The sequence below is a fragment of the Nicotiana sylvestris genome, chromosome 3 (assembly GCF_000393655.2).
Source record: "Nicotiana sylvestris chromosome 3, ASM39365v2, whole genome shotgun sequence".
Classification (NCBI taxonomy): domain Eukaryota; kingdom Viridiplantae; phylum Streptophyta; class Magnoliopsida; order Solanales; family Solanaceae; genus Nicotiana; species Nicotiana sylvestris.
This window is the reverse complement of record NC_091059.1, coordinates 62,255,861-62,544,218: the sequence shown is the minus strand read 5'-3', so window position 1 is coordinate 62,544,218 and position 288,358 is coordinate 62,255,861. Positions and strand designations below refer to the sequence as shown.

General features: G+C 39.8%; 2 protein-coding genes across 4 annotated transcripts; both read left to right on the top strand.

The window, feature by feature from the left end:
* Nucleotides 1–135,121: 135,121 nt before the first annotated feature.
* LOC104234762 (phosphatidylinositol/phosphatidylcholine transfer protein SFH12-like) lies at nt 135,122–139,568 on the top strand. 3 transcript variants are annotated; one of them, XM_009788396.2, is made up of 14 exons: nt 135,122–135,180; nt 135,679–135,744; nt 136,141–136,402; nt 136,522–136,621; nt 136,714–136,980; nt 137,156–137,233; nt 137,321–137,422; nt 137,509–137,558; nt 137,726–137,825; nt 137,940–138,035; nt 138,121–138,219; nt 138,398–138,521; nt 138,635–139,029; nt 139,112–139,568. In XM_009788396.2, the coding sequence occupies exons 2-14, from the start codon at nt 135,711–135,713 to the stop codon at nt 139,196–139,198; spliced, it is 1,794 nt and encodes a 597-aa protein (XP_009786698.1). In that variant the 5' UTR covers nt 135,122–135,180; nt 135,679–135,710; the 3' UTR covers nt 139,199–139,568. The 3 variants fall into 3 exon arrangements, with proteins under 3 accessions (XP_009786698.1, XP_009786700.1, XP_009786697.1); XM_009788398.2 differs by lacking the exon at nt 135,122–135,180 and adding an exon at nt 135,187–135,318 and having other exon boundaries at nt 138,794–139,029; XM_009788395.2 differs by lacking the exon at nt 135,122–135,180 and adding an exon at nt 135,187–135,318.
* Nucleotides 139,569–187,997: 48,429 nt separating this feature from the next.
* LOC138887445 (uncharacterized) lies at nt 187,998–188,291 on the top strand. Its single transcript, XM_070169200.1, has one exon. It carries the CDS (start codon nt 187,998–188,000, stop codon nt 188,289–188,291), a length of 294 nt encoding a protein of 97 aa, XP_070025301.1.
* The last annotated feature ends 100,067 nt before the right edge of the window (nt 188,292–288,358 follow it).

The window sequence follows — 288,358 nt, the reverse complement described above, 5'->3', positions numbered from 1 at the left end:
TAGATTGAATGGTTTATTATGACAATTGTCTAGCAAGTTTAAGTTTAAGCCACGTAAATCACACGATAAATGTGCTGAATTTTGTTGATATATTGAGTAGTGAAAGGCACCACAAAGATATGGGAAAAATAGTTGTAGATTGTCATTTATGTAGTAGTAACTATAGGGGGCTTAACCATATATTATGACAAGGCTCTTGAATTATGATTCTCAAATACAAGTGAACGAACATGTGTTCACTTAACTAAAGGGTAAGAAATACTTTGGATCCTTTGCTATAGGGAAATGCAACTTAGGGTTCTAATTTTTTTTTTCTTTGTTAAGGTCAAGTCCTGTGATGTTTTTAAGCAAGAAAAATGGAAAAATTTCACAAACAATAAGTACGCAAGTTGGAATTATCACAAGCAAAGCTCAAATCTGAAATTTGTTTTTCAAGGATAAAGGAATCCTAAGAGCATACACAGAATTTTTAGAAAGCGGTATTACCATTTAAATAAGTTAATGAATGTATCGCTATAGCATATTATTAAGAAAATGAAATTTGAATTAGATGAATAAAAACTAATTCAAGTACATTAGTATAATTTTTCTCGATAAAATATTTATTTAAAAAAAAATTATTTCATGATATTATTCAAAGACATAATGGTCTTATGATATTCCGAAAATTTTTATTTACATACTTCTCATGGATACATTCATTTACATGTGCATTCACCCATGACTCAGATGGCGTTATATACGCGTATATATGTATAGGGGATATGGAAAGAGGTTACGGCGTTATATACGCACCACCATCTGATATGCTAATAAACGATGTGATATTTCCCACAGTGGCTGAAATATGACTCAAACGGCGTTATATACGCGTATATATGTATATATATGTATATGGGATATGGGAAAAGGTTACGACAGTATATACGCACCACCACCTGATCAGCTGGTATACGTTGATGATTTGCCCACAGTGACCGAGATGATATGATGGGATGCCCTCAGAGGCTTGATGATATTATATACGTACAGACCTATGCATTAAATGACATTTATACGCATATGAATGAGCTTATAAATATTTTATGATTTACGGAACGATCCAGATTTACAGTTTGAGCCCTTCCTCTACATTTCTTCCATGTACTTTATGTACTTATTTACATGCCTTACATACTCAGTACATTATTCGTACTGACGTCCTTTTATTGGGGACGCTACATTCATACCTACAGGTATAGATAATCAGTTGACGAGCCCTCATAGTAGACGAGATTGGTATTTTGCGAAGGATCGGAAAGACTCCACCTCATTCGGAGTGCAACCGAGTCCATGAGTCATCATGTCAGAGTTTTGCTACAGATTTATGGGTAGGCTGGTATCCTATCCCATATTATGTCAGTTATTCTTAGAGGCTTTTTAGATAGAAGTTCATTTTGTACAGTTTGTCAGAGGCCTTGACGGCCCATATGTATTCATGTGTTTAAGAAAAATGATTCAATAATATAGTGTTTTCTCACTTATAGTTATACATTATGAGTTATGACCATGTTGGCCCATGATTGTTACAAAGAAAATAAAAGAGTTGAAGAATGGTTCGCTCGGGCCAGTGCAGCATCGAGTGCCAGCCACGCCTCCCCAGGTTTTGGGCGTGACAAAGTGGTATCAGAGCGGGCCGTGTCCTAGGGAGTCTACAAAGTCGTGCCTAGTAGAGTCTCATTTATGTGTGTTGCACGCTACATTTATAATTGAGAGGCTATAGGGTATTTAGGAAATGTTACCCTTCTTTTGTTTTCAAATCGTGGCATAGAGCTGAGTCGTAAGAAGTCAGTATGAATTTGTCGCGAGATTTTGTATGTACCGTAGGTGCATGTATCACAGTAGAGCTTTAAGACGTAATGTGGAAGGGATGTTATGAATGAAATAGAAAATACGATGCGAGATTGAAAAGTAGGTAAAGGTGAAGAAGATACGAGATACTCAAGTACAAAAGGTTGTGAATAGTTAAGACATCATATATAGTTTTGGTTTTAGTTTAATATACAAAGGAGACCCTGATGAAAATTTTGTAAATTTTTAAAGAGTTAACATTCGAGGACGAATGTTTCTAAAGGGGAGAAGGATGTTACATCCTGTACTTTTCTATAGAAGATTTATGACCGTAAGACCCCGTAAGTTTAATAACCTTGATACCGTTAGATACATTTTGATATGGTATTTATTTTGAGTGGAACATTTTTATACAAAGTTTGAAAAATACAATTTTATATAGTTATTAATATTATTATTTTCAAATATATTTTAAATTTTACCCATAATATAAGCAATTTACGAGATTTTCTTTATTGTAAAGATAGAAATTATTTTTTCACATGAAAAGAAGGTTACCTTTTTACCATTTTAAGAATTAAGTGTACGAAAATTTGTACTCTTTATATGAGATTAGGAAAAGTAGAAGTTAAGAAAATATGTGCCTTTTTTAACATGGATATTTTAATAAAATAATAGTGTATGTATTGATTTTATATGGTATCACGTGACCATGTTAGTGAGGTGTATAAAGTATATTGAAAATATATAGAATTTTAAGTAATTTGAGATAATTCTTAATTATGCGAGTAATTGTTTAATTACCGGTAACGGGACATTACCTAATTAATTAATCAAATAAGTGGATAAGATTAATAAAAAAAAACGTAGCAGAAGACCACTACTTAAGAAAATGACTCATATTGATTTGGAGTAGGTGGCAACCTAAAATGCTAATTATAAGACACATCAATTCCAATATTTTTTTTATTAAAAAAATCAGATGGAAGCTTTGGCAAAGTTAGTCATGTTTCCAACATTTTCAGTACAAACTACTTCAAAATTTTGGAAGCCACTTGTTACAATTATCTTTGAGGATATGAACTCTGAATTCAGAAGGGCTGTCACGGAGTATATTGTCCATGTAATAGTAATAGGAGGAAAGGATTATAGTGGAAATTGAAAACTATTAGGGGTTTAGGAAATTGGCCTAGGTTTATAGTTTGGATATTAATATTGTGTGCTTTTTGAAAGAAAGAAAGATAGTCACTACGACCACGAAAGCATTTTTAAAAATTATTGAAGATCTCGAAGGGAATTTTATATTCGTTCTACTATTGTATTCCTACTATTAATAAGGGGGAGTTAGAGGAGCTTAGGGTCGTCATGTATGCTTGTCATTCAGGGACAAAGTCGACAAGTGACTTTCTTGTATAATTTTGATTGGTTTACTCTGTGTTGGTAAAGTAACTTTTTCATTAACTTATGCATGTCCGGACTATTTTGCCCATCTGTTGGATTCCATTAATTTAAAGCTTCTGCACGTGGCAGTAGCTGCTTTACACGGGGTCCACAAAAATGATGGCTCTACAATAACTTCTCTTTTGATTTATTAATGAAAATTTCAGTTTTGAAAACGTGATGCAATTAAGCACCTTCATTAAGCTTTTAGGTTGTCGAGGTACGTATCTAGCTTTGTAAATAATTATATGCCAGGCTCTTTTTAGAATTTTGTATTTTACCTGCATCAACTTCGACTTAATTTACTTCTCAACGTTAGAGAAAAGAAAGATGATAAAATAGTTTAAGGTTAGTTAATAATTAAATAATGAAATATTTGAGATTAATTTTTTTTTCTCTCCAAACTTTCTTGTGCAAAGTGGAGCATAACATTAAGATTTTATTTTCTTTTGCTATTAAAATTGATTCTATTTGAAAATCTACTTGAATTATTCAGTACTTTAAAATCTTATAAGAAATTTTAACATACTACACCACAAAAAGAAAAAAAGAACTTTACAAATTATTTTGATTGTATGGCCAACAATAGGTAGCTCACCTTCTGCTTATTATGTGATGTATTTCCCATGTCTCAAGTATGTTAGTGGAATATATTCTTTCTCGCAATGGCGAGTTAATAAGAATTACTTTTCCAATGAGCAGGTTGTAAGATAATGAACAAAATAAAATGTCATCGCTTACGACTGGTTGTTGAGAAAATTTAGTTGAAATAGATGACAAGACATTCATGGAGTATCAAATATTTTAGAAAGTGCAAGAAATGTCGTGTGTATCACATTTGTTTATGGAACTATTGATAAACTTTGTCTTAATTACTATTTTCCCTTTACATGTTGTTTCATGTTTCAAAGATCCACTTCTTTGACAAGTTATCAATGTGTATACTTTTTTCTACCACATTATATCAGTCCACAATAAGTGACAATTTTATCTTTGGCGCACTCATTAAGGAAATACGAACTCCTAGAGAAAAAAAATATATTCACTAAATTAACCTTAACTAATTGTTACCTTGACACATTAGAATATATAAATAAAGGCAAATTTTGGAAAAATAAAATTAATTCTTTCTTAATTATGTAAATGAACACTTATTTTGTACCAAAATAAAAAGGTAATAGCTTTAATGGTAGTGAGAAACCCTTGTGGAAGAAAATTAATTAGTGCATTATAAAAAGAATATTATTTCTATAAAAGGACCAGACCATATTTTAATCAATGTTTAATTTACTGGTAAGTTTAGATATCACGTTGCACTTAATCTTAGTCATGGTTGTTAGCATAGTTTGGTTCTCAAAATACATACAAATTACTATTATTTATGTATATATTGCACAAATGGGAAACTTAATTAGAAATTGAAAAAAAGAATCACATAATATGAAGTGCGATGGCTGAGATAATTATGAAGATCTTTCCCTGAAAATAAAAATAGATATATGATAATACTATTAGTTTAAACAAAAGCATACTATCACTTGTAATCAATGTACGTCCCAATGTTCAATATAGGGAAAATGACATTACATAACCGCTCTCAAAATAATAATCGAAAATTTATATTTTCTACTATTCAATATAAATAATTTTTGGCGTATGCTAAAAGTGGAAAACCCCCCTTTAATATATGATGTTGTTGAGCCCGTGCTCAACACGGACTATCACTAACTAGTTTAATATATGGGGAAGTCATCTACAATATGGGGATATGATTAATTAAGATGTCTACTTATCAAGGTGCAGCAATACGGATAAAGATAGAACTAGATGTATTTGGGAGTTCGGTCATGAAGAATTAATAAAGAAGTTATAGCTTGTTGTTATGTGAGTCCATGAAATTGCTGGAGCTAGTGAATCTATTTGAATCTGTTCGTCAGTTCCATGTCCTTGTCCAACAAGATGAACTTGTGTCCATGTCATTCCTTAAAATGACAAACTATTATACGAAGGTAGTAGCATGGACCTTTGTCTACTGCACCGCTTGTGATATATGACACTCTTATAACTCATTTGGAAGCTTAAACTTTGGAGGAGATTTATTCAATGATTTGGCTCTGCAAAACTTAGTTCCTTCCTCCAGATAGGTTAAGGCTATCCATTCTTTCTTTTGGCATGATCTATACGACACAAACGAAACGAGCAAATGCGCAATTTCTAGAAATGACGCTATTCGTAGGAATACTAGAGATGTTTATGTTCTTGACTCCCCATGTTTGAGATGATTCATGACTTTGTAGATTGAATGGTTTATTATGACAATTGTCTAGCAAGTTTAAGTTTAAGCCGCGTAATGGCATCACACGATAAATGTGCTGAATTTTGTTGATATATTGAGTAGTGAAAGGCACTACAAAGATATGGGAAAAATAGTTGTAGATTGTCATTTATGTAGTAGTAACTATAGGGGGCTTAACCATAAATTACGGCAAGGCTCTTGAATTATGATTCTCAAATACAAGTGAACGAACATGTGTTCACTTAACTAAAGGGTAAGAAATATTTTGGATCCTTTGCCATAGGGAAATGCAACTTAAGGGTCTAAATTTTTTTTTTTTGAGTTAAGGTCAAGTCATGTGATGTTTTTAAGCAGGCAAAATGGAAAAGTTTCACAAACAATAAGTACGCAAGTTGGAATTGTCACAAGCAAAGCTCAAATCTGAAATTTTTTGTCAAGGATAAAGGAATCCTAATAGCATACACATAATTTTTAGAAAGCGGTATCACCATTTAAATAAGTTAATGAATGTATCGCTATAACATATTATTAAAAAAATGAAATTTGAATCAGATGAATAAAAACTAATTCAAGAACATTAGTATAATTTTTCTCGATAAAATATTTATTTAAAAAAAAAGTTTATTCATGATATTATTCAAAGGCATAACGGTCTTATGATATTCTGAAAAAATTTATTAACATACTTCTCATCCATTACATTCATTTACATGTGCATTCACCCATGACTCAGATGGCGTTATATACGCGTATATATGTATATGAGATATGGGAAGAGGTTATGGCGTTATATACGCACCACCACCTGATCAGCTGGTAAACGATATGATGTTTCCCATAGTGGCTGAAATATGACTCAAAGCGTTATATACGCATATATATATATATATAGGGGGATATGGGAAAAGGTTACGGCGTTATATACGCACCACCACCTGATCAGCTGGTATACGTTGATGATTTGCCCCAGTTGCCGAGATGATATGATGGGATGCCCTCATAGGCTTGATGATATTATGTACGTATAGACCTATGTATTACATGACATTTATACGCATATGCATGAGCTTATAAATATTTCATGATTTACGGAACGATCCTGATTTACAGGTTGAGCCCTTCCTCTACATTTCTTCCATGTACTTTATGTACTTATTTACATGCCTTACATACTCAGTACATTATTCGTACTAACGTCCTTTTGTTGGGGACGCTACATTCATACCTACATGTATAGATAATCAGTTGACGAGCCCTTATAATAGACGAGATTGACATTCAGCGAAGGATCGGAAAGACTCCACCTCATTCGGAGTGCAACTGAGTCCATGAGTCATCGTGTTAGAGTTTTGCTACAGATTTATGGGTAGGTCGGTACCCTGTCCCATATTATGTTAGTTAATCTTAGTGGCTTTGTAGATAGAGGTTCATTTTGTACAGTATATCAAAGGCCTTGACGACCCATATGTATTAATGTTTTAAGAAAAATGATTCAATAATATAGCGTTTTCTCACTTATAGTTATACATTATGAGTTGTGGCCATGTTGGCCCATGATAGTTACAAAGAAAGTAAAAGAGTTGTAGAGTGGTTCGCTCGGGGCCAGTGCGGCATCGAGTGCCAGCCACGCCTCCCCAAGTTTGGGGCGTGACAGATAGTGATCTAATGCTTCAAACAAAAGTAGAAATTGGAGCTTATTTTCTTAATGTGGTACCATTTATGCTTGAAGAAACAACGTTGAACCATAAAAAACGAGCGCAACAAAATTCAGACCTATTAGAAACACACTTGAGCCCCTCGGGACTCTGTTCGAACATACCAGCAAGTCCCATATCATAATACGAACCTACTTGAGGCCTCAAAGACACACATAACAACATCGAAATGGGGAATCACACCTCAATTTGAAATCAATGAACTTGAAACTTCAAACTTCCACAACCGATGTCGAAACCTATCAAATCACGTCCGATTGACCTCAAATTTTGCACACAAGTCACATTTGGTATTACTGACTTGCTCCACTTTCGGAATCGGAATCCCACCCTGATATCAAAAAATTCACTCCCAGTCAAACTTTCTAAAATTTCAACTTTTGCCATTTCAAGCCAAATTCTACTATGGACCTCCAAATCACAATCCGGAAGTGCTCCTAAATCCAAAATCACCCAATAGAGCTAACAGAACTATCAAAAATCCGATCCATGGTCAAATATTAAAAAGTCAAACTTGGGGAAACCTTTTAAATTTAAAGCTTCTAGCTGAGAATCATTCTTCCAAATCAATTTTGAATAACCTGAAAACAAAAACTGTCGATTCACATAAGTCTTAATACATCATACGGAGCTACTCATGCCTGAAAACTACCGACTGAATGCAATTGCTCAGAATGACTGGTCGGGTCGTTACAACCCAGTGCATCCCCGTATAGTTAGATGCCTTCAGAGGACGGGTTTTTACGGGATCATACAAATCGACTGGTTTCAGTTTGATTGGCGTTGATCACGGCTATGATAGAGCGGTGGCGACTGGAGACACACATGTTTCATTTACCCATCGGCGAGGCTACCATCATGCTAAGAGGAAATGGAGGTTCTTTTCAGGTTGCCCGTTGATAGTATACCTGTGGCTTACCCGCATGATCTTAGAGACTATACGGGATAGGATTACCTTCATATGTTGCAGCGACTCATTAGTTTCCAGCCTGAGGAGCCGACTGCGTTGAGTGGGGCTAGTCGATTGCAGCTGACGCCTGTTTGGCAGCATCTGGTAGTGATGGACGCGGAGATTACTGATGATTCACCGCCAGAGGATATCGATCGGCACACGAGGTTATTGTTGTTGATGATATTTGGTGGTATATTTTTTCCAAACACTTCGGGAAACCTAGTCAACTTGCGATTTTTATATCATTTAGAGCGGCTAGATGATTTATCTAGTTACAACTGGGGTGCAGCTGTTCAAACTTATCTGTGTAGGCAGATGTGTCGGGCGTGCTTGTGTACGTAGAGAGACTTTGCCAGTTTTTTACTGCTGCTACATGTGAAAACATAGTCAATTCTTTTCATGATTATAACATACATAGTAAAAATGCCTTAAATTTTACGTCCACAATCTATATTAGGTTTAGGCTTAGGAGTGGTTCTTGCAGTTCCATCCACCTCTGCCACTGATAGATCCGAATGCACTTCTCTCCCGGTAGCTTGGAGGTGGGTTGATAAGCGAGGCCACGCCCACGAGGTCAAGGCTCAACATCATCTCCCTTATTATAGGGATTTGTTAGATTTACTTGAAGGCGCTCGGGTACATATATACTTAAATTTACTTGACGTGGCTTGATATGTGTTGCATTTACTCACAATTCTCGTGTTTGATAAATAGTTCATATGGAGGCCATACAGCGACGCACTCATAGCTCGATTGCCAGATTATTGCTCCCGTAGTCGAGCTATGTGGCGCTCTTACGTCCCATTAATATGTCTCGATATAGTCAAGCATCATGCCACCGAGCGAGTCCTTTGCCAGTTTGGTCGACCCCAGCATGTACCTATTCCGCCTACTTGGCACAAGACACATTACCAGTAGGATGATCGCTGCAGGGGCGACCGGACATACTTGGCCTGGCTAGAGGCCCAGATTAAGGATTGGGACCACAGATATGGCCTGATTCCGCCATACCCTCCACATGACCGTATGGAGGTCGAGCATAAGTTCATAGGTTGGTATCGCAGCGTTACCCGACTTCTCGTCGGGAATCCCGTTCATCGAGCTGGTGGTTGGTACATTTTATATGCAGGAGGCATGATGTACTGGTATGTTATTTGTTATAATTTCTTATACTGTTACATTATCCTTCCATAATTAATATTTTATATGATATGCAGGCTAGTTTATACCAGTACTACCAGTTGGGAATGGAGATGCTACAACATACAAGCGAGGGAGCTGTCGTTATGCACGGGCTTGGTTGTCGGGTGACTGATCTTGCTACTGCCACATTAACACGTGCTAGAGAGGAAGCACGCTTAGGATACGAGGTTGCCTATGTGCCGTCCGAGGGGTACCATCATGGGCCACCAGTGGAGCCTGAACATGGTAGACGTGGCAGGCGTGGCTAGAGAAGACGGGGTGGCCCATGTGGTTATGGTGGTCAGCGAGGATGAGGTCCCCAACAAAGGGGTGTTGAGGCACTCGTGGAGGATATTAGAGATGATAGACCGGGTGACTACCCTAAGTCACAAGATGCTCCTCATGATATTCCGTCATTTAGCCTTCAGCTATCACCAGGGACTTCGCAGGTGACTCTGTCAGCTCCATTTTTTATCGCGAGCACAACCATTACTCATCAGGAGTGGGATCAGTATTTTCCTGATCGTCTAGAGCCATCGACGATTATAGCTGATTGTCCGATACAAGAGGTGCATAGTGGGCGACGACTGAGTTATGGCTCATCACTGAGGGATACTGAGGATCTTTCACATACTTCATCTACTCCAGAGCTTCTCGATGTTTCAACAGAGCATTGTGTCGCTACTCAAGTAGGTTTGTCTGTATTACTATTATTTCAATCTGTTTTACCTTATAGATTAGTAGTAATATCTAAAGTATTTTTTATTTTTGTTAAAGATTTCTTCATCGCCCGTCACGGAGGTGACATTGTGAGATAAAAACTTGCCGAAGACGGATAATCTTACTCAAGATCCCACTGAGACCATGGTATGACCATTAAATTTTTTTAATAACACGTACGTTAGTATTCTATATGTCATATACTAAAATATCTTATTATTCTGTAGGTTACTACTGGCCCAACGGCCGGTTCTACCGAGCCTGCCAGTCTTACTGACAATCATGCTGCAGCGCATCCTCCGATAAAGAGGTGACGTGATAAGGATGATCCTGATAGCATTGCCGGGCGGGATGGGATACGCCTCAGGCCAACCAATGCTTAAAAACATACAGGATGTGGGACTCATTGATATGTATTCTTAGTTGTATATATGACATTAAATATATAATAGCAAAATTATTTATGTTTTTATAAAATTTGCACATGTGTTTTTATTTTTCGGGTTATTTATCAGTTTAACACGAAAACACACACAAAAAAAAAAGATAAGACAACTTAACATAAATTTAAGTTCGTTAACAATTTAAGATAATACATCACGCGTAAAACATAAAAATAAAAAACTACACTAAATGCATCCATGTGTTTGTTTAGTCACTATTGCCCATTATTCTATGTTTCAACCACTTAATTTTTCTTCCAACCGATTATTTTCTTCTTCTGCCTCTTCTAGTTTCTCTTTCATTACCGCAAGTTGTTCTTGCAGTTTTAAGATCTAGAGTTCGTAGTCACCGCTCAGATTCCAAATGTTTAGCAAACATGATTTATAGTATTCCTGGTTAATGGGTTCATCATACCATTTTTTAAACCATATTAATTTTTGTACTATCAATGGGATGATAACAAAAGAATATTAATTAACACGTTATATTAAAACTATTAACAAATATTTTTTTCAATTATAATAACTTACAACTTGTTTACACATCCAACATCAGTGCCCCAGATTGCAATTTGACAAATATGGCTTCAAAATCACACGTTTGTCACAGTAAAACCTTAGTACTCATTGCGTCCAGACATATCGTAGTGCTCGAAAATGAAAAAACAATGCAAACTTATAACAAAGTGCAAAATAAGTACAAACAAATATTTCGAAAGACCTGAAGGATCCTGTAATGACCCGACCGTTCGTTTTGCTTTCTAGAACCCCGTTCTCCTAAATAAGACTCCCCGTACTTGCTTTTACTAATTTATGACTTGCGGGGACGGTTGATTCGGGTTTTGGAAGAGTTTGGGTTGAAATCGGAACACTTCGGTCAATATTTTGAGTAAACGACCTCAGAATCGGGATTTGACGGTTCCAATAGGTTCTTATGATGATTTTGGACTTGGGGTTATGTCCGGATTGGGTTTTGAATGACCCGGGAGCGTTTTGGCGCCTAATAGTGAAAGTTGGTTTTTGAAGGTTTTTAGAAGTTCTTTAAATTTGGTTTGGAGCGGGTTTTGGTTATATCAAGGTCCAAACGGAACTCTGAGACCGGGGATAGTTCCGTAATATCATTTAAGACTTGCACGTAAAATTTGGTGTTATTCCAAGTAGTATAAGTACGTTTCGGCACATTGAAAGTAAATTGAAGAACTTGAAGTTTATAAGTTTGATTCAATTGATTTTAGGGTGTGATTCTTAGTTTTAATGTTGTTTCGGGCGTTTCGAGAGTTCGAGCAAGTGTCTGTATGATTTTATTTGGTCACATTCTTAAATCATAGTACTATAAAATAAAAGCAGTATAAATTCTCACTAATTTTATTGGATTAAGTAATATGGATTTAAGTGACTTCTGAATGCTCAATTGTTGGAAAGTTACCATATAAGTGAAAGCAATAATTTTATGAAGTGCTTCGACGAGTTAACAGAAAATTTCAAAGCCGCCTTACATGTGTTATTTTTTCTCCTAAAACTAATTAAAATATATTCGAGATACTTGATTTTGCTATTTATTTTCTTAGTTTATGTCACAAAATTAAATGAAAAGAAAAACAATGAAGTGTATTTTCAAAATTCATACGATACAACCAGCAGTTGTTAGTTCGATAAGTCCATATATATATATATAGGTGTGTGGTCAAACTTAAATCCGTAGCTACATATACTCTAATCTAGTTAAAGAAGTCCATGTGCTCAGGTTATTATTTTATGCGTGGAACTTAGAAATTCACACGGTTTTGTAGAAAACTATAGGAAATTCTTATATGTGAGTGATCTAATTCATTTGATTATATTTTTTATTTTAATATTGTATACGGTTAAAATCGGGTTTGCCTTTTTTGTATGACTAATCGAGACTGGAACGCGATAAGCCAAAGTTCAACCTCGTATTATATCGAACCATGATGCTGAAAGTACGGGGGGGGGGGGGGGATGAATTATGGTATATTAAAACTTGATTGACTAAGTGTGAGTTTAGTCGACTAGGTTTTGCACAACAATCACATAAAGTAGAGATGAACCAAACAAATTGAAAGCTAAACAAGACACAACAGTTTTTATACTGGTTCGGTACCGATGTGGTACTTACGTCCAATTTTCTTTGGGTCACAAGGGTTCTCTTAGATCTTGATAAAGGATGACAACAGTGATGGTTTTAGTTCGTTCACCACCAACGATGTTTAGCAACAGTAATTTCTGGATGTTGACATAACTCTCTTTTGTGTTCTAACTCTTCCTATCTTTTATGACACTAATAGACTTAAAAATACAGTGTTTGTACTCAGAACTAGAGAGACTTAGAAGACAGTGTTCGTAGTTGCATGAAGCTTCTTCTTGAAGTTGGCAGTCTTCATATAGGAGAGTTTGAGAGCCTTTGTAGAGTGATCTTGATTGAAGCACTGAATACTCTAAGAGATTTGACCCAAGGGGTGTTTCCGAATCCTGCACTTGAGATGGGCTGGATTCGTTTATGTCCTTCCTTTTCATGTCCTCATTTCATGGAGTGATTTGAGGCTTCGATTTCGTTGGTCAATTTTCTAATAGTCTTTGAAGAGATTCCTTATATTCTCGAGCTGCACTTGATATGTTTCCTTGTTAGACAGTCTCGATGTCCTTTGATTGAGACTGAGATAGAGAGACTGATTTGGTTTCCTTTTTGATTGCTTGACTTCCTTTGATTTAGCATCATCAAATTCTCTTCGATATTATATCCTTTTGTTGATGTCCTTAGTGGTGCTTTGATTCCTGCAATCAAAGTAGATAGGATTAAGTTTTGCATAATTGTCATCATTGAAACTTAGATGTAACAATCTCCCACTTTTAGATGATGGCAATAAACAGAGAGTAAACAACTATACTTCCCTTTCATATAATTTGAGATGTCTGCTCCCCCTGAGTTATTACTAGATGTACTCATCACTGCTCCCCCTGAGTTGTTGATTTACTCTCCATAATGTTCCCCCCTTTTGACATCAATCAAAAAGGAAAGTAAATGCAGATCAAAGAGACATAATATAGGAAATAATATGCAGATAATATGCAAACTAGTTAGGGCAACAGAAGTAATGCCTTCAGCAGATGCATAGAGCGACGGTTCATATAGACCAATGCAAAAATAAGTCACAGAACAAAAGCAGGCACACAAAAATTATTTTTAACACACAGAAACACGCCTTAATTTCTCCCCGGGAAGTACTTAAGCGTACTGATCACTTTGGTGCAGAAGGAGTCATAAGAGGTTCCAACATCTTTGCCGAGCCTGTCCATCTTTGCTTTCATGGAGTTGAATGCCCTGGTTCCTTGTCTCCGTATGGCTCCCATATCCATCCTAAGCTTGGCCACATCTGTACTTGTTTCCTTGGTGACTTCCCTAATTTTGTCCACCTATTCTTTCATCTCAATGAGCAGGAGTTTTATCCTATCTAGATATTGCTGAATCTGCTGAAGATTTTGAGAGGCAGTCGACCGAGACTCTGGTGGTTCAGTGGGAGCTTCAACTTGTACTGAAACACTTTCAACTTTGGTGCGCTTGACACATCCATCATCACTTAAAGTGTAACCTATCATAGAAATGGTTGTCTTATCATAGGTACTGGTAACATGCTTGGGTGAGAAAGGTGTCAAATCAACCTTCATAACTTCTAGAATATTTGAGATAAGCAGGCAATAGGGTAGACAAGCAACATAAGAGGATATATCCTTAATACTCTCAAGTATATACTGACGAATCCATACAAACTAGTTAAGTCTTTTATTGTTCATAAGACAGTAAACAACAAAGATATCTCTGGTAGACAAGGTGTTGAGGGACCCAGTTCTAGGAAGTAAAGTGGTGGCTATTATGTGGGCCAAAATACGATGTTCAAATTTAAATATTTTGGGACCAATATCGGGAGGATTATCAGACAAGAAGGCTTTTGCTTCTTTTAAGAAAACTTCAAATTCTTTTGGCCAGGAATTTTGTACAAAAACATCATACCCGTTAAACTTAGCAGAAAAAATCTTCTCAAATTGATAAGAGTCAATAATAATTAGAGTGCCTAAAACCATGGACTTCAAATCATCTTTATCATTCACAAATAAATTTGCATAAAACATTCTCACATGCTCTTCATACACAGAGTTCCCAACTATTTTGAACAGAGAGGAAAGGCGTTGTAAATTAAAAATAGCAATCACATCAAACTGTAGATTTTTCATAAGTGAGACTTACAGAGCGTCAATAGGCCATAGATTTTGATTTATAAAACTCAAACCTTGATTTCTCACTTGGTCCATAGAAGATTAATTTATCCTCAGGGCCAAATTCCGTACTCTCCCATTTCCCTTTCTTACATACAGGCTTTTTGGGGGTTTGCTCCATGGGCCTCTTTCCTGCCTTTTTCTGGCTAATGGGAAGGTCCTCCGAATATTCACTGCTTTCATTGTCTGTCTTGAGAAAATCTGAGTCGATGGAAGGTTCCAGGTCTACGGTTTCTTAAGGATTGTGGATTTTCTGAAAACGTCTGCTTTGTCTAGTGATAGTGGAAGATGAGAGCTTTATTTTTGCCATGGTGAGGGAATTTGTTTTGAGATAATGAAGAATGAAAGGGAGAGAAGAGGGTTCTTACCTGGGCGTTGGGAAGGTTGAAGAGTTGCATTGGTTCAAGGAAAGGACTGATTCAGAAGGAAGTGATGCTTCTAAGAAGATGTTTCGGCAGTACCGATCAAAGTAAATATACTTCTACAATTAAACACACATAATAAAGGAAATAAAATATTTTAAACATATACAATTTTTTTATAAAATAGATGTAATGCCAATCTTTTTTCGCAGTAAACAAAATCTTTCTTCTAAAAGAGGTTTTGTAAAAATATCAGCAAGTTGAGATTTAGTACTAATTAATTCTAATACAATATCACCTTTAGCAACTTGATCACAGATAAAATGATGCTTGATTTCTATATGCATAGCTCTAGAGTGATGCATATAATATTTTGACAAACATATAACACTAGTATTATCACAAAATATAAGAGTAGAGGTAAGAGATAAATCATAGTCGAGAAGTTGATGAATGATCCAAAGAACTTGTGTACAACAACTTCCAACAGCTAAATATTTCGCTTCACTCCTTGACAAGGCAACACAATTTTGTTTCTTGCTATGCTAGGAAAGTAGTGCATTTCCCAACAGTTGGCATGTGCCACTAGTACTTTTACTGTCGATCTTATCACCTGCAAAATCTGCATCTGAAAAACCTTTTAAAACACAATTGTTAGAGTGAGCATACCATAATCCCAATTCAAGGGTCCCAATAAGATATCTAATAATGTGTTTAACAGCAATAAGATGGGATTCCATTGGAGCCGATTGAAACCTTGCACTTTTACACACACTAAACATTTTATTTGGTTGACTAGCAGTGAGATATAATAAAGATCCAATCATTCCTCTATACATTGTTTCATCAACACTTTTTCCATTGTTATCTTCATCAAGCGTAGTTGTTGGACTCATTGGAGTCCTAATGGACTTTGCATTCTGCATGCCAAACTTGTTTGAGTTTGTTATTCTCTAAAGGATTCTCTAATGGAATCGAGCTGTTCCGAGGGGGTATCTAAAGGAAAGGCAATTTTGGAGGGTTGATTTGGTCCATTTGAGGTAATTATCTTGCCTAATCTTGCATAGGGGAAATACCCCTAGGATGTGGATTTATTTGGCTAATTGGAATATGTGGGAAGCAACGTATATCCGATGTAACAAGCGTATATACAGGTGCTATGTATGATTTAGACCGGATTAGACATATGTTTCTATTATGTTTTGTTTGACTATGTGTTTCCTATAAGTCTTATTTTGATCATTTGTTTGACTACGTGAGTTTCTTGAAACATGTTAGAGACTATGTGTAGGCCTTGATTCTCTATTTGAGCATGATACTTGATTTTGTTTGGCATATTTGCCTGATCTGAGCCGTGGTCGTACACTTGCACATGCATACACTTTAGCATGTTATTTGCCACAGTCCAGAAGTATATGATTTGATATTTGTGCCTATACACATGTATTCTTGTATATGTTTTCTATGATATGGAATAGTTTTGCAGCATTTGAGTTGTTCGTGCAGTTGTTGTGTTTATTGGCACACGAGTTGTTCGTGCAGTACGTGTGGTTATTGTATTTATTGGCACGTGAGTTTTCTGTACAACACATGAGTTATTGAGATTTTTGGCACGTGAGTTGTCCATGTAGCACGTGAGTTACCCGTGTGGTTATTGTGGTTATGACATGTGAGTTGTCCTTGTTAGTTATGTTGAACTGTGTATAGTGATTTGTTATGCATACATATCTTTTCTATAAGCACTGTTGGCCTTACCTGTACTCTACGCCTAGCTTTCGTTACTAATATTGTGTACATATGTATTCATAACTGTACATGTTTTATTAGTGAGTATCATTAATATCTCGTGCCACTACCTCACCGAGGTTAGTCACGATAATTGTTGAGTACATAGGGCTAGTTGTACTCATACTACACTCTGCACTTAATTGTACAGATTCGAGAGTTAGACCGAGCCGAGCTTCGGAGATTGTGGCTGCTGCCATGGAGACTTGAGGAAGAGTTGCATCCGCGTTGCAGTCCCTGGGTCTCCTATCATTTTCATTACTATATTTGATTTACATAGTGCATCGTACTTTCAGACTTGTACTCATATGTTAGAGCTCATGACTTAGTGTTACAAGTTTATAAGGGATTATGTATTGATTTGATTTCTAATTATGGATATTTGGCTACAGTTTCATTAATTCTGCAATTTATTATTATATTTTCGTTGTTTTCTATTTATTAGTGTACACGATAAAAATAGGGCCTACCTAATTTTACTATCTGATCGAGACCAGGGAATTGCATCGAGGGTGAGCCTCATAATAGATTGAGCCAGAGCACGAAGACAAGGTATCGAGTTTAGAAATCGAGGTGCCTGTCGAGATCGGGGCTAGCAGTGATCGAGACCAAATATAACAGACTTCGACCAAAACACAATAACGGAAAAGCGAGATATCCGTAATCGGTCAAAGATCACGACGGAAATCCCGAAACAGATCAAATCAAGGGTGATTGTTTAAGCAAATCATGGGATTTACTTCCGTAATTAGAATTGTATCATAGATAGGATTTCTTTATTATATAAAGAGGGTTCTAATAATTTTGTAAATACCTTACATTCATACATATCATAGAAATACAATATTCCCTATTTAGTTACATTCTCGTGTTCATTAGATTGCTATATTTTAACTGTTCTTGCACAAACTAGTTCGAGAGTATCCAAGCTCAAGGGCTGAATCCTATTCAAACACTGGTTTGCTTTACATTATTGTCAATTTCCATTACTTATCTTTACATTTATCAATTGGTATTAGGTGAAATCATTTATCCTTAAAACCATATTATAAGTTTAATTGTTATCCAGTTTTTAGGGTAAACAGTTTGGCGCCCACCATGGGGCTAAGGATAATAGTGATTGTCTAGTATTAATCTTTCATAAAACATATTGCTTTACGCTTGTTCATGTAAGTATCTTTGATTTCAGGATCAACATGTCGAATTCTCAAGTAGCACCCATATATATAGACAACGACCTTGGTCTTCAGGCAAGAACGTGAATGTAGCTGCCCTGGGAAACTGAGTACCTCCAATCAACCTCAATGGACCACAAGCCATTAACCCAATTGACATAGGTTCCCATGTTTCCATTAATGGAAATTTAGGCATCGACCCTGAAAATAGCATTCGCAAAGACACCCGGGTAGCCTATCAGAACGCATAGAGTGGTGAAAAAGGCGGTATTAGCCTTCGAATGATATTTGAAATGTTGCAGACTTAGCAAGCTACAATAGTGCAACTCAAAAATTAGAATCAAGCACCAAGAAGAATTAAGCTCGATACATCACAGGAAGTTATTCACAGGGTCGAACCTATACCGAAGAAATCGAACGATAATGGATCGGGAACTAGCCCCGCCATCATGAAGATGCTTGCGGAGCTCACTAAACGGATCAAATTAGGAGAAAAGAAAATCGAGGCTAATGATAAAATGGTAGAAACATACAACTCACGGGTTGATCAAATACCGGGGGCACCCCCGATTCTAAATGGTTTAGATTCAAAGAAGTTCGTGCAGAGGCCTTTCCTACTAAGTGCGGCTACGTAGCCCATTCATATGAATTTCTGCATGCCATAAATTCCCGAATACAAGGGAACCAGTGATCCTAATGAGCATGTCACTTCTTATACATGTGCAATGAAAGGAAATGACTTAGAAGTTGATGAAATTGAATCTGTTCTGTTGAAGAAGTTTGGAGAAACTTCATCGAAGGGGGCAATGATATGTTACCACAATTTGCCGCCCAATTCCATCGATTCATTTACCATGCTTGCCGATTCGTTCGTAAAGGCACACGCCAGAGCAATAAAGTCGAGACTAGGAAGTCGTACCTCTTCAAAGTGAGACAAAAGGATACTTAAATGCCAAGGGAATTTGTATCTCGATTCCAGATGGAACGCATGGACCTACCACCTATCACTGATGATTGGGCTGTCCAAGCTTTCACTCAAGGTTTGAACGAGCAAAGTTCGATAGCATCATGACAACTGAAGTAGAATTTGATTGAATATCCAGTTGTGACCTAGACCGATGTACATAATCAATAACAATCAAAGATCAGGGTCGAGGATGATCGGTTAAGAGCTTATTCCAGTTCCATTTACCCAAATAGATCCGAAGGCAAAATTCAGAGAGACATCGATAGAGAGCCCTATCAAATAGAGATTGGTACCAACCATATAGTAGAGATCGTAGAAATAACGGGCCGGGACGTAATCGTGTTCAAAGTGATCAAATGAATGATCAAGAACAAAGCTCCCGAGGGATCATGAGTAAGAGTGGCTTCGATAATTATGTTGAGCCCAAAGAAGCGCCACGATTGTCAGAATACAACTTCAGCATTGATGCGTCAGGTATTGTATTAGCCATTGGACGAATCAAGGATACTAGGATGGCCCAGACCCCTACAGACCGATCTGGCTAAGGAACCCTAATAAAATATTCAAATACCATGGAACTAATGGTCACAAAACCGAAGACTACAGACAGTTAAGGGAGGAGGTAGCTCGTTTATTCAACGGGGGTTATCTTCGAGAGTTCTTGAGTGACTGAGCTAAAAATTACTTTAGAGACAGGGATGCAAACAGGAAAAACGAACAGGAGGAACCACAACACGTGATTCGTATGATCATTGGTGGGGTTGATATTCCTCAAGTCCCGATATTTAAATGCACCAAAGTGACAATCACAAGGGAGAAGCGTACCAAGGAGTACTTACTAGAAGATACCTTATCTTTCAATGATGAGGATGCAGAAGGGATCGAACAGCCTCACAATGACGCACTGCTAATATCTAACCTTATATATAAAATTGAATTTAAACGTGTGTTGGTGATCCAGGTAGCTCAGCAAATATTATTCGATCGAGGGTCGTAGAGCAACTCGGCCTCCAGGATCAAATCATGCCTGCAGCTCGAGTACTCAACGATTTCAACATGGCAAGTGAAACCACCAAAAGGGAAATCATTTTGTTGGTAAACGTGTCCAGGACTATCCAGGAAAAAAACATCCATGTCATCGAAGGTGATATGAGATACAACACGTTGCTCGGGAGACCTTGGATTCATAATATAAGGCAGTGCCTTCGATGCTTCATGAAGTCTTGAAATTCCTAACATCAGAAGGAATTGTAAAGGTGTACGGTGAACAACCCACTACCAAAGAGATGTTTGCAATCGACGAAGTAGTACTAATATTGGCACTTTCGTCAACGAAGGGATCGAAGTTGAAGGGAGAACAAGAAGTCAAATAGCAACCACAGGCACCGGCCTCGGCCCCATCGTAGGAGTAGGAGATCTTTGAGGATGAAGATTATATGATACCTCAAACCTTCATAACCCCCGATGATTATGATGCAACGAAGTCAATAGTTGAGGAGCTGAAACAACTCGTACTGATCGAACACCTTCCCGATCGAAAGGTATACCCGGTCTCGGGGTTAGCTCTCGAGCTAAGGAAAAAACTCGTTCAATTCCTTTTAAATAACATGGATTGATTTGATTGGTCCCACCTAGATATGACAAGGATACCACCGTAGATCACAACACATCGATTGAGGCTGGACCTAAAGTTCAAACCGGTAAAACAAAAGAGAAGACCCCAGTCCGAGGTAAAACATGCTTTCTTCAAGGACGAGGTAACCAAACTTCTCAAAATAGGATCCATTCGGGAAGCAAAATATCCCGAATGGTTAGCAAGCATAGTTATAGTCCCTAAAAAGGGGAACAAACTTAGAATGTATGTAGACTATAAAATTTAAAAAAAGCATGTCCCAAAGACTCTTTTCCTCTGCCGAATATCGACCGCATAGTCGATGCCACGACTGTCCACGAGATCCTTATTTTTCTCGACGCCTATTCTGGGTACAATCAAATTCAAATGAACTTGGAGGATCAGGAAAAAACTTCATTCATCACTAAGTATGACACCTACTATTATAATGTAATGCCATTTGGGCTAAAAAATGGCGGTGCTACTTACCAATGCCTAGTGAATCGAGTGTTTGAAGAACAAATAGGTAATTCAATAGAGGTACATTTTGACGATATGCTAGTTAAGTCCCTGCGCACAGAGGACCATTTGACATATTTGTAGGAAACTTTCAACATATTGAGAAAATACAACATGAAGCTCAATCATGAGAAATGTGCATTCGGGGTCGGATCGGGCAAGTTCCTCGATTTTGTGGTTCAAATCGGGGAATCGAGATCAACCCCGATAAAATCAAGGCAATCAAAGACATCACAATCATGGACAGTGTTAAGGCAGCACAAAGATTAACACGACAAATATCCACTTTAGGCCAGTTCATCTCGAGGTCTTTAGATCGAAGTCACAGATTCTTCTCACTACTCAAAAAGAAGAATAATTTCGACTCCGAAATGCCAACAGACGTTGGAAGAGTTAAAGCGGTATCTTTCGAGCCCACTATTGCTTCATACTCTGAAAGCGGACGAGCAGCTATACTTATATTTGGCAGTTTCAAAAGTTGCGGTAAGTGGTGTCCTAGTTCGACAAGAGCAAGGTACACAATTTCTGGTTTACTATGTTAGTCGAACTTTAGGTAAAGCTGAGACCCGGTACCCATACTTAGAAAAATTAGCGCTTTCTATAATAAGCGCCTCTAGGAAATTAAAGCCATATTTTCAGTGCCACCCAATCTGTGTGGTGACCACTTACCCTCTTTGTAATATTTTGCAAAAACCCAAACTCTCGGGTCGACTGGCTTGATGGGCCATCGAAATCAGTGGGTATGATATCGAGTATCAACCTCCAACCACCATCAGGTCTCAAATCTTAGAAGACTTCATGGCCGACCATGCTAGCCCTCGTACCGAAGGTCAAAAAGGAACTTTTGTTGAAAATGGGTACATCTTCGGGGGTGTGGACCCTTTTCACAGATGGTGCTTTGAATGTGAAAGGGTCTGGGCTAGGCATCATTTTGAAGCCACCAACAGGCAATACAATTAGACAATCTATCAAAACCCCTAAGTTGACTAACTATGAGGCAGAGTATGAGGCCATGATTGCAGGTCTTGAGCTAGCTAAACGTTTGGGATCAGAGGCCATCGAGGCCAACTGTGACTCCCTACTTGTGGTTAACCATGTCAACAGGACCTTCGAGGTTCGAGAAGATCGAATGCAGAGGTACTTGGACAAACTGCAGGTAACCCTACAACATGTACCTCGAGAATAGAACAATGAGGTCGATGCCCTTGCAAATTTGGGGTCATCAATCGAAGACGACAAAATTAGCTCAGGGACTGTCGTACAACTTTAAAGTAAGTAATCGAAGAAGGCCATGCCAAAATAAACTCCACAAGCTTAACTTAGGATTGGAGGAATAAATATATTGAGTATCTAAAAAATGGGAAGCTTCCATTGGACCCTAAGGAATCAAGGACTCTGCGAACAAAGGCTGCACGATTCACATTGGCCGAAGATAGAACATTATACAGAAGGATGTTCGATGGAAAGTTGGTAGTATGTTTGGGTCCGGGGGACACCAACTACGTTCTATGAGAAATTCATGAGGGTACTTGCACGAACCATTCCGGTGCCGAATCACTGGTTCAAAAGGTCATCAGAGCGGGATACTATTTGGCCAATATGGAAAAAATACTAAGAAATTCATTTGAAAATGCGAAAAGTACCAAAGATATGCACTGATTATTCACCAGCTTGGAGAAAAACTTCATTTAGTCCTATCCATATGGCCATTCATGACATGGGGAATGGATATCATCGGCCCTCTGCCATCCGCCCCAGGTAAAGATAAATTCATTTTATTTATGATTGACTATTTCTCTAAGTGGGTTGAAGCATAGGCTTTCGAGAAAGTCAGAGAAAAAGAAGTTATAAACTTTATCTGGAATCACATTATATGCTGATTCGAGATACCCACCGAGATAGTATGCGAAAATCAAAATCAAATCATATGCAGCAAAATAACAAAGTTCCTCGAAGATCACAAAATAAAAAGGATATTATCGACACCGTATTATCCTAGTGGGAACGGATAGGCCGAATTGGCAAACAAGACCATCATTTAGAATCTAAAGAAGAGATTGAACGAAGCTAAGGGAAAATGGTGAGAAATTTTGCCCGAAGTCCTTGGGGCGTATCGAACAACGTCAAAATCCAGTACGGGGGAAACACTGTTCTCCTTAGTATATGGCGTCGAAGTCGGGGAACCTAGTGTCAAGTTTTGATACACAATGGAAGAGTCAAATAACGAGGCTATGAAAACAAGCCTCGAATTGCTAGATGAAAACAAGAAGCCGCCCTCGTTTGAATGGCCGCCCAAAAATAGCGAATCGAAAGATACTACAATCAAAGAGCCAATTTCGACACTTCAAAATTGAGGACTTAGTTTTGAGAAAGGTTATCATCAATAATCGAGACCCAAATGAGGGAAAGCTCGGTCCGAACTGGGAGGTACCATATCAGGTCCTCGACATCGTTAGGAAATGATCTTACAAATTTGGAAAGCTGAACTACGAACAATTGTCGAATAATTGGAACATATCACTCCTCAAACGATATTATTGCTAAGGTATGACCTTCTCCTCTTTCATTTGTATTTTATACTAACTTGTTGCAAGTGTTCGACCGAAGGCATCGAAGTTCTCTCCAAAAACGAAGTCCTTTGGTCTGAAAGCACGCGTTGCACTCTTTTTCCCTTCGACCGATTTTTATTCCAAAATGGGTTTTTCCAGCAAGGTTTTTAATGAGGCAACCATTGTTTGTGCTAACTTAGAGTAATTCAACAGTATCCGAGGCTTCTTTACAATCGACCTCTAAAGCTTGGGGGCATCACCCTCGAATGTTACATTTTCAAGGAAAATACTTCATGCCAACAGGGTCTCGATAGGTAAATTTTGAAAAGGGCGAAATGATTAAATGAATCGTGTCCATGTAGATTACTCGAGACCTAATAGCAAAACATGTACATTGTTTACCTTGAAAATGGTAATAACAACTAGATTTGATTTTGTGGTTCTAAAAATACGTGATCTGTCTTTATGCTAGTTGTTAGGCAATAGATGTTAAGTGAAAGATTTGAAGATAAGATAAGAGCTTGTAGATAGTGTAATAATCAAACCGAATGGTTGGAAATCGGGGCCTTGAGCTTGCGTATACGGGACCTCGAGGTTGAGTCGGATGCCCGGCTAAGGGTAATCGATGGAGGGTTAACAGTTATGATAAATTTGATGGTGGCTCTTTATGGCCAATAATGAGAAATAAATGAAGAACAATTAATGAAATGTTATAAATATAAGTAAGACAATAAATATAAGCAATAGGATCAAATAAAGAGTATATTTGAGTTAGAGAGGAGAGAGAATGTTCTTGTATATTCAATGTTGTGTATCAGATCCCCTTATAAAATGATAAGGGTCCCCTTTATATACGAGGGGGAATCTCAAAATAATACAAATGCATTTATTACAATTATATATGGTTGATACAACCATTTAATGCCACGGTACGGGCTTAAACTAGCCAAATAGACTTGGTCAGCTTTAGTCACATGCCTTGGGAACTTCCTAGTTTTTCATCATAACTATCGACCTGTACTGCCCCGAGGTTGGACGTCAATAACCCCTCGGGTGTGAATCTCGACCATAGTCTAGAGCCTTTAGAAACGGGCTTATGAAGCATCGCAATGACAAAAAATTGGACCCTCCGATTTAACCATATACAAATAGTCCCCGCGTTTCTTAGAGTGACACGATAAGAAATGACTTTGATATCTATCTCCTCGAGCTTCCCGCGATGATGTCATGCTTATGAAATAAGCCTTTAATATAACTGAAGCATCCCATCGGTTCATCTTTCCAGAATCAATCAATGTATCACCAGTTTATATTCTCCAAAGAGATAATATCGTCGCCGATCTGTTTCCCAAAATGAATTGATTACACCTGTCGGTACGTTTTCTAAAGGCATAGAGTGCGCCATCGATTGTGCTACTGCCTTTCTATAAATGGAAGCTTTCTTGAACCCAAACTTCATCCAACCATTCTTTAACAGCCTTTAACTCTTTTCCTCTCTTCATCCTCTTCTAACTCTATTCTCCATGTTCCAAGCCCGTGCCGTAAGGTCATATGATGGAGGCCTTGCCAGTGGTGCTATGACTCCTTTTCAGAACGTTTCCCCATTGAGTGGGATCGTACTGGTGTGTTGTTGTTGTTGTTGGCCCGAGATAATGATAGAGAAATCTCAAATTATTTTCACATTAAAGGACATGCGGACTATGAACTTCTACTCATCTCTCTTAACTACCTGGTGTGGTGCTTCCCTCTTTTTGCTTTCCGTGGAGTGAGGTGGTGCCATCTACTAACTGTTTCATCCAGCACTGGTGCAATATCTCAAGAAGTGGCTTCACAATAGTAGTGTTGGCGAGACCCATACTCGCTAAATTTTTCACCCAGCCACTTCTTCATCCTTTTCTGTTTCTTCATCTTTTTCTACTTCTTCTTCATCCATGAAGGCGCCATTTGGAAGACCGAGATGAGGCCTCTAAGAAATGATTCTCAAAGGCATTGCTCCCAAGGATGTACCCTCGAGAATATATTAGACTTTTAGCTATTATTTTTGCTTCTTTGTTTCTGTGTAAGGTCCCTTCGTGGGCTTTTGTAATCATGTATAAGGTCCCTTCATGGGCTTTTTGTAATCATCATTTATTAATACAAAGATGTTTCTTCAATTTTTCTCTGATTTATGCTGGATTTCCCTTTTTTGCGTTTGTGAAGAATCTAAGTGCATGACTCTACCGATCGGTTCGAATATTGGGCCCGAGTGTAGGTATTTCCCCTGTTCCTGATTGGTTAATACAATGTCTCATGGAACCCTTTGTCATTCTTCGGACTGAGCCAAGATTAAATTGATACAAACTTAGGCTGTCAAGACCTCCTACTTCGAGTTGAGTGAGAATAGGGCTTCGAATTTTAGAATGAAACCTAGCCTTTCAGACCCCGTCGATAGTCCTCGAGGGGGAATTTGCTCGAACGCCTGAGAATAAAGATGGTCCCGGGATTTTCACAGATAGTCCCCTAGTGAGAGTAAGCTCGAGCTCGGGTGGCCTAGAAAACTTGATTCGAACATAGAGTGAAGATGGCCCTAAGTCGTCATAGATAGGCTCTTGATGAGGATATGCCTAGACTCGGATGGCACCTGGACTAAAGTAATCGAGAGGACGTGTCATCTTGATCTGAAGGCAAAAATAGCCCCAAGGCTTTATTAGTAATTATCGAGTGAGCACTGGCTCGAGCTCAGATAGCTTGAGGGCCAACGAATCGGGTGAATAGCCCCTGCTTGTAATAGTAGGAATCTTCGAGGTAAGGTACCACCTCGCGGTCATGCTTATATGAGTAGCTCCTTAGAGCTTATTTTTTGTTTTGACAGGGATCCTCGAGATCAGGCACCATCTCTAGGCTTAGAATGATTTCGATGACTCCTTAGAGCCTACTTTTGTTTTGACAGAGATCCTCGATATTGGGCACCATCTCGAGGCTTAGAATGATTTCGATGGCTTCTTAGAGCCTACTTTTGTTTTGATAGAGATCCTCGAGATCGGGCACCATCTCGAGGCTTAGAATGATTTCGATATGGGAGTTTTTGACCCCTCAAACGCTGTTCATCAAAAATGATTGTGGTGATCCTCCCGGTATATCTCCCCAAAAGTGATAATGGCCCATTTGGAATTAATTGGCTTGCATGGTAGGCGGACAGTCACTGCTTGCTCTATATATAGGTTTTCCTTCCTTCCTTTGAGGATTCAGATATTTTGAGTAGCTATCCTCCTTCATAGAGTTCTTCTTTCCTACGTTAGGCCCTTCACCATTTTAACTTTGAAGCCCTCACACAAATTCCTGCTCCAATTTTCAGATTTTACCATAATTATGGCTGCTATTCCAGGATCCGTTCGGCAACGAGAAGGAAGTTTCGCCTCTGGTTCCCGCATGGTTGGTGGTGCGCCCCCGGTGTCAGGCGAGCCAACCTCAAGGAATTTTGTTTCGAGGGGGGACTTCTTATTAGAAAAACATCCCAATGTTCAGGGTCATTGGGAGTATGCCTCGAAGTTTATTTCTTTAATAGGAGAGGGGAACCTTCAGTCTGTGAGGAAATCTTGTGGATGGGGGGGAAGGGGTACTACTGCAGGTGCCTTCCCCGGAAGAGAGCATCATGGATCATGTCGAGGGGTTTTTGAACGTATACACGTACCCCTTTACGCTGGGTCCCCTGTCAGGCCCCCTTTTTCCTCCGCGGAGTCCGGGTTTCGACATTTACAGGGTGTAATGACTCATTTCCTTTTCGGAATTGGGTATTTGAAGAGTCTCCACCTAACGAATTATGGTGCGTTAGGGCACCTAAAGTGACTAACTCTTGAGTTGGTTTATATTACCAGAGATTAGGGTAAGGGATCGAAGTAACCTCGAGGGGAAGGTGTTAGGAACCCCTCTTGGTCCACAACTGTGCGTCCCGATCGAACTTATATTCACAAATTAGTCCACATAAACAGTTGAATCAAATAAGTTGCTAGTAAGGCACATTGGATAGTTCAAGTAGTAAAATAAAGGTTTGAACAAGTTGTAAAAAGTTTAAATAAAGAGAGATGATTTGGTAAAGAGGAGTCCTAGGTTGTTTATCCTATAGGATCACCCCACACAATGTCCGGTAAACACTCTTCAATGAGGGGCTACACGTGATATTAACACGTAGTCATCATATCCCATGTCTACCCTTCCCATCCCCTTATTGGTCATGCAAAGCGAGTGTTTGGTCAATGATTCCTATTGTGTGCAGCTGCCTGTCTCTTCTTAATGGTCCCGGAGAGAGTTAGGACCCCTACCTATAGGTAGTTCTAGACGTACCCCTAAAGTTTAGAAAGGCAAAAATTCTAAGGCGACAGTCAAAACATTTAGGACTTTACACATAATGGGAGCAAATAAGAGGCTCACAGTTTCCTCCTTAAGTAAACATACAAGTAGCACGACTCAAACATAGTTAAGGTCTTTATTAATCAAAGTCCTAAAGCAGGATCTCTAAGTGACTATGTAGAAACAGACCAAACTTTCATACCTGGAAGTTATAACCTAGTAGTTGCCTAGGGACTCCCTTTTAAAAGCCGATTAGAATAACAAACGTTAAGCGACAGAGACAGCTTCAGGAAAATGCAATTTTGAAGACGCCCTAAGGCTTGCCTATATGCAGTATACTGGCATCTATGTTAATGCAGAAACAAACAGGTTTTTTGAAATAGACTTTTTTAATACCTATAGGCATGATATCTAATGAGATTAAAGCAATTTTGAAAGAACTTGTTTCAGAAAATGTTTGACACTTAATAAGACCAGTTTTGAAAATGAACTAGGCGTAATGAAGTTGATTCACTAGGCTAATTAAATTATCAGATAGAATTGCGAGTAGAGATCCCTATAGGTATGATATCTAGTTGTATTACTGATTTTAGTCGATTTGCAGCAACATATAGAAAGACTTATTAGAACTTAATTGGAGTTGAGTCCTATAGGCAGGGCATCTACTGATTTAAGACAAAATGGTTTGGAACCTATAAATATGGTTTCTAATATGATAAAATGCAAAACCTTATGAACATGATTTCTACTTGATGCAAACGAAATTAGAAGTGAAATCCAATGGTCTCACAAGCCTCAGTTCCATAGACAAATCAATGTCTAGGTGCATCAAAGCTCCCTAAGGGTCTCAAGGACCCGAGCAATGCTTACACCTAGACTTAGCAAACAAGCATTGAACTAGTGCAGTGTTGAAAGGCCAGCCTCAGTATACCAGAGTTCAGAGGTCTCTCAAGAGGATCCCAAGGCAGTACACATACTAGAGGGGGCAAAACTTATTGACTAAGAGTGAAGTGAAAGTGCAAAACACAAGTTGAAAGAGGTTTATTAAAGACTTGATTAGAATGTTTGTTTTGAAAGTAATTAGTAAAGCAACAGAGATTTTTGAAAAAAACGGATTGGAGTAGTTAACAAAGCTCAAACACCTTAAGATAGGATCACACACAACTAGTTTACAGAATCCAAATGAATTCAGTAGTTACACAGGGGTCAAGGGGTTTGGGATACACAAATATTTGACTGCAAACACATAACCCAGTAAGGGTCTTCGGACTGGTTTGGACATGCTCAGAAATAGTTGACGCTGGCATAATCACAAACCAATCAGGAAGGACACAAACACATGGATGGGATAGGGATTTGGGATTTATAAGGTGGTAAGTACACAGTAAGTAAAGACAATTGACAAGGCATGCTTTGAAATGCACATTAGGGAGTACATTAATCTAAAGGGAAGGGGGACATAATAACATGCTGATAATGTAACTTAACCACAAGTTTCACAACAGAACCACAAGTAGAAGCAGATTAGAAATAATAGAAACTGAAACAATAAGAGAAGCATGTTGTTGTGAGGCTTTAAATTAAAACTAGGACATACCAGTGAAGAGAGAAGTAAGCAGAATGAAAGAATAAGAGAGCACAAATGATTAGCTTTGGCTTGCAGCCGGCTAATTGCAGCAAATAGCACAAGAGAGAGGGGAGAGCAGAGATTTTAGTAAGAGAGGTAGCTTTGAAAACCAAAATGTTCGTGTCTGTGTTAATGAAAACTTAGGGTATTTATAGTTTTGAAAATAGGCAGAAAATAAGGTAACAAGTAAAGGTTTAGCACAATTATGGAAGTAATCACAATTAGAATCCAATTAGTACAAGTACTCCCCTTTAATTAAGGAATCACAGCTTAAGCAGATACCAACAACGATAACAAAAGAAAGAAAATTATCTAAGAAAGACTGATTTTTACCATATAAGGGGTAGTAAAAGTATAGAACATATGGTTGAGTCTAAGTACAGAATATACCAATTAAGGAAAGGACTCAGCAAGAATGAAGTACCACAACAAATAAGGGAATGGAATATGTCAATTTAAACAAACGAGTAGAATTTTAGGGTTTCGAGAGAAAATCTTGCAATCAAACCATCAATTAAGGAAATCAGAATCAAATCAAGAGAGGGTCATGATTATATATTGCAATATATAAATAGAGAAGAATGAATAGACGTAGAAAGCAGGCAAAGTCAGCCATATCGATAGAAAGAAGCAAGAGATGAACAAACAAAACGAACACAGTCATATAGAAGTGACATAAGTAGGCTAAACACTTAGTAGAAAACCCATTCGAAGCATGGTAATCAAGTAATCATGCTAACACACAGAACAAAACAAAGAAGGTTTTAGAAAATTAGGGTTTTTAATAGAGTCGAGTTAAAAAGGCAATAGGGACATAAGATTAGTCAAAACAAGAAAGGAAAGAGGTTTAATCATAAATAAAATCGGTTAAAACAAGTGTAGAAGAAACTCCGAGAAACCCTAATTTTTAAAGAAAGTAAAACGGTTTAAAGTTGAGGATCTTTCAGAAGAAGTTCGAGAATAAGTGCAAAACATAGGAAGAAACAGACTTAAAGCATAAAAATAGCTCAAATCTGAGAGACTTAGACGAGATTTAGGGTTTCAAAGGAAGCCCAGATAGGAACGAAAGAACTTGTTGTAAACCTTACCGATCATAACATATAAGGTGTGATTTTTCCTAAAATCACACCGGAGAAGCCATGAGTAACAGAAATAGAAACCCTAGATCCAAATCGGCATGTCCCAGGAGCCTTGAAGGCCTTAGAGATGATGAGCAAGGCGGTGGAGTGACCATTGAAGGCTTTGGGATTGAAAGGTAGTCGCCGGAGATAACCGGAGAAGGAGGCGGTGGTTGAAGAATGATTAGGGTTAGGTTGAGAGAGAAGAGAGACGAGAGTATCTGAAGGCGACGGGGGTTTGGAAATGAGTAGGGTTAGGGGTCGTTTAGGAATTAAAAAGGAAAGGGTGTGTGTGGACCGTTGATCTAGGGGATTAATGGTCAGGATTCAACCGGGTACGTGGGTTCTAGATTTGGGTAAGGGTTTATAGGGTATGGTTCGGGTTATGTAATAGAAAATTGGCCTGGGGAGGGGTCCGATTTGGGCTACAATTGAAAGCCAAATCTGGCTATTAATTAAATAGCCAGTTTTCCCTATTTTAATTATAATAAATAATAAGTAATTTTTGGAAAGTAATTTAAGGTTCTAAAATATTTAAAATACATAATTAACATTTTAAAAATATAGGGACCAATTTTACGCATATAAAATATAATTATATTTTAAAAATGGTCTAACATTGCAATTATATGCAATTTAGCTTAAAAAATACTAAATATAATTATAAAATGCATGAAAATTATATTAGCCTTATTTTAGCATAAGTATAAAAATCAAATAAATAAATTATCATAAAAATAATTTTAGAAATAATTTTTGGGGATTTTATGAATGAAAGGGGAGAAAATAAATCAACTTAAACCCTTAAAATTATGGAAAAAATTATAAAAGCGTTGTGCATGCTTATATATGCATATATATGCTATTTTGAAGGTATTTATGCATATTTAAAATACATAGGAAAAAATTGGGTATCAACATCCCCTTGATAGGGTTGTGCTCGACTTGTGTCGAAAGTATTGGGCTACCTTGGCGCAGGTTCATCTGTCATTTTGGAGGGTAGTATTGATGATGAGATTCTTTGTAGAGGAAGAAGGGCTTGAGTTCACCCTTAGTCACCTCATCAAGTTGTACCGGCCCTGCTGACCCTACGATGCCGATCCACCAGGCCCTTCGTTGTCGATGATGAAGAAGATGGGGATCGGGGATGGGTGAGCTGATTCGTCTAAGTATGGACTGTTGACATTATCCCCACGGAGTTTCTACCATTTCACGAGGAATGTAATTTTACAAGGAAGTAGTACACTTGTGCCTTCGTTGTTTTGCTTATAGCGGAGGCGGGCTTCGTAAATGCGCCTTTCTTTCCCTTTCTGCAGCAATTCCATGGATGCCATATGAGGTCCCTGAACTGATGGATTGGGCTTGGAAGTTGGTGACCCACTCGACTTATGATGAATGCAAGTGGCGATACTTGTCTAAGGGTAGATGGGAGGCAAAACACCATGGTACGTGCTATGTGATTTGCCCCTTTTTTGAAAGGCACTTTCTTATTATGTGTACTAACTCCATCATCGTAGGCATTGAGGAGTTCTTTGAGGCGAGATCGTGCCCTCTTAGAGATGGAGAAGGATTCGTCAGCTTTGGGGCCGAGGAATAATAACAATAAGTAGAAAGGGCCTTCACAGAGCGATAGTGATTATAGCAAGATGAGTGCAGCCCGGAGGCTCAAAGAGGATGTATCAGCTGAGCATGTAGCGCCCGAGACCTCTAGTTTTAGAAAAATGGTCTGTCCTCCATTGCCATCATCTTTTTTCGTTGAAGGTACCTCGAGGAACGAGGTTTCTCTGCCGCCGACTTCTTCTCCTATCGAAGGTACTTCGAGGGATGTTCAAAGCCAGGGGCCGCATATATCGAGAAACCGTATCCCAACTAGGAGCGGTTCTATTAGGGTTGATGGAGCCAGACTAGTAGATATGCGCTTGACTTTTGAGGAAGCTCACCGGATACTCTGTGGTAAGTTTTGGCCGATCATATTGGTTTTATAGTTTTTGCAATTTTTACTCTCTTATCGAGTTTCTCCTTCATAGGCTTTTAACAAGCTCAAGTCTGAGGTATTTCCACATGAGGCCAGGCTGCGAAAAGCCGTGGATGGGGAGAAATCACTCAAGCTTCTTTGCGATGAAAGGGAACACGAGCTGGCACACTTGCGGTATGAGGCGAGGCGAAGTCTGAACTGCGAAAGCTACCTCGAGGAGTAGATAATTTTTGTTCAAAGGGAGTGTGTGTTTCTTCTTCTATCTTCTGAGGCTAATGTTTCATTTACTTCAATTGCAGAAAAAGATGGAGGACTTGGAATTCCTTTAGCGTAGTTGGTCAAGCCAAGTGTGAGTTTGATGAGCTAAAGGCTCGGGTGGATGCCTAGGTTGCGGCTAAGAAGGATGTTTTGGCCAAGGCTTCCGCCCTCAAAGTACAACTCTGTAACACTCGTAAAAATATCTCAATCTGAATGGACATGATTATAAGGCTCGAGTCTGAGCTTCTAAAGATGAAGGCTGAAGTTGTAGATACCCGGGCTGAAGCCCCGCAGCGATCCGAACTAAGGCTGATAAGAAAGTGGCCATTCATTTGAAGGACGATGCTAATGCTCGTGCTGAGCTGAGAAGGGCTCTCGACCAGGAGAGTAGGAGCAAAGAGTATGTTAGGTGTAACTCTCGGAGGCAAACCCTCAAGGAGATCCATGCTAGGGGCTTCGATCTCTTGGAAAAGATAAAGTAGGCAAAGGCGGACGAATATGACGCTAAGTTCCTTCTGTCCGATGTTGAAGATAGTGAGAAAGAGGTCGAAGGGCCATAGTCCCTGAGGGGGACGTAGATTAGGCCTTTCTTTTTTGATTTTGTGTATAGTGCTTTTAAAGAACATGGAGCTTTGTATTTTTTCACATATACGTATATGAAAGGAAGCCTTCCTGTTTCATTTTTTATACACTTCCTTTTGCTTTGATGTTTGTGAGCCATTAGCCAGATGAATTGGTATTCAAGTTAAAAGAATCCTTAGGTTTATAGTACGGCCCTGGGGCACGTTGGGCTGGCCCGTAGGCTCTTACGCGTTTGGTCGGTACGACTTTTTGATATAAGCCGGCATTTAAGCTCTTATGCTTTTGCTCTTAGGCATATTAAGTTAACTATTTTGGGTTCAGTCTTCGAGTCGGGTTTCGACTCGAGCTCATTGACCCTTAAGTTTTTGAATTTAAAGCTGGATCTTAGGCTCTTATGCGTTAGGTCGGTATGACCTCTCATATGGGTTGGCAGCATTTATTATTACGTATTAGGTCGGTACGACCTTTTATATAGGCTGGCGACAGTAGCTCTTACGCATTGGGTCTGTAAGACCCTTTAATATAGGCTTTATTTTTCCCTCGTTAAGGACTTTTTTGAAATTGTGTTTGCCTCACTCTTCGACGGTTTGATAAAAACCTCAATTATGAGTCATTATGCGGTGATGAACGAGCACCTCAGGAGGTTTTGCTCGGTGGCTGAGTGTTTCGAAGCCTATGGTTTGGAGCTGACATGGTCGAAGCTCGTTTGCCTATGTCAAGGGTAGCCTATTTAACCGGTTCTTTTCAAAGTACTTTCGAAGTAATTGAAGGCCTATGATTTTATAGCAAAGGTCGGGTGTCCCCGAGTCATGTTAGTTTGGCTGGTATAGCCTTGTGACCGTAGTCATTGTATTTGGCTGGAGCCTTTCAGTCCCCGAGTGAAGTAGTTTCGGTGTCTATATCGAGGGTATGCCTTTTTAAGGGTCTTACAAGTTCAAATATATAGCCTTAACTTTAAGGTCGGGATAATGTCATTTTGTAAGGTCTTATAATTTTCACATGCCTTTGAGGTCTTACGTTTCGATGACTTGGTACAAGTATGGTTCATGCCTTGCTTGAGGTCTTACAATTTTGGTTACTTGGTACAAGTATGGTTCATGCCTTGCTTGAGGTCTTACATTTTTGGTTACTTGGTACAAGTATGGTTCATACCTTGCTTGAGGTCTTACAATTCTTGGTGTTACCTTATAAAGGTCTTACGGGGTTGAGGTTTCATATGGGGTCTTATGACCTCGGTTTTCGATAAGTCGATGGGATGGCAATTGGCGGCAGTCCCCGATACATGAGGGTTTACGAGTTTTTGACGCTAGTCCCCGAGTGTTCAGGACATGTTTGGCTTTTGGAACCGTTTTGTAACCTTGATGTTGCCTCTTTGAGGGCTTACAAGTTAGAAGCTTCCGACTCGGAGGTCATATGGCTTTGAGTTTTACATGTCAACCCCCGAGTGTTCGGGATATTTTTGGCTCTGGAGCCGTATTTGTAAAAAATACCAAACTTCTTTGAAACGCGGAATGCTTTGATGGAGGGGAGTATTCTTTGATTACTTGGTACAAGTATACACGTTTTTACTGTCAAGGGCTTGGTTATTCTATACAAACACGGTTTGTTCGACTGTTTGGCCCGGTACATAGTTTTCCTACTGAGACCCCATTTAGCACATCTTGGCTTCTCCGAGGAGGTGACCTTTCGGGGGGATGCCTCTTAGTATTCGAGGTTGATTGAAAAGAAGCCTTGAATACTTGTTGAGTCTTTCTTAGGTAGCATATGGATGTTGCCTCGTTAAAAACCTTGCCGGTAAAACCCTTCTTGGGATAAAAACTCGGTCGAAGGAAAAGAGTGCAACATAAGCTTTTACAACCTAAGGCCTTCAAGCTGTATGGCTCTTCGATTGTTCTGATCGGGCATCTGCATAAAGGTTAGTGTAAAATATAAATAAAAATGGAGATGGTTATACCTTGGTGGCGATGGCGTTTTGAGCCTCGGTAGGTCTTCAATATTTGCTCTGAGGACATGACATAATGCTTTGTTTGTTTTATTTGGGTATAGCCGAGAATGTGTCTTGTGATTGCTATTTCACTGTTTGTTTGTGCTGTGGTTCCTTCGACGTTGAAGGCATTGGTGCTGATGCTATGTCGAGTACCGCGAACATCTCCCTAGCTTCATGTTGTTCCCCATACATGGTTTTATTCCGTCCTTCGTCGGAAACTTCATCATTTGGTGAAAGGTTGATGGTACTGCTCTTATGCAGTGTATCCATGGCTTCCAAGCAAGGCGTTGTACCTCATATCTCCTTCGATGACATGGAATTTGGCATTTTGGATAGTGTCGGCCATGTTGACCGGGAGGGTGATTTATCCTTTCGTTGTTTCGCTCGCCATGTTGAACCCGTTGAGGAATCGAGAGGCGGGCACGATTTGGTCGAGCAGTTCGAGCTACTCCACCACCCTCGACCTGATAATATTGGTTAAGCTACCTGGATCCACAAGTACACGTTTAATTTGAAATGTATTCACAAGAAAATAGATTACCAATGCATCGTTGTGAGGCAGAGACAAGGTCTCGATGTCCTCGTCGCTAAAGGTGAGAGCGTCCTCGGGTATTTAACCTCGCGTTTGTTTTTCCCTAGTGATGGATATTTTTATTTTCCTGACCATGGGTTTTTGTGGAGCGTCGATGCCTCCTAAGATCATATGGATGATATGTTGTGGTTCATCTATTTCATTCTTTTTGGTCGCCTCTCTTTTCCAGAACTGATTTTTGGCTCGGTCGCTAAGGAATTCTCGAAGGTGACCTTTGCTGAGTAGTCGGGCTACTTCTTCCCAGAGTTGTCAGCAGTCCTCGGTCCTATGACCGTCTGTGCTATGAAATTCACACACTAAATTATGGTTCCTTTGCGAAGGATCTGATTGTACATGCCTTGATCACTTGGTGTCTCTGATTTTACTGATGGCGAATACAATGTCTGAAATGTCGACGTTGAAATTGTATTACGACAAGAGGGGTGCCTCTGTTGGCCCTGTGTTCCTATTGAATCCAGCTATGCTAACGAGTCCCCGAGGATTCTGGCCTCGATCCATCCTTTGGTCATTGCGGGATATGGTGCGCCTCGGGGAGTTTCTTCTATCTTCAGTGTATGGTTGGTATCTTTCTTTGTTAGGCTTTGGCTCCTTTACCGGAAGCTTGCTAGGATATACCGAGCCCGAAGGGACTCCTAGTTGGTCGTCTTCGACCCTGATCTTTGATTGGTATCGGTTGTGGACATCCGACCAAGTCACGGCGGGATATTTGACTAAGTTCTGCTTCAGCTGCTTTGACGCTACCGAGCTTCGCTTGTTCAAACCTTGAGTGAAGGCTCGCACTGCCCAATCGTCGGAGACTGGTGGTAGTTCCATTCGTTCCGTTTGAAAGCGAGATACGAACTCTCGCAGCATCTCGTTCTCCCTCTACTTGATTTTAAATACGTTGGATTTCCTTGTAGCTACCTTGATGGCACCAACATGTGCCTTTATGAAGGAATCTCCCACTATGGCAAATGAATCTATCGATTTTGGGGCTAGGTTGTGATACCACATCATCGCCTCTTTTGAAAGTGTCTCTCCGAACTTTTTTAGTAGGACGGATTCGTTCTCGTCATCCTTTAGGTCATTTCCCTTCACCGCACAAGTGTAAGCAGTGACGTGCTCGTTGGGGTCCAAGGTTCCGTTGTACTTCGGAAGGTCAGGCATTCTGAACTTCTTTGGAATCGGTTTTGGAGCCTCTTCGTGCGGGAACGACTTTTGTACGAACTTCTTTGAATCTACACCCTTCAAGATCGATGGTGCGCCCGAAATTTGATCGACCCTAGAATTGTAGGTCTCTACCCTCTTGTCATTGGCTTCTAGCTTCTTCTCGCCCGACTCAATCCTCTTTGTGAGGTCCTCGAGCATTTTTATGATGGCGGGGTCGGTAGCCGAACCATTGTTGCTTGATCTTTATGGTACCTGCTCGGCTTGGGAAACCATTCCCGGTGCTATCGTGCTGGGAGTGTTCTGGTGGCTTTATAGCTGAGCAATTGCCAGCTGTTATGCCTGTAACATTTCCAAAATAATGTGAAGGCTAACCTCTCATTCTTTACTAGCTAGGGTTTTCTAAGCTTCTTGTTGGTCTCCTTGGCGTACGCTCCTATTAGTGTGGGAGCTTATATCGACGTGTTGGGCATCGCGTGAGACCACATCCACGGGGATTGGCTCTGGCGCGCCCTCAGGGTTTAGCGGTGGTGCGCCAATACCTGGAATAGCTACACCATTCTCTCCATGGTCTTCGAGACCGTTGTTTTCATACCCATTCACTGAGTTAGACATTTTGACCTAAAATCAAAGATTTTTGGACAAGAAAAAGCGTTAAAGATACTTGCATTATGTAGTAAACTAGCAAGAAAACAATCACTATTATTTTTAACCCCATGGTGGGTGCCAAACTGTTTACCTTGAAAATGATAATAACAATTAGATTTGATTTTGTGGTTCTAAAAATACGTGATCTATCTTTATGCTAGTTGTTAGGAAATAAATGCTATATGAAAGATTAGAAGAAAATATAAGAGCTTGTAGATAGTGTAATAATCAAACCGAATGATGAGAAATCGGGGCCTCAAGCTTGCGTATATGAGGCCTCGAGGTTGAGTCGGATGCCCGGCTAAGGGCAGTCGATGGAGGGTTAACAGTTATGATAAATTTGATGGCGGCTCTTTATGGCCAATAATGAGCAATAAATAAAGAACAATTAATGAAATGTAATAAATATAAGTAAGACAATAAATGTAAGCAATAGGATCAAATAGAGAGTATGTTTAAGTTAGAGAGCAGAAAGAATGTTCTGTATATTCAATATTATGTATCAGATCCCCTTACAAATGACAAGGGTCCCCTTTACATATGAGGGGGAATCCCAAATAGTACAAATGCATTTATTACAAAGATATATGGTTGATACAGCCATTTAATGCCACGGTACGGGCTTGAACTAGCCAAATAGACTTGGTCAGCTTTAGTCACATGCCTTGGGAACTTCCCACTTTTTCACCATAACTATCGACTTGTACTGCCCCGAGGTCGAACGTCGATAACCACCCGGAAAGAAGTATTTTTACCTTACCAGATGTTCCATGCTTTAGTGAACTTTCTACTTTACAATTTCATACGTATGATCTATTGCGGAAACTGGCTCAAGCGCCGATTGCCACTAAAGCTCGAACAATCAACCCCGTACTCGGGAACTGCCATCCAAAAATTGACATGATCGAATTATTAAACTTCAAGATTATAAGCCCTTATAAAGGCAATCCTCATTTCTATAGGCAACAGCCACCCCCTCGGGGACTTACGCTTTGAACAAGTTCGAAGTATAATTGAGAAACAAAGGGTTAAAAGGGTTACCCTCAGCAAAATTACAAAGGGTTTCGATAACATCAACCCTAAAAACTCTTAAGGGGTACCAAAATGTCCAGACTCTCGAACAATCTTATTCTAAGGCATAATAAAGTAAAGGGTATCGATAACACTAACCCTCAAAGATCCTAATGGGTACAGATCTACCTCGTGCTAAGGCGTAACAAATTTTTATATGATTAGACATTTTAAGCCGAAAAGAGGAAAACCACTCCTTTGAGGTTGTATCGGCCCAATTCAAGAGCCTAAGGGCCATTATATTTTTTGAGTTCGAGAATTCACTCTCACTCAACAAAAACCTAAGGATTTTCCTACTTTGAGTTCGAGCAAATACTTACTCGATCATAGAGACTATATTAGTCTGACTTCGATCAAGTTGCCTAAGTTTCGGATTCACAAAACAAATTCTCGCAAGGCACAAAGTGAGTCAGACGGTCTCGCAAAGTGTATCAAAATTGTCATAAGGCAAAAAGCAAATTGAAATTTTCACGAGACAAAAGTCGAGATGAGAAAGTAAACGTTTTATACATATATATGATAATATTTACATGGATCGGTCAGGATCCCACAAAAAATTTAGAAAAGGAAAAATCCTCAGTGCCTAATTTTCTTCGGGAGCTGCGTCCTCATCATCAGAATCCCCTCCACTCTCGGATCCACTCGCGCTCCCGGATTCATCATCATCGGAAGAGAGAAATGCTTTAGCTTCGGCCTCGAGTACTTTCACGTTCTCTATATCGACAACAAGGTCAAAGCCACGAGCATGAATCTCCTTAAGATTCCCTCTTCGAGACTATACTTGGCATGCTCAACAACCCAGTATGATCGAGTTTGGGCTGTATCAACAACTTCCTTTGCTCTAGTTTGAGTAGCTTCGGCATCAGCTCGGTAGATGGCCACGATCAGCTCCGCGTCAACCTTTACCTTTTCTGTCTCAGATGTGGCCTTTGCAAGTTCAGCAGCCAGCCAAGCCTCGAGCTCCTCAATTTTCTTAACTCGGGCTAAGCTTTCCTCCTTCATGCTTTGGATTTGACGTTCGGCCGATGACAGTTAGGCTCGAGCAGTATCTTTCTCCAAGGTAAGGCGGTCCATGTATTGCTTCCATCACAAAGTCTGAACCTTCATCATGTTGGCCTCCTCAGGAAGCTGCTCGATCTTTTCAGCCTTCTACTAAATCTGCAGGATCAAAGTATTATATATTATATGAAATATTTATATATTATATGTATACTATATTTATATTTATGTATACTACATGTACATTTATATATAAAATAAGCATATTATATATTTGTACGTACTTAGGGCCTGTTTGGCCAAGCTTATGGAGGTTAAAGTACTTTTTTTGCTAAAAAAAACTTATTCAAAAATATGAGGTGTTTGGCCAAAAAAGTGAGGTGCTTTTGAGCAGCAGTAGAAGCAATTTTTTTGCTTTTGGGGAGAAGCTACAAATTCTAGATTCTTCCAAGAAGTAGAAGTAGAAGCAAAAGCAAAAAAATTAATATTTTCATGACAAAAATATCTTTGCCATAAAATTATATTTCCTACATTATTCGTTATTAATTTAACCTTTTGTAACAACCCGACCAGTCGTTTTGATATTTAGCATTTTACTCGGTGGTTTGAGACTTTGAGTACCTTTATAATATGTATTATGACTTGCGTGTATGGTTTATTTCGGGTTTCGAGTGGTTCGGGACTGATTTGGAAGAATGATTCGTGTTTTAGAAGCTTTAAGTTGGAAGAGTTGACCAAAGTTTGACTTTTGGGTAAACAGACTCGGAATCTTATTTTGATTGTTCTGCTAGATTTGTATGATAATTTTGGACTTGTACAAATGTTCGGATTTGGTTTCGAAGGTTCCTAAAAAAATTCGACACTATTTGTTGAAAGTTGACAATTTGAAGAACTTAAAAGTTCATAAGTTTGATCAAGAGTTGACTTTGATATTATTGGACTCCAATTGGTGTTCCGAGACATTAGAAATGTCTATATAGTTGAATTGAACTTGTGTGTGTAGTTTTAAAGTAATTTGAAGTGTTTAAATGTGACTCATACACTCTTTTGAAAGAATGAAGTTTTAACAACTTAAGAGAAATTCTATTCGGTTTTAGCCTAGATTCTTTGTTATGATGTTTCCGTGGTTGTTTTAAGGCTTTGGATAAGTTTGGATGATGTATTTGTACTTGGTGGTATGATTAGATTGGGTCTTGAGGAGCTCGGATGTGTTTTGTATCATTGGTTGAGAAACTAGTTACGTTAAAGATGTGAAGTTTGACCATGGTCAATATCTGGTCAAGATGACCTCTTTTCAGTATTTTGAGTGCGCGAGCAGGTTCGTAACGTGCTTTATGATTTAAATGCATATACGGTTTATATCTGGGAGGTTGCGAATGAGTTTTGAGGTGTTAGAACGAAGATTTTCTTATTGCTCCTTTTTTTCCTGGTGTAAATAATTACAAAATTACCATTGAAATTTTCAGATTTCTTTTAAAACCTCAAAACATAATATCTCCCTCATTTTAAGGCAAAATTGTGTGATTCAAGAGGCTATTGGGTGTAATCTTGCAAGGATCGTGTTGAGCTTATCAAGCATAAGTTTAGGGATCATCTAGGACCTTAATCGAGCTGGGACAACTACTTTAGTTTTTTCTTATTCAGAATTTAGTTACTTTTTCTCACAAGAATTTGGAGCTCGGTTTTGGCTGATTTTGGATGAGCTTTTTACTGCTTGGATTGGGGTAAATATTTTTGATTCAGATTTGTTATTATTTCATGATTCCAACCTCGATTTTATTGTTTGATTAATAATTTGAATTCGAGAAATTGGGGATTTTAGTAAAAACTTTCAAAAATATAAATTGATGGTTTGAAGGATGATTTGAGGTCGGAATTTATTGATTTTGGTATGCTTATACTCGTATCGGAATGTAGGGGTGAGCGTTTGGTATTTCGGTTCGGTATTTAAGAATTTCGGTTCGGTATTTCGGTATTCGGTTTATTAGTTGTATATACCAAATACCGTACCATAATATTTCGGTACGGTTTGATATTTCTTATTTTGGTTCGGTACGATTTCGGTTTAAACCAAATCTTCACTGTCTCCCCCTCCATTAACTAACAAAATCTGGCGTCAACATTATTTTACCTTCAATTACTCTAATAGTAAAGATAAAAACTCCAAACTAATCAAAGATTAGATGATATGATTTATAGTTGTCTGTCTTCCAATGACTAGTTCATTTTGTACTAAGCCCGTCAAATGACAATGTTACAGCAAATGAACATAAATTTTCAAATGTACTTGAGGCTGATAAATAATCAGAAACAAGAAAAGAATGATGACATTTTCTTAACATTATTTCAACAGATAGATGGTCCTTCCCTATTTCTTTTTCCTTTCTGAACTGGGCCTTGTTCTTGTTTTTGGCCCATCACAGTTTTCAGTTTAGCACAATTATCTTCTGCTTCATAGTCCATTTCTTACTGAGATGTTGTAGCAGGGTTGAGTAGAGTAACCAATCAGAACTAATAATGACAGGGACACCGAAATATTGATCTCACCTCATTAAACTATTTCGGTATTTACCGAAATACCAAAATATCAATAATCAAATACCGTATACCGTACCGAATTACCGAAATACCAAAATTTCTGTACCAAAATAAACCGAAATACCAAAAAAACTGAAACTGAAATACCAAATTAATTCGGTTCAGTTCGGAATTCGGTTTTTTGGATTTTATGCCCACCCCTATCGGAATGGGTATTCAAAATTCAAATTTTGTCAGGTTCTGAGGTACGGGCTCGTGGTTGACTTTGAGTTTTTCATTAAAGATAGAAACTTTAATATCCGAAATTATTTCCTATGAATTTTATTTGTGATATTAAATTATTTTGGCTAGATTCGAGCCGTTCGGAGGTTGTTTCATATGGGAAGGGCTTCTTAAAATACTGATTTAGCTTCTTTAGAGTATGTATCTTGCCTAACTTTGTGTGGGAGAAACTACCCCTTTGGTTTTGGGTGATGGTACTACTTGAATTATGTGGAAGACGTGTACACGAGGTGACGAATGACTATGCGGTCTTATATGTGGTATTTGGCTATTGTAGACTTCTAGACTTCTTCTTCACAACATGTTATATCTTTCACTGTTGAATTAGCTTTCTCACTTGAAGTCATTAGTACATGTTCTATCTTTTATTGTCAAGTTCACTCTTATATGTTTTATTTGTTAATTGTAATTACTTATTAAATTCATGCCTTAATTGCTAATTGATTCTTGGTAATCATGTCCTTATTTATAAATTGTCATTACTTGCTATTTGATTTTGGGAATTATCATGTAACTTTATCATCTATTTGTGACTTCTTGTGTAGCTTCGTTATTGCGTTTGGTTTTGTGATACGTCGTAGTTAAATGTAATTGTTTGTGTAATACCTATTGTTTAGGGATCGGGTTGCACACCGTAACGGTACTGAAAAGATATGAAGAGAGATGATATAAAGAGATAAGGACGGATGATATAATATAGAAGGGATCGGGTTGCACATCACAACAGATATTATTATTATTGTGTGGGATCGGGTTGCGCGCCGCAACAGATATTATTATTATTATTATTATTGTGTGGGATCAGATTACACACTATAACATATATTATTATTATTGTGTGGGATCGAGTTACATGCCGCAACGGATTGGTATGTTGTAATTGTTGTGACAGTAAAGTTATCCTAAATTGTTATTCTTATAGTGTGTTCTATGCTGGAACGATTTATCAGTTGGATGGTTATTATGTTTCCTTAAATCATTTCACTGGTATTTGATCATATTTGGTTGACCGTTGTTAATCCAATATTGGAACGATAGGGACTTCTTTGTGAGTCATGTATTCTACGTGGTTTGTTGTATTACTCTAATGTGCCAATATGTGCCTCCGTTATTACTTGGTAAATAAAATGTCAAGGTGAATTTACCTGCGTAGGTCATTATCTCATATTCTGTTGAGTTATTGATAACATAACGGTTTTAAATAAAAGAATTATTAACATATCTTATTCTATGTGTCTCTTAAGATAGAACTCGTTATCTCACTTGGTGCCTTATTATTTTGAAATGCTTATCACAGTTTTACTTTAATTGGGTTCTCAAATTTTACTCATCACCCTATTAATATTACTTTACTTAAAATTGTTATCAAATTTTATTTCTAATCAATTCTATTTAACCCGTTAATTTAACTGAGGTATTATTTTGTTTAAATACAATATTTTTACTTTATCTTATTAATTTCTAAACTAAACCCATTGTCATTATGCTTTATTGTGTTTAAATATACCTCTCGATCATCTTAATTGATATTGATACGAATGTGATGTACATGGTAGCACGAGGACTTTGTTATGCGAAGATGATTGTTATTGTAGGCAGAAGGTGCCATATGTGCAAGATTTGCAAATTGTGGATCATGAATTATGATTTTGAGGTGTGGTACCTCGGTAAATCTTGTTGCAAGTCCATGCTTTGAGAAAGATTTGATTAATTGAGTTGTTATCTATTTTCCTTATTGAGTTCATTCATATCCCATCGATGTTCTGATTATGCTGCTGTTTTATTACCCATCTACTTCTTGCTAGCATTTGAGTTTCCATTTATCTTTACCATTAGTTATAAATTATAATCCTTCCATTATTATTTTTGTGTTATATTTTGTTCAGGTTTCTATGTCTAGTATGTGTCTTGACTTAGCCTCGTCATAACTCCACCGAGGTTAGGCTTGATACTTACTGGGTACCGTTGTAGTGTACTCATGCTATGCTTCTGCAAATTTATGCAGATCGAGGTACTTTTGATCATATTATTGAGTGTTGTGTTTGCATGGTTGGAGACTTCAAGGTATATCTGATCGACATTCACAGGCGTTAAAGTCACCTTAAGTTATCTTCCCATTACTATTTATCCTTTTAAAAGACAATGTTGTATTAGAGGTTTAGTACGTTTCTGTAGAGCTTATGACTCAGTTTCACCAGATTTTGGGAATGTTGTATTATAATTTTGTATGGAGTTATTATAAGACTTCTCAGCTTTATTTCATATTTTTAGTCGTTATTTCTGTAATATTTCCTTGTTGATTAAGCTTACCTAGTCTTAGAGACTAGGTGCCATCACGACATCCTAAGGTGAAAAATTGGGTCCTGACAAGTTGGTATCAGAGCTCTAGGTTCATAGGCGCTGCATGTCTTAAGCATGTTTAGTAGAGTCTTACGGATCGGTATGAAGATATTTGTATTTATCTTCGACAGGCTATGTGTGATGACCCGGCCAGTCGTCTCATGAGTTACCGCTCTGTTCCCCCCGTTTCTACTTCTTATTACTTTGTTTATCGGTATTTTGTGTTATCGGGTTGGTTGGCTCGGGTTCGGAAAGGTTTTGGCGAGATTTGAGACACTGAGTCTCTTTTAAGTGAGTTTAAGTTGGAAAAGTCAACCAGATGTTGACTTATGTAAAATAGGGCTCGAATATGAATTCTGATGGTTCGTATAGCTTCAGGAGGTGATTTGGGACTTAGGAGCATGATCGGAATGTGTTTTGGAGGTACATAGCAGATTTAGTCTTGAATTGGTGAAACTGGAATTTTGGCATTTTCCGGTTGATAGGTGAGATTTTGATATAGGGATCGGAATGGAATTTCGAGAGTTACAGTAGGTCCGTTGTGCCATTTGGGATGCGTGTGCAAAATTTTAGGTCATTTGGACGTGGTTTGATAGACTTTTTGACCAAAAGCGGAATTTGGAAGATTTTGGAGTCTTAGGCTTGAATTCGATGTGATTTTTTGTTTTGATGTTGTTTTGAGTAATAACGAGTTTGAATAAGGTTATAAGGTTATGTTAGCATGTTTGGTTGAGGTCTCGAGGGCCTCGAGATGGATTCAAATGGTTGACGGGGAATTTGGTGTTTTGGAGGAGCTGCAAAATTTTTCTGCTTCTGATATTTACACACCAGGGGATTGGGAACCGCAGGTGCGACGCCGCAGATGCGCTGAAGAGGCCGCAGATGCGGTCAAGGATGTAAGGGGCAGGAACCGCAGGTGCGGGGTGCTGAGTGCACCTGCGATGGCGTAGGTGCGAGATGGTGACCGCAGATGCGGTATGTAGCTTTTAAGTGAAAACTGCAGGTGTGGTGGGCTAGGCCGCAAAAGCGGGAAAAGGCGCCGCAGGTGCGAAAACCCTAGGCCACAAAGTATAAAAGATTTCCTTCACGAATTTTTGGTTATTCCACCATTCTTTAGACAACCTTTGAGCTTTTTAGAAGATTTTGAAGAGGGATTCAAGGGATAACATTTGGAGGTAAGATTTTTGAACCTAATAATCGATCCTATGGCATTATTTTACTAATTTTGCTTGAAATTAATGGAAATTAAGGGTTGAAAATTGGGGATTAAGGCTTGGTATTAGAGACCTTGACTTGAGGATTTGAGGGGGTCATTTGTGACTAGATTTTGTGACATTTGATATGAATGAACTCGTGGAGTGATAAGGATTCCATTGATGTAAATTTTATCAAATTTCGAGACGTGGGCCCGGGGGTCGAGTTTGGTTAATTTCGGGATTTGTGTGGTATTTTTATTACTTTTGAGTGGCTTTGTTCCCTTAGTATATTTTGATGGTTATGTACTGATTTTGGCTAGATTTGGAGCATCCAGAGGCCGATTCGAGGGGCAAAGGCATCGCGAGCTACAGTTTGGACTGGGTAGAGGTGAGTAATGATTGTAAATATTGTCCTGAGGGTATGAAACCCCGGATTACACATCGTTGTGCTGTGTTGAGGTGACGCACACGCTAGATGATAAGCATGGGGTCGTGCACCATTGGGGATTGTGACTTAGTCCATCCCAAATGACTGTTTTCTCGCGTATTTGATTGAAAACTGTTTGCTATCATAATGTTTTGGGCTGAATGCCATATTTCGGCTTCGTGCCAACTGTTTTGGACCCTTAGGGGATTTATACTGCTTTTCCCTCAATGTTTTAATTTTATATTTGTACTCAGTCATGCTAAATTCTACTGTTTTCATAACTCAGCCATGTTTACTCTGTTTTAACACTTTAAATGATATTTTGGGCTAAGCATCATGTTTTACTGTGCCCTAGTGGCTTTTAGAGATTCTGACTGAGTAGGGCCGAGGGCCTGTGATGTGACGTTATTTTGGGATCGGACTGCACGCCGAAGCAGTGTTGTACTGATTTACGATTATAAGGTCGAGGTCCTGAGTTGTTATGCCACAAGGTGGCTTGATATGAGGCCGAGAGCTTATTGATTATGTCACGAGATGGCTTGATATTGTGTTTGGGCCGTGGGGCCCCTCCCGGAGTCTGTACACCCTCAGTAAGCGTGGGTACCTAGTGTGATATGTGATATAGCCCGAGGGGCTAGAGTTGTTCCATGTTATTGCCCGAGGGGCTGATTTTGTTGATATATATCCATAGGGGCTGATTTTATGTGGTTATCTTTTCTCACTATTTTTCATTTACTTGTTAACTGTTAAAAAGGTATTTTAAAGAAGCTTATACTGAACTAATGTATTTTTATAAGATGTCATTATTTTATTGCATTGTATTGGTTTTTCACTTCCTCTTGTAGTATTTTGTTGTGTTTTTACGTGTTTTCTTATTGCTCAGTCTTCATTTATTTTTATTACACTAAGTTGTAGTGCTCACTTTACTCCCTGCACCTAGTGTATAGATTCAGGAGCTTCGGGTCCCACTAGTGAGGGTTGATTGCTCCCAGCAGGCTATTCAGAGTCCACTGGGTAGCTGCTCGGCGTTCACAGCCCAGTGTTTCTCCATCCTATCTTACTTTCTATTAGAATTAGTTCTGTAATAAACTGTATAAACTCTTTCAGACTCTTAGACATACGTGTAGGTGCTCATGACTGGTGACACCCCGATGTCGGGCTGTGTTTGTTTCCGCAGTTGATATATTTCACTCTATTTTGGGAATTATCATTATGATTGACTTAGTTATGAATTATTATATCTATTAATAGATTTGGGGGTTTGTGTCGGCTAGCCTTATCTTCACGAGAGGATCTATCACGACCGGGTCCGTATTTAGGGTCGTGACAGGTTGGTATCAGAGCCTTGGTTACATAGGTCTCACGAGTCATGAGCAGGTTTAGTAGAGTCTCCCGGATCGGTACAAAGACGTCTATATTTATCCTCGAGAGGCTGCAAAACCTTTAGGAAAAACTTCATATTCTTGAAATTCTTATCGTGCAAATATGTTGATCCAAGTACTAAACTTCTGTTATTCTATTTTCTCACAGATGGTGAGGACATGTGCTACCGGTCAGGATGGACGACCACTAGTACCACTATTTGTGGCCACTAGAGGCCGAGGACGCGGTCGAGGTCGCGGTAAGGGTAGGGGTGTGGCTCGCACAACAGCTAGGGAAGCACCTGCATGTCCACCAACCACTCCAGTTTAAGATTAGGTCCCAATTGTGGACGCTCCATCAGCACCAGTTCAGGCACAAACTGTGCCCATTGTGATTCTGGGCCTTCATGAGTCCTTGGCTCAAATTCTATCAGTATGCATTGGCCTAGCTCAGGCGGTCTCAGTTACTACAGTCGCATCTACATCTCAGGCCGGGGGAGGCACTCAGACTCCCGCCACTCGCACACCTGAGTAGGTCGTGCAAGGACTTCAGACTCTGAGTAGCTCCTGCCATGTCAGAGGATGAGCAGCAGGTTGGAGAGCTTTTGTAGACTTCAGCCTCCGACTTTCAGTGGTGCCAAGGGTGAGGATGCCTAGGGTTTCTTGGACAAGTGTCAGAAGATTCTTCGTAAAGCGAGTATTCTAGAGACCAGCGGGGTCGCATTCACTACTTTTCAGTTTTTTGGATCTGCCTTCACTTGGTGGGAGGCTTATGAGAGGTGTAAGCCTATTGGTGAAGCACCCCTTACCTAGCAGCAGTTCTCCGTTCTCTTTTTGGAGAAGTATGTGCCACAGTCTCGCAGAGAGGAGCTGCGCAGGTAGTTTGAGTTTTTGCGTCAGGGAGATTTGACTGTGACGCAGTGTGAGATGAAGTTCTCGGAGTTAGCTTGTCATGCGGTTTGGTTGGTTCCTATAGAGAGAGAGAGGGAGGATTAGGAGGTTCGTTGATAGCCTCACATATTAGCTTCGTATTCGCATGACTAGGGAAAGGGTGTCTAGTGCTAATTTTGAGGAGGTTGTTGACATTGCTCGTGAGATTGAGTCAGTTCGATGCCAAGAGCGAGATGAGAGGGAGCCCAAGAGGCCTCGACGATCTGGTAGTTATGGTGGTGCTCCTTTAAGAGGTTAGTTTCAGCATGGTAGAGGCCATCCATTTAGGCATGCTCATCCAGCTCGCCCAGGTTATCGTGGGGCATCATCGGGTCATGGTTCTCACAATTCTCATCAGGGCCAGTCATCACTCAGTGCCCTTCCAGCTTAGAGTTCGTCCCGTGCTCCATTAGTTCAGGGCTCTTCTATGCCAGGTGCATCTGCTAGTCATTGTGGTCCTAGGAGTTCCCTTCAGTCCCCGTCTTTAGCACCTAGGATTTGCTGTGAGTGTGGAGAGCTGGGTCATATGTGAGGCAGTGTCCTTGTCGTCTTGGTGGTTCATCTTAGCAGCGGAGTCAGCCATCGACTTTAGCGCCAATTACTTCACCATCACCCACCCACCCAACTAGGGGTGGAGGTCAGTCAGCTAAAGGTCGCTCTAGAGGGGGAGGCCGATTAGGTGGCGGTTAGGCCCATTTCTATGCACTTCCAGCTAGACCTGATGCTATTGCTTCAGATGCTATGATCACAAGTATCGTCTCAGTCTGTCGCAGAGATGCCTCTGTATTATTTGATCCTAGTTCCACTTATTCTTATGTGTCATCATACTTTGCTTATTATTTGGATATGTCCCGTGAGTCTATTGTTTCATATGTTCGTGTATCTACTCCAATGGGCAATACTGTTATTGTAGACCGTATGTACCGGTCATGTGTGGTGACTATTGGGGGTCTGGAGACCCGAGTGGATCTGTTGTTGTTATGTATGGTAGACTTTGATGTTATATTGGGCATGTATTGGCTATCTCCGTATCGCGCTATTTTGGACTGTCATGCTAAGACAATGACATTGACTATGCCAAGTGTGCCACGGATTAAGTGGCGAGATTTGACTAATTATGTACCCAATAGGGTAATTTCATTCTTGAAGGCCCAGGTATGGTTGGGAAGGGTTGTCTTTCATATCTAGCCTTTGTGTGGGATGTCGGTGCAGAGACTCCTAGTATTGACTCTGTTCCTATTGTGAGGGATTTTCCCGATGTGTTTCCTGTAGACCTGCCCGCATGCCACCAGATAGGGATATTGATTTTGTGATTGACCTGGTGCTGGGCACTCATCCTATTTATATTCCGTCATATCGTATGGCACCATCAGAGTTGAAGGGGTTAAAGGAGTGAGAGTGCCTTTTGAAGTAACAATCAAGAACAAGTACCTTTTGCCTCGTATCGATGATTTGTTTGACCAGCTTCAGGGAGTGAGAGTGCTCTCCAAGATTGATCTTCATTCAAGTTATCACCAGTTTAAGATCAGGGACTTGGATATTCTTAAGACAACCTTCAGGACCAGATACAGTCATTATGAGTTCCTTGTTATGTCTTTCGGGCTGACCAATGCCCCGACAGTGTTCATGCATTTGATAAACAACGTGTTTCACCCTTATCTTGATTCATTCATGATTGTCTTTATTGATGATATTCTGGTGTACTTGCATAGTCAGGAGGAGCACGCGGAGCATTTGAGATTTGGGTTGCAGAGGTTGAGGGAGGAGAATCGTTATGTAAAGTTCTCCAAATGTGAGTTTTGGAATAGTTCAGTGGCATTCTTGGGGTACGTGGTGTCCAGCAAGGGTATTCAGGTTGATCCAAAGAAGATAGAGGCGGTTCAGAGTTGGCCCAGACCGTCCTCAGCTACAAAGATTCACACCTTTCTTGGTTTGGCAGGTTATTACCGGTGGTTTGTTCCAGGATTCTCATCTATCGCATCGCCCTTGACCGAGTTGACTAAAAAGGGTGCTCTATTCAGGTGGTCGGATGAGTGTGAGGAAAGCTTTCGAAGCTCAAGGCTGCCTTGACCACAGCTCCGGTATTAGTTTTGCCATCAGCTTCAGGTTCATATCCCATGTATTGTGATGATTCGAGAGTTGGTATTGGGTGTGTATTGATGTAGGAGGGAAGAGTTATTGCTTATGCTTCTCGTTAGTTGAAGCCCATTGAGAAGAACTACCCTGTTCATGATTTGGAGTTGGCTGCCTTTGTTCACGCATTGAAAATTTGGAGGCATTATTTGTATGATGTGTCTTGTGACGTGTTTACTGATCATCGTAGCCTCCAACACTTGTTCAAGCAGAAGGATCTCAATTTGAGGCAGCGAAAATGGTTGGAGTTGCTAAAGGATTATGATATTACTATTTTGTACCATCCGGGGAAGGACAATGTGGTGGCCGATGCTTTGAGTAGGAAGGCGTTGAGTATGGGGAGTTTGGCATATATTCCAGTTGGGGAGAGACCTCTTGCAGTTTATGTTCATGCCTTGGCTAATCAGTTCGTGAGGTTGGATATTTCGGAGCCCAGTCGGGTATTGGCTTGTGTGATTTCTCGGTCTTCCTTATATGATCGCATCAGAGAGTGCCAGTATGATGATCCTCATTTGCTTATCCTTAAGGACAGAGTTCAGCACGATGATGCCAGAGATGTGACTATTGGTGATGATGTGGTGTTGAGGATGCAGAGTCGGATGTGTGTGCCCAATGCAGATGTGCTTCAGGAATTGATTTTGGAAAAGGCCCACAACTCGTAGTATTCCATTCATCCGGGTGCCGCGAAGATGTATCAGGATCTGACACAGCATTATTAGTGGAAGAGAATGAAAAAGGACATTGTGGGATTTGTAGCTCGGTGTCTTAATTGTCAGCAGGTGAAATATGAGCATCAGAGACCGGGTGGCTTGCTTCAGCAGATGGATATTCCAGAGTGGAAGTGGGAGCGGATCACCATGGGCTCCCACGGACTTTGAAGAAGTTCGATGCTATTTGGGTGATTGTGGATCGACTGACCAAGTCTGCGCACTTCATTCCTGTGTGTACTAGTTATTCTTCAGAACGGTTGGCAGGGATCTATATTCGAGAGATTGTTCGTTTGCATGGTGTCCCGGTTTCAATCATTTCCGATAGAGGTACTAAGTTTACATTGCAGTTTTGGAGGTCTGTGCAGCGAGAGTTGGGTACTTAGGTTAAGTTGAGCACAGTTATTCACCCTCAGACGTACGGGTTGTCCGAGTGCACTATTAAGATATTGGAGGACATGTTACGTGCTTGTGTCATTAATTTTGGAGGGTCATGGGATCAGTTTCTACCGCTCGCAGAGTTTTCTTATAACAACAACTACCAATCAAGTATTTAGATGGCTCCATATGAGGCCTTGTATGGGAGGCGGTGTGGATCTCCAGTTGGTTGGTTTGAGCAGGGTGAGGCTATGCTATTGGGGACACATTTGGTACAGGATGCTTTAGAAAAGGTGAAAGTAATTCAGAAGAGGCTTCGTACAGTGCAATCGAGACAAAAGAGTTATGATGTCAGGAAGGTTCGGTATGTTTCCTACATGGTTGGTGAGAAGGTTCTGTTGAAGGTTTCACTCATGAAGAGTGTTATGTGATTTGGGAAGAACGGTAAATTGAGTCGTTCGTTCATTGGTCCTTTTGAGGTGTTTTAGAGGATTGGGGAGGTGGCTTACGAGCTTGCTTTGCCACCCAGCTTATTGAGTGTGCATCCGGTATTTCATGTTTTTATGCTTCGGAAGTATATTAGCGATCTGTCTCATGTTTTGGATTTCAAAACAGTACAGTTAGATGAGGATTTGACTTATGATGTGGATCTAGTAGCTATTTTGGGGCATCACGTTTGAAAGTTGAGGTCAAAGGATATAGCTTCAGTGAAAGTGCAGTGGAGAGGTCGGCCCGTGGATGAGGCTACCTGGGATACCTTGCGGGAGATGCAGAGCAAATATCCTCACCTATTTAAGGCTTTCTGTATGTTTCTTTACTCGTTCGAGGATGAACGTTTGTTTAAGAGGGGGAGAATGTGACGACCTGGCCAGTCGTCTCATGAGTTACCGCTTTGTTTCCTCCATTTCTGCTTCTTAGTGCTTTGTTTATCGATATTTTGTGTTATCGGGTTGGTTGGCTCGGGTTCAGAAAGGTTTTGGCGAGGTTTGAGACACTTAGTCTCTTTTGAGTGAGTTTAAGTTGGAAAAGTCAACCGGATGGTGACTTATATGAATTAGGGATCGAATGTGAATTCCAATAGTTTAGATAGCTTCGGGAGGTGATTTGGGACTTAGGAGCATGATCAGAATGTGTTTTGGAGATACAGAGTAGATTTAGGCTTGAATTGGCGAAACTGGAATTTTGGCATTTTCCGGTTGATAGGTGAGATTTTGATATAGGGGTCGGAATGGAATTCCGGGGGTTGCAGTAGGTCCGTTGTATCATTTGGGATGCGTGTGCAAACTTTTAGGTCATTCGACGTGGTTTGATAGACTTTTTGATCAAAAGCGGAATTTGGAAGATTTTGGAGTCTTAGGCTTGAATTCGATGTGATTTTGGTGTTTTGATGTTGTTTTGAGTGTTCCAAAGGTTGGAACGGCTTTGAATAAGGTTATGGGATATGTTGGTATGTTTTTTAAGGTCCCGAGGGCCTCGAGATGGATTCGGATGGTTGACGGGGAGTTTGAAGTTTTGGAGGAGCTGCAGAATTTTTCTGCTTCTGATATTTCCGCATCTGCGGATTAGGGATCGCAGGTGCGACGCTGCAGATGCGCTGAAGAGGTTGTATATGCGATCAAGGACGTAAGGGGCAGGAACCGCAGGTGCGGAGTGCTGAGTGCACCTGCGATGGCACAGGTGCGAAATGGTGACCACAGATGCGGTATGGAGATTTTAAGTGAAAACCACAGGTGCGGTGGGCTAGGCCGCAGAAGTGGGACCACTGAAGCTGAAAAAGGGGTTGCAGGTGCGAAAACCTTGGGCCAGAAAGTATAAAAGATTTACTTCGCAATTTTTTGGTTATTCCACCATTTCTAAGACGGTTTTGGAGCTTTTTGGGAGATTTTAAAGAGGGATTCAAGGGATAACGTTTGGAGGTAAAAAATTTGAACCTAATAATCGATCCTATGGCATTATTTTACTGATTTGGCTTGAAATTAATGGAAATAAGGGTTAAAAATTAGGGATTAGGGGTTGGTATTGGAGACCTTGACTTGAGGATTTGAGGGGCCATTTGTGACTGGATTTTGGGACTTTTGATATAAATGAACTTGTGGAGTGATAAGGATTCCATTGATGTAAATTTATCGAATTCCGAGACGTGGTCCCAGGGATCGGGTTTGGTTAATTTCGGGATTAGCATGGTATTTTGATTACTTTTGAGTGGGCTTTGTTCCCTTAGCATATTTTGATGGTTATGTACTGATTTTGGCAAGATTTGGAGCATCCGGAGGCGATTCGATGTCCTGAGGGTATGAAACCCCGGATTACACATCGTTGTGATGTGTTGAGGTGACGCACATGCTATATGACGAGCGTGGGTTCGTGCACCGTTGGGGATTGGGACTTAGTCCATCCTGAATGACTATTTTTCGGCGTATTTGATTAAAAACAATTTGCTATCATCATGTTTTGGGCTGAATTCCATATTTGGGCCTCGTGCCAACTATTTTGGACCCTTAGGGGATTTTTTTTAGCTATTTCCTCACTGTTTTGATTTTATATTTGTACTCAGTCATGCTAAATTCTACTATTTTCATAACTCAGCCATGTTTACTCTATTTTAAAACTTTAAATGATATTTTAGGTTGAGCATCATGTTTTACTGTGCCCGAGTGGCTTTTTGAGATTTTTGACTGAGTAGGGCCGAGGGCTTGTGATGTGACGTTATTTTGGGATCGGGCTGTACGCCGAAGCAGTGTTGTACTGATTTACGATTACAAGGCCGAGGGCCTGAGTTATTATGCCACGAGGTGGCTTGATATGAGGCCGAGAGCCTATCGATTATGCCACGAGATGGCTTGATATTGCGCTTGGGCAGTAAGGGGCCCCTCCCGGAGTCTGTACACCGCTAGTGAGCGCGAGTACCCAGTGTGATATGTGATATAGCCCGAGGGGCTGGAGTTGTTCCATGTTATTTCCCGAGGGGTTGATTCTGTTGATATATAGCCCTAGGGGCTAATTTTATGTGGTTATCTTTTCTCACTGCTTTTCATTTACTTGGTAACTGTTAAAAAGGTGTCTTAAAGAAACTTATACTGAACTAAGGTGTTTTTATAAGATGTCATTGTTTTATTGCATTGTATTGGTTTTTCACTGCCTCATGTAGCATTTTGCTATGTTTTTGCGTGTTTTCTTATCACTCAATCTTCATTTATTTTTATTACTCACTGAGTTGGAGTACTCACTTTACTCCCTGCACCCTGTGTGCAAATTCAGGAGCTTTGGGTCCCACCAGTGAGGGTTTATTGCTCCCAACAGGCTATTCGGAGTCCACTAGGTATTTGCTCGGCGTTTGCAGCCCAGTGTTTCTCCATCCTATCTTACTTTATGTTTCTAGTTCTGTAATAAACTGTATAAACTCTTTCAGACTCTTAGAAATATGTGTAGATGCTCATGACTGGTGACACCCTGATGTCGAGCTGTGTTTGTTTCCGCAGCTGATATATTTCACTCTATTTTGGGAATTATCACTATTAATGACTTAGTTATGAATTATTATATCTGTTAATAAATTTGGGGGTTTGTGTCGGCTGGCCTTGTCTTCACGAAAGGTGCCATCACGACCGGGTCTGGATTTAGGGTCGTGACACTATGGAACTATTAAGAAATTCCACTTCTTTCATTCCTTATAGTGCAACATTAAATCAGCTTGAGGCGTATATCTAATATTCCTTTGCATCCCCTTGTGTATGATCTTGTGCACTCGGTATCAGCTATGTGCCGATGGTTCATGATGTTGCGGATAGACTACGATGGAGCCATAGATGCTCAATAATTGTCTCAACGTGTCGTCTAGACTGAGGATGCGAATGTATCGAGAGATCATTCAGTTGTTTACGTGGGGGTGTAGCGGGTTCTGGCATCTGATTGATAAGTACGAGCTTGGGAAGATTTATTTGGTTGCCTAATCATCGTGATCACGGTAGGGTCATGAGGTGGATGTTGATTTGAGGATAGTTGGTGGTATTAGAGACTTTGTTGTTCGTATAGGATTTCTACTCAGTGCAAGGTACGTATTATCATTCAAGGCACTAGAAGAAGCGAGTTTTTCTATCGCGAGTGTCACACCTCCTTTTTACCTACACCCCTGGGAAGGGTATATAAGGGAGTTATTTTCCAACTTAAAGTGACAATCGAAACGATATTTATTCGTTTAAAGATTAAGAGTCGCCACTTGGGATATTTTATAGTGTCCCAAGTCACCAGTTCAAATCCCGAATCGAGGAAAGATTGACTCTGTTTTACAGTCCGCGAACATAGAAATCCGGGTAAGGAATCCTGTTAACCCGGGAGAAGGTGTTAGGCATTCCCGAGTTTCGTGGTTCTAGCACGGTCGCTCAACTGTTATATTTGGCCTATTTTCTTGATTTAATATATGTTTTAGCCTATGGTGCAATTTTAACTAATTAACCGCTTTTAATCATTTTTAAGTAAGATTGCAACGTCATTTAAAATACGTCCTCAACCACCTCACATAAATACACCCACGGTCCTCGACATATTTTATCCAAAGTTGTTGAGATTTGGATTTGGGTCACATAAATGCTCACCCGAGTTTAGGAAGGTAAATTATTAACTAGCGCGCCTAAAGCAACTACACATTTTTAAGTTTGCGAGGGCCATGGAAAATTCGCTAAATGGCACACCTCGATTTCTAAAGGATTCAAAACTAATTCAATGAGGGACATGCATTTAAGATTTTTGTTCGGCACGGCACACCTCAAATTATTTCAAAGGGGTTTTATTGTCTGAAATTGTTATGATCAGGTCACATGAAATGCAACCCCGAATTTGGAAATTATAAATCACAACTACGTCATAGGAACCATACTCGTAGCCATAATAATTTAATTATGTGCCTAAAGCAAACTACGATGATTTGTGATTATTTTTCCCACAAATAGATTAACCTTTCATTCAAACAAGATCCAATTTCAAATTTAATGTCTTCAACATAATTGGCATGAACTCAAATGTCACGACCCAAACTGGAGGGCCATGACTAGCACCCGACCATACTTTCCGAGCACCAACGTACATTTCATCTAACCTTCATTATTATCTTTTAGGGCTGACGAGATCAATATAAATGGTAGACCTGGATCATGGACAACCAGCAATAAAATATGATGGCATGAACATACATAGCAGGGGATGACCAGACAATCAAGAAACTACATATAAGGTACGAGCTACCACGCTACCATGAAAGACTATACAACAAAAACCAGCCGACAAGGCATACCAAACTATACATGAGTCGACACTTGTCTATGAACCTCTAAATGAACATAAGTGCTGCAACACAGCCGGAACAGGGCCCCGACATACCCATAATGTCTATAACAAAAATGCATACCAAGACCAAGGCAAGTCCGGAGAAGGGATCTCGCCAATCACCGCTGAATTGGACAGCCTACTATGGTGGGGGAGTTGCACCTGCCTGTTTATCAGGACCTGCAACACGACATGCAGCACCAACAAATAAAAGGACGTCAGTACGAATAAAGTACTGAGTATGTAAGGCAGGGAACCATGAATACGATCAGTAATGTAAGCAAGGATAGAGAATATACAACCTATAACATTTTAGTACCTCTGAGGGCTACTGACATGAAATGCATGATACATATGTATAAATACATAAACCTTTAAAGCATTCGCCTCTGTGGGCATCATCATCATCATATCGTACCCGGCCATAATAGGCTCGGTAGAATCGTACCCGGCCACGTGGAGCTCGGTAAAACCCAACTGATCAGTGGTTGCACAATAGGTGTCGTACCCGGCCAACTATAGCGTGGCTCGGTAGAGTAAAATAGATACATATATATAATGCATGCTCGACTCATGGAATCACATTCTAAACCTTTCGGAGTGACGTAAGGTCGGTATCCTCTGTACACGTTATTAGGACTAACTCTTCACTATGAACCTTATAAGAATCAGGAAGTACCAACAACATTGATAACATAAGAATAAGAGAAGCAACATTAACATCAATCGTTCCATAAGAGGGAAAACAATGTAAGTACTGCTAGCTTCTAAGAGTAGAGTATCTTGGAAGCTCGTTCATTACATTATGTACAATCAGAGTCGTGCAAAAGAAGGAAAGGGATAGCCTCACATACCTTGTATATACTGCCCCAATCTCAAGCTATGCAATTGTCAAAACTCCTTAGTCTACAATAAGAGAAACGATACTATCGTTATCATTTAAGCGTCATAACTATTATGTATCGACCACAACCTATTTTACGATGAAACGGACAGCACCTCCCCTATATATATGACTTCACACCATTCAAAACAGTCACCAAACAGCCCAAACAACATCAATAATAAACATATTGAGCCTCCCAAAATAGTCCACGCACAGCCTAATCACTCCATACATACGACGACCACCGTAGTCATGTCAAACGACCCGGAAATGTTACGAATAACTATTATCCCACAACCCTACATATATATGGTGTTTCTACACACCCTTCCTCCTCCAAAACTCCACAAAACAGTAGTAAAATACGCAGCCCAACAGCAACGCAAAACAGTTCACAAAACAATAACATTACTACCAAGCCTTTCGATATATATTTCACAAGTTCTAGCTTCAATGGCTTAGCCGCAACTTGGATAATCTTAAATACATATAGAGTAATAGGTTCCTTACCTTTATACATAAATAACAACTCAAATTTGACCTTAAAGTTCCTTGAAATATCCCTCCAATGCTGCCACAACAACAAAAAAGCAAAACTAGCGATCAATTAGTATTTTTCGGCACTAGAATCACTTTAGAAGGCTTGAAATCACCTAGGATTGATATTAAGAACATGAGGGAGTATTTACAAAACATAAACCTTTTCAAAAAACCTCCCACACGAGCTGGAACAACACAAAAATGAGCAACAAGAAGAAGAACAAGAGACTTACTAGCGCCACGGAATTCCTGACACTTGATTTGTGTTGTTTGCCCTTTTTTGGGTCTTGAATCTTAAGAGAACCTTGAGAGGATGTTCCTAGGGTTCTAAGGTCTGAAAATAGTGAGAAGAAATGACTTAAAACGGGTTGGAGGCATCCTATATAAGTCCAAATATCTTAAACCGCCTTAGTGGGCCCCATAGAGAGGTGCTTGGCGCAGTCTCGCAAAAATATGAATATCTCTCTACTCTGAGATCGTATCGATGAACGGTTTAATGCGTTGGAAACTAGACTCATAGATATTTAATTTGGTTGGTAGATCACCCCGTAATTCCTTGTAAATTAGGAGAAACAATTAGAAATATTTGACCTAATGTTTAAGTAAAATTATGAACCTAAGTTGAGACAACTTTTGTCGACTTTTGTTTCATAACTCATTTGACTTCAAGACTTATGATACGGATATTATATGATTAAAAATACCTTAATACATGACCTCTTGAGTGTATTAAGCACCGCTAGATTTACCTGAAAATACGAGTTACAACATCTTTGATTCATTTAACTTCTAATACCTGTTAATCACCCTTATACACTCTTGTATCACTTAAGACCAATAGGATTAACTTCTTATCATCTCAAAGATAATTTCTTCTTGGATTTATGTTAACTAATATATGGCATGAACTAACACATGTGGATATGTGTTGTAACACCCTCCCCCCCTTAGGAACATTCGTCATCGAATGTAAGGGTTCATGGGGAGTTTAAATCATCGTGGATTCCAATGGAAATTTCCGATCAATTTTCCCCTATAAAATGGTCACTAGGAAAACTTGCAAGAAATTAAGCCCAACATATGGCTTCACAAGGCTACACAAAGCATTATACATATTTACATTATCTACATATCACCATTTTGTATTAAGGAGGAGTATTCTCAAATTATTACTTACCTCATAGAGTCATTTCACCTTCCAATGTATCCTGTCTTCCACCAGCATCCTTCTTATCTTCATTCTGGAATAGGTAAGGGTATTTAGACTTCATCTCCTCTTCTGCTTCCCATGTCATTTCTTCTATATTTTTGTTCCTCCACAATACTTTGACGGAAGCAACATCTTTTGTTCTCAGCTTGCGGACTTGTCGATCTAATATCGCCACTGGCACTTCTTCATATGATAGGTCCTCTGTAACTTGTACATCTTTGATAGGGACGACTCGAGAAGGGTCTCCAATACATTTCCTCAACATAGATACATGGAATACCGGGTGGACAAATTCCAATTCGGATGGCAATTCTAACTCATAAGCAACCTGTCCAATCCGTCGAAGAATTTTATATGGCCCGATATACCTTGGACTCAGCTTACCTTTCTTCCCAAAACGCATAATACCCTTCATTGGTGAGATCCTCAGGAAAACCCAATCACCAACCTCAAACTCCAGATCACGACGTCGGACATCGGAATAAGATTTTTGCCTGCTTTGTGCCGTCCTCAATCGCTCCTGTATCACTTTCACCTTCTCAATAGCTTGGTGAATCAAATCTGGCCCATATAATTCTGTTTCACCGACTTCGAACCATCCAACTGGTGATCTACATCTTCTCCCGTATAGTGCCTCGTATGGGGCCATTTTAATACTGGAATGGTAGCTATTATTGTAGGCGAATTCTATGAGTGGAAGATGGTCATCCCAATTTCCCTTAAAATCTAGAACACATGCTCGTAGCATATCTTCCAGTGTTTGAATGGTACGTTCAGCCTGTCCGTCAGTGTACGGATGAAATGCAGTGCTGAGATTCACTTGTGTGCCTAAACCCTTCTGAAAAGACCTCCAAAAGTTAGCTGTAAATTGAGCTCCTCGTTCTGATATAATAGATACCGGCACACCATGAAGCCTAACAATCTCCTTGATATACAACTTCACATAATCTTCAGCCGTGTAAGTTGTCTTAACTGGCAGAAAATGGGCACATTTTGTAAGTCGATCAATTATCACCCAGATGGAGTCAAACTTATGATAAGAGCGAGGTAATCCAATAATGAAGTCCATATTAATCACCTCCCATTTCCAGGTCGGAATCTCTATATTCTGAAGCAATCCACCGGGTTTCTGATGTTCTATCTTTACTTGTTGACAATTGGGACACTGGGCTACAAATTCTGCAATAGACTTCTTCATGTTATCCCACCAATACTGCTCCTTGACATCATGATACATCTTTGTCGAGCCGGGATGGATGGAATATCGGGATTGATGAATCTCATTCATAATCTTCTCTCGCAACCCTGCCACATTAGGCACACATAATCGGCCCTGGTATCTCAGTGCCCCATCTCTTCCGATCTCAAAAGCCATACTTTTACACTGCTGAATGCTCTCTCTTAATCGTACTAAGATAGGATCTTCATATTGCCGTGCTTTTACCTCGGCTACCAAAGATGATTCTGATGTATTCTGTACAGTAACACCTCCGTCATCAGAGTCTAACAATCTGATTCTCATATTGGCTAGCTGATGAAGCTCTTTAGTCAACCCCCATCTACCTGCCTCAATATGTACTAAGCTTCCCATTGATTTACGGCTGAGAGCATCTGCCACAACATTGGCTTTACCGGAATGATACAATATCTCGACGTCGTAGTTTTTCAATAATTCGAGCCACCTACGCTGCGTCAAATTCAACTCTTTCTGCTTGAAGATGTATTGTAAACTCTTGTGATCTGTGTAGATGTCAACATGGACGCCGTATAAGTAGTGCTGCCATATCTTCAAAGCATATATTACTGCAGCCAATTCCAAATCATGGGTTGGATAATTCTTTTCATGCTTCTTCAATTGTCTTGATGCATAAGCAATCACCTTCCCACGCTGCATCAATACGCACCCCAAACCTATACCTGAGGCATCACAATATACCATATAACCTTCTGTTCCTTCAGGAAGAGTGAGCACTGGTGCGGATGTCAATCGATTCTTCAGCTCCTGAAAACTACGTTCACAAGTGTCAGACCACTGGAACTTGGTAGCTTTCTGTGTTAACTTAGTCAATGGTGATGATATAGAGGAAAACCCTTCCACAAACTGCCTATAATATCCTGCTAGCCCTAGGAAGCTGCGGACTTCTGATGGTGTTGTAGGTCTCGTCCAATTCTTTACTGCTTCGATCTTCTGAGTGTCGACACTAATACCCTCGTCAGATATCACATGGCCAAGGAATGCTACTGAGTTCAGCCAAAATTCACATTTGGAGAGCATAGCATATAACTTACGATCCTGAAGCGTCTGTAATACTATCCGCAAGTGGCATGCATGTTCCACCACCGAACGAGAATATACTAGAATGTCATCAATGAATACAATCACGAACACATCAAGATAGGGCCTAAATATAGTATTCATGATATTTATAAAAGTTGTTGGGGCATTTGTTAGCCCGAACGACATCACCAAGAACTCAAAGTGCCCGTATCTTGTCCGGAAGGCCGTCTTTGGAATATCCTTCTCCTTAACCCTCACCTGATGATACCCTGAACGTAAATCAATCTTGGAGAAATACTTGGCACCCTGGAGTTGGTCAAACAGGTCATCAATTCTTGGAAGTGGATACTTGTTCTTTATAGTAGACTTATTCAACTGTCGATAGTCGATACACATCCGTAACGACCCGTCTTTCTTCCGCACGAATAGGACTGGTGCACCCCAAGGTGAAGTGCTAGGCCTAATAAAGCCCTTATCCAGCAAGTCCTTCAACTGCACCTTCAACTCTCGCAACTCTGCCGGGGCCATTCTGTATGGAGGAATAGAGATCGGTTGAGTGTCAGGCAACACATCAATGCTAAACTCAATCTCCCTTTCAGGAGGAAGGCCTGGGAGTTCATCTGGGAAAACATCTGGGAATTCGTTGACCACAGGGATTGATTGTAAAGTAGGCGGTTTCGCCTCCGCATCCCTAACGTGAATGAGATGATAAATGTAACCTTTGAGATCATTTTCCTTGCCTTAAGATATGAAATAAACCTACCTTTCGGTGTAGCAATGTTCCCTTTCCATTCAACGATGGGTTCACCCGGAAATTGGAACCTAACCATCTTCGTACGGCAGTCAACATTTGCATAGCATGAGGCCAACCAGTCCATTCCCATTATCACATCAAAATCAACCATTTCTAACTCAAATAAATTTGCCGAGGTTTGACGACTACAAATCATCACAGTGCAACCTCTATATACCCTTCTAGCAATCACAGAATCTCCTATCGGAGTAGATACCGCGAGGGGTTTACTTATCAATTCAGGTTCAATGCCAAACTTATTAGCCACAAAGGGTGTAACATATGATAATGTAGATCCCGGATCAATCAGCGCATATACATCATAAGAAAACACAAATATAATACCTGTAACAACATCTGGAGACGACTCGAGATCATGTCGACCTTCTAGAGCATAGGTTCGATTTTGAGCACCACTCGAACTCGGCAGTGCACCTCTACTCCTACCACGACCTGTCGACTGCTGAAAACCCCGTGCTGGAGGTCGAACTGATGAGGAAGAACCAGACATAGATCTAGTCGGTTGAGCCATAACATCACCTCCTCTGTTAGGACAATCCCGCATCATATGGCCAGGCTGTCCGCACGAATGGCACGCATCAGAACCTCGACGGTACAGTCCAAAGTGGGCCTTGCCGCACTGATCACAATGTGGTGTTGGGGGTCTCATCTGACTAGTATCCCTGTGATGTTGCGAGCCATATGCCCGCGAACTCTGACCTGGACCAGAATAGGATCAATCATATCGAGGCCTCTGAAATTGTGGAGGAGCACTAGCTACAGGTGGTGCCGAACTCCTCGAAAACTGTGGCCTGATGCGGCCTCTGAAGTCATCAGAATACCCTGCAAATCTCGCCCTCTTATGCTGGCCCCTATCCTGCTCCCTAACTGCCCTCTGCTGGCGCTTACGATCCTCTAGGGTCTGGGCATAAGCTTGAATACGGGAAATATCCATGCCCTCCACCAAGGAGGCTGTCGTACACTCATTTATCAGATGTGGTCCCAACCCATTCACGAACATATGCACCCTATCACTCATCTCGGCCACCATATGGGGAGCATACCTTGCCAAAGAATCAAACTGCATACTGTACTCTCGCACACTCATATTACCTTGTCTAAGGTTCAAGAACTTATCAGCTCTAGCTCGTCGTATCTCAACTGGCAAGTAGTGACGAAGAAAGGCCTCAGAAAATTCCTTCCACACAGCTGGAGGAGGGTTCGGACCCCTGGATCTCTCCCAACTATCATACCAGAGAACCGCTAAATCCCGTAGCCGATAAGAAGCCAACTCTACTGCCTCTGTATCACTAACATGCATAACCCGAAGTGTACGATGAACCTGGTCAATAAAAGTCTGTGGGTCCTCCTTGGGGTCTGATCCGGTAAACACTGGAGGGTCTAAATTAATAAAATCACGAACTCTTGTACTAACTGGTTTCTCAGCAGCACCTGTATTCTGCCTCTGAGCCTGAGCAGCTACCAAGCTAGTCAATAACTGCAAAGCACTCCGCATATCCTGGTCTGGAGTGCCAGACGGAGGAACTGGAGGTGTTGGGTGCCTCCTAATATCCTCTGGAGGAGACGGGGTAGATGAGGTATGAGACGGCATCTCACTCTGAGCCTCACTTTGGCCTGCTCTGGCTTGGGGCACCTGACTGGTACCCTCTCCCGCAGCTGTATCAAGCCGTCTACTAATTGTTTGCTTCCTAGTCGAAGGCATCGCTGAAAGAAAACAAGGTGAATATTAGAGACAAACACTTACGACTCAACTCTACGCACGATCTAGATTCAGGAAGAAGGTAACAACCCTAGATGTCATGTAGCCTCCTGATTATAAATGTGGCGCGCTACACATCCATAATCAAGACTCTACTAGACATGGCTCATAGACAATCCCTAGGACAGACTTGCTCTGATACCAAGTTTGTCACGACCCAAACTGGAGGGCCATGACTAGCACCCGACCATACTTGCCGAGCACCAACGTACATTTCATCTAACCTTCATTATTATCTTTTAGGGCTGACGAGATCAATATAAATGGTAGACCTGGATCATGGACAACCAGCAATAAAATATGACGGCATGAACATACATAGCAGGGGATGACCAGACAATCAAGAAACTACATATAAGGTATGAGCTACCACGCTACTATGAAAGACTATACAACAAAAACTAGCCGACAAGGCATACCAAACTATACATGAGCCGACACCTGTCTATGAGCCTCTAAAAGAACATAAGTGTTGCAACATAGCCGGAACAGGGCCCCGACATACCCATAATGTCTATAACAAAAATTGCATACCAAGACCAAGGCAAGTTCGGAGAAGGGATCTCGCCAATCACCGCTAAACTGGACAGCCTACTATGGTGGGGGAGCTGCACCTGCCTGTCTATCAGGACCTGCAGCACGACATGCAGCGTCCACAAATAAAAGGACGTCAGTACGAATAAAGTACTGAGTATGTAAGGCAGGGAACCATAAATACGATCAGTAATGTAAGCAAGGATAGAGAATATACAACCTGTAACATCTTAGTACCTCTGAGGGCTACTGACATGAAATGCATGATACATATGTATAAATACATAAACCTTTAAAACATTCGCCTCTGTGGGCATCATCATCATCATATCGTACCTGGCCATAATAGGCTCAGTAAAAAAACGTACCCAGCCATCATAAGGCTCGGTAGAATCGTACCCGGCCACGTGGAGCTCGGTAAAACCCAACTGATCAGTGGTTGCACAATAGGTGCCGTACCCGGCCAACTATAGCGTGGCTCGGTAGAGTAAAATAGATACATATATATAATGCATGCTCGACTCATGGAATCACATTCTAAACCTTTCGGAGTGACGTAAGGTCGGTATCCTCTGTACACGTTATTAGGACTAACTCTTCACTATGAACCTTATAAGAATCAGGAAGTACCAACAACATTGATAACATAAGAATAAGAGAAGCAACATTAACATCAATCGTTCCATAAGAGGGAAAACAATGTAAGTACTGCTAGCTTCTAAGAGTAGAGTATCTTGGAAGCTCGTTCATTACATTATGTACAATCAGAGTCGTGCAAAAGAAGGAAAGGGATAGCCTCACATACCTTGTATATACTGCCCCAATCTCAAGCTATGCAATTGTCAAAACTCCTTAGTCTACAATAAGAGAAACGATACTATCGTTATCATTTAAGCATCATAACTATTATGTATCGACCACAACCTATTTTACGATGAAACGGACAGCACCTCCCCTATATATATGACTTCACACCATTCAAAACAGTCACCAAACAGCCCAAACAACATCAATAATAAACATATTGAGCCTCCCAAAATAGTCCATGCACAGCCTAATCACTCCATACATACGACGACCACCGTAGTCGTGTCAAACGACCCGGAAATGTTATGAATAACTATTATCCCACAAACCTACATATATATGGTGTTTCTCAACACCCTTACTCCTCCAAAACTCCACAAAACAGTAGTAAAATACGCAGCCCAACAGCAACGCAAAACAGTCCACAAAACAATAACATTACTACCAAGCCTTTCGATATATATTTCACAAGTTCTAGCTTCAATGGCTTAGCCGCAACTTGGATAATCTTAAATACATATAGAGTAAGAGGTTCCTTACCTTTATACAGAAAGAACAACTCCAATTTTACCTTAAATTTCCATGAAATATCCCTCCAATGCTGCCACAACAACAAAAAAACGAAACTAGCGATCAATTAGTGTTTTTCGGCACTAGAATCACTTTAGAAGGCTTGAAATCACTTAGGATTGATGTAAAGAACATGAGGGAGTATTTACAGAACATAAACCCTTTAAAACAACCTCCCACACGAGCTGGAACGACACAAAAATGAGCAACAACAAGAAGAACAAGAGACTTACTAGTGCCACGGAATTCCCGACACTTGATTTGTGTTGTTTGCCCTTTTTTTGGGTCTTGAATCTTGAGATAACCTTGAGAAGATGTTACTAGGGTTCTAAGGTCTGAAAATAGTGAGAATAAATGACTTAAAATGGGTTGGAGGCATCCTATATAAGTCCAAATATCTTAAACCGCCTTAGTGGGCCCAATAGAGAGGTGTTTGGCGCGGTCTCGCGAAAATACAAATATCTCTCTACTCCGAGATCGTATCGATGAACGGTTTAATGATTTGGAAACTAGACTCATATATCTTTAATTTGGTTGGTAGATCACCCCGTAATTACTTGTAAATTAGGATAAAAGATTAGAAACATTTGACCTAATGTTTAAGTAAAATTATGAACCTAAGTTGAGACAACCTTTGTCGACTTTTGTTTCATAACTCGTTTGACTTCAATACTTATGATACGGATATTATATGATTAAAATACCTTAATACATGACCTCTTGAGTATATTAAGCACTGCTAGATTTACCTGAAAATACGAGTTACAACATCCTTGATTCATTTAACTTCTAATACTTGTTAATCACCCTTATACACTCTTGTATCACTTAAGACCAATAGGATTGACTTCTTATCATCTCAAAGATAATTCTTTCTTGGATTTATGTTAACTAATATATGGCATGAACTAACACATGTGGATATGGGTTGTAACATCAAATAATCAGAATACTCCAAGTTTAATCACGGTTCACTCAAAACGCAAAATTAACATCACATGGATTAACTTTTTTTTGTCAATTTGAGAACATAAAACTTAAACCCAATAGCATAGACTAAAACGATATGTGATGCTGCCAACCATATTTTTGAGTTGTATATCATATGCTTATTCGGCTCACTTTTCTTTACTATAAAAATACACTAATTAAAGCACTATCTTTTCCAGTTCAGCCACATCAATTTTTTTTTGCCAATTCAATCAGTTTCTTTTGATGGCACTCCAAATACCTCTACTGCCTTATAGGAAAGGAAAAACAATTTTTTTTTATGAGTCATGGAAATCAGTGTGAAGTACATCTGATACGTTCTATTATAAATTTCACATCGGTATTGCAAATTAAACACAATTTCAACCCAAGGTCTCCATGAATCAGATTAAATACCAAATAAAGCAATTAATAGATCTCAAATTAGAGAGGCGTGAGTGGACCTTTAATGTTTAACTCGACCAAATAAAAGCCTTCAATCAGAGACAGAGACTTAATCAGCAGAACAAAACGATAATATGACAACGCCGCCGATCACAAACGGAACTTCGAACAGAACCTCACATTCATAACATTATAATAACATTGTAATAGAACCATAATAAAATGAAAGAAGTAATCTTACCACCAAAAATGGAAACCTCGAACCAGACCAGAAAACCTGCCGGAACCGTGACAAAAATCCACAACGGCCCTCGTCGGAACCACGGACAGAACCTCGTCGTGAACTCAACCCGACTCAAACTCCGAACTCGCCAGATTCCAGGGTTTTAAATCGACAATCAGAAGAAGAAACTAACATTTGAAACAACAATCAAAGGACTTGAATCCGAAGTCCGTCCTCCATTTTTGCCGTTCGTCCCTTCACCACAAAATCCCCAAGTTTATTTTGCTATGTCACTATGTGTTTATATGAAGAATCCCCAATTGAATAAAGTGTTTTTTGTTTGAGAAGAAAATTTCAAATGTATGGCTGCCGTGATATTTGAAGAAGGAGGTGCCTCTTTTATCCCTAAGTCAGCTTTTTGGTCTTTTCTTGGCAATTTAGCTGACGAATTTTTGGGAGTCGACCATGGGAATGACGGATTCCATTTTTGCAGAGTGTTTTTTGGCCTCCTCCCTCATTTAGGGATTAGGTACTATTATATAGGTTTAGGGATTAGGTTAGGGGTATGGGCCTAGGAATTATGGGCTTGGGAATTATGGGTTAGGTCCAAAATTAGGCCTAAATATGGGTTGCTTGAGCTCAAGTTTTATTCTTTCCCCGCGAACGAGATTAAAATATGATCTCATTTATTAATTAGTCCTACTTAAGTAAAATAGCTGTTAAAATAAGACTGACCATTAAAATAAATTATTTTTTTGGTATTTTTAAAAATGACTACAAAACATTAATGGAATAATTTTTGTAATTTTTATTTTTCTTGTAATAAAATAAAGCAAAAGAGTCAAAATTAATTAAAATAGCCATATTAGGCCTAAATTAACTATTTACGTACTAAAATATGAAAATCTTGGGGAGGGTCAAAAATCACATGTCTACAGCTACTCCTCTTTGACTGGAAAGATGAAGTATTTTCAGACAAAGAACGACTAGACAGGTTTTTTGACCCGACCCTTATTTAAGGAGACTAAAACTAAAAGAAAAGAGAATGTGACCGAGCCCTGGTATCTGAGCTGCCTACATATCCTTGGCTATAAAGGAATCAAGCCACGTGTAGTTCAGAAGTGAATGAGGTGATGGAGTACCGAGGTTGAGAGCCGACTGGGGTGCCGTCGAGGTTCCGGTCCACGGTCCCGTTATAACGTCAAAATTAAAAATGAAAAAGACTAACTAATCCTATCAGCTACAAGTTACAAAATTCCTATCTATGAGTCTTCTGAAGCTTGATCCTGAGTCTTGGTTGGTTCTTCATACGGACCCTGATTTGAATCTTGATGCTTGTTAGCTGTAGGTGCTGGTTCTTTCCTTTTTAACTTTTAGGATCAAAACCGGACACACCATGCTTGTGACCTCAGTCATGTCTTAAGCATCTCACATCTTTCATCAACTTCTGCATTTTGAGTTCACTTCTTGCCTTTCTTTTTGTTTTTTTTGTTTTTATTCTGGATTGTGACTAACTTCTGTTGATCATCTCGGACTGCTGACTCGCATTCTTGACACGAGCTTCTTTTATTGCTGACTTGAATTGCATTCTGAAGTGAATTCCCTTGTTCTCCGGGTAGGCGCCTGATTGCTGAACTTGAACCGTCTTCTCTTGTTACTTGAAACTGTTTTCCCTTACACCTTGAACAATTTTCCCTTAGAAACTTAAACCGTCTCCCTTTAAAACTGTTTTCCCTTGAAACTTGAGTTGTCTTCCTTCAAAACTGCTTTCCCTTGAAACTTGAGTTGTCTTCCCTTGTTCTCCAGGTGGGCGCCTGATTGCTGAACTTGACTTGTCTTCCTTTGAAACTTGAATCGTTTTCCCTTAAAACTTGAACTATCTTCCCTTGTTCTCCCGGTGGGCGCCTGATTGTTGAACTTGACATGCTTTCCTCTAAAACTGCTTTCCCTTGAATCTTGAACTGTCTTCCCTTATTCTCCAAGTGGGCACCTGATTGCTGAACTCGAACTGATTCCCCTTGAAACTTGAGCTGCTTTCCCTTGTTCTTGAACCATTTTCCCTTGTTTTCCAGGTGGGCGCCTGATTACAACAAAACAGACAAAACAAAAGAAATTTTTTTGCCCCAGTTTGATATTGGGAACATCTGTGAGTGTTAATCGAATCCTGTTATCCAAAAGAGTTTTATGAATTTAAAAGTTAAATCCCAGTATCCAGGAAGGTCCTGATTTCGAGACAGCTAATGATTGATAACTCAAGAAACTAAAATTGACCCCTTCTCTTTTTTCTTTTCTTTTTTTCAAATCCAGACTTCTTTTTTTCAAATTATCCTAGGAGAAAATTCGTCAGACTAGGTTTTCTATCTTAGGAGAGAGATTCATTAGACTAAAATTTCTATCCTAGGAGAAAATTCATCAGACTAGGTTTCTTTTTTTTTGGTATCTTAGGAGAAAGATTCATCAGACTAAGATTTATATCCTAGGAGCAAGTTCATCAGACTAGGTCTTCTATCTTAGGAGAAAAATTCATCAGACTAAGATTTTGATCCTAGGAGAAAATTCATCAGACTAGGTTTTCTTATCTTAGGAGAAAAATTCATCAGACTAAGACGTTTATCCTAGGAGAAAGTTCATCAGACTAGGTTTTCTATCTTAGGAGAAAAATTCATCAGACTAAGACGTTTATCCTAGGAGAAAGTTCATCAGACCAGGTTTCTTATCTTTTTTTTGTATCTTAGGAGAAAGATTCATCAGACTAAGATTTCTATCATAGGAGAAAGTTCATTAGACTAAGATGTCTATCCTAGGAAGTTCATCAAACTAGGTTTTCTATCTTAGGAGAAAAATTCATCAGACTAAGACATTTATTTTTTGTATCTTAGGAGAAAGACTCATCAGACTAAGATGTTTATCCTAGGAGAAAGTTCATCAGACTAGGTTTTCTATCTTAGGAGAAGGTTCATCAGACTAAGACATTTATCTTAGGAGAAAGGTTCATCAGACTAGGTTTTCTTATCTTAGGAGAAAGATTCATCAGACTAAGACATTTATCCTAGGAGAAAATTCATCAGACTAAGACTTTTATCCTATGAGGAAAAATCTAAAGATCAATGGCAAGATTTTATGCACAATAGCAAGACAAATAAAGGCAAAGATTTGAGAAACTTCCCTTTGTAGTCTCTCCTCATCTTTTCTTTTCCTTCTCTTTTTTTTTTGTTTTTTTCTTTTCTTTTTCTTCTTTTTTTTTCTTTTTTTTGAACCACTTTCCTTGCACTACTTTGTTCCTGTTTCACATAAAGAAAAATTGGTCAGTTTTGAAAATGGTGGTCGGTTTGTGGCCTTGAGTCTTAACCAGCTTGGCTTCTGCTCAATCAGCTTGAGTCGGTCTCAAAAGACATTTGTTCTGTACCAACTCTGATTGTTTCACACCAGTACCATTTGTATTTGCAGCTCAAACAACCTTATCCCAATTGGAGATCTTTGCTTATGTGACCTTTTCCGATATTTTCAATGACTTCCTGGTTTTGAGCAATTTGTCTGTCAGAGAGAATCACAAGTTATCTTTGCTTATGCCAAATAGGCTGACAAGACTCTTTTGGGGGAGCCTTTGCATGAATCCTCAAGGCACGTTGACAGTGACAACCGAGTGTACTGGCCAAATTTACTTTGTGCAACTGAAAAGCTGGTAGCAGATTTTGAAATCTTTTCTTGCTTGTTTTGACAAGGACTGACTCAGAGGGAAGACACAATACTATAAAGAAACAATATTAACAAGAAATGCCTATGTCGGGAAGGATAGAAGGAAGGGTTTTTTTTGTTTTGTTTCCAATAACTAGTTTTAATGATCATAACATGCATTTTGGACTTAACGGTCGATCTACCAAACTAGTCCAATCTTTCTTTTTACCATTATTATGACCTTTGAAGTCGGGCTGTTTATGCCAATTCTTCGCATCAGCTTCATAACTCACTTTTGACAAGTAGTGCCCGAGGGTTTTTTACCAACAAGTCTCTCTCATTTATTTCTCTCTGCTTACCGTCGCCTTACAGTGCCCGTGAAGGTTTTCACTAGTAAGACTCTCTCATTTTCCTTATTTTTCTTTTCTTTTACTTTCTTGTGCGAGCAACTTGACAGTGTTCTATATCGCATGACAGCCGTTTCTCATTGCATGCTTCTCTTGGCATTCTTGAAGGCATATTGGGAGGTCTTTATTTCGACGATTTTGGATAGGGTTGGACAGAAAGAAAGAAAGCTCAAAATAGACTCAAAATAAAGGGGGTTGTAGACTTATAACTCTTGGAATTGACTCTTTCAAAAGTGAAATAAAATCTTTGCCCCAGTTTCAACTATTGGGGATTTTTTTGAATTATTTTTCTTTTAAATTCTTAATTGGTTGGACCGAACCGTGAGGTTGCCTACGTATCCTTTTTTAAGGAATCGGGTCTAATGTAGTTCAAACATCTGACTAACTAATTTTTTCATTTTTATTTCTGTTGTTTTCTTTTTTTTTCTTTTCTTTTCTTTTCTTTCTTTTTCTTTTGTTTTCAATACAAATTGCCCCAGCTCCTATTTTTTAGGACATGAACCTTTGGCAAATCTTTTCTTCTTTTTTTTTTTTGAACTTTCTAAGAATTGCCCCAGTTTGTACTCTTGGGACATGGATTTTTTTTTTGGACTCTAAACTTGATTCCAAAAGAGGGTGGTAAAAGAAAATAACACAGGCTCAAAAGGGATAGCGAATGATATAGAGTGTTTGGGTAGTAGAAAAAGGGCCTCCCAACCTCGAGAACGTCAAATATGGTATCTTTTCGCGATCATAACATTGAAGAACATGTCTGTCTTATTGGTGTGCCGTGGTCACAAGACATTTTTTCATCCCTTAGTGACAAACTTTCCAACAAACTTCAATTGATTAAACATCCTCAAGCCCGATCTTCACAATGATTTGAAGGTAAATTTTACTCGACCTTAGTTCCGAAGTATTCCAACTATTTATTCATCCTCAAAAGTATATTTTTTTAGGTATCGAACTCCACATTAAATCAGTTCCTAAGATCTGGCCAAAATTTCCGCATGCATGTCATGTCATTAGAACTTGCGAGAAAAGAACTAGGAACAGAATCACACAAAAGGACAAACTATATTTTATTGAGTTAAGGGTGAAAGGGTTTTACAACTAAACAAGCAACCCAAAATACGAGTTACAACCCTAAAATAACCCGAATAATGAAAATAGCAATAGAACAGACAGACAAGACTCACACAAACATAATGGAGAGATAGAAGGATTTGACTCAATAAAACAAATAAAATCTGGATCACAACCCTGAAATAACCCAAATAATAGAAAAAACATCAAAACAATCTACCAAGATTCCTTCCTAGTGAGGAGGGAATGACTTTTCAATTGCTAGGCTTGATATTTAGCCATAAATTTGCTCATCAGAATCAGTAGAGGCTTCTCCAATTTCAAAATCATTAACTTCAGTTAGAAAATTCCTGAGAGGATTCTCATACTCCCTGTCACCATGCATCATCCCCACAAAGTGTGCATTATCATGTGCAGGTGAAGGATTCTGCGCGATATTCTGGGTGTCACTGTCTTGGATCACAATCAGGTTTTCCTGGATCATCCTTTCTATTTCTCTTTTCAAATCCCGACAGCTTTCAACATTGTGCCCCTGGGCATTGGAATGGTATTCACACCTTTTAGAAGGGTCAAATCTTCTCTCACATGGGTCCACATGATTTAAAGGAATAGGTGCAATCATGTCATAATGCTTTAACTTCTCAAATAAGCTTGCATAGGACTCTCCTATTTGTGTAAAATTATCTTTCAACCTTTGTTCCCCTTTATACCTCTGGCTTGGATGTGGGTTATAGGTGTCACACCTCTCCTTTACACAACATCCCGGATGAGGGTTAAGTAAAGAGAGTTTTTCCGATTAAAGGACAATCGAAACGGGATTCTTTATTAATTTCAGAGTCGCCACCTGGGAATTTTATGGCGTCCCAAGTCACCGGTTTTAATCCCGAATCGAGGAAAATATGACTCTGTTTACCATTCTGCGAACCAAAAATCCGAGTAAGGAATTCTGTTAATCCGGGAGAAGGTGTTAGGCATTCCCGAATTCCGTGGTTCTAGCACGGTCGCTTAACCATTTATACTTGGCCTAATTATCTTGATTTACTAAATACATTTTTTTTAACTTGTTGCATGATTTTATTACCGCTTTTGGTTAGATTGTTTATAATTATAGACCTACCTTGAAACGAATCACGCGTACGTATATTCGTATTTTTTTTATATATATAAATGTAAATAATCGTGTCACGCATACGTGTACACAATAAGATTGATAGCATATTTTTATTTTTTATTATAAAAAATGAATTTATGGCCGAAATTGTGCGTGATTAAAATAAAATTATGAACACTCGTCACTCTTGTATGATTAAATGGTGAACTGCTCATCTCGGGTTATATGAAATAAATTAATTTAATAACCTCCAAAAAAAACCTTTTCTATTAAGAAGATTTGCTCGAAGTTGCGCGAACGCATACTCCGAATTGTCTTTAGAAATATAATCATGTCACGCGAACGTGTCCACGACTACACAATAATATTCTTAATGGCGCTATAAATTTTCAAAAAATGTTTATTATGTCCATCTATATTAAATGAAAGCCATGGGAAATTACTGAGTTGAGTGCCTTGAGATTTCCAGAAAATCAAAATTTATTAGGTGTTGACCACGGGTAATCTGTTTATGTGCCCTAGAGCTTGATAATCAAATGCACAAGTTATTCATTATCTTCTTATGCTTAGGACTAAATGTATGTGTCTTAAAATTTGCCAAGTGATTTACTTGCAAAGCTAGGAAAAAGTTAATTGACAAGCAAACTAGTTATTTCCATAGAATTCCCATTATTCTACTCGAAGCGAACTCTACTTTGTATATCTTTTACTTAAAATACCGCGATCGGTATTCATAAATCCAATCTTCTTCTACTCAACTTGTTTTTAGTCCAAAGTTCTAATTATTTTGTTAATTTGCTTACGATGATTGAATTCGGAACAGATAAAATCAATCCAATTTATCTCGGCTTATGCAAGCTATTTACAAATACTAAATCTATACTTTGTAATAACATTGACATTATTTTTATATACTATTTTTATAAGAAAATGAGCTAATAGCATTCCTAAAATAAATGGGCCATTTATTGTTAAGAAAGAAAACTAATTTACAAATTGATTAAATAAATTGACATTTCATATACCGCAAATACACATCTGAACCCTTCGGAATATTCCATATCTTAAACGTAACGGATTATGTCAATTTTCCTCTCACTTATGGTTATACACATAACTGTTAACATGCCATATACAAACAAGAAAACTTACATCAACTAGATTTAAACAAAAATTTGATGCTTGACGAGATAAATGTACAAAAATCACAAGAAAAGCAATAGCTTCTATTTGAAAGAACAAAACAACAATTTCAGCTCTATTTCATAGGCTTTTGATCTAGATTTACTTGAAGGTTCAAATGTCTTTACGTATGGAAATGAAAGTCAAAAGGAAGTAAGATCAACAAGCATAACATCAGCTATCACCAGCAGCAACAAACAGCCCCAATCAAACAATATCTCGTACAGCTTTAAACCAAATTTGAAGACCAATTCTAAAACCTTTCTCCCTCAGGTGAACTGAGATTGTTTCAGAAGTTTAAAAAAAATAATTCTCAATCAGTTAAAAAAACTTTAATGGAACAGCAAAATTGTCTTCCTGTGTGTGTATATCCGTGTATGTCTTAGCCCTCAATTTTTAGAATTTTTTAGAGTTTTAAATCTCTTTCTCCTAAATCTCTTCAGCTCTCCCTCTCTCTCTCTCTGTATTTTTTTCTTCTCTTTCTTTGTTCTTAAAATCCCCTCCTTCTCTCTCTCTCTCTCTCTCTCTTGAATCTGTTCCTAACACACCCTTTTATACAACTTGTTTTCCCCTCCTCCAGCCTACTGCCCGGACCCTCTTTTTAAAATCAGAAAATTCCCACTTAAGTATGATTTTTCACTTTTTATTCCACTAAGAAAGTTTTTTCCTTATTATCAGCCCCTCACTCCCTTTTGTCCCCCATTATTGCATTAATTAATACCCTATTGACAAAGCACTAAGGATAAAGTATCACACTTACTGTTTTATTCCCTAAATCACCCCTGAAATTTCCTTACTATTACTGCCCTAAACCAAACTGCCTAAACTGAACGATTATCTACTAATCTGTCTAACAGCTAACAACCAATTCCTAAAGTCTTACAACAGAAAATACAAAGATCTCCAATTTAGGACAAAATTTCAACTAATCGGGCAGTTAACAATTAGAACTAAAACCAAACAGAATGTTGAATGATTCAATCTATACAAACAAACTAATCAATGAAACTTAAACAATTAATTACGTATTATAACTGACATTGATCAGCAAACAATGAAAACAAGCAATTCAAATAATTTCAGTATTATTGTCAGAATAAAGGATTAAATGGAAAATAATTAATCGACGCAACTTATTAATCGATTACACACATAACAATCATAGCATACATAAACAAATGACAGAATTGGACAAAATAAAAAGTCCACTGAAGATGAGCAGAATTAATTGCTAGGAAAATGGAAAAAATTAATAATACTAAATTAATCAGATACATAGATAGAAAATCATGAATACAAAAATGAAGTAAAATACCTCGGAAATATTCTGACCCCAGCTCGAATCCAAATTTGGACACTTTGAGGTCGAACAGACTTTAATCGAAGTATTCTCGATTGAGAATACCTCGATTAAGGTCTATTAGACCCCAATCTTTTATTTAATTTGGACATATTCCATGGTTTGGATTTTTAGGGTTTTATTTTTCTTCGGATTTGGGGTTTGAACATTTTTGGGCAGATTCGAAGGGAACCAATGACGACTTATGCGTGAGGGAGGCCTAGGGGTCATTTGGTATGAATTTGGGACGGATCTGAGTGAGTTCATGTTTGGCTCAAATCTTCAAATGAAGATTCGAGAAGCTCTGAGATGATTCGAGCCAAACGGTTTGAAGATCCGTGTTGGGGGTGGCTGGAAGGTTACTGGGTGTTAGTTTGGTGGTCATCGGAGACGGTCGTGTCCTCAGGCCCACCTTCGATTTAAGATTCGAAGAGCTGGGGCCTGATTCGAGGGGAGTTATGGTGATGGTTAGAAAGAGGAGGTCGAGGGGGTTCAGGGGTGTTAAGGTGGTGACCGGCGGCGTCGTTGCCGCCGGGTTTCTGGTGAAAGGGAATTAGGGCGGCTAGGGTTTTGGGGGAGGTTGTCTCAGAGACGACGATGAACAGGAAGGTGGGGGGTGTTTGGTTAGGGGGCTGGGGTATGAATTTAGCTTATATAGGGGAGGGGTGGTCTGATCTCGTCCGTTGGATCAGGTAAGATCTACGGTCTGGATCAATTCATTTGACTAAACGGTGTCGTTTTGGTTTAGTGGGAATTGGGTCAGTCTTAGATGCAGGTGGGTCGGGTCATGGGGAAAGGCCTGGAACCATCAGATCAAAAATCAATGAACGGTCCCGATTAAATACAATCATGCGACATCGTTTGGTTTAATGAAAGAACTGAACTAGATCGTCGGATCTATTTGATCAACGGTCCAGATGGAAAATGCCAATGCGACGTCGTTTGGTTGTCTTGAGATTACCCAGACGGCACCATCAAAACGACGTAGCTCCTGCCCTATACTACGTCGTTTGATGGCTTTTGGGTTGACAGATCTGGGCTGGGTAGGAAGTGCAATTCTTGGGCCTAAAACAAGCCCAGTCCGAATCTTTTCTTCATTTTTTGAATTCTTTTCCTTTTTCTTCTTTAATTTTCTGATTTAAATACAATTCCTAATTAATTGTAAAATCTAAATACAACTACAAATATTAATTAATACTTACAATAATTAACACGCAAAACAAAGAAAATGAAATCACACAAGAGCACATTTAAATGACAAAATTACAACAATTACATATTTTTGTGATTTTCCTTTTTTTTGTAAAACAAACCTGTTAATTCCTAAATTGAAAAAACTAAATCCTAAATGCACATGCAACACATATTACATTATATTATTTTTTGTATTTTTAAATGCATTAATAAAATTACACACGCACATATACCTATGCAAACAAACAGGAAAACCGTACAATATTTCCTAAAAATAACACATAATTAAAGAAAAGACCTAATTTCGGTAGTTATTTTGGAGTAATTCGTATGAGGCAAAAATCACGTGCTTACAGCTGCCCCTCTTTGTCCGGAAACACGAAGAGTTTTCGTGCAAAGATAAAGTGAGCGGATACGAGCGATTTTTGCCTTTTTGAATACTCTGTGGGAAGCATTTTTTTTTGAAAGATTTGACCGAACCTCTGCTTCAAAGGTTTCCTACATATCCTTGGCTATAAAGGAAATCAGGTCAATGTAGTTCGGGAAGTTTTGGTAGCTGGGAATACCATGGGACTGCGATGTTACTGCTGTTGCATGCTACTTTTACTGCTTGCTGACCTCCTTATTACACCCTGCTTAAAGAAAAACAAAAAGCTAGACTAGACCATGGTATATGAATTACAAAATCTTATTCAGATCATGCCCTTGTGTCTCTTGTTGCTTTGATGTCTTGGTGACTCCTTTGGTATCTTTTGCTTCCGATTTGTCTTGTATTCTCCTTAGACTATCGATCTTGAACTGCTTATTTCCTTTTTGCATTGTTTTTTTTTCATCGAGTCTAGTACTTCCTTCCTCTACTTGGGATTCTTGTTGTTTCCCGCTGGGGATTCCGGTTGGATTCCTCTGCCTTATTGACTCTAGGTGTATTCCTCTATTATATGGGCGGCCTCCTGACCTCAATCAACAATGTCAAAAATAAATCGTCATTCTGTTTTTCAGGGGGGCTCCTGACCTCGGCAACATCTTTTGAAAATAAATTGCCATTCCTTTCTTCGGGGGGGGGGGGCTATTGATCTCTTGAAATTTGAATTATATTCCCTTGTTCTCCAGGTGGACGCCTGATTGCTAATACTTCAAATGTTCTTGCTTATTCTCCAGGTGGACGCCTGATTGCTGATACTTCAACTGTTCTTCCTTGTTCTCCAGGTGGATGTCTGCTTGCTGATACTTCCAACTGTTCTTCCTTGTTCTCCAGGTGGATGCCTGCGTGCTGATACTTCCAACTGTTCTTCCTTGTTCTCCAGGTGGACGCCTGATTGCTGATACTTCCATTGCTCTTCCTTGTTCTCCAGGTGGACGCCTGCTTGCTACTACTTCCACTGTTCTTCCTTGTTCTCCAGGTGGACGCCTGCTTGCTGATACTTCCATTGCTCTTCCTTGTTCTCCAGGTGGACGCCTGCTTGCTGATACTTCCACTGCTCTTCCTTGTTCTCCAGGTGGACGCCTGCTTTCTACTACTTCCACTGTTCTTCCTTGTTCTCTAGGTGGACGCCTGATTGCTGATACTTCCATTGTTCTTCCTTGTTCTCCAGGTGGACGCCTGCTTGCTGATACTTCCACTGCTCTTCCTTATTCTCCAGGTGGACGCCTGCTTGCTACTACTTCCCTCACCGGGTGTTTCCTGAAACAAATATTGTTTTTTCCCCTGTTTCAAATCAAGGAAAATCTTGTTAGTTTAAGGCGTGGTGGTTAGTTGTGGCATTCTTGCTGGGGGTGGGTTTCTCTTTGTCCTGTTTTACTGCCTTGAAGCGGTTGAAAAGACTGTTTTGTCCTCATAATTGATCCTTAACCGTAGGATCCCCAACTGTTGTTTTCACTTCAAACCATTTCAATCGTAACCATATGTCTCTCATGACATTACTGAACCACTTCTCTAATTCAACTTTTGCTCAGACCCATATCTTATTTTCATCCTATTACCTCCCGCCTATCATGGCCGTATTTTGCATTGTGCAATTTTGAATCTTGGTAGTATACCTTGACATTCCTTTTTATTTGTTGGAACAAAACTTACCTCAAAAGCTTTAGATGAGTAAGATTATTAATGATGAAACATGACGATTTTGACAATTAAGAATGAAAAGAAAATCCAAATTTGGATGAATGTTGGAGATAGGAACAAGGAACTTATCTGATTGGAGTCACTGGCACCAATGATCAAGGTATGCATTTTGGATTAATCAGCCCAGTCTATTTAACCAGTCTCCTTTTCAATTGTTTTACTTTGCTTTCCAAAATTTCCACAACCCAATTTTACTTTTTGCCAACTTACGGACCTTGTTCGACTTGCAGTGTCCTAAAGAGTTTTCACCGACAAACCTCCTTCATTTGTTTATTTCTTAATTCCTTTTCGCCTTATGGTTCCTGCGAAGGTTTTCACCAATAAGACTCTCTCATTTTACTTTCTCTCAGCTTCCGTCGTCTCATGGTGCCCGTGAGGGTTTTCACTTATAAGACTCTCTCATTTTCATCGCTTTTTCCTATTTGGACCAGAGTGTTATGAATCAACTCCATTTGCTCGACTCGGCATTTTTCTAAGATTGATCGAAAGGTCTTTTGGGATGTGGTTGGAATGAAAGGGTATCAAAAGCCAAAACAATTTGATATGGGTTTAAAATTACAACTCTTGGAATCATTTTTCTTATTGCCAGTACAATTCCTGCCCCAGTTTCTTGCTTGGGGGTATTTTGATGTTTTATTTTACTATGTTACACTATGCACATTATGCATATTATGCACCCTGTGACCGAGCCGTGAGGTGCCTACGTATCCTCTTTGAGGAATCAGGTCAAACGTAGTTCACACTAAATTTTTTTATTATTATTATTATTATTGATTCCAAAAGAGGGTAGGAAAGAAACAAATGTGGCTCAAAGGGGGAACAAAGGATGCAGTGTTTAGATAGCAGAATAAATTGCCTTCGTCATTCAAATCTTCGAAATAATGCCAAATACAGACATTCAATAATTATACCAAAGAAAAATCATGCATAATATCTCTTTACTGCATCAGAATTGATAGCCATGTCTATGCCTTTTCCTTCAATATCTGTTAAACATAATGCCCCATTGGACAATACTCTGGTCACAATGAACGGTCCTTTCCAATTCGGGGCAAACTTGCCCTTTGCTTCAACCTGATGTGGAAGAATACGTTTCAGCACCTGTTGACCCACTTCAAACTTTCCGGGACGCACCTTTTTGTTGTATGCTCTTGCTATTCTTCTTTGATACAATTGGCCATGACATACTGCTGCCAATCATTTTTCATCAATCAAGTTCAACTGCTCCAAACGGGTTTTGACCCATTCATTATCATCAATCTTAGCTTCGGCGACGATCCGAAGGGAAGGAATTTCAACTTCTGCAGGAATTACCGCCTCAGTGCCATATACCAACAAATAAGGAGTTGCTCCTACCGAAGTGCGAACAGTAGTGCGATATCCCAACAACGCAAATGGTAATTTTTCGTGCCATTGTATTGAACCTTCTACCATTTTCCGAAGTATCTTCTTTATGTTTTTGTTAGCTGCCTCGACTGCTCCATTCGCCTTGGGCCGATATGGGGTAGAATTGCGATGTATAATCTTAAACTATTGACATACCTCTCTCATTAAGTTACTGTTAAGATTAGCACCGTTATCTGTGATGATCACCTTTGGGATTCCGAATCGACATATGATATTTGAGTGAACAAAATCGACCACAGCTTTCTTGGTCACCGATTTGAATGTTTTGGCCTCAACCCATTTGGTGAAATAATCAATGGCTACCAGAATGAACCTGTGCCCATTGGATGCTGACGACTCAATTGGTCCAATAATATCCATGCCCCAAGCGACGAAGGGTCATGGTGCCGACATTGTGTGCAACTCGGATGGTGGAGAATGAATCAAATCTCCGTGTATCTGGCATTGATGACATTTGCGCACAAAACTGATACAATCTCGCTCCATGGTAAGCCAATAGTAACCAGCTCGGAGAATTTTCTTTGCCAACACATATCCGCTCATGTGGGGTCCGCAAACTCCCGAATGTACTTCAGACATGACAGCCGTAGCTTGTCTAGCATCTATGCATCTTAATAATCCAAGGTCTGGTGTTCTTTTATACAAAACTCCTCCACTTAAGAAGAATCCATTTGCCAACCATCTAATGGTTCTCTTTTGATCCCTTGTGGCTTGTGCTGGATATATCCCCATTCTGATATACTCCTTGATGTCGTGGAACCATGGTTCACCATCAAATTCTTCTTCAACCATGTTGCAGTAAACGTGCTGATCATGGACTTGAATATGCAGTGGATCCACATAAGCTTTGTCCGGATGGTGCAACATTGATGCCAGGGTAGCCAATGCATCGGCGACTTCATTATGGATCCTTGGAATATGCCTGAACTCCACTGATCGAAACCGTTGACACAGATCATGTAAACATTGTCGGTAGGGTATGAGCTTCAAGTCTCGCGTTTCCCATTCTCCTTGAATTTGATGTACCAGAAGATCTAAGTCTCCCAAAACCAAGATTTCCTGGATATCCATGTCTGCAGCTAACCTTAACCCCAAAATACAAGCTTCATACTCAGCCATATTATTGGTGCAATAAAACCGAAGTTGAGCCGTAACAGGATAGTGATGCCCGGTTTCAGAAATAATCACAGCTTTTATCCCGACTCCTTTCATGTTAGCATCCCCATCAAAGAAAAGTTTCCAGCCAGTTTTTTCAATTTGCTCCATCTCATCGATATGCATCACTTCTTCATCGGGAAAATAAGTTCTCAATGGCTCGTAATCTTCGTCGACCGGGTTTTCGGCTAATTGATCGGCTAATGCTTGGGCTTTTATTGCAGTCCGAGTCACATAGATGATGTCAAATTCTATGAGCAATATCTGCCATTTTGCAAGTCTCCCTGTTGGCATAGGCTTTTGAAAAATATATTTCAACGGATCCAGACGCGAAATGAGGTAAGTAGTGTAGGATGACAAATAGTGTTTCAATTTCTGAGCTACCCAAGTTAGGGCGCAACATGTCCTTTCCAGATGAGTGTACTTAACCTCATAAGTTGTGAACTTCTTGCTAAGATAATAGATGGCCTGTTCCTTTCTGCCGGTGATGTCATGTTGCCCCAGTACACAACCAAATGAATTTTCCAAGACTGTCAAGTAAAGAATCAAAGGTCTTCCTGGTTCTAGCGGAACCAGCACGGGTGGGTTTGACAAGTATCCTTTTATCTTATCAAACGCTTCTTGACACTCATCAGTCAACCTGACCGCAGCATCCTTCTTCATCAATTTGAAAATAGGCTCACAAGTTGTCGTGAGCTGAGCAATAAACCTGCTGATGTAGTTCAACCTCCCTAACAAACTCATTACTTCAGTCTTATTCCTTGGAGGTGGCAATTCTTGGATGGCTTTGATCTTTGATGTGTCTAACTCGATGCCTCGCCGACTGACTATGAATCCCAACAGCTTTCCAGATGGAACACCAAATGCGCATTTGGCAGGGTTAAGCTTGAGGTTGTACCTGCGAAGTCTCAGGAAATTTTTTCTCAAATCCCCAACGTGGTCGGCTTGATGCTTTGATTTTATGATCACATCGTCCACGTATACCTCAATCTCCTTATGCATCATATCATGAAATACTGTAGTCATTGCTCTCATGTAAGTTGCCCCGGCGTTCTTTAAACCAAATGGCATTACCCGGTAGCAATAAGTTCCCCATGGTGTGATGAATGTCGTCTTTTCTGCATCTTCTTCATCCATTAGAATTTGATGATACCCGGCATAACAATCCACGAAAGGATCCTATCTCATGCTTGGCAAAATTATCGATCAAAATATGGATATTGGGTAATGGGAAGTTATCCTTTGGACTTGCTTTGTTGAGATTGCGGTAATCGACGCATACTCTAATCTTGCCATCTTTCTTTGGCACAGGAACGATATTAGCCAACCAAACAGGATATCGAGTGACCCGAATGACCTTTGCATCCAACTGTTTGGTGATTTATTCTTTAATTTTCACACTCATATCAGTCTTGAACTTCCTCAATTTTTGCTTGACAGGAGGCACCATTGGATCAGTGGGCAATTTGTGAACCACTAAATCAGTGCTCAAGCCTGGCATGTCGTCATATGACAATGCAAAAACATCTTTGAATTCGATGAGTTCTTTAATTAACTCTTCCCGGATCTTTGGTTTGAGGTGGACACTTATTTTAATTTCTCGGATATTATTTGTGTCTCCTAAATTGACGTCTTCTGTATCACTCAGGTTGGGTTTGGTTTTTTCTTCAAATGAATTAACTCTTTACTAATCTCTTCGAAAGCCTCATCCTCATCATATTCTGATTCATAATCACAATATACTTCTTGAATTATTATTTCGGAATCAAATTGATTTTTAAGACTGGGCTGAGGATTCCTTATGCATGCCATATCACTAGAGCCAGCGTAAAAAGGACTGTACAGAAAAAGAAAAAAAGAAAAGAAAACTATAAGGAATGATAATGAAAAGGAAACTGTATTTCATTGGATGATGAAAGATAACAAGGTTTGCACACTTCAAACAAACTGTAAGATAAAAATTTGGATTACAACCCTGAAGTAACCCAAACAAACTGAAGGAAAATCAAAATAAACTACCAAGACTCCTTTCGAATGGGGAGAGGAGTGGCTTTCCAGTTATTAAGCTTTGTCTCTGGCCCAACGAATTGAACTTCTGCATCGCTAGAACCTTCACCGCTTTCCACCATGTTCACATCGTCAAACAGCTTTTCAAATCTTTCAATTAATTCCTCCTCAGGATTAATCATGGATTTAGGAATTGTTGTTATCGGGTGATTTCTGGTACCGGACTTGACAAAAGATTTTGACAGATGTGGGACTGGCTTTGGAAGGACTCATGCCTTCTGTTTTGGCTTTCTGGCCTTTCTCACGTCTGTGACAGTGGGTATGAATCCCAAACCAAATATTCCCAAGTTCTCGGGAAGAGATACTGGTTGTATAATGCCTTCCAAAGATGATCCCAAACCTTTGCCGAGTACAAAACCATTCTTCAACATTTCATAGGCTACCATGACTGATGCAGCGGTTATCTTTGGATTCGGAATGTATTTCCCCTCCGGAATTTTCTCTACCAACATTGTGTCAGAAACCTGGTAAACCCATGGTCCCTGGTCATTTTTTATTCCCTCAACCGGTACAATGGCACTGCTGTGAGCATCTAAGCTGTCTTTCTCATGCACAACTATTTCTTGTTTATCCCATTCAAACTTGACCACCTGGTGTAGTGTTGATGGGACTGTTTTAGCAGCATGGATCCATGGTCGACCCAACAGTAAATTATAGGAAACAGCTATATCCAACACCTGAAACTCCATATTGAATTCAACTGGACCTATTGTCAGTTCCAGCACTATGTCGCCAAATGAATCTCTGCTTCCACCGTCAAATCCCCGTACGCAAATACTATTCTTGTGGATCCTCTCCTCTTTTATTTTCAACTTGCTCAGAGTGGAGAGAGGGCAGATGTTTGCGCTTGACCCGTTGTCAACCAATACCTGGGTCACTACGGAGTTTTCACATTTCAATGTGAGGTAAAGAGCTCTGTTGTGCTCAGTACCTTCCACAGGCAATTCATCATCAGAAAATGTGATTCTGTTTGCCTCAAAGATTTTGTTGGCTATTTTTTCCAAGTGATTCACGGAGATCTTATCAGGAACGTGTGCCTCATTCAAGATCTTCATTAAAGCTTGACGGTGCTCGTCCGAATGGATCAGCAATGACAATAATAAAATTTGAGCGGGCGTCCTTTTCAATTGTTCCACGATAGAATAGTCATGCAGCTTCATTTTTCTCAAGAATTCTTCCGCTTCTTCTTCAGTTACGGCTTTCTTCATTGGTGTTGGTTTAGTTTTTATTAACTCTTCGGGAGTAAAACATCTTCCCGAGCGAGTCAAGCGTTGCACTCCACAGACTTCTTCCTTGACTTCTTTTCCTTTGTACATTACCGTCACCCGTTCGTAGTTCCATGGAATAGGCTTGTTGTTGATCACTGGTAACTGGGTTACTGGCTTGATAATAACCCGATCTACACGGGCTCCTTCCACGACTATGATGGGTTTGCTGGCCACCCCTGGTACAATCACCTTTAACCCTTCCTGCTTCGTGGCAACTTTGCTCGAAGATCCCTTCTCAACTACCACAGATGGCTCATCACCGTTTTTGTTCTGCTTAGGTACCAACTTCTCATCTGTTAACTATTCATCTATCTTGGCTTCATGAGACCGAATCATCATGACGGTTTGTGACGGCTTCTTTGTTTCCCCATCAGCCCATACTATTTCTATTATATTGGCCTCCTGATGGGCTAGCATTGGATTTCTATTGATATTGGGAGCTTCGGGGGTTTGAACATCAATTTTATTAGTATCAATCAGCTCTTGTATTGCATTTTTTAAATGCCAGCACTTTTCTGTATCATGGCCTGGTGTACCAGAACAATACTCACAGCTAACGGTGTAGTCCAGATTCTTTGGAGGAGGATTTGGCAGCTTGGATTGTATCGGCCTTAGCATATCTAGTTGTCTTAGCCTGTGGAACAGACTAGTGTAGGATTCTCCCAATGGAGTAAAGGTTTTCTTTTTCTGCAACCTTTCACCCTTGAGTGCTTGATTAGGCCTGAAACCTGGTCCAGGATAGGTTCGCGGATATGGGTAGGTACTTGGTATGACATGAGCACGCCAATGAGCGTGGGCGGGTGGTTGATTGTATGCTTGCGCATGGTGGACGGAAAATGAGGTTCCGATGGGTGATAGTAGTGTTGGGGTGAATTGTGATGATAAGTTGGTTGGTGGGATCGAGGTTGATTGTAGTAATGAGGTGAACCTCTGGATCCGGACCAAGATCCTGAATCAACCATTGCCGCTTCCTCTCTTTTCTTCTTTCCAATCCCTCCTACTCCGCCTTGAATAGCTTGAGTAGTTGCTTTGATAGCCGAATAGCTCATGATTTTATTCAACTTGAGGCCTCCTTCCACCATACCTCCCATCTTCACTACTTCGTTGAATGATTTTCCTATCGCTGAAACCAAATGGCCATAGTAAGTAGGTTCCAAGGCTTGTAGGAAGTAATCTACCATCTCACTTTCCTTCATTGGGGGATCCACCCTTGCTGCCTGTTCCCTCCACCGGAAACCATACTCTCTAAAGCTTTCACTGTGCTTTTTCTCAAATTTTGTCAAGGATAGTTGATCTGGGATGATTTCCAGATTATATTGGAAGTGACAAGCAAATGCCTGTGCCAGGTCATCCCAGGTGTACCATCTCCCATGGCCTTAGCGGGTATACCATTCCAAAGCTGATCCGCTCAAACTCTGACTGAAGTAAGCCATTAATAATTCGTCTCTTCCCCCAGCTCCCCTCATCTTGCTGCAAAAACCCCTCAAGTGGGCTACTGGATCGCCGTGCCCGTTGTATAGGTCGAACTTGGGCATCTTGAAACCAGCTGGTAATTGCACATTTGGGAACAAACATAGGTCTTTGTAGGCCACACTAACCTGCCCTCCTAACCCTCGCATGTCTCGGAACGATTGTTCTAAGCTTTTAACCTTCCTGAACATCTCTTCTTGTTCGGTATTTTTGACTGGCTTGTCAATTTCTGTTGGGAGGTCAAAACGAGGAGTAAATGAATGGATTTCTGAAGCTTTGAAAGTGGGTTCCGGGGGGTAGTATTGGTTGTCCTGGGCCTGGAACATAGGATCACTAGGAGATTTGTGGAGTGTAGCTGGGGGAGGTGCTACGAAGACAAGAGTTACTGGTGGAGGAGGGTATGAAACTGGTTTAAGGGGTGGAGACTGTGGTGTATGAGAAGTGGTGCCTCGGTAGTGCTGGTAGATGGGGAAACTCGGGAATAGTTCAGTGGTAGGATTATCCTGAGTTTGGGCTAGTGGTGGGGTGGAGGCAGGGTTAGCTGGGTAAGATGGGGGTGATTGTCCTGTAGACCAAGCCCGATACATCTCGGCCATCTGTTTCTTAAGTTTAAGCATTTCTTCTTTCATTTTACCGACATCCAACTCCTCTATCTCAATACCTGTGTCGACATCCGGGATAGACATGTTTTCGGGTATCGGTCCTTTTGATCTGGTTTGATAATGATAATGTGTCAGTATACTCTAGATAAACTAACTGCTTGAATTTTGGAAATGAACAAAATTGTTAGTTTTGAGAGTTTAACACATATACAATTACACGTTGAGATGCAATGTTCCTAGACAATTAACCATTTTCTATCATGTATTTGCTCGGTTGCTTGTGTCATCCCAGCTTTTCTTGATCTTTCTTTTTATTGTCACTCGCTCTTTATTTTATTCCTTTTTTTGATTGTGGTCGAATCTTATAGAGATTGCCTACGTATCATGTCCCCGCATGAATCAGACCGTGCGTAGTTCCGGCATAAGGCAATTATCAACACTTTTATTTATTCTTGAAACAATATAAAGATGGAAAGGACATTACATTTGGAAAACTTTATAATAAAATGGTTTAAAAGACTCGACACAAACCCAAATCAAACAAAAAGACATAATTCTTAAACAATTGTGAATATGCTCCACTCCCCACTTTTGTTTTCAATCATTGGATCATCTGCTCACGGTGGGGCTTGACCCGGCTGACCTCCTAGTGTACGATACATTCTTTCTAACTCCATTTCCAGATGACGGGAAAAAATAGGTGCATAGTCTATAAACCTTTCATAATCCATCCCTTGGCAGTTCACATAACTTTGAGAGGTGTAAACCGCCAAATCATGGATTTGTGCCCTGAAATCTTGGAGACGTTGGTCTTGGTTTTACAGTTGTTGTTGGCGAGTGGTGGATATATCTCTTATACGGTCTTCGCGATCTAAAGCTGACTCCAATTGAGCTCGAAGTCTGGCCTGATCGAGTCTTGCCTGTGCTCTTTCTCTGTCGATATATGCGTGCTGATGTTCTCTATTGTACCTTCTCGTTTCTTCCAATTGTGCATGGAGTTGAGCTTCTGAATGTATCCAACGGTCCTTCTCTTTCTTGAATTGTGCCCTGTCTTCTTTGGATCGCATTACTTGGCGTTCCTTATTAGATTTGGCCTCCTCATTTAATTGTATGATTCTTTCCTTAGCTTTGCCTAACGCCTTTTCAGTCTTTGCCAAAATGGAGTCATAATCTTGCATTTTTTCCATCAGATTGGCGATGATTTTTTGATCTTTCCAACTTCTCACTGGTGCTTCAGAAGCTTTCTTCATTTGTTGAAATTGAGCGTGGAGATTTTTATTTTCACAAATCAGACTCTTCTTTTCACCTTCTGCTTCTTGTCCTTGTAAGTTTTTCTCCAAATTGAGGTTCCTCAGACTTTCCTTTAAGGCATGAATAGTTGCTTTGTATCCCTTTTCCTTTTATCCCCAAACCAATCGTTCTTGGATTTTATCGTTAAAGGTTTGAACATGTGGTCTTTTTATAGGCCTTCTAAGATCGAGTTCTGGTGCATCATCCACGCGGGATCTTTTCTCAAACCACCTAGCATATCCTGGATTTATCTCGCCCTTTGCAGGATCTGTAACTTGAGTATCATCTTTCAAGTATCGACATCCATTCCACATCTGCTGAATTAAAGCCTCGGGAAGAGTGGCTTCGGGGTGTAACTCGATTACTTGCATACTCAAATCCTCATCATCAGGCACCACTTGGTATCTCCCTAGTTGTCTTAGAACTCTCTGTGGCGCATATGGCTGGACGCTTCTCAAACCCAATAGCAGCAAATAACTATTCAAGGTTGACATATGTATCACTTCTCTTACCGGGAGCCATCCCAAAGTCCACTCAATTTGACTTGTCGTTAAAGATCTTAGACGAGATATCCAGGCTTCCACCCCTTCTGGAGATTTATAATCTTTTATTCTTTCTTCATAACTCTCGATGAAATTGTCATTGCTTGGACCATACTGCATGAACTTGGGGTGATTTCGGAGATGTTCGATCATCCACATTTGCAACAAAATTTTGCACCCTTCGAAGACTTTTGCCCCTGATTTACATAAAGTCAACGCCCGATAAATGCCTGAGAGAATGATCGGGGCAAGGGTGTGATTTTCCTTGGTAGTGAGGACCTGTACGACTCTAGCTGGGCGAATATCAATTGTTCGTTCTTTGTTTGGGAAGACCATGATTCCCAGAAAAGTCACCATGAAAGCGAAGCGACGGTGAATCTGCCAGGTGTCTTTGTTCTGTTTGTTAGTAAGGCCCTTTTCATGAATTTCAAATCCATCCGGCTTTCTGAACCTTGAATACAGGAAGTTGAAAGAACAACACCCTTTGACAACGTTGCTTTTTCTGATTTGATTACTGATGTTCAGAAGACCAAAGAATCGATGCACTGAGGGAGCCTTTGGGAATATAAGATTTTGGTTTCTCAAATCTCCGTCAAAACTGGCATATCCAGCTATCTCTTCTAATGTGGGAGTAAGCTCGAAATCAGAGAAGCGAAAGACATTGTGAACAGGGTCCCAAAAAGTTACTAACGCTGCAATCAAATCATCGCGTGGTTTAACTTTCATAATATCTGTGAGAGTTCCCAAATACTTAACGACCCATTTCTGACCATCTTCTCCTAAATCATGCCACCATATCTGAAGCCGAAATAGAAACTCATCTACATTTGCGAATGATGGGTTTTGGGTGGTGCTCATTTTGTAGCTGCGATTAATTTTAACAAAATCAAGACTCCTTTTGAAAACAGACACTCATAAAAAAATCATTTTTTTAAAAAAAAATATTTTTTATTATTTAACACTTCTTCTCTTTTTTTCAAAATTTAAAACTATTTTGGGAATTTTCTAAAACAGCCCATTTTATTTTTTGGCTCTCACAATGATTTTTTTTTATCCTTTCCCAATTAAGCTGGTCAACATGCAAATCCGAGGCAAATGAATGCACAAGTAGCAAGTAAGATGCATCAGGATGGTCTTTTCATTTCGGGTGCACCTGTCCTAGACAGACCCAACCCCTGTGTTGAGTCTCCAAGGTCAAATGCACATGATGCAAACAGACGTTCCTACTAGGGATCCGGTACGAGGGTGAGTTATTCTAAGTGCAAAACCTGAGGCATATTGTTCTAGACCTGGCTTACCCAAACGGACAGCTTGAGCCGAAGTGGGGGCAACGTACCGGGAGCACGAAAGTCTACCCGGCCTAGTTACTTGTCCCAACTTCGTCTTATTTGGTATGACTTCTAACAAAAAGGTGGGCCACGCGCACGTGTGCACCATAAATTCAGAAGACTCAGAAGGAAGAAGGATTTCGTAGCAGTTTTATATGCACAATTCAGATAATATTAAAGCGGTAAAAAGCAACATTTAGCACTTTAAGCATAAATATGTAAAAAAAATCAGATAACAAACAAAGCCAATCATAACAGTTATTTTAAGCTCAAATTCTTGAACCATGAACCAGATATTCTGGGTTCGTATCCCCAGCAGAGTCGCCAGAGCTGTCACACCTCTCTTTTACACAACATCCCGGAGGAGGGTTAAGTAAAGAGAGTTTTTCCGATTAAAGGACAATCGAAACAGGATTCTTTATTAATTTCAGAGTCTCCACCTGGGAATTATATGGCATCCCAAGTCACCGGTTTTAATCTCGAATCGAGGAAAATATGACTCTGTTTACCATTCTGCGAACCAGAAATCCGAGTAAGGAATTCTGTTAATTCGGGAGAAGGTGTTAGCCATTCCCGAATTTCGTGGTTCTAGCACGGTCGCTTAACCATTTATACTTGGCCTAATTATCTTGATTTACTAAATACATTTTTTTAACTTGTTGCATGATTTTATTACCGCTTTTGGTTAGATTGTTTATAATTATAGACCTACCTTGAAACGAATCACGCGTACGTATATTCGTATTTTTTTTATATATATAAATGAAAAGAATCGTATCACGCATACGTGTACACAATAAGATTGATAGCATATTTTTATTTTTTATTATAAAAAATGAATTTATGGCCGAAATTGTGCGTGATTAAAATAAAATTATGAACTCTCGTCACTCTTGTATGATTAAATGGTGAACTGCTCATCTCGGGTTATATGAAATAAATTAATTTAATAACCTCCAAAAAAAACCTTTTCTATTAAGAAGATTTGCTCGAAGTTGCGCGAACGCATACTCCGAATTGTCTTTAGAAATGTAATCATGTCACGCGAACGTGTCCACAACTACACAATAATATTCTTAATGGCGCTATAAATTTTCAACAAATGTTTATTATGTCCGTCTATATTAAATGAAAACCATGAGAAATTACTGAGTTGAGTGCCTTGAGATTTCCAGAAAATCAAAATTTATTAGGTGTTGACCACGGGTTATATGATTTAAATGTGTGAATTATACGCCTCAAAAACTATTCAAACTATAAGAGTTAATGAGATAAAAAAAATGTGCAACTAAAATTACAATTTTATCGTGAACGCAACATCCGTAATCTGTTTATGTGCCCTAGAGCTTGATAATCAAATGCACAAGTTATTCATTATTTTCTTATGCTTAGGACTAAATGTATGTGTCTTAAAATTTGTCAAGTGATTTACTTGCAAAGCTAGGAAAAAGTTAATTGACAAGCAAACTAGTTATTTCCATAGAATTCCCATTATTCTACTCGAAGCGAACTCTACTTTGTATATCTTTTACTTAAAATACCGCGATCGGTATTCATAAATCCAATCTTCTTCTACTCAACTTGTTTTTAGTCCAAAATTCTAATTATTTTGTTAATTTGCTTACGATGATTGAATTCGGAACAGATAAAATCAATCCAATTTATCTCGGCTTATGCAAGCTATTTACAAATACTAAATCTATACTTTGTAATAACATTGACATTATTTTTATATACTATTTTTATAAGAAAATGAGCTAATCGCATTCCTAAAATAAATGGGCCATTTATTGTTAAGAAAGAAAACTAATTTACAAATTGATTAAATAAATAGACATTTCATATACCGCAAATACACATCTGAACCCTTGGGAATATTCCATATCTTAAACGTAATGGATTATGTCAATTTTCCTCTCACTTATGGTTATACACATAACTGTTAACATGCCATATACAAACAAGAAAACTTACATCAACTAGATTTAAACAAAAATCTGATGCTTGACGAGATAAATGTACAGAAATCAAAAGAAAAGCAATAGCTTCTATTTGAAAGAACAAAACAACAATTTCAGCTCTATTTCATAGGCTTTTGATCTAGATTTACTTCAAGGTTCAAATGTCTTTACGTAGCTAGAAATGAAAGTCAAAAGGAAGTAAGATCAACAAGCATAACATCAGCTATCACCAGCAGCAACAAACAGCCCCAATCAAACAATATCTCGTACATCTTTAAACCAAATTTGAAGACCAATTCTAAAACCTTTCTCCCTCAGGTGAACTGAGATTGTTTCAGAAGTTTAAAAAAAACAATTCTCAATCAGTAAAAAAACTTCAATGGAACAGCAGAATTGTCTTCCTGTGTGTGTATATCCATGTATGTCTTAGCCCTCAATTTTCAGAATTTTTTAGAGTTTTAAATCTCTTTCTCCTAAATCTCTTCAGCTCTCCCTCTCTCTCTGTGTTTTTTTCTTCTCTTTCTTTGTTCTTAAAATCCCCTTCTTCGCTCTCTCTCTTGAATCTGTTCCTAACACACCCTTTTATACAACTTGTTTTCCCCTCCTCCAGCCTACTGCCCGGACCCCCTTTTTAAAATCAAAAATTTCCCACTTAGGTCTGATTTTTCACTTTTTATTCCACTAAGAAAGCTTTTTCCTTATTATCAGCCCCTCACTCCCTTTTGTCCCCCATTATTGCATTAATTAATACCTTATTGACAAAGCACTAAGGATAAAGTATCACACTTACTGTTTTATTCCCTAAATCACCCCTGAAATTCCCTTACTATTACTGCCCTAAACCAAACTGCCTAAACTGAACAATTATCTACTAATCTGTCTAACAGCTAACAACCAATTCCTAAAGTCTTACAACAGAAAATACAAAGATCTCCGATTTAGGACAGAATTTCAACTAATCGGGCAGTTAACAATCAGAACTAAAACCAAACAGAATGTTGAATGATTCAATCTATACAAACAAACTAATCAATGAAGCTTAATGAAATGATTACGTATTATAACTGACATTGATCAGCAAACAATGAAAATAGGCAATTCAAATAATTTCAGTAATATTGCCAGAATCAAGGATTAAATGGAAACTAATTAATCAACGCAACTTATTAATCTATTACACACATAACAATCATAGCATACATAAACAAATGACAGAATTGGACAAAATAAAAAGTCCACTGAAGATGAGCAGAATTAATTGCTAGGAAAATGGAAAAAATTAATAAAACTAAATTAATCAGATACATAGATAGAAAATCATGAATACAAAAATGAAGTAAAATACCTCGAAAATATTCTGACCCCAGCTTGAATCCAAATTTGGACACTTTAAGGTCGAACAGACTTTAATCGAAGTATTCTCGATTGAGAATACCTCGATTAAGGTCTATTAGACCCCAATCTTTTATTTAATTTGGACAGATTCCATGGTTTGGATTTTTAGGGTTTTGTTTTTCTTCGGATTTGGGGTTTGAACATTTTTGGGCAGATTCGAAGGGAACCAATGACGACTTATGCGTGAGGGAGGCCTAGGGGTCATTTGGTATGAATTTGGGACGGATCTGAGTGAGTTCATGTTTGGCTCAAATCTTCAAATGAAGATTCGAGAAGCTCTGAGATGATTCGAGCCAAACGGTTTGAAGATCCGTGTTGGGGGTGGCTGGAAGGTTACTGGGTGTTAGTTTGGTGGTCATCGGAGACGGTCGTGTCCTCAGGCCCACCTTCTATTTAAGATTCGAAGAGCTGGGGCCTGATTCGAGTGGAGTTATGGTGATGGTTAGAAAGAGGAGGTCGAGGGGGTTCAGGGGTGTTAAGGTGGTGACCGGCGGCGTCGTTGCCGCCGGGTTTCTGGTGAAAGGGAATTAGGGCGGCTAGGGTTTTGGGGGAGGTTGTCTCAGAGAAGACGATGAATAGGAAGGTGGGGGGTGTTTGGTTAGGGGGCTGGGGTGAATTTAGCTTATATAGGGGAGGGGTGGTCTGATCTCGTCCGTTGGATCAGGTAAGATCTACCGTCTGGATCAATTCATTTGACTAAACGGTGTCGTTTTGGTTTAGTGGGGATTGGGTCGGTCTTAGATGCAGGTGGGTCGGGTCATGGGCAAAGGCCTGGAACCATCAGATCAAAAATCAATGAACGGTCCCGATTAAATACAATCATGCGACGTCGTTTGGTTTAATGAAAGAACTGAACTAGACCGTCGGATCTATTTGATCAACGGTCCAGATGGAAAATGCCAATGCGACGTCATTTGGTTGTCTTGAGATTACCTAGACGGCACCATCAAAATGACGTAACTCCTGCCCTATACTACGTCGTTTGATGGCTTTTGGGTTGACAGATCTGGGCTGGGTAGGAAGTGCAATTCTTGGGCCTAAAACAGGCCCAGTCCGAATCTTTTCTTCATTTTTTGAATTCTTTTCCTTTTTCTTCTTTAATTTTCTGATTTAAATACAATTCCTAATTAATTGTAAAATCTAAATACAACTACAAATATTAATTAATACTTACAATAATTAACACGCAAAACAAAGAAAATAAAATCACACAAGAGCACATTTAAATGACAAAATTACAACAATTACATATTTTTTGTGATTTTCCTTTTTTTGTAAAACAAACCTGTTAATTCCTAAATTGAAAAAACTAAATCCTAAATGCACATGCAACACATATTACATTATATTATTTTTTGTATTTTTAAATGCATTAATAAAATTACACACGCACATATACATATGCAAACAAACAGGAAAACCGTACAATATTTCCTAAAAATAACACATAATTAAAGAAAAGACCTAATTTCGGGAGTTATTTTGGAGTAATTCGTATGAGGCAAAAATCACGTGCTCACAATAGGGCACTTGAAAATTTTGTGGAGGCCGTTGGAGATTTCGTGATGCTCGTGCTCGCCTTCTGGGGTGTTTTGGTGGCTGGACAACATACTGAGGTGGAGTGACAGAGTATTGAGGGTTCTGAGGTGGATAATACTGCTCAGTGGAGTCATGGAAAACTTGAGGAGGCTGCTCATACCTTTGAGATGTTCTCCTAGGACCTCTTCTCGACCCTGATGTCATCATGATTTCTTCAACCTTCTTATTTGTGTCGCTAAAATTATCAGACTCAATGAATATATATCAAGATATATCAAGATATATCAGACTCAATTATCAGACTCAATTCGGACAGCTTGAGTTGCGGCTTTAAAAATTGCTTGACTTATAATTTTGCCTGTCTTAAGACCATTCTGTACCATTTCTCCCATTTTGATTGCTTCCGAAAAGGATTTGCCAACTGCGAACATCATGTTTTGAAAGTAATCTGGCCCTTGCTCTTGAAGGAAGACAGTGATTAGCTTGTGGTCATCCATGGGTGGCTTAACTCTAGCTGCTTGCTCTCTCCATTTAATGGCATATTCCCTGAAACTTTCACTTGGTTTCTTCTTCAGGTTTGAAAGGCAAATGCGGTCTGGGGCAATGTCGATGTTGTATTGGAACTGATTGACAAAGGCCTGTGCCATGTCATTCCAAATGTACCAGCGAGATGGGTCTTGATCCAAAAACCATTCGAATGCTACTCCCGTAAGGCTTTCCCCAAAATAAGCCATCAGCAATTCTTCGTTTCTTCCCGCACCTCTCAGTTGATTAAAATACCTTTTCAGGTGGGCTATGGGGTCTCCATGTCCATCATACTTTTCAAATTTGGGAGTCTTGAAACCAGGCGGCAAGTGGACATCGGGGAACATGCATAGAACTTTGAAGGCAACACTCTTTTGACCTGCCAACCCTTGCATGTTTTTTAACCGTTGTTCTAAGCTTTTCACTCTTTGGGTCATTTCTTCCTGTACTATCTTTCGGGCAGGCTTCTCAATGTTTGCAAGAAGATCAAACGAGTACGAGTGGTACTCAGGAGAGTGGTACTGCTCTTGTTGTGTAGCAAATTGTGACTCATGACGAGGCTGTCCTTGACCACTGGCCCATGCTTGACACATTTCGGTCATTTGTTGTTTCAGTATTCTATTTTTCTCGAACATAATAGACTCTTGTTGAACCTTCTGACCCTGAGTCTCTTGAGCACTTGTAACAGCTTCGATTTCAGTTATCATTTTTCCTTGGATCTTGTGTTTCCAGCTTACCACAAATCGACCACCTCAACTTTATTCACAATTCAAAATAAAACATGTTAGAATGGACTCAGTCGGTCCTTATTATTATCAATATTTTTTCATTTTTTCTTTTTTTTCAATGGTGATCGAACCTGATGTGGGTTGCCTACGTATCATGTGGGAACATGAAACAGATCTTGCGTAGTTCGGGAAGATCATGTATAAAGTAAATAAACTAACCTTTTTTTGAATTTTTAATTTATTTTTTCGAAAGAAAAACTTATAAAGAAGAAAGGGAATATTTTTTGATTATGATTTTTCTTCAGCATTTTTGCAAAGAAAGACTTCTAAAGACGAAAGATTTTTATTTTTGAATTTTTTCTGGATTTCGAAAGAAAAACTTCTAAAGAAGAAAGAAAATATTTTTGGACTTTTATTTTGAATTTATGAAAGAAATACTTCTAAAAAAGAAAATATTTTTGAATTTTGAAAGAAGAATGAAAATATTTTTTTTTTTGGATTTTTGGAAGAAATTAAAAGAAAATATTTTTGTATATTCTTTTTAAAAAAAACAATTAAGGTCTAAAAGAAAGGCTTTCTAAAGAAGCAAGTAATGAAAAATATTTTTGAATTTTTTGAAAATTGGAGTCTAAAAAAAAGACTTTTCTAGATAGGAAGTAAAGGAAAATATTTTTGGTTTCTTTTTTTAAAAATTATGGGCCGGAACCGATGAGGTTTGCCTATGTATCTCACATCCGGTGAGAATCAGACCCGCGTAGTTCGCCCAGTTTTGACGGAACAGGAAAACATGACACTTGAAAATTTTGGCTCGTTTTGAAATGACTTTTTTCAGAATTTTGGCAGATTTTCAGAATTTTCTAAATACCTACCTCTCACTTTTTGTTTCTTTTTCTTCTTTCTCCTCTTTATTGATTTTCTTTTTTTTTTCTTTTTCTTTCCCTATTCTAGAAGCTAGTCAACATGCAAGCCGAAACAGACAGATACGCAAGTAGCACGTAAGATGCATCAAGATGATCTTTTGATTTTTGGGTACATCTGTCCTAGACAGACCCAATCCCTGTGTTGAGTCTCCAAAGTTAAATGCACATGATGCAAACAAACGTTCCTACTAGGGATCCGGCATGAGGCTGAGTTATTCTAGGTTTAAAACCTGGGTGTATTGTTCTAGACCTAGCTTATCTGAGCGGACAACTCGAGCCGAGGAGGGGCTGCGTACCGGTAACCAAAAGATCATCCGGCTTTGCAACTTGTCCGATCCTCGTTCTATTTGGGATATAACACTAACAAAAAGAAGTCACGACCAGCGTGCACTCCTCGGGAGAAAGAAGAGAGGGGTTTCGTAGTAGTTTATATACAATTCAGATAATATCAAAGAGGTAAAAGCAACATTTAGCACATTAGGCCCAAACATGTAATAAAATCAAATAATAAATAAACCCAAATACAACAATTCATCTAATCTCGAATTCTGAACCCTGAACCAGAGATTTTGGGTTCATTCCCCAGCAGAGTCGCCAGAGCTGTCACACCTCCTTTTTACCTACACCCCCGGGAAGGGTATATAAGGGAGTTTTTTCCAACTTAAAGTGACAATCGAAACGGGATTTATTTGTTTAAAGATTCAGAGTCGCCACTTGGGATATTTTTTGGTGTCCCAAGTCCACAGTTCATATCCCGAATCGTGGAAAGATTGACTCTGTTTTACAGTCCGCGAACACAGAAATCCGGGTAAGGAATTTTGTTAACCCGGGAGAAGGTGTTAGGCATTCCCGAGTTTTGTGGTTCTAGCACGGTCGCTCAACTGTTATATTTGGCCTATTTTCTTGATTTAAATACATGTTTTAGCCTATGGTGCAATTTTAACTAATTAACCGCTTTTAATCATTTTTAAGGAATATTGCAACATCATTTAAAATACGTCCTGAACCACGTCATATAAATGCACTCACGGTCCCTGACACATTTTATCCAACGTTGTTGAGATTTGGATTTGGGTCACATAAATGCGCACCCGAGTTTAGGAAGATAAATTATTAACTAGCGCGCCTAAAGCAACTATGCATTTTTAAGTTTGCGAGGGCCATGGAAAATTCGCTAAATGGCACACCTCGATTTCTAAAGGATTCAAAATTAATTCAATGAGGGACATTCATTTGAGATTTTTGTTCGGCACGGCACACCTCAAATTATTTCAAAGGGGTTTTATAATCCGAAATTGTTATGATTAGGTCACATGAAATGCACCTTCGAATTTGGAAATTATAAATCACAACTACGTCACGGGAACCATACCCGTAGCCATAATAATTTAATTATGTGCCTAAAGCAAACTACGATGATTTGTTATTATTTTTCCTACAAATAGATTAACCTTTCATTCAAACAAGATCCAATTTCAAACTTAATGTCTTCAACATAATTGGCATGAACTTAAATAATCATAATACTCCAAGTTTAATCACGGTTCACTCAAAATGCAAAATTAACATCACATGGATTAACTTTTTGTCAATTTGAGAACATAAAACTTAAACCCAATAGCATAGACTAAAATGATATGTGATGCTGCCAACCATATTTCTAAGCTATATATCATATGCTTATTTGGCTCACTTTTATTTGCTATAAAAATACACTAATTAAAGCACTATCTTTTCCAATTCAGCCACATCAATTTTTTTTTGCCAATTCAATCAGTTTCTTTTGATGGCACTCCAAATACCTCTACTGCCTTATAGGAAAGGAAAACAATTTTTTTTATGAGTCATGGAAATCAGTGTGAAGTACATCTGATACGTTCTATTATAAATTTCACATCGTCATTGCAAATTAAACACAATTTAAACCCAAGGTCTCCATGAATCAGATTCAATACCAAATAAAGCAATTAACAGATCTCAAATTAGATAGGCGTGAGTGGACCTTTGATGTTTAACTCGACCAAACAAAAGCCTTCAATCAGAGATGGAAACTTAATTAGCAGAACAAAACGATAATAGGACAACACCGTCGATCACAAACGGAACTTCGAACAGAACCTCACATTCATAACATTGTAATAACATTTTAATAGAACTAGAATAAAATGAAAGAAGTAATCTTACCACCAAAAATGGAAATCTCGAACCAGACCAGAAAAACCGTCGGAACCGCGACAAAACTCCACAACGGGCCTCGTCAGAACCACGGACAGAACCTTATCGTTAACTCAACCCGACTAAAACTTCGAACTCGCCGGATTCCAGGGTTTTAAATCGACAATCAGAAGAAGAAACTAATATTTGAAACAAAAATCAAAGGACTTGAATCTGAAGTCCGTCCTCTGTTTTCGCCGTTCGTCCCTTCACCACAAAATCCCCAAGTTTCTTTTGCTATGTCACTATGTGTTTATATGAAGAATCCCCAATTGAATAAAGTATTTTTTGTTTGAGAAGAAAATTTCAAATGTATGGTTGCCGTGATATTTGAAGAAGGAGGTGCCTCCTTTATCCCTAAGTCAGCTTTTTGGTTTTTTCTTGGCATTTTAGCTGACGAATTTTCTGGAGTCGACCATGGGAACGACAGATTCCATTTTTGCAGAGTGTATTTTTGCCTCCTCCCTCATTTAGGGATTAGGTACTATTATATAGGGGTAGGGATTAGGTTAGGGGTATGGGCCTAGGAATTATGGGCTTGGGAATTATGGGTTAGGTCCAAAATTAGGCCTAAAAATGGGTTGCTCGAGCCCAAGTTTTATTCTTTTCCCGAGAACGAGACTAAAATATGATCTCATTTATTAATTAGTCCTACTTAAGTAAAATAACTGTTAAAATAAGACTGGCTATTAAAATAAATTATTTTTTTTGGTATTTTTAAAAATGACTACAAATCATTAATAGAATAATTTTTGCAATTTTCATTTTTCTTGTAATAAAATAAAGTAAAAGATTCAAAATTAATTAAAATAGCTATATTAGGCCTAAACTAAATATTTACGTGCTAATATATGAAAATTTTGGGAAGGGTCAAAAATCACATGTCTACGACGAGGCTGGATATGCTCTTAGTAGATGATTTGAGTTATCTTATGGTTGGTGTTGCATGAGCTACGAAGGTTGGTATTGTGGATCATCGGATTCTATGTCATATAGCTTTGTTCCAAGTGGGGGAGACCACTATCGACGATCAAATTACAGGGTTATATGTTATATCAGTTTTGGCTTGAGATGTGTATGGGGTGTTAAAGGGTTCCCCTGGAACTTGTATATGATTAAGATCTGAGGTTTGCATGGGATAATGCTGGGACTTGTTGTATTTATGCATAATTAATAATTCTACACTTCAATATCAGAGAGGTTAGAGAAACAACTTCAGATTCACACAAGGTCTTTTTAGAGTGGGGGTCATGGTTACGGGATTATGTGGTGCTTCATAGGAAATACAGTGGTGTATGAGTTTTGATTTTGGGATCTTGTTGTGTACCGATAGGGAAAAATGTTACCTTGAAGAAAAGTCGAGGAGGATTCGAAGAAAGAGGTGAGCTCGATGGTGTTAGGTCAGCATAGCAATAAAGGTAATTGGTCCTTTTAGGGTGGTAATTCTTTACCGGTGTTTGTGGTAGTACTCTTTGGTTGGATGGTTTGCATGACTCGGTTGAGTTGGGGAGATTCAATTCTGATGGCTTGGTTATGTGCGGATGTGTTTCGGAGAGTTCTCGACAGTGTGAACCATGCTTGAGCTAGCTGTCAGCTAGTAACATAAGGAGTATGTTGTGTATTATGGTTTTCTCCTAGATAGATATCACAAGTTAAGAGAATGTTATCACTGTTGGACATTGCATGTAGAGAGCGTGTATTTTAGGAGGCACCTTGTGTTTTGACTTGCGGATGCTTGACTAGTGTTATGGTAATCGCCTAGTTTTAGGCTTCTGAGGTTCAGGTTGTGCTATGTGGCATGAAAGGTCTATGTGGATGTTTTCCGTAAGATGCAGTATGAGTGATTTATCAACCATTTGGGTAGCGAAGTTGAGATCAGGTATAGAGATTCTGTATTCATGAGGTTTAGGGGCTAGATGTCCTCATAGACAGACTATTCCTTAATTGCAGATTGTGAAGAAATGCTGAGAATTGAATAACTAATGGTATGAGTTAAGGATTGGTTGTTATGGAATTTTGGGGAGGTTATTCATCTATTTTGGGATGATCGGAATTGGTTTGGGGGCTATTTGTAAGCCTAATGAGAATATGTATTCTATATATAAATTCAACTTTGGTTACTCTCATGTAATTGCTATCCTGGGTATAGTACCAGGCAGAATGGATGTTATTCCTGCCCCAATCTATTTTATGTGCTTCTCTGTTATGCTATGATGGGTTGTGAAGTTACATGATTATTCGCATGCATGTTGTAATCTCGTTCAGGCCTTATGGCGATATGAGCGAGTTAGCCCTCGTAATGTTGATTTGCTTATTGCATATTAGTTGTGCTTGTTTTTCTACGTATTTTATTATTCCTATTTATCTTTCCACAGTTATATTGATATTGGCATACATGTTATTGGTGATCCTGGGCATTTAGGCTCGATGTGTATCCCTATGTGGATTGATATATTTGGGATCCGGTTGCTCATCCCAATGAATGTTATGTGGGATACCCTTCCTTGTATTTATTTCGTGTTTTATTTTCCCTCTGTGGGATGAGTTAATGAAATTGTACTTTTGTTTTTGTATCTGTTATGCTTGTTAAAGAGTCCTCGTACCTTGCTTTCTTTCTATTGTTAGATAATTTCTTTTTGAGTTGTTGCTTGTTTGGTGTATGGATGGTGTTGTGTGAGAACCCATGTGATTTTGATGTGACTTGTCAACTGAGCTGCTTGTATTATCTGAGATGAGGTTTATAGACCTAAGATTTACACTATCGTATCTGGATTAGGAGTGTTTGGAAGAGTGATACTCCCTCTGTTCCAGTTTATGTGAACCTATTTCCTTTTTGGTCCGTTCCAAAAAGAATGAACCCTTTCTAAATTTGGTAACAATTTAGCTTAAAGTTACAACTTTACCCTTAATGAGAAGCTTTTATAACCACACAAATACTCTGGGCCCCATTTGAACTTGTTTAGGACCACAAATTCCAAAAGTCTTCATTTTTTACTTAAACTTCGTGCCCAGTCAAACAGGTTCACATAAATTGGAACGGAGGAAGTACCATATTTTCGCTCAGAATTGGCCAATGATCCCTTATCGGACGAGAGAGCTTCTTGGCTTGTTGATTTCATGAGTGGTTATGAGTTTCTGCATGTTTTATTTATCATAGGCAGCATTGCGAAGGTCCAGAACGAGGTTTTATTGGATATGAAGAGTATTACCAGTACCAAGATTGTTATTCAGCAGCTACGGTGGTTGAAAGTTATTGCTACGGGCATCTGAGTTATGTGTAATATTAGGTGATTATACCTTGGGTTAAGGTTGTGACTTGATTCAGATTGTACAGAGTTGTACAGTGCATAGATACAAGAATCGGGTCATATAATGAGTTTCGAATGTTGGAAATTTAGGTTTTAAGTTTAGGGACTAAGGTTGAAGTAAGGATCCTCTATTAGGTGGTGTTGTCGGGCTTATATGGATTAAGGTAATGTCGGATCACCCATGGTTGTGTGTATGGTGGGATCACCCATGCTGGATGTCTGCTACTTGGCATAAGGAATATGTTGTGCATTATGGGTTTCTCCTGGATGGATATCAAAAGTTAATAGAATACTAAAACTATTGGACATCGCATGTGAATAGCGTGCATTTTAGGAGGCACCCTGCGTTTTGACTTGCAGATGCTTGACTAGTGTTATGGTGATCGCCGGGTTTTGGGCTTCCGAGGCACCTTGCGTTTTGACTTCCCTCAAGTCAAGGTTGGACACAACACTTACCTTTTTTTGCAATCAAATCAATACTCAACCATAGCCTTTCCTTAAGAATTAGCCTCCAAACCAGTCAAATCTAGCCAAATATAGTTCAAATAAGTCAAAATAAGCTTTAGAAACTACATACGAGTGAAAAAGATTAGATCTGTAATGAAATTGAAAAGGTCAACAAAAGTTAATCCCGAGCTTGCTTGTCAAAATCCGAGATTTGGATCAAAACTTGATTACTCATTCACCCCCGAGCCCGATTATGTGATTTGTTTCCAAATCCGACCTCAATTTGGGGTCTAAATCTCAATTTTGCAAAATCCCTAATTTCTACCCAAAACCCCTAATTTCTACCATGAAATTAATAGATTAAAGGTTTTAAATCAATGGGTGACTATAAAAATACATTAAAACTAGTTAAAATCACTAACCAATAAAGTGGGGATGAAATTCCTCTTGAAAACCGCCTCTAGGCCAAGCTCTATCTTTTAAAATGGTTAAAAATGGTCAAATCCTAACTGTCAGCACTTTAAATATCTCGGCGTCAGGTGTTCTTCGTGTTTCGTGTTCCCGATGCATGGCCAATTGTCCTTCGCGTTTGCAAAGGCTTCTCCCCTGCAAGCCTTCGTGTTCTCAACCATGTTCGCATTCGCGAAGAAGAGCCAATAGTCCTCCCCCCGCTATCCCCAAAACATCGCTTTCGTGAGATGCCTATCACGTTCGTGAAGGGTAAGCCCCCCACTACTTCGCGTTAGCAGCTGGCCTCTTGTGTTCACGAAGAGAAACCAGCCCCAACCCCAGTTTCCCCTTCGCAATCGCAAAGTACAAAGAACCAGACACCAGAAATAGCGAATTTACAAGTCCGAAATGATCTGAGACCTATCCGAAACTCACCCGAGCCCCTCGGGCTCCCAACTGACACATGCATACAAGTGTAATAACATCATAAAACTCTCTCACGTAATAAAAATACCAAAATAAAATCTATAACCACGAATCAGACTTCAAAACACACGAAATTTAAAAGAAAACTCATGAACCTCTAAAATCACAACCAAGCGTCGAATCCTATCAAACAAACTCTGAATTGTACCAAATTTTGCAAACAAGTTTCAAATAACAAAATGGACCTATACCAAGTTCTAAAACCAAAATCTGAACCCGATAACCATAAAGTCCACCTATAGTCAAACGTAGAGAATTTCAAAACATTCAAATTGCTAACTATCGACAAAACGAGTCAAATCAACCTAGGACTTCCAAATTCAATTTCGAGCATATGCCCAAGTCTAAAATCACAATACAAACTAATGGAATTATCAAAATACCGATCCTGAATTGTTTACCCAAAATGTTGACCGTAGTTAGTTCAAGTTGTTTTTAAACCTAAAATCACATTTTCTTCAAATTTTACGTAAACACTTTTTAGAAAAAGACATGAACCATGCACACAAATCAAGAATCACTAAATGAGGCTAGTGGAGGTCTCGGAATTTAAAATTAACGGCTAGTACTCAAAACGACTTATCGGTCGTCACAACGGTCCTTTTATCATAATTTGATACTCAAAATTTACTTTTAGAAAAGATTAACCAAACACAATTTTCTTATCAAATATTGTAAAAGTACTTCTCAAACGAATTGGCCAAACACAAACTGCTAATATCCAAAAGTACTTTTTTCAAAAAGCACTTTTAAACAAAAGTATTTTTTAAAATAAGTAGTTTTTGACAAATTGGCCAAACAAATAATATACAAAAATATATACATTTGCCAACTATTATTTTGGAGGACCGAGTTAATTATCCATGCCTTGATGATTTTCAAGTCGGTTAGCTGTTGGCAAACCAAACCTATATAACTCAGTGCCATATTCTTCAAAGATTGTTTCACATATTTTTTCCCTATTAGTTTTTAGACACGCGTTGCGCGTGTAATCTTTATTAATGAGAATAATTTTTTTAAGCATCAAAGCAATCTGCAAGGAATGTAATTATGATAGTTTTAATGGAAATACTAAGAAATATGTTCACAATATAGTACCTGAAAAAAGGGGAAAATGCATAATCGCATTACATATATAGAAAATTGCTTTTTTAACCAAAATAATCATCATTTGACTATTCTATAGTTTGATGATTAAGACATGTTAAAAAAGAAAACACGTGAATGTGATTGTATGTCGCGACCCGGTCGGTCGTTTTGAGAATAATAGCCCTGATCCCCTATTTACTACTTTCTCCATATCTTTTTCTGCTTATGTGACTTGCCGAGAGGTTTTGTTTTTGGTTTCGGAGTGAACTAGGATACTTAATCCCTAAAACAGAAGCTTAAGTTCTAGGGTTTTGTCTGTAGTTGGAACCATCTGAAGACGACTCCGGAATGGAGTTTCGTCAGTTCTGTTAGCTCCGTTGGGTGATTTTGGAATAAGGAGCATGTCTAGATTGTGAATTAGAGGTATGTAGCTGAATTAGGCTTAAAATGGCAAAAGCTGAAATTTTTGGGAAGTTTGACTGGAAGTGTACTTTTTGATATCAGGGTTAGATTTCGATTTTAGAAGTTTGATTAGGTCTATAATGTCAATTATGACTTGTGTACAAAATTGGGGTCAATCGGACGTGATTTGATAGGTTTCGGCATCGGTTGTAGAAGTTTAAAGTTTCAAAGTTCATTAAGTTTGGATTGGAGAGTGATTCATATTTTTGTTGATGTTTGATGTGTTTTGAGGGCTCGACTAAATTCGTATAATATTTTCGGACTTGGTGGTATATTTGGTTGAGGTCCTGGGGGTCTCGGGCGGATTCTGGATGGTTCATCGAAAAAAATTGGACATGTTGAAGTTGCAGAATGTTCGGTGTTTCCAGTTGTTGATTTTCTTCTTCGTGTTCGCGAGGGAAGTACCGCGTTCACGAATGGGAGTTGGAGATAGGAGAGGATTTGTGCTTCATATTCGCAATGAAGGTCTCGCATTTGTGAAGCTCTAAGGTAATAAGTCTACGCGTTCGCGATGAGGGTCCTGCCTTCGCATAGAGAAAGCTGGTCAACAGAGTCTCCAGGCAATTTGCCTACGCATTCGCGATGATGGTCCCGTGTCTGCGTAGGGTCGAGCTGAGTAAGCTTCGCGTTTGCGATTAGGACATCATGTTTGCGATAAAGAATTTTGGACTAAAGCAATTTTGTGCTTCACGAACGTGAGGGTTCTTCTGCGTTTGCAAAGAAGGGATCACTGGGCAGTTATAAACATTTCAGAAACGAGGATTTAGCCATTTTTATATAAACTTGAGATAAAGAGCTTGGATTTGGACGAAATTGTCACGACCCAAACTGATGGGCCGCGACAGGCACCCGTTACCTTAATCAACCGAGTACCAACATAATGTATCTTTTCATGTCATACTATTATAGATAATTGAGCTGGAATGCTGCCGTGAGATAAGTAGAATACAACATGTGATACCAACTTATACATAAGACATACGGTCCTATAAGACCAAAATGACCACTCGTACACTGAACATTTGAACATAGGCCGACAAGGCCATACAATCTTTTACATACATGTCATCTATCTACAAGCCTCTAAGAATACATAATTTTCATAAAGGTCGGGATAGAGTCCCACCATAATAAACAATACACGTCCAAATCATACTAACCAAACAAGTAACTTCGAAGCAAATGGAGTGTACCAACATCTTTCGCTGAGCTGATAGTCTACTTGGAGGGCTCTCGACCTATCTATCGGGACTTGTGGGCATGAAACGCAGCGTCCCTATGCAAAAGGGATGTTAGTACAAATAATGTACCGAGTATGTAAGGAATGAAACTAAGTAAATAATAGACATGAGAGAAACATGGAGTAAAAGACTTAACATGTATATCTGGATAACTCCGTAAATCATGAAATACTTATAGTATCATGGATATGCGTATGAATGCCATGTTGTGCATAGGTACATGTGTTTATAACATCATCAAGCCTCTGAGGGCATCCCATCATATTATCTTGGTCTCTGTGGGCAAAATTATCAACGTATACCAGCTGATCAAGTGGTGGTGCAGATATAAAGCCGTAACCCTTTTCCCATATACATATATATATATATATATATATATATATATATATATATACGTGTATATAATGTCATCTAGTCATGGGTCAATGTACATGAATGCATGCATGAGAAGTACATCAATAAAATATCTCGGAGTGTCATAAGACCATTATGCCTTGAGTAGTATCATGAAGTAAACCTTTTTTTCAACTTATGTATTTTTCTGAACTCATGAACAGACGATAGAATAAAATGACACATGGGGAGTCAAGAACATAAGTATTTCTAGTATTTCTATGAATAGAGTCATTTATGAAAATTGTGCATTTGCTCGTTTCGTTTGTGTCGTATAGATCATGCCAAAAAAAAAGAAGGGATAGCCTTGACATACCTGGAGTAGGAAAAAATTTGTATGATATTTTTGAGAAGGATTGCACCGTACTCCCTTAGAATCACAAATCCCACGTTGCTATAGTATTAAATAGTGTTCGTATGAAATTCTTGAAGCAATAACGTTGCCATTTTAAAATTTATTCTTGCTGAAGCTTTTGCTTAAGGTATGAACAATTGATAACATTGCTATTATAAAGTTTATTCTGACAGAGGCTTGTTCTTAAAAGATGAGAAATGCAGTTGTGAATTAGAAAGGTTAACCTTTAGGTGGGCTCCACTTGATAGGATGACTAATCCATATGATTCTCTAAAGGTGACACATTAATTTTTGACTTAAGAGTCATATTTAAGAATGTTTCTTGGTTGCCACGTTGGGGCCTTTAAACCTTATCCAAGATCTTGAATTATTTAACCACCAATTCATTAATTAATTGTTAACCTCCCACTAAAATCAATAATTACTTGGTTATCCACATAATGAAGAATTATCTCAAATTACTTAAAATACTACTCACCTTTAACACGCCTTATTATCATGTCCATGTGGTACCTTATTTTGTACTAGTCCATAAATATCGGGTATTTAGCTCGGGCCGTATTTTATCCCAAAATGCCAAACTTCGACAAAACTCTTTTTTTTTCGATTTGCTTACCCTCTCACATTCATGAATTTACTTATACCTTGTCTGAAATAGCATAATACTTATAATACCAGGTGACGAGTGTGTACACGTGCTAATTTTTGACAAAGTAGTTTTTACCGAGTAGTCTCCTGTTTCAACTTAATTGAGTTACAGCAGCATGTGTTGTTATCCCGTTTAGCCTAATATCGCATCTCTATGTATCTTAAATGCTTATTTGAACTCCGTGCAACATGCTTAGTTGATTTTCTATTTTTTCTTGGTTTGTATCAGTTTTAACTATAGAATTCTTGTTATTAATTGTTGTATTAATCGGTTTTGAGCTGTGTGTTTACTTTTGGGACTGCGAGGCGGTACCTCAGGAGATCCCCCTGCACATTTACTTTTGAGACTACAAAGCGGTGCATTAGGAGATCTCCCTGCACATTGACTTTTGAGATAATGAGGCGGTACCTCGGGAGATCTCCCTGCACATTTACTTTTGAGACTACGAGGCGGTACCTCGGGAGATCTTCTTGCATATTTACTTTTGGGACTACGAGAGGTATCTCGGGAGATCCCCCGATTTTTATCTTTGTGTGTTGTGGTGCTATTTTTCTATGGTTTTCTCTTTGTTGAAAGTCTCTTATTACATTGCTATATTCGTTTGCCTTATTTATTATACGAGTAGGGCCCTGACCTTATCTCGTCACTACTCGACTAAGGTTAGGCTTGGCTCTTACTGGGTACTATTATGGTGTACTCATGCTACTCTTTTGCACATATTTTGTGTGTAGATCCAGGTACTTTTTATCAGCCTCGTTATCAGTGAGCAGCGAGATTTTGGAGACTTCAAGGTATATCTGCCCGCGTCCGCAGACCTCGGAGTCCCCCTATATTCCCTCCTATGTCGTTTAGCTTTTCATACTTTCTTAGGCTCTGGTGTATAGAGATACTAGTTTTCTTTTGTAGCTTGTGACTTATGATTACTAGGTTTTGGGAATATTATGTATACTCGAGTGTTGGGTTACTTGTACATGCCGAGCATCATTTTATCATTTTATAGTTATTTGTTGTAGTCTAGTTGTTAAACTCTATTTTCATTTTTGTTATTCCGTAATTTTTTAGGCTTACCTAGTCGTAGAGACTAGGTGCTGTCACGATGTCTTACGGTGGGAGATTTGGGTCATGACAAGTTAGTATCAGCGCTCTAGTTCATAGGTGTCGTGAGTCACAAGCAGGTTTAGTAGAGTCTCGTGGATTGGTACAGAGACGACTGCACTTATCTTGGGGAGGCTATGGAACTATTTGGAAAATTTCACTTCTTTTGATTCCCTTGTCCTATGAAATTGTTGACTTCAACATTCTAAACTTATGTCTTCTATTCTCTCACAGAGGGTGATGACACGTATAGATGGATCAGATGACCAGGCACCCATGCCCCTGTTAGAGCCGCGAGAGGCTGGGGCCAGGGTAGAAGCCGAGGATGTCCACGTGGTGTAGTAAGGGCACTCGCACGAGCTTCTATAGAGGAGCCCCCAGTAGCTCCAGTCGGAGAGCAGGCACCTGAGACGCTTGTTAGCGCACCAGCTCTTCAGAAGACCCTTGCAAAGTTCCTGAGCATGTTCAGTACTCTAGCTCAGGCAGGGTTGATTCCACTTTCTCCTACCACATCTCACGCCGAGGGAGGAGAACAGACTCCCACCGCCCACACCCTAAAGCAGCGGGTTCAGGTCGATCAGATTCCGGAGGTTATACAAGTATAGCCGGTAGCCCCAGTTAGGCCCGAGGGTATGGCATCGGCTTATGAGGGGGATGAGCTTAGGCTCTAGAGATACGAGAAGTACCACCCTCCTACTTTTAGTGGCTTGCCGTCAGAGGACGCCCAGGGTTTTCTCGATGAGTGTCACCGTATCCTTCGAACTACCGCTGTAGCGTAGTCGAGTGGGGGTTCTTTCACTACGTTCTATCTTAGAGGAAAGGCCTATCAGTGGTGGAATTCTTATGAGTTTGGTAGTCCGACTGAGGCAGCTTCACTTACTTGGACTCAGTTCTCGGATATGTTTTTGAGGGAGTATGTTCCCCAGAGCCTCAGAGATGCATGGCGCGCCGAGTTTGAGCAGCTGCACCAGTGTTCTAAGACTATGTCATAGTATGCGGTTCGTTTCAGTGATTTGGCTAGGCATGCACCAGCCTTGGTTGCTACAGTTCGAGAGAGGGTCCGTCGATTTATTAAAGGGCTCCACCCTAGTATCAGGCTTATCATGGCCCAAGAGTTGGATATGGATATTTCATACCAGCAGGTTGTGGGTATTGCTAGGAGAGTGGAGGGTATGCTTGCTAGGGAGAGAGTGGAGAGGCCAAGAGGTCTCGAGAGTCTGGAACTTATAGAGGTACTCATTCCCCAACTGCAATTCGTCATTGTAGGGGATATGTGAGTCACCCTGTTCATTTAGCATTATTAGTTGCCAGTAGTATTCTGGCTACTCCTAAGCCTAGGAGCCTTATTATGCACCGCCAGTATCTAGTGCACCTCCTGCACGGGGTACTTTCAGTCGTCAGTCCAGCAGACCTGGCCCTAGCTAGCCACAATAGCCATGCTTTTTGAGATCTTGTTTTGAGTGTGGCAACACTCACCATATGGTGAGGGATTGCCCCAGACTTAGGAGGGTGCACCTCCACAGACTTCTTAGGCACCACATGCTCCACCGGGTCCTCAAGCTATGATTACAGCACTAGCTACCACTCTACCTGCTTAGCCAGCTCGAGGTGGAGGTCGGGCAAGCAGAAGTCACCCTAGAGGGGGAGTACAGGCCAGATATTATGTCGTTCCCACTCGTACAAAGGCAGTTGCATCCGAATCTATCATTATCGGTATTGTTACGATCTATCATAAAGATGTGTTAGTTTTATTTGATCTAGGCTCCCCCTATTCCTATGTGTCCTCTTATTTTTCCCGTATTTGGGAATATCTCGTGATTCTATTCTCCTATTTATGTGTCTACACATCTTGGAGATTTTATTGTTGTTGATCGTGTGTATTGGTCGGGTTTGGTTGTTCTTAGTGATTTTTAGACCAGAGTCGATCTATTATTTCTCAGTATGGTAAATTTTGATATTATTTTGGGCATGGACTAGTTGTCACCCCATTATGCTATTCTTGATTGTCATGCCAAGACCGTGAAGCTGGCTATGCCAGGGTTACCGTGATTAGAGTGGAGAGGTACCTTAGATTATACTTCGAGCAGAGTTATTTCATTTCTTAAAATTCAATGAATGGTTTAGAAGGGGTGTGACGCGTATCTAGCTTATGTGAGAGATGTCAGTATTGATACCCCTACAGTTCAGTCAGTTTTAGTAGTGAGAGATTTCCCATGTGTATTTCCAGCTAATCTTTCGGGCATGTCGCCCGGCAGAGATATCGACTTTGGTATTAATTTCTTGCAGGGCACTTAGCCCATCTCTATTCCCCCATATCGTATGGCCTCTCCAAAGTTGAAGGAGTTGAAGGAACAATTACAAAAATTGCTTGATAAGGGCTTCATTCGACTCAGTGTGTCACCTTGGGGTGCTCCGGTCTTGTTTGTGAAGAAAAAGAATGGTTCTATGCGTATGTGCATTGATTATCTCCAAGTTACAGTGAAGAACATGTATCCCTTTCCTCGTATTGATGACTTATTTGATCAGTTACAGGGTACCCGAGTGTTTTCAAGACTGACTTACATTTAGGTTAGTATCAATTAAAGATTCGGGAGCCAGATATCACAAAGACTGCTTGCAAGACTTGGTATGTTCACTACGAGTCCCTTGTGATGTCATTTGGGCTGACCAATGCCCCAGCAACATTTGTGCATTTGATACACAGTGTATTCAGGCCCTATCTTAACTCATTTGTCATTATTTTTATTGAGGACATTCTGGTGTACTCCCGGAGTCGAGAGGATCATGACAGCACCTGAGGACTATGCTTCAGACCTTGAGAGAAAAGAAGTTATATGTAAAATTCTCAAAGTGTGAGTTCTAGTTAGACTCAGTGGTGTTTTTGGGTCACATAGTGTCGAGTGGGGGAATCAAGGTGGATCTGAAGAAGGTGAAAGCAGTGCAGAGTTGGCCCAGACCGTCCTCAGCTACGGAGATCCGGAGTTTCCTTGATTTGGCGGGTATTAACGTCGATTTGTAGAGGGTTTCTCATCTATTGTAGCGCCTATGACCAGGCTGACCCAGAAGGATGCTCTGTTCATATGGATAGAAGAGTGTGAGAAGAGCTTTCAAAAGCTCAAGACAGTTTTGACTACATCCCCAGTATTGGTATTGCCTACAGGTTCAGGGTCTTATACTGTATATTGTGATGTGTCGCATGTTGGTCTTGGCGTGGTGTTGATGCAGGACCGTAGGGTGATTGCCTACGCGTACAAACAGTTGAAGGTGCATGAAAAGAACTATCCTATCCACGACCTTGAGCTAACAGCTATTGTTCATGCCTTGAAGATTTGGCGGCAGTATTTGTACGGAGTCCCTTGTGAGATCTATACTGATCACCAGTGTTTGTGGCATCTGTTCAAGCAGAAGGATCTTGACTTGCGTCAACGGAGGTAGTTAGAGATGCTTAAGGATTATGATATCACTATTCTATGTCATCCCGGAAAGGCCAATATGGTAGCCGATTCCTTGGGTCACAAGGTGAAGAGTTTGGGGAGCTTAGCATGTCTACCAGTAGCAGAGAGGTTGTTGGCATTGGATGTTCAGGCCTTGGCCAACCAGTTTGTCAGATTGGATATTTTTTATCCGAGTCGCGATTTGGCTTGTATGGTCTCCCAATCTTCTCGTTATGATCGTATTAGGGAGCATCAGTATGTTGACCCCCATCTGCTTGTCCTTAAGGACACAGTTCAGTATGGTGATGCTAAGGAGCTCCCTATTGGTGATGATGGTGCATTGAGGATGCAGGGTAGGCTATGTGTGCCCAATGTAAATGGTTTTCATGAGTTGATTCTCCAGGAGGCTCACAGTTCGCCGTACTGCATTCATCATGGTGCCGCAAATAGGTATTAGGACTTGAGGCAGCATTATTGGTGGAGGAGAATGAAGAAGTACATAGTGGAATATGTAGCTTGGTGTCTAAATTGCCAGCAAGTGATGTATGAGCATCAGCGGCCAGGTGGGTTGCTTTAGAAGTTAGAGAATTCAGAGTGGAAATGAGAGAGGATCACTATGGATTTTGTCTTTGAGCTTCCACGGACTTAGTGAAAGTTTGATGCAGTTTGGGTGATTGTGGATAGGCTGACCAAGTCAGCTCATTTCATTCCTGTGATGACTACTTATTCTTTCGAGCATCTGGCTCGAGTTTATATCCGCGAGATTGTCAGACTTCATGGCATTCCGGTATCTATCATATCTGACTGGGGTGTGTAGTTTACATTGCAGTTTTAGAGGGTTATACAATATGAGTTAGGTACTTGGGTTGAGTTGAGCACAACATTTCACCCTCAGATGGAGGGACAGTCCGAGCACACTATTCAGATACTAGAAGATATGCCTCATGCTTGTGTGATGGAGTTTGGGGTTATTGGGATCATTTCTTTCCACTTGCGGAGTTTGCCTACAATAACAGTTATCAATCGAGCATTCAGATGGCACCGTATGAGGCTTTATATATTAGATGGTGTCGGTCTCCAGTGGGTTTGTTCGAGCTGGGCGAGGCTAGATTATTGGGTACAGACTTGGTTCAGGATGCTTTGGAGAAGGTTAAGGTGATTCAGGATCGACTTCGCATAGCGCAATCCATATAGAAGAGTTATGCGGATCAAAAGGTTCGCGATGTTGCATTCATGGTTGGAGAGCAGGTCTTGCTCCAGGTATCTCCCATGAAGGGCGTTATGAGGTTCGGAAAGAAGGGCAAGTTGAGCCCAAGGTTTATTAGCCCATTCGAGGTGTTGCGGCGAGTTGGGGAGGTTGCTTAAGAGCTTGCCTTGCCTCCCAATGTAGCAGGAGTTCATCCAATATTCCATGTTTCTATGCTTTGTAAGTATCATGGCGATCCATCTCATGTGTTCGTTGATCTTAGTCTAGTTGGACAAGGATCTGTCTTATGTTGAGAAGCCGGTGGTTATTTTGGACAGGCAGGTTCCAAGTTGAGGTCAAAGAACATTACTTCAGTGAAGGTTCAGTGAAGGGGTCAGCCGGTCAAGGAGGCGACTTGGGAGACTGAGCACGATATGTGCAGCCGTTATCCTCATCTATTCACCACTTTAGGTATGTCTCTATACTCATTCGAGGATGAACGATTGTTTTAAGAGGGGGATGATGTCACGACCCGGCCAGTCATTTTGAGAGTAATAGCCTCGATCACCTATTTACTGCTTTTCCCGTATCTTTTTCTGCAATTATGTGACTTGTTGGGAATTCCTGTTTTTTGGTTTCGGAGTAAATTGGGAAACTTAGTCCCTAAAATGGAAGCTTAAGTTCTAGAATTTTGACCGTAGTTGGAACTGTGTGAAGACGACTCTGGAATGGAGTATTTTCGGTTTTGTTAGCTTTATTGGGTGATTTTGGACTTAGGAGCGTGTCAGAATTGTGAATTGGAGATCTGTAGCTGAATTAGGCTTGACATGGTGAAAATTAAATTTTTGGAAAGTTTGACCGGAAGTAACTTTTTGATATCGGGGTAGGATTCTGATTCCGAAAATTAAAGTAGGTTTGTAAGGTCTATTATGACTTGTGTACAAAATTTTGGGTCAATCGGACGTGATTTGATAGGTTTCGGCATCGGTTGTAGAAGTTTGAGTTTCAAAGTTCATTAAGTTTGGATTGAAGGGTTGTTGTTATTTGATGTATTTTGAGGGCTCGACTAAATTTGTATGATGTTTTAGGATATGTTGGCGTAATTGGTTGAGGTCCCTAGGGCCTTAGGTAGATTCCGGGTGGTTAACGGACAAAAATTGGACTTGTTGAAGTTGCAGAATTTCTGGTGTTTCTAGTTGCTGGTTTCCTTCTTCGCGTTTGCGATGGAAGTACCGCATTCGTGAAGCTCTGAGGTAATAAGTCTACGCGTTCGCGATGAGGGTCCCGCGTTCGCGTAGAGAAAGCTGGTCAACTGAGTTTCAAGGCAATTTGCCTACGCGTTCGCAATGATGGTCCCACGTTCGTGTGGGGTCGAGCTGAGTAAGAATTGTATTTGCAATGAAGAATTTTGGATTGAAGCAATTATGTGCTTCGCAAACGCGAGGGTTCTTCCGCGTTCGCGAAGAAGAGATCACTTGGCAGTTATAAACATTTCAAAAACGAGGATTTAGCTATTTTTATCAAAACTTGTGATAGAGAGATCGGATGTGAACGAAATTTTGAGGGATTTTCAGAGACATCGATTAGGTAAGTATTTTTCACTTGTTTTGGGTTATATTCCACTAATCTATCATTAATTTCATCCTTCAATTTTGGATTTAAGTTGAGAAATTTGGAAAAAATGAGAAAAGTTCTTCAACCAAATTTTGAAGTTTTGATTGAGATTTTGATATCGGATTTGAGTGGTTTTGGTACGAGTAAACTCGTGGGTGAATGAGTGTTCGTATTTTGTGACTTTTACCCGTTCTGAGATGTGGGTCCAGGTCGACTTTTTGGAGCGATTTTTTTATTTCTTGCTAAAGTCTTGAATTCCTTAATTAGATTAGTTTCTTATAGTTATATTTATGGCATGTAAATACTTCTGGCTAGATTTAGGCCATCCGTAGTAGGAAAATCGTGGAAAAGGCATTCTTACTGCTTGGTTCGAGGTAAGTGGTTTGCCTAACCTTGTGTGGGGAAAATTCCCTTAGGATTTTTTACTGTTGTGATATTTCTGTGATATGTGAGTGTCATGTCCTCGGGAGATCTCCATGTACATTTACTTTTGAGACTATAAGGCGGTACATCGGGAGATCTTCTTGTATATTTGCTTTTGGGACTACGAGACGGTATCTCGGGAGATCCCCCGATGTTATCCCTGTGTGCTGTGATGTTATTTTTTTGTGGTTTTCTCTTTGTTAAATTTCCAGTATCTAATTACACTGCTATATTCTTCTGCCTTATTTATTATATACCAGTAGGGCCTTGACCTGACCTCGCCACTATTCAATCGAGGTTAGGCTTCACACTTACTAGGTACTGTTGTGGTATACTCATACTACTTTTTTGCACATATTTTGTGTGCAGATCCAGATACTTCTTATCAGCCTCATTATCAGTGAGCAACGAGATTTTGAAGACTTCAAGATATATCTACCCGCGTCCGCAGACCTCGGAGTCCCTCTCTATTCCCTCCTATGTCGTTTACCTTTCCGTACTTTCATAGACTCTAGTGTATAGAGATACTAGTTTTCTTCTGTAGCTTGTGACTTGAGATTACCGGGTTTTGGGAATACTATGTATACCCGAGTGCTGGGTTACTTGTACATATCGAGTGACATTTTATCGTTTTATAGTTATCTGTTGTAGTCTAGTTGTTATTAAACGTTGTTGTCGTTTCTATTATTCCGTAATTTGTTAGGCTTACCTAGTCGTAGAGACTAGGTGTCGTCACAACGTCTTACAGAGGGAGATTTGGGTCGTGACATTGTACTAGAAAACGGTAATCTTTATTAATGAGAAAACATCATCGGACTATTATGTTGTCTTGGTTGTTTACCCGTTGAGATGACAAAGATTAATTTGTATATCGTATTCTCTCTATCAACAGGTTTAATTTCCTAACAACAATATTAGAGAACAAGTCGAACAAGATAATATGCAACATGATTTGTAGCAGCTATGAAAACCTTCTTCCTCTTGCACTTCACTACCAAATTTTTATTTACAAAATTAATATGGATAGTTTCTCTTAATTACCGTTTTCTAGTACAATCACATTCATATGCTTCAACACCATCAGTCCTATCCAAAGATCTATCTTCAATTGTTTGAAGTCGAGGATTTCAAGAATCACCAAGTTGCTCTATTTTCTGTAACCATATGTCAATTGCATTGTACATATAGAAACACCTAAACCCCAATAAAACAACATAGTGTGAAATGAGTTTAGCTTTTTAGCCTAGAGTAGCTAAACAATTAAGTAATAAATCACCAAAATTAGTTACGCCTAAGTACAAATATCATATGTGTAATAAACCACTAAAAATCAAATAGGGAAGTATAGCAATATATTCATGCATTCTATAAAAAATGGCAAAATTTCTTGTAACTATTCAATTCACAAAGTTGAGCACATTATTCTTGAATCATGAAATGCAGATGAACATAGAAATCTATCTATATACTATATTAAAAGCACGAAGGCCTTTAACAAAATATCGTTCGCCTTTTTTACCCCTTCAAAATAGAAATTTATATTGGATAAAATAGTACATTTGATTATTCTCCTAATATTTAAAATAGTCATTAACTTAATTTCCTACTATTTAGGAATAGTGATTTAAAAATAGTCATTTCAATTTCAATTTCAATTTCAATTATACCTTATTACAAAAGGAAATTCTAACTGTTGTTATGGGAATCTTTTCGGCAATTTTGCTGATTATCAAACAAAAATAGGTACTTTTCTTTTACCCTTTTTATTTACATTTTAAATTATGAAAAACTTTTCGGCAATTTTTTCTGATTATCAAACAATTTGGAACCTTTTTTTTTACCCCTTTTTATTTACATTTTGGATTGTAGAAATGTTATGTTTCCACTTTAAATACAATTTAATTTATTCTTGTAAAGTGGCAAGTTCGTTTCATTTCAAGTAAGAAAAGAACTATCTTTAGATCTCCATAATTAATTTTAAGTTGTTTCCTAAAAAATTTAAAGGTTATAGACGGACTCAAATACTGTAGTGAGCAATGTTAACACAAGTTTCTTTTTTTTTATAAAATTAGCTAAATAAAAACAACGTTCTTTGCTTTAAGGAACTTACACTATTTTCTTTTATTTTATAATTCAAGATACTGTTTAAAATATGTTTCTGTGATTTTAAAAAGTTTTTACTGATGACATGGGATACATGCTCAACGCGTGTACGAAACCCTTTAGCGAAATATCGTTCATTTTTTATACCATTTAAAATAGAGTTCCTAATGGACAAAATAGTCGTTATCATCTTATTATTTTTCTAATATTCAAAACTTTTAACATTTTAACTATTAAATCTTTCTTTATTTGAATTATGTAAAAATTACTAATATTTAGGAATTTAAATCTTTACATTCTTAACATATTATAGAAAAAGAAATCATAACTGGGCGTTCATGACTTCTCTAGAAGTCCTTGTTTTCATAAAAAGGGAATTATAATATAAATAATTCGTAGTCTTTTATTTTCTCATAATAATAAAAAAAATAAAATTGGACAACTAAATTGGGATGGAAAAAGTAATAAATATTCCTGGCATAATAAAGAAAGGTTTAATTTGATAGGGCCGAAAAAATCAGGTGTCATGCGGAAGCTAGCAAAGCAAACCTTCAACGATGATAAATTAGACAACAAAGAGAAATCTACCAAACGAGACACAAACATTTAACGTGGTTCGGTCAATTGACCTACGTCCATGGCGGAGGTGAGCAATCCACTATATAAAAAAGAGTACAAAATATCGAGAGAATAACCTCACGAAGAGGCAAACACAAGTGGCACACTAACACTTGTCCCGTAAAGTTCTCCCCCTAAACATGGCTCTCAAACCCCATATGGCAACATTGTGGATGCTACTGAATGAGAAAGAAGGATCTTCAATTTATAGAAGTCCAAACTTTTTCCTATAAGAAAAAGGACTAGCCAAATGTGGAAGATTTGTAATTTCCTTCTACAAGAAAGAAAACCCAATTAAGGTAAACATGTTGCCATTTCCTTCAACAAATAGGAAAACTAAATATGGTAAGAAAATTATGGCAAATACATAACAATTCTCCCCCTTGGCCTGAATTTTCTGATAAAATAAACTTGATTCACCTTCTTCACATAGCCTTCAACAGGTCACATCTCCAAATTTCCATCACAAAGTTTGTCTCAACGTGCGTACCACACCGGTCAAATTTCTCAGACAAAAATCATGATTATCGTCAAATAGGTTGCGGCTAGAACTAAATTCGCCAAGATGAACCTGTCTTGAACCTCGCTCTGATACCACTTGTTAGGACCGAAAAAATCAGGTGTCATGGAAGCTAGCAAAGAAAACCTTCAACGATGATAAATCAGACAACAAAGAGAAATATACCAAACGAGACACAAATATTTAACTGTCACTACCCAAAAACCAACCCGGTCGTGATGGCGCCCCTCGTGAAGACAAGGCCAGCCGACAAATTACCAAATTCATTTTCAACAATCTTAATAAGTCCGTTTAAGTCATTTATATGAAATAAATCCCAAAGAAAAGGTGAATAATATAATTTGTGGAATAGACATAGCTCGACATCGGGGTGCCACAAGTCACGAGCATCTACTAAGGTCTAAATACAACTGAAAACCTGAAAATGTATGAAATACAGTTTAATGAAATGAAGAGGGAGAAGAGCAGTGCTGCGAACGTCATGCAACTACCTTGCTAAACTCCGATATCTCTCCCTCTGAGCAACCAATACCCGCTATCGGGTTCGGAAATACCTGAATCTGCACACAAGGTAGAGGGAGTAATGTGAGTACTTCGACTCAGTGAGTAATAATCATAAATAAAGACTGAAAGCAAAAAATCACGTAAGGCGCAAAGCATGCTATAATGAAGCAGTAAAACCATTAAAACAGTAAAATAGTTAAAGATAGGTAAAAATCCTTTATCTCAATTTAACTTCATGAAAAGCCTTTTTCAACAATTAGGTAGGGAATTGACAGTAAGTTCTGAAAATAAACACGTAAATGTTCGCCCCTCGGGCACAACATCAACAAATCCACCCATCGATCAACATCTCAGAACAGTACCAGCCTCTCAAAGATATCACATAGAATAGTACCAGCCCCTCGGGTAATCACATAGAACAATACCAGCCCATCGAACTCAATCTCACATCACAATGGGCACCCGCGCTCACTGGGGGTATACAGACTCCTAGAGGGGCCCCTAATGGCCCAAGCGCAATATCAAGCCACCTCGTGGCATCATCACTAGGCCCTCGGCCTCATATCAATCAAGTCACCTCGTGGCGTACCTATCTCAGGCCCTCGACCTCATAATCAGTATTAAATGTTTCCTCACAACATAGGCCCTCGGCCTTACTCAGTCAAAATCCTCACAAGCCACTCAGGCAATAGTAAAACATGATTCTCAGCCCAAAATATCATTTAAAAGATCATGTAGTGTTAAAACAGAGAAAATATGGCTGAGTACAAAAAAATAGTGAAATATAACATGTCCGAGTTCAGTAAAAAGTCAAAATAGTGAGAAAATACCAGTAAAAATCCCCGATGGGTTCAAATAGTTGGAACAAGGCCCAAATATGGCATTCAGCCCAAATCATGATGATAGCAAATAGGTTTCAGTCAAATACGTGGTAAAATAGACATTCGGGATGGACCAAGTCACAATCCCCAATAATGCACGACCCCATGCTCGTCATCAAGTGTGTGTGTCACCTCAATATAGCGCTACAATGTACAATCCGGGGTCTCAAAACCTCAGAACATTATTTACAATCATTACTCACCTCTGTGTAGTCCAAACTCTATCCCGCGATGCCCTTGCCTCTCGAATCGACCTCTGAATGCTTTAAATCTAATCAAAATAAGTACAAAATCATCAAAATGTGCTAAGGGAACAAAGCCCACTCGAAAATATCCAATTTACATCAAAATTTTTGAAATTGGTCCCCCACGTCTCGAAATTCGTCAAAATTTACAAAACTAGAATCCTCAAACTCTCACGAGTCTAACCATACCAAAATTATCCAATTCTGATACCATTTGGTCTTTCAAATCATCATTTTACATTTTTGAAAGATTTCACAAAGTATCTTCCAAAATTTCATCCCTAATCATAAATCAAATGATGAATTCAATGATAGATTATGTACTCTAGCCAAACATGAGTTAGAATCACTTACCTTGATGAATTTCTTGAAAAAACTTCGAAAAATTGTCATATTCCGAGCTCTCTAGGTCAAAATATGAAATAAAACCCTAAACATCGTATCTATAGAGCACCTCCCAGATTTCCACCACTGCTGACCGCACAAAATCGAGTGTGGACCGTGGTGGAGAACCGCTAACCGCACAAAAACCAGTGCTGACCACGGTGGATTTGACTGCACTGATAGGCTTTAGTATTTTTGCCATAACTTTCTCTACCGATATCCCAATTCCTATTATAATATGTTTCTGAAAACTAGATTCAAAGATCTACAACGTTTGTTTTTGAATCATCCCAAAATTCCTTATAGATCAAAAGATATAAGCTTCCGAAGTCAGACCAGTGAAACCTTCCTCACCGCACACCGCACAAAATCGAGTGCGGCCGTAAAGCCCCCACCGCGGCCGCACAAAATCCTTTGCGAATCGCACTGGTATCTGCAACCTCTCTGAACCTGCAATAGCTATGTTTTTAGGCCTAAAACATCCCGAAACCTACCTGAAACTCACCGAGCCCCTGAGACTTCAAACTAAATGTACTAACACATCCCATGACATCATTCAAACTTGTTTAAATCTTCGGAACGCTCACAGCAACATCAAAACACCAATTTAACATAGGATTCAAGCCTAAGAACTCCAAAAACTCTTAAATTATGCTTTCGATCAAAAATTCTATCAAACCTCGTCTGAATGACCTGAAATTATGCAAGCACATCACATTCAATGCTATGGAGCCACTCCAACTTTTGGAATTTCATTCCGACCCTTAGATCAAAATCTCACTATCGGACCGGAAACATCAAAAATTCAACTTTTGGCATTTCAAGCCTAAACAAGCTACGAACCTCCAAAACACAATCCGAACACACTCCTAAGTCCCAAATTACCTAACGGAGCTAACCAAATACCTTTACCTCCACCTCTAGCATCTCTACCTCCACCTCTAATACCTCTAACTCCACCTCTAGCTAACTGAGCGGGCTGGACGAGTCCCTCAATGAACCTCTTCTCTCTCTCTCACGGTGGGAAGTATGATAAGAGCATGACAAGCCAAGTCGATGAATCTGATCTCGTACTGAGTAATAGTCGTAGAACCCTGTTGGAGATGCTCAAACTGCCTCCGATAGACCTCTCTCTGAGTGATGGGGAGAAACTTCTCTAGAAATAGCTGTGTGAACTGTTCTCAAGTCAAAGCTGATGACCTAACTGGTATAGCCAATCAATAATCTCTCCACCAAGTCTTGGCAGATCTAGATAAGCGAAAAGTAGCAAAATCGACCCCATTGGTCTCAACTATCCCCATGTTCCTGAGAACTTCATGACAGCTGTCTAGATAATCTTAGGGATCCTCAGAAGATACACCGCTGAAAGTAGTAGTGAAGAGCTTGGTGAAACCTATCCAACCTTTACAAAGCCTCCGAAGACGTAGCTGACCTATCACCTGTCTGAGCTGTTGTTCAGCTGAAGAAGTGGGACGTGACCTCGCCACTCGCGAAAGGACAAGAGTAGGGGTTTCAATTTAGCACTGAGAGAACAATATCGCACGACAGGAAAGAATGAATGTGAAGTTTTTCCTAACTCTATAGCCTCTGGGGGATAAATACAGACGTCTCTGTACCGATCCCTCAGACTCTACTAAGCTTGTCTGTGAACTGCGAGACTCATATAACCTAGAGCTTTGATACCAACTTATCACGACCCAGATTTTCCACCCTCGGGAGTCGTGATGGCGCCTACTAATATGAGCTAGGCAAGCCAATCATTTAACTACTTATTTCATTACTCAATTATTTCTTTAAAACAAATATAAGACGATAACGTGAAAACAACGAAACTTTAAATAATTAAGCGGAAGATAACAATTAAATATTAGAAATTTGCATCTATTACAACTCTTAAAACCTAAAGCACCCAAAACCTGGTGTCACAGTGTCACAAACGGTCTATGATTTACTACATATAAGGTCTAAAGAAAATGACAATACACTATTTCTAAACAAAAGGAAAATGAAACAGGAAATAGTAGATAGAAGGAGACGCTAAGGCCTACAGACGCCTGTAGGACTACCTCGGGTCGCCTGATGAGCAAGAATCAGCAATCCCACTACGGTCCGAAGTCTACAACACTGGGGTCTGCACAAAAGAGTGCAAAGTGTAGTATCAGCACAACCGACTCCATGTGATGGTAAGTGCCTAGTCTAACCTCGGCGAAGTAGTGACAAGGCTAGGACCAGACTACCAAATAAACTTGTGCAATTTATCTATATATAGCGGAAAAGAAGTACAGAAAGAAATAGTCATATACAGTCAAGTATATGAGGGGGAAAACATGCTGCGGGAAAACATCGAGTAGTAACAGAAGAGCAACAAATAAATATGAGAATCACCACAGTTTAATTGGAAATAGGAAGGGGAAATCATGCTGCTGTACAACAAGTATCAACAGGAAACCAGTAATTTAGTGTAGAGAAATCATAACACAGTTATCAATAAAAAGTAGGAAATCAAAGACAAGTGCACGGCATCACCCTTCGTGCTTTTACTCTCTCTCACCAAAATAATACACGACATCACCCTTCGTGCTTTAACGCTCTCTCACCAAAACAATACACGGCATCACCCTTTATACTTTATGCTCTTCCTCACCCAAACAGCAATCACAAGGCAAATAGGGTAAGTGAATCTATAATCTCTAAATAAAATCACGCAACAACAAAAAATCAGTAAATAAACGTAAAGGACAACATAACTCAATTATCAGCAAGAATCAGGGAAATCAAGGACAAGTGCACGGCATCATCCTTCGTGCTTTTACTCTCGCCCTCACCATAAGAATCAATACAATAGGCACGGAATGGTACATCGTGCGGCACGACATCACCCTTCGTGCTTTACACTCTTTCCTCACCATGAAATCAACATAATAGGCACATAATTGTACATCGTGCGGCACGACATCACCCTTCGTGCTTTATACTCTTTCCTCACAGAACAAACAATGCACGACATCACCCTTCGTGATTTAACTCCCTTCCTCACCCAAACAACAATCACAAACAATAGGGCAAGGAAATAAAGGAAATTGCAATAAGAATCCCGGCAAAGGAGCAACAAGTCAACAACTAAATCCCGGCAAGGGAACAACATCAATAACATCAACATCTCGGCAAGGGAGATAACAATTAAATCAACAATAGCCCGGCAAGGGTGACAACATAATGATCTCTTCTCTTTCTCATTTTTTTTAACTTCACGATTCACTTCACAACTCGAGCCAATGCTCTAGAAGTTCAATTATCACTTATACCTTCACAACTCATTTCACAACTCGAGCCAATGCTCTAAAAGTTCAATTGTCACTTATACTTTCACAATTCGTTATACAACTTGAGTCAACGCTCCTCAATGTTCATAGGTCACAATTCTTTCCACAAACTTTATACAACAAATAGAAACCATCACCAAGGAATGAAAGATACAATGAAGTCATGATAATTATAATATAAAGACTTACAGGCATGCTAGACACCAACGTATAGATACTCGTCACCATGCCTATAAGTCGTACTCAACAATTACCACATAGCAAATAGGACTCGAGTCCTAATCCCTCAAGATAAGGTTGGACCAAACACTTACCTCGATGCCATGAACACAATTCACAATTCAATTATAGACCTCTTGATTTCACCACCAATTCGCTTGTATCTATTCACAAGTTACTTAATTACATCAATAAATGCTAAATGAATCAATTTGTATGCATAAAAATGAGTTTTCCAAAGTTTTACCCAAAAAGTCAAGAATCGTCCTCGGGCTCACATGGTCAAAACCCGAGGTTTGAACCAAAACCTTATTACCCATTCCCCCACGAACCCAAATATATAATTTGTTTTGAAATAGGACCTCAAATCGAGGTCCAAATCCTCATTTTTTTTTGAAAAACCTAGGTTCTACCCAAAACACCCAATTTTCCCCATGAAAATCATTGATTTTAAGTTGAAATCATGTTAAAAGAAGTTAATGGTTGAAGGAAATGAGTTAAAATTAACTTACAATCGATTTGGAAGAAGAGTTGTTCTTGGAAAATCGCCCAAAGGAGTATATGTTTTGAAAAGATGTGAAAAATGAGTTTAAAATCGTCTAAGTATAAAAGTTGCATGTCGCAGGTATGGGAATTGCGAACAGGGGTTCGCAATTGCGAACCCCTTCCTCTGCTGGCTTGGGAGTTGGGAAGGGAAGCTCGCATTTGCGAACCCTTAGGAAATCTGGGCTTTTCGCATTTGCAAACAATAAGTCGCATTTGCGACTTCAAGCCTTCCCAGCATACGTCGAATTTGCGAAGGGAATCCTCGCATTTACGATCATAGAGGATTTAGGCGTGCGTCGCATTTGCGACATATACTTCGCATTTGTGAAGAAGGCTGCACAGGCCACCTCTCGCATTTGCGATGCAAGGCTCGCATTTGCGAGACAGGCTTCACAAATGCAAAGCATGCAGGTCTGAAACACCAGCAATAAAATTTCTGCAATTTTTTTCTAAGTTATCCAAAACTCACCCGAGCCCTCGGGGCTCCAAACCAAATATACACACAACCTCAACATCCTACGGACTTATTCATGTACTCAAATCACCAAAATAACATCATGAGTATCGAATTAAACTTCAAGATCAATGAAATTTCTCAAATCTCCTTTAAACATCAAATTTGCATTTAAGGTCCGAATCACGTCAAACGGATTCCGTTTCTTACCAAACTTCACAGAATTATCTTAAATCATATATAAGACCTATATCGGGCACTGGAACCAAAATATGGGCCCGATACCAATATATTCTAATCAAAAATTTATTTCAAATTCCTTTAACAATTTCAAAAAACAATTTTCTTTAAAGAATTCATTTCTCGGGCTTGGGGCCTTGGAATTCGATTTCGGGCATACGCCCAAGTCCATTTTTTCCTGCGGACCCTTCGGGACTGTCAAATCACGGGTCCAGGTCAGTTTACCCAAAATATTGACCGAAGTCAAATTAACTCATTTTATAGTCAAAATTTATCATTTTTCACAGATTTTCACATTTAGGCTTTCCAGTTACACGCCCGGAGTGCACACGCAAATCGAGGTGATGCTAGGAGAGGTTTTAAGGCCTCAGAATGTAGAGTTTCATTTTAAAACAAGTGATGAACTTTTGGGTCATTACATAACAAAATACTAGGAATCCGTCACACATCGTAGAAATAGAACACACGAAATCTAACCCGAAGGGTCATACCTCCACATAACTTTGCTGCAATGTGCGACCCTATCTAAATACTGTCCCACATGAAACACCTCAAGTCACTATGCTCAAAATCGACTACCACGCGCAATTTGATGTCTAGAACCAAAGCAAATCATCATAACCACGGCGAAGCAATTGACATAACATTACACAAACCCGAAAGGGCATAACTGATATGTCATCCACCAAGCAATGCCCAGTACTCTTCCCGCTCGACTTCCACTATGAAACCCCAATAACACCGCACCACCTGTTCCTATAACCAACAAATCATAATGCCTCACAACACAGAAAAGTAACTCATAGATCAACTTAAGGAATAGCTTCAGGGATTCCTTAATAATGGGTTCATTGGTAGATCCATATGGTTCTGCATCGAGACGACTTTTTTGACTTAGAATTGCTATTGGTGAGGGATGTGTTGATTCTGTTGTTATTGAGCTAGTAGTAATACCTACCCTGAAGAGACTTCCTTCGAATCCGAAGTCATTACCTTTACCTTCATGATACTGATATATAGAATCCCATAATTGATATAGGCATGCCACAAGTCTTGACACCCTTCAATGCAAACCTCAGTTTCTAGCCAAAAATACCACTTGAAAATCTCCAATTATTACATGTAAAATCTTGAACACATTAGAACCATTCTCGAGAGTCGTCCACTCTACTCAAACTGCAATTAGCATGATCAAATGAACCGAACAACATAGGCCCTCGGCCTTACTCAGTCAAAATCCTCACAAGCCACTCAGGCAATAGTAAAACATGATTCTCAGCCCAAAATATTATTTAAAAGATCATGTAGTGTTAAAAACAGAGTAAACATGGCTGAGTACAAAACAACAGTGAAATATAACATGACCGAGTTCAGTAAAGTCAAAACAGTGAGGAAATACCAGTAAAAATCTCCGAAGGGTTCAAATAGTTGGCACAAGGCCCAAATATGGCATTCAACCCAAATCATGATGATAGCAAATAAGTTTCAGTCAAATACGCGGTAAAATAGTCATTTGGGACAGACCAAGTCACAATCCCCAACAATGCACGACCTCACGCTCATCATCAAGCGTGTACGTCACCTCAATATAGCGCTACGATGTACAATCCAGGCTCTCAAACCCTCAAAACATCATTTACAATCATTACTCACCTCTATGCGGTCTGAACTGTATCCCGCGATGCCCTTGCCTCTTGAATCGGCCTCCGGATGCTCCAAATCTAACAAAAATCAGTACAAAACCATCAAAATGTGTTAAGGAAACAAAGCTCACTCGAAAATATCCAATTTACATCAAAAAAATCCGAAATTGGTCAAACCCAACCCCTAGGCCTATGTCTCGAAATTCGACAAAATTTACAAAACTAGAATCCTCATACTCTCACGAGTCTAACCATACCAAAATTATCCAATTCTGATACCATTTGGTCCTTCAAATCATCATTTTACATTTTTGAAAGGTTTCACAAATTTTCTTCCCAAATTTCATCCCAAATCATGAATTAAATGATGAATTCAATGATAGATTCATGTACTCAATCCAAATCCGAATTAGAATCACTTACCCCGATGAATTTCTTGAAAAACCTTCGAAAAAACCAAAATCCGAGCTCTCTAGGTCAAAATATGAAATAAAACCGTAAACCTCGTATTTTTAGAGCACCTCCCAGATTTCCACCACTGCTGACCGCACAAAATTGAGTGCGGACCGTGGTGGAGCACCGCTGGCCGCACAAAAACCAGTGCTGACCGCGGCGGATTTGACTGTAGTGACAGGCTTTGGTTATTTGGCCATAACTTTCTCTACAGATATCCAAATTCCTATTATAATATGTTTTTGAAAACTAGATTCAAAGATCTACAACTTTCGTTTTTGAATCATCCTAAAATTCATTGTAAATCAAAAGATATAAGCTTCCGAAATTAGACCAGTGAAACCTTCCTCACCGCGGACCGCACAAAATCGAGTGCGGTCGCAAAGCCCCCACCGCGGCCGCACAAAATCCTTTGCGGACTGCACTGGTGTCTGCAACCTCTCTGAACCTGCAACAGCTATGTTTTTAGGCCTAAAACATCTCGAAACCTACCCGAAACTCACCCGAGTCCCCGGGACTTCAAACCAAATGTACCAACACATCCCATGACATCATTCAAACTTGTTTAAATCTTCGGAACGCTCACAACAACATCAAAATGCCAATTTAACATAGGATTCAAGCCTAAGAACTCCAAAAACTCTTAAATTATGCTTTCGATCAAAAAGTCTATCAAACCTCGTCCGAATGACTTGAAATTATGCAAGCACGTCACATTCAACGCTACGGAGCCACTCCAACTTTCGAAATTCTATTCCAAATCTTAGATCAAAATCTCACCATCGGACTGGAAACTTCAAAAATTCAACTTTCGGCATTTCAAGCCTAAATAAGCTACGGACCTCCAAAACACAATCCGAACACGCTCCTAAGTCCCAAATTACCTAACGGAGCTAACCAAATCATAAGAATTCTGATCCGAGATCATATACAAACAAGTCAAATCTTCGTCAAACCTTTCAAATTTCAAGCTTCAAACTGAGAAATGTTCTTCCAAATTCATTCTGATGACCCTGAAAACCAAAACCAACGATTTACATAAGTCATAATACATCACACGGAGCAAGTCATGCCCGAGAACTGGCGAGTGAAGTGCAAAAGCTCAAAACGACCGGTCGGGTCATTACATTAACGTGGTTCTGTCAATTGACCTATGTCCACAGATAGAGATGAGCAATTCACTATATAAAAGAGAGTACAAAATATCGAGAGAATAACCTCACGAAGAGGCAAACACAAGTGACACACTAACACTTGTCCCGTAATGTTTTCTCCCTAAACACGACTCTCAAACCCTATATGGCTACATTGTGGTTGCTACTGAATGAGAAGGATGGATCTTCAATTTATAGAACTCCAAACATTTTCCTACAAGAAAAGGAACTAGCCAAATATGAAAGAATTATATTTTCCTTCTAGGAAAAGAAAAATCCAATTATGGTAAATATGTTGTCTTTTTCTTCATGAAATAGAAAAATAAAATATGGTAAGAAAATTATGACAAACACCTAACATAATCTGAGTACCGAAGTTAGCTACCAAGAATTTTTTTGTCAATATTTATATGATTTTTAATTTTTTTCTACTCATTGAGATAATATACACGTGCAGTGAGTGTATCATAAGACTAGTTCTAATTTAAGCCTAAGTAACATACTGTTAATATGTTTTTATTATTTAATTTATATTTTTGTACACTAATAATGTAACTTTAAAGAGCATAAAAACCCATCAGCATTGCAATATATTCTTGTATATCGACTACTTTCGGTCTTCATGAGTTGAACTATTTAACTACATGCTGTAACTTTTAAAAAATTATAAAGTTCAGATAACCAATCATTAAAGACTGCTCTTCTGAGAGATTATATACAAACCTAAATGGAAGTATAAAGTAAAATTCTTAAGAAAATAATGTATTTCACATGATTAACCTCATAATGTTGAAACCAAGTTTAAAAAGGCCATATTAATTAGAACAAACAAAGTTTAAATAACAAAATTAAAGTCAGGTAAAACAACTATTAGACGGAATGGAACTGACGTAATTTTACTCATATAACAGGGTTACTCAACAAAAAAGGAATAAAAAGACCTTTTGAGTTGTCAAAGGTGAAGCATAAGAGACGCATCAAAAGAGTTACTATAATATGAGACACCAAATAGGACTCATCGGATGTGGTACATGAATATCTAACACTCCATCCGTTTAGATTTATGTGAACTCATTTAATTAGCAACTTAGTTTAAAAAAGAGATAAGACTTTTGAATATGTGGTGTAAAAAAGGCACATATATTTTATGTGATTATAAATCATTCCATAAAGAGAAATTATTTCCAAATAAGGAAAGTAATTATTTTTTTTTTGGCATGGGCTAAAAAGAAAATATATTCACATAAGTTGAAACGGAGGGAGAAGTTTATTAATTTGTTCAACAGAATAAGGATATTACAATTGATACCTTATTTTTTTAGGTTTTCTTGAAGGGCAAAACTATCACTTAGCTTTTGATAGGTAAATTAGTAAATTAATTTTTGACTTTGGGGATGTTTCCACTTTTACTGTAGTATGATATGATAATATGATATGATGATGATTAGTTCTAAGTGTTAGGCATATAGTAGATATGCCTAAGATCCAGTATCATATTTGATGATTTGAACATATTTTTATGAACGTTATGTGATATAAAATATATATGGCATTTGATATTCTTTTATCATTGTTATTAATTGCTTGATTAATTTGATAAGGTCCTTGATTAAATTTTGAGACTTGACATTGTGATGGAGATCATGATAATGAGTGTGAAGTTTCTTATAATTTAATCTAAATTTGTTCTTGATCGTAGGATTATTAATTTGGACATTATTAATTCGGTTAGATCAATATTTATGTGATTGACTTTATGGGATAAAGATTAGTTGATCTCATTAACTAAATCACATAGATAGATGATACATATAGAGATACGATCATTGAACCGACTCATTGGATAATTCCTAATATTTAGAATTACCATAAACAATAAATAGGATATTCTCCTGAAGAATGTGATGTAAAAATTTCCTTTGATCTAAGATCGTCATAGTAATTGATAAGTTATTTATTGTGCTTTGATACTAGACGCATATGTCTTAGGGCGAAAGTTGAAAGGATATTAGGTACGATTAAATACTTGTAGAATTAATGATTGATCAAGATGGAATCTGTCAACTCTTGGTAATGAGTTTAAGCTCCATGTTGTCATGAATTATAAACGACCAAACTAAGACCTTGGCCAGAGCAATTGAATGAAAGAAGAAAAGAGTTTCTTAGATCATTCAATGGTCGATTATATTTGACATGAACACATAGTCGGTCGCCGGATTTGACAGTTGAACCATATCCTATGGTGACTTTGAGCTATAAGAACAGAAGGAATTACTACATTATTCTTCTACTGGTTCTTAAGAGTAAATTGAATACTTCATTCTATCTTGTCGTTAAGGAGTGTTGCTAGACACCACCCTTGATTAGTATATTGATGTGATTAATTTACTACCGGTTTAGTATTTAACCTATGAGGTCGCACACTAACGAGTGTTCTGATCTTTGCTAAAGGATTAATTATTTTATTGTTTGGTAATTAAATTAAAGAATTTAATTAGTCAAACAAATTTAGTTATTAGTCCAACTGAAATATTATTATACAGAGAATATAATTAATATTGTGAAAAAATTGAGTTTTCTATTTGGAATAGAAAATTAAATTATAAGAGTACATATATAATATTAATATAAAAGGTTTATAAGTTAGAATCCAAATTTGAATTGGATAACTAACGTGTAAAGTCCACAAAGGGACTTGTCGGCATTTTCATCCCAATTGGAATGGGATTAATATTTTCAATAGGAAAATATTATATTAATATGAAATGTTTATATATAAGAGAATCCAATTTTGAATTGGAGGAATCACGTGAAGGATTCGGCGGTCACGTTTCCATTGAGACGTGATTTTCCAATTTTTTTATAAAATTCTATGAAGTTTATTTTTGGATTTTTTTTATTCTAAGTAAATCATTACCTCAAACAAATAGTAAAAGAGCTTGTAGGTGATGTTGTATAAAGGGTGATGGAGAAAATTTACCGCATTATTATTCTTGAGAGGAAAAATACTTTGTGAAAGTGAGAGTGCAATATAAAGCCAATAGAGAAAATACAATTACAAGAAAAATGTTTCTTGTTCTTCTAATTTGATTGAGATTTTTTGAGAAAAATTTCAGCACTAGTTTTTAGTTCAATTTGTTCAGGGGTTTCATTTATCATAGAGTTGATAACAAGAATCGGTCTCGGTGTGGATACGCATCGAGTCTTCGTACTGTCGAAGAATTTTTGAAACAACTCTATTCACCAGGTACGTCTTAGATCCGATCTTTGACTTGTAAATTAATTTTAAACACGAAAAATTCTGCCTAGATTTAATATTGTCTTTCGCTGCATATTACGAACAAGTATGTGCAATCCTTCACTAAGGTCTAAGGAATCTTTCGGCCCCTATTATACTATATGATCTAACATATTTAATGTTTTTACTTATAAAGTTTTAAATGTAAGTTTACTTTAAAAAATAATAGAACTGATGCCTGAATTAAAACGAAAAAAAAAGGAATTAATTTCACTCTCGTATTCTGAATCCCAACAAAGAGAGCAAATTCTTACGTAATAATTTCATGTGTGCCAAAAAGCACATTTTAATGCTTGACAAGTAATATGTAAAGAATTGTCGTGAAAATTTAAAATAGTAGTATATTCTATTTACAATAGTGCTAGCGTTTAGAATGTACATAGAGTAAAAGAGCAATGACATTTATTTATTACTGGGAAAACAAACAATAAATGTATTAGAAATGTTGGTTATATGCACGAGACACGGTTTGGTAGTTGCTTCCAAGAACAGAGGGCCAGTAATTTCCTTATCACTCCAAATCCGATTACTACTGGTGGATATTATTCCTAAACAAATTTTACAGCTTGTCCATTCACTTATTTATAAGGACCCCCGTTTGTTTCGAGCATAGTAGTTAATTAGGTAATTTAAGAGAAAACTTCTCCATATTTTCTTATTGTCCCTGCCATTTTTATTGTCACTGGTAAATTACTACACTTTTCTTTTGTTTTTCACCCTATCAATTCGATCTTGCTTACCCAAAACTCCACCACCTATGTGAACTCACTAATGTGAGCTCCCCATATTTAGTTCTATGTCTCGATAAAGGAGAAAAGTTACGGTAGGTTGTTATATTATGATACATCTTCCTAGTAATAAAATACCTAAAAGTATAAATTACTTTCCAATATTAAAATAAAATAGGCTTGAATGGACTTTTGATGTTTATCTTTTCAATTGAAATTTGCCATTTCTAGCATTTCATGGTGTAAGGTTTCTTGATATATGATCACATTGTCTTGAATTTATTGTGTATGTTTCCCATTTATTGATCTTTCGCTTCAATCTTGTTTGGCTTTTTTGATTACTCATTTCAACGGATCTCAACTATTGTCGAATATGCATGAAATCTTTGTTTCAAATATCAAGTTTTGTTTCTGTTGGTGCTTTGAAATTTATTCTTCTCTGTATGTTTTAATAGGTGTAGGCATTCAGCAAGAGAGTAAATTCTAAATGTCAGGACCTCTTGAACGACCAGTCAGGCCAAGTAAGTTCTATTTCCCCCTTATTAGGCTTGAATCAGAGGCTGAAATCTCCCTATTTATTATCTCTAAATGTAGTTGATCCAGGATACTTACATGAAGCTATAGTTTAAAACTTACTCTAGAATTGATGAAAATTTATATCTTGGTTTTAGAATATATCAAATCACCAACATCTTTGCTATAAGCCCCCCTCCAGGGGAGTTGAAATATGTTGTATTAAAGTATTGATCGATTAGTAACATGGTACTTGCCCCTGCTGGCACCGGAAGTGTTAATAAATGTGGGAAGACACGAGTCACGAAAAATCCTATGAAAAACACAATCGCTTCTGCGTCTTTTTATCGTTTGGATGTGTAAAATCTACGTCCTAGACAACCTTGTCTAATTACTTTTTACAGGTATGGAAAATATTGATATTGAAAATACTGAGGAGGAGAGGAAGCCAAGGCTTGGGTCATTCAAGAAAAAGGCACTTAATGCCTCCAACAAATTCAGACAGTCTCTTAAAAAAACTGGCCGGAGAAACAGTAGAGTCATGTCTGTTGTCTTCGAGGATGAGCATGACGCGGAGGAATCAAAGGCAGTTGATGCCTTCCGTCAAGCACTTATCCTGGAGGAATTACTTCCTGCTAAACATGATGATTATCATATGATGCTAAGGTAACAAAAGTCTTTTCCTTTTATAATCATGGTTACAATTTCTTGATGCTAAGGGATTTTTCCTAGTACAATGCTTGATGACAAGTATTTGTGTTTCTACATTTTGAATGATGATACAGGTTTTTGAAGGCCAGAAAATTTGATTTAGAGAAAACAAAGCAGATGTGGTCTGATATGCTTAATTGGAGGAAGGAATTTGGTGCAGACACTATCATGGAGGTACTTTTTAAAACGCCATATCAGGTTTGACAGGAAAAATAGTAATTCTAAAGATTTAAGGTCTAATTCACATTTTGGAACATCTTTCGTAGGACTTTGAGTTCAAAGAAAAGGAGGAGGTCGTCAAGTACTATCCTCAAGGGCATCACGGAGTTGACAAAGATGGAAGACCAGTATATATCGAAAGAATTGGTCAAGTAGATTCTACCAAGCTCTTGCAAGTCACAACAATGGACCGTTATCTCAAGTACCACGTGCAAGAGTTCGAGAGGACTTTCAATGACAAATTGCCAGCTTGCTCTATTGCAGCCAAAAAGCATATTGATACAAGCACAACTATTTTGGATGTACAAGGAGTGGTACGTTGAGATTATAACGCTTTTAAAATTAAGTGAGAATATCTGTCTGCTTTGCCTTAGAATGTGATTGCTGCAATTGTTTGTTTCCAATGATTTCTTTGTAAGAAGTAAAGACGCAAAAAAAGAAATGTGTATTTAGATATCACTAACTAAATTTACGTATATCATGCCTCAGGGACTTAAGAATTTCAACAAATCAGCAAGGGATCTCCTTCAATGCATCCAAGGTGTGGATGGTAACAATTATCCTGAGGTACTTGCTTCTTGCTGGCCATTAGTTAATTTTGAGAAATTATTTCACGTTCCTGTCGCTTACTTGAATATTTTATTCACTGTTTAGAGCTTGTGTCGTATGTATATCATCAATGCTGGTTCTGGATTCAGGCTTTTGTGGAACTCTGTCAAGTCATTCCTTGACCCCAAGACGACTGCAAAGATCAACGTAAGCCCACATTCATCTTTGCATCTTAAATGGACTGCCTGAGTCATTTTCATTGGAATAACAAATTCATGGCTCGTTTCTTTTAGGTTCTTGGTAACAAATACCAGAGCAAATTGCTTGAAATAATTGATGGCAGGTAAATACAGGTGAATTTAAATATTCTCTCCGCTTTCCTCACCATTCCTCCAGCTAAATGTCCCGAGGATATGTGACTTTGATTCTCGTCCAAAAATAATATGAGAGAACGACATTATCTATTTGATATAAGCCTAAAACGACTTGTTTGTCACTACCTTGTCTCAGTGAACTTCCAGAATTCTTAGGTGGTACATGTACTTGTGCCGAAAAAGGAGGATGTATGCTTTCTGATAAAGGCCCGTGGAATGATCCAGAAATAATGAAGGTTAATTTCATCTGTAGTTTCAAAGTTTTAGTGTTCAATACCTTTAAATCTTGTAATATTTCTGAATTACATTTTTCCATAGACACACCTAAGATGTGATTAATTTGATGCCAGATGGTTCACAGTGGCATGCATAAATGCTCAAAGAAAAGTGCCAGTCCCACAGTTGATGAGAAAACAATTTCCGAGGATGGCAATGCTAATCCGAAGGTGCCTCTCAGTGTTTTTTATTCTTCATAAAGCAATGAAGTGATTAAATATATGGGATCAGCAATAACTTTCGTAGATGTTGCAGGAAGCAAAGAAGAGCAATTCCATTAAAATGAGAACTGCCTCTTCCAAAGTCCAAAGGGAACATGCATCTCATATGCAGCTCTCTACTGTCCATGAGGAAGTAAGTTTCTTCTTCATCCATCAAATATTAGAATGCACAAAATTTATACTTCAATTTTTCATGAAATGAAGTTAAGCTTCGCTAACATCTGTATCGAAGAAGTTTGATAGAAATAAAATGGATTTTCTTTGTTCAATCAGTATGTCCCAAATAGAATAAAATGGAAATGTATTTGTAGGTTGAAGTAAAGAAAAACCTCCCTAGTGCATATGATTCTGATAAGTATATCCCTGTGGTGGACAAAGTAATTGATTCAACTATGCCTAATGCTACAAAAGCCGACAACTATGCCATTGCAAAAGGTACAGAGTTATTCTCTTATTGTATGTACATCAGATGTTCAATAGACAAGATGCTTTTGCTTTCAATATCCTGCTTCATTTGTAGTATTAGCTTTTACTTGCCCTGTTTTCAGCCTCAGATTTCTTACCCATGCACGATATTTCTAAGTCACCCGAAGGATTTAGCAACCACCTTTTCACTGGAGTGATGACATTCGTGATGGGGGTCGTGACAATGGTCCGAATGACACGCAATATGCCAAGAAAGCTTACGGATTCGACCCTCTTGTCAGGTTCCCTAAAGGCCGTTGACATGGTTAAACCACAAGCTCAAGAATATCGTTTGAATGGATCTGCCATCTCGAATAATGAGTACTTCAGCATGATGAAACGGATGGGAGAGCTCGAGGAGAAGGTCATTACTCTTAGCAACAAGCCTAGTGCCTTACCACCTGAGAAAGAGGAAATGCTCAACAATGTCATGAGTCATGTTGATAAATTGGAACAAGAGCTTTGTGCAACCAAGATGGTATTATCTTCTTCCCTTGATCAATCAATTCAGTAGTTTCACATAACATTAATTTATCGACTTCTCATATTTTTATTGGCAGGCACTCGAGAAAGCTCTTGCTCGTCAAGAGGAGCTCTTAGCCTACATTGAGAAGAAGAAGAAAAAGAAGAACTTCTTTGGTTTCTAAGCGCGGAAGCCACAATGCTGCTTGAATGACACGCCACGCGTATTAAGTTCACCATGTTAACTTTAATGTAAGCTTATTGTAAATGATCTGATAGAGGCTTTGCTCATGTCCTCTTCGGCGAGATTCACATTCCCCAGCAACTTCTTTGTGAGCTCTAATAGTAATATACTCTGTATATTACACATTCAGTGGCTTGCATTTTTGGTTCTTAGTTTTCTGTATATAAGGATAATAGCAGTTTGCATTAGTTCTAATTGTTGCCTTGCAAAGATAGAGCTTCTTTTGTTGTTTAAGATAGCCTCCATCTTGCTTCTCGTGTGTCAAAGATATTTTTTTCTTTTAATCCATCTTGTACTTCCTTTTCTTTGATTACATGGAGAATGAATTTAAACCTGCTATAGTAGGTTAATTTATACAATCATGTCACTTAAAAAAGTAATTTTCATGTAAATAACTCCATTTAATAACCATTGATTGATAACCTACACAACAAATGGCAAGTAACTTGCTATATATAACAAGTAAAATTATATTAATGGTAAAACAATTATTTAAACGGAGCATATAACTTAAATCTTATAAATTTGCAATTTCATCTGTTATAGAGGCATCTTAGCAGCAAAAATGCAGCTTCTCTGCACAACAGAAGATGAATGTACAAAGATATCCCGCATGGATAATGTTTGGGATGAATCCTAGTTGTTTCGTTGTTGCTGTTGAATCTGGCAAAAGAAAGAAGTACATAGTATACTTCAGATCCTACTCCGATTTATTCCTAAAACTGATGACGTCTAAATACCACAAAAACTGAAAGTCACCTGAAATTTTTGCAGCTTCTTGGCTGTTAATATATGCAAGAATTACCTCTTGTCTCATAAAAGCATGTTCAACCTGAAAATGACTATTAAGATGTTGTCAACTCAGCGTCCTTGAGAAAGATAATTGATATATAGATGCTATTTCAGAAACACAACGTTATGTATAACGAATTACGAATGCTTGCTGGATTCACAACATTATGTTACGAATGCTTGCTGAATTTTGAACACGACTATGTTAGTCCAATCCTGTACAAATTCTTTTTCTGTGATAGAGTAGTTGTATTTGGACCAGTTTGCCCGCAATTCAACTAATCTGTGAGGCAGCCTACTACAACTCACAAGCACAAGTGCCGGGCTGATGTGAACAGTAAAAAGTAAAAAGAAAGGATAGGGCCCATACTGTCTATCTGACTCGAGTGAGCTAAACCATGTGAAATACCCTAAACTTATGCATGAAAGCCAAATTATCCATAGAAGCCATTTGAAAACCATATATATTTTCAAATCAAAACATAAAACATTATCAAAATTGAAACCATGCATAAAGCATTTTAATAAGAATAATCAAATTGAAATAAATTAAATATCCTTTCTTGTATGTCATGTACAATCTCATAGTTACAACCCGATACAACTATGTATAGAACCTCTATACCAAAGAATAAAAATAAACACTTGGATATGACAGCTACCACATAATATAGGTGGTGCCTTATCACGTACTTTGGAAAGAGAGTTATCCTAGCCCTATCTATTCATCACGTGCCACACCTCATCTTGAAATATGTAAAGTAGAGCAGGATGTTAGGTGTTGTCCTGATTTTCTTACCATGTTTGGTTTTCCTATTTGTTGAAGGAAAGAGAAACATATTTACCTTAATTGGGTTTTCCTTCTTGTAGAAGAAAATTACTAATCTCCCATATTTGGCTAGTCCTTTTTCTTGTAGGAAAATGTTTGGAGTTTTATAAATTGAAGATCCGTCCTTCTCATTCAGCAGCATCCACAATATAGCCATATGGGATTTGAGAGTCGTGTTTAGGGGGAGAATTTTACGGAACAAGTGTTAGGGTGTCACTCGTGTTTGCCTCTTCGTGAGGTTGTTCTCTCGATTTTTGTACTCTCTTTTAAATAGTGGATTGCTCATCTGTGCCGTGGACGTAGGTCAATTGACCGAACCACGTTAAATGTTTGTGTCTCTTTTGATATATTTCTTTTGCTGCCTGATTTATCATCGTTCAAGGTTTGCTTTGCTAGTTTCCGCATGACACCTGTTTTTCGGTCCTAACAAGTTGTATCAGAGCAAGGTTTAAGACAGGTTTATCTTGGCGGGATTAATTTTAGCCGCAACATATTTGACGATAATCATGATTTTTATCTGAGAAATTTGACCGGTGTGCTACGCACGTTGAGACAAACTTTGTGGTGGAGATATGGAAATGCGACATGTTGAAGATTATGTGAAGAAGGTGGATCAAGTTTATTTTGTCAGAAAATTCACGCCAAGGGGGAGAATTGTTAGGTGTTATCCTGATTTTCTTAACATATTTGATTTTCCTATTTGTTGAAGGAAATGGAAACATATTTATCTTAATTGGGTTTTCCTTTTTGTAGAAGGAAATTACAAATCTCCCATATTTGGCTAGTCCCTTTTCTTGTAAGAAAATGTTTGAAGTTCTATAAATTGAAGATTCGTCCTTCTCATTCATCAGCGTCCACAATGTAGACATATGGTGTTTGAGAGTCCATGACTTTAACTCAAATCACAAAGCCATTTCAGTGGAATTGAGCCATTGAAATCAGTTTCGGTTACTTAGACAAACACAAAAATATTCTTTTTTACCTTTCACCGGGAGTATTATACGATCACTGATACAAGAAAATTCAATTAGGTTTTGTATCTAGCGATAAGTATTGTATACTCTACTTTCGGGCCATCACTTTATGGTGTCACACGAATCGGCTCAACCTATGTTATTAATATAACACAAAAGTACTCTCTCATGGGGGCACTGTGTCGTAGTTTCAAACAATAATGTAGGTCCTACGCATATAATGACACGTGTAATTTTATAGTAACATCAAAAATATATCCTAAGCCAATCACGATAGCAATTTCCAAAAGTTTTATAACCCTCAAAATAGAATGACACACAGCACCTGTAGCCCTCGCAATATCTATTTTCAACATTTGGTAAGTATCGAGCCTTTTTTCACATATAAGAAATATGTAGCATGTAGTTTCAATTTATCAACAAGTATTAGCCTTTTAATTCATGAGATCATTCTTATTTCCTTTCAAACCAGGTGTCATTTTACACATTTAGCTTTTTAGTTATGAATTCCGATAAAAGACATCACATAATCCAAGTAACACTTTTAAAAATATTTTGTTACTATTACACAAGTGAAATCATCTTTCAAATCACATTTCATGTTTCTATAGCCTCAACAAAAGTTGTAATATAATCTTTCACCTCTAGTGCCATTTCATCAACAAGTTATTGCAATAAAGCTATAATGACCCGATCAATCATTTTAAGTATTTGTACTTCACTCGGTAGTTTGATGGCATGAGTAGCTATGTATGATGTATTATGACTTGTGTGAATTATCGGTTTTGGTTTTCAGGTTATTCGGAATCGATTTGGAAGAATGAATTTCATGATTGAAGCTTTAAGTTAGAAGAGTTGACCAAGTTTGACTTTTTTAGTATTTGACCTTGGATTGGAGTTTTGATGGTGATTTTGGACTCGGGCGTATGCCCGGATTTGTATTTGGATGTTTCTAGAAGGTTTCAGTGCAAATTGGCGAAAGTTAAAAATTTGAAGGTTAGAAAAGTTCAGAAGTTTGATCGAGATTTGACTTTGATGATATCGGATACGAATTGTGATTTCGGAAATTAAAATAGTTTCATTATGTCATTTGGGACTTGTATGCAAAATTTGGTTAAATTCCAGATTGATTTGATATGTTTCGGCGCGAGTTTGTGAAGTTGAAAGTCCAAAGTTTATTAGTTAAGTTTGAATTGAGGTGCGATTCATCGTTTCGATGTTGTTATGTGAGATTTGAAGCCTCGAGAAAGTCTACGTTATATTAGGGACTTGTTGATATATTTAGACGAGGTCCCGAGGGCTTAGGTGAGTTGCGGATAGGTTTAGGTTGTGTTGCGCTCGTTTTATTTATGTTCCGATGTCGTTTCTTCAAGCATAAATGGTACAATATTAAGCAAATGAGCTCCAATTTTTGTTTTGATTGCAGCATTAGATATGTATGGTAATTTTGGAATTATAGCAACTGGAATCATAAAGTTTCGACATTGTATGAGGAATTTATGGTCAAATTTACTAAGAATTGGGTTGCCAAATTTTTCAGATTAATTACGAAATTGCCACTGAATTCCTATCTAAAAATCTGCACTATTTGCAAATATTGAAACCAACATATCTCTTTAATGGAGTGATTCAAAAGACTAAGTTGATTGGAATTTCACAAGGAATCCATTGGAGGCATCAAAAGTGAGTTTCAGAATTGTTTGGCATGAGAAACGAGGCAGAACAACTGGGCAGAAGCATATAAATCACGGGTTTGTTCATTTGGTCATATTTTGAGTTGGGGAGCTCGGATTTGGACGATATTTAAAGTGATTTTCACCACATGGATTGGGGTAAGTGTTCTCTACTCATATTTTTATTATATTTCATGAATATATCTTCGTTTTTGGCAAATGGTTGATGATTTCAAAAGTGAAATTTGAGGGGTTTTGTCTAAAATTTCATAAAGTGAATTTTAGGGGTGAACATCGATTTGGAGTCAGATTTGAATGAAACTAGTATGGTTGGACTCGTAATTCAATGAGCCATCGGATTTTATAAGTTTCGTCAAGTTCCAAGGCGCGGGTCCGAGTTGGACTTTTTGGTTGATTTTTTATGTATTTGAGTTGATTTTGGCTTGTTTCGAGCCATTCGGAGGTCGGTATGCGCATGATAGCATTTTTGGAGCATCATTTGGCTTGCTAGGTGTTGGATTTCGCTTGTTCGAGATAAGTAATAATTTTAAACTTGGTGTTAAGAGTATTAACCCCGAATATACGTGATATGTGTTTGGTGTTGAGGTGATACATACTAGGTGATAGGCATGTGGGCGTGCACCGTGTGAATTATGACTTGGTTATTTTTGTGGTACTGTGAAGTCACATAATCTTATTTGTATCCACGAAATCTCTACGTGATAGAGTAGTTGAGCTGTGATCCATGTTAGAAACCCTATCTAGGCTATATGCTTATCTTGTTGGGACCTACTGGGTTATCTGCTTATATTGAAATTACATACTCCATCACACGCATTCATCTACATATTATATCTTTGTCTCTGTTACCATTGATTGATACATCACATCATTATTTTGGGCTGATCTTTCATGACATTGTAAGCCCGAGAGACTGGAGAGATTGATAACTATGTGAGGCCGAGGGTCTGTTTGTGAGTGATATTTATGGGAGAGGGATGCACACCGTGACATGTTATGTTGATTTATGCAATAATTGACTTATTATAGCGCCTGGGCTGAAGGATCCCCTCCGAAATCTGTACATATCCCCAGTGAGCGTAGGTACCTACTGGGTATGAGTGCTAAGTGATTAGGAGGATTGAGTGACTGTAAGGACTGCACTTGACATGTAAGCATAGAGATGTATTTTCCTCATGCTATTTAAAAATGAAATATTTACTTGTTGAAAGCTTTAGGAAAAATAAAATTTTTCAAACTTACTCATACTTTTGGTGTTTTTGGTGAAGGATTTGGGATTTACTGTTATACTTTAAGAGAATGCATAATTTTCCGTAATCATAAATGAGCCGAGCATCATATCTCTGAGTTACTTCGTGTACCATTTTTACTATATTGTTATGCATTGTTGCTGGTTATTAGAGTTGGACTCTGACCCTTGTCCCAACTCGTCACTATTTCCAACCTAAGGTTAGGTTTGTTACTTATTGAGTACGTGGGGTCAGTTGTACTCATATTACCTTTCTGCACCTTGCGTGCAGACGTGGATGCTGACGTTGTTGTATATGATGGGAGCTAGCATTGAAGACGTGCCTGCGTCCTTGTAATAGCTCCCTCTTGTTCATGGTAGCTCTAGACTTATGAACAATCAGTTTATGTATAATTCGGACACATGATGTATTTATCTTACACTAGCTTTGTAAACTCTAAATCTTAAAATCTCATGATTTGTACTACCAGTCCTTGGGAAATGTATAAGATTCAGATATTTTCTTTTATTTATTTGTCTCATTAAATTTCATTAAAATTAGTTTATTGTCAATTGGCTTACCTAACGGGTTGGGTTAGGTGCCATCACGAATAGTTCGATTTTAGATTGTGACAAATATTTTATCTATATAATCATTATTAAAAGTAAATAACACTTCATATGTATCATAACTTATAACACATGATGAAACTCGCACCCACAAGCACATATTCATATTTACAAGCTATTTCACGTATTATTTCTAAACAAGAAAAAAATTACTCAAGAAGCGTAAGTCTAGTAGAATGGAATGACGTCATGTAGCTACTTTTAAGCATGATGTTTAAAATATATTCACAGTTTATCAAAGATTAGCCAATTTTGTTCAAATTTCAGGACACGACGTCTTAGAGTTTAAACCTCAAAATTCAAACTTCAGGACATTGTGTCCTGAAATTTGAATTTTATGTCTTGAATTAATTAGTAGTTCAAAAATTCAGGACATTGTCTCCTAAATTTCAAAATTGTGTCCCAAGTTCAAATCTTATGTCCTTAATTTTAAATTAGTGGTTCAGAAATTCAGGACACTTAGTCCTGAAATTTAAATTAGCAGCTCAAAAATTCAGGACAATTGCGTCCTGAAAATTTAGGACATTTGTGTCCTGAAAATTCAGGATACTTAGTCGTGAAGTTTGGGTGAATTTGTTAATCTTCAATACTAGAATAATGCAAATTTTCCACGAAAATATATCAATGGTAATTCCCACCAAAAAATTGACAAAATTAGTGGGAAAGTGGGGACACGAAAATTTTATCAAAATTTCAATAGTTTTCACATACTCTCCGTTTAGCACTGAAAATCGCAAAATTTGTTTCTCACCTATGTCGGTGGGAAAATAATTGGAAATTAATTATAGAAAATTAAAAGGAAGTTCCCAGGGGAAAACAGTGGCAAACTAAAGAAAATATATGTAATATTTTTAATATTCCCACACTTTCTCTAGGAAAGTAAATATTAGTATACTTTTTATTTTTTGCAAAAAGGATTTCCCACGTTTTAATTAGGTCTCACAGCCGCTTCTCCCCTTCTCTCTCTTATCTATAAACCTAAGCATCCCTTCTTCATTAAAGAACATGCGATATATCTAAGCATTCTCTGTAAATCTAAGCATCCATCGCTGAAAACCTTTAGTTGGCAGCAAATACTCGGTGATAAATCATTCCGACCCGATATTAGCACCAGCGACCGACCAAATACTTGGCATCATCACCGGCGACAAAAGGATAAACAACCACCACTTCGACTACTACTCTTTTCTCCAAATCCAATACAAGCTTGGGATTTCAGTAAGTCAATCTCTCTTTCTCTCTTTCTTTTCCCCTTTCCCCGATTTCGGGTTTCACCACTATCACCTAAAGTTTGAGTCTGCTTCACTCCAATTGATACCACCTAACGAAATTAAAGGAAATCTAAGTATCCTAAAGAGCAAGTGAAGAGAATTGCTCTTGAACAGATGACTTAGGAAGAGAAATGATTCCGAAAATTTAGAGAGAAAAGGAGAGATATTCCATTGAAAATCTAATACAATTGAATGAGCATTGCAATAGCTGTGATTTTAGCTTATATGAGAGGAATGCAGCTGTAGCTACTTGTAACTAACTCGTAACTAACTTGTTATAAACTAACAAACTATAACTAACTTCCGGAAAACTAACTGTCTAACTAACTTCTGCACACGTGCATCTCACGTGATTGTTTATCAGCTCCCATTTTATTCTGATCATAAGACCACTCTCCCCTTGAAAACTATCATTGTCCTCAAGGATTAAAAGAAGGAAATTTGAGGTGGAACTCTTGCCATGCTCATGCGATGCCGGCGTCAATAAGGAATGCTACCTGGTTGATCCTGCCAGTAGTCATATGCTTGTCTCAAAGATTAAGCCATGCATGTGTAATGTTACGCAACGCCTTCCTGATGATCTTTGGAAGGGCAACGTAAGGCTAAGCAACCGATGTCAGTGCGGTTGCTGTCCGCCAATGAGGTCCTCGCCGCACGCTAGACTAGATTGTCAGTGCCGTGCGGGAAAACCAATGTCGTGAGCAATTGCGGAAGCTGAGAGAGAATTGGGTTTTGAATGCTGATGATGATTTTATTGCTGAATGAAAATGATAATTACAATGATGTGGTGTCGAGGGGGAGAGACACCAGAAAATGCTGATTGAAATGTTTGATTGTTTGGTCCCCCTTAATAATGCTTAAAAAAAATAAACCAACATTACAAGACTAGTCCTAATAAAGCTGTAGAAGCACACTGAAATGAAAATGATGAAAACTAGTCTATGATTACAATGAAAAGGACTTAGATTATTACAAGGAAAAACTAAGTCCGATGGCAGCATCTTTGTCTTGCGGGTCTGCGCGCGCGTTGCTGTGGGCGCGCGCGACACTTGATGTGCTGGCCTGAGGCTGGGCACTGGTGCTTGGCATCAGGGTCTGTGCGCGAGGCGCTGCTGGAATGGGCCTGCAGCTGGGCGCTGGCGAGGCATCAGGATCTGCGCGCGCGGCATTGTCAGGGCGCGCGGCGCTGTTGTCATTGGCCAGCCCTTGGGCGCTGGCGAGAGGCATCGGTGGGGCGACAGAGGCACATGCGCGCTTGTCACTTGGCGCAGCCAAGACCACGGGGCCGACCATGGCGCTAGGCATTGTGAGGCTTGCTAGGCCGCCATGGGGCGCGGCCAAGGGGTCATGGGGCATGTCTGGAAAGCAGCCCATGACATTCTCCCCCACCTGAGTTGGCGCCGTCCTCGGAGCCTTATGATGATGATGATGATGATGATGTTTCTGATGGTTGTTGGATGGGAGGTCTGCGCCCCTCTGTTGTTTGAGCTTGCTGTTGTAGCGAAGCAATGATTTCATGCGGCTGACATGGAAGACTGGATGGATCTTCCACCAGGATGGAGTTTTTACCTGGTATGTGGACTTCCCAATGCGTTTTTCAATGGGCAGGGGCCCGATGTATTTTTGTTGCAGCCGAGGGTCATGGGTCCTTTCTGCAAACAAGTACCGCTTTGGGATGCATAGCATTACTTTGTCCCCTGGTTGATGTTGGGCAAAGCAAAGCTTTTGTTCGGTGAACCTTTTTGCCCGCTCTTGGGCCCTGATGAGATAGCTCCGCACTATCTCCATGTTGCGCTCCCATTCGCTCGAGAAGTTGGCAGCTCGAGGAGATTTCGGCATGGTTGATGCATTCACCGTTTGCGGGAGAAGCGGTTGCTGTCCGGTAACAATTTCAAAAGGGCTCTTGTTTGTATGATGGCTCTTTTGAGAATTGAAACACAGTTGAGCAGCATCCAGGAGCTTCACCCAATGCTTCTGTGATCCGGTTGCGAAGTTGCGGAGATATTCCTCCAGCATGTCATCGAACCGGTCTGTCTGGCCATCCGATGGTGGATGGATGTCTGTGTTGTGACTCAATGTTGACCCAAAGCACCTGAAGAGATGGGTCCAAAAGTTGCTAGTGAAGCGTGAGTCGCGCCTACTAACAATGTTTTTGGGCAGGCCCCAATGTTTGACAATGTGCGAGAAGAAGAGTCGAGCTGTATCTTCTGCTGAGATGTTTTGCGGGGCTGCTATGAAAGTTGCATAGTCTGAGAACTGATCTATGACAACCATGATGGATGCAAGATTGCCGACTTGGGGCAATCCCGTGATGAATCTGAGGGAAACACTTTCCCATGGTCTCTGAGGGACATGTGATGGCTGCGAGGGTCCCGGCTGTGATGAGTGATCCGACTTGTCCTTGTGGCATGGCTGACAAGTCTTCACACGATGATGAGCGTCACCAGTCTTTTGAGGCCGATGACATGATGGCTGATTGCTGTTGCGAAGGGTAGCCTGAACCTGAGGTTCATGTCTGTTGACTACCTTCTCCAACTGCATGGCCGAGATATTTTCAGCGGCCATCTTTATAGGAAAGCATGGTATGGTGCAGGGCTTGGCCCCGTTTTCTCCCATCATCAGGAGCATGTTGGCAAATGGTACTGGAATGGTGTTGGTCTGCCTCATGAACTCCAGACCCACTATGATGTCGAAGTCATCTATGATTGCGATGCGCAGGTCGATGCTTCCTTTGTATGGGCCAAGTTTCACTGGGACATTTGTAGCTGTTCCACCCAATGTCTGAGGTGGTGAGTTGATAGCCTTGACGCGGCCTTTGCTCTTTTGTACCACAAGACCTAGGCGCTCTACTTGCGTTGATGACAAGTAGTTATGGGTGGCACCCGTGTCTATCAATGCGTGAAGGGGCTTGCCGTTCACTTTCAATTCGACGAACATTAGGGTCCTCGCTTGCTTAGGAGGTCCTTCGTCCATCTTTTCTTTCCCTTTCCTGGTGATCGGGACTGATGTTTTCTTAGGAGGACATGCACTGGTCCCCGCTAAGGCATGAGGGATAGAGCCAACAATTGCATTGAAGGCGCCTACCTGGTTGTCTTCAGATGTGTCTGATGCATCTGTCTCATCCTCGACAGTCTGATGAGCATTGACCTTGATGTTTGGGCATTCATTGTTCCAATGTGCCCCGCCGCAATGACGGCATTCTGAGGGAGGCTTTCTCCCCTGATTGTTGTTGATGGATGCAGCACTGTTGCTGTTGGAGGGAGGAGTCTTAGTTTTGGATGCACTCCGATCTCCCCCACTTTTGCTTGGGCCACCATTGCTGGGATGGTGCCCGTTGAATCCCCCTCGGACAGACGGCTGGGGCCTGTCGTTCTGAGTTCCCAAATGATAGTCGCCAAGGCATTCTGCAGCTTGAATGGCCTTGGGCAGGGTGTCTACCCGTTGTCGCTGTAGTTCCATACGGGCATGAGGTTTCAAACCTTCTATGAATGCGAAGAGTTTGTCTTTGTCCCCCATGTCGCGTATGTTTAGCATGAGTGCGGAGAATTCGCGCACGTACTCCCTCACTGATCTGGTGTGGCGGAGGTCCCGTAGCTTTCTCCTTGCATTGTATTCCACATTTTCGGGAAAGAACTGCAGGCGTATGGCTACCTTCAATTCGTCCCATGTCTGAAGAGTATCTTCACCGGCCTTGATGGCTTCGTGTTTGACCCGCCACCAAAGTTTGGCATCGCCCTGAAGATACATGGCAGCAGTCGCTACCTTTTTGGATTCCTCCAAATGGCCCACGGCATCGAAGTATTGTTCGATGTCGAAGATGAAGTTTTCCACTTCTTTAGCATCCCGGGATCCGTCGTATGGCTTTGGCTCCGGTATCTTAAGCTTTTGTGGAATGGGGGTGAGGTTTGCTGCACCCCTGATGTGATGGTCGCCTTCTCGAAGTAGGCTCTGTAAGGCAGCATTGACAACGTTGAGCTTGTCAGTCAAGTCGTTTATGGTTTGCTGCATGGCAGTTAGTCTGTCTGCCTCATGTTGCTGATGGGCTAAATCGTCGGCACGCTCCTGTTGGAGGTCCTCAAATTTGCCATGAATATTGGCAGTTTCAATGGCTGCCGTTTGTCGGTCCTCGTCGGAGTCACGACTGATGTTTGCAATGTCATTTTCCGCATGCCGCATTCGGCGGTCCAGGTCGTCCAACCTTTGCACTAGGTTGTTGTTTTGATCAGGCACCGTATCCACGATGGGTCGTAATCGGTCAACCGTCTCTTCTAGGGATGCTAGACGCTCCCCATGATTCACCATGGTCAGAAATGGTGATGATGGCAAATGTTCCCTCGTCCGATGTCGAGCCTAGGCTCTGATACCAACTGTTACGCAACGCCTTCCTGATGATCTTTGGAAGGGCAACGTAAGGCTAAGCAACCGATGTCAGTGCGGTTGCTGTCCGCCAATGAGGTCCTCGCCGCACGCTAGACTAGATTGTCAGTGCCGTGCGGGAAAACCAATGTCGTGAGCAAATTGCGGAAGCTGAGAGAGAATTGGGTTTTGAATGATGATGATGATTTTATTGCTGAATGAAAATGCTGATTACAATGATGTGGTGTCGAGGGGGAGAGACACCAGAAAATGCTGATTGAAATGTTTGATTGTTTGGTCCCCCTTAATAATGCTTAAAAAAAATAAACCAACATTACAAGACTAGTCCTAATAAAGCTGTAGAAGCACACTGAAATGAAAATGATGAAAACTAGTCTATGATTACAATGAAAAGGACTTAGATTATTACAAGGAAAAACTAAGTCCGATGGCAGCATCTTTGTCTTGCGGGTCTGCGCGCGCGTTGCTGTGGGCGCGCGCGACACTTGATGTGCTGGCCTGAGGCTGGGCACTGGTGCTTGGCATCAGGGTCTGTGCGCGAGGCGCTGCTGGAATGGGCCTGCAGCTGGGTGCTGGCGAGGCATCAGGATCTGCGCGCGCGGCATTGTCAGGGCGCGCGACGCTGTTGTCATTGGCCAGCCTTTGGGCGCTGGCGAGAGGCATCGGTGGGGCGACAGAGGCACATGCGCGCTTGTCACTTGGCGCAGCAAAGACCAGGGGGCCGACCATGGCGCTAGGCATTGTGAGGCTTGCTAGGCCGCCATGGGGCGCGGCCAAGGGGTCATGGGGCATGTCTGGAAAGCAGCCCATGACAGTAAGCATGACATGGCCATGTTCAACATGAACAACTAGAAGTTTAGGAGAAGCAGTATGAGTACCTAGCTTCTTTTTGAGCTGAGAAATATGAAATATGGGATGGATCTTTGACTGAGGAGGCAAAACCAAAGTGTATGCAACTTGTCCAACCCTTTGGGTTATTTGAAAAGAGCCAAAGTACTTGGCTGATAACTTTTGAAAGGAGTGGCTCTTCAAATATAATTGTCTGTATGGCTGCAACTTAACATAGACCCATTCACCTACTGTATAAGTTCTATCAGTCCTAACCTTGTCAGCCTGTGATTTCATCCTATTTTGAGCTCTCAGCAAATGAGACTTCACAGCTAATTGTGGCTTCTCTTGCTTGTAAACTTCTGTCAACAACCTCATAGGGTGTCATTTTAATGGCTGAGTGATAGGTAGTGTTAAACCACCATCATGCCAATGACAAACATTTAGGACACTCTCTTGTCGATTAAAAGTCAGGCACCTAAGGTAGCATTCCAAGTATCTATTGACCACCTCAATTTGGCTATCAGTCTGGGGGTGGTAAGCAGTTGAAGTTAGCAAAGAAACCTTCTGCAACTTGAATAACTCCTTCCTAAATTTGCTAGTGAAGACTACATCTCTGTCAGAAACTATAGTATTAGGCATCCCATGGAGTTTAAAGACACTGTCCATTAAAATCTGAGCCACCTCCAAAGCAGTATAAGGATGCTTTAGAGCCATGCAATGGGCAGCTTTGCTCAGCCTATCGATCACTACAAAAATAACCTCCTTGCCATGGGCTTTTGGCATTCCTTCTATGAAATACATAGAAATATCTTGCTATACCTTATTAGGAATAGGTAAGGGTTGTAGCAACCCTGGGTAAGCCACATTCTCATTCTTTCACCTTTGACACATGTCACATTCCATCACATAGGAGTATACAGTCTGCTTCAATTTCTTCCAATAGAAATCTTGCTTCAATTTGTTCAAGGTAGCAGTAATCCTAGAATGTCCTCCAATTGAACTACTGTGATAGAAGGCTATCAGTTTGATCTTCAATTCTTCATTGTTTCTCACCATCATCCTGCCTTTTCTACTTAAGATCCCTGCTTGAAACTTGTAGTATGGCTTGACTGTTGATGTGGCCTGCAAGTTTTCTATCAGCTTTTGTAGAACAATATCATGTTTCCATGATTGCTTGACTTCTTCTAATAAGTCCATGTGTATAGTAGAAATGCTATAAATTTGTATTGTCTTTTCCTTCCTAGTAGAGCATCTGCAACAATGTTCTCCTTCCCACTCTTGTAAGATATGCTGTAATCATACCCAAGCAGTTTAACTAGCCACTTCTGCTGACTTGGTGTAGTAATTCTCTGCTCAAGTATGTACTTAAGACAATGATGGCCAGTCTTAATTGTAAAGTATCTACCTAGCAGATAAGGTCTCTATTTTTGCACTGCACATACCAAGGCCATAAACTCCCTTTTATAAACTGACAAAACCTTATTTCTTTTTGATAATCCTTTACTGAAAAAAGCTATAGGTTGACCATCATGAGTGAGCACCGCATCAATGCCTTCTCTTGATGCATCTATTTCAACAAAAAATTCCTTAGAAAATCCGGCAGGGCCAAGATAGGAGTTGAAGTGATCATCTCCTTTAGTGTTTTAAATCCTATAGTTGCAGCTTCATTCCATGCAAAATAGCCTTTCTTCATAAGGTCAGTTAGAGGTCTAGAAACAGAACCATAGCTCTTTATGAACCTCTTGTAATAACCTGTGAGACTTAAGAATCCCCTCAATGCTTTGATGTTGGTTGGTGCAGGCCAATTGAGTACTGCTGATACCTTTTGTGTGTCCATGTACACCCCTTGTTCGGAGATCCCATGACCTAAGTAATCCACTTGGGTTTCTCCAAAAGCACATTTACTTTGCTTGACAAACAGAACATTATTCCTTAAGACATGAAAAGCTTTCTCCAAATGTGAAAGATGATCCTCCCAATAAGAACTGTGTACCAAAATGTCATCAAAGAAAACTAAGATGAATTTCGTGAGGCAAGGCATGAAAATTTGATTCATCAAACTTTGAAAAGTGGAGGGGTCATTAGTAAGGCCAAAGGGCATGACCAAGAACTCAAAGTGACCATGATGAGTTCTAAATGCTGTCTTGGGAATGTCATCTTCCCACATCCTAATTTGATGGTATCCAGATCTGAGATCCAGCTTTGATAAGAACCTGGCACCATGTAACTCATCTAATAACTCTTATATCACTGGTATTGGAAGCTTGTCCTTAATTGTATAGTTATTGGGTTCCCTATAGCCTTCACACATCCTCCAACTCCCATATTTCTTCTTGAACATATCAATGGGTGATGAATAGGGACTTGTTATGTTCCTAATCACACCAACAGACATTAAGTCCTCAACCATCTTTTCAATTTCTTCTTTCTGTATAGTGGGATACCTATAAGGTCTAATATTGACCGGGGAAGTGCCCTCCTTCAAGACAATTCTATGATCATGTTGTCTTGGTGGTGGCAGCTCTCTAGGGACCTCAAACAAATCATTATACTCCTTTAATAATTTCTGAAACCCTTCCTTGTTTACTATCATGTCTACCTGTTCTCATAGCCCCCATATACAAGGTTTAGTCTCACATTCTGTAGCTACTACTCCCAAGGACATCATTGATAATTCAGCAGGTTTGGCCAAAAGTTTGTCCATCTAACCTTGTCCTACTAACTTCATAGAAGGAGACTGAGAGCCCCTTAGTGACACCTTCTGACTTCCAATCGTGAACTCCATTTTCAATTTCCTGAAGTTCCATAAAATGTCACCCAATGTTACCAGCCACTGCACTCCTAAAACCATGTTACAGCCACCAAGAGGAAGGGTCAGCATATCAGACATGAACTGGACTCCCTGCATTTTCCAAATGAATCCCTTGTAAATGGATTTGTTATACATTGTATTCCCATCAGCTACAGACACAGCAAATGGATGAACCATTCTTAGATAGCATCCTAACCGTTTTGCAGTATTAAGGTCCATAAAATTGTGTATTGGCAGTGTTAATCAAAATTTTCACCGTCTTACCTTTGACTGATCTAGTCACTCTCATAGTCCTGAATATGGTTCTGAAATCTTCAGTGCCAGTCATAACATACAGAAACATGAGGTAGGATTGCACCATCAAAATTAATATCATAGGCAAATCCTTCCATGTTCAGTAATTCAAAGGGATCAAACAAGATGTCTTCTTCAACATTTTCTTCTTCCTCAGGTTCTATCACCTAAATAGAGAACAATTGTCTTCTCTTTGCACATACATGGTCCGGAACATACTTTTCATCACAATTGAAGCACAGTCCATTAACCCCCTTCTCCTCTATTTCAGTAGGGTTTAAAAGTCTTGGGTTTATGTAGGATGGTTTAGTTATTCCTGAGTAGGAACCTTGGGTTCTTTGGAAAGATAGATTTGGTTTAGAGTGGTTTGGGAGTGGGTTCTGTGAGTAAGTAGTATTTACAAAGGATTTATAAATTGGTCTAGGTGTAAAAAGAACATGAGTATTTTTTAAAGTTTGTTTTTGTATGAACAAAGTTTGTTCTTGGATTCAAGAAAGGCTATTGGCTTTCTGCAAAGATCTAGGTACAAACATTTTGACGGGCAAACTAATTTCAGGTTTAAGACCTCTAAGAAAGTAACTAACAACATATTCTTCATTCAACTCGACTCTAGTTAATAGTTCATCAAATAAGTCTACATCATCTTGCACAGAAGATACCTGTCTAAGATCCTTCAGATCACCCATTGGATCATGAAACAATTCTTATCCAAACCTTGCATACAAGAACCTCACATACTCTCCCTAATTAGGCCAGTCCATTTACAGTCGAGTTTTCATGTACACCTGATGCCATTGAAGAGCCTTTCCAGCCAATCGACAAGAAGCCAACTTCACTTTCGAAGCTTTAGGGGTCTGATCGACTTCAAAGAATATCTTACATTGATACAGCCAATCACGAAGCCCAGTTCCATCAAATTTAGGAAATTCCAGCTGATGGCTCATAGTAGGAAGTTCATATTATTCCCTTTGTTGACCCCTTTATGTTGTTGCTGTTACTTCTTTTTCAACACTGTTCGTGCATTACCTCCATTTGTTAGTAGAATTTTCTTAATTCTTCCATCGAGTGTGTAAGACTTTCATTCATAGATCTACGCAATTCCTCTACTGATCCAGCGATTCCTTCAAACGATCCTCGAATACCATCCAAATCTCGATGTAGTTCCTAAATTCTGGTGTTGTGTTCCCCCATTTTCAATTTACAGATCCCAGGAAAAGATCCCCTCTGATACAAATGATACCAGCTAGTGAAATTAAAGGAAATCCAAGTATCTTAAAGAGTAAGTGAAGAGAATTTCTCTTGAACAAATGACATAGGAAGAGAAATGATTCCGAGAATTTAGAGAGCAAATGATAGATATTCCATTGAAAATCTCATACAATTGAATGAGCATTGCAATAGCTGTGATTTCAGCTTATATGAGAAGAATTCAGCTGTAACTACTTGTAACTAACTCGTAACAAACTTGTAACAAACTAACAAACTATAACTAACTTCTGAAAAACTAACTTCTGCACACGTGCATCTCACGTGACTGCTTATCAGCTCCCATTTTATTTTGATCGTAACACCGGTTCTTCAAGAATTTGTTGGTCAAGAATTGGGTTTGTTAACTCCTTAGGTAGCATATCTGTATACTAGGCGTTCAATGAATTTATTGTTAATTGGTTTTATTGGATATATATCAGTATGGTTCCTAATAATGAGATCAACAAAAATACTCTCCTTGCAGAGTTGTAAAGGTATTTCTAATTTTAGATGATAAAATGACTTAATTAATTCTGTCTGTGAGCCGGTGAGGAAGCCACATGCAAGAAGCTTTCAATGAAATCCTTCTTCCTGAACCCAATTTAGAATTAACTTACGTAATTAATTTTGATGAATTTGAGGGACTTAAGCAGCATTAACAATAATAATTCTGTTGGGATCAACAAAATAATTCTAGGAACTCCATATCTCAAAAATTTCCTATAAAAGGGGTTAGACATAGATGTTATGATTGCGGATTCATGGTAAACTCCATGCTTTAAGGAAAGACTCAGATTTTGGACAATCTAATAGTAGTTGCAAGAGATGCAACAGAAAAACTTGAGATAGGTTCCATACTCAAAGGGAGTGTCCAAAGGCCAAATCTTTTTGGTACACAGGATGACAAAATGTGAAACAAGTGTATTACGCTTATTTATTTTTAGTTTTATCTTTTTCACAAGTGATTTTAATTATTGTTGTTGTTATATGTAATGTAAAATCACAATACCCCTCGAGTTGAAGACAAACCTGGTTGGGGAAGGAAATCTTTGATGACTTTGGGATTCGAGTGTTGGGCTATTTCACTTTCCAATAAACCTCCGGAGATATCGATGCATGAGTACTTGCCAAAAAAGCAAGCTACAAATATAAAACAATAAAATATAGTTTTTTCTATTAGTATCTTCCATGTAAACAATAAGCCTTCCTTTTTCGAATAATTATGATTTGATCTGTCATTGAGTACTATATGTAATATGAGCATATGCGTATTGACTGAAGAATCATGCGAAAATTAATGTACCTTCTCAAGTATATATATATATTCTTTTAATTAAAATCAGGATGTATATATATTATTTTCAGAATGAAATAACTATAACTAGGTGTATACGGACAAAATTGGGGAGTTCAACTTTGGGCTACTATGACGTTCCACGCCTGACCTCGAGAGGCCTGAAGCAGAACGTGAGGTATGAACCCGAGGTGTGTCCCTCGAGGGAGCATATCGAAGGATCACTATGGTCGATCTCGGAGCAGTGCAATCGATGATCGTCATGGAAAGGCAGAAAAACTCTCAAATACACATGGTTAGAGCTGACCAAGTCGGCAAGAATAGTACAATTCTGTACTAATCCATTATATAGCTGTATCAGTGGTATTTCCTCGATTATGATTAGACGTGTACTATGTTGAGATTCCCCCTCTTATATAAAGGGGACCCTTGTCATTTTGTAACACACATGAATATTGAATACAATAGAACATTCTTTGCTTTTCTTGCCTAAACATACTCAACAATCACTCTACGAATTTATTGCATTGTTCTTCATTTATTGCTTCTCATTTTATTGTGTTCATTCATCATTTGTTCATTTATTGTTCATATCAACCATTAAAGGCTGCCCTCGAGGTCCTCTATTGCGGAGCTTGAGGCACTCAACCTTGAGACCATACTGATTTGCTTATCGTTTCCTGCTCATTTACACTTAGCATTATTCACCTAATAACTAGTATTAAGATAAATCACGTATTTTTAGAACCACAAATCAAATATAATTATTATTACCATTTTTTAAGGTAAATAGTTTGGCACCCACCGTGGAGCTAAAAATATTTGTGATTGTTTTGGTGCTAGTTTTCTAATAACACACGTTACTCTTCACATTTTTTCTTATCAAAGATTCTTTGATTTCAGGCTTAATCATGTCTAACACACAAAATGCACCTCTTCACGACAGCGAGGGACTAGAAGAAAACAACGGCATAGGGCTCAATGTACCACCTATAAACCATGAGGGAGTGCCAAACGTGGAGCCAGTTGATATCAGCTCCCACAATGTTCTAAACACGGAAGCAGGCGCAGACCTCGTAAGGAATGGACGCAGGGAAGCCTAGGATGGAGGCCAAGAAGCACGAGGAATGGAAGAAGGAGGAGTCAGCCTCCAAGTAATATTTGAGATGCTGCAAGCTCAGCAAGTCGTCATCACTCAACTTCAAAGTCAGAACAGAACCCCCAACACTGCTGAACCAATGAACGTGCAACACGAACCAATGCTAGAAAGACCCGATGAAAGCGGCTCAGGGACTGACCCCTCAATCATGAAAATGCTCGAGGAATTGACTAAAAGAATCGAGTCAGGAGAAAATAAGATAGCGGTTAACGATAAAAAAGTGGAGACTTATAACTCGAGGGTCGATCATATCCCCGGCACACCCCCAATTCTGAAGGGTGTAGATTCAAAAAAGTTAGTGCAGAGACCATTCCCATCAAGTGCGGCTCCGAATCCCATCCCGAAGAAATTCAGAATGCCCAATGTCCCGAAGTATAACGGGACCACGGACCCCAATGAACACATTACCGCTTACACTTGTGCTGTAAAAGGCAATGACTTAAAGGACAACGAGATTCAATCCGTCTTACTGAAGAAATTTAGAGAAACACTGTCAAACAGGGCCATGATGTGGTATCACAACCTACCCCCGAACTCGATGGATTCGTTTGCCATGTTGGCAGATTCTTTTGTGAAGGGGCATGCCGGTGCCATCAAGGTTGCTACAAAGAAGTCCGACGTCTTCAAGATCAAACAAAGGGAGAACGAGATGCTAAGAGAATTTGTAACTCATTTTCCAGATGGAGCAGATGGAATTGCCACCGCTCCCCAATGACTGGGCAGTGCAGGCCTTCACTCAGGGCTTGAACAAGCGAAGCTTGATAGCTTCGAAGCAGCTAATGCAAAATTTGGTTGAGTATCCCGCCGTGACTTAGGCAGATGTACACAAAAGATATCAATCGAAGATCAGGGTCGATGACGACCAACTAGGAGCCACCTCTAGCTCAGTATATCCTAGCAAGCTCTTAATAAAGGAATAAAGGTTTACTGAGACAGAGTCAAGACCAAACAAGGAAAGATATCGGCTGTATGTAGAAGATCAAAGAAACACTTCGAGGCGCAATGAACCTCGAGGAGATCGAAGGACAGATCGAGGTCAAAGTTCCCAGGGACTCATGAATAAAGACGGGTTCGATAGGCACCCTGGTTACCTGAGTACAACTTCAACATCGATGTCTCGAATATCGTATCAGCCATAGAAAAATCAAAGATACCAGGTGGCCAAAACCAAAATGTCGGATCCTTCACAAAGGAACCCCAACTTGGTATGCAAATATCACGGCAGTCACGGTCATATGACCGAGGATTGCAGACAGCTTCGAGAAAAGGTAACCCGACTGATCAGCGAAGGGAACCTTCGATAGTTCCTCAGTGACCGAGCTAAAAACCAATTTTGGAAAGAGAGGCGAACATGAATAACGAACCAGAAGAACCACAACACGTCATCCATATGATCATTGGAGGGGTCGACACCCCACATGGACCCGTTGTCAAGCGAACAGAAATATCCATCACTAGGGAAAAGCGAACTCGGAGTTACATACTAGAGGATGCTCTCGCATTCAGCGAAGAGGACATCGAGACCTTGTCTTAACCTCATTATGACGCACTGGTAGTTTCTTTTCTTTTGAATAAGTTTCAAATTAAACGTGTGCTCGTGGATCTAGGTAGCTCGACCAATATAATCAGGTCGAGGGTGGTGGAGCAGCTCGTACTGCTCGACCAGATCGTACCCACCTCTCGAGTTCTCAATAGATTCTACATGGCGAATGAGACAACGAAAGAAGAGGTCATTCTCCCGGTCAAAGTGGTCGGTACAATCCAAGATACCAAGTTTCATGTCATCAAAGGTGACATGAGATACAATGCCTTACTTGGAAGGCCATGGATACACAGTATGAGGGCAGTGCCATCAACCCTTCATCAAATGATGAAGTTTCCAACCAAGGATAGAGTAAAAGCAGTGTACGGAGTGCAGCACGCAACAAAAGAGATGTTCACGGTGCATGTCGTAGCAACGACATCAATGCCTTCTACATCGAAGAAGCCAAAAGACAATAAAACAACCAAATAGCAACCACAACCTACATTCTCGGCTCCACCCGAATGTGTGAATAAAGGACCATACCGCGTCCTCAGAGCAAGCAATTAAAACGAATTGAGTCTCTAACGCTACCAATGCTAAGGTACAACCTTCTCCCTTTTCACCTATGTTTTATACTAACTTATTTCAGGTGTTCGATTAAGGGGAATCAAAGCACCCTCCAGCTCGAAGACCTTGTGTTTTTAAAGCATACATTGCGCTCTTTTTCCCTTAGACCCGGTTTTAACTCAAACGGGTTTTACCGGCGAGGTTTTTAACGAGGCAACATCCATATGCTACATAAGGAGAACTCATCAAGTATTCAAGGCTTCTCTTCGATCAACCTCAAATACTCGGGGGCATCGCCCCGGGAGGTCACCTCTTCAAAGAAATCGAACTATGCCTAAGAGAACCTCGATAGGAGAATGATGTATTGGGCCAAACGGTCAAATGGATCGTGTCCATGTAGAATGATCGAGCCTCCAAAGGCAAAAAATATGTACACATATATCAAGTAATTGAGGAAGCCTCTTTGTTTATCAAAACACTTTGTGCCTCGAAGAAGTTCACTACTTTCTCATAAGACGGCTCAGGGATTGTTATCAACAGTCAGCTCATCTAGCCATCAAAAGCTCCAATTCATAAGATTTCGATCAGACAACGTCGAGATCATAAGCCCTCAGTGAGGCAACACCAAATCTGTAAGACCTCAACAAGGGATGCCAAAACGTATAAGACCTTAAAAAGGCATAACCCTGATATTAAGACCAAGGATATACATCGAACTTGTAAGACCCCTAAAAAGGCATACCCTCGATATAGACGCTGAGGTCATCTCACTCGGGGACTAAAGGCTACGCCCAAATATAAAGACTACGGTCATATAAAAAGGCTCCAGCCAAATTAACGCGGCTTAGAGATGTCCGACCGCCGCCATAAAATTAAAGGCCTTCAAATACTTTGAAAATACTTTGAAAAAACCCGGTTAATCAGGCTACCCCTGGCATAAGCAAAGGAGCTTCGATCATATCAGCTCCAAATAATGACAAGGGCTTCAAGACAATCAGCCTTCAGCAAAAAGGCTTTGAAAAATCAGTCCTTAAGAGAACCTCCCGAAATACTCAATTATTGTCACATATCGACTCATAATCGAGGTTTTTATTTGAGCCGTCGAAGAGTCAGATGAACACAAAACATGCCAAGGCATAATCAAAACTTCAAAGTCTTCAGCCGAAATGGGGGAAAACTATAGCCATATTAGAGGCCGCATCGACCCAATCTAAAAGGGCCTAAGGGCCAATGCATAAGAGCCTAAGGGCCAGCCCAAAGAGCCTAAGGGCCAATGCGTAAGAGCCTAAGGGACAGCCTAAAGAGCCTAAGGGCCATTACATGAGAGCCTAAGGGCCAATATGTTGAAAACCTAAGGGTCAATGAGCCTGAGTCAAGACTTGCTTCGATGACCGAGCCCTGAATGGTCAACTACTATCAATTACTCATGAAACACAACCTAAGGGTTCCTATCTGAAAGTCCAACATATCAGACTAATTATCGACAAGCACTGACACTCAAAACATAAACAAAGACACAAGCAAGTGGAAATTTATATAAAGGGAAAACCAAAGGGTTCCTTTTTTATTATAAATAATGGTACAAAGATATATCTACAGCACTCCCGCAGGGGGGCCGTATACAAAGAACAAGAAAGAAAAACCTAGTCGACCCTCGGGAACTTAGCCTTTCCCCCCTCGAGGACTATATCTCCATTGGCTCCCTCGGGACCAGCTCCCTCACCGTCCCCCTCCTCATTGTCTTCAGCATCGAAAACAAGGAACTTGGCATCAAACTCATCCGCCTTGGCCTACTCTATCTCCTCCGAGAGATCGAAGCCCTTATCATGAATCTCCTCGAGAGTTTCCCTCCGCAATTTGCATCAGGCATATTCATTGCTTCTCCTCTCTCAATTGGAAGCCCCCCTCAACTTCGTACGAGCTTCAGCAGCATCTTTCAGATAGATGGCCTCCTTTTTATCGGGCTTTTCTTGGACCTCTTCGGCTTTGGCTCGAGCATCCACGACTTCAGCCTTCATCTTCAAAAGATCTATTTCAAACATAGCAATCCTACTCGTCTGGACCGAGTCGCCTTCTCAAGCATTACGAAGTTGTATCTTGAGGGTAGAGGCCTTAGGCAAAGCTCTCCTTTTGGCCGCAACATGAACATCTATCTGTGCCTTCAAGTCATTGCATTTAGAATTGACCTGGTTAGCTTCGCCCCGAAGGCGCTCCGACATCTCTGTCTTTCTCTGCAACTGGGACACCAAAACGTTAGTTCTCGAAGATGGGAGAAGCAGCCTGTATTCCCTCAAAATAGAAGTTACCTATTTCTCGAGGTTGCCTTCATAATCACGACTTCAGTCCAACTCCGATCGAAGATATATCAGCTCTCTTATCTTATTATCACAAAGAAGCCTGAGAGATTTCACCTCATTCAAGGCTTTGCGAAACATAGCCGCATAGCAAAGCAGCTCAGACTTGAGCTTATCAAAGGCTTATGAGAAAGAAAAGTTCAGTTAAAAAAGAGAGAGTATGAAGTTGGAAAAGTTATAATAACTTCAAAACTCACCATAGAGTAGAGGCGATGAGCTTCCTCGAAGGTCGACTTCGCATCTATCGGCTCGATCTCATCGGCCCAGGTAAAGCAACCCGAGGCGCTCTGATTGGGTGGATACGTCGAAGCCCATTCCCTTCGGAGTACTTCCTAACATTCAAGAACTAGCCAAATCAGGCAGTGAAAGACTTTTCACTTTTCCTCTCTTGTGGAATCCCTCCCTCGAGACTAGGGGCCTCGAGCCCAACAGGCTTAATAGTCTCGGGAGGCCTCCTAGTTCGAGCCATCAATATAGAGTCATCCTCTCCAGGTGCATTGATTTCCACAGAACGACCGATAAAAAAGAGGTCTTCATCAGCGTCGACGTCCTCCTCGCACCCCTGGGCAGATCCTGCTTTGCTATGGGAATCCTTATACTTTGAGGACCTTTTCATTTTATTATCCTTCCCTGTCTCGAAAACTGAAAGTCCTTCCTTCTCCTCAAAAGGGGATGGTCTTACCTCAGAAAGCTCGCCGATGCCTGCAACAAAGAAATTAGTGTACGAAAGGGAAAGTATTCCTCTAGAGAAGGACTTCATAGCACATACCATGGTGCTTAGCCTCCCATTTTCCCTTTGACAAATCTCGCCAATTGTGCTTGTCATAAGTCGAAGAGGCTGCCAGTTTGCAGGCCCAGTCCGCAAGATCGGGGACCTCATTTGGCATCCACGAGATCGCTGCGGAAAAGGAAAGAAAATGCCCTTACGGAGTCTGGCTCCATCAAGAACAAAAATAATAGAGTACAGTGTATCACTTACACTTGAAATTCCATTTCTCGGGAAGTGGCAGGAACTCCGCAGGAATAATATCAACAGTCATCACTCGAACAAACCGACTCATCCATCCTCGATCCCTGTCCTCATCATCACTGGAAATAAAGGGCTTGGTGGATCGGTGTCATAGTATAATTAGACCTCGATGATGCAAAGGCCGATACAATCTGATGAGATGGCTAAAAGCGAACTCGAGCCCGACCTTCTTAGCAAAAAATCTCATTATCAGCACAATCTGCCAGAAAGACGGATGGATCTGAGCTAATGTAACTCGATATCTTTGACAGAATTCGATCATGAGTCGGTCGAGAGGACCCAATGTAAAAGGGTACGTGTACACATTCAGAAACCCCTCTACTTGGGCCATAATATCCTCATCCCGAGAGGGTACCTACAGCCTCAACTTTTCTCCCCATTCGCAGTCTCTCCTCACGGCCTTGAGGTGTCTCTCTTCTACTGATTGAATGAACCTCGATGTATGTTCTCCATGGCCCGGAACATCGAGAGGTTTCTCCATCGTAAAATCTCTCATTAAGATGAAACAGTTCGAAGTTAGCTCACCAAACGCCTACGGTGTACCACCGGCCGGTCGGGAAGTAGAGGTAGGACTTCCTTCTCCCTGGTGAGCGGATTTGGGCATGGTAGCCATAGCTCCTTCAAAACAATAAAGGGAAGATGAAAACTCAGGCGGAAGCTTTGATCTGATACGGCTTTAGAAATAGTGCAAAAAGAAACTCTATAGATAAAGGTAGTTGCACAAAGCGGCAAAGCCTCCAATAAAAGAAAAGCAAGTATATATAAGAAGAGAGATGACTATTCATTAACTTTGATAGCCAGTCAGCTCTCACGATGTAATTATGACTTTTTGGGAAATGTAAACCGACGGGGCCATTTCGGTCACTTCACAGTCATGTCACAGGAATAATGTTACCCCTCATGTTTGAGGCATCGAGGATTCAAATCGAGTCCTCACCAACCCGACCTAGGGAAGGTATGCAATCGAAACCAGAACAACCCGATCTAGAGGGTCTCTATTACTCCGAGACCGAGCTCGAAGAAGTTAAATTCATGTTCGAAGCTTGACTTCGGCATGAACACTAAAAGGCAAAACTTTGAAGACATTAAACAAGAAAACCCTTTGGATTCCAAAAATATATTTACAAAGTGCATTTACAAAACTCCCACGCAGAGTCCATGTACAAAAAAAAAGAAGTAAAAAGAGCAAAGGTGGCTTAGTCTTCATCTTTGCTACTCCTCGAGCACCTCATAGAGCCCTCGTCCGAAGTAGTCGGAGCTTCTGAATCCTCTTCCAAGGACTTCCCTTCTTCGATCTCGGCGGAGAGATCAAAATCCTTGGCATGCACTTCCTCGAAGGCCTTTCTTCGAGCCTCTAACAGAGCATGTGCAAGGGCGCGAGCAAGTTTGAGCTCGACCTCTTCAGATATCTCTCTGGCTCGAGTATTTGCTGCAACAACGTTATCCCAATACGAGGATAAGAGTGCATCGGCTTTAGATTTTTCCATGTTTAACGCGACAACTGACTCAGCATGAAGCGCCTGGAATTTGTGAGCCTCCTCCTTAGCATCTTGAAGAAAACCCTGGGTCGAGGCCAGCTCATCTCGGAGAGTATCCCTTTCCAAGGCCATGCTATCCTGGCACCACTTCTGCTCAAGGATCTCGGCATCTTTGGCCGCAATCTCTTCCCGAAGCTGCTCCACTAAGGCATCCTTTCGCTCAATCTACAAATTCCAAGTCAAGATAGTAAACACCAAGTTATGGAAACAAAAAGTAAGATCATGACTACCGAATTACCTGCTCGATAAAGTTGGCCCGCTCTTGGAGAACTTTCTCCGAGCTTTCTCGAAGGCTATTTAGTTACTCCTACCTTTGGGCGTATAGAGTTCTTAACTCTTTCGACTCCGTGGCAAGCTTCTCGAACTCCTCCTCACTATGAGTCAGTTCAGCTCTTAACCTGGAGAAGGCCTGGTCATACAGTATCGTGACCTATAACACGAAGGAAAGAAGTTAGAAAAATAAAGATCAAAACTCAAGGCACAAAGGTTATGTCAAAACCTATTTTTGGAGTTTCGCAGCCTCCTCAAGAATGACTAGGGCATCGAGATCATCATCCTCTTCAACGCCGACAAAGAAATCTCCAAATGCGTCATCCTCTCCCTGGGATGCCCCCATATCGAGAGTCTCCCTGTTTTTGGCATCCCGTAATTGCCCTAGGGAAAATGACGGGCCTGGTTGAAGGTTGCCTAAGGCATCAACCTCTATCGGGGCTTCCTCTCGCCCTTGAGGGACCTCAGAGCTGGATCCTCCGAATGCGCCAACCAAGTGCTTATCGGCACAAGTTGTATCCTGATCACTGGTCGTCTCAGGGACTGCATCCAAACCCGCTTTCGGAGTCTCCTCAATACGAGGTGGGACAACACCGACCACTTCAGACTCGACAATCTTTTTCCCAGCAACCTTTGAAGTACCAGCGCTTTGTCTTGCTCGATGTACCGGTGTGCAACTGTCATCATCTTCGTATTCAGCACAAAGACTCTCAGCAGCTACCGAAGTTAGGGCCGTTGCATCGGCCCTAGGATTTCGAGCCTTGGCTCTCTTTGGTTTCAGGGACTCCGCCAGCATCTCATTCTTTCTCTTTCTATCTTTGGCGGACTTTTGGGTCTCCTCTTTACTAGGAGGAGGTCTCATTGAAACGGCTTTCCCGAGGCCTGCACAGGCATAAAATGTCAAACATACTGCCAAGAAATCTATTCATAAGGGATTTAGAATCGACAATAGTGAGGGCGTACCATGATTTTTGGCCTCCCATTGAGTTTTGGTCAGATCACGCCAAGCGTGCTTGTTATATGAAGAGGCATAGTCTAAAAGTCTAACCCAGCCTGGGAGGTTCTTGACCACGCCGAGGAACCACACGATAGCTAAGCAACTAGAAAGGAATCAATTGAAAAGAGAAAGGAATTAGTTTGAAAGAGGAAAAGAGGACAGTCAGATGATAAAACATGCTCGGTGTAACAACACTTACGTCTCATATTCCACTCCTCAAGGAATGGCATCTTCTCGGCAAGGATGAGGTCCGAAATCCTGACTCGAACGAAGCGGCTCATCCACCCCTGGTCTTTATCTTTGTTGATGCTGGCAAAAATGCTTTGGCAGATCGGCACCGCAGTTTGACTAGGCCCCCTCGATAGAGGCGAGGGCTATACAATCTAATTAGATGGTCGAGGGTGAAATCCATCCCCTTGACCATGTTCGAGAAATATCTAATCAAATAGACGATTCTCCACAAAGAGGAATAAATCTGACCAAGCGTCACTCGATATTGACGGCAAAAATCAAGTATCACCGGGTCTATCGGTGGAGAGGAAGAATCTACAGGGCCTAAGGTAAAGGGATACGTATATATGCTAAGAAAGCTATCCGTGTGTTTGGTTACATCTCTTCCGGTGAAGGGATCTCTACTTGTACCGCCTCTCTCCAATGGCAATCTAGTTTCACCTTCCTTATGTCTGTTATTAAACTGATGTACCGAGACATGGGCTCGCATCGGCCCGATACCGAAGAAGGTTTTTCAATTTTGAGATTGGAGGATGTATCGAAGGGCCCAGGAACACACTCCTCAACATTGAGAGGCACTACTTTTTTGCTCTTAGACGAGCGTGACGAAGAAGGGGCTTCCCCTTTTTGAGGTACTGTCTTAGAAGTTTTTGACATGGTTGTAACAAAGGTTTCAAAGCAAGTTGACGAAGAAGTGAACACAGAAGAAGGGTGAAGACAGGAAACTATTAACGAAGATTTGAAGATCTGAAGATGTTGCAAAGGTTTGAAAGATAGGGAATTGGAGTATTTATAAGTCATTTGGAGGAGTATATAGGGCGACCAACAGCGATTCATGGGCTTTTCGAGAACCGTGTTTGACAAGACCTCTATGCAACTTTTCTGTCACGCCATTTAATAATCTCATGTGGCTGACATCACAATGGGGGTATCAAAGAGGCAAGAACTCAAGATCGTTTCTTATCATTTCATTCTAAGAAATGTGGGGACTATCTGTGTATGTCCAAAATTGGGGAGTTTGACTTTAGGGCTACTATGGCGTTCCACGCCCGACCTCGAGAGGCCCGAAACAGAATGTGAGGTATGACCCCAAGGTGTATCCCTCGAGGGAGCATATCGAAGGCTCACTATGGTCGATCTCGGAGTAGTGAAATCGATAATCATCATGGAAAAGCGGAAAAACTCTCAAATACACGTGGTTAGAGCTGACCAGGTCTGCATGAATAGTACAAATCTGTAATAAGCCATTATATAGTTGTACCATTAGCATTTTCTCGATTATGATTAGACATGTACTATGTTGGGATTCTCCCCTCCTATATAAAGGGGACTCTTATCATTTTGTAACACACATGAATATTGAATACAATAGAATATTCTCTGCTTTTCTTGCCTAAACATACTCAACAATCACTCTACGAATTTATTGCATTGTTCTTCATTTATTGCTTCTCATTTTATTGTGTTCATTCATCATTTGTTCATTTATTGTTCAATATCAACCGTTAAAGGCTGCCCTCGAGGTCCTCTATTGCTGAGCTCGAGGCCCTCAACCTTGAGATCATACTGGTTTGCTTATCGTTTTCTGCTCATTTACACTTAGCATTATTAACCTAATAACTAGTATTAAGATAAATCACGTATTTTTAGAACCACAAATCAAATATAAATGTTATTACCATTTTTCAAGGTAAACACTAGGCAAGGATGAAACTTAAATAAATTGTGAAAAGATATTACATCTTTACCAATTCCTTTAGTTGCTTATAATTTTTTTAAGAACCGTGATATTGATGCATGATAAGTTTGTTAGAGTCTTGATTTGACTTGGTATTTCTAAAACCGATTTCAAGTACTTGTTGAGAGAACTTCTATTAAAAAGAATTATTCATTCACAAAAATTTGATTTACAACCATAACTTTTCTTACTTAATAAAAAGAAAAAAGTAATGTGAGTTATCTAAGATATATATTCAAGTTTAATTGTAAACTAACTTGAATAAAATAAAGTATTCATTTCTTTATTTAATTATTTTATCTTGTTATTGTGTAATAGACGGAACAAGATCGTAGATGGATGTACGATAAAAATCATCCTAATCATAGGGGATTGAAGGACGAATTTGTAGAAGGTGTTAAAGCATTTATTGCTTATGCAAAAACACTTTTTGAATTCCATAATGAAGGAACATTTAGGTGTCCTTTTGCTAAGTGCAATTGTATAAAGTTGTTGATACCCGAGGATGTTAAAGTTCATTTTTATAGAAAGGGGTTTAGAGAATATTACTATGTGTGGAGGGTTCATGGAGAGAACTATAGTAATTTAGTTGGTGTTGACTTACAGAATCTTATTGGTTGTGAGAGTAGTACATTCTTTGAGAATAATTATGAAAATTCTCAAATACATGAAATGGTGTCGAATGCTTTTGGGATACACCCAGGAGTTCAATCCTAAGAAAATATTGATGAGTCTCCCAATGATGAGGAAAATCACTTTAAAGTTGTTGATACCCGAGGATGTTAAAGTTCATTTTTATAGAAAGGGGTTTAGAGAATATTACTATGTGTGGAGGGTTCATGGAGAGAACTATAGTAATTTAGTTGGTGTTGACTTACAGAATCTTATTGGTTGTGAGAGTAGTACATTCTTTGAGAATAATTATGAAAATTCTCAAATACATGAAATGGTGTCGAATGCTTTTGGGATACACCCAGGAGTTCAATCCTAAGAAAATATTGATGAGTCTCCCAATGATGAGGAAAATCACTTTTATGAATTATTATAGGTGGCTATTCGTCCACTCTATGAAGGCTTAATACACTCGGAGTTGTCTGTTGTAGTTAAATTGCTAACCATCAAATCGGATTGGAATATTTCTCAAGCTGCCGTGAATGCTATAATTGGGCTTATGGGTGAAGATAGTCCAAATATTAACTTACCCGGTGATTACTATAAGGCTAAGAAGTTAGTTTCCAAGTTAGGATTTTCCTCAACAAAAATTTATTGTTGTGAAAAAGGTTGTGTGTTATATTATAAAGATGATGCGGCTCTAGAAGCGTGCAAATTTTGTGAATTGTCTCGTTTTAAGAAAGTCACCAATGCCAAAGAGAAGAAAGTTCCAATTAAGAGTATGCATTACTTACCTATTATACCTAGGTTAAAGAGGTTGTATGCATCAATGAGTTCCGCTCTTCATATGAGATGGCATTACAAAAATAGGAGGGCGTTGGTGTTTTGTGTCATCCTTCAGATGGAGAAGCGTGGAAGCATTTTGATAGGATGTATCCTGACTTCGCTAATGAACCAAAAAATGTTAGGTTGGGTTTGTGTGCAGATGTATTCACTCCTTTTCGATCTCTGCTGCACCATATTCGTGTTGGCCTTATTTTTGTTACAGCGTATAATAATCCACCAGAGATGTGTATGAAAAGTCCATACTCGTTTCTAACTGGCATAGTTCCGGGTCTAAGTAATCCAAAAAGCTTGATTGATGTATATTTGCAGCCTATTGATTGATGAGCTAAAGTTGTTGTGGCATGAAGGTGTTGAAACATACGACGTATCAACTAAATAAAACTTTAAATTGTGTGCTGCTTTTATGTGGACTATTAATGACTTTCCTGCTTATGGAATGTTATGTGGATGGTCGACTGCCGAAATGTTAGCTTGTCCTTGCTGTATGGAAGATACAAAAGCATTCACTTTGAAACATGAAGGTAAGAACACATGGTTTGACTATCACCGTCAATTTTTGCTAATGGATCATGAGTTCAGGAGAAATACTAGTGCATTTATGAAAAATCGAACTGACTATGATGAGCTACCAACAATCTTGTCGGGGGAGGAAATTTGGGAGAGGGTTAAGAATTTAAGGTAACAGAGTCTCCATTACTTAAACTACCTGGTTATGGTATTGTGTATAATTGGACTAAACAAAGTATATTTTGGGAGTTACCTTATTGGAAGAATAATCTTCTTCGACATAACTTGGATGTCATGCATATTGAAAAGAACTTCTTTGATAATCTATTTCATACTGTAATGGATGACAAGAACAGGACAAAAGATAACTTGAAATCCAGGATGGACTTACACGAATACTATAGGCGAAAAGAATTAGAATTACACTAAGAAAATAATAGGATGGTGAAGCCCAAGGCCAGTTATTCATTCAAAATGGATGATAAACGAAAGATCTGCGATTGGGTTCGAAATTGAAGAATGCTCGATGGGTATGCTTCAAACTTATCCAATTGTGTTGATATGAAAGAAGGAAAGCTGATGTATATAAAAAGCCATGCTTGTCACATTTTCATTGAATCGTTACTTCCTATTGCATTTAGTGCATTGCCTGAGAGAATATGGAGATCCATCACAGAGATAAGCTTATTTTTCAAAGACCTATGTTCTAAAATATTGAGGGAGGAAAATCTACTTTTGATGGAAAGTAATATCCATTTAATCATAAGCAAATTGGCAAAAAAAATTCTATGTGGGTTATTCAATGTAATGGAACATCTCCTAATTCATCTTGTAAGAGAGGCACGACTTGGAGGGTCTGTTAAATGTAGATGGATGTATCCATTTGAGAGGTAATAACCATTAATTATTTGCCTTTATGTGTTTTGATTACACTTCTTTCCATCTAAAATTATGCTATGTAGGACTATTGTCAAATGAAAACGGATGGTGAAACAAAAATCCAAGATTGAGGGATCAATATGTGAATCATACCTAGCTAAAGAAACTTCTTATTTCTGTTCATATTATTTTGAGCATCACGTGCCATGTTTGAAAAATAGTCCAAATCGACATGACGATGAAGGTGATAATGATCCTTTGGCACCGCCTATATTCATATTCAATCAACCCGATAGAAGTTCTAAGAAGTATCAAACAAGAAATTGGACTGGGATGGAGAAAAAGTTAGCTACAACACATGTATTGCTCAATTGCGCCGAAGTTCAACAATTTAACAAGTAGGTCTTAAATTATATTATTGACCTACTTGCATGATCTATTCATATTTTAACTAATATACTTTATAAATATGTCAGATAGTTATTTTATGAGTGTGTTTTGCCAAGATGCTGTTTATCCAAGGTTTTCAGAGTGGTTTAGAGATTATGTTAGAGTTAACTAATACCTGGACTTAGGCCTGGCGCACCCTCATTATCATCTTACCCAATCATGTCATCATCATCTTCTCCGGTCATTCCTTCATTATTTTCCTCTGGCATTCAATCATCATTTTCCCTAATCATTCATTCATTCATCATCTTCCTCTGGCACACCCTCATCATTTAGTTAGCCTGCTAGGTACTCTTCCATGCCTTCGTCTAAATCTACTCCACTTTCGCATGGCATACCCTCATCATCTTACCATATCCTGCCATCATCATCTTCTTCGATCATTCGTTCATCATCTTCTTTTGGCATGCCCTCATCATTTAGTTAGCCTGCTAAGTACTCTCCATGCCTTCATCTAAATCCACTCCACTTTTGCATGGCATACCCTCATCATCTTACCATGTCCTGCCATCATCATCTTCTCCGGTCATTCCTTCATTATCTTTCTCTAGCATTCAATCATCATTTTCTCCAATCATTCACTCATCATCTTCCTCTCGCACGCTTGCATCATTTAGTTAGCCTGCTAGCCACTCTTCCATACCTTCGTCTGAATCCACTCCGTCTCCATCTCCACACATTTCTAGGCCACATATTGGAGTCGATAGTAATTCAACATCCCAATACACCGAAGTGATACATCTACACAGCCTCCTACACAGACTTCTACACGAAGGCAGGGTCCTCCAAATGTTGGAAAATATGATAATCTTCAGAGGTTTATTATTATGTTCGATGGAGCAGGGTAAATATTCATCTTGTTAATTCATAATTAATTTGTAAATGTAGTTTCTAACTTATTTTAAATTCAAGGCAACTTTCATCCTCCCCAGGCTACGAAAGTCATAGTTGAATCGATGTGTTCATTTTATCATGCACCATGGAGGTTCTGGTCAGAAGTTTCAACTCACGTTAGGGACAGAATGTTTGCTGAATTTACGGTAAAATTAATATTTTACTTTAGTTTTCAACTCTTTTTATACATTCTAACATGTTTTATTTGTAGATGAAGTGTGCATGGTCATGCGATCCTGAGGCTGAGATACGAGCCATTTTATTTAAGAAATGTTCTGATAGGTTGTGTGATATGCTTCGGACTGCTCGAGAAAGTAAAATAAGGCCAAGTTGGATTCTTGATGATATATGGGTTAAACTTCTTGAGTACTGGAACTCTCCGGAATTTAAGAAAAAGAGCGAACAGGGAAGGGCAGCCTGTTTGTCCGACAAGGGTGGCTCGGTGCACACGGGCGGTTCAATTAGTATGGCGGCTCATACAAGAAGATATATATTTCTTGATTTATAACTACATTAGTTGCCATTTTTTAAGATATTATTTATTTTCAGAAAAAGACTAAAGGAAGACTAGTTATTCATGATGAGGTATTTGAGGAAACCCACATGAAGACGCTGAAGGATGGAACAAAAACGACATGGGTCGAGCCGCGCGCTGAGACAACCCATGTAAATTAATGAGATTTATTTTAAACTTGCTTATTTGTTGGTAACACTCAGTTGTTATCAACTGGAATAAGTCATCTAACTGCTGAATTGTTGGTAAAGAACAGAAGGTCTACTACATAATTTTTTGTTACCTCTTTGCTAATTTTTCCGAAGAAACTACTACCACATTGTTGGAAAGTTTGCAAAAATAGATATGAGTAGTTATTAGTTCTCTCTGTTTTTATGCTAAGTGCGGTTACATTCTTCTTTCTTATTTAAAAGATACCTTAAGATACCTTGCTGAACTTTGTATAGCCACAATTGATAGTCTCTTTTGTATAGCCAGCCATAGGATGAATTAGTGTCTTGGCATTGATCCCTTAGCTTCTTTTCTGAAATTGAGGAAGGAAGAACTATAAGCTTTATTGATACTGAATATCCATGTGACAGTGAATCCCTTTAGTATTGAGTTAGGGTCCCCCAGCATTGAAACACCGTCTCCTTGCATCAAATATTTCCTCACTAAGCAGCATGCTCGTTTGGGAGTGTCCATCTATATCATATTCTTGTACTTTATAAAGATAATGTGAATCCACTAAACCTATTATGTATCCTTCTTTTGTGTCAATGCCCATAGTAACTTACATATTGCGGCTTTGTTCCAGTAAAAATAGTTGATCATGTTTAGCCCCACTTATAGTCATTGGTGTTAGGTGTTTGTCCATATTTTCTTAGCATAATTGGTTTTCCTATCTCATGAAGAAAAGGACACATATTTACCATAATTGGGTTCTCCTTTTTGTAGAAGAAAATTATAAATTTCTCATATTTGGCTAGGCCTTTTACTTGTAGAAAAAGGGTTGGAGTTCTATAAGTTGAAAACCCGTCCTTTTCATTCGGAAGCATCCACAATGTAGCCATATGGGGTTTGAGAGTCTTGTTTAGGGGGAGAACTTTATAGGACAAGTGTTAGTGTGTCACATGTGTTTGCCTCTTCATGAGGTTGTTCTCTTAATATTTTGTACTCTTTTTTTATATAGTGTATTGCTCATCTTCATCGTGGACGTAGGTCAATTGACCAAACCACGTTAAAGGTTTGTGTCTCTTTTGGTATATTTCTCTTTTGTTGGATGATTTATCGTCCAAGATTTGCTTTACTAGCTTCCGCATGACATTTGATTTTTTTCGGTCCTAACAATTGGCATATATAACTTACCCCATGCCACCAATGGCTTTCATGAGAATTCAATGCTTTTAGTCTAGAGAAAAAAGTTCTACACACATTGGTCACCATGTATAATACTATCTGTCACGACTCATTTTCTGAACAAGCCGGGACCGACACTCGATCACTAAACATGACCAAGAAAATCATCTCTGCTTATCAAATTTATTATAACTCCAAACGTTATATGCAACAAGGCAATACTCCAACCAAATACTTTTGATTAATTTAAATATTTAAATAAATCAACTCCAAAACTTTATTCGTAGTAACTACTGAATTACTGCTAAATTATTATCAAAAACATCTGAATCTTAACCCAATGACAATGTCTATGAAGCCTCTACTAATAAACTGGTGCACTGCTCAGGACATGAGATTTCATGGCCAGTTCTCTAAGTAAACAAAGAAATAACTAAATAAAGATGACTCAAAGGAATACTCCACGAATAAAAGCGTAGCTTAGCAATAACACTGGAAGAGAAGGAAGTCCTAACCCGTAGCGTGCTCGCTTGCAAAACCGGTTCCTACGTTGTACCGCAGACCAATATAGGTTCCCAAAAGAGAACGTCAGTACCATCCATTGTACTCAGTGAGTCTCAACAATAGGGGCAAAACTTTACTGACATATACATTACGAGCAAAGGTTCTAAATGCATGTAAAACATAAAGCTTATAAGAATAATTTTAAATTAATTGCATACTAGAAGTTTATGAATATTCTAAAAGAAATTCTTTTCTTTTTGAAAAAAATACTTCTCTTTATACTTTGGGAGTTCCAACTATCCTGACCTATTTCTGTCTTAGTCACCGTGTGATCGCCACGGGTTCGACCCCAACCTGATCGAATAGGCCCAATCCACGAGGTGCCACTCGCTTCATGGTTCTCAGCACTCGTGTATCATACCTTAGCATGACTAAGTAAATTCTCAGCAACGAGACCCTCGGCTCGTGTGCTCCCTGCTTTGGCACAAGTAGTTTCAGGAAGTCAACGCCTAGATCAGGACCCTCGGCCTGGACGATGACCCCTTCTCAGAATAAAGGATACTCACAAAAATATTTTGTTTCTAAAACTTCTTCTTGTGACTGTTCAAGTCTAAATCCTTTTTGAGAGTGCTCTATCAGTATTCATAATAATATACTTGAGTATATGCATAACATAAGCATAAAATAAAATTACTCAAGGTATTCCTAAAAGCTCTATCTAACTCTTGAAACTTTAACAAGTAAGATCATGTAATAAAGCATAAAAATATAAAGAATAGATGGTTATACTTCTCAAGCAAAATATATAAGCTTCAACTAGAATATACTTAGTTAATATGTATTCCTTCGTTCCAATTAAGCACATGTTGACTCTTTAAAGCATTTTATCAATCACTTTGTGGGCATATTTGTGAGTAGAACCACTTTAGTAAAGGACTATATCCACTCACCTTAAATCTCCTTGAGCCAATATGTAGACCCTAATCAAATTTATGCCCGTCAAACAATTGATTCTACAACAACTAGTGCGTTTTAATTGATTTCAAAGTTTCATACCTAAACATGAAATTTTATGTTTATACAGAGAAAGAAAGGAATTAACTATTCAATTCTTATCTATTACTATTGTAGAGTAATTGACAATAGGGAATTTCACATACCTGAGTTTAAGAATTAGTGATTTGTAAAGAACCCTAAGATTTTCTTTTCTTTTAAAAAAGTTTTATTCTATTTTTAGCGAGTGTTGAAACTTCTATAGATTTGAGGTGTGTTACAAACCTCCCTCCTTAAAAACATTCATCCTCGAATGTTGCTAGCACCACTCACTTGAACTTCTTAAGTTTTCTTAGTACTACTCACTATTTCAAGGGACTCAAAATTTTGGCTAATTCCCTAAATTTTGAAAAATTTCGGTAGAGTTTCCCTTGTAAATTGGACTATCCAAAAAATATCCCTGTCATAATTACCACAACTACACCAACAACAACCAACTATAATATAACATGTCATTCATTGGCACCATACACAGCTCATAGATTAATTACTCACACGCTGGCAAGGAGGTACCACAATAACCAACAAAAATCTAAAGCACAACACTTTAGCAAAAGTAAATCACTTTAATGAGTTAAATGTAATCTGGCTTGGCACTAAATTATTAAATAACTAAATATACTCTGACAAAAGTAAATTACTTCAATAGCTAAGTATAATCTAGTAAGGACATAAACACATGCTAACTTGTATTTAATAAATAAAATATAAATGTCAAACCAAACTTAGGTTCACACACCTTTTTCCTCAAATAAATATGGATATTTCTTTCTCATATCTTCCTCGACCTCTCACGTAGCCTCTTTTGAATCATGATTACTCCAAAAAATATTTACCGATACTAAATCTTTTATTCTCAAGTTTCTTACTTGCCTATCGAGAATTTCTATAGGTACGTCTTCATAAGTCAAGCCTTCTTTAATTTCTATGGTATCGGCTGGTATTATATGAAACTCATTATGAATGTACTTTATAAGCATAGACACATGAAAGACAGGATGAACAGAGGACAACTCAACGGGTAGTGCTAGCTTATATGCCACGTTTCCTTTCTTTTCTAGAATTTCATAAGGTCCGATAAATCTTGGGCCAAGTTTCCCTTTCTTACCAAACCTCATAACTTCTTTCATTGGTGAAACTTTCAAAAATACCTTATCACCAACCATGAACTCTAACTCACGATACCCCTTGTCAGAATAAGACTTTTGACGACTCTGAGCCGCTTAAGTCTTTCTCTAATTAGCTAAACTTTCTCCAAGGCCTCACAAACAAACTCTGGACCAATCAATGGCACCTCTACTGGTTCAAATCAACCCACTGGAGACCTACATCTCCACCCATACAATGCTTCATAAGGAGCCATACCAATTCTGGCCTAATAGCTGTTATTGTAAGCAAATTTTATAAGTGGCAAGTGATCATCCCAATTACCTCCACAATCTATAACACACGCATGCAACATATCTTCGAGAGTTTAAATGGTCCTTTCTGCCTAGCCATCGGTCTGTGGATAGAAAGCGGTGCTTAATTGACCTTGGTACCTAATCTTTTTTCAAATACCTGCCAAAAATGCGCCGTGAACTGAGGGCCTCTGTCAGATATGATTGAAACTGGAGTACCATGCAATCAGACTATTTCTTTGATGTACAACTGCGCACACTGCTCTACGGAATCTGTCATCTTTACTAGTAGGAAATGCGCAGACTTTGTCAGTCGGTCTACAATAACCCAAATTGAATCATGTTTACGATACGTGTGAGGTTCCACTGTGGTATCTCTATATCTTGAGCTAGGCCACCAGGCCTTTGATGCTCGGCTTTGACTTGCTGGCAATTTAAACATTTAGCCACATGATCTGCTAATTGTTTCTTCATGCCTTTCCACCAATACAACTCTTTCAAATCTAGATACATTTTGGTAGCACCTAGGTGGATAGAGTACCTCGAACTGTGAGCTTTCTCCATTATGGCCTTCCTAATACCATCTACATCAGGCACACATAACCGATCATTCAACTTCAAAACTTCGTCACTTCCTAGAGTGAAAGCAATGATTTTTTTGTTTCTAACTCCTTTTAATTTCACTAAGTACGGATCTTCGTCTTGCTTAGCCTTAACATGCACAACAAGGGAGGATTACACTAAGGCATAAGAAGTTATACCTCATTCTTCGGTCTCATCCAATCTAATTCCATCATTTGCTAGCTTTTGAATTTCTTGACCCAAAGATCACCTTTGTACTGCAAGATGGGCCAAGACACCCATTGACTTCCTACTAAGTGCATCTGCTACCACATTAGCTTTTCTCAAGTGATAGAGGATATTGATGTCATAATCTTTCAATAGCTTGAGCCACCTTCTCTGTCTAAAATTTAATTCTTTTTGCTTGAAATGTACTGGAGGCTTTTGTGATCTGTAAATACTTCAGAATGCTCGCCATAAAGGTAGTGTCGCAATATTTTTAATGCAAACACCACTGCTGCAAGCTCCAAGTCGTGTGTGGGGAATTTCTTTTCCTGATTCTTTAACTGCCTGGAAACATAAGCAATAAATTTTACATTTTGCATAAGAACACAACCAAGGCTCACTCTGGAGGCATCACAATACACTGTGAACTCACCCGAACCTGTCGGTAAGGTTAACACAGGTGCAGTGGTCAACCTCTGCTTTAACTCTTAAAAACTCTGCTCACAAGCGTTTGACCATTGGAACTTAACTGCTTTCTGAGTCAACTTAGTTAATGGAGCTGCAAGTGAGGAAAACCCCTCTACAAACCTTCTATAGTAGCTAGCTAACCCCAAAAAACTCCTAATTTCGATTGGCGTTGTTGGCCTAGGCTAGTTCTTGACTGCTTCTGCCTTCTTAGGTTCTACTTTTATTCTTTCACTAGATACCACGTGGCCTAAGAATGCCATTGACTACAACCAGACCTCACATTTTGAAAACTTGGCATAAAACTCATTCTCCTTCCAAGTCTACAAGGATATTCTAAGGTGTTATGCATGATCTTCCTTGCTATTAGAGTACACCAAAATATCGTCTATAAACACAATAATAAAGGTATCCAAGACTGGCTTGAAAACTCTGTTCATGAGGTCCATGAAAACAACTGGAGCATTTGTCAACCCGAAGGACATTACTAGAAATTCATAGTGCCCGTAGCGAGTTCTAAAGGCTGTTTTAGATATATCTTCTTCTCTAATTCTCAACTGATGGTACCCCGACCTCAAGTCTTTCTTTGAAAAGTACTTTGCACCATGAATTTGATCAAATAAATCATCAATTCTTGGCAGTGGTTACTTGTTCTTAATGGTAACTTTACTCAACTGCTGATAGTCGATGCACATTCTGAGAGATCCATCTTTCTTTTTGACAAGCAGGACCGAGGCACCCCACGGTGAAACACTCGGCCTGATGAAGCCCTTGTCAAGGAGGTCTTTCAACTGTTCTCTCAACTCATTAAGTTCTGCTAGAGCCATCCTATAAGGAGGTATAGATATGGGCTGAGTGCCTGGAATGAGATGAATGCCAAAGTCTATGATTCTTTCAAGAGGAAGTCCGGGAAGGTCTTCTGGGAAAACTTCTAGAAATTCTCTAACAACTACCACAGACTGAAGAGCTGGTGGTTCTGATTCTGGATTAATGATGTGAGCCAAATAGGCAAGACACCCCTTACCGATCATTCGTTGTGCCTTAAGGTAAGAAATAAACTTACCTACAAGTGATGCTGAACTACCCTTCCACTTTAAGACTTCATCATTTGGAAATTGGAACCGACTATCTTGGCATGACAATCTAACATGTCATAGCAGGAAGATAACCAATCCATACCCATGATCACATCGAAATCCACCATTTCTAACTCTATGAGATCGGCTTTGGTGTTGCGACCTTGGACTGAAACTATACAACCTCTGTAGATTCTTGTGACTTTCACTAACTCGCCAACTGGAGTAGATACTAGGAATGACTCACTAAGTTATTCAGGTTCTAGTCCGAGGTTAATTGCAAAGTATGGAGTCACATATGAAAACATTGAACCTGGATCCATTATGGCATAAACATTATGTGAGAAGACTAAAAGTATACCTGTAATAACTTCTACAGATACCTCTGCACTCTAACGATCAAGTGTAGCAAACAAATGGGGTTGTCCCCCTCCCTGAATAACTCGATCTGCACCTTTACCTGCTCCATGCCCGGCCTGATTATGAGAACCACGAGCCTGGGATGGTGCAATTGCAGTAGCTAAGGAACTAGAAGGATGAGTTGATCCACCACTTACGTCGCAACTTTGGGCAGTTGCCTTTTATATGACCAATGTCTCCACAATGATAGCAACCATGAAACCCAAGCTTGCACTGACCTGAATATTGCTGCTTACATGTTCCACAAAGACCTTGTTGGTGTGAATGTTGCTCAGCCTGACTCTGGCTATGTGAGGATGATGTCCTAAAATTCTGATTCCGGCGAGACTGATTTCCATAACTCTGAGTACGTCGAAGGAAGATCCACCACTTGACTGATGACTAGACTGAGCTGGTGCTAATGACTTCTTATTAGAGGAATCCCTTCCAACTCCGCTAGATGTACAATTAAACCTGCCCGCTATCCGGGCTTTCTTGTTATACTCTTTTTCTTCTCTCCTTTGTTGTCTATTGTTTTCTAAGTGCTTGGCAAATCCCACAACAGAGGAGAAGGCTATCACCCCTACTGCTACAGCTGATGTTATATCCTTAATGTGATAAACTAAACCGCCAACAAACCTGCGAATCTTTGCTTTTTTCTGTCTTAACCATGTGAGGATCATGCTGAGCCAACCTTATGAATTCCATGTAGTACTCTTGCATACTTTTATTCCCTTGGTTGAGCTGTTCGAACTCTGTAGCCTTAGCTTCACTATCTTCTTCTGGGATAAAGTTAGCCATGAAGGCCTCTTCAAATTCTTCCCAAGTAGGTGGACCATGATCTTCATCTCTTTCCTTTTCCCACATCTCAAACCAAGCGCCAGCCACATCTCTAAGCTGGTAAGCAGCCAGCTCCACAACTTCATCATCAAATGCTTTCATCACTCGGAGGGCTTTCTTGACACCCTCCATCCACAACATTGGATCTTCATCAACTATAGAACCATGGAACACTGGAGGATTCAACTTCAAAAATTCATTCACTCTTGAGGACTCAGAATTGTTTTGTCAATTTGATTGAGGTGGAATCTGATCTCTTCTCTCATTCTGGTTGCCCATGAAGGCTTTAAACATATCCATAGCGCTGTTGACTGCATTAAACATCTGACCCACTTCTGGGGATATAGTTGTCTAAGCCGAAGCTGCTGTTGGGGGTGGCGTTGGATCTTGAGGTACTTGCTCATCATTATCCACCCCTTCTTCACGTTCAACTCAGGGTACTTGGACCCCTTTTATGGATCTATTCTTCCTTTTCTGAGTTAAAGTCTTCTTAATTCTGCCTTGAGCCACAATAGTAGCAATAGTTTCTGGAGCAGCATCCTAAGTGTCGGTGTCAGAGTTGCGAGTATGAGCCATTTCTGCGAGTTTTGGAGAAACGAATACATTAGATAATTTCTTAGAGGTAGGATCTACTGCACGATCTAAAGCATGAGAAAAATGAGACTTTTCCTAAATGTTGGTAGCCTCCTGTTTATAAGTATGGCGCGCTTCATACCCATAAACAAGACTCTACTAACACGGCTTCATAGACCCCTAGGACTCCATAAACCTGATGCTCTGATATTAATTTTGTCACGACCCATTTTCTGAACAAGTCGGGACCGGCACTCGATAACTAAACATGACCGAGCAAACCATTTCTGCTTATCAAATCAATTATAACTCCAAACTTTATATGCAACAAGGCAATACTCCAACCAAATACTTTTGATTAATTTAAATATTTAAACAAATTAACTCCAAAACTTTATTCGTAGTAACTACTAAATTACTGCTAAGTTATTATCAAAACATCTGAATCTTAACCCAATGACTATGTCTATGAAGCCTCTACTGATAAACGGACGCACTGCTCCGGACGTGAGATTTCCTGGGCAGTTCTCTAAGTAAAAAACGAAATAACTAAATAAAGATGACTCAAAGGAATACTCCACGAACAAAAGCGGAGCTCACCAATAACACTGGAAGAGAAGGAAGTCCTAACCCGTAGCCTGCTTGCCTGCAAAACCGGTTCCTGCGTTGTACTGCAGACCAACGTAGGTTCCCAAAAGAGAAAGTCAGTACCATCTATTGTACTCAGTGAGTCTCAACAACATGGGGCAAAAATTTACTAACATATACATTACGAGCAAAAGTTCAAAATGCGTGTAGAACATAAAGCTTATAAGAATAATTTTAAATTAATTGCATACTAGCAGTTTATGAATATTCTAAAAGAAATTCTTTTCTTTTTTCAAAAAAATACTTCTCTTTATACTTTGGGAGTTTCAACTATTCTAACCTATTTCTGTCTCAGTCACCATGTGATCGCCATGGATTTAACTCCAACCTGATCGAATAGGCCCAATCCACTAGGTGCCACTCGCTCCATGGTTCTCAGCGCTCATGTATCATACCTTAGCATGGCTAAGTAAATTCTCAGCAACGAGACCCTCAGCTCGTGTGCTCCAAGTAGTTTCAGGAAGTCAACGCCTAGATCAGGACCCTTGGCCTGGACGATGACCCCTTCTCAGAATAAAGGATACTCCCAAAAATATTTTCTTTCTAAAACTTCTTCTTGTGACTTTTCAAGTCTAAATCTTGTTTGAGAGTGCTTTATCAGTATTCATAATAATATACTTGAGTGTATGCATAACATAATCATAAAATAAAATTACTCAAGGTATGCCTAAAAGCTCTATCTAACTCTTGAAACTTTAACATGTAAGATCATGTAATAAAACATAAAAATTTGAATAATAGACGGTTATACTTCTCAAGTAAAATATATAAGTTTCAACTAGAATATACTTAGTTAATATGTATTCACTCGTTCCAATTAAGCACATGTTGACTCTTTAAAGCATTTTATCAATCACTTTGTGGGCATGTTTTTTTGAGTAGAACCACTTTAGTTAAGGGTTATATCCACTCACCCCAAAACTTCTTGAGCCAATACGTAGACCTCAATCCAATTTATGCCCGTCAAACAATTGATTCTACAACAACTAATGTGTTTTAATTGATTTCAAAGTTTCATACCTAAACATGAAATTTGATGTTGATATAGAGAAAGAAAGGTATTAACTATTTAATTCTTACCTATTACTACTGTTGGGTAATTGACAATAGGGAATTTCACATACATGAGTTTAAGAATAGTGATTTGTAAAGAACCCTAGGATTTTCTTTTCTTTCTTTTTTTCTTTTCCTTGCCTGCGTTCGCTGCATAAATAGAGCAGCCTTCTGTTTTTTTGTTCTATAATATTCTGTTTCTTTTTCTTTGGACCTTTTTGAGTTTTGATGTCAAGGCAAGGCTTTAAAGCCTTAAGCCTTTTTCTTTCAACGGCCCTTTATGGGCTTAGGCTTGTCCTCCAATTTTTTTGTTATTTGTTTTTTTTGACTTTACGAATAATTAATGATACTTACTTTTGAAAATTAATAACATTCCCCTAATTGTATATCCAATTATTTTTAAATAGAAAAGTAACTCAAATGTCAATTACCAGGGTTTAAATCTTTAATAGAAGTATAATTTAAGATTTTTTTTAAAAAATTTTTTTATTCTATTTTTAGCGAGTGTTGAAACTTCTATAGATTTGAGGAGTGTTACTCTATCTTTTTTGGTAGCATATGCAGAATATGTACGAGTTTATTCTACACACATTGAATTCAATGATTTTATTTTCATCATGCAGAATATGTAGGAGTTTCTTAACGGTAGCGGATAATTGATTACTTTTATTTTGAAAATGAATTAAGGGAAAAGATATTGCTGGTTTCTCGCGAGTTACTAATCAGGTAACAACACCACAGGGGTAGTGTTATAGAATATACTAATGTTTTCCTCTCATATCTTATCCTGCTTAATGACAGATTTCTCTTTGTGTACCCTCTCAATTTATTTGTGTCTAAATTGTTGGTTTTAACTTGCATAAGATTGAAGTAGAAAAATACGGTGTGAAACAGGTAACTTTATCAAAAAAAAATTGAACTCATTTACTGGAAGAGTAGATTAGTTATAAATCCACTAACTGTAGGCTGGCATTCACAAATACTCAATTTGTATACAATACCGTAATATTGTATGCCCTTAATGACGAGTATTTACTGCTATAAGAATATTAAGTATATAGTAACAGAGTGACATAGAAACAGTAAGTTTATTGGCCAAATTATGTATAAAAAATCAAATACAAGTATATTACTGTAATTGTTAGTTCTAGTGTATGAAGACTCTTTGCACTTTTTCTGGACGCTTTTTCTATTTTCTGTTTCTTGGTAGGTTGAGAATTACATGTATCTACCTTATCTTGTGTTTTTTCCATCTGATCTCCTTTATTCCTAATATAAGAATTATTAGTCAAAAACATTAATATTTCTTAGCATTCTCTCTTTTTTTTCCGTTAAATTTTCTTTAATAAAGTTTACTTTTATAACAACTGTAATTTTTTTACAGGATGCTTTCAAACGAAGCTTGGAGGAGTTCATTCAAAGTCAGCCGATTGATGATCAAGGTAAGTCAATCCAACCATCCCAAGAGGAGATCATGAACATGTAGATTAAGGCAGCTGGTGGCATGCATAAGGGGAGAGCATACGGCCTTGGATCAGAGACTAGTCTCGGTTGTCGTAATTCTGAATTGTCTGGTTCTCATTCTTTCTCACATTGCTCGGTTGATCTGGATGAGTTTGAGGAATTGAATAGGAAGGTAGCGAAGATTACTGAGTTGTATCTTCAAGAAAGGCTGCAAGGGAAGAAGAGGCAAAGAGGAGTGAGGAAGAAGATATGCGAATAGAGGAAGAGGAAAGGCGAAGGGAGGAAGAAATGAGGCAAAAGGACAATGCATTAAGACTTGTCACTAGTGATGTTAAAAGTCTCAAGTCTCAGATAAACTCCCTCTTAGCATCTGGTGCATTTCCTGTGCCCCGTTCTCCAGCATCTGATGATAACTAAGGAGTAATTTCTTTTATTAGCTTGTCTTGGATGGTACCTAGATGTTGAATGTTGGATTTTTTGAGTTTTTGTTCTGCTTTCTGATAAGTTGGATATTGATTATAAAATGGATTGATTAGTTGTTGTTTATGAAATGAATTAGATTGCATGTTGAATTTGATATTTGAATGCTTAATTGTATTTAGTATTGTATAGTTGGTTGTACTTTCTATTTGGCAGGTAGTGTAGTTCTAAAAATAGATTTGGCCATGAAAATATTTTTCAGATTTCCCACCGACTCCGTGGGAATTTGTGCATATTTTTTTTTCCAGAATTTCAACATTTCCCACTGATATTTGTGGGAATGTTCATATGTTTATTTCCAGTTTATGAATACCACCCACTGCTTTCTTGGGTAAAAACAAATCTAAATTATTTTTAATAATTCCCACGGATTCTATGGAAAATTTAAGAAAATTTAATTATTATATTTTCTTACTTTTCCCACGACGGTCGTGAGAAATTACACTAGTGACCCCACCAAGTTCTTGTCAAACCCTCAGTGGGAAACTCCCTGGGAATTATTCACGAATGCCCTGTGAAATTATTTTTCCACCAGCCATTTTTCCACTGAGCGTCTCCCTTGGAATGTCGTGGGAATATTGAATTTTCACACAGATTTCTTGCCGATTCTTCCGCTGGAAAAGTCTGTATTTCAATAGTGTTTTAAATGCATTGTAAACTGTAGACATATTTTAAATAACGGTCTTAAAAGTGGCTATTGCTGCATTTCGCCCTCTAGTAGACTTAACTCGATCCGGTCCCATTTCATCTTCGACGCATCAACATCCTCAAAATATCCAACATATAAAACATATGCTCAAATACAACCCTATGTTGTCAAATAATATATTATAATACGTACATGTCATTAACAGCTCACAATTAACCTATTTAATTCATTCATATACTTAATACTTAGGCTTAAGGTTATTAAAATCCCAATTCGTCCACCTTGTTCAAATTCTTGGTTTTCATCTCCAATTTGTCATTATTCGAGTTATTGAGTTTGTTCTAATCATTAAAGACTCAAAACAATACAATTTGTGTCTACCGATGACTGTTTAGCATCTTCTTCCTAAAAAAATCATCATAACCTAGATCATTTCTATCTAGGGTTCAACAATACTTGAACCAAACCATTCTTCATACCTGAAATCACAATCTATACACTCATTTATATGCCATATATGAAGATTGAGGAGGACAATTATCTTTAGAAGACCTGTCTTGAAAATTCAATTGCTTACTCGGCTTAAGAAAGCTTAGTCGAACACCCGAAAGAAGTTCTATGACTTTATCCTATATTTGCATTTGAATGATACCAATAGAGATAGCTTTTTCAGGGGTTGGCCTCTTCCCTGAAGCAATCCTTGGGATTCTAAATAGAGAGAAGAAACTTTTTGTGTTCTATGTTATTTACTAATCATAGTCCTTCTCTTTCTATTTCTTGATAGGTCGCTTCCCTGTACTTTCATGTGGAAGGTTCCCCATACAATCCTGAAAGAAAGATTAGTTTTTAGATACATCGTTGGCTTTGATGCAACTTGTGAAGGAATGAGCTTATAAGCTTTCTATACTATGATGATATTTCTCCCGTATAGAACGTGATTCATATTTAATGCTCTTATCGGACTAGGTGTATGATTCTTTAGCTGAGCTAGTGATTTAGATGTGAAATATGTGCTTATGGCTCATTCACTATCTTAAGTGGAGCTAACTATAGGTTAAAATTACACTGCAATCACCTGAACCTTTCCAGTACTGAAAACTTGTATACAAAATTTCTTCAATTTCTTACTCGGTCTAAGAAAGCCTGACCGAACACCCAAATGAAGTTCCATGACTTTATCCTTACAAAGAAGGAAGGAGAAATGAAAGTAGAGATGAAAAGAAATCCTTAGCCACTTTTTGAGTTATTTGAAGATTGTTGTCTTGAACGATATGAAGGAATCTAACAATCTAAGAAAGTTATAGTGTTAATAAAATTTTAATTAACACAAAAATATAGTTATGTTATAAAGTAAAATTAATTTAGTAAATAATAAATAGAGATAGAAAGAAGGAGGAGTTTTTTCTCTTTAATTGTGTGTATTTACCTATCTATTACAAATTCTTAGTCTGTTGTAGGTATAATGGCTGTGGTCTAGGATTGTAGAGTAAGGTCATGTCCTCGGGGAGGCCAGGGGGCAGGGGCGGGGGGTGGGCTGGGGTCAGGGGGTGGGACGGGAGGCAAGGGAGGTAAGTTCCACAATGGTGCCAATAGGTTGAGAATTTGGTCATAGAACATAAGTACATTGATGGGTAAGTCGATAGAGCTGGCGAAGATAACGTGTGTCTACGAGGCTCGGTGGGTAGGATCGAGGGCAAGGAATGTAGACGAGTATAAGCTGTGGTACTTTGGAGTCTTGAAGGGTAAGAATGGTGTAGGAATTTTGGTGGATAGGGAACTTAGAGAGTCTGTGGTAGAGGTTAGGCAGATGAATGATAGGTTAATGTCTATCAAGTTGATGGTTGGAGAGTGCACCCTAAATGTAGTTAGTGCATATTCGCCACAAGCAGGCTTGGATGAGGAGGTCGAGAGGCGCTTATGAGAGGGTTTGGATGAGATTGTGCATAGTATTCCGCTTGATGAGAGGTTATACATAGGAGGGAATTTCAATGGTCATATAAGGCCGACTGCAGGGGCTATGGCGAGGTGCATGGCGGCTTCGGTTTTGGGGATATGAACGTAGGAGGTACTTCGCTATTAGATTTCGCAAAGGCATTTGAGCTGGTGATTGCTAACTCTAGTTTTCCAAAGAGGAAGGAGCATTTGGTTACTTTTAAGAGTATGGTGGTGAAAACGCAGATTGACTATCTTCTCCTTAGGAGGTGCGACATAGGACTATGTAAGGATTGTAAGGTTATCCCGGGTAAGACCCTCACGGTGTAGCATAGGCTCTTGGTGATGGACCTCAGTATTATAATGAAGAGGAAGAAGAGGACTCCACGAGGTCATCCGAGGATCAGGTAGGGAGCATTGGCTAAGGATAAAGCTCGAGAGTTGGAAGGGAGGTTATCGACTGCGGGAGCCTGGAGGAGTGGTGGGGACGCGAGCGATATGTGGTCGACGACGACAGATTATATATGGGAGGCAGCAAGAGAGGTGTTGGGAGTCTCGAAGAGTTGCACTGGAAGGCACAAAGGCGACTAGTAGTGGAAGTGAAGAAGGCGGCGTACCTGAAGTTAGTAGGGAGCACATGCAAGGTAGAGAAGAGTGCGAACAGGGAGAGGTATAAAGTAGCTAGGAAAGAGGCAAAAATGGTGGTCATAGAGGCTAAGATTGTGGCTTTTAGTCGTCTGTACGAGGATCTAGGGGCCAAAGGCGTAGAGAAGAAATTATTCCGGTTGGCTAAGGTGAGAGAGAGGAAGGCTCGGGATCTGGACCAAGTGAGGTGCATTAAAGACGAGGATGGTAGAGTATTGATGGGAGAGGCTCAAATTAAGTGGAGATGGCAGACTTATTTTCATAAACTTCTGAATGAAGAAGAAGATCAGGATATTGTGCTAGGCGAGCTGGGGAATTCCGAGAGTCACTGAAATTTTGGGTACTGTAGGCGCATAAAGGTTGAGGAGGTTGTGAGGGTTATACGTAAGATAAGCAGGGGCAGAGCTACCGGGCCTGATGAGATTCCGCTAGAATTTTGGAGGTGTGTGGGTAGAGTAGGTTTGGAGCAGCTGACTGGGTTGTTTAATGTTATTTTCAGGACGAAGATGATGCTGGACGAGTGGAGGTAGAGTACGGTGGTTCCGTTGTACAAGAACAAAGGAGAAATCCAGAGTTGCAACAACAATAGGGTTATCAAATTATTTAGTCATACCATGAAAGTTTGAAGAGGGTGGTAGAAGCAAGGGTGAGTAGGACGATGTCTATATCAGACAACCAGCTCGGGTTAATACCGGGTCGTTCTACTACAAAAGATATCTACCTTATTAGGAGGTTGGTGGAACAGTACAGGGATAGGAAGAAGGATCTGCACATGGTGTTTATTGATCTGGAGAATGCGTATGACAAGGTTCCTACAGTGGTTCTTTGGAGATTCCTAGAGGCTAAAGGTGTGTCTTTTGCTTACATTAGGGCGATTAATGAAATGTATGATGGAGCTAAGACTCGGGTTAGGATAGTGGGAGATGACTCCGAGCATTTTTCGATTGTTATGGTGTTATACCAAGGATCTATGCTTAGCCCATTCTTGTTTGCTCTGATGATGGATACACTAATATACCATGTTCAAGGAGAGGTTCCATAGTGTATGTTATTCGCTAATGACATTATTCTGATCAACGAGACGCGGAGTGGAGTTAACGAGAGGCTGAAGGTTTGGATATAGGCCCTTGAGTCTAAGAGTTTCAAGTTGAGCAGGATGAAGATGGAATATCTTGAGTGCAAGTTCAGTGCCGAGTCGAGGGAAGAAGGCATGGACGTGAGGCTTGGATCGCAGGTCATTTCAAAGAGAGGCAGTTTCAAGTACCTTTGTTCAGCTATCCAGGGGGAAGGGGAGATCGACGAGAATGTCACACACCGTATAGGGGTGGGATTGATAAAATTGAGGTTAGTATCTAGAGTCCTGTGTGACAAGAAAGTGCCACTGCTACTCAAAGGTAAGTTTTATAGAGCGGTGGTTAAACCGGCCATGTTGTATGTGGCGGAGTGTTGGCCAGTTAAAAACACGCATATTCAGAAGATAAAAGTAGCATAAATGAGGATGTTGAGGTGGATGTGCGGGCACTCTTGGATGGATAAGATTAGGAATAAAGATATTCGAGAGAAGGTGGGCGTGGCTCCTATTGATAACAAGATGCGGGAAGCGAGGCTCAGATGGTTCGGGCACGTACATAGGAGGATCTTGGATGCCCCAGTAAGGAGGTGCGAGCAGTGGGTGTTGGTGGGAACTAGGAGAGGTAAAGGACGGCCTAAGAAGTATTGGGGAGAGGTGATCAGGCCGGATATGGCGAGGCTTCATATCTCCGAGGACATGGCACTCGATAGGAAGTTGTGAAAGTCGAGCATTAAAGTTGTAGGTTAAGAGGTAGTTGAGCATATTTTGTCTATCTGTATGAGGCTATGCTGATAGGATTTAGTCTGAGACTACTACTAGCCAGTGTTGTGTTTTCACTACTCTTCCCTGTCCACAGTGTCGGGCCTTATTTACTGGTTATTATTTATGTTTTCCATCAATTAACTTGTTCTTGTGATATTGTTATTATTTCTATGATTTTTTGTTGATGGTACTAATATATTATCTCTTTTTATTTTTTCGTCTTCTTGAGCCGAGGGTCTATCGAAAACAGCCTCTCTACCCTATCGGGGTAGAGGTAAGGTCTGCGTACATACTGCCCTCCCCAGACCCCACTTGTGGGATTATACTGGATTGTTGTTGTTGTTGTTGTTGTAGGTATAAAAAGTGAAGAATCACTATTATAAAATAGTGAGAGGAATGGCCACTAAAATAGTAGGGGAAATAATCGCTACACATTAAATGATGGGGCTCAACATGGACATTCATAATTATTATTTTCAACACTCCCTCTTAAATGTCCATGTTAAAAATAAAATTCCAAGTGAAAGAAAAAAAAGCACGTAGTTATTTGTTATACGCATTATGTGCTGCCTCATTAAAAACTTTACCAGAAAAACCTAGTGGGATAAAACCTTGGTTCAGGAAAAAAGAGTGCAACGCGTAGTTACTCCCCTAAGAAAAGTATCATTTAATGTCTCAAATACGATGCATTCCAATCTTGTATATTAGCTTTTCAAATGTTGAGGTTGGTAATGCCTTAGTAAACAGATCAGCCAAATTATTACTTAAACGAACTTGTTGAACATCTATTTCGCCATTCTTTTGAAGATCGTGAGTAAAAATTAATTTCGGTTAAATGTGTTTTGTTCTATCTTCTTTGATGTATCCTCGTTTCAGTTGATCTATGTATGCAGCATTATGTTCATACAATATTGTTGGAATAGTTTCTTTCCAAGAAAGGACCACATGTTTCATGAATGTGTTGAGTTATCGATCTCAACCAAACACATTCTCAACGTGCTTCGTGAATGGCTATTATCTCTACATGATTTGAAGAAGTAGCAACCGTAGTTTTCTTCGTTGAACGCCATTATATGGTTGTACCTCCACTTTTAAATAAATAGCCTGTATGAGATCGACCTTTGTATGAACCAGAAAAATACCCTACATCTACATAACATATCAACGATGACTTGGATTTAGCTGAATAAAATAAACCCATATCAATGGAGGTATCTGAATATATGCTTAATACATTCTAATGTCTTTGTGTTTGGAAAACACTAAATTTTGCTAACAAGCTTACCAAGAAAGCTATATTTGGTCGAAAATTATTGGCAAGATACATTAATGCCTCAGTTGCACTAAGATATGGTACTTCGGCACCAATAAGCTCTTCACGTTTTTATGAGGTCGGAATGGATCTTTATTTATATCGATTGATCTCACAACCATCAGGGTACTCAATGGATGTGCTTTATCTGTATAGAATCGCTTTAAAATCATTTCAGTGTATGCTGATTGATGGACAAAAATTTCATCTTTTAGTTTTGAACGTCGATAGAGAGTTGGCTTTGAGTGAAATTAGTATAGTTTGACTCGTAATTGAATGTGTTATCGGATTTGTGAGCTTTTTGGGTTCCGAAGTGTGGCACCGGGTTTGACTTTTTGGTAATTTTGAGTAAATGTATAAAGATTTGACCTTTATTATTTGGAATTATTATCTTAGGCATTATTTGATGTTTTTGAGATGCTTTTGGCTAGTTTCGAGTCATTCAGAGGTTGATATGCATGGGATGAAATTTCTAGAGTATTGTTTGGCTTGCTTGATATTGGATTCAGCTTGTTCGAGGTAAGTAACATATCTAAAACTAGATTTGAGGGTATTTAACCCAAGGAACTATGTTATAGGAGATGTATTGGAGTGATGCACATGCTAGGTGACGAGTGTTTGAGCGTGCATCGGGGTAATCGTTATTCAAGTTAACTAGTAGTCTATGACTGGACTTGTTTTGCTGTTATATCTTGTCCTATCCATGTAATTCCTACTTGTTAGAGTAATTGAGCTGTGATTCATGTTAGAAATCATATTTAGGCGATGTGCTTATTCGGTTTAGACCTAATGAAGCTATTTCTATTTTTTGAGTCATTTTCTCTAACTTTAATTATATATTCAATCATAATTCTTCATTTGCATATAATATCTCAGTTTTTGTTCATCATTCACTGTTACATCACATGTTATCATTGTTTGGGCTAAGTGGTATGGGATTGTCAGCCCTTGGGACTTGAGAGATTGATGACTGAGGTTGTCCTGAGAGTTGTGTTGTGAGTGTTATTGTGGATCGGGCTGCACGCCACAACATGTCTTATAGGCTTTTAAGTAGCATTTGGGCAGAATCCGCTCCTCTGGAGTCTAACATACCAACAATGAGCACAAGCACAATGATATATATATACACGTGCCTTGGTGATGGGCTTATGAGCCAGGCACCTGTACAGTGTAGAATGATTATGTGTGTGTGATATAGTGGGCACTTGAGACAGAAAGTTTGACGATGTTGAGGGTTAGAGTACCTGGAAATATCACCATGGAATCATTCATTTAACATACATACTTGCCATGTAGGAGTAGAGATGAATTTTTCTCAAGCTAGATGGTATTATGGCATTCATGATTTGACATGTACACTTGACATGTAGGCATTGATATGTATAATCCTCATGATAGACGGTATTGTGACATTCATGATTTGACATGTAGACATTCATGTTGGCTTACCAATCCGGTTGAGTTAGGTATCATCACGGCTAGTTGAATTTTTGGATCGTGACACTAGTATACCTTAAATACTAGGTGGCGACTTTAAATCCCAATTAACCTTGTATAGTACTATAAGTTGTAGCTTTTTTTGACTAGTTCAAAGTAGGGTGCAACATTATAAATGTTGATGTTTCTTTCTCAGCCAGTTGTGTACATTTTAAATTTTTTGTATTGTTATTTGGAGGCCTCATTGGCCCAAGTCTTATGGTTAAATATGTGTAAGCATTGACGTCAGTTTGCATGGATCTTCGGGCATCGTGTGCCGGTTGCACCTCCCGAGGTTGAGATATAACATTTTTAGATTTAGTTTGTTCAGAGTTTAAATAAGAAAAGACATAACAAATAAAATTTTAGTTGAATTAAAAATCCTAAATATTAGAAAGACAAGTAAATTGTCATTTTATGCGATGTAAAATCTGTTTTAAAACTGTAAAAAGTGAAGTGACATCTCACTAAGGATTTTTGTGTATTATATATATATATATATATATATATATATATATATATATATATCGATGATGGAAGTGAAATCTTATAAAATTAGTGAATTCTGGAAGAGTACTGTTAGATTCCTAAGCGACTCTATGAAGCTGAGCCATTAGTTATGTTTCATATTACTCAACTATATATAGCCCTTACCGAATTTTATCACTAAATAAAATATTGATCACCGTAATGTGTAATTGATAAAATCTAAAAAATTAACCAGTATTTTACATATGACAATACTGTGGACATGTAAAAATTATTGAAATTAGTCCATACAAAATTTGGATTAAATTCCAAATTACTTAGTCGAATAATTAATTTGGACTTTACAAAGTAAATAAGTCCATTTTAATATTTTTAAGCCCAAGGTCCATTTTATCTTAAGGCCCAGACTCATGCCATATGTCAAGTGACATGGCATATCCAGTCAAACTCCAGGACAATAAGGTGACGCCATATGTTATATGATGTGGCAATCCCGGTCAAAGAACAATAACCAACCAAAGGTCACCAAGTGTATAATATGACATGTCTTGACCAATCACAAGCAACTTTATCACATAACTTGTGTAATAAGTTTGATAACTCACATGAGTCAATCGGAATCAAGCAGGAAAGTTCATATGTAGTTGGACTATCCTTCCTCTAGACATTCAGAGTTGGAGAAGAGCATTTCTCAATTGGTGAAGGCATCCACAAACAGAGAGATCAATCATCAAGTGCATAGTTCTTCAACAAATCAATGGAGTTCTTCCCGGAGATCAACCCATAATAACAAAGTGCTGCTCCGCGTTCTTCATAATTAAATACATCACAAGGAGGTCTACATCGTCCTACATTCAAGAAAGACACTTCCCAAGCCCTCGAATCACGGAGAATTTTAGAGAAGAGAATTAAGAGATATATAGAATTGTACTCACAAATATTTATCAATAAAATCTATTTTTTCTTCATATTATTTTTGTTGTAGTTTATTTAGTACTACAAAAATTTATAGTGAACAAATTTTGGCACACCCAATGGGACCAATTCTGCCCTTCATCTCTCCTTCTTGCAAGTTAAAAACTACAAACTTCATATCTACTGCTATAATGGCCTTCCGCAAGTGTGATATTTCATGCAAAGATACTATTGTTGCCGCATCTGCTAGTGGCTTGGATGGATCCGAATACTTTGTCTCCTTGGAGATGGCAAACAAGAGCAGATCTCACATGACGTCTGCAACCACAATCTTTGGGAGCAATACCCCATTCTCGTTATTTGACGAACTTTCTCAAACACCCTCCAACCTAGGTCAATTGAAAGATCTGGTGGATTCTCTTGTCTCAATGAAAGTCAACGCCTTAATGACTGAAGCAACTAACGTGGACAAAAAGTTTGCCATGATGGAACAAACTATAGAAGTGTTGAAGACAAAGACCTTCAAATCAGTCAACTCATGAACAAATTGGAGGCCTATGCACCTGGAGAGTAGAGCCACGTCCCTCGTCATTCACCTATCTTTACCATGCAAGTAACGACTATTGAGGAATCTCTTGCCAAGTTCAGCATTCAGAGGAAAAGCAATCCACTTCGATTGCAGCGTTATTTGTCCAACAATTGCAAGACATGATAACAAATACCATCAGAGCTTAATATGCCATACCATCACAAAGTCTGTTGTACTACTCTAAGACTTATACTAAGAGGATTGATTTTGTAACTATGCCAACCAATTATCAACCACCAAAGATGTGTCAATTTGACGGCAAAGGAAACCCAAGGCAATATATTTCCCACTTTGTCGAGACTTGTAGCAATGTCGGAACTCGTGGTGACCTTTTGGTAAAGCAATTTGTTCGTTCGCTGAAAGGGAACACATTTGACTAGTATATTGACTTGGAGCCTGAGTCCATTGATAGATGGGAGCAACTTGAGAGGGAATTCTTCAATCGTTTTTATAGTACCTGAAGAACTATAAACATGATAGAGTTGACAGGCACTAACCAAAGGAAGGACGAGCCCATAGTGGATTATATTAATCAGTGGAGGGTGTTAAGTTTGGACAGCAAGGATCGCCTTTCAGAAATATCTGCTATGGAGATGTGCATTCAGGGAATGCACTAGGGCCTTTTGTACATCATGCAAGGGATCAAACTGCGAACGTTTGAAGAATTTGCAACGCGAGCTCACGACATGGATTTAAGCATCACAAGCCATGGAAAGGAATCTCCATTTGCTAATCAGAACGAGTTCAAATAAATATTGCATTAAAGAACCAAACCAAAGAATCTATGGTGGTGAAAAGCAACTTTTGTGAAAGTCACAACTAAACAAAAGGTGAAGGAGGATAAGACCCCGAGTCAATATCCCAAAGAGGAGAAACGTCGTCCAACCTTTAAGGAATTGGAGGTGAAGGTTTATCCGTTTCCAGATTCAGACGTACCCACAATCCTTGATGAATTGGTGGCCAAGAAAGTCATCGATCTCCCTGAATAAAAAAGGACTAAGGAAATTGGTAAAGTCGGCAATCCAAAATACTGCAAGTTTCATCGCATCATTAACCACCCTACAGAGAAATGCTTCGTCTTAAAGGAGAAAACCATGGTTCTTGTAAGTGAAGGAAAAATCATGATAGGCATGGATGAAATAGTAGAAGCAAATCATGCAAGTTTCGTGCTCAAGGAAAAGAAGTGTTCAAGGTTGCAGAACATGTCAAGTACTGCCTTCTTACAATTTGGAAGTTTCAAGCCCATTGAAGTTGATCTTCCAAGTAAAACTCTTGAAGGTTCACTAGAGCTAGACAATCACTCCAAAGACAAAGACGATGAGGGTTGGATTCGAGTCACTCACAAGAAGTGAAATATCAGCCAGTTTTGAGGCTACGAATTCCTAAGCCAAGAACTATGTTGAGCAATGTGGATAGGCTTCAACCACCAAGAAATATCAAATTTTCTACTAGAAATAATATTAACAATGCCTTATCAACGAAGTTCCGAACACCCATCATATTACATGAATTCTTTCCTGAAAAATTCCTTCATGGAGGTCACATTGTGCAACTCATGTAGTTTCTAGTACTGATGATATAAAGGAAAGCGACGATGAGCTCGATCCAATGAATACACAAGAACATCATGACAACAGAAAAGTTGTCACACGTTGTGCAACAATTTCCCACACAAATGATGACTTGTTGTTGGGTCTAAGCAACATAACAGACAATTGTTCGTTGTAGGGGACATTCAGGAACAATATCTCAATTGCATACTTATTGATGATGGTTCGGCTGTCAACATCATGCTAAAGATGGTGCTAAAAAAGCTTGGGATCTATATCGATGAGCTATCCAAAAGTAACCTAACAATCCAGGGTTTCAACCAAGGAGAACAACGAGCCATAGGTATGATCCGTGTAGGATTATCTATTGGGGAGATGAAGTCAAACACCTTGATTCACATCATAGATGCTAAAACATCATACAACCTACTACTTGGACGTCCTTGGATTTATGAGAATAGAGTGGTATCGTCTATTTTTCATCAATATCTAAAGTACATAACGGATGGAGAGATAGTCAAAATTGATGCAGACATCAATCCTTTCACTAAGACAGAGTCATACTTTATAGATGCAAAATTCTACCTAGATTCTTGTGAACCGAGTGTGGAGAAACCATCACCAGTCGACGAAGCTGATGCCAAGTCAGAGGAAGAAAATAAGGCTTAATGGACTACCACCAAACTGCCGAAGAAGAGAGCTGAAGAAGTCTCCATTAAGCTATCATTATCTGAAGGTGGCATACAAACAAAGACTGACAAGGAGCATCTAGTTTTTCACTATGTTTTGTGTGCGCGTCGAATGGAAGGGAAACCTTTGTTAAAGGAATGTATTCTAAAGAAGCAAATGATTCCCAATTATATCCTATATTTGAAGGAGCATATGACTGTCCCAGTTGCACAAATCCCATCCGTGACTTGTGAGTCTACTAATGGCAATCTCCAAGATGATAAAATAAAAGGGCACTTTGATACTAAGGCCTTCATACTGCTTGAAAAGTCTGGTTACGACTTCTCCAATCCATCAAGATTTGGCTAACTCAAAGATAAAGTCACTGGTGAAAAGTTACAAGGGCTCAATGAGTCCCAAATGAAGTTGAGAAAGCAAGGGCACTACGCCGCCCCTCAAAAGTTTAGGTTGGGATTCAGTTTGGTTGAGCCTCTTCGAATTTCATCTAAGAGAAACAAAGAGACAGCTTCAGCACAACACACATTGGTAGAGGAGATGAAGGAACTTATGGGCAAGAAAATAAAATAACAAGCTTCAGTGTTTGATCGCATTGGAGGCTCAACTCCTCGGGTCTCAGTGTGTGAAAGGCTAAGTCACAAAGGTGAACATGTATCTTCCAAACATCTAAAGGAAGTTTCCACTACCTCAAAGACCTCCATCTTTTGTTGCTGGGAACCATAAGGAAGTCATCATCAAGAAAGATACCATCAAAACATAAGGATCAAGTCCATTAGGAGCGGGGTTATTTATAAGTTGTTACTGACAAAGAAATCTGTATTGCTTTCCCATCACGTGTGAAGAGAAAGTCTATTTTTTCAATGTCCATATATGGTCCATTGAAGGTACAAAGGAGAACCATTATTTACACTCATGACCCCGGTTCACCCTCCGTGAACCATCGTGATGGCACCTAGTCTCTACGACTAGGAAAGCCTAATTTGCGGAAGAAAAACCAAAATTTGCAGAAGTAAACAATTTTAAACAGAAATAAAGCAGTAATAGTGTTTAAATGTGCCGCTCGGCATACACCATGCTTAACTCTCAATACCAAACATAAATCCAAGACCCAAAAATCCATGAATCACAAGCTAAGATCAATACTACATAGCTCTATCTCCGAAATGTCTCAAAAGAATAGGAAGGTACAGAATGGACAAATACTAAAAGCAGGAATAGAAAGGGACTTCTCGGTCTATGGACACGGCAGATGTACCTCGAAGTCTCTAGAGCGGTCGCCTCCCTCAAGGATAGTAGACCTGATCATCGGTACATGGATCTGCACATGAAAAACATGCGCAGAAGAGGCATGAGTACACCATAGCGGTACTCAGTAAGTGCCAAGCCTAACCTCGGTTGGTAGTGACGAGGAAGGTCAGGGCCCTACTGAGGTTAAGTAAAATACAAAGATCAATAGTATGAATGGAACAATTTAAATAAGTACAGCAGTAAAATAACACAGGATGAACAGAACAACAACAACTATATAGAACAAGGCAAACGTGGAAATGAAATACAGCTCAACACCAATAGTAACAATCGGGGATCTCCCAGGATACCGTCTTGTAGTCCCATCTTTACATATCCAGTGAATCTCCAGGGATACCGCCTCGTAGTCCATCATATATATATGTCCGAAGGATCTCCCAGGATCCCGTCCCGTAGTCCAACTCATAGTGCGGTGATCTACCGGAATCCTGTTCCGTAGTCCCAAATGTAAATACCCAGTACTGGGGGAATCTACCAGGTGCATTCCCGTACTTCCATATAACTGTGCTGGGGGATCTACCGGGAATCTAACCCGTAGTCCCAAAGTAAATGTGTAGGGGGATCTACCGGGAATCTAACCCGTAGTCCCAAAGTAAACAGACAAGGAGAGCTACCGGAATCCCACATTTGTAGTCCCAATATAAATACACAGCAGCAGGAAGGTATACAAAAATAGCAAAATTTCATATTAAGGCAATAAGTGATTCTATCCTAGCATGCTGCACAGAATTCAAGTAAGGTAGGTTGAATCAATTAAAGCAATTAAGTCACTTAGACATGTTTTCCTAAGCTAACAACAGGCTTAATAGTGCAAGAAATAGAAACATGAAAGGAAACATACTAGTAATTACTTAAGAAAATCGGATTTCCAACAATTTGCACAAGTACGCACTCATCACCTCACGTACAAGGCATTTCAATTACCAAATATACTAATCCTAAGGGGAAGGTCCCCTACACAAGGTTAGACAAGCCACTTACCTCGAACCGGTTCAAAATCAACCCAACACCACGTCTTTGCCACGAGTACTGACTCCAAATTGCCCAAATCTATTCAATTCAATTTCACAATGTAAATAACACTTTAAGTAGCTGATTCTACAATTAAATTCTAAGCTAATACGCGAAATTATGTAAAATGACCAAAACACCCCTCGGGCCCACATCTCGTAATCGGGTGAAATTTATATTTTCAGAAATATCGAACTCTCACGAGTCTATACATAACAAGAACACTGAAATCGGAGTCCAAATGACCCTTCAAATCCTCATTTAAAGGTCTCTCAAACTCAAACCCTAATTACCCATTTTCCCCAAAGTTTTCACTACTAATTAGGTCTTTAATCACATAAAAATGAGTTATGAAGTCAAGGATGTTACTTCCAAGTGATTTCCCTTTGTTTTCCTCAAAAATATCTTTTAAAAGCTTCAAACCCGGATGAAAATGGTGAAAGAATCCCTCAAATTTGCGAAGGCAACTATTTAAATATTCTACCCAGCGATATACGCATTTCCGACCCTGCGACCGCATCTGTGGTCCCGCTTCTGCGGAACTAATGTGCGCATCTGTGACTTTTCACTTAAATGGCCAATTTCCGCATCTGTGACTCCCAATCCGCATATGCGGTACTGCTTCTGCGGAAATACAACCGTTTATGCGGTTCCTGAAGAAGTCCCCAATTTCCACTTTTGCGGAAAATTGCCCGCATCTGCGGAACCTCCTGAAGAGACGAAAACCCGCTTCTGCGTCCCCTTAGCCGCTTCTATGGCACCGCATCTATGGTCCCTAAACCGCAAATGTGAAAATACCAGAAGAAAACCTGTTGCAGCAACTTCAACTTCAAATATTTCCTCCGTTAACCATCCGAATTCATCCCGAGGTCCCCGGGACCTCAACCAAAGGCATCAACATATCCTAAAACCTTATTCAAACTTGTACAAATCTTTAAAACACTTCAAACAACATCAAAACAACCAAAACACATCGGATTCAAGCCTAAGTTTCTACAATTTTCCAAATTCTGCTTTCGATCAAAACCCAACCAAGACACGTCCGAATGACCTAAAATTTCTCACACACATCCCAAATGACATAACGGAACTAATGCAACTCTCGGAGTTCCATTCCAACCCTTGGATCAAAATCTCACTATCGCACCGGAAACTTTCAAAATTCAACTTTCGGTATTTCAAGACTAAATTAGCTACGGACCTCCAAAACACAATCTGAACATGCTCCAAACTGCAAAATCACCCAACGGAGCTAACAGAACCATCGGATTTCCATTCCGAGGTCGTCTTCATACTGTTCCTAATACGGTCAGCTTTCCAACACTTAAGCTCTCATTTAAGAACTAAGTGTCCCAAAACTCCCCGAAACTCAAAACCGAACATCCCGGAAAATCACATTAGCAAAAATAAACATGGGGAAAGCAGTTAATAGGGGATCGAGGCATTAATTCTTAATATGACCGGCCGGGTCGTCACATCCTCCTACACTTAAACATTCGTTAGTCCTCGAATGAGCATAGAGACATACCTGAAGTAGTGAAAAGATGAGGGTAACGGTTGTGAATATCCTGCTCGGTCTCCCAAGTCGCCTCCTCGACCGGCTGACCCCACCATTGGACCTTCACTGATGCAATGTTCTTTGACCTTAACTTCCTAACCTGCCTGTCCAATATTGCCACTGGCTCCTCAATATAAGATAGATCATTGTCCAACTGGACCAAACTGAAATCCAACACGTGCGACGAATCGCTTTGATACCTCCGGAGCATCGAAACATAAAATACCGGATGAACTCCTGCCAAGCTGGGAGGTAAAGGATGCTCATAAACAACCTCCCCAACACGCCTCAATATCTCAAAAGGTCCAATAAACCTCAGACTCAACTTCCTTTTCTTCCCGAATCTCATAATGCCCTTCATAGGCGAAACCCGAAGCAGAACCCGCTCTCCAACCATATAGGAAATATCACGAACCTTCCGGTCCGCGTAACTTTTCTGTCTAGACTGGGCTGTGCAGAGTCTATCCTGAATCACCTTAACCTTCTCCAAAGCATCCTGAACCAGGTCTATGCCCAACAATCTGGTCTCACCCGGCTCAAACCAACCCACCGGAGATCTGCACCGCCTACCATATAAAGCCTCATATGGTGCCATCTGAATGCTGGACTAATAGCTGTTAATGTAAGAAAACTCTGCCAATGGCAATAACTAATCCAAAGACCCTCCAAACTCAATCACACAGGCACAGAGCATATCCTCAAGAATCTAAATAGTGCGCTCGGACTGTCCGTCCGTTTGAGGGTCAAATGTTGTACTCAACTCTACCCGAGTACCTAACTCATGTTGAACGGCTCTCCAGAATCGTGATGTGAACTGGGTACCTCTATCTGAAATGATGGAAACTGGAATACCATGCAGACGAACAATCTCCCGGATATAGATCTCCGCCAGCCGCTTCAAGGAATAAGTAGTACACACAGGAATAAAGTGAGCGGACTTAGTCAGTCGATCCACAATCACCCAAATAGAATCAAACTTCTTTAACGTCCGTGGGAGCCCAACTACAAAGTCCATGGTGATCCGCTCACACTTCCACTCCGGAATCTTTATCTGCTGAAGCAACCCACCCGGTCTCTGGTGCTCATACTTCACCTGCTGATAGTTGAGACACCGAGCTACGAATCCAACTATATCTTTCTTCATCCGCCTCCACCAATAGTGTTGTCTCAAATCCTGATACATCTTCGCGACACCTGGATGAATGGAATACCGCGAGCTATGGGCCTCTTCTAAAATCAACTCTCGAAGCCCATCGACATTGGGTACACAAATCCGACCCTATATCCTCAATACCCTATCATCACCAATAGTCACATCTCTGGCATCACCATGCTGAACCTTGTCCTTGAGGACAAGAAATGAGGGTCATCATACTGTCGCTCCCTGATATGATCAAATAAGGAAGACCGAGAAACCACGTAAACTAGAACCCGACTAGGCTCCGAAAGATCCAATCTCACACACTGGCTGGCTAAGGCCTGAACATCCATCGCCATAGGCCTCTCCGATGCTGGTACATAAGCCAAACTCCCCAAACTCTCTACCCGGCGACTCAAAGCATCGGCCACCATATTGGCCTTGCCCGGGTGGTACAAAATAGTGATATCATAGTCCTTTAGCAACTCTAACCACCTCCTCTGGCGCAAATTTAGATCTTTTTACTTGAACAAATGCTGCAAGCTCCGATGGTCAGTATAAATCTCACAAGGCACACTATATAAGTGATGGAGCCAAATCTTCAGGGCGTGAACAATGACAGCTAACTCAAGGTCGTAAATATGGTAGTTCTTCTCATATGTCTTCAACTGTCTGGACGCGTAGGCAATCAACCTACCGTCCTGCATCAACACCGCTCCGAGGCCAACCCTCGAGGCATCACAATAAACCGTATAAGACCCCGAACCTGTAGGTAGTATCAAAATTGGGGTTGTGGCCAAAGCTGTCTTGAGCTTCTGAAAGCTTGCCTCACATTCCTCCGTCCACTGAAACGGAGCACCCTTCTGGGTCAACCTGGTCATAAGGGCTGCAATCAATGTAAACCCCTCCACAAAATGACGGTAGTAACCCGCCAAACCAAGGAAACTGCGGATCTCTATAGCTGAGGATGGTCTGGGACAACTCTGCACGACCTCTATCTTCTTCAGATCCACCTGAATACCCTCACTCGATACCATGTGGCCTAAGAATGGCACTGAATCCAACCAAAACTCACATTTTGAGAACTTAGCATATAACTTCTTCTCTCTCAGAGTCTGAAGCACAGTTCTCAGGTATTGCTCATGGTCTTCCCGACTCCAGGAATACACCAGAATATCATCAATAAAGACAATGACGAACGAGTCAAGATACGGTCGGAACACACTGTGCATCAAATACATAAAGATTGTTGGGCCATTGGTCAGCCCAAATGACATAACAAGGAACTCGTAATGACCATACTGAGTCCTGAAAGTAGTCTTCGGGATATCTGGCTCCCGAATCCTCAACTGATGGTAACCTGAGCGCAAATCAATCTTAGAAAACACTCGTGCACCCTGAAGCTGGTCAAACAGATCATCAATACGAGGCAAAGGATAATGGTTCTTCACTGTAACCTTGTTCAACTAGCGATAATCAATACACATACGCATAGAACCATCCTTTTTCTTTACAAACAAGACAGGAGCACCCCAAGGTAATACACTGGGCCAAATAAAACCCTTATCAAGAAATTCCTGTAACTGATCCTTCAACTCCTTCAACTTAGGAGGAGCCATACGATACAGAGGAATAGAAATGGGCTGAATGCCCGGTAACAGATCAATGCCAAAATCAATATCTCTATCAGGCGGCATACCTGGAAAATCAGCTAGAAACACATCAGGAAAATTCTATACTTCTGGGACTGAATCAACTGAAGGGGTATCAATACTGACATCTCTCAGATAAGCTAAATACGCGTCACACCCCTTCTCAACCATACGCTGAGCTTTAAGAAAAGAAATAACTCTACTGGGAGTGTGATCTAAAGTACTTCTCCACTCAACATACGGTACACCTAGCATAGCCAGCATCACGGTTTTGGCGTGGTAATCAAGAATATCATAATGGGACAACAAATAGTCCATGCCCAAGATAATATCAAAATCAACCATGCTGAGTAATAATAGATCGGCTTTGGTCTCAATACCACTAAGAGCAGCCAAACACGACCGATAAATGTGGTCCACAATAAGAGAATCTCCAACAGGAGTAGAGACATAAACAATGGAACTCAAGGAATCCCGAGGTACACCCAAATGCGAAGCAAAACAAGAATACACATAAGAGTAAGTAGATCCTGAATCGAATAGAACTGATGCATCTCTGTGGCACACCAGTATAATACCTGTGATGACGAAATCGGAGGCAACAACCTCGGTACGGGCAGGAAGGGCATAGTATCTGGCCTGGCCTCCCCCTCTATGGTGACCTCTACCTCCCCGACCTCCACTTGTAGCTGGCTTAGCAGGTGGGGTAGCAACTAGAGCGGTAACCATAGCCTGAGAACTTTGCGGGGCACACTGTGGCTGAGAAGTCTATGGAGGTGCACCCCTCCCGAGTCTGGGGCAATCCCTCACTATATGTCGTGTTTCACCACACTCGAAACAAGCTATGGGAGGACGTGGTGAATATGACTGGTTGGGGCCATGTCTGCTGGACTGAGCTCTGAAAACACCCCGCGCCAGAGGTGCGTTAGAAACCGGTGGTGCATAATAAGGCTCCTGAGGCCAAGGAGGAGTTGGAATACCACTGGTTGCTGGAAGAGCTGAATGAATAGGGAGACTCATATAACCCCTACCATGACGACCTGCAGCTGGGGTACGGGCACTAGAATAATGGCCCGACTCTCGAGACCTCTTGGCCTCCCTCTCCTCTTTCTCCCTAGCATGCATACCCTCAATCCTCCTAGCAATGCTCACCACCTGCTGGTAAGAAATATTCATCTCCATCTCACGAGCTATGCTAGATCTGATGCTGGGAATAAGGCCCTCAATAAACCGGCGAACCCTCTCGCGGACAGTAGAAACCAAGGCTGGTGCATACCTAGCCAAACTAGTGTAACGGACAGCATACTTTGAGATAGTCATAGTGCCCGGGCAAAAATGCTCAAACTATGCGCGCCATGCGTCCCCGAGGCTCTAAGGAACATACTCCCTCAGGAATAGATTTGAAAACTGAGCCCAAGTCAGTGAAGCAGCCTCATCTGGACTGTCTAACTCATAGGTGCGCCACCACTCATAAGTGGCTCCTCAAAGCTGGAAGGTAGTGAAAGAAACCCCACTCGATCCTGAAATACCCATGGTACGGAGAAAGCGGTAACACTCATCAAGAAATCCCAGAGCATCCTCTGATACTAGACCACTAAATACAATGGGCTTATACTTCTTGAATCTCTCAAGCCTCAACTGCTCATCCTCGGAAGCCGCTGCCTTGTCCTCAGGCTGAACTGGCACCACAGGCGGTACAAGAGTGCAGGCAGCGGGAGTTTGTGCTCCTCCCCCAGCTTGGGCTATAGCTACAGCAAGGGGAAGCAACCCTGCCTGAGCCAGAGTGGTGTGCATGCTCATAAACTATGCCAGAGTCTCCTGAAGAGCTGAAGTAGTAGTAGCAAAAGGCGGGTGCCTGGACTCCGGCTGGATCTGCTGGTGGTACCTCGGCGGCAGCTTGTGCAGGTGCTCTGTCTGCACCACATGCGCGTCCTTAGCCTCTACCTCGGCCCCGGCCTCTGACGGCTACAGTAGGGGCACAGGTGCCTAATCATCTCGGGTAGTACGTGTCCTCACCATCTGTAAGAGAATAGAAGACAGAAGTTTAGAATTGTGATGTCAAAATATCGCATGACAAGGAAATCAAATGAAGTGGAATTTTCCTAACAGTTACATAGCCCCTCGTAGATAAGTACAGAAACCTCCATACCGATCAGTGAGACTCTAATAAACCGGCATGTGATCCATGACTCCTATGAACCTAGAGCTCTGATACCAACTTGTCACGACCTCGGTTCGCCCTCCGTGAACCATCGTGACGGCACCTAGTCTCTACGACTAGGTAAGCCTAATTTGCGGAAGAAAAACCAAAATTTACAGAAGTAAACAATTTTAAACAGAAATAAAGCGGTAATAGTGTTTAAATGTGCCGCTCGACATACACCATGCTTAACTCTCAATACCAAATCCAAGACCCGGAAATCCATGAATCACAAGCTATGATCAATACTACATAGCTCTATCTCTGAAATCTCTAATAAGAACAAGAAGGTACAAAAGGGCCAAATACTAAAAGAAGGAATAGAAAGGGACTTCTCGGTCTACGGACGCAGCAGATGTACCTCAAAGTCTCTAGAGCGGTCGCCTCCCTCAAGGATAGTAGACTTGATCAGCGGTACCTCTATCTACACATGAAAAACAAGCGCAGAAGAGGCATGAGGACACCACATCGGTACTCAGTAAGTGCCAAGCTTAACCTCGGTTGGGTAGTGACGAGGAAGGTTAGGGCCCTACTGAGGTTAAGTAAAATATAAAGATCAACAGTATAGAATAGAACAATATAAATAAGTATAGCAGCAAAATAACATAGGATAAACAGAACAGCAACAACTATACAGAACAAGGCAAACGTGGAAAGGCAATACAACTCAGCACCAATAGTAACAATCGGGGGTCTCCCAGGATACCGTCCTGTAGTCCCATCTTTACATATCTAGTGAATCTCTCGAGATACCGACCCGTAGTCCATCATATATATATGTCCGAAGGATCTCCCGGGATCCTGTCCCGTAGTCTACGTCATAGTGCGCGGGGATCTACCGGAATCCAGTTCCGTAGTCCCAAATGTAAATACCCAGTACTGGGGGAATCTACTTAGTGAATTCCCATAGTTCCATTTAACTATGCAAAGGGATCTACCAGGAATCTAACCCGTAGTCCTAAAGTAAATATGCAAGGGGATCTACTGGGTATCTAACCCGTAGTCCCAAAGTAAACAAACAAGGGGACCTACCGGAATCCCACATCTGTATCCCAAAATAAATACACAACAACAACAAGAAGAAGGTATACAAAAATAGCAAAATTTCATATTAAGACAATAAGTGATTCTAGCCTAGCATGCTGCACAGAATTCAAGTAAGGCAGGTTGAATCAATTAAAGCAATTAAGTCACTTAGACATGCTTTCCTAAGCTAACAACAGGCTTAATAGTGCAAAAAATAGAAACAAGAAAGGAAACATACTAGTAATTACTTAAGAAAATCGAATTTCCAATAATTTGCACAAGTACGCACTCGTCATCTCACATACAAGGCATTTCAATTACCAAATATACCAATCCTAAGGGGAAGGTCCCCCACACAAGGTTAGACAAGCCACTTACCTCGAACCGGCTTAAAATCAACCCAACACCATGTCTTTGCCACGAGTACTCGACTCCAAATGGCCCAAATCTATTCAATTCAATTGCATAATGTAAATAACACTTCAAGTAACTGATTCTACAATTAAATTCTAAGCTAATACGCGAAATTATGTAAAATGACTAAAATGCCCCTCGGGTCTACGTCTTGGAATCCGGTAAAATTTATATTTTCAGAAACCTCGAACTCTCACGAGTCTATACATAATAAGAACACTGAAATCGGAGTCCAAATGACCCCTCAAATCCTCATTTAAAGGTCTCTCAAACTCAATCCCTAATTACCCATTTTTCCCAAATTTCTCACTACTAATTAGGTCTTTAATCACATAAAAATGAGTTACGAAGTCAAGGATGTTACCTCCAAGTGATTCCCCTTTGTTTTCCTCAAAAATCTCTCTTAAAAGCTTCAAACCTGGATGAAAATGGTGAAAGGATCCCTCAAATTCGCGAAGGCAACTATTTATATGTTCTACCCAGCGATTTCCGCATTTGCGATCCTGGGATCGCAGATGCGGTCCCGCTTCTATGGAACTAATATCGCATCTGTGAATTTTCACTTACAAATTCCGCTTTCGATCAAAACCCAACCAAGACACGTCCGAATGACCTGAAATTTCGCACACACATCCCAAATGACATAACAGAACGACTGCAACTCTCAAAATTCCATTCCAACCCTCAGATCAAAATCTCACTATCAAACCAAAAACTTCCAAAATTCAACTTTCGGCATTTCAAGCCTAAATTAGCTACAGACCTCCAAAACACAATCTGAACACGCTCCTAACCCCAAAATCACCCAACAGAGCTAACAGAACCATCAGATTTCCATTCCGATGTTGTCTTCACACTGTTTTGACTACGGTTAACTTTCCAACACTTAAGCTCTCATTTAGGGACTAAGTGTCCCAAAACTCCCCGAAACTCAAAACCGAACATCCCGACAAATCACATTAGTAGAAATAAACTTGGGGAAAGTAGTTAATAGGGGATCGGGGTGTTAATTCTTAAGACGACTGGCCGGGTCGTCACATCAACACCTGCCAGCCTCGTGAGAAAGAGAAAGACACCATGATGACCATCCAAGGAAGTCAAAGAGAAAAGTCAAACTTTGTGGAAACATCTTATCACATAAATATGGAAGATAGCCCATGCCTTGATGTTGATGATGAAGTATACGAGGCTCTCTCACAATTAGAAGATGGTGGAAAATCAACCATGGATGAGCATAAGGAACTCAATTTAGGCACTTCAGAAGATCCACGCCCCACCTTCATTAGTGCGCTTCTTACGCCTCAAAAAGAGATGGAATACTCCAAGTTATTGACTGAATACAAAGATGTCTTCTATCGGTCTTATAAAGAAATAACTGGTCTTAGTCCTAAGGTAGCATTCATCATTTAGGGACGAAAAGTGGAGCACTCCTTGTGAAGTAGTCACAACGCATGCTTCGACCCGAGCTAGTACCACAAATTGAAGTTGAAGTCAACAAGATCATCGAGGCAAGATTTATTCGAAATGTGAAGTACCCATCATGGATATCGAATATTGTACCTATTAAGAAGAAGAATGGTCAAATACATGTTTGTGTTGACATTCGAGACCTAAACAAGGCATGTCCGAAAGATGACTTTCCGCTACCAATTATTGAACTCATGGTTGATGATACAACAAGGCATGAAGCTATGTCATTCATGGATGGGTCCTACAGATACAATTAAATCAGAATGTCTCCAAAAGATGAAGGTTGTACTACTTTTCGAACTCCAAAAAGATATACTACTACAAAGTTATGCCCTTCGGTATGAAGAATGCTGGTGCCACCTACCACCGTGTGATGCAAAATATCTTTGAAGACATGCTTCATAAGAGTATTGAATGCTACATCGATGACTTGGTGGTGAAAAAGAAGAGTAGGCATTACCACCTTGAAGACCTTCGAATTGTTTTTGAAAGGTTATGAAAATTTGACTTGAAGATGAATCCATTCAAGTGTGCATTTGGCATTATCTCAGGAAATATTCTTGGCTTCATTGTGCATCATCGTGGAATTGAATTTGATCCCCGCATAGATTGACGCAATTCAGAAAATGCCCGAGCCAAAGAACTTAAGGGAGCTTCAAAGTCTACAAGAAAACTTAGCATTCATCCGGAGGTTCATCTCTAATTTGGCCGGATGATGTCAACCCTTCAATCATCTATTGAGGAAGGATATCCCTTTTCATTGGGATCATCCTTATTAAATGCCTTTGAAAGTATCAAAAGATATTTGTTGAATTCACCTGTGTTAGGGACACCAATGCTTGGGATGCCATTGATATTGTCCATTGCATCACAAGAATACTCACTTGGGGCACTACTTGCTAAAGAGAATGAAGAAGGAAAGGTACAAACCTTGTACTACCTCAGTCGAACTCTAATAGGAGCTGAGTTGAACTACACGTCTGTTGAGAAAATATGTTTAGCGTTACGTTATGCAATAAAGAAACTAAGGCATTATTTTGAAGCATACACCATCAAACTCATCTCTCGAGCAGACACTGTGAAGTTCATAATGATTTGACTTGTTCTTTCTAGACGTCTAACAAGATGGTCCATATTGTTTAACCAATATAAGGTCACATACACACCTCAAAAGGCTGTGAAAGGAAAAGCACTCGCCGATTTTCTAGCTGACCACCCTCTTTTGGCAGAATAGGAACTTTCTGATAAGTTTCCAGATGAAGACATTTTTGTTTGTTGAAGAATTGCCACCATGGACAATGTTCTTTGATGGATCTGCTTGTCGGAAGTGTGCTGGGGCAGGTGTTGTATTGATCTCTCTAGAAAGACAAGTCTTGCCATTCTAATTAGTTTTAGGTGAAACATTCTCCAACAATGCTTCAGAGTTCCAAGCTTTGATCATTGGTCTTGAAATGACATTAGACATAAAGATTCTATAGTTGGAGATATACAACGACTCTAAGCTGATCATCAGCCAGCTTTTGGGGATTTACGATGTAAAAAGGGAAGATAGTTTTCCATACGACCAATATGCCACGACGATGGCACTTGGAGAGAATGAATCAACAAAGGTACATACGTGTCATCGATGGGTCATTCCTAGACTTCTTGATCTTCAAATCAACGAAAGTCATAATACATCCATTCGGGTGATTTAAGAAGAGGATAGGAGGCAACCCTTGATAGAGTACCTTGAACATGGAAAGTTACCTGAGGATCCGCGACAAAGAACAGACATCAAGTGAAAGGCACCACGATTCATCTTCTATAAGGGGACATTATTTCGCCACTCTTTTGAAAGACTATTCTTGTGACGTCTTGACAAAGAAGAAGCTCACCAAGTGATGGAGGAAGCACATTCTGGATCATGTGGAGCACACCAATCTGGTCCTGAGCTCTATTTTTGCATCAAGAGGATGGGCTACAACTGGCCGACAATGGTGAAGGATTGCATGGAACATGCCAAAAGATGTCAAGTGTGTCAATTCCATGCCAACTATATCTACCAACCTCTGGAGCCTCTTCATCCAACTGTAGCTTAATGGCCTTTTGATGCATGGGGGCAAGGGAAGATGTACATATTGGCTACAATAGACTACTTCTCTAGATGGGCTGAAGTTGTTCCACTCAAGGAAGTAGAAAAGGAAATTGTTGCTGATTTTATCAAGTCGAACATAATTTTTAGGTACAACATACCAAGATACATAATCACTAATAATGGAATGCCATTTGACAACAAGCTCGTGAGGAGTCTATGTGAGAAATTTGGTTTCAAGTAATATAAGTCCTCAATGTATAATGCACCGGACAATGGCCTTGCTGAAGCTTTTAACAAGATGCTTAGTAACCTTTTGAAGAAAGTTGTTGCAAAGAACAAGAGAGACTGACATGAGAAGATTGGTGAAGCTTTATGGGCATACTGGACAACCTTCAAAACTGCTACACAAGTAACTCTTTACTCTTTGGTGTATGGCATAGAAGCAGTCCTTCCACTAGAGCAACAAATTCCATCATTGCGGATCGCAATCCAAGAAGGACTCACATCGGAAGAGAATGCTCAACTTTGCCTAGCAGAGTTAGAGGCATTGGATGAGAAAAGAATGCAAGAACAAAAAGATTAGAGTGCTATCAAGCTCGCCTAGCTAGAGCCTTCGACAAGAAAGTGCGGCCACGATCATTCCAAGTGGGAACCTTGGTACTAGCTGTTCGAAGACCCATAATCCTCAACAAACGCATGGGTGACAAGTTTACTTCAAAATGGGATGGTCCATATATTGTGAAGAAAGCCTATTTAAGTGACGCATACAAAATCGTTGATAAGGATGGTCTTAGAGTTGGTCCAATCAACGACACATATTTGCAGCAGTACTTCCCATGAAATCCACCTATGCTCCTCAACGCACGAGCCTAAAAAGCAAGTCATGAAGCTCCTTAATGCACAAGCCTAAACTACATCTTGCTACGCTCCTTGATGCATGAACCTAAACTGCACGTCGCTACACTCCTGGCCCGCATGAGTGTAAACTATGTACAGCCAAAAAAGAAAGTCCGCTAGGTTGAAAACCTCGCGAGAGGTAGCCAAGGCAAAACATTAGGACATAAAAAAAATGAACTCACCCCTATGAACTACATTATGACTTGATCCTATTCATCGAGGTACGTAAGCAACTTAGAGTTTCATTCTATGTTCAGTTGCATGAGTTTTTAAAAAATAAAAGTTTGGCATCATCGGATCATCACATAAATTCTTTAAGCATAGAGGCACATATCAATGAAGAAAAGAATACGATTTTCATTGAATTATAAAAGTTGTTTTATTGCTTCATTAGTACAAACGTTGATACATCCAAAAATGTAGAGACAAAAGGAACTAGACATTTTTCTATATAAAAGCCTAAATCATGAAGATGATCGTAAACTAGGCTTTGTTGCTGATGCGTATTAAATGCTTTTCCAAGTCTGTATGATGTCTCCACTTTTAATGTCATTCTCGATGTATGTCTCTCGCGTTTAGTAGTTGCGATGATCTCTTGATCACATATCTTGTTATTAATCCTCGAGAATGTAGTTTGCTTTTCTTGTGAAAGTGTTGGTTAAAAGTCTCATATATGAGAAGTCGTCTCTCTTGAAGAACATTTAATCACCATGGGAGCCGCCATTGATGAACTTCAAGACTATCAACAAATCAAGTGCAACAGTTAGTGAATGGGTGACTCCGCATCTTATATGACACCTCAGTCTGACATCTTGACCCTTTGAGCTTCTTTGCGAGTCTGAAAAAAAAACAAATGAAGAGATAAGATTTGTGAAGAATGGTAGCTAAAGTTACTACACGCAGGACTGTAGAGTCAATTTCAAGATGAAAAAAAACATTTGTAGGACAACACAGAGAGCATAGAGTTGGAAAACAAGCTCAACGGACGATGGGATCAACGTTGGAAAATTACTACGGTTCATCTAGAAGACGTTATACCCCCAAACATTTTATATGTTGTATATTTGGATGTCTAATTTTTAACAACACAAACCGTTTGCGATTTGGAGGCCCCTAGCTCAAGATACAATTTTAGTTTTTGTTGGAACTACACGAATCTGAAAGTTTAATGCAACTAGGTCGCACTTTGAAAATTTTCTGTTTCCAGCTCAAAACGATTTCTACCATAAAATTTATATGTCATGTAGCACTATGAGTTTAATTTCTAACAGCGCAAATAGAATGTAATTTGAAGATTCCTAGCTTGAGATATGAATTTTTCCACTGTAGCGCGCAAAGCTGAAAAGCAGCAAGGCAGACGTCTGGATCAATTTCAAAATATTTCTGCGGCCAATCTAGAAGGAATACTTCTGTGACATTTTGGGAATTTTCTTTTCTTTGAATCTTCTTTCCAATGGCATAAACAACTCACAATTTTGACATTTCTAGACCAAGATATGAGTTTCTTTATCTAGAGTGCACAAATCTGGAAATCAAGTGCGGCAGATGTCTATAGCAAATTCAAAATATTATGGTGGACTTTCTAAAAGGATTTTTTCCATGGTATTTTTAGATATAGTAATTATTAGACTTTTATTTTAAATGGAACAAATGGCTTGCGATTTCGATGCATGTAGCTCAAGATGTGAATTTTTCCACAAGAGACATAAAGCTGAACAACAAGTTCGACAGACAGATGGGTTAATTTAGGGAAATTGCTATGGCTAATCTGCTAGGAATACTTCCATGATTTTATTAGGAATTCCTTAGCGTCACACCTCCTTATTCCTACACCTAGAAGGGTATAAGGAAGTTTTTTTCAATTTAAGTGACAATCAAAACGGGATTATTTTATTTAAAATTCAGAGTCGCCACTTGGGATAATTTATGGTGTCCCAAGTCACCGATTTTAAATCCTGAATCGAGAAAAGATTGAATCTGTTTTACAGTCCGCGAACACAGAAATCCGGGTAAGGAATTCTGTTAACCCGGGAGAAGGTGTTAGGCATTCTCGGGTTCCGTGATTTTAGCAAGGTCGCTCAACTGTTATTATTAGCCTATTTATTTGATTTTTATACATTTTACACCTACGTGCATTTTTAACTTTCGAAAATAGATTTTACTTATTTAAAGAATTAATTCAAGGTTATTTAAAATATATTGCAAGTCACGCTACATGAAATGCACCCGTGGTTCACGACACGTTCTATTTAGCCTTATTAGAAATTAGAACCGGGCCACATTAAATGTACCCCCGAATTTTAGTAATAACTATAATAATTAATTATCGTACCTAAAGCAAACTACGAAGTTCATTTTTAATATCTAAGTTATAACATGTGTGAAGGCCATAGATGATTTAATTTGCTTATGGCACGCCTCAATTCCTCTTAAAGAAGTTTTGATCTAATTTTAAGAGGGCCATAAATTATATGTTTTGTTGATATGGCACACCTCAACCTGATTAAAGGAATCACGTTTAATTAAATCTACTAAGGGCAGTTTGAGTTATATGCAAATTAAATTCAGTAAGCATTGCTATGAGCAGCCCATGTAAAATACTATAATGGCCTAATGTTTGGAGGGGAAACGAGTTCCAGGCTTGCAATAACAACAGACGATATTTAAAGGAAAATTGGGCTCAATATGAGGCCCCAAAACTAAACAGGATCAGCCAAGAGCCTAACTGGGCCAGCCTCAAGGCCCAGCTGCATGACTTGCTGCAATAGCTTGAACAAATGACCACATGAACATTTAAGCCTCAGGATTGAGCCTAGAAACGACAAGAATGAAACAGGCCTAGTGAGCCCATCTCAGCAGGCTGCCTTTCAGAGGCTAGACTAGGCCTAATCTTATTAAGAATTAAAACAACATGAAACAAGGATACCAAATATGAACACCAATTGCAAACGTGAATTTAATCATTTGGCACAATCGATGTTACATGAGACAGAATCTAAAATTCATACTAAATATACTAAACCTTATATTGACAAAATACTCTATGAACTTAAACAGCCTAAACCATGCAGATCCAGTGTCCAATCTTCAACAGGATTTTTAAAAAAAAAAAGACAAGTTCACATACGAAAGGAGAACACAACATCAACTACAAATCCAAACATCTGAACAACTCATAAGGAAATAGACTAATCTAGACCATAGTGCATGAAATCCTTCCTAGATCATTGTTCATTCCATTACTCCCATAATAACCATAAAACTAAGGAGAACGAATTAAAATGAATAAATCAATTCGAAAAAGCACATGAAAGGAAGCTGAAAGTTCATGTTACACTTAATGAAACTCTTGTTATAAATACTTCAAAAACACTTTACATTTCAGTAATCTTTTCAATCCAAGAGGGTACCTGGAAATCAAGAACAAAGAAGCAAAATGGGTGAGGATTTCAGTTGACAAACAACAGCAGCCAAATCAACAAAACACAGCCAACAACTCAAGCCATGTTTGAATCAGAAATTCAAGTAAATCCAGCAGTAAGCTTCAGAATGCTTTCTTCTTTTTACTTGAGAGAATTAGAAGCAATTAACTCAACCTTTCATCAGACAATGCAGTTTTTTTTCTTATTTCTATCTCTTTTCTAATTTTGAAACTTAGGCTAATGTATATTTTCAGCCGTTTTTAACTTTGTATTCTGACCTCCTAGAAAAAATGCAGGAAGTGAACCTTTTATAGGCAGGGTTCAAGGCAGCCAAATTGATTTCGCAATTTATCATTTACCCCTTCCCCACTTTCTATCAATTTAATTCAGACCACAAGTTAAAAACCTGTTTGTTGAAATAGCCCCTTCCCCACCTTCCTGGAAGTTTTCCAGACAATTTTAAAAGATTTTCTCAATTTAAAATGACCAAAGCAACCCTTGACACCCCTGTATTTACTTTCAGGCAATCCAACATGGGCCAAATTAAACCAAAACCCCAAACCTAAACCATGGGCTTGACAGATATGATTGACCCTTCTCCTATTTGGGCTTCTGACCTACAAAGCCCAAATTTTAATTCAAAAACCAACAACCCCCAAGAAAACAGGCCAATAAACTCCTGATATCATAAATCCAAAGAAAACAAAAATAAAGTGGAGAATTGAGCAAAATCAGACGACGAAATCAAAATGAACTAACAATTTTGACTGTATTATTAAGCTAAATACTATGAACTAACATGATTAATCCTAACATGCAAGCAGAAACGATTTAAACAGAAAAACAAGAAAGAAAAGAAAGAATCAAAAGGAGACGAGGATGGGAATAAAACAAAGTACGGCGAAAAAGAGAAATGAACGGAGATACTTAAATAGGCAGACAAATACTGGGCTTGAATGGACTTCCGACATTTTTCGATTTGAATCAAAATTGGCATTAATCGCGTGTTCTCGTTGAGAGAAGACGAACAATACCAATTTCAGCCTCAATCGTTCTTGGAAGCTCGAAGACTTGGAAGAATTTTCTTTTCTTTGTTTTTAGATCCAACACTAGTCAGATTTGGTGAGGATTGGGAAGATGTATCGGTGGATTGGGAATCGAGGGTGGGTGGTAGTTGTGTGGTAAGGATTTGGGGTCAGATTGAGAGCACCGCCGGCTAGGCTGGTGAGATTTTGGGGGCGGTGGATCTAGGGTTCTTGACTTGAAAAAGATGAAGGCGAAGATGAACAGGTCCTAGGTCGTTCTAAGGACATTCGGACAATTATAAACGAAAAGGGGGGGGGGATACTTTCATGGCCGTTGGATGAGATGAAAAGAAAGGCCAGGATTAACTTAGCCCTACTAAACTCGAAACGACGTAGTGTTCCACCCATAGTAAGTCGTTTCAGGGGTCTGATGGACTGAAAGCTTGGACCGGGTATGGGACTTGGACCTGGGTGGAAAGATTGGTTTTTAGAATTTGGGTCTTGGACCAAATTGCATTTTAAGACCAAATTGACATTCCCCTTTCTTTTGTTCTTTTTTTTTCCCTTTTTCTTTTTTTTTCTTAATTAAATAAAATCTAACTTAATCTCCAAAATTAATCTAATTTGTAAAATTAAACTAATTATCTACCATAATATCTAAAAAAGTTAATTACTCCTAAAGTAAAAGAATAAATTACTAATTTGATACTAAAAGACTAAAAATGGAAAAATAAACCAATTTTTTATTTTCATTTCCTTAATAAAACAAATAATTTACTAATTAACATAAAAATATAAAAATAAATTCTAAATACACATGCATGGTATTTTTGATATTTTTATGATTTTCAACAAAATAAACATGCACAGAAAAATGCAAATAATTAGCGCAAATTTTCACAAAATCCTATAAAATTGTAAAAACAAAATGGGAAAAATTGTTTTCCTTGTATTTTTTGGGAATAATTCACATAGGGCAAATATCACGTGCTCACAGCTGCCCCTCTTTGCTCGGAAATACGAAGAGTTTTCGTGCAAAGATAAAGTGAGCGGATACGAGCGATTTTTGCCCGTTTGAATACTCCGTGGGAAACATTTTGTAAAAATTTGACCGCACCCTGCTTCCGAGGTTGCCTACATATCCTTGGCTATAAAAGAATCAGGTCAGTGTAGTTTGGGAAGTTTCGGTAGCTTGGACTACCAGGAAGCTGTGATTTCACTGTTGCTGCTACTGTGCGAAGCCTGTCCCCATCACAAATGCGGCGAAATTATCACAACTGCGATACTACCTAGTCTAGCCTATTTTTTGCAAATTCGATCAAGGCATCAGAATGCGATACCTGAGGCCCCTCTGTTATGATCACAATGGCGATGATGGTGTTCGCAATTGCGACATTATAGACACCAGCACACCAGCAACCTCATTCAGTTCAAAACTATTATGAAACACGTCTGAAACTCACTCGAGCCCTTGAGGCTCCAATCCAAAACCCAAAAATAACGTCTACACTATAAATCAGACATCAAAATACATGAATTTCAAAAGAAAACTCAAGAACTTCTAGAATTGCAACCACGCATTCAAATTCTATCAAACCAACTCCAAATGACACCAAATTTTGCAATCAAGTTCCAAATAGAAAAACAGACCTATTCCAATTACCAAAACAAATTCCAAACCTAATATCCAAAAAGCTAACCTATGATGAAACTTGGAAAAACTTCTAAACTGCAAATTACCAACTTTCGACAAAACAAATCAAATCATACTAGGGAACTCCAATTTCGATTCCGGGCATACGCCCAAGTCCAAAATCATGATACGAACCTACCAGAGCCATCAAAACACCGTTTCGGTGTCGTTTTCACAAATGTCAAACTTTAATCAATATTTTCAACTTAGGCTTTAAACCAAGAACCAAATAGGCCAATTCAACCTAAAACCTTCCCGGAACGAAACTAACCAACCCCACAAGTCATAAAAGGAATACAAATGTGTGAAGCATGGGAAACTGGGCTCTAATACACAAGACAACTAGCCGACTCGTTATAATTAGGTGACAACTCTCTTTTATCAACTTCAAAAGAACCATTATTTGTATTTTATTTTTACTAGTGGAAAATAGGGTGGACCAATGCCATCATATGAAAATACAAGAATTCCATTATCAACTCTAAATCACAAATAGGATAGACACCCCATCAACCAGGAACCTTCCACTAGGCCATATCAAGGAGAAAATCACAACACACCACAAACTCCCCATGCTTGTAGAAGACATTTGTCTGAAGACGTGGTCGAAATCTTCAAGAACTCTTTGAAACCCATTAGCACATAACCAAGACATCAGAACTGGGTCTTTCTAGCTTAACCAAGTCACGCAGGTGGCCAAACTAAAGAGTATTTCCATAAAACACCAAAGAGTCTCACCACTAAAGGAACCGATCACTCCTATTACCATGGTGATCAACCCACTATCAAGGTGACCAATTTCTTCGAGTCCCCCTTGACTTGCCTTCAAGTTAACACTTCTCCTTGCATTACACTATGATCCTTAACTAACGCTCATCACAAAAGATCCTAGCATGAAACCACATCGTCCTAAAGCCCGTAAGCCACAGTTTTCCCTCTTTAGCACCCAAAATATCGCAACCAAGATATCCACCCCTCGTTATGGACATTATAAATTCTTGGTGATGTCCTTTGGTTTGACTAATGCCCCTGCTGTTTTCATGCATTTGATGAACAATGTGTTCTATCCTTACTTGGATTTTTTCGCCATTGTATTCATTGAGGATATATTGGTATATTTTTGCTGTAATGAGAAGCACGAGCAGCATATAAGGATTGCGCTTCTAATTTTGAGGGGAAAGAAGTTGTATGCTAAGCTCTCCAAGTGCATGTTTTGGTTAGATTCGGTAGTATTCTTGGGTCATGTGCTGTCTAATTATGGTATCAAGGTTGATCCGAAGAAGATTGAGGCATTTCAAAGTTATCCCAAACCTTCTACAGCTACAGAGATTAGGAGTTTCTTGGGTTTTACAGGCTACTATCGATGCTTTTTGGAAGGATTTTCATCTTTTGTCGCTTCATTGATAAAGTTGACTTAGAAGGGAGCTCCATTCAGATGATATGACAAGTTTGAGGAGATCTTTCAGAAGCTCAAGACTACTTTGACGATAGCTTCAATTTTGATATTTCCCTCAGGATTAGGAATATATACTGTCTATTATGATATTTCGCATATTTACCTTGGTTGTGTGCTGATACATGACGATAAGGTGATTGCCTATGCATCACACCAGTTAAAGTCCAATAAGAAGAATTATCTGATTCATGATTTGGATTTAGCAGCTATTGTGCATGCACTCAAGATTTAGAGGCATTACTTGTAAGATGTGTCTTGTGAGGTTTACACTGATGATCAGAGTCTTCAAATTTTGTTCAAGCAAAAGGATTCGAATTTGAGGTAGTAGAGGTGGTTGGAGTTGTTGAAGGATTATGATATCATTATCTTGAATCATTCGAGTTAGGTGAATATGGTAGCAGATGTTTTGAGTAGGAAGTCGAAGAGTATAGGGAGTTCGGCATTTATTCCAGTTGTCGGGAGGACTTTACATATGGATGTTCATGGCTTTGCTAATATATTGTTGAGTTGGATACCTTCAAGCCTTGCAGAGTTCCTGCTTGTGTTGTTGCACAGTCGTCATTATTTGTGCGTATTAAGGCATGTCAATATGATGATCCTTATTTGCTTCTCCTTAAGGACACAGTGTAAGTGCTAAGTAGGTGATCGTTGGTAATGATGGTGTGCTACAACTTTAGGGTCGAATATGTGTTTCTAATATGGATGGTTTGAGGGAATTGATTCTTGAGAAGACTCATAGTCTATGTTATTCTATTGATCCAGGTGTTATAAAGATTTAACATAATTTGAAGCAACATTATTGGTGGCAGAGGATGAAGATGGACATTGATGGGCATGTTTCACGGTGTTTGAATATTTAACAGGTCAAGTATGATCATTAGAAACTTGGTGGTTTGCTTTAGAGGTTAGATATACTAGAGTAGAAGTGGGAGTGCATTACTATGGACTTTGTAGTAGGATTACCTGGACCTTGAGGAAGTTTTGATACTTAATGTCAACACCACTCAGGCCAACACGGGGCCTGGCGCACACACCACCTCACTATCAATATCAAATTGGCTTTATGGAAAAGATCAGTCATCAATCTACCCAAGTCTCCATATGCCAACATCTCATAGAAACATAATTCAATATACCACACGGAATATACTAACGTGCCACAACTCAGCCCAAACTCGTGTCACACATAAGGAAACTAACAACATGTGAGATAACATATAAAAAGAGCAGAGAGATAGAGATATAACACGTGGATATAATATCATGTCTCAACAGTATTGTCACGACCCAAACCGATGGGCCGCGGTGGTCACTCGGTTCCTTACCCAACCGAGTATCAATGTAACATATCTTTCTTATCATACTATCATGGATAAGTAGGCCAAAAGGGCCATCATGAGATAATCAGAATAAAACATAAGGGAATACTAGACATAGGATGACCCAACATGATATAGAAACTTATACATGTAACATACGTGGCTATAAGGCCGACATGATCATTTGTACACTCAAAACATAGGCTGACAAGTCCATACAAGTATCCATATAAATGACATATGTGTACAAGCCTCTAAGAATATATAAACGTCATAAAGGTCGGGACACAACCCCACCATGCCAATGAATACATGTCCAAAGCATACTTACCAAATAGGCAACTCCAGAGCAAGTTGAGTGCACTAACACCTTCCACTGAGCTGATAGCCTATTAGGAAGACTGTCAACCTGTCTATCGCGACTTGCGGGCATGAAACGCAGTATCCACAGGCAAAAGGGATGTCAGTACAAATAAAGTACTGAGTATGTAAGGCAGGAAAGTATAAATAAGAACAGTAATGTAAAGAGAGATAGAGGAGATACAACTTGTAGCATCTGAGGGACACTGACATAAAATGCATGTTACATATATATACACCAACTTTTAAAAACATACGCCTCTGTGGGCACCATCATCATCATATTGTACCCTGCCTCGAAGAGGACTATGTAGGAATGTACCCAACCATCATAAGGCTTGTTAGAATCGTACCAGCCATGTGGAGATCGATAAACTCAACTGATTAGTGGTTGCACAATAGGTGTCGTACCTGGCTGATTATAGCGCGACTAGGTAGAGTAAACTAGGTACTATATATAATGCATGCTGCACTCATGGAATCACATTCCAAACCTTTAGGAGTGACGTAGGTCGTTGCACCTTCGGTTAATATTATGGACATCCATACCATTAATATGAACCTCAGTAGGATTCAAGAATCATACATACTTGCTTAGAATAACTTTATAAGGAAAGAACAACATGGACGACCTTAGTTTCTAGGAGTATATCTGTTATGAAATAGTGTATTGTTTACGTTCATTTCACTTTAGATCATGCCAAAAGAATTTAGGAAGTGCCTTAACATACCTTAACCCTGATGAGTCCTTAATACCTTCCAAGGTAACATGATTAACTTACTTTATGTACTTTCAAAGGCGATCTCATTTTTTAGCTTACATCAATTGACTTACGACGTACTCTCACGTACGAATACATGGTGTGTAACATCATTCCTCCCTTTGGAAGATTCGTCCTTGAATGTTGACTGATGCACTTATCAGTCTTATGACGTATAGCTCTTGCGAATACTTTAATATTTTCCTTGCCATCTAGGCAACTATTCTATGAATAATTCCAAAGGCCAGGGTTTTCTCCCCTTTATGCCTCTTTCTCATAACACGAGTTGTGGTTGGAATTCTTCCAATCTCGTAACTATTGCTACCTTCTTTCATTCAGCCAACACTTACTTCCGTTTATTATTACCGAGGTCTGCTACCCAACTCTAGGTTATTGTCTCGCTGCTTATCCCATATGTGTAAATTTGAGTCCTTTAGTTCTTCCTCATTACTATTCATCTTATGAATGATAGCCTAATCTCATCTCATAGTTTTGAACTTTTATCCATCTATTGGTGATTCACCTTAATGTTGATCTATAATCTACCAATGATAACTTGAAAGCTCTTACGTAATACATTGTCACTAGGGCTCACGTCGCATCGGAGAACAATTGAAGTGATTTTCCTGATCCACCTAGGGACAATACTATACTTCAATAATCATATTTCATAACATCCCAATGTGATTCATCTTATGGGGGTATTCTAATCCTGTGCAATTCATGAAATCCCTGTTCTTTAAATCATTAGTCAATGAAAGACATAAACGTCATCCTTTTATCTATCATAATTACACCCTTTTTCTATTACCATGGTAGCATTTCATCCCTCCTAATTGCTCCTAGTCTTAGACTCTTGTGAATTCATTCTAGCTATACAAAGCTTTCTATAACTTACGGAAACCATCACCTCTCTTGTTTTGATGGGTTTAATCCTGAGGACTTACCTATTCTCATTATCTTCTCACTCATATTTTTTATCCTTACTCCTATCTACCTAAAACCTTGTCGCTCTATAATACTTTAGCTTGCAACCTACACATATCTATTCATACTACTCGCAACCTTTCTTTAATTTGCTAGCACCATAGATTTCTTGTTGCCTTTACACATATCTACACATATCAGTTGCCTTTAAACATAAGCATTTACTTTCCTGGTTGTTCTTCCACTTGTTGCATGAATGCTAGGTTTATCTTAGTGCCCACGAATACTAGAATTCAAAGTGATGTCATCATATCTACGAGACTGAATTCCTTATGTTGGGGGCCTCTTATCTAGCCATAACTAGCCTCTTCTTGAATCAATTGCTAACTACTTGTTAGTCCATTCTGATATCTATATTCCGCATAATCTCTTTTGGGTTATATTCTTTGTCTTAACTTACCTCTCGTACTGGATACTTATTAATCAATAACATCTTGGGGGTGGGGGGACCCTTACTTCTTCTCCCCATCATCGCATTTTCATAACGTTCTGGAATTATACCATATCTATAGGATCTGAATAAATGCAATTCTGTTCCTTTCGCCTTTTTACTGCATTATTGCTTTACTATTCCATAGTTACCTTATCATCTTTGGCGCCTTTTCACATCTTCACTAAAATTTTACTCGCCTTGTGGTAACCCTTCTGTACCAAGGATAATTGAATATCATACGCACGATGGTGAAACCTCGTTTAACTGGCACACTTAGTCCCTTAAGCTTAACTCTGCTCACAATGCTTGCTTTAGGGAAGCGTCTTCCTAAATGACCTTTAAAGGTTATTCTTATTTTGTCCATCTACCATTTCCGGAATGCGATCTCTGATATTCTCATGATGCCTACTATTATCAATTTATTCGGTCCCTAATTCATCTTCAGCTTTTCTTGTTGACTAGGCAGTACTGATTTCTATTACCCCACGGGTCTAAATTTTTGTTCTGGTAAACACGTTGGACTCGCCAACTCATTTCTCGAAATGAGGATATGACTTTTGGCCTATACTCTTTTATTGTCTCAAGGCCTATCACCTCTTGTCTTTTCCTTCGCTTGACTATAGACTCTGTTATCATATCATATTTTGATTTATCGTTATCACCCATTTATCACATCTTACTCATAATACTTTATTTACTCTCTTCTTTTTCTCCTGCTAATATTTTCGTCTATTACCTTATTCTGAAAACATCAACAAAATATTCTTTCGCTTTTAGCTCCCCTTGCTCTATCCACTGGCTCTTCGGGTCACCTAGCATTCTCTATTTACTAGGGACATGAGTCATACAAAGGTAAATATTTATCCCTTCTAGGATTCCAATGCCAATCTTCTAAAAATTTTGGACATTCTAGTATTCATATCTAAATGTATTATTCTAGAGTGCACCATCGGAGTGTCTCACAAGGAGAACTATTACCGCGTTTGGAATATCCTTCGAAAATGTCAGCTAATGCTAACAATCCATCCACCATTTTGGATTAATCTAACCCAACTGAATCCTGATATCCCATCCTTCTCTTAAACAATATCTGATAGCTCCCATATGACATAACTAAGATGGGTGTCGCCAATTGTACATACCTCTGTTATTGTTGAAGGTAACCCAAAATACTTATATTTCTCTGCCTGGATTGTAAATACTGATAATCTTCACTAACTGGGTACCTTGTACCCTTCTCCATCATGCTTCGTTTACTTGTTGAAACATGTATCTACTTTCCGATTCTATCGTTTATTTTTACCATATGGGTGGATAAATATACATGCCTTAGGGATCCTTATAAAGAAATTTACACGTCTTAGTACACACATGATCTGCTGAAGAACTCACATTTACTCATCATAAGCATGATGCAAAATCGAGTTCCTCTGACTAAACTCTTCCACATCCATATTCAATCTCTTAGCAACTATCTTTCTGGATGTAGGTATCATTGTATTACGAAAATAAATAGAATTTAGGAGTTTGAATTCTTACAATTGAGCTCTACCAAACGATCAAGAGTAAGAAGAAAGAGTGGCAGTCCTAAATGCCTTGTAGCCTCCTGCTTATATGTGTAGTGCACAACACACCCATGAACAAGACTCTACTAGACACGACTTGTAGACTCCCTAGGACAGAACTACTCTGATACCACTTTGGTCACGACCCAAACCGATGGGTCGTGATGGGCACTCACTACCTTACCCAACTGAGTACCAATGTAACATATCATTCTTACCATACTGTCATGGATAAATTGGCCAGAAGGGCCATCATGAGATAACCAAAATAAAACATAAGGGAATACTAGACATAGGACGACCTGACATGATATAGCAACTTATACATGTGACATAAGTGACATACAAGAATCCATATACATAAAAGCTATCTACAAGTCTCTAAGTGTAGATAAACGTCATAAACGTCGGGACACGACCCTGCCAAACTAATGAATACATGTCCAAAGCATACTGACCAAATAGGCATCTCTGGAGCAAGTGGAGTGCATGAACACCTTCCGCTGAGCTGATAATTTGCTAGAAAGACTGTCAATCTATCTATCGGACATGCGGGCATTAAAAGCAGTATCCTTAGGCAAAAAGGACGTAAGTACAAATAAAGTACCGAGTATGTAAGGCCAGAAAGCATAAATAAGAACAGTAATTGTAAACGGTAAAATCGGAGGGTCCAATTTTCCGTCATTATGATGCCTCGTAAGCATGCTTTTAAAGGCTCGAGGCTATGGTCGAGATTCACCCCCGAGGGTTATCGAAGCCCGACCTCGGGGCAATATAAATTGGGGGTTATTGTGAAAAAGTGGGAAGTTCCCTAGGCATATATTCGGAACTGGCGTCACCTGCAAGTATAGTACAAGTCTACACCAGTTTGTTAGGTAGCTGTGCCAGCTACCTTACTTTGTAATAAATGCATTTTGTACTATGTTGGGGTTCCTCCTCATATATAAAGGGGATCCTTGTCATTTTGTAAAGCAATCTGATACTCAATCTTAAATACACAAGAACATTCTCTCTACTGTCTAACATATTCTCTTGATCTCATTACTTTTATTTATTGCTTATATTCATTGTGTTCTATTCATCGTTCATTATTTATTGCTTATTATTGATCATAAAGTGCCATCATCGCAGCTCTCATAACTGTTAGTCCTCCCTTAATCGCCCTAAGCCGACCACCATACTCGACCTCGAGGCCATATTTACGCCAGCTCGAGGCCTAGAACTCCAGTCGTTTGGTTCGACTATCACTTTGTTTTCGAGCTATAATCTTGCTTTCTAATCATTTACTTAGCATCCATTGCCTAACAACTAGCATAAAAATAGATCACGTATTTTTAGAACCACAAAATTAAATTTAATTGTTATTACCATTTTGACGGTAAACAGTTTGGAGCCCACCGTGGGGCTAAAAATAATAGTGATTATTTCCTTGCTGGTTTAACTATATAACGCAAGTTACCTTTCACACTTTTTCTTGTCCAAGATCTTTGATTTCAGGTCAAAATGTCTAACTCAATAAATGCACGTGAAAACAACAATCTTGAAGACCATGGATAGAACGGTGTGGATGTTTCAGGTGTTGGTGTACCACCACGAAACCCTGAGAATGCACCAGAACCAATTCACGTGGACGCGGTCTCACGCGATGCCCAACACATCGATATAAGCTCCCACACTAACATGAGCATACGTCAAGGGGATCAACAAGAAGTCCAAAAAACCCTAGCTTGGGAGGAACATGAGGTCAGCCTTCACGTTATTTTTAAGATGTTGCAAGCACAACAACTTGCAATCGCTCAGCTGCAGAGCCACAAAAAAATCCCAAGTACAGTGGCCCTGGGAACGGCCCCTCGGATCGAAAGGTACCAGAAAGATCAAGCAACAACGGGTCGGCAGTCGACCCCACCATCATAAAGATGCTCGAGGACCTCACAAGGAGGATCGAGTCAGGCGAGAAGAGGATAGAAGCCAACGACAAGAAGGTCGAGACGTACAATTCCAGGGTTGACCAAATTCCGGGCGCACCCCCGATCCTGAAGGGTGTGGATTCAAAGAAGTTCGTACAAAAGTCGTTCCCGCAGAAAGCGGCTCCAAAACCCATTCAAAAGAAGTTCAGAATGCTAGACATTCCAAAGTACAATGGAACCTTGGACCCCAACGAACACGTCACAACCCACACTTCTGCAGTGAAGGCAATGACCTAAAGGACGACGTGATCAAATCCATCCTACAAAAAAAGTTCGAAGAACCGCTCTCAAAAGGGGTGATGATGTGGTATCACAACCTGGCCCCAAACTGGATAGATTCATTTGCCATGCTGGCAGATTCTTTTATAACGGCACATGATGGTGTCGTCAAAGTAGCTATAAGAAAATCCGACGTCTTCAAAATCAAACAAAGAGAGAACGAGATGCTACAAGAGTTCGTATCTCACTTTCAAATGGAACGAATGGAACTACCACCAGTCTCCGACGACTGGGCAATACAGGCCTTCACTCAGGGGTTGAATGAACGAAGCTCGGTGGCTTCGAAATAGTTGAAACAGAATCTGGTTGAATACCCCGCCATGACTTGGTTGGATGTTCACAACCATTATCAATCTAAGATCAGGGTCGAGGACGACCAATTATGAGCCCCTTGGGCTCGGTATACCCAAGTAGGCTTCTGGCGAAGGAGTCAAAGCCAAACAAAGAAAGGTACCGGCCATACACCAAAGACAGGAGAAACACCCCGAGGTGTAACATACCCCTGGAATGATCGAAGAACGGACTGAGGGTAGAATCCTTGGGGACTCGTCAACAGAGTTGGGTTCGATAGGCACGTAGGGTGAACAGAGGCACCTCCCTTGTCAGAATACAACTTCATTGTCGATGTTTTAGACATCCTATTCGCCATTAGCAAAGTCAGAGACACCAGGTTGCATGGGCATGTACAATCAGATCCTTCGCAAAGAAATCATAACTTAGTTTGTGAATTTCATAACTCGCACAACCACAGGACCGAGGATTTCCACCAACTTCGGGAACAAATAGCCCGACTACTCAGCAAAGATCATCTCCGAGAATTCCTCAGCGACCTGGCCAAAAATCAGTTCCGGGAAAGAGAGGTGGCCAAGAAGAACAAAATAAATGAGCCACAACATATCATCCACATGATCTTGGGAGGCATCGACCCCCACAAGAACCCATGATCAGAAGAACAAAAATATCCATTACTAGAGAAAAGCAAACTTGTGGTTACAGCGACGAAGACATCAAGACCTTGTCTCAGGCTCACAATGACGCACTGGTAATCTCTTTCCTTATAAATACATTTCAAATTAAATGTGTACTTGTGGATCCAAGTAGTTCGGCCAACATTATTAGGTTGAGGGTGGTAGAGAAGCTTGGACTGCTTGACCAAATCGTGCCCGCCTCTTGAGTTCTCAACGGATTCAACATGGCGAGCGAAAGAACGAAAGGGGAAATCACCCTCCCAGTCAACATTGCCGGCACAACCCAAAATGTTAAATTCATGTCATCAAAGGAGACATGAGATACAACGCCTTGCTCGAAAGGCCATGATGGATACACTGCATGAGAGTTGTACCATCCACCATCCATCAAATGATGAAATTATCGACAAAGGATGGGATAAAAACCGTCTATGGGGAGCAACATGCGGCAAGAGAAATGTTCGCAGTGCACGATGGGATGCCGACACCAGTACCCCCACCTTCGAAAGAGCCAAAGGATAAGCAAACAGTAAAATAGCAATAATAAGCTACATTCTCGGCTATGCTCGACTAAACAAAATGAAGGACCGTACCGAGTTCTCATAGCAAATGATTGAATCACATCGAGATCCGAAGCGCCATCGGCGCTAAGGTATGGCCATCTCCCTTTTTCAGTTATATTTTATACTAGCCTAAATGCCAAAACGGTCAAAGCGCTTTCCAACTCGAAGGTCTTAGGTTCCAAAAGCATGCGTTGCACTCTTTTCCTTCGACCGGGTTGTTATCCCAAAAAGGGTTTTACTGGCAAGGTTTTTAACGAGGCAACATCTATATGCTACCTAAGGAAGACTCAACAAGTATTAAAGGCTTCTTTTGCAATCAATGTCGAAAACTGGGGGGCATCCCTCTGAAAGGTCACCTACTCGGAGAAGCCAAGATGCACTAAATGGGGTCTCGATAGGAAAATAATATACCGGGCCAAACGGTTGAATGAACCGTGTCTGTATAGAACAACCGAGCCCGTACAACTATACTTGTACCATGTAATAATAGAACACTTTCCCCTTCATCAAAGCATTTCGCGTTACAAGGAAGCTCGGTATTTTTTGCCAAAACTGCCCCAGAGCCAAAAAATGCCCCGAACACTTGGGGACTGGCGTCAACAACTCGAAGCCGGGTGACCACCGGGTCGGAGCTTCAAACTCGTAAGCCCTCAATGTTGCAACATCAAGAGCACAAAATAGCTCCAGAGCCAAAAACGTCCCGAACACTCGGGGACTGGCGTTGAAAACTCAAGGCCACATGACCTCCGGGTCGGAAACTCCGAAATCGTAAGCCCTCAATGAGGCAATACCAAGTTAACAAGTAATGGATCCCAAGCCAAGAAACATTCAATGACTGGGGGACTACCGCCAATTGCCACCACCTATCGACTTATCAAAACCTGAGGTCATAAGACCACATGTGGGCAGCCTCGGTTTCGTGAGACCTTTATAAGGTAACAACAATATCTGTAAGACCTTAAGCAAGGCATGAACCACACTTGTACCAAGTGACCAAAATGTAAGACCTTAAAGGCATGTAAAAATTTGTAAGCCCTCACAAAAGGCATAATCCCGATCTTAAAGTTAAGGCTATATATCGAACTTGTAAGACCCCTAAAAAGGCATACCCACGATATAGACACCGAAACTACTTCACTCGGAGACTGAAAGGCTCCGGCCAAACACAAATGACTATGGTCACAAGGCTGTACTAGCCAAACTAATGCGACTCGGGGACGCTCGACCATCGCTATAAAACCATAGGCCTTCAATTACTTCAAAAAGAACTGGTTAAACACGCTACCCTCGACATAGGCAAAAGCGCTTCGACCATGTCAGCTCCAAAATATAGGCTTCAAGATACTCAGCCACCAAGCCAAACCTCCTGAGGTGCTCGATCATCGCCATATAACGACTCACAATTGAGGTTTCTATCAAACCGTCGAAGAGCGAGGCAAACTCATTTTCATAAAGTCCTTAGCGAGGGAAAAATAAAGCCTATATAATAGGTCGTACTGACCCAATGCGTAAGAGCCACTGTCGCCAGCCCATACAAGAGGTCGTACTGACCCAACACATAAGAGCCTAAGGGCCAACTTTAATTTCAAAAACTTGAGGGTCGAATGACATCGAGTCGATACCTGACACAGAGACTGAACCCAAAACAGTTAACTAAATATGCCTAAAAGCAAAAGCATAAGAGCTCAAATGCCAGCTTATACTAAAAGGTCGTACCGACCAAGCGTAAGAGCTCAAACGTCGGCTTATACTAAAAGGTCGTAGCGACCAAGCACGTAAGAGCCTACGGGCCAGCCTAATGAGCCCAGGGCCGTACCATGAATCTGACGATTCCTTTTAACTCGAAGACCGGTTCATCTGGCTAAAATCAAGGCAAAGGGAAATGCATGAAAAATAAAACCGCAAGGCTTCCTTTTATACATATATATGAGAGAATACAAGCTTCATTTACAAAGTTCCTTTAAAGCACTATACACAAAACAAGAAAGGAAAGGCCTAATCTACGTCCCCCTCAGGGACTATGGTCCGTCGGCCTCTTTCTCGCCATCTTTGGCATCAGACAGAAGGACCTTAGCATGATATTCTTCTTCCTTCGCCTGCTTTATCTCTTCCGAGAGATCGAAGCCCTGGGCATGAATCTCCTCGAGGGTTTCCCTCTAAGATTTACACCTCATGTACTCTTTATTCCTACTCTCCTAGTCGATAGCCCCTCTTAGCTCAGCACGAGCAACGGCAGCATCCTTCAAATAGATAGCCACCTTCTTATCAGCCTTAGCTCGGATTATTTCAACTTCAGCCCGGGCATCCACAACTTCGGCCTTCATCTTTAGGAGCTCAAAGTCAAGCCTTGGAATCATGTCCATTTGGACCAAGCTGTTCTCGTGAGCATTGCGAAGTTGCACTTCAAGGTCGGAAGCCTTGGCCAAAGCATCTTTCTTAGCCGATATCTGGGCGTCCATCCGAGCCTTGAGCTCATAACGCTCACACTTGGCCTGACCAACTTTGTTCTCAAAGCATCCTAGATTTTCTGTCTTTTTCTATAGCTGGGGTAAATGAAACATTAGCCTCAGAAGATAGAAGAAGAAACACGCACTCCCTTGAAACAGAAGTTACCTGCTCCTCAAGATAGCTTTCGTAGTTCAAACTGTGACTCGCCTTATACCGCAATTGTGCCAACTCATTTTCCCTTTCATTGCAAAGAAGCCTAAGGGATTTCTCCCCGTCTATAGCTTTTCTCAGCCTAGCCTCATGGCGAAGCAACCCAGATTTGAGCTTGTTAAAATCATGTGAAAGAGAAACGTGATAAGATAGAGAATATTGCAAAAATAATAAAACCAATGCGACCAGCTAAAACTCACTACGGTGTAGAGCCGTTGAGCTCCCTCGAAAGTCGAACACATATTTGCAAGCCCGGCTCCATCGAAGTACCTTCGACGGGAGAAGAAGTCGACGGCAGGGATCCCTCACTCCTCGAGGTACCTACGACTAGAAAAGAAGATGGCAATGGAGGAGGGACCAATTTTCTAAAGCTGGTGATTTTGGGTGTTGTAGGTTCAGCTGATACGCGCTCTCTAAGCCTTCGGGATGGGCGTGTATTGCTATAATCATCACCGTCTTGCAAAGACCATTTCTACTTAATGCTATTATTATCATCCCCCGGTCCTGAAGCCGGACATCTTTCTCCCTTTCCTAAAGGGCACGACCTCGCTTTAAAGGACTCCCCAATTCCTACGATGATAGAGTTAGTACGCAGAAAGAAAAAATGCCCTTCCAAGAAAAGGGGGGGAGCAAATCGCATAGCACGTACCGTGTTGTTTTCCTCCCACATATCCTTAGACAAAGCTCGCCACTTACGCTCGTTGTAGGTCGAGTGGGTCACCAACTTTCGAGCCCAATCCAGCAGATCAGGGACCTCGCACGACGTCTATGAAAATGCTATAGAAAAGGAAAGGAAGGCGTATTTACGGAGGCCGCCTTCGCCATCAGCAAAACTACGAAGGCACGAGTGTACCACTTATATGTAAAATTCCATTCCTCAGGAAATGGAAGAAACTTCACAGGGATAATATCGACAGTTCGTCTCGGATGAATATGTTCATCCATCCCCGATCTTTATCTTCTTCTTTATCAACGATGAAAGGCGTGGTGGATCGGCATCGCAGGGTTAGCAGACATCGATGGTGAAAAGGCCGGTATAGCCTGATGAGATGACTTAGAGTGAATTCAAGATCTGCTTCTTTCGCAAAGAACCTCATCATCAATATTATCCGCCAAAATGATCGGTGGATATGCGCCAAGGTAACCTGGTACTTTCGACAGAAGTCGAACACAACCCTATCAAGGGGGCCCAGCATAAAAGGATATGTCTACACATTCAAAAACCCCTTGGCATGGTCCATGATGCCTTCTTCCGAGGAAGGTACCCGCAGAACTACCTTTTCCCCCTATCCAAAATCATTTCTTGCCGACTCTAGGTGTTTCTCTCCTATTAAAGAAATAAACTTCGAGGCATACTCCCAATGACCTCGAATATTGGGAGACATTTTTTACGGAAGATCCCCCCTTGAAACAAAATGCCCATAGGATGACTCGCTTGGCACCGACGGCACACTGCCAACCAGGTGGGAATCAGAGGTGGAACTCTCTTCTCCTCGCCAAACGGACCCTGACGTAGCAGCCATGGATGTGGAAAAACTAGAGAATTGGTGCAAGAATTTGGACAAGGGCGTCAAGATTGAAATGATGGAGGACCTAACGCAGGAAAGGAGAACTCTATAAAAGAGTATAACTGCTCAAAATAGCGGAATCTTCAAAAGAGAAAAGAAAACCCTATATATGGAGAAAGAGGCAACTATCCGCCTGCCTCAAAGGCCAATTAAAAATACTGGCTAAAGCCTTTATCGCTTTGGGAAGTTGTACCCGAGGGATCTCCTCGGCCATTTCATAACCATGTCATACACTTGACGCCACCATACGACGTTTTGGGGTCAGAGACCCCCGTATCAACCAAGCCTCGAGATGGTACTCGATCTCGAGGATCTCCGTCAAAAAGAAGAAAGGCTCTAAGGAGCCACCAATATCATTACAGGCCTCAAGATGGTATCTGATCTTGAGGACCACGGTCAAAAAGAAGAAAGGCTTCTAAGGAGCAGTTAATACTACTATGAACCTCGAAATGATACCCGATATCGAGGACCTCCGTCAAAAAGAAAAAGGGCTATAAGGAGCCACCAATATCATTACAGGCCTTGAGATGGCACCCAATCTCGAAGACCTCCGTCAAAAAGAAGAAAGGCTTATAAGGAGCCATTAATACTACTATGAGTCGCGAGATAGTACCCGATTTCGAGGATCCCTGCCAAAACGAAAGTTATGCTTTAAAAAGAACTGCTCATATATAAGCCCAATCTTGAGGTAGCATCCTGCCTTGAGGGTTTCTACTATTACAAATACGAGTAATTGACCTGATTCCTTGTCCCTCGAGCTACCCAAGCTCGAGCCAGTTAGCACTCAAGAATTACTGATGAAGCCCTAGGGATACCTTCATGCTAAGTTCAAATCATGTTTTTTGGGCCACCCGAACTTAGGCTAAATTTCACTCAGGGATTGTCCGTGAAAGTCCTGGGGCTATCATTATTTCCAGGCACTCGAGAAAATTCTCCATCGAGAACTACTAGTGAGATCTAAATGGAGCTAAGTTTGTTCTAAAAATCGAGGCCTCACTCTCACTCGATTCAAAGTTGGCGATTTCGGCAGCCTAAGTCTGTACCAGTTTAATTCGGGCTTGGTCTGAGAGATGACAGAGTGTTTCAGGGAAAATCATATTGGCCGATCAAGAACTGAGGGAATCCCTACGCCCTGATCCATTATTCGGGCCAATCGGTAGAGTCACATATTTAGATTCTTTGCAAACACGGATAAAAGGAAATATAGCATAAATCAGAGACAAATTGAAAAAACATCTTTATATTCATAAGCAAATGATTACAAAAGCCAACGAGAGGTCCTTACATATGATTACAAAAGCCCACGAGGGGTCCTTACACAAAAACAAAAAAGCAAAAAAGTACATATATAATAAAAGCCAAGAGTCTAATGTAATCTCAGGGGTTCACCCTCAGCGGCAGTATCTTTGAGCACCATCTCCTCGGGGGCCTCATCTCGATCTTCCAAAATGGCATCTTCAAGGGAAAAGATGAATAAGAGGAAATTGATGAAGATGAAGAAGAAAACGATGAAGGAGCAGAAAGGGATGAAGAAGTGGTTGGGTGAAAAATCTAGCGAGTATGAGTCTCGCCAGCACTACTATTATAAAGCCACTTCTTGAGACGTTACACCACTGCGGGATACAATAGTTAGTGGATAGTACCACCTCACTCCACGGAAAGCAAAAGTAGTGAGGCACTGCACTGGGTAGTCAGGAGAGATGAGTAGAAGTTCATAGTCCACATATCCTCTAATGCGAGGATAATTTGAGATTTCTCTCTCATCACCTCGGGTCAGCAACAATAACAACAAATCAGTACAATCTTGCTCGGTAAGGGAAAGACCTGGAAAAAGGCCATGGCGTGAGTGATGAGAACATCGCCATGTAACCTTAAGGTCATGGGCCTCAAGCATGGGAAATTCCAATGGATGAGGATGAATAGAAGGAAGGGGTGAAAGGCTGTTGAAAAACATTTGAATGAAAAGTTGGTTCAAGAAGGCCTCTATTTATAGAAAGGGTGGCAGCGTAACCGACAACGCTATCAATGTCTTTGAAAGACGTAGCGGCAGGCGCAATCAATGCATTTTTGGGAACTAGACCAGCAGCGGTATTATTGCTTTGGAGAATAAGAATCAGCAGTGCATTGAATGATTTTGGAAAGATGAACCGACGGGACGCCTCAGTTATCACAAAGGCTTACGCCATAAGTATGACATCATCGTGGGAAGTTAGAAGAGATGGATATCAAATTCGTTTCTTATCGTTCCACTCTAAGAAATGCGGGGACTATCTGTATATGGTAAAATTGGAGGGTTCAATTTTCCTTCACTACGATGCCTCGTAAGAGAATTTTTAAAAGTTCGAGGCTATAGTCAAGATTCACCCCCAAAGGCTATCGATGCTCGAGCTCGGGGCAATATAGATCGGCGGTTATGGTGAAAAAGTGGGAAGTTCCCTAGGCATATGGTCTGAACTGGCGTTACCTGCAAGAATAGTACAAGTCTACACCAGATTTCTAGGTAGCTATGCCAGCTACCTTACTTTGTAATAAATGCATTTTGTACTATGTTGGGGTTCCCCCTCATATATAAAGGGGATCCTTGTCATTTGTAAAGAAATCTGATACTCAATCTTAAATACACAAGAACATTCTCTCTACTCTCTAACATATCTCTTGATCTCATTACTTCTATTTATTGCTTATATTCATTGTTTTCTATTCATTGTTCATCATTTATTGCTTATTATTGATCATAAAACTAGATCATGTATTTTTAGAACCACAAAATCAAATTTAATTATTATTACCATTTTCACGTAAACAGTAATGTAAAGAGAGATAGAGGAGATACAACCTGTAGCATCTGAGGGCTACTAACATGAAATGCATGATAAATATATATACGTAAACTTTTAAAAACATACTCCTCTGTGGGCATCATCATTATCATATCGTACCCTGCCTCAAAGATGACTTGGTAAAAACGTACCCGGCCATCATAAGGCTCGTTAGAATCATACTCGGCCACGTGGAGCTCGGTAAATCCAACTGATCAGTGGTTTCACAATAGGTGCCTTACTCGGCGACTATAGTGCAGCTCGGTAAACCCAACTGATCAGTGATTGCACAATAGGTGCCGTACTCGGTGACTATAGTGCAGCTAGGTAGAGTGAACTAGATACTATATATAATGCATGTTGGACTCATGGAATCATATTATAAACCTTTCGGAGTGGCATAAGGTCGTTGCACCTTCGATTATATCCATACAATAAATATGAACCTCAATAGGATTCAAGAATCATACATACTTGCTCAGAATAACTTTATAAGTAAAGAAAAACATGGACAACCTTAGTTTCTAGGAGTAGATCCGTTATGAAATAGTGTATCATTTACATTCATTTCACTTTAGATCAGGCCAAAAGAAATAAGGAAGTGCCCTAACAAACCTTAACCCTGTTGAGTCCTTAGCACCTTCCAAGGTAACATGATTAACTTAATTTATGTACTTTCAAAGACGATCTCATTTCTGAGCTTACATCAATTGACTTATGACGTACTCTAATGTATGAAAATATGGGGTATGACAGGTATGACTACGACTAAGGAAAAATGACTCAACACAGATAAAATATACCTATCATATCTCAAACAAATAATGAAGTAGCCTGGACGTGATTCCCAGCATGATTAATTACTCACGCAGTCATACAAATGGAGAAAACATATATCAAAGAAGCATGATAGAAAAACAAGGCATATAATAGCCTATGATCTACATGTATCATAAATAACCATGGTGTACATATATATGCTCATCCCCCCTACATATACTTCATCCCCAATATATAACAAATATGACAGCCAACGGGGAAATTACCCTCGAACCAAGCTTAGGCAAAATACTTACCTCATCCGGACTAGTCCTCAACCTCGAATCGCGTCGAAACCCTAATCGAGCTCTCCAAATGCGTAAATCCAAGCCAAACGTCATCAAAGGAAGTCAACAATACCGTAGAAAGCGATCCCAACCTATAAAGCTTTGATCTTTGAAGAAATTCTCAAAAGTCAATAAAAGTCAACCCACACCCACGTGCTCGAAGTCCGAAAGCAATATCAAAATTCTATGACCCATAATGTTCCGAGTCCAAATATGTAATTAGTTTCCAAAACCGGGTCCAAAGTGTTACTAAAATTCCCGAAATACACTCTCTTAAAGTATAAATAAAAAGCCCAAATTTCCTTTCAGAATTCCAAGTTTTAGGTGTATAAATTCATAGGTAATCAAGAAATAAAACCAAATCCAAGTGAAAATTGCTTACCTCAGTGTAGTAGCAAAATTTCTCTTCAAAATCTCCTCTTCTCAAAGTCTAGGGCTCAAAACATAAAATAATGGGAAAAGTCCCGAAATTGGTAACTTAAATGCATAGTCCAGTAGTACCATGTCCCAGTTTCTTTACAATTGGGGTGTACGCTAGATGTAAGGCTTTTCTTCTCCTGCACAATTTCCTCCACTCTTACACTTTAAACCATTTCAGTTTTTTGATCAATCAATAGACATTTATTATCATCTTCATTATCGAAGGCCTCAAACACATTACTAGTAGTAATCTGATTGGTAGTAGCATCAACTAGCACAAGTTCCTTACTAGTTATAGGAGTAATTTCTCTCCCACTCCTATATTTTTGACATTTGCTCCATCATTCATTCCATTCCTTTCTATTTGGATTAGTTTTACGGTTTCCCACTACTTTACAACTAATAAGAACCCTAGTTGAAATCGCAGCAAACCCGACATGTTCCTTACTCCCTCCATTATCATCTATAGATTCTTGAACAATAGGAATCAACTCATGATGCAAAAAATTTTACCCCTTCTTATTGTTACTACGATGGTAATAATGTATTATCTTGAACCATTTCTATTTTTCCTTACCTGATTCATCAAATTCTCTACAATCGTAATTCTTTGTGGAAAGATACCCAACAATTCAACTTCTATTTTCACCTGTGCACAATAAGGTCTAGTAATATTGTAAGTAGCCATGACAACATGTAAAGGCATCCTACGACATTGGCTAAGGAAAATACTAACAACTTATGTAATGACCCGACTGGTCCTTTTGAGTATTTTAGCCTCGCTTTTCCTAATGCATGCATTACATATGCGTATTTGTTATTATGTGACTTACCGAAGTGGTTGGTTTGATTTCGCAAAAGTTTTGGATTGAATTGGGACGCTTTGCCCCAAGGTTGAATGCTTAAGTTGTAAGAGTTTGACTTTGGTGTAGATGACTCCGGAATTGTATTTTGAAAGTTTCATATGATGATTTTAGAGTTAGGCGTATGTCCAAATTTGGATTTGGAGGTTCCTAGATTGTTCTGGCTTGAGTTGGAAAAAGTTTGAATGTTGAAGGTTTGGAAGATTGATAGTTTTAACTGAGAGTTGACTTTTATTGTAACAGGTTTGGATTTTGATTCAGGGAGTTGAGATAAGTCCATTGTGTCATTTGGGACTTTCATGCAAAATTTTAGGTCATTCCAAGGTGTTTAGGCATGTTCGGCGTATGTTTTGAATTTGAAAATTTGGATTAGTTTTGAAAGTACAAGAGAGGGTGAATTGTCTATTTTTCTTTTTATACGTTAAGTAGTTGACTAGTTACTAATTAGTTGACTGAAGGTAAGGTCAGAATATAAGTAAAGCAGAATAAAATACAGGAATTAATGGCACCGGGATTTTTATACTGATTTTGATTAATGTGAATCCTGTGTCCAGTCCCCTTGGGTTTCAAGGGTGTTCTCTTTCAGTATTTGAAGTTTCTTGAGTAAACGAGAGTTGATGTAGCTTTACACCAACATCTTTAGTCACTATGTCACTTCTCGCTTCTTGATACAATGCCTTACCCATGTTTATTTCTTTGTAACAAACTGATCGGTTGTTTTGTGTAATTTTGCTCTGTTACCCCTTTTATTGCTTCACACTTGTGTGTTTGTGCTTTTATGACTTGCGGGGTTGATTGGTTTCGTTCAGGATTCTTCTGGGTTGATTTGGACCCTTGATTCTAGACTTAGAAGCTTTAATTTGAAAATGTTTACCAAACTCTGACTTTTGTAAAAATGACCCCGGGATTATGTTTTGATGACTCCAATAGCTTTGTATCGTGATTTTGGACTTAGTGTATATGCCCGGAATTGATTTTGGAAATGGGTAGGTTGATTTGCCGAAATTTGGCAATTTTTAAGTTGAAAAGTTTGACCGTAGGTTGACTTTTATCTTTCGAATTCGAAATTTAAATTTGGGACTTGGAATAGGTCCGTTATGGCATTTAGAACTTGACTGCAAAATTTGGCGTCTTTTGAAGTTAATTTGATAGGTTTCGGATGCCTAGTCATAATTCTAGAAGTTCTTGAAAATTTCTTTGAAATTTATGCATTTTAGAGCTCAATTCGTAGTTTTTGATGTTATTTATGTATTTTGACCGCACGGTCGAGTTCGTATGATATTTTTAGACTTGTGTGGATGTTTGATTTGGAGCCCCAAGGGCTCGGGTGAGTTGCAAACGCTTAGCGGAGTGTTGTTGGAATCAAAGTTGTTGGTTTTTCTGCACAAGCCTCAGATCTCCTATTTGCGAGGTCTGAGTTTGCATTTGCGAAGGTAGGCCAAGTCTGCAGGGTTCTCATTTGTGAAGTGCACCTGGGGAGATCTTGTTCGCATTTGTGATGTACATGGTCGCATTTGCGGAGGTCCAAGGTTCGCAATTTCAATGATAGCAGAGATGGAAGGGTCTTCGCTTTTGCAAGTGATTCTTTGCATTTGCGGGGTTTGAAATTGCGAACCCCAGGTCGCAAATGTGACATCTGCGACTGGAGAAATAGCTGAGGGACAGGATTTTTGAGTTCATTTTCTCATTTTTGAACCCTAGACTCGTTAAGAGACGATTTGGAAAGGGGATTTTCACAACAAACCTTGGATAAGTGATTCTAATCTATTTCTAATCATATTCCATCAATATATCATAGATTCTAATATCAAAATCATGTGAATTAAAGTAGAAATTTATGAAACTTTGTCAATCTTTTGAAAAATAAGAAATTGAGTTTTGGGAGTCGATTTGGACTCAGATTTTAAAACTAATCACATATATGAACTCATGGGGTCATGGGTAGACTGAATCTTACATTGGACTCAGGTTTTGATTGGATGGGCCCAGGGTTGACTTTTGTTGACTTTTTGGGAAAAGTATAAAGATCTTAACTTTATCTATTGCAATGGAATTCCTAGCATTGTTTGGTGATATTGAGTCGATTTCGATTAGAATTGAGCCGTGTGGAGGCGGATTTTAAGGGAAAAGCTATTTTCGAGTATTGAATTGGCAAGGTATGTGTCTTGCCTAACTTTCATGTGGGGGAACTACCCCTAAGGATTGGTATTGTTTGATTCAATTGTGGTAAGCGAAATCCGTGCACATAATGTGACGAGTGGGTACACGTGTTGAACGTAATATTTGACCGATTTAGGTTACTTAGACTATTTCCATGCTTAAATTGAAATGCCATATTATGTCCTTAATTCTCCTAGTCAAATTATCCTTAATTGTGTTATACTATTCTTAAATGCCTTAGTTGACATGTTTAGTATTTACTCTACATCCTACTTGCTAAAGTGCTCCCATGTTTTAGTTGAACTTGTTGCCTCCTTTATTGTTACAACTATCTCTTCATTATTAGTTTTCATTATTTGAACTAATTGTTCTGATATCCCTTTACTGGTTGATTTCCCTTATTTGAGACTCATTGTTTAATATTATTTTCCTTTATTATGAGTTAGTCTTATCTAATATCGTGGTTATACATTATTTTCTCATTGTTGAGTTATTTGGTGTTGAAGTTGTGAAAGTCGTTAATACGTTATGGCGATGTTGGTTACTGTTGAAACTTATATCTTATTAATTATTTTTCATCCATTGTTGTTGTTGATATTCTTGTATACGTTGTGGTGGAGCCATGGGCTGGTGTTGTGAAAACATTGATATTGTCGTTGTTGGCAAGTCATGATATGTAGGCACTTGTGGTGCCAATTGTTATTGTGATATGATATTGACGCACATGCGGCGGTATAAGGATTGGGTTGATGTGCATGCGGCCGTATAAGGTGGGACTTATGTGTATGTTTCTTGTAGGGGTACTACATGAAGCCATGAGCTGTCATAAGGTGGGCTAAAGTGCATGTAGCTATATCGGGAAAACTATTTTTAAAACCTATTTTCAAATATAAGGCGCACACGGCGATATAAAGATAGATTGTTATTGAAATTAAGAACTGTGAATACGAGGCAGTACCTCAGTTGTGATTCTTGAATATACGAGGCAATACCTTGATTTAATTTCATTATACAGGAGGTAGTACCTCGTTGTGTTTCTTGCTGTTTGTTTCATGTTGCAAAGTGTGGTGGAAGGAATATTTCTTGCTGCTTCATTCTTTATTTTTCTAGCAGTTGTAGTCCGTACATGATCATTGTAGCACTTTAGTTGCTTCTTTTATGCTATTTCTATTGTTGATTCTTGGTACTAGTTTCTTGCTATTGTCTAGTTCCGTGACAGCTATTCTTCACTTTCTGTTACTTATCTGTATTACATTTTTATATTGTCTATTTTATATCCTAGTAGGTGTCTTGACCTGGTCTCGTCACTACTCTACTGAGGTTACGCTTCTGCACATCTTTTTGTGCAGATCCAGGTACATCTGCTCGTGCCGGCCGATAGAGGATTGTTGTAGCTACTGCTTGGAGACTTAAGGTATTCCTGCTCCACATCCGCAAGCCTCAGAGTGACCTTCCCTATTTTACTTCCTTATGCATTTTCTTTCGAACTGTGATGTAGTACTATCCTAGTTGTATTTTGTAGAGCTTATAACTTAGTTCCGCCGGCTTTGGGAGTGTGCATTGTGAGATTCTATTTTCAGAAGATTTCATCTATTATTCAGTCATTTTTAGTACCTCGTTAATATATATCTGCTCAGTTGTTATTATTTGTTAGGATTACCTTTGGAGAGAAACTGGGGTCATGACACTCTTTTTCTTCTCTCACTAATTACACAACAGATCTAAAGAGAACTGTTTACCGTGAAAATGGTAATAACAATTAAATTTGATTAAGTGGTTTTAAAAATACGTGATCTATTTTTATGCTAGTTGTAAGGTAATTGATGTTATGTGAAAGACTTAGAAACGAAATAAGGGCTTAAGAACGAGGTGTTAATCAAACCGAATCGCTGTCAATCGGGGCCTCGAGCTGGCTTGGTCGAGGGTCTCGGGGTCGAGTCTGAAGGTCGGCTGGGAGCTATCGAAGGTAGTCGATGGAGACTAACAGTTACAAATAAATCAAAGGTGGCTCTTTATGGCCAATAATAAGCAGTAAATGATGAACAATAAATAGAACACAATAAATATGGGCAATGAATGAGATAATGAGATCAAGAGAATGTGTTAGAGAGAAGAGAGAATGTTCTTGTATATCTAGTATGGAGCAACAGATGTTTACAAAATGATAAGGATCCCTTTTATATAAGAGGGGGAATCCCAATATAGTACAAGTACATTTATTATAAAGATATGGGGATGGGACAGCTAGTTGACACTGTGATTCGGGTCTGAATTTAGCTTACTAGACTTTATCAGACGTAGCTGTGCGCCTTGGGAACTCCCCACCTTTCCATAATAGTCGTTGGTCTGTATTGCCCTGAGGGTGATCCTCGACCCCGGTCTCGAACCTTGTGAAATATGCTTACAAGCCATCATAATGACGGAAAATTGGACCCTCCGATTTTACCGTATATAGATAGTCCCCGCGTTTATTAGAGAGAAAGTGATAAGAAATGATCTTGAGCTCCTTCCCTTCAAGTATTCCAATAATGACGGCAGTCATAAGGTGCCAAAAGATGATGTACATATAGCCCCTAAAGCCTTCGCATTGATTACGGTGGTTGGATGTCCCTTCGCATCCTTCAATGCGTGTGAGGACTCTATAAATACTTCTCTTCCCGTATCTTGTAACTCACTATACTACCAAGATCCCAAAAAGGTTCTTTCTTCCTTTACTTTTGTTCTTTCTTAGAAACACAACTCCCCTTTCTCTTTCGGAATCTTTTAGGAATGGCAAAAATTTTCGCCTCTGCTCCACTACCGAGCTCCGAGGGCACTCTTTGCTTGTACCAAAGAAACCGGGAACGGAGGATGGGTGATCCGCTTTTCCCGAGTAAGGACTTCGGACCTGATCTCGGTGGAGAGGATGTCGTTCCCTGAAAGGTAGAATATAAAACGTAAGTAGACACACTATCTAGTATTTCCTCGCATCTTTTTAGGTACATATTTTTATGCACTTAATTTTCTCTGTTGATGCAGCCATGGCAATTTACCCTGGAGCAGTCACGGACCTCTTGGGTTTGGTTGGTCGGCTGGACTCAGTTCGCCCATACGCCGAGCGAGTGTGGCATGACCTATCTCGAGCCCGGTGGGAAGCTAAGGACCATAGTGAGCTTTCACCTCTGTTGCATTCGTACTTTTCAACTTGAATCCTTACTTACAATGCCCCCATTCCCTATGCGTACTTTTTTCATTTTTGTAGTCTGGGGGAGATCCCTTTGATGAATAGAACATTGTTTGTCGAAGACAGTACTTTAGAGCCCGATGAAGGGAAGAAAAGGCAAAGGCAGCAATCGATAAGCCTTCTAAATCCAAGAAGATTAGGGTGGAAGAAGCAAAGGCCAGCCTGGTAGCCCCGACTCCAAGAGCAGTCGAAGTCCTCGAGTTGAAGGCGAGGGGGAAAATAATTTCTCGATAGTGCCCGAGGGAGGAGAAAATCTGACCGATCCATAGGCTGTAGAGGCGACAGCTTTTGAGCTGGAGCTTGACGTCATCGTGGTCCGACTTCAGAATGAGGAGGCTACTTAGGAGGCATCAGGCGATTTTCCCAAGCTGGCCGATGACCAAAATACCCCTCGAGATGGAGTGCATCCGGTAGGCGGTTCGGAGGGGCCTAGTTCTAGAGCCCTACATGGGTAAGAGATGGCTCTGATTGACTCTGCTGGCACCTTTATCGTGAGTGGTTTCCTTCAGGGAACGATCTTACCCCTTAAGGGAATACAAGATGTACCGAATGAAGAATCATCCAATGTGGGGATGCCTATCGGAGACAGAGAGGTGCTCGAAAGGCCTTCAACTGCTCCCGAGGGAATTCTCGGGCTTAGTGTTTCACTCGTCTTTGGCGAGATGAGCAGGCTCTGCGAGCAGGTAGCTTTACCAAATCCTGCCTTCCGCTCTGATTTTCGTCGCTATAATCTTTGTCTTTCTAACTTGTCTTTTTCATGGCTTCAGGCTAAGGCGCTTTACAACCAGACTTTCACCTGGTTTCAGGCTGAGGTGACGCGTTATGAGCATGAGAAATCTCACCTTATTGAACAGGTTACGTAGTTTCTATTTTGCTATTATTTGAATGTTTGTCGGATCCTAATGTTTTAATGTCCCGGATTTGATCTATGCAGTTTGAGAAGGAAGGTGTCCTACTGAGGGAGAGGCTCCTAGCTAGAGATTTTGAAGTCCTCGAACTCAAACGACATGTGAGAGAGATAACCTTTGAAAGGGATACTCTTCAGGAAAGTATGGCATCATTCAGTTATCACCTTCAAGATGTGAGGGAGGACAGTGACAAATACAGAGGTGTCCACTCCGAGTTAGTGGCTGCACTATCCAGGACCAAAGCCGAGGTTGAGGCGCTTATATCTTCGCACGAGGAGGATGTCGTTATAATAAACGCCCACACCAGGAGAGAGAGTCTGAGGGGGGCGAGAGGGTGAAGACCCTAGAGGAAAGAGCTGCTGACCTGTTTGCTTCTGGAGATGTGCCAGGTAGTGGCTTATAAGTTGACGAGAATGGGAGCGGGACTCGTCGAGTGGAAGAGGTCATCGAAGGTCCTAAGGCTATAGCCGGAGCCGTCGGGGTGCAACTTCCTGCGTAGCTGTCGAAGGTGTAGGCTCAATGATGGGTCGGGGTTCTGTTTGGCCTTTTTTGTAGGGATTTTTCAAAATCCTTGTAAATGTACCTCCGCGAGCCATATGTATTAATAGGAGTTTCACCTTTTATCATTTCTTTTCCTCTTTGCCTATTGAGAATAATAGGAGATACTTTTGACGATTGACCCAAGATCTTAGCCCTTGGGTTATGACCTCGGGTATTTGCTATTGTTGAGCGGCCTATGATGGTCGAAAGTCGATCCCCGAGTGTTCTCGGGTTAGTCTTGTATTTTATATGATGGGTCACCGTGACCTACGATTTTAGCGCTGGCGACAGTGGCTCTTACACGTTTGGTTGATGCGACCTTTAATTTTTAGTGCTGGCGACAATAGTTCTTACGGGTTTGCTCTTGGGCATATTCAGTAAACTATTTTGGGTTAGGTCTCCGAATCGGGTTACGACTCGAGCTCATTCAACCCTTAAGTTTTTGAATTGCAAGCTGGCCCTTAGTCTCTTACGCATTAGGTCGGTGCGACCTTTTATGTGGGCTGACGACAATGGCTCTTACGCCTTGGGTCGATGCGACCTTTTATATGGTCTAGCAACAATGGATCTTATGCCTTGAATCGATGTGACCTTTTATATGGGCTGGCAACAATAGCTCTTACGCCTTGGGTCGATGCGACCTTTTATATAGGCTGACGACAATGGCTCTTAAGCCTTGGGTCGATGTGAACTTTTATATGGGCTGGCGACAATGGCTCTTACTCCTTGGGTCTATGCGACCTTTTATATGGGCTGGCGACAATGTCTCTTACTTCTTGTGTCGATGTGACCTTTTATATAGGCTTTGATTTTACCTTGTTAAGGACTTTTTCAAATAATGTTTGCCTGATTTTTTGACGACTTAATAAAAAACCTCGATTGTGAGTCATTATATGGCAATGATCGAGCACCTCAGTAGGTTTGGCTTGGAGGCTGAGTATCTCGAAGACAGTTGTTTAGGAGCTGACGTGGTCGAAGCTTTTTTGCCTATGTCGAGGGTAGCCTATTTTAACCGGTTCTTTCGGAAGTATATTCGAAGTATTTGAAGGCCTGTGATTTGTAGCAATGATTGGGCGTCCCCGAGTCACGTTAGTTTGGCTGGTACAACCTTGTGATCGGAGTCATTTGTGTTTGGCCGGAGCCTTTAAGTCCCGAGTGAAGTAGTTTCGGCATCTATATCGAGGGTATGCCTTTTTAGGGGTCTTACAAGTTTGATATATAGGCGAAACTTTGAGATTGGGTTGATGCCTTTAGTAAGGTCTTATAAGTTTTTCATGCCTTTGAGGTCTTACAGTTTTGGATACTTGGTACAAGTATGGTTCATGCCTTGCTTGAGGTCTTACAGATATTGTTGTTGCCTTATATAGGTCTTATGATACCGAGGCTACCCGTATGTGGACTTACAACCTTGGGTTTTGATAATTTGATGGAGATGGTGCTTGACGGCAATCCCCGAGTCGTCGAGGGTTTTGTAACTTGCGAACCATTACTTGTAAACTTGGTATTGCCTCATTGAGGGCTCATAATTTCGGAATCTCCGACTCGGAGGTCATTTGAGTTTTTGATGCCATTTCCCGAGTGTTCAGGACGTCTTTCGGCTATGGAGCCATTTTGTGATCTTGTTTTTGCCTCATTGAGGGATTAGGAGCTCGAAGCTCCGATCTGGGGGTCGCATTGTTATCCGTTGTTAACGCCAGTCCTCGAGTGTTCGGGTCTTCTTTTGGCTTTGGAGCCATTTTTTGAAAAAACTGTTGAGCTTCCTTGAAATACAAAATGCTTTTGGGAAGTATTTTTCGATAACTAGGTACAAGTATACATGTTTTTGTTGTTGCGGGCTCGGTTGTTCTATGCGGACACGGTACGTTCGACCGTTTGTCCCGGTATATTACTTTCGTGTTGAGCCCCCATTTGGCGTATCTTGGCTTCTCTGAGTAAGTGACCTTCCGGGGGGATGCCCCCCCCCCAGAATTTGAGGTTGATTGTAATAGAAGCCTTCAATACTTGTTGGATCTTCCTTAGGTAGCATGTAGATGTTGCCTCATTAAAACCCTTACCGGCATAACTCTTTTTGGGATAAAATCCTGTTAAAGGAAAAGAGTGTAATGCATGCCTTAGCAAAAGTATCGTTTCAGCATCGATATGTTCCAATTCTTGGAAGCTTCTTGCCTTCCATGGTGCCTAGTTTGTAGGACCCTTTGTCGATTACTCCGAGGACGTGGTACGGTCCTTCCCAATTCTCGCCTAGCTTTCCTTCATTAGGGTTTTGGGTGTTGAGGGTGACTTTCCTTAGGACCAAGTCCCCGATTCCGAGATGTCAAAGGTTTGTTCTTCTGTTGTAATACCTTTCGATCCTTTTGGGCGGCCATTCAGACCAGCGGGGCTTCTCGCTTTTCATCTAATAGTTCAAGGGCCATGGTCATAGCCTCGTTGTTCGAGCTCTCAGTGGTGTGTCGGAATCTAGCGCTTGGCTCCCTAACCTCCACTGGTATCAGGGCCTCGAAGCCATATACTAGAGAGAAAGGTGTTTCCCATGTGCTTGACTTTGAGGTTGTTCGATATACCTCCAACACTTTGGGCAATATTTCCCTCCATTTTTCTTTAGCGCTTTCCAACTACTTTTTTAAGTTTTGGATAATGGTTTTGTTTGTGGATTCGGCGTGGTCATTTACACACGGATTGTAAGGCATTGATAGGATTCTCTTGATTTTGTGATCCTCAAGAAACTGTGTTACTTTGCTTCCGATGAACTGCCTCCCATTATCGCATATTATCTTGGAAGGAATCCCGAATCAACACATAATGTGACCCCATATCAAGTCGATGACTTCTTTTTCTCTTACCTTCTCGAAGGCCTGCGCTTCCACCCATTTTGAGAGATAGTAAATCATAAATAAAATGAATTTAGCTTTACCTGGCGCCGTTGGTAGGGGCCGACGATGTCCATTCCCCATTTCAAGAATGTACATGGCGATAAGACCGAATGTAGCTGTTCGCCGGGTTGGTGAATCATAAGGGCAAATCTCTGGCATTTGTCGCACTTTCGGATGAATTCCTTAGTGTCCTTCTCCCTATTGTCCCAGTAGTAGCCTGCCCTGATTACCTTTTGGACCAAGGAATCGGCACCAGAGTGATTCCCGCAAGTACCCTAATGGATTTCTCAGAGTACATAGTCCGTGTCCCCCGGCCCCATACATACTGCTAGGGGGCCATCAAAGGTTCTTCTATATAAATTCCGCTTTCATCGAATGAGAACCTGGGTGCTTTGGTTCGCAGGGCCCTTGATCTCTTTGGGTCCGCGGGTAATTTTCCGTCTTTCGGATAGTCAATGTATTTATTTCTCCAATCCCATGTTAGGCTAGTGGAATTAATATCGGCATGACCTTCCTCGATCACCGATTTGGAGAGCTAATAACAGCCCCGGGGAGTAGATCATCTTCTTCAACGGATGATCCAAGATTTGTTAGGGCATCAGCCTCGCTGTTCTGCTCACGAGGTATATGGACCAGGGTCCATTCTTTGAAATGACATAATGTGATTTGGATTTTGTCCAAATACCTTTGCATCCTGTCTTCTTGGACCTCGTAGCTCCCATTTACCTGGTTTACAACCAGGAGCGAATCACATTTCGCTTCGACGAACTCAGCTCCCAGGCCTTTAGCCAATTCCAGACCTACAGTCATAGTCTTATACTCGGCTTCATTGTTAGTCAATTTTGCAATTTTTATAGATTGCCTGATTATGCTACCTTTGGGTGGCTTCAGGACTATACCAAGCCCGGATCCTCTTACGTTTGTGGCGCCATCAGTGAACAGGGTCCATACCCCAGAAGATGCGCCTGATTTTAGCAAGAGTTCCTTTTCTACCTCAGGTACAGAAGTCGGCCACGAAGTCCACTAGAATCTGGGACTTGATGGTTGTTCGGGGTTGATATTCGATATCATACCCCCCGAGTTCGATGGCCCATTTGGCCAATCGGCCCAATAATTCGGGCTTATGCAATATGCTTTGGAGAGAGTACGTTGTTAAAACGCAGATACGGTGGCATTGAAAATAGGGTTTCAGCTTTCGCAATGCGCTTATCAATGCAAGAGCTAATTTTTATAGGTGCGGGTACCTGGTTTCGGCATCCCCTAGGGTCCGGCTTACATAATAAATAGGAAATTGTGTACCTTGCTCTTCTCAAACCAGCACATCACTTACTGCTATTTCGGATACGGCAAGGTATAGATACAGTGTTTCATCCTCTTTTGGCGTGTGGAGCAAAGGCGGACTAGTCAGCTACCTCTTCAGTTCCTCTAAGGTGTGTTGGCATTCCGGATTCCACTCGAAGTTGTTTTTCTTTTGAGTAGGGAGAAGAAATGGTGACTCCTTTCCGATGACCTTGATATGAATCTTCCTAGAGTCGTTATTCGCCCCGTCAGCCGTTGCACGACTTTTACGTTATTTGCCACCATAATTTCTTCAATGGCCTTGATTTTGTCGGGGTTGATCTCAATCCCCCTGTACGATACCATGAAGCCTAAGAATTTGACCGAACCCACTCCGAAGGCACATTTATCGGGGTTAAGCTTTATGTTGCAACTTCTGAGAATGTTGAATGTTTCCTGCAAATGAGTCAAATGGTCCTCTACGCGCAGGGATTTAACTTGCATGTCATCAATATAAAAATCCTGGATTTGCCTATTTGATGCTCGAACATTTTATTAACTAGACGTTGGTTTGTGGCCCTTGCATTTTTCAGCACGAACGACATTACATTATAATAGTAGGTACCACACGTCATGATGAACGAAGTCTTTTATCTATCCTCGGGGTTCATCTAAATTAGGTTATACCCCGAGTAGGCATCGAGAAAGGTGAGTGTTACACCCTGCAATATTACGATGATGTTACCCCTTGCAGTATTATATTATGGTGATGTTACGCTTCGCAGTATTAAATTACGACGATGTTGCACTCTGTAGTATTGTACGTTAAATTTGTCGTAAGGTAATTGACATCAGTCCAAGGAAAAGATTATTTGAAGATTATAAGGATTATGCTATTTCACAAGTGATGAGTAAATTCATGGAAGTGAAAAGGGAATCAAGTCAAAGAAAATAAATTTTCGTCCAAGTTTGACATATTGGGATAAAATACGGGCCGAGCATTAATACCCGATATTTATGGACTAGTACCATACAAGGTACCGTGTGACCATGATAGTAGGATATATAAAGTGTATTAAAAATAAGCAGAATTTTAAATAATTTGAGACAATCCTTAATTATGTGGGTAATTGGTTAATTATTGAATAGTGGAGAATTACCAAGTTAATAATGAAATTGGTAATTATCTAAGATATTTGGATAAGTCTTGGGGATGCCACGTGGTAGCAATACAATGTCCAAATTGTGACTCTTGATCAAGTTTGATTAGGTGGCAATTTAACACATCAATTACAATACACCTCAACTTTAAGATTTTCAAGAAACAAACCATACCACAATCAGATTCTAATTCAAACACTAATATTTTTAATACCAAGAGAGCACTTCAACCAAATGTAAGACTCAACAGGTAATTAACATGACTTCTTACCTATTTTCTGTAAATTCCCACAAGAACACTACAATGTGATTTCTTACCATTTTCCCACCAAAATATGTGCGTTCTTGCAACCAAAAGGGATCCAACGAGAATTATTAGCAACGTAAAAATTTTGCGGTTCTAAAGGAGTACGGTGCAACCTTTTCCAAGATCATCATATGGAATTTTTCCTTCTTCAGGTATGTTAAGGCTATCCCTTCTTTCTTTTTGGCATGATTTATGCGACATAAGTGAAACGAACAAATGCACAACTTCCATAAATTACTCTATTTGCAGGAATGCTAGAGATGTGTATATTCTTGTTCACCCATAAGTCTTATTATTCTATCATTTGTTCATGGGTCTCATAAAGTTTGTTCGAAAGGCATATTGAGTTTTATGGAATTCCGAGAAAATCTTATTAACGTATTTCTTATGAATTTCATGCATTTGTGCATGTACATTGACCCATGACTCAGACGACATTATATACGTGTATATATGTGTATATATATATATATATATATATATGTATATGGGATATGGGAAAAGGTTACGGCGCTATATACGCACCACCACCTGATCAGCTGGTATACGTTGATGATTTTGTCCATAGTGGTCGAGATGATATGATGGGATGCCCACAGAGGCTTGATGATGTTATGAACACATGTACCTATGCATGACTTGACAGTCATATGTATATGCATGACACTATAAGTATTTCATGATTTACAGAGTTGTCCAGACTTAGAGGTTGAGTCATGTACTCCATATTTTTTCCATGTCTTTTATGTACTTATTTATGTACCTTACATACTCGTTACATTATTTAGTCAGGATCGTTCATTCAAGAGTGGATTAAAAGGAGATTTTCTTTTCTTTTTTATGTTTTGAGTTTTTCTTTTTATGTCGTCTTTTACCTTCCAGTTTTGTATAGTAATGTCGAGTTTTTTTATTATTATTGTACTTTCTATTTTGCATTTGAAAAAAAAATGTGTAATAAATCAAAAATCCAAAAACAAAAGAGGTTTTACGTTTTTATATTTCCGTTAGAAGTTTTCTTTAGAATACTAATTCTAGGAATTAAAAAATCATTTGAGGTGGTTTCTCCTTTAGACAATTAATATCTAGAACTCAAAATAAAAATTGCTTTCATATTTCCTTTTAGTACATTAAGATTAAAAAAAAGAATTTTCTTTTAATACCTCTACAGGTTTTCTTTTAAGATATCAATTCCAAAAATTCAAAAAAAAAAGATATTCTTTTGAGGTTCTTCTTTGAGAAATTCACGAAAATGAAAAAAAAATTCTTTTTATTTTCACTAGAACTTTAGGATATTGTACATAGGAAAAACAAACATGCTTCATCTTGTGTTTATCTTCAGAGTTTCTTCCTTAACTAATCAAATTGAAATCCAAAAATATTTTTTTTATCTTTTTCATTTTTTGTGTCGAAATCTTTCTTCAGGATATCAAGTGAAAATTCAAAATACTTTTCTTTGGTTCATTTGTTTTAGATTTCTTTCAAAAATAATCAATCAAAATATTTCTGTTCTAGGGGTTCTTCCTTAATAATTTCTCATAAAGTATCTATTTCAAAAGAAAAAAAAACTTATGTTCGTTTAAGATTGAGTTTAGAATAGGTTATAGAACATTAAGTCTAGAAAACTCAAAAAAAAGGAGATTTGTTTCTTTTATTTCTCTTTTCTCATCAGAATAGTCATTAAGGTCAAAAAAAAGAAAAAAAGAAAAGAAAATGAGAATGTTAGTTTGGTTACTTTATGCTCGATCTTCTCGAACTACGCAAAGAACGGATTCATGTGGTGTCATGATACGTAGGCAACCTACATAGGGTTCGATAGAATCATTTTTCTAATTTATTTGAAAGAAAAAGGAAAGAAAAAGAAAAAAAGGAGGTGTGACAGCTCTGACGACTCTGCTGGGGATAAGAACCCAGAATCTCTAGTTCAGGGTTTGAGAATTCGAGCTTAGAATAATTGTTATATTTGACTTTTATTTATTATCTGGTTTTAATTACATGTTAGGGTTTAATGTGCTAAATGTTGCTTTTTACTGCTTTGATATTATCTGAACTGTATATAAATTGCTACGAAAACCTTCTCTTCTCATTTTCAGGGATGTACACGCTGGCGTGACTCCTCTTATGTCATACCTTAAATTAGGAAGAGGCTTGGACAAGTTACAAAGCTGGATGACCTTTTGGTTCCTAGTACGTAGCTCCCCATCGGCTCGAGTTGCCCGCTTGGGTACACAATTCTAGAACAACATACCCAGGTTTTGAACTTAGAATAACTCAGCCTCATGCCGGATCCCTAGTAGGAACGCTTGTTTGCATCATATGCATTTGACTTTGGGGACTCAACATAGGGGTTGGGTCCGTCCAGGACAGATGTACCTAAAAAATAAAAGACCATCCTGATGCATCCTATGTGCTACATGTTGCAATTTTCAAGGGTAAAAGGGTCATTTGACGGACCAACGATAGTTGAGGGCAAATGAAAAAAAAAAGAAAAAAAAAGAGAGGGTGAAGTGTGAAAAATAAAGCAAATAGGGCCCAATTATGTTTTCTGTCACATTTTTATTAAGAACAAGAAAAAAAATGAAAAATTAAAAAAAAAAGAGATTTTGCACCTTTTTTAATCATTTTACGAAAATCAAAAATAAAAAAGGGAAAAATCCAAAAAAAAAAAGAGTTTACATGTTTCATCATTTTTCAAAAAAAGAGACAAAAAAACATATGTTTCTCTGAATTAGTTTGTTGTTTTTTTTAATTCTCGCCTGTATCCAATCTGCCCGAACTAGGCATACCTGATTCTCGTCTTTCGGGGCATGATACGTAGGCAACCCACATAGGGTCCGATCTTCCTAGTAAGTCTTAGGTTCTTGGCTTCGCGGGGTCGTAGCCAAATCTTGCATGTCTAGCCACTTTTGGCCACATCGGTCATTCTGCAAAATGTTGCTATTTTCGTAAAGAGGTTTGTTTAATTGTCTGAAGAGTCTTGAATCCACAATTAGGTGTCTCTTTACTTTAGAGGTCCGTCCTTGTCAAAATTGCATGTCCAACCGCTTTTGGCCACATAGGCCGTTTTGCAAAGTGGGGTTATTTTCACAAAAGTGGTTCAATTAGCCCATGCTTTAGAGTTCCAAGTCCACAACAAGATGTTCTCTCTGTTTAAGGTCCATTTTGTTGAATTTGCATGCTTAACCGTCTTTTGGCGACATTGGCCATTTCTACAAAATCGGTTATTTCTGCAAAAGTAATTTTTTCATGTCTTAGAGGTAACCTTTGTTGAGTTTGCACTTCTAGCCGCCTTTTGGCCACGTAAGCTATTTTGCACAATCATGTCTTGCATGTGTCCAACAAGGAGTGTTATTGTCTCGCATATTGTTCTAAATCCTTAACTCTTTTTGGCTTTAGTTTCTTATGCAGGTGTGAATCTACTTACCGGAGTTTGAGCATGAAAAATATCCCAGGATCATCTGGTCAGGACCATTGCATCCAGGAGTTGCTTGAGGAGGAATTTTTTATATTTTGAGTCTGTTTCTTTTATGTTGTCTTGTACTTTATAGTTATTTCAAGTAGCAATGATCTTTTAGTTAGTGTCAAAGTTTGTCGTAGTATAGTTGAGTTGAGTTTCTCATTATCCTATTTCCTGTTTTTGTTTTGAAAATCAAAAAAATAGTTGTAAATGAATAATCCAAAAAGACTTTTATTTTTTCTTAGTTTAATTTATCCATTACTTTTCAAGAACTACGGTTGGTCTGATTCATGAGGGACATGATTCGTAGGCAACCTACATAGGGTTCGATCGATTCATTTTTTTATTTATTTAAAAGAAAAAGGAAACTAAAAGAAAAAAAGAGAGATGAAATCATGGGATGTGAGAAATAAGAGGAAAGAAAAGAGTGATAATTAGAAGGAAAAAGGGAAGGAAAATGAGCAAGCCAAGAAGTGCTAGAAAAGAAAAGAAAAGAGAAGATTGAAATGAATATAATTGGGATGATGCCAAGTGACCTTCTGATCCTCGAAGTCATTCTAGAACCGTTAATTGTTGCTAGGTGCATTGCATGCAATGTGATATTTTTAGCTGTTAAATGCCCTAATGCTAACAGAATGTCCCCATTTTGTTCCTTTTGTCATCTTCATTGAGCAAATTAAGGGTGGTTAGTTTGTGGTTTTTAAGTAACTCATCCATATAACACAAGGTCAGAGAGCAAGGTAGTCATGACTAGCAAAGACTTGGACACAGGGGTTGTTCATCCGTCTAAGGGAATTGTTGAATCAGAATCTGAGTTGAGAGAAGAGGTCTTAAGGTTGAAAGGACAGATGGTCGAAATATACCAAGCTTGGATTAGTGGGCGTCCTCCGCCATCAGTTCCCACTAACTACACTGAAAGCCTTATCACCATTCCACCACTATCATAAGTCCAGGATATCTCCTCATAATCTTTTCACACTCCACCCCCCAGAACCACTTCATATCCCGCTCCTTTGGCCACTCATGCTCTTGTAGCTCCTCCTCCAGCTACTTTTCCTCGATCCTCTAACGAGACTGTGTTCAAAGTCCCTGATGCCCAACACTATGCTCCAGAACCAACTTTCAAAGTCTCGGATTCGTACTCTTACGCTCCTCATTTTGAGCCTCCCGATGAGACTACAAATCCTGCTAAGACAGTGGAGAAAGATGAGCTATCCAGAAAGCTGAAAGGGTCTAAAATGCCAAAGCTTAATTTATATGATGGACGTGGAGATCTAGTAGCTCATCTGAGAGGTTACTTCAGTGAAATGAGAAGTGTTGACGGGAAAGATAATAGCTGATGATGTATTTCAGTGAGAGCCTGACTGGGGCAGCTTTGGAATGCCATACTCGTCAAGGTGTAAGTAAGTGACATACATGGGATGACATGGCTCAAGATTTTGTACGACACTTTCAGCACAATATAGACACTGTCCCAGACCGCTCCTCCCTATCTCAGATGGAAAAGAAACCCAAGGAGAGTTTTAGAGAATTTTGGTTAAGATAGAATGAACAAGTTGCTCGGGACAGTCCTTCCATTGATAGAAAAGATATTGCTGAGTCTCGCCAACGACAGGATCCAGTAAGCATTCCTGCTAAATGCTTTCAGCCTCAATACCGACCCCATGAACATCCCCGAGCTCCACATAATCCACCTAGTATTATCCTCCGAACAAAGTTCGACCATCTGTCCAACCACTGGGTCATTCCTCATGGCGAGCGCCAGCACCGCATAATGTTTCGCCTTTACAGCATTTTGGAGCATCCAACAACCCTAGAAAATTGGGGCATAGAGGAAAACAAAAGCAAAAAGATAATTTCACGCCTATTGGAGAATCCTACACAAACTTGTTTGAAAAGTTAAAACATTTTGGCCTGATTGAGCCGCTCCTCGGCTATACGCCAGACCCATATGCAAAAGAATTTGATCCTACTATATGGTGCATGTACCACTCTAAGGTCCAAGGGCATATCATTGAAGATTGTCGTGCTTTGAAAAGGGAAATAGAAAGAATGATTCAAGAAGGAATCATTGTGGTTCAAGGCAGTAATACTCCAAGTGTCACACATAATCCTCTACATGTACATGACAACGCACAGACTGTTGGGATGGTTTGCAATGACGAAGGGTTGGTCAAAGGAGTCAATGAGCCACTTGGTAAAGTTAATGATATTGAAATTGGTAATGGTCTTGGTAATATTGATGTGGAACTCAGTGGCTAAGGTGCCGAGCTTGGCAATTGGAAAGACACTCCTTTCTTGGCTAGCTAGGGAGGAGTCTTGGTGCTTCATTTTGTTGCCATTTCTGTTGTCCAGGTTATTTCAGGGTTGTAACTTGGATATTGTCTTGTGACTCAAACCCTTCTATCCATTTATTTTGCCTAGTTCCTTTAGTCGTAGTAACTCATTTAGTGTTATCTAGGTTTGTTCCAGGGTTGTACCCCAGTTTATTTTGTTTGTCTTGTTGTTCAAACCCTTTCACCGTCTGTCTAATGCAGTTTCCTATTTTATGTTATTTCTAGTCTTTTTTGTTTAGTTCTCTTATCCTTTTATAGTTTTTTTTCTCATGCTAGCTCTAGTGACATGACATGCACGCATAATTCTAGGCATGTTCTTAAAGATAGTTTAATCGTGAAACAATTTTGAAGATTATAGGGACATTTGATGGAAATAAGTATAGATGTGGACATTTTGAGATCACTTGAAGCCCGAACCATGTGAAACTGGGGCAGATAATTTGGGAAGTTAATAGGGTGACAAGAATTTGTTAAAGGAGAGTGCATCCCGGAAGATTTGAAGCGGGCAACTTTGAGTTCAAGTGCATCTCAAGTTACAAGATACAGTCAAGAAAGTTTTCTCCGAATTGACGGAGGATATCTATTGTGAAAAGGGAATCACCCAATGAGGGTTCTGTACTTGACAAGGCACTAAAGAAAAGTGGAGGGAATATCAGTGATATCAATGTCGAAGCCGCAAAAAAAATATTGTGCATGATCTTCAATATTTATTTCAAGTTGCATGTGTTGTATTTGGCATTTTCAGGGATTGGGAGGCCCTCTTTCAGCTACGCAAACACTTATACCATTTGATACCCTTTTGAGCCTGTACTGATTTCTTTGACCTCCCCTCTTTTGGAATCAAGCAGAGTAAAAAAAAAGAATTTATGACCCCGTAGGTTTATTTTAAAAGGTTCATTCCAAAAGGGAAATTCAAAAAAAGAAGAAGAAAAAAATAGAGATAAAAAGGGGAAAAAAAGAAGAAGGAAAAGAAAAGGAGAAAAAGGAAAAAGATAAAAAAAAGAAAAGGGGAAAAAGTAACAAGATAGTATCTCTGTGAACTACGTTTGACCTGATTCTTGTCACCACAAGATACGTAGACAGCCTTACGGTTCGGTCATACTAAATAAAATATTTTATAATCCCACAAAGTCGAGAGTGGGACAGTCTTTCTTAGTAAAAAGAAAAGAAAAAAGAGTATCAAATTTCCTTGTTTTAGAAATTGGGGCAAAATTTTTAGAATGGATTCCAAAAGTTGTAAATAAATTAACCCCGTTTTCTTAGGTATTTTGAGCCTTTATGGTATCCTTTCTTTCTAACCCTGTCCAAAAGCCACATCACAGTCCAAAAAAGACCTCCTAGATAATCTTTGAGAGTGCTGAATTTAGACATGCCAGGAGCACATGATGTTTTTACTATGGTCAATGCCTTGTCATCTACAAAATCGGAGGAAAGAAGGAGAAAAGAAAAAAATGAGAGAGTCTTATCGGTAAAAACCTTCACAGGCACCATAAGGCAACGGTAAGTTGAGAGAGAGAATATGAGAGAGGCTTGATGGTGAAAACCCTTCGGACACTACAAGTCAAATAAGGATTGTGAATCAGATTGGATAATCGGAGCATTGAAGTCCAGTTTCATGGTTTAGGGGTATAACAAGAGTTGAACATCAGACTAGCTAGATAGATTATGCCACTTAATCTTAAGGTGCATGTCATGGTCATTAGAGTTGGTATCCATATCTGATAAGTTTCTACTTTGTAGTTTTCTTGTTAGGAATCATCTCTTTTCATTGTCATTTACTCTATTCCTTTTGTCTTGTTTACTTCCTTTTCCTGAGTCTGTTTGATCAGAACAAGTGAGAAATGACTTTAAAATTGGCCACCGGCTTTCCAGTTGCACAAACGGGATCTAGCTAGCACATCAAAATGGCATAAGTCAGGAAAGAATAACAGCCGCACTGAGTTGGTAACAATCAACATATTTTGGGATTCATGTGAAATACAAAGGTTCAGTATATGTCAATTTATGAACAATGCAACAGATAGAGGGTGTTGGTTTTGGACGGATCGAAGGTATTTTCTGTGATAAGGTTGACAGAGAAAGTGGTTAACCAATAACAAGCAAGGTCTTTCAAATGAAAATCAAAGTTATCATGTCAAGTGAAGGAGCAATAGACCTCAAGGCCAAAACCAGTGGCCTACGTCAGAAAAGAACAGCAAGTGTCACACCTCCTTTTTACATACCCGCGAGGGTACAAGGGAGTTTTTTCCAATTAAAGGACAATCGAAATGGGATTTATTTATTTATTTCAGAGTCGCCACTTGGGAGATTTAGGGTGTCCCAAGCCACCAATTTTAATCCCGAATCGAGGAAAAGAATGACTCTATATTATAGTCTGCATACCAGAAATCCGGATAAGGAATTCTGTTAACCCGGGAGAAGGTGTTAGGCATTCCCGAGTTCCGTGGTTCTAGCACGGTCGCTCAACTGTTATATTCGGCTTGATTATCTGATTTTATACAAATATGAACTTATGTGCAAATTTTATCTTTTAACCGCTTTATTATTATTGTTTTTAAAAGAAATGTGAACATCGCTTAAAACACGTCTTTGGACTGCGTCACATGAAATGCACCCACAATCCGGAACACGTTTTATTTGATGTTTTGGGATTTGGATTCGGGTCGCATGAAATGCACACCCAGGCTTAAGAAAGTAAAATATTAAACACGCGCCTAAAGAGACTATCGCGTTATTATTTTGGGAAGACCGTGAAATTCGCTAAACGGTCCTTCCGAATTCTAATTAAACCATACATTTTGTGAGGGCCCCGCAATCTATACGTTTTATTTGGCGAGGCTCGTCTCATTTTTATTTTAAAGGATAAACCTACAATGACTATATTTTCTATTAAGTTTGTCTCTACTAATTGAAAACGGAGATAGTCCCAGTTAATTACATGCTTGCAGGTTATTTATAGCAGGATTCAGAATGCCTTTACAGAATAAGAAAACGTGGCTACACATACAGACAACTGATCGAACATTATGGGCCCAAATCCAGCTCATGCGGGATGGGCCAGACCTGGGCCACTGTTTATCCGATGCGGGCCTGCTTGGTCTGTTTCGACCTGGGCTCGACCCCCATGAGGTCGAGACCGTAAACTTATGTTCTTTGTTCTAAAGGTGTGGCTTATCAATAATTATAACAAAGCAGTTTATCAAAAGGGAATGAAATTAGCTTAACAATGGATAGCTTTATATGTGACAGGAACTTAATGGCATGCTGAACAAAATTGGCTAAAGTCTAATATGTACCCTACTGTACCGTGAATCCTTTTATCTACCAACCTATATACACAATCTGAAATCAAACTACCATACATTAACATTCACTAAGCATGAGGGCTGCCTCCAGCATCCAAGCAAAAACGTAAACTATTATACATCACATGGTATTTAATATAACAGGCTATGTATAAAATAACATCTTCAACTCTTCTCTTTTGTATTCATGATCGACTTTCAAATTACATTGGTAGTGTATTAGTCGTGTACCTGTTAAGGAAAGCAAAGGAAGAAGGAGAGTAATCAGCTGAGTATGCAACAAACAACAGCAACAACAGACAAACAGCAACAACACAGCAACAATGCAGTAATAGTCCACAGGCAAACAACAGCAGTTTCCACCACAAGGAAAACCCAATAGTTGGTCGAGCACCAAACAAACAAATCCCAGAAACAGAGTAGAACACAACAGCAGGAAGCCCAGAATATTGAATGTAACAGCACCAACAGTTTAACAATCACACACAGTTCGGCAAATATCCAACAGCAATTGGCCAAGACAGCTTGGCCAGCTTAAATTCTTATGCTGTTTTCAGACAGTCTTTGTTACAATGTTCTGAGATTTCTTTTTGTTTCTTTCTTTCAGTTTCTTAAGAAAACCTTCTCTCCAGGCTCCAAAAATTCTCTTCTTTTTCTAACGAAAGGTTTGCCTTTTTATAGCCTACCCTCAGCACTTTACAGTCTGCTGGACAATTCAGAATTCCCCCCTCCCTGCTGTTTTTCCACTCAGCTATTTTAAATAACCAGACCTCCCATGAGATCCCTGAAAGCCCCTCTCTATTTTTGTTGTTAAAGTGTCCTAATCTCTTATTTATTTAGCCAAAGCATGGGGCAGCAGGAATATAATCTGACAGCACATGCTGTCCAATTATTTTAATTCCTTAACAGCTGACCATACACATGCTGCCCACAATCTAAACCAAGAAAACATGTTATCCATTTGAAAACCACAGCCTGAACTGCAACTATAACACACCCTCAAATGTTTTTTGATTCAATTTGAACAAATCTCAGGCAACAAACTCAGTTCCTAATTGAATTCAACAAAATCTCAGCAGACAAACCAATGACAAAGATCAGATTATCGCCATTCCAAATTGAACTAATTGACGACGTATATCGACTCGACTATACTAATAGTAATACATAATAATCAGTCGTTCATATAAACAATACGTACAGGGTCCTGAATGGCTTCAGACAACTTTTGTTCAATTACTGGGAACCTATATGAATTAACTATTGGACGACTAATCTAATTGACGAGCATGTATATCACCAGATGTATTCACATACACAGAAGAACAAACGACCAAGTAAAAGGTCTTTGACAGAGATGGAAGGAATTAAGAAAAATACTAGAAAATACCAAACAAACACAACAGAAACATGCTAATAAACTTAATCAGCACGCAAATGAAACATAAAAAGAAAAGAAAAACTTACTGAAAACTTTTAAGAAAAGTCGACCCAGGTCCGAATCAGATTTGGCCTTTTGAAGCCGAACAGACTTTAATCGGGGTGTTCTCAACCGAGAACACCTTGATTGAAGTCTATTAGACCCCAAACCCTCTATGAAACAAGTCAGATTCCCCAGGTTCTGGTGTTCTAGGGTTTGGATCTTCAGATTTGAGATTCTAGGAGTTGTGGGTAGATTCGGACCAAACCAAGCTTGGTTTGGTCACGAGGGAGGTCAGGGGAGTGTCTGGTACGAATATGGTGAGGTTTGGTGTAGGTCAGAGTTCAACTCGAATCTTCAAATGAAGATTCGAGAAACTAGGGACTGATTCGAAGCACAAGGATAGCAGATCCATGTTCAGGGCAGTGAGGTGGTCCTAGGGTGTTAAGGAGGTGGTCACCGGCGTTCATGCCGCCGGCTTTTAGGGTGAGAGTGCATGGGGGCGGCTAGGGTGTGGAACGGGAAGGGGTTGTGTTTGGGACGATGGTGTACAGTGGGGAAGGTGGGGTGTGGTTTGGGGGCGTGGGGTGTGATGGAGAGTTTATATATGTATTGAGGGTTTAGATCCTGGCCGTTGGATCAAGTGAGATCTATGGCCAGGATCTATTCACTTAGGTAAGACGGTGTCGTTTGGGTGTGATGGTGGGTGAGACCGGGTAAGGGGCATGGACCGGGTCATGTTAACGGGTTTAGAGGAGGGCCTGGATCCGTTGGATCAATGGGGTTGGACGGCTTAGATCATCTTGCCTGAAACGGCGTCGTTTGGGTAAATGAGCAGTCTGATCAAGACCGTCCGTTTGAATCAGATCAACGGTTCCAACAGGGATACTGATACGACGTCGTTTGGGGTCTGTGCTTGGGCAGGCCTGGCTTGGACTGGGTCTTGCATTGGCTTTGGGCCTCATTTGGGGCCCAATCCGATTTCTTCACTTCTTTTTTCTTTTCTTTTTCTTTTTTTTTCTTTTTTTTTTTGATTTTAAAATACAACTAAATTAAAATGAATTTTAAACACCCATTAATCAACACCTAAACAATTATCACACACATATTAATTTTTTTTTTTTTTAAAAAAAAATGGTTAAATCACAGCCTAGAACAAAAGCTGCATATTTTTGTGAATTTTCTTTTAAAGACCGAATTACGGCCCGATTACACACGGCATACTTATTTTGTATTTTTGTTTGATAAGATTCAATGAAAAAAATGGATAGAAACACAAAGGACTACCAGCATATGTCACGGAAAATCGAAAAATTGTACAGCGAGGTCATTTGTCACTATTTTTTTTTCTTTTGGAGTGATTGCCCGTGAAGCAAAAATCACGTGCTTACAGCTGCCCCTCTTTGCCCGAAGACACGAAGGGTTTTCGCGCAAAGATAAAGCGGGCGATTTTTGCTCGTCCGAGTACTCCGTGTGAAGCATTTTTCTAAAAAGATTTGACCGAACCTTTGCTTCAGAGGTTTCCTACATATCCAGGGCTGAACAAGAATCAGGTCAATGTAGTTCGGGAAGTTTTGGTAAATGGGACTACCGTATGACTGTAGTGTTTGCTGCTGTTGTGTGCTGTTGCATGCCGCTGTAGGATGCTACCGCTCACCGATCTCCTTGTTATATCGTTCTAAAAGAAAAACAAGAAGCTAGGCTAGACTGTGGATCATAAGATCTCATCCATCTTCAACTTTTTCTTGTCGCCTTGCTTTCTTGTCGGCTTGCGCTTTCCTCCGATGCTTTTATTTTTGTGAACTTGGGAGATGACACTGGTCTTTTGCTTTTTCTGAAAGCCAGTTTTCATCATTTCGCTTGGTCTGTTGGGGACATGGCCCTCTTCCTTAAGCCTTTCAATGGTTTCTTCAGTGGTACGGCTTTCTTCATCAAAATTGTTATGCTGGGCATGCTATAACGTTCCCAAGCTGCTTCCTTCAAGACGCGTCCCTTCTTCCTTTTGAATCGCGCGCTTGCCTTTGCAGCCTTCCGCTTCTTGGTGCTGGGGATTTTATTGTTTCCTGCTTGGGGATCTCTGTTGTAACCTTCCGCCTTCCGGTGGGGTTACCGATTCCAAAATCTGTAATATAAGACCAAAAGTTGCTTAAATACAAATTTATGAAATGCATGCCCGCATTTTACTGGTGGGCGACCTATAACCGAAAAGTATTCCCGCATTTTACTGGTGGGCGACCTAGAACCGAAAAGTATTCCCGCATTTTACTAGTGGGCGACCTAGACCGGAAAAGTATTCCCGCGTTTTACTGGTGGGCGACCTAGAGCTGAAAAGTATTCCCGCATTTTACTGGTGGGCGACCTAGAGCTGAAAAGTATTCCCGCATTATACTGGTGGGCGACCTAGAGCTGAAAAGTATTCCCGCATTTTACTGGTGGGCGACCTAGAACTGAAAAGTATTCCCGCATTTTACTGGTGGGCGACCTAGAGCTGAAAAGTATTCCCGCATTTTACTGGTGGGCGACCTAGAACTGAAAAGTATTCCCGCATTTTACTGGTGGGCGACCTAGAACTGAAAGTATTCCCGCATTTTACTGGTGGGCGACCTAGAGCTGAAAAGTATTCCCGCATTTTACTGGTGGGCGACCTAGAACTGAAAAGTATTCCCGCATTTTACTGGTGGGCGACCTAGAACTGAAAGTATTCCCGCATTTTACTGGTGGGCGACCTAGAGCTGAAAAGTATTCCCGCATTTTACTGGTGGGCGACCTAGAGCTGAAAAGTATTCCCGCATTTTACTGGTGGGCGACCTAGAGCTGAAAAGTATTCCCGCATTTTACTGGTGGGCGACCTAGAACTGAAAGTATTCCCGCATTATTACTGGTGGGCGACCTAGAGCTGAGAAGTATTCCCGCATTTTACTGGTGGGCGACCTCGAACTGAAAAGTATTCCCGCATTTTACTGGTGGGCGACCTAGAACTGAAAAGTATTCCCGCATTTTACTGGTGGGCGACCTAGAGCTGAAAAGTATTCCCGCATTTTACTGGTGGGCGACCTAGAACTGAAAAGTATTCCCGCATTTTACTGGTGGGCGACCTAGAGCTGAAAAGTATTCCCGCATTTTACTGGTGGGCGACCTAGAACTGAAAAGTATTCTCGCATTTTACTGGTGGGCGACCTAGAGCTGAAAAGTATTCCTGCATTTTACTGGTGGGCGACCTAGAACTGAAAAGTATTCCCGCATTTTACTTGTGGGCGACCTAGAACTGAAAAGTATTCCCGCATTTTACTGGTGGGCGACCTAGAGCTGAAAAGTATTCCCGCATTTTACTGGTGGGCGACCTAGAACTGAAAAGTATTCCCGCATTTTACTGGTGGGCGACCTAGAACTGAAAAGTATTCCCGCATTTTACTGGTGGGCGACCTAGAGCTGAAAAGTATTCCCGCATTTTACTGGTGGGCGACCTAGAGCTGAAAAGTATTCCCGCATTTTACTGGTGGGCGACCTAGAGCTGAAAAGTATTCCCGCATTTTACTGGTGGGCGACCTAGAACTGAAAAGTATTCCCGCATTTTACTGGTGGGCGACCTAGAATTGAAAAGTATTCCTGCATTTTACTGGTGGGCGACCTAGAACTGAAAAGTATTCGCGCATTTTACTGGTGGGCGACCTAGAGCTGAAAAGTATTCCCGCATTTTACTGGTGGGCGACCTAGAACTGAAAAGTATTCCCGCATTTTACTGGTGGGCGACCTAGAACTGAAAAGTATTCCCGCATTTTACTGGTGGGCGACCTAGAGCTGAAAAGTATTCCCGCATTTTACTGGTGGGCGACCTAGAACTGAAAGTATTCCCGCATTTTACTGGTGGGCGACCTAGAGCTGAAAAGTATTCCCGCATTTTACTGGTGGGCGACCTAGAACTGAAAAGTATTCCCGCATTTTACTGGTGGGCGACCTAGAACTGAAAGTATTCCCGCATTTTACTGGTGGGCGACCTAGAGCTGAAAAGTATTCCCGCATTTTACTGGTGGGCGACCTAGAGCTGAAAAGTATTCCCGCATTTTACTGGTGGGCGACCTAGAACTGAAAGTATTCCCGCATTTTACTGGTGGGCGACCTAGAACTGAAAAGTATTCCCGCATTTTACTGGTGGGCGACCTAGAACTGAAAGTATTCCCGCATTTTACTGGTGGGCGACCTAGAGCTGAAAAGTATTCCCGCATTTTACTGGTGGGCGACCTAGAACTGAAAGTATTCCCGCATTTTACTGGTGGGCGACCTAGAGCTGAAAAGTATTCCCGCATTTTACTGGTGGGCGACCTAGAGCTGAAAAGTATTCCCGCATTTTACTGGTGGGCGACCTAGAACTGAAAGTATTCCCGCATTTTACTGGTTCCCTCTTTGGTCTCTGGTAGTAAGCTTTGAAAATTCAAGAAAAATTTTTAGAAAAAGAAATAAAAAGATAGAAAAGGAGAGAATCTTTCTGAACCAATACTTGGTGGAAAAAGGAATTTAGAAGAGTTTATCTGGATGACCTGACTGGTCCCTGTGATCATGACGTGCACCATAGATTCCCGACCCAGTCTATTTGTATCAATCGACTTGCCCGATGGTTTTACTTGCTGGGGATAAATGAGTGTCCATTTCTTTGCGAACACGGACCCTTTTGCTGATCTGCCTTGTCGCCTCATAGTGCCCTTCGAGGGGTTTTCACTAATGAGACTCTCTCTTTTCTCTCAGCTCCCGGCGCCTTATGGTGCCTGTGAAGGTTTTCACCGATAAGACTCTCTCATTTTATATCTCTCATCTTAGAGTTGGAGTGCTGCCGATGTGACTCTCTCTTCTGGAGATCCCTTTGGACTATCAATTCATTTCCAGTTTCATGATCCTCTTCTTTGCTGGGGATCGGTGTATTATTCTCGGCTTTATTTGCATGACTTGGCACCTCTTGGATATTGATCGGGAGGTCTTTTGGACGTCGATGTTGGTTTTGGTGTGGGGCTAAAGCAAGGCTATCAAAATGAAATAATTTGATGGGTGATCTGCTACAACTTTTGGAATCTAACCTTTGTTGGAATTTTTAAAACATAACCTCTGCCCCAGTTTTCTTGCTTGGGGGATTTTATTTTTACTCTAGGTTGAGCTACGTGCGTTATGCACACTGTGCCTATTATGCATACTTATGGACATTATGCACACTATGACCGAGCCGTGAGGCGCCTACGTATCCTCTTCGAGGAATCAGGTCAAACGTAGTTCCCACGGTTTTGTATTTCTTATGATTTTTATCTTCTTTTTCTTTTCTTTCTCCTTTTTTTTCATTTTCCTTTAAAGATGTTTTTTTTCTCTTTTTTTTTCTTTTACTTTCATATCTTTTCCATTAGTGATTCCAAAAGAGGGGTATGAAAGAATAACTTAAGGCTCAAAAGGGGGAAACAAGGGTTAAAAGTGTTTGGATAGAAGAAAGAACTGCCTCTGTCATTTCATTATCCAATAAGCACCAAGTACAAACAAACGAACCGATAATTGCCATAATTAAAGAAATTACGCATAATATCTCTTGACTGCATCAGAATTGATAGCCATGTCGACACATCTCCCCTCGATATCTGTCAAACACAAAGCACCGTTGGACAACACTCTGGTCACAATATAAGGCCCTTGCCAATTTGGGGCGAACTTGCCTTTTGCCTCAACCTGATGCGGGAGGATTCTGTTTAACACCTGCTGCCCTACTTCAAACTTCCTGGGGCGTATCTTCTTGTTATATGTTCTCGCCATTCTCTTCTGATACAGCTGACCATGGCACACTGCGGCCAATCGTTTCTCGTTTATCAAGCTCAATTGTTCCAATCGGGCTTTGACCCATTCATTGTCATCAATCTCGGCTTCAGCGACAATCCGGAGGGATGGAATTTCGACCTCCGCTGGTATTACAGCCTCAGTTCCGTACACCAACAAATAAGGTGTTGCACCTACGGAAGTCCGGACGGTAGTGCGGTAACCCAACAAAGCAAAGGGTAATCTCTCGTGCCACTGTCTAGATCCTTCCACCATCTTTCGCAGTATCTTCTTGATGTTTTTATTGGCTGCTTCGACCACTCCATTCGCCTTGGGACGATATGGGGTGGAATTGCGGTGTGTAATCTTGAATTGTTGGCATACCTCTCTCATCAGGCTGCTGTTAAGATTCGCACCGTTATCCGTGATGATTACTTTTGGGATCCCAAATCTGCAGATGATATGGGAGTGCACAAAATCCACCACTGCCTTTTTAGTTACCGACTTGAAGGTTTTAGCCTCAACCCATTTGGTGAAGTAGTCAATGGTTACTAGAATGAACCTATGACCGTTGGATGCTGCTGGCTCGATAGGTCCAATGACATCCATGCCCCATGCCACAAACGGCCAGGGTGCTGACATCGTATGTAACTCGGTTGGCGGAGAATGAATCAGATCTCCATGTATCTAGCACTGATGGCACTTTCTTACGAAAGAGATACAGTCATGCTCCATGGTAAGCCAATAATACCCTACCCGAAGGATCTTCCTTGCCAATACATATCCGCTCATATGTGGCCCGCAAACTCCAGCGTGTACCTCTGCCATAACCGTCGTGGCTTGACCGGCATCTATGAATCTCAACAATCCCAAATCCGGGGTTCTTTTGTACAAAACTCATGCGCTGAGGAAGAAACCATTTGACAAGCGCCGAAGGACTCTTTTTTGGTCTCCAGTGGCCTGTTCCGGATATATCCCCATTCTGAGGTATTCTTTGATATCATAAAACCAGGGCTCGCCATCTGCCTCCTCTTCTACGGCGTTGCAATAAGCGTACTGATCACGGACCTGGATGTACAGAGGATCAACATACATTTTGTCAGGGTGGTGCAACATTGATGCTAAGGTGGCCAATGCATCCGCAACCTCGTTATGAATTCTCGGGATATGTTTGAACTTCACCGACCGAAATCGCTTGCTCAGATCGTGCAAGCATTGCCGATATGGTATGAGCTTTAGATCCCGCGTTTCCCATTCACCCTGAATTTGATGTACCAAGAGGTCCGAGTCTCCCAAGACCAAGACGTCTTGGACGTCCATGTCCGCAGCCAATCGTAGACCCAAAATGCAAGCTTCATACTCGACCATATTGTTGGTGCAATAGAAGCGTAGTTGAGCCATAACAGGATAATGGCGTCCTGTTTCAGAAATGAGTACTTCTCCTATTCCAACCCCTTTCGCGTTTGCAGCTCCATCGAAGAAAAGCTTCCAACCCGGTTCCTCGGGTAACTCCAACTCATTTGTATGCATTACCTCTTCGTCGGGAAAATACGTTCTTAAGGGTTCGTATTTTTCATCAACAGGATTCTCTGCCAAATGGTCGGCCAGCACCTGGGCTTTCATGGCTGTCCTCGTCACATAGACGATATCGAACTCTGTGAGCAGAATTTGCCAATTTGCCATTTTGCCAACCTCCCTGTGGGCATAGGTTTCTGAAAGATATACTTCAATGGGTCCAAACGGGATATGAGATAAGTAGTATACGAGGACAGGTAGTGCTTCAACTTCTGAGCTACCCAAGTTAGGGCGCAGCATGTTTTCTCGAGTTGAGTGTACTTGACCTCGTATACCGTGAATTTCTTGCTAAGATAGTAGATGACCTGCTCCTTCCTTCCTGTGTCATCATGTTGCCCCAGTACACAACCAAATGAGTTTTCCAGGACCGTCAGATAAAGAATTAAGGGCTTCCCTAGCTTAGGCGGGACCATCACGGGTGGATTAGACAGATACCCTTTGATTTGGTCAAAAGCCTCTTGACACTCTGCCGTCCAACTTACCGCAGCGTCCTTTTTCAACAGCCGAAATATGGGTTCACAAGTTGCGGTGAGTTGAGCGATGAACCTGCTGATGTAATTGAGTCTACCCAGCAAACTCATTACCTCTGTTTTGTTCTTTGGCGGTGGCAAATCTCGGATGGATTCAATTTTGGATGGGTCTAACTCAATCCCCCGTCGACTGACGATGAATCCTAGCAGCTTTCCTGATGGAACCCCGAATGCGCATTTGGCCGGGTTGAGCTTGATATCATACCTTCGGAGTCTTTGGAAAAATCTCCTTAGGTCTGCTACATGGTCCTCCTGACGCCAAGATTTGATGATCACATCATCGACGTACACCTCGATTTCTTTGTGTATCATGTCATGAAACACAGCAGTCATTGCTCGCATGTACGTTGCCCCAGCGTTCTTCAATCCGAACGGCATTACCCGATAGCAGTAAGTTCCCCATAGCGTAATAAATGCTGTCTTTTCCGCATCCTCCTCGTCCATTAGGATCTGATGATAACCCGCATAGCAATCCACAAAGGATCCGATCTCGCGCCTAGCGCAATTATCAATCAGGATATGAATGTTGGCCAACGGAAAATTGTCCTTGGGACTTGCTTTGTTGAGATTGCGGTAGTCGACGCACACCCTGATTTTCCCATCCTTCTTTGGAACTGGTACCACATTGGCCAACCACTCGGGATATCGAGTGACCCGAATGACCTTCGCCTGCAAATGTTTAATCACCTCTTCTTTGATCTTTACACTCATTTCTTTTTTAAATTTCCTTAGCTTTTTCTTGACCGGATGGTATGCCGGGTCAGTGGGCAATTTGTGAACCACTAAATTGGTGCTTAATCCCGGTATATCATCATATGACCATGCAAAAACATCTTTGAATTCCACGAGGGTTTTGATCAATTCTTCCCTGACATTCGGCTCAATGTGGATGCTAATTTTGGTCTCTTGGACGTTATCAGCGTCTCCTAGATTCACAGCCTCAGTGTCATTTAGGTTAGGCTTGGGTTTCTCTTCAAATTGGCACAGTTCTCGGTTTATCTCTTCGAAGGCTTCACCTTCGTCACATTCAGATTCATCATCACAAACGACCTCTTGCATCATTGAGTCGGATTCAGATTGATTTATTAGACTAGGTCGAAGATCCGCTGTGCATGCCATGTCATTAGAACCAGTAAAAAGAGAACTGTTCAGAAAGAAAAAGAACAAAACAAAATTAAAATGGGACAAAAGAAGAGAACTTTATTAAACTTGCGGGATAAAAGGGTTCACACTTTTACAAAAAGTAAACTTTGGATTACACCCTGGAATAATCCGAACAAAACAAAACAAACAAAACATAAATCAAAGCCTACTACCAAGACTCCCCTCGGACAGGAAGAGGAGTAACTGTCCAATTGTTGGTTTTGGCCTCAGGCCCCACAAACTGTATCTCTGTTCGGCTGGAACTTTCTCCAGCTTCTACCATACTGACATCAGCGAATAGCCTCTCAAAACTCTGATTCAGGTCCCCATCCATACCAATCAATGGTCCTAGAATTTTTGGGACTGGCGACCCCTTGGCACTGGCTCTGACAAAGGACCTTGAGAGACGTGGCACCGGTTTGGGTAGAAACCAGACCCTCTTCTTCATTTTTCGCGCTTGCTTCCTATCTGTTGCGGTTGGTTTGAACCCCAATCCGAAAGTTTCCAGATTTTTAGGCAGGGTGACAGGTCGGACAATCCCCTGAAGCTTGACTCCCAGGCCTTTTCCCGGCACGAATCCATTGCCCAGCATTTCCGAGACCATCATGACTGTCGCGGCAGATACCCTAGGGTGCAGGATGATTTCTCCTTCAGAAATTTTGTTTGCCGACCCTATATCGAAAATCTGGTAGACCCAAGGACCTTTGTCATCATCGGTCTCTATGAAAGGTACAATGGCGCCACCCATGGCACACGCCATGTCCTCGCCGTGTAGTACGACCTCCTGCCTATCCCACTCGAACTTCACCATCTGATGTAGGGTGGAGGGCACTGCTTTGCCTGCATGAATCCATGGTCGTCCTAACAGAAGGTTATAAGATACTGTGGCATCTAATACCTAGAACTCCATGGTGAACAGGACTGGACCGATGGTCAATTCAAGTACAACATCCCCTACAGTGGCTGTTCCATTTCCGTCAAATCCTCGGACACAGATGTTATTCTTGTGGATCCTTCCGTGGTCGATCTTTAACTGGTTCAGAGTGGATAACGAGCAGATATTGGCACTTGAACCGTTATCCACCAATACCCGAGTAACTACCGAGTTTTCACATTTGACAGTTAGGTAGAGAGCTTTATTATGCTTTGTACCTTCAATCGGCAGGTCATCATCTGAGAATGTTACCGTGTTCACCTCGAAAATCTTGTTGGCAATGGTTTCCAGGTGGTTTACAGAAATCTCGTTGGGCACATGAGATTCGTTCAATATCTTCATCAGGGCCTGACGATGCTCCTCAGAATGGATCAGTAATGACAGCAGCGAGATCTGGGCCGGTGTTTTCCTCAGCTGTTCGACCACAGAGTAATCCTGCACTTTCATCTTTCTCAGGAACTCCTCAGCCTCTTCTTCGGACACAGGTTTCTTGGTTGCAGCCGGGTTGGTTCTTCTTAGCTCCACCGGAGTAAAACACCGACCTGATCGAGTCAGCCCTTGCGCTTCACAACTAACTTCCTCCACCTGTTTTCCTTTGTACATCACCACTGCCTTCTCGTATTTCCAAGGCACAGCCTTGCTATCAATCATCGGCAGCTGGACTACAGGCTTTATAGTGACCAGTTCCCTGTACACCCCTTTCAACACAACTGCAGGCGTGGGTGGAGTCCCTGATATTACCAACTTGTTTGGCTCGGGTTTGCTTGTTATGGCGGACGGGCTCTTTCCCAATATCACTACTGGCTTGACGCCTTCCCCCTACGACTGTATCCTCGTTCCCCCACTGGTTGATCCTTCTTTCTGGGCGGCCTGGATCATCATCACTGTCTGTGAGGGTTTTCTCAACTCTCCTCCCTCATACACCAACTCGAGCATATGAGCCTCATGGTGTGCCGGCAGTGGGTTCTGGTTGATGTTAGGAGCCTCCGGTGTTTGGACCTCGATCTTATTGGTGTCAATGAGATCCTGTATGGCGTGCCTCAATTTCCAACACTTTTTGGTATCATGCCCCAGCATCCCTGAGCAGTATTCACAACTTATTGATCGATCCACATTCTGGGGCGGGGGATTTGGTTCTCGAGTCTGGACAGGACTAACCAAACCCAATTGCCTCAATTTGTGGAACAAAGCGGTGTAGGTTTCTCCCAACTCAGTGAAAGTTCTCTGTTTCCGCAGCCTGTCATTCCTAGCAGCTGGATTTCCCCGAAAGCCTGCCCCTTGAGGGTTTCTATATGCTCCTGGTGGAGGATAGGTGTTTTGTGGGGGTGCATATGTGTTCTGGGGAACCGGCACACGCCATTATGGGCGAACCGGAGGCTGAGTGTATGTCTGGGCCTGGTGTACGGAACAATGTGGTTCTCGAGGTGGATAGTAATGTTGTGGTGGGTTGTATGGGTAGTTTGGCCTGTGAGGTCTGGGTTGGTTGTAGTGTGGCTTGCTAGCACTGGACCAACTGCCTGCCTCAATCGTGGCAATTTCTTCTTTCTTTCTTCTTCCCAACGCACTTCCGGTGCCGCTCTGAATAGCTTGGGTCGTGGCCTTGAGTGCCGAATAACTCAAGATTTTGTCAGACCTCAGACCTTCTTCTATCATGACCCCTATCTTGACCACCTCGTTGAAGGATTTTCCAACCGTTGTCACCAAGTGACCAAAGTAGGTTGGGTCCAATGTTTGTAAGAAATAGTCCACCATCTCTCCCTCTCTTATGGGAGGATCGACTCTAGCTGCTTGCTCTCTCCAGTGGAACCCGAACTCGCGAAAACTTTCCCCGGGTTTCTTCCCAGTTCTCAATAATGTGAGACGGTCAGGGACTATCTCGAGATTGTACTGGAAATGACCTGCGAAAGCCTGCGCCAGATCATCCCAAGTGTACCACCTACTGGAATCCTGCCTGGTATACCATTCAAGTGCCGATCCGCTCAGACTTTGGCCGAAATAAGCTATCAGCAGCTCATCCTTGCCGCCTGCTCCTCTCATTTTGCTACAGAATCCCCGCAAATGTGCCATGGGATCGCCGTGCCCTTCATATAAATCAAACTTAGGCATCTTGAAACCTGCCGGGAGTTGGACGTCCGGGAAAGGGCATAGATCTTTGTAAGCCACGCTGACTTGGTTGCCCAATCCGTGCAGGTTCCTGAAGGACTGCTCCAGGCTTTTGAACTTCCTCAATACCTCATCCTGTTCAGGGGCTTTAACCGGCTTTTCAATCTCTGCCGGTACCTCCAAGTGCGGATTGTAGGCCTGTGGTTCGGGGGCATGGAATGTGGGCTCAGGGGGATAGTATTGCGTATCGTGAGCCTGAAACAATGGCTCACTGGTCGTTCTTTGCAAGGTGGCTGATGTGGGTCCCACAAAGGTGGGAATATTTGGTGTTGGGAGAGGTTGATGGGGTGGTGGAGCTTGGGAATCATGAGGGCTTCTTTCTTGATGATAGCGGGGATTTGGGAAGCTTGTGGAAGGGCCGGAATGGGGGTATTCCGGCATGCGCCCCAGTGGCTCAGGGCTCTTTTGTGCTTTGGCTAAAGCTAGTTGCATTGCATTCATCTCTAGTCCCATCCTTTCAATCTTTTCCATCGCTTCTTTCAACAACTGGCTCATCGACCTTTCTTCCTCGTTACTATTCTCTGAAGTAGTCATGCTTATTGCTACCGGTCCTTTGGATCTGGTTTGGTAAGGGTGTGTTGCCAGAATTCTTTAACAACTAACTGTCTGGATTCAGACAACAACAAACTTTGTTAGCGTTAGAGCTTAACAGATTTGATCATAACACATAGAGGATGCAATGCTCCTAGGCAGTTAACCGTTTCTACATGCTTTGCTTCAAACAACATGCGTCATCCCGACTTGCTCATTTGTCCTTTTTTAAAGTACTTTGGGAAACCCTGTGTTTTATTTTATTTTTGTATTTTCTTTTCTTTCTTTATTAAAAGTGGTCGAATCTTATGGGGATTGCCTACGTATCACGTCCCCGCGCGAATCAGACCAGGTGTAGTTCTGCCACAAAGTAAAGACACAAAAATTCTTCTGGAGTCACTTCATTTCATTATCAAAATTTGCTATTACACATTATTTCAAACAAAAGTAGCAACAGTACAGACCCCACAGTTTTTAACTTGATTTGACTAAAAGAAAAGAAAACAACATATGGGAAAACAAAGCCAAATAAACAGGACTTGAGCAAGGATTAATTTTCCAACTTAAGGGCCCACGAGGCATCATTTGGCCTTTTCGCGGCTCTAGGTGTGAGGTCTCTCTGCAAGCCTTTCAATTCATTCATGATCCGGTGGACGCAGCCCATGATGGAATCAAGGAGGGTTTTCCGAGGCATTTGCTCGCATGCTAGGCATCTCATGTAGATGTAATGTCCAATCTCGTCGATCCTTCCTCGAATGTTGTCCCTTTCAGCGAATAATTGCTCTATTTGCCAGTTTTTTAATCCCAGTGCTTGAGCATTGTTGGCAAGTCGATCCTGGAACAACTCCATTTGTCTTTCCATGCAGGCCATTGCATCGTAACAATGTCTTTTGTCGGCCTGGGCATCTCGTGCTTGTTTGATGATCCGATCATGTAGAGTGGAGTTCGTTTTCCTTAATATCCCGACGCTCATTTCATAATCCCTTATGACCTGTTGCAGACGCTGCCTCTGGGCCATTGTGCATTTTGCCCATCTGTCCTTCATCCTGGCTACGCGAGCTTCTGATTGCTCTAATTCTTCTTGGCTTTGGACGACCTGATTTTTCAAACCTGCTATCAACCTTTCGTCGGAGCGACGTCTCTGTCGGTCAATGTTACTTTTGTTGGCTTGGCGTGGGTGGGCCTTTAGTGTCTGATTCTCTTGGGCTAGCTTGTTTCTTTCAGCCTGCTCCGAGGCGACTTGCACGTTGTTCTCAAATACAAGCCTTTCAACTTGTTGCTTTAGCTTCCCGATTTCAACCCGGTAACCTTCTTCCCTTCTTAACCATCCCCATTGCTCCTGTGAATCATCCGTGAATTGTTGGATGTGAGCTCTTTTAGCAGGTCTCTGCCGAATCTGGAATCTTCTTTCGAACCAAGCATCGTACTTTGGGTCTACCTCACCTTTAGCTAGTTCTCGCACCATGGTCTTGGGTTCCAAGAATCTACACTCGTGCCACAGCTTTCTAATCTTTCCCTCGGGAAATATGACTCCCAGGCTTAGCTCAATAACGTGCTTGCTTAGATCTTCATCATTAGGGATTACCTGAAACCTGCCCAGCTGTCGTAATACCCGATGAGGAGCATATGGCTGGATGCTGCGAAGTCCCATTAAGAGAACATGACATTCTTCAGCCGACATGCAGATCACCTCAGTATCAGTCAACCAACCGAATGCCCATTCAATTTGGTCAGCTGTTGTTGACCTTAACCGTGTAAACCATGCTTCGACACCTTCAGGAAATTTGGCGCCCGTCATGCGCTTCTCGAAGCCGCTGATACAATTCCTCTCGGTCAACCCGTGGTTCATGTATCCTACTCGGTGATGGAGGTGTTCTTGCATCCATAGCTGAAGTAACAGATTGCAACCTTGGAAGAACTTGCCTCCTTCTCGGCATATAGTCAAAGCTCGGTAGATTTCGGACAAAATCAAAGGAACCACAGTACTGTCGGTTCTTTTGATTGCAACGTCGGCCATCCCTACAAGGCCTATCTCTATCTTTTTATCTTCCCGTGGACAGACCATGACTCCCAGGAATGCTGTGATGAAAGCCAAAGTGCGTCTTGCTTCCCATTTGTGTCTGTTCCCGCCATGAGTTAGTCCAAGGTTTGGTTCCTCGAAGCCTTGCGGAGTTCCGTATCGCTGATACAAGAAATGGAGATCACAACATTCTCTCGATAAATCATCATGTTGTATCTTCCGACTGATGTTCAGTAGATCCAGAAACGCATGCGGAGATACCGGCCTTGGCGAAAGTAGGTATTGCCCTCTTAACCTTCCATTCAATCCCGCATATCCGGCGACTTCCTCTAGTGTCGGTGAAAGTTCAAAGTCAACAAAACGGAATACATTGCGGGTTAGGTCCCAAAATGGTATTAGAGCTTCAAGAATATCTGTCTTTGGCTTAATACTCAGCAAATTGACAAAACCTCCCAATACTCTGCCCACTATCTCTTTGCTGTCGGCTTCCAAATCATTCCACCACATGTGGAGTTGTAAAGGGACCTCGCTGAGGGCCGAGAACGGTTCATTTTGCTCTGTGTTCATCCTGCACATTTATTAAGGTGATTTTTAGGCGAAAACAAAAACCTTTATTTCGACTCCAAACAAAATTCTTTGAGAAAAAAAACAATATATGTATTTATATACATGTGTATATATATATATATACATATATACTTTATGGTATATCATTATTGGTAAAATGAAAAAGGGAGTTGGACCCGATGAGGGTTGCCTACGTATCCCACATCCGGTGAGAATCAAACCGACGTAGTTCGGGTAATAAACTAACTAGTTTATTTTTTTTTCGAAAATAAAGCAAATTAAAATAGAAACTCATTCCTCATTCTCATCTTGCTATTTTTCTCTTTTCTCTTTTCCTTTGTTTTTAGTAAAACAAACTATTAACATAAATATACCCATTTTCTCTTCTATCTAAACTTTGTCATTTTTTTTTATTATTATCTTTTTTTGTAAAAATTTCCCAACATTCAAAACCGGTCATCATGGATGTTCGAAGCAAATAAATGCACAAGCAGTGAGCAGGATGCATCAGGATGGCCTCTTCTGTTTCAAGTTGCTATTCCTAGACGGACCCAACCCCTGTGTTGAGTCCCCTAAGTCAACAATGCACATGATGCAAATAAGCGTTCCTACTAGGGATCCGGCATGAAGTTGAGTTATTCTAGGTTCAGAACCTGGGTGTTTGTTCTAGACCTGGCTTACCCGAGCGGACAGCTCGAGCCGAGGGGGCAGCGTACCGGGAATACAGAAGCTTCACCGGCTTAGCAACTTGTCCGAACCTCGTTCTAAATTGGGATTTGACACTATACAGAAAAGAAGCCGTACGAAGTACGCCCTTCTTCATGATTTAGAAGACTCAGAGAGGATATGGGTTTCGGCACAATTTATATACAGTTCACAAAATATCAAAGCGGTAAAACAGTTAGTTAGCACATTGAGCATAGATCATGTAACAAAATCAGATAAAGCTGAATATAACAATTTATTTAAGCTCGAATTTCTAACCCTGAACCAGTGGTTCTGGGTCACATTCATCCCCAGCAGAGTCGCCAGAGCTGTCACACCTCCTTTTTACATACCCGCGAGGGTACAAGGGAGTTTTTTCCAATTAAAGGACAATCGAAACGGGATTTATTTATTTATTTCAGAGTCGCCACTTGGGAGATTTAGGGTGTCCCAAGTCACCAATTTTAATCCCGAATCGAGGAAAAGAATGACTCTATATTATAGTCTGCGTACCAGAAATCCGGATAAGGAATTCTGTTAACCCGGGAGAAGGTGTTAGGCATTCCCGAGTTCCGTGGTTCTAGCACGGTCGCTCAACTGTTATATTCGGCTTGATTATCTGATTTTATACAAATATGAACTTATGTGCAAATTTTATCTTTTAACCGCTTTATTATTATTGTTTTTAAAAGAAATGTGAACATCGCTTAAAACACGTCTTTGGACTGCGTCACATGAAATGCACCCACAATCCGGAACACGTTTTATTTGATGTTTTGGGATTTGGATACGGGTCGCATGAAATGCACACCCAGGCTTAAGAAAGTAAAATATTAAACACGCGCCTAAAGAGACTATCGCGTTATTATTTTGGGAAGACCGTGAAATTCGCTAAACGGTCCTTCCGAATTCTAATTAAACCATACATTTTGTGAGGGCCCCGCAATCTATACGTTTTATTTGGCGAGGCTCGTCTCATTTTTATTTTAAAGGATAAACCTACAATGACTATATTTTCTATTAAGTTTGTCTCTACTAATTGAAAACGGAGATAGTCCCAGTTAATTACATGCTTGCAGGTTATTTATAGCAGGATTCAGAATGCCTTTACAGAATAAGAAAACGTGGCTACACATACAGACAACTGATCGAACATTATGGGCCCAAATCCAGCTCATGCGGGATGGGCCAGACCTGGGCCACTGTTTATCCGATGCGGACCTGCTTGGTCTGTTTCGACCTGGGCTCGACCCCCATGAGGTCGAGACCGTAAACTTATGTTCTTTGTTCTAAAGGTGTGGCTTATCAATAATTATAACAAAGCAGTTTATCAAAAGGGAATGAAATTAGCTTAACAATGGATAGCTTTATATGTGACAGGAACTTAATGGCATGCTGAACAAAATTGGCTAAAGTCTAATATGTACCCTACTGTACCGTGAATACTTTTATCTACCAACCTATATACACAATCTGAAATCAAACTACCATACATTAACATTCACTAAGCATGAGGGCTGCCTCCAGTATCCAAGCAAAAACGTAAACTATTATACATCACATGGTATTTAATATAACAGGCTATGTATAAAATAACATCTTCAACTCTTCTCTTTTGTATTCATGATCGACTTTCAAATTACATTGGTAGTGTATTAGTCGTGTACCTGGTAAGGAAAGCAAAGGAAGAAGGAGTGTAATCAGCTGAGTAGTATGCAACAAACAACAGCAACAACAGACAAACAGCAACAACACAGCAACAATGCAGTAATAGTCCACTGGCAAACATCAGCAGTTTCCACCACAAGGAAAACCCAATAGTTGGTCGAGCACCAAACAAACAAATCCCAGAAACAGAGTAGAAAACAACAGCAGGAAGCCCAGAATATTGAATGTAACAGCACCAACAGTTTAACAATCACACACAGTTCGGCAAATATCCAACAGCAATTGGCCAAGACAGCTTGGCCAGCTTAAATTCTTATGCTGTTTTCAGACAGTCTTTGTTACAATGTTCTGAGATTTCTTTTTGTTTCTTTCTTTCAGTTTCATAAGAAAACCTTCTCTCCAGGCTCCAAAAATTCTCTTCTTTTTCTAACAGAAGGTCTGCCTTTTTATAGCCTACCCTCAGCACTTTACAGTCTGCTGGACAACTCAGAATTCCCCCTCCCTGCTGTTTTTCCACTCAGCTATTTTAAATAACCAGACCTCCCATGAGATCCCTGAAAGCCCCTCTCTATTTTTGTTGTTAAAGTGTCCTAATCTCTTATTTATTTAGCCAAAGCATGGGCAGTAGGAATATAATCTGACAGCACATGCTGTCCAATTATTTTAATTCCTTAACAGCTGACCATACACATGCTGCCCACAATCTAAACCAAGAGAACATGTTATCCATTTGAAAACCACAGCCTGAACTGCAACTATAACACACCCTCAAATGTTTTTTGATTCAATTTGAACAAATCTCAGGCAACACACTCAGTTCCTAATTGAATTCAACAAAATATTAGCAGACAAACCAATGACAAAGATCAGATTATCGCCATTCCAAACTGAACTAATTGACGACGTATATTGACTCGACTATACTAATAGTAATACATAATAATCAGTCGTTCATATAAACAATACGTACAGGGTCCTGAATGGCTTCAGACAACTTTTGTTCAATTACTGGGAACCTATATGAATTAACTATTGGACGACTAATCTAATTGACGAGCATGTATATCACCAGATGTATTCACATACACAGAAGAACAAACGACCAAGTAAAAGGTCTTTGACAGAGATGGAAGGAATTAAGAAAAATACCAGAAAATACCAAACAAACACAACAGAAACATGCTAATAAACTTAATCAGCACGCAAATGAAACATAAAAAGAAAAGAAAAACTTACTGAAAACTTTTAAGAAAAGTCGACCCAGGTCCGAATCAGATTTGGCCTTTTGAAGCCGAACAGACTTTAATCGGGGTGTTCTCAACTGAGAACACCCTGATTGAAGTCTATTAGACCCCAAACCCTCTATGAAACAAGTCAGATTCCCCAGGTTCTGGTGTTCTAGGGTTTGGATCTTCAGATTTGAGATTCTAGGAGTTGTGGGTAGATTCGGACCAAACCAAGCTTGGTTTGGTCACGAGGGAGGTCAGGGGAGTGTCTGGTACGAATATGGTGAGGTTTGGTGTAGGTCAGAGTTCAACTCGAATCTTCAAATGAAGATTCGAGAAACTAGGGACTGATTCGAAGCACAAGGATAGCAGATCCATGTTCAGGGCAGTGAGGTGGTCCTAGGGTGTTAAGGAGGTGGTCACCGGCGTTCATGCCGCCGGCTTTTAGGGTGAGAGTGCATGGGGGCGGCTAGGGTGTGGAACGGGAAGGGGTTGTGTTTGGGACGATGGTGTACAGTGGGGAAGGTGGGGTGTGGTTTGGGGGCGTGGGGTGTGATGGAGAGTTTATATATGTATTGAGGGTTTAGATCCTGGCCGTTGGATCAAGTGAGATCTATGGCCAGGATCTATTCACTTAGGCAAGACGGTGTCGTTTGGGTGTGATGGTGGGTGAGACCGGGTAAGGGGCATGGACCGGGTCATGTTAACGGGTTTAGAGGAGGGCCTGGATCCGTTGGATCAATGGGGTTGGACGACTTAGATCATCTTGCCTGAAACGGCGTCGTTTGGGTAAATGAGCAGTCTGATCAAGACCGTCCGTTTGAATCAGATCAACGGTTCCAACAGGGATACTGATACGACGTCGTTTGGGGTCCGTGCTTGGGTAGGCCTGGCTTGGACTGGGTCTTGCATTGGCTTTGGGCCTCACTTGGGTCCCAATCCGATTTCTTCACTTCTTTTTTTTTTTTGATTTTAAAATACAACTAAATTAAAATGAATTTTAAACACCCATTAATCAACACCTAAACAATTATCACACAAATATTAAATTTTTTTTTTAAATGGTTAAATCACAGCCTAGAACAAAAGCTGCATATTTTTGTGAATTTTCTTTTAAAGACCGAATTACGGCCCGATTACACACGGCATACTTATTTTGTATTTTTGTTTGATAAGATTCAATGAAAAAAATGGATAGAAACACAAAGGACTACCAGCACATGTCACGGAAAATCGAAAAATTGTACAGCGAGGTCATTTGTCACTATTTTTGTTTTCTTTTTGAGTGATTGTCCGTGAAGCAAAAATCACGTGCTTACAGCAAGCACACTGAGTTGGTAAAAATTAACGTGTTTTGGGATTCATGTGAAATACAAAGGTTCGGTAAATGTCAATTCATGAGCAAAATACAATAGATAGAGGATGTTGGGTTTGAATGGATCAAGGGTATTTTCTATGATAAGGGTGACAAAGAAAGTGGTCAGTCAACAAACAAGCAAGGTCTTTCGAGTTGAAATCGAAGTTATCATGGGAAGTGAAGGAGCAATCACCCTCAAAGTCAAGGCCGCAAACCAACCACCATGTTTAAACTCACAAATTTTCTTTGGTTGAAACAGGAGCAGGAAATTTTGTTTGTTCCGGAGAGACCCTCCATGAGGAAAGCAGGTGCCGGACAGGTTCAACCGTAAATTCTCAGGACCCTCCTGGACAATGGGACTTAGTTAAAATTCAAAACATTCATGAGTAACAAGATCTAGCATAAGCTCTACCTTGAGGGAATATAAGTTGGCCTTGAAGTTTTCATGCCTAGGATGAGATTCAATTTGAAATTTTCAGGACCCTCATGAAAAATGGGACTTAGTTTAAGACCTCCATTAGATGATGAGATTTAGCATAAGTTTCACCATTAGAAAGTTGAATTTAGCTCTAAAGTTTGCACCCTTAAGATGAGATTTGATTTTAATTTTTAGGACCCTCCTAGATAATGTGATGTAGTTTTAAGACCTTCATAGATAACAAGATTTAGCGGAAGTTATACTTTTAGAAAATATAATTTAGCTTTAAAACTGTCATGCTTAAGATGATATTTAACTGGGAATTTTCAGGACCCTCCTGGATAATGGGATCTAGCTTTTAAATTCTTGGAGATATTGAGTAACATGATTCAATCAACACTCATAGATGTGCCCAGCTACCAAACTGGGGCAGAAAAATTTCATTTGTTTTGTCTGTTTTTTTGAAATCAGGCACCCACCTGAAGAACAAGGGAAGACAACACGAGTTTCAAGAATGGAAAACAGTTCAGGCCCAAGCAATCGGGCACCCACCTGGAGAACCAAGGGAAAAACAATTCAAGTATTGGTAATCAGGATCCCACATGGAGAACAAAGGGAGAAGTAATTCAAGTGTTGGTAATCAGGAGCCCACCTAGAGAACAAAGAGAAAGCAATTCAAGTGTTGGTAATCAGGATCCTACCCGGAGAACAAAGGGAAATCAGTTCAAGTATTGGAAATCAGGAGCCTACTTGGAGAACAAAGGGACCACTTAGAGAACAATGGGAAAGCAATTCAAGTGTTGGTAATTAGGAGCCCACTTGGAGAACAAAGGGAAAGTAATTCAAGTGTTGGTAATTAGGAGCCCACCTGCAGAACAAAGGGAAAACAATTCAAGTGTTGGTAATCAAGAGCCCACCTGGAGAACAAAGGGAAATCAATTCAAGTGATGGAAATCAGGAGCACACCTAGAGAACAAAGGGAAAGCAATTCAAGTTCAGCAATTAGGAGCCCACCTGGAGAACCAAGGGAAAACGAATCGAGGGAAAAGCAGTACAAGTGTTGGAAAATAGGAGCCCACTTGGAGAACAAAGGGAAAGAAATTCGAGTGTTGGTAATCAGGAGCCCACCTAGAGAACAAAGGGAAAACAATTCAAGTGTTAGTGATCAGGAGCCCACCTAGAGAATAAAGGGAAACAGTTCAAGTTTCGAGGAAAAACAGTGCAAATGTTGGTAATCAGGAGCCCACATGGAGAACAAAGGGAAAGTAATGCAAATGTTGGTAATTAGGCACCTACCTGGAGAACAAAAGGAAGCAGTTCAAGTTTCAAGGAAGACCTGTTCAAGTTCAGCAATCAGGAGCCTACTTGAAAAACAAAGGGAAAACAAGGCAAGTTTCGGAGGAAAGGAAGGCAATTCAAATGTTGGTAATCAGGCGCCCACCTGGAGAACAAAGGGAAGTAGTTCAAATTTCGAGGAAAAACAGTTCATGTGTTAGAAATCAGGAGCCCACCTGAAGAACAAAGGAAAAACAATTCAAGTTTCAAAGGGAAGGAATACAATTCAAATGTTGGTAATCAGACGCTTACCTGGAGAACAAAGGGAAAACAGTTCAAATTTCAAAGGAAGGCAACACAGGTTTCAAGGGAAAACAGGTCAAGTTTCGAGGGAAAGCCATTCAAGTTTCAAAGGAAGACAGTTCAAGTTTCGGCAATCAAACGCCCACCTAAAGAACACGGGAATACAATTCAAGTATTGACAATCATGCGGCTACCTGGAGAATAAGGGAATTCACTTCAGAATGCAATTCATGTCAGCAACAAAAGAAGCTCGTTACAAGAATGCGAGTCAACAGTTCGAGGTGATCAACAGAAGTTAGTCACAATCCAGAATAAAAAAGAAAAGAAAAAGGGAAGTGAATCCAAAATGCAGAAGTAGAGAAAGATGTGAACTGCTCAAGATGTGGTTGAAGTTACAAGCACTACATGCCCGGTCTTGATCTGAAAAGCTAAAGAAGAACGAGCTAGCACCTGCAGCTAACAAGTGCCAAGGTTCAAATCTAAAGTCTGCATGAAGAACCATTTAAGACTCAAGATCAAGCTTCAGAAGACTTATAGATAGGAATCTTGTAACTCGTAGTTGACATACTTAGCTAGTCTTTTTTATTTTTTGATTTTTGATGTAATAACAGAACCGCAGACCGGAACCTCGGTGGAATGGCACCTCGACCGGCTTTCCACCTCAGTATACCCCATCACTGTTTCTATTTCTGAACTATACGTGGCCTGGTTCCTTTATAGCCAAGGTTATGTAGGTAGCTCAGATACCAGAACTCGGTCACATTCTCCTTTCTTTTAACTTTTGGTCTCCTTAAATAAGGGTAGGGTCAAAAAACCTGTCTAGTCGTTCTTTGTCTGAATATACTTCGTATTTCCAGTCAAAGAGGGGCAGTTGTAGACATGTGATTTTTGACCCTCCCCAAGATTTTTTATAATTTAGCATGTAAATATATAGTTTAGGCCTAACACCTTCTCCCGGGTTAACAGAATTCCTTACCCGAATTTTTGTGTTCGCGGACTGTAAAACAGAGTCAATCTTTGCTCGATTCGGGATTTGAACCGGTGACTTAGGACACCATAAATTATCCCAAGTGATAATTTTGAATTTTATGAATTTTAAATAAAATAATCCCGTTTCGATTGTCCCTTAAATTGGAAAAAACTCCCTTATACCCTTGCGCGGTGGTAAAAAGGAGGTGTGACAGCTCTGACCAGCTGTAGACGTGTGATTTTTGACCCTCCCCAAGATTTTTTATAATTTAGCATGTAAATATATAGTTTAGGCCTAATATCTTTATTTCAACTAATTTTGACTATTTTAATTTATTTCGTCACAAAAATGAAAATTTAAAAAAATATTTATTTTATGTACCTTTCATAAGTTAAAAAAAATAATACAAAAATAGTACCGTATTTATTTTTACATAATCTTGAAAATACAAAAATATATAATAGTTTTATGTTTCAATATAGTTTAGTTTAATTAATTAGAATTTATTTTTACATCATGTAGTATAGTCATCTTATATTAAAGGAATTTAGCTATGATTTTGAATAATAATTTTTGGAGTCTTGTAGCCTAATTTTAAAACCCAACTAGATATGGACCTACCCCAATCTCCTAAATTCATGCTCAATAAGACCAAATTCATACTTCTTTGACCTAAAAAAATCTTTCTTAAAAACCTAGGGACCTAATACACAAAAGACCTAGGGACTATTTTGCAAAATATACAAAACGCTAGAGCGATACCTTATCAGCAAAAAAAACACAAAAAGAATAGCGACCCTTGGAAGCCTTCGGCCAAAAGAATACAAAAAATGACCTAAACGCCTAAGGAATTGATCCGCCGTCTTCAGCAAATCAAGAACACCCCATCGTTCTGCTTCTTCAATCAAACGACCTTCCCCCCCTCGCGACCATCTTCTTCAACCACTCACACACACACGAGGGGTTGAGAACGAAAAATCAGAAGAGCTTCTGGACAGAGAATTTGGGACAAATTTTGGGAATAAAATCGGGGAGGAAGGAAGAGAAACGAGTTTTCTTCTTTCCATTTTTTTTCAATTTTAGTTTCTCTTCAAGTTTCTTTTAAATTCAAAAAAATCAGAAAAAAGTAAAGGTATATCTGGAAGTTCTTCATTTTTGATGTGGTTTTCAATCATGGAATTTAGTTGAAGTTCAAGGTTGATTTTGCTGTGTTTGGTTTCAATTTTGAGGTTTGGTTGCTGCGTACAATTTTGGGGTTTGATTGCTGCGTAGTCGAAGCTTCCGTCCTAGGTATGGCCTGTTGTTCCGATTCGAGTTCGCGGTTTCGAGCTCAAGTGTTCGCCGTATTCTCGGTTGGATTTTGGAGCTAATTTTGTAATTGCCGATTCGAGTTCAGTCCGTTATTGTTTCCGGACAAATAGCGTTCCAATTATGAGGGAAGAATCGATCTTCACTGTATAATACACTTTGCCGTAAGAGCTTGCTCCAAGAACACAAATCTTTTCCACTGATCTGTAGTATGTTTCTCTTCTCACTTCTGTGTTAAACTAAATGAATGATTCTAAAAAAAAACAAATGGTAGCTTGTTTTATATATGGAAAACGCTCAATCTTTGATAAATTATGATTTTTTTTGCCAACACCAGTTCTTGAAAATCTCTTCTTTGGTTAATTCAATTGCTGATTCAAGATTTTAAGTAGTGTTTAGATCGGAGCTAGTTGCCTTGTGTATGTGTTGATGGCTGACAGTAGGCGTTATGATTTTAAGTTTAATATAAACATTGACTAATTTGTTATTATTGGTAGGTGCAATCTTGTTCCTTTGTGCGATTTTTAGAATTTGCCCACTACTTAGATTATTGTGGTATTGTACCTATTTGTGCTATTTTTAAAATTAAGCAAACAAACTCTTTGTTTTTGAATTCTTGGAATGTGAATGCTAATGGTTAATTTTGTATTATAGATTACCTGTTACAAAAAGTGAGAACATGCTGATCGTAAAAAAGGGGTTCTTTTGTACTATTTGTGTATTGATACTAATTTATTATTGTGATTATGTACATGTTCGCGTGATATGATTACGATTTCTAAAATAAACATTCGTAGTTTGCTTTAGGAACGTAGTTAAATCACTACAACTACGGGTACGGTTCCCGTGGCTTAGTTGTGATACATAATTTCAAATTAGTTTTAAATATGAACATCCATAGTTCGCTTTAGTTGAATGCAAATCTTTTGAGGTAATTTGAGGTGAGTCATACATAAATAAAATCCTATAATCTATGGCTCTCATATTAGTTATCTTAACTAGTGTAAAAAATGTCTTGAACTCTCGTAGTTTGCTTTAGGCGCGTTAGTTAAATAATTGTCATAGCTACGGGTACGGTTCCCGTGACGTGGTTGTGACATTTAATATCTAAAAAATTGGGGGTATATTTATGTGACCCGGCTACAATTTAATCTTGTTTATAAAATAAACATGTTGTGGATCATGGGTACGGTTTTCGTGACATGATTCGCAACGTGTAATCAAATAAGTAGTTGTACAACAATCAGATTATTAAAAGCGGTTTAAAAGGAATAAAAATGCACATAGGTTTCAAAGATGTTTTAAAATCAAATAAATATGCCAATAATAACAGTTGAGCGACCGTGCTAAAACCACGGTACCCGGAAATGCCTAACACCTTTTCTCGGGTTAACAGAATTCCTTACCCGGATTTCTGTGTTCGCGGACTGTAAAACAGAGTCAATCTTTCCTCGATTCGGGATTTGAACCGGTGACTTGGGACACCATAAATTATCCCAAGTGGCGACTCTAATTTTTAAATAAATAATCCCGTTTCGATTGTCACTTAAATTGGAAAAAACTCTCTTATACCCCCACTGAGGTAGGAAAAAGGAGGTGTGACAATCAGTTTCGGACGTCCGACCAGGTCATGATGGGATAGTCGACTAGGCTCTGTTTCAGCTGCTTCGAAGCCACCGAGCTTTGTTCATTCAGACCTTGAGTGAAGGCCTGCATTGGCCAGTCGTCGGAGACTGGTGGTAATTCCATTCGTTCCATTTGAAAGCGAGATAGGAACTCTCGCAACATCTCATTCTCCCTTTGCTTGATCTTGAAGACGTCGAATTTTCTTGTTGCTACTTTGATGGCACCGGCATGTGCCTTTATAAATGAATCTGCCAGCATGGCAACCGAGTCTATAAAGTTAGGATGTAGGTTGTGATACCACATCATGACCCCTTTCAAGAGTGTTTCCCCGAACTTCTTTAGCAAGACGGACTCGATCTCGTCGTTCTTTAGGTTGTTGCCCTTCACTGCACAAGTGTAGGCAGTGACGTGCTTATTGGGGTCGGAGGTTCCGTTGTACTTCGGAAGGTCCGACATTCTGAACTTCTTCGGAATGGGTTTCGGGGCCGCTTTCTGCGGGAACGACTTTTGTATG

Excerpts from the sequence above, each read along its gene's own strand:
- LOC104234762 (XM_009788396.2), top strand. The coding sequence starts at position 135,711 with ATGTCAGGACCTCTTGAACGACCAGTCAGGCCAA. Across the intron at positions 137,423-137,508 it reads AGACGACTGCAAAGATCAAC|GTTCTTGGTAACAAATACCA; the intron begins GTAAGCCCACAT and ends CGTTTCTTTTAG. Across the intron at positions 137,559-137,725 it reads CTTGAAATAATTGATGGCAG|TGAACTTCCAGAATTCTTAG; the intron begins GTAAATACAGGT and ends ACCTTGTCTCAG.
- LOC138887445 (XM_070169200.1), top strand. The coding sequence starts at position 187,998 with ATGGGTAAGTCGATAGAGCTGGCGAAGATAACGTGTGTCTACGAGGCT.